The sequence below is a fragment of the Scyliorhinus torazame genome, chromosome 4, assembly GCF_047496885.1.
Source record: "Scyliorhinus torazame isolate Kashiwa2021f chromosome 4, sScyTor2.1, whole genome shotgun sequence".
Classification (NCBI taxonomy): domain Eukaryota; kingdom Metazoa; phylum Chordata; class Chondrichthyes; order Carcharhiniformes; family Scyliorhinidae; genus Scyliorhinus; species Scyliorhinus torazame.
Genome location: NC_092710.1, coordinates 191,868,355 through 192,154,782, shown reverse-complemented (window position 1 = coordinate 192,154,782; position 286,428 = coordinate 191,868,355). Strand labels below are relative to the sequence as shown.

Sequence of the window (286,428 nt, the reverse complement as noted above, 5' to 3'; positions counted from 1 at the left end):
GAGTGAAGAGTGAAGACGAGTGAAGAGTGAAGACAAGTGAAGAGTGAAGAGTGAAGACGAGTGAAGAGTGAAGAATGAAGACGAGTGAAGAGTGATGAGTGAAGAAGAGTGAAGAGTGAAGAGGAGTGAAGCGTGAAGAGTGAAGACGAGTGAAGATGACTGAAGACGAGTGAAGAGTGAAGACGAGTGAAGAGTGAAGAGGAGTGAAGAGTGAAGAGGAGTGAAGAGTGAAGAGTGAAGACGAGTGAAGAGTGAAGAGTGAAGACGACTGAAGAGTGAAGAGAAAGACGAGTGAAGAGTGAAGAGTGAAGACGAGTGAAGAGTGAAGAGTGAAGACGAGTGAAGAGTGAAGACGAGTGAAGAGTGAAGACGAGTGAAAAGTGAAGAGTGAAGACGAGTGAGGAGTGAGGAGTGAGGAGTGAGGAGTGAAGAGTGAAGAGTGAAGAGTGAAGAGTGAAGAAGAGTGAGGAGTGAAGAATGAAGACGAGTGAAGAGTGAAGAGTGAAGAGGAGTGAAGAGTGAAGAGTGAAGACGAGTGAAGAGTGAAGAGTGAAGACGAGTGAAGAGTGAAGAGGAGTGCAGAGTGAAGAGTGAAGAGTGAAGACGAGTGAAGAGTGAAGAGTGAAGACGAGTGAAGAGTGAATAGAAAGACGAGTGAAGAGTGAAGATGAGTGAAGAGTGAAGAGTGAAGACGAGTGAAGAGTGAAGATGAGTGAAAAGTGAAGAGTGAAGACGAGTGAGGAGTGAAGAGTGAGGAGTGAAGAGTGAAGACGAGTGAAGACAAGTGAAGAGTGAAGAGTGAAGACGAGTGAAGAGTGAAGACGAGTGAAGACGAGTGAAGAGTGAAGGCGAGTGAAGAGTGAAGAGTGAAGACGAGTGAAGAGTGAAGATGAGTGAAGAGTGAAGAGTGAAGACGAGTGAAGAGTGAAGACGAGTGAAGATTAAAGAGTGAAGACGAGTGAAGACGAGTGAAGAGTGAAGTCGAGTGAAGAGTGAAGAGTGAAGACGAGTGAAGAGTGAAGAGGAGTGAAGAGTGAAGAGTGAAGAGGAGTGAAGAGTGAAGAGTGAAGAGTGAAGAGGAGTGAAGAGTGAAGAGTGAAGACGAGTGAAGAGTGAAGACGATTGAAGAATGAAGAGGAGTGAAGAGTGAAGAGGAGTGAAGAGTGAAGAGTGAAGAGTGAAGAAGAGTGAAGAGTGAAGAAGAGTGAAGAAGAGTGAAGAGTGAAGACGGGTGAAGAGTGAAGAGTGAAGACGAGTGAAGAGTGAAGACGAGTGAAGAGTGAAGACGAGTGAAGAGTGAAGAGTGAAGAAGGGTGAAGAGTGAAGACGAGTGAAGAGTGAAGATGAGTGAAGAGTGAAGAGTGAAGACGAGTGAAGAGTGAAGAGTGAAGAGGAGTGAAGAGTGAAGAGGAGTGAAGAGTGAAGAGGAGTGAAGCGTGAAGAGGAGTGAAGAGTGAAGACAAGTGAAGAGTGAAGAGTGAAGAGTGAAGAGGAGTGAAGCGTGATGAGTGAAGAGTGAAGAGTGAAGACGAGTGAAGACGAGTGAAGAGTGAAGACGAGTGAAGAGTGAAGACGAGTGAAGAGTGAAGAGTGAAGAGTGAGGATGAGTGAAGAGTGAAGAGAAAGAAGAGTGAAGAGTGAAGAGTGAAGACGAGTGAAGACGAGTGAAGAGTGAAGAGTGAAGATGAGTGAAGAGTGAAGAGTGAAGAGTGAAGACGAGTGAAGAGTGAAGAGTGAAGACGAGTGAAGAGTGAAGAGTGAAGATGAGTGAAGAGTGAAGACGAGTGAAGAGTGAAGAGGAGTGAAGAGTGAAGAGTGAAGAGTGATGAGTGAAGAGTGAAGACGAGTGAGGAGTGAAGAGTGAAGAGGAGTGATGACGAGTGAGGAGTCAAGAGTGAAGAGGAGTGAAGAGTGAAGAGGAGTGAAGAGTGAAGAGTGAAGACGAGTGAAGAGTGAAGAGTGAAGACGAGTGAAGAGTGAAGAGAAAGACGAGTGAAGAGTGAAGACGAGTGAAGAGTGAAGACGAGTGAAGAGTGAAGACGAGTGAAAAGTGAAGAGTGAAGACGAGTGAGGAGTGAAGAGTGAGGAGTGAAGAGTGAAGACGAGTGAAGACAAGTGAAGAGTGAAGAGTGAAAACGAGTGAAGAGTGAAGAGTGAAGACGAGTGAAGAGTGAAGGCGAGTGAAGAGTGAAGACGAGTGAAGAGTGAAGTCGAGTGAAGAGTGAAGAGTGAAGACGAGTGAAGTGTGAAGACGAGTGAAGATTAAAGAGTGAAGACGAGTGAAGGGTGAAGTCGAGTGAAGAGTGAAGAGTGAAGACGAGTGAAGAGTGAAGAGGAGTGAAGAGTGAAGAGTGAAGACGAGTGAAGAGTGAAGACGAGTGAAGAGTGAAGACGAGTGAAGAGTGAAGACGAGTGAAGAGTGAAGAGTGAAGAAGAGTGAAGAGTGAAGACGAGTGAAGAGTGAAGACGAGTGAAGAGTGAAGAGTGAAGAGGAGTGAAGAGTGAAGAGGAGTGAAGAGTGAAGAGTGAAGAGGAGTGAAGCGTGAAGAGGAGTGAAGAGTGAAGACAAGTGAAGAGTGAAGAGTGAAGAGGAGTGAAGCGTGAAGAGTGAAGAGTGAAGACGAGTGAAGACCAGTGAAGAGTGAAGACGAGTGAAGAGTGAAGAGTGAAGATGAGTGAAGAGTGAAGAGAAAGAAGAGTGAAGAGTGAAGAGTGAAGACGAGTGAAGACGAGTGAAGAGTGAAGAGTGAAGATGAGTGAAGAGTGAAGAGTGAAGACGAGTGAAGAGTGAAGAGTGAAGATGAGTGAAGAGTGAAGATGAGTGAAGAGTGAAGAGGAGTGAAGAGTGAAGAGTGAAGAGTGATGAGTGAAGAGTGAAGACGAGTGAGGAGTGAATAGTGAAGAGGAGTGATGACGAGTGAGGAGTCAAGAGTGAAGAGGAGTGAAGAGTGAAGAGGAGTGAAGAGTGAAGAGTGAAGACGAGTGAAGAGTGAAGAGTGAAGACGAGTGAAGAGTGAAGAGAAAGACGAGTGAAGAGTGAAGACGAGTGAAGATTGAAGAGTGAAGATGAGTGAAGAGTGAAGACGAGTGAAAAGTGAAGAGTGAAGATGAGTGAGGAGTGAAGAGTGAGGAGTGAAGAGTGAAGACGAGTGAAGACAAGTGAAGAGTGAAGAGTGAAGACGAGTGAAGAGTGAAGAGTGAAGACGAGTGAAGACGAGTGAAGAGTGAAGGCGAGTGAAGAGTGAAGAGTGAAGACGAGTGAAGAGTGAAGACGAGTGAAGAGTGAAGAGTGAAGAGTGAAGAGTGAAGACGAGTGAAGAGTGAAGACGAGTGAAGATTAAAGAGTGAAGACGTGTGAAGGGTGAAGTCGAGTGAAGAGTGAAGACGAGTGAAGAGTGAAGAGGAGTGAAGAGTGAAGAGTGAAGACGAGTGAAGAGTGAAGACGAGTGAAGAGTGAAGACGAGTGAAGAGTGAAGACGAGTGAAGAGTGAAGAGGAGTGAGGAGTGAAGAGTGAAGAGTGAAGAGTGAAGAGTGAAGAAGAGTGAAGAGTGAAGAATAGTGAAGAAGAGTGAAGAGTGAAGACGGGTGAAGAGTGAAGAGTGAAGAGTGAAGAGTGAAGAGTGAAGACGAGTGAAGAGTGAAGACGAGTGAAGAGTGAAGACGAGTGAAGAGTGAAGAAGAGTGAAGAAGAGTGAAGAGTGAATAAGAGTGAAGAAGAGTGAAGAGTGAAGACGAGTGAAGAGTGAAGACGAGTGAAGAGTGAAGAGTGAAGACGAGTGAAGAGTGAAGAGTGAAGAGGAGTGAAGCGTGAAGAGGAGTGAAGAGTGAAGACAAGTGAAGAGTGAAGAGTGAAGAGTGAAGAGGAGTGAAGCGTGAAGAGTGAAGAGTGAAGACGAGTGAAGAGTGAAGACGAGTGAAGAGTGAAGACGAGTGAAGAGTGAAGATGAGTGAAGAGTGAAGAGAAAGACGAGTGAAGAGTGAAGAGTGAAGACGAGTGAAGACGAGTGAAGAGTGAAGACGAGTGAAGAGTGAAGAGTAAAGATGAGTGAAGAGTGAAGACGAGTGAAGAGTGAAGAGGAGTGAAGAGTGAAGACGAGTGAGGAGTGAAGAGTGAAGAGGAGTGATGACGAGTGAGGAGTCAAGAGTGAAGAGGAGTGATGATGAGTGAGGAGTGAGGAGTGAGGAGTGAAGAGTGAGGAGTGAAGAGTGAAGAGTGAAGAGTGAAGAATGAAGACGAGTGAAGAGTGAAGAGTGAAGAGTGAAGATGTGTGAAGAGTGATGAGTGAAGAGTGAAGAGTGAAGACGAGTGAAGAGTGAAGACGAGTGAAGAGTGAAGAGTGAAGACCAGTGAAGAGTGAAGAGAGAAGAGTGAAGACGAGTGAAGAATGAAGAGTGAATACGAATGAAGAGTGAAGAGTGAAGAGTGAAGACGAGTGAAGAGTGAAGAGTGAAAACGAGTGAGGAGTGAAGAGTGAAGAGTGAGGAGTGAGTGAGTAGAGAAGAGTGAAGAGTGAAGAGTGAAGACGAGTGAAGAGTGAAGAGTGAAGAGTGAAGAGTGAAGACGAGTGAAGAGTGAAGTGTGAAGACGAGTGAAGAGTGAAGAAGAGTGAAGAGTGAAGATTGAAGAGTGAAGACGAGTGAAGACTGAAGAGTGAAAACGAGTGAGGAGTGAAATCGCGTGAGGAGTGAAGAGTGAACAGTGAAGACGCGTGAAGACGAGTGAAGAGAAAAGAGTGAAGAGTGAAGAGTGAAGACGAGTGAAGAGTGAAGAGTGAAGACGAGTGAAGACGAGTGAAGAGAAAAGAGTGAAGAGTGAAGACGAGTGAAGACGAGTGAAGAGAAAAGAGTGAAGAGTGAAGACGAGTGAAGACGAGTGAAGAGTGAAGACGAGTGAAGAGTGAAGAGTGAAGAGTGAAGACGAGTGAAGAGTGAAGAGTGAAGATGAGTGAAGAGTGAAGAGTGAAGATGAGTGAAGAGTGAAGAGTGAAGAGTGAAGAGTGAAGTGTGAAGAGTGAAGACGAGCGAAGAGTGAAGAGTGAAGACGAGCGAAGAGTGAAGAGTGAAGGCGAGTGAAGAGTGAAGAGTGAAGACGAGTGAAGAGTGAAGACAAGTGAAATGTGAAGAGTGAAGACGAGTGAGGAGTGAGGAGTGAGGAATGAGGAGTGAAGAGTGAATAGTGAAGACGAGTGAGGAGTGAAGAGTGAAGAGTGAAGAGTGAAGGCGAGTGAAGAGTGAAGATGAGTGAAGAGTGAAGAGTGAAGACGAGTGAAGAGTGAAGACCAGTGAAGAGTGAAGAGTGAAGATGAGTGAAGAGTGAAGAGTGAAGACGAGTGAAGAGTGAAGAGTGAAGACGAGTGAAGAGTGAAGATGAGTGAAGAGTGAAGTGTGAAGACGAGTGAAGACGAGTGAAGACAAGTGAAGAGTGAAGAGTAGTGAAGAAGATTGAAGAAAAGTGAAGATTAGTGAAGAAGTGTGAAGAAAAGTGAAGAAGAGTGAAGATTGAAGAAGAGTGAAGAAAAGTGAAGAGTGAAGAAGAGTGAAGAGTGAAGAGTGAAGAAGAATAAAAAGTGAAGAATGAAGAGTGAAGACGAGTGAAGAGTGAAGAGTGAAGACGAGTGCAGAGTGAAGAAGAGTGAAGAGTGAAGAAGAGTGAAGAGTGAAGACGAGTGAAGAAGAGTGAAGAGTGAAGAAGAGTGAAGAAGAGTGAAGGGTGATGACGAGTGAAGACGAGTGAAGCAGAGTGAAGAAGAGTGAAGAAGAGTGAAGAGTAAAGACGAGTGACGAGTGAAGAAGAGTGAAGAAGAGTGAAGACGAGTGAAGACGAGTGAAGAAGGGTGAAGAAGAGTGAAGAGTGAAGACAAGTGAAGAGTGACGACGAGTGACGACGAGTGAAGGGCGAAGACGAGTGAAGAGTGAAGACGAGTGAAGAGTGAAGAAGAATGAAGTGTGAAGAGTGAAGAGTGAAGTAGAATGAAGAGTGAAGAGTGAAGAGTGAAGAGTGAAGACGAGTGAAGAGTGAAGAGTGAAGACGAGTGAAGAGTGAAGAGTGAAGAGGAGTGAAGAGTGAAGAAGAGTGAAGAGTGAAGAAGAGTGAAGAGTGAAGAAGAGTGAAGAAGAGTCAAGAAGAGTGAAGAAGAGTGAAGAAGAGTGAAGAGTGAAGATGAGTGAAGAAGAGTGAAGAGTGAAGAAGAGTGAAGAAGAGTGAAGAAGAGTGAAGAGTGAAGACGAGTGAAGACGAGTGAAGAAGAGTGAAAAAGAGTGAAGAGTGAAGACGAGTGAAGACGAGTGAAGACGAGTGAAGAAGGGTGAAGAAGAGTGCAGAGTGAAGACAAGTGAAGAGTGAAGATGAGTGAAGAGTGAAGAGTGAAGAGTGAAGAGTGAAGACGAGTGAAGAGTGAAGACGAGTGAAGAGTGAAGACGAGTGAAGAGTGAAGACGAGTGAAGAGTCATGAGTGACGAGTGACGGCGAGTGAAGAGTGACGAGTGACGATGAGTGAAGAGTGAAGAGTGACAAGTGACGACGAGTGAAGAGTGACGAGTGACGACGAGTGAAGAGTGAAGAGTGACGACAAGTGAAGAGTGACGAGTGACGACAAGTGAAGAGTGAAGAGTGACGAGTGACGCCGATTGAAGAGTGAAGAGTGACGAGTGACGACAAGTGAAGAGTGAAGAGTGACGAGTGACGACGAGTGAAGAGTGAAGAGTGATGAGTGACGACGAGTGACGAATGATGAGTGACGACGAGTGAAGAGTGACGACGAGTGAAGAGTGACGACGAGTGACGACGAGTGAAGAGTGACGACGAGTGACGACGAGTGAAGAGTGACGACGAGTGACGACGAGTGAAGAGTGATGACGAGTGAAGAGTGATGACGAGTGACGACGAGTGAAGAGTGACGACGAGTGACGACGAGTGACGACGAGTGAAGCGTGACGACGAGTGACGACGAGTGAAGTGTGACGACAAGTGACGACGAGTGACGACGAGTGATGACGAGTGAAGAGTGACGACGAGTGAAGAGTGACGACGAGTGACGACGAGTGAAGAGTGACGACGAGTGACGAAGAGTGACGATGAGTGACGACGAGTGAAGAGTGACGACGAGTGACGACGAGTGAAGAGTGACGACGAGTGACAACGAGTGACGATGAGTGAAGAGTGACGACGAGTGAAGAGTGACGACGAGTGACGACGAGTGATGACGAGTGAAGAGTGGCGACGAGTGACGACGAGTGAAGAGTGACGACGAGTGACGACGAGTGAAGAGTGACGACGAGTGACGACGAGTGAAGAGTGATGACGAGTGACGATGAGTGAAGCGTGACGACGAGTGACGACGAGTGACGACGAGTGAAGAGTGACGACGAGTGACGACGAGTGACGAGTGATGACGAGGGTCGACGAGTGAAGAGTGACGACGAGTGGCGACGAGGGACGCCGAGTGAAGAGTGACGACGAGTGAAGAGTGACGACGAGTGAAGAGTGACGACGAGTGAAGAGTGAAGAGTGACGACGAGTGAAGAGTGACGACGAGTGACGACGAGTGAAGAGTGACGAGGAGTAACGAGGAGTGACGACGAGTGAAGAGTGACGACGAGTGAAGAGTGACGACGAGTGAAGAGTGACGACGAGTGAAGAGTGACGACGAGTGAAGAGTGAAGAGTGACGACGAGTGAAGAGTGACGACGAGTGACGACGAGTGACGACAAGTGAAGAGTGACGACGAGTGACGACGAGTGAAGAGTGACGATGAGTGAAGAGTGACGACGAGTGAAGAGTGACGACGAGTGACGACGAGTGAAGAGTGACGACGAGTGAAGAGTGACAACGAGTGACGACGAGTGAAGACGAGTGACGACGAGTGAAGAGTGACGACGAGTGACGACGAGTGAAGAGTGACGACGAGTGACGACGAGTGAAGAGTGACGACGAGTGACGACGAGTGACGACGAGTGAAGTGTGATGACGAGTGACGACGAGTGAAGAGTGACGACGAGTGACGACGAGTGACGTCGAGTGACGACGGGTGACGACGAGTGAAGAGTGACGACGAGTGACGAGTGAACAGTGACGACGAGTGAAGAGTGACGCCGAGTGACGACGAGTGAAGAGTGACGACGAGTGACGACGAGTGAAGAGTGACGCCGAGTGACGACGAGTGAAGAGTGACGACGAGTGACGACGAGTGAAGAGTGACGACGAGTGACGCCGAGTGACGACGAGTGAAGAGTGACGCCGAGTGACGACGAGTGAAGAGTGACGACGAGTGAAGAGTGACGACGAGTGACGACGAGTGACGACGAGTGAAGAGTGACGACGAGTGAAGAGTGACGACGAGTGACGACGAGTGACGACGAGTGAAGAGTGACGACGAGTGACGACGAGTGAAGAGTGACGACGAGTGACGACGAGTGAAGAGTGACGACGAGTGACGACGAGTGAAGAGTGACGACGAATGACGACGAGTGAAGAGTGACGACGAGTGACGACGAGTGAAGAGTGACGACGAGTGAAGACGAGTGACAACGAGTGAAGAGTGACGACGAGTGACGACGAGTGACGACGAGTGAAGAGTGACGACGAGTGACGACGAGTGACGACGAGTGAAGACGAGTGACGACGAGTGAAGACGAGTGACGACGAGTGAAGAGTGACGACGAGTGACGACGAGTGACGACGAGTGAAGACGAGTGACGACGAGTGACGAGTGACGACGAGTGACGGCGAGTGAACAGTGACGACGAGTGAAGACGAGTAACGATGAGTGAAGAGTGACGACGAGTGACGACGAGTGAAGAGTGACGACGAGTGACGCCGAGTGACGACGAGTGAAGAGTGACGACGATTGACGGCGAGTGAAGAGTGACGACGAGTGAAGAGTGACGACGAGTGAAGTGCGACGACGAGTGACGACGAGTGACGATGAGTGAAGAGTGACGACGAGTGACGACGAGTGAAGAGTGATGACGAGTGACGTGTGGCGACGAGTGAAGAGTGACTACGAGTGACGACGAGTGAAGAGTGACGACGAGTGACGACGAGTGAAGAGTGACGACGAGTGACGACGAGTGAAGAGTGACGACGAGTGACGACGAGTGAAGAGTGACGACGAGTGACGACGAGTGAAGAGTGACGACGAGTGAAGAGTGACGACGAGTGACGACGAGTGAAGAGTGACGACGAGTGACGACGAGTGAAGAGTGACGACGAGTGACGACGAGTGAAGAGTGACGACGAGTGAAGAGTGATGACGAGTGACGACGAGTGAAGAGTGACGACGAGTGACGACGAGTGAAGAGTTACGACGAGTGAAGAGTGACGACGAGCGACGACGAGTGAAGAGTGACGACGAGTGACGACGAGTGAAGAGTGACGACGAGTGAAGAGTGACGACGAGTGACGACGAGTGAAGAGTGACGACGAGTGAAGAGTGACGACGAGTGAAGAGTAACGACGAGTGACGACGAGTGAAGAGTGACGACGAGTGAAGAGTGACGACGAGTGAAGAGTAACGACGAGTGACGACGAGTGAAGAGTAACGACGAGTGACGACAAGTGAAGAGTGACGCCGAGTGACGACGAGTGAAGAGTGACGACGAGTGAAGAGTGACGACGAGTGACGACGAGTGACGACGAGTGAAGAGTGACGACGAGTGAAGAGTGACGACGAGTGACGACGAGTGACGACGAGTGAAGAGTGACGACGAGTGACGACGAGTGAAGAGTGACGACGAGTGACGACGAGTGAAGAGTGACGACGAGTGACGACGAGTGAAGAGTGACGACGAATGACGACGAGTGAAGAGTGACGACGAGTGACGACGAGTGAAGAGTGACGACGAGTGAAGACGAGTGACAACGAGTGAAGAGTGACGACGAGTGACGACGAGTGACGACGAGTGAAGAGTGACGACGAGTGACGACGAGTGACGACGAGTGAAGACGAGTGACGACGAGTGAAGACGAGTGACGACGAGTGAAGAGTGACGACGAGTGAAGACGAGTGACGACGAGTGACGAGTGACGACGAGTGACGACGAGTGAAGACGAGTGACGACGAGTGAAGACGAGTGACGACGAGTGAAGACGAGTGACGACGAGTGAAGACGAGTGACGACGAGTGACGACGAGTGACGACGAGTGAAGACGAGTGACGACGAGTGACGAATGACGACGAGTGACGGCGAGTGAACAGTGACGACGAGTGAAGACGAGTAACGATGAGTGAAGAGTGACGACGAGTGACGACGAGTGAAGAGTGACGACGAGTGACGCCGAGTGACGACGAGTGAAGAGTGACGACGATTGACGGCGAGTGAAGAGTGACGACGAGTGAAGAGTGACGACGAGTGAAGTGCGACGACGAGTGACGACGAGTGACGATGAGTGAAGAGTGACGACGAGTGACGACGAGTGAAGAGTGATGACGAGTGAAGTGTGGCGACGAGTGAAGAGTGACTACGAGTGACGACGAGTGAAGAGTGACGACGAGTGACGACGAGTGAAGAGTGACGACGAGTGACGACGAGTGAAGAGTGACGACGAGTGACGACGAGTGAAGAGTGACGACGAGTGACGACGAGTGAAGAGTGACGACGAGTGACAACGAGTGAAGAGTGACGACGAGTGACGACGAGTGAAGAGTGACGACGAGTGACGACGAGTGAAGAGTGACGACGAGTGAAGAGTGATGACGAGTGACGACGAGTGAAGAGTGACGACGAGTGACGACGAGTGAAGAGTTACGACGAGTGAAGAGTGACGACGAGCGACGACGAGTGAAGAGTGACGACGAGTGACGACGAGTGAAGAGTGACGACGAGTGAAGAGTGACGACGAGTGACGACGAGTGAAGAGTGACGACGAGTGAAGAGTGACGACGAGTGAAGAGTAACGACGAGTGACGACGAGTGAAGAGTGACGACGAGTGAAGAGTGACGACGAGTGAAGAGTAACGACGAGTGACGACGAGTGAAGAGTAACGACGAGTGACGACAAGTGAAGAGTGACGACGAGTGACGACGAGTGAAGAGTGACGACGAGTGAAGAGTGATGACGAGTGACGACGAGTGAAGAGTGACGACGAGTGACGACGAGTGAAGAGTGACGACGACTGACGACGAGTGACGACGAGTGACGACGAGTGAAGAGAGACGACGAGTGACGACGAGTGAAGAGTGACGACGAGTGAAGAGTGATGACGAGTGACGACGAGTGAAGAATGACGACGAGTGAAGAGTGACGACGAGTGACGACGAGTGAAGAGTGACGACGAGTGAAGAGTGACGACGAGTGACGACAAGTGAAGAGTGACGACGAGTGAAGAGTGACGACGAGTGAAGAGTGACGACGAGTGAAGAGTGACGACGAGTGAAGAGTGATGACGAGTGAAGAGTGACGACGAGTGAAGAGTGACGACGAGTGAAGAGTGACGACGAGTGAAGAGTGACGACGAGTGACGACGAGTGAAGAGTGACGACGAGTGAAGAGTGACGATGAGTGAAGAGTGACGACGAGTGAAGAGTGACGACGAGTGACGACGAGTGAAGAGTGACGACGAGTGACGACGAATGACGACGAGTGAAGAGTGACGACGAATGACGACGAGTGAAGAGTGACGACGAGTGACGACGAGTGAAGAGTGACGACGAGTGAACAGTGACGACGAGTGAACAGTGACGACGAGTGAAGAGTGACGACGAGTGACGACGAGTGAAAACAAGTGAAAAGTGACGACGAGTGAAGAGTGACGACGAGTGAAAACAAGTGAAAAGTGACGACGAGTGAAGAGTGATGACGAGTGAAGAGTGACGACGAGTGAAGAGTGACGACGAGTGAAGAGTGATGACGAGTGAAGAGTGACGACGAGTGACGACGAGTGAAGAGTGACGACGAGTGAAGAGTGACGACGAGTGAAGAGTGACGACGAGTGAAGAGTGACGACGAGTGACGACGAGTGAAGAGTGACGACGAGTGACGACGAATGACGACGAGTGAAGAGTGACGACGAATGACGACGAGTGAAGAGTGACGACGAGTGACGACGAGTGAAGAGTGACGACGAGTGACGACGAGTGAAGAGTGACGACGAGTGAACAGTGACGACGAGTGAACAGTGACGACGAGTGAAGAGTGACGACGAGTGACGACGAGTGAGGACGAGTGACGACGAGTGACGACGAGTGACGACGAGTGAAGAGTGACGACGAGTGACGACGAGTGAAAACGAGTGACGACGAGTGAAGAGTGACGACGAGTGAAGAGTGACGACGAGTGACGACGAGTGAAGAGTGACGACGAATGACGACGAGTGAAGAATGACGACGAGCGACGACGAGTGACGAGTGACGACGAGTGAAGAGTGACGACGAGCGACGACGAGTGACGAGTGACGACGAGTGAAGAGTGACGACGAGTGAAGAGTGACGACGAGCGACGACGAGTGACGAGTGACGACGAGTGACGACAAGTAAAGAGTGACGACGAGCGACGACGAGTGACGAGTGACGACGAGTGACGACGAGTGAAGAGTGACGACGAGTGAAGAGTGACGACGAGTGAAGAGTGACGACGAGTGAAGAGTGACAACGAGTGACGACGAGTGAAGAGTGACGACGAGTGATGACGAGTGAAGAGTGATGACGAGTGACGAGTGACGACGAGTGACGACGAGTGAAGAGTGACGACGAGTGATGACGAGTGAAGAGTGACGATGAGTGACGATGAGTGAAGAGTGACGACGAGTGACGACGAGTGACGACGAGTGAAGAGTGACGACGAGTGAAGAGTGACGACGAGTGACGACGAGTGAACAGTGACGACGAGTGACGACGAGTGAAGAGTGACGACGAGTGAAGAGTGACGACGAGTGAAGAGTGACGACGAGTGAAGAGTGACGACGAGTGAAGAGTGAAGAGTGACGACGAGTGAAGAGTGACGACGAGTGACGACGAGTGACGACAAGTGAAGAGTGACGACGAGTGACGACGAGTGAAGAGTGACGATGAGTGAAGAGTGACGACGAGTGAAGAGTGACGACGAGTGACGACGAGTGAAGAGTGACGACGAGTGAAGAGTGACAACGAGTGACGACGAGTGAAGACGAGTGACGACGAGTGAAGAGTGACGACGAGTGACGACGAGTGAAGAGTGACGACGAGTGACGACGAGTGAAGAGTGACGACGAGTGACGACGAGTGACGACGAGTGAAGTGTGATGACGAGTGACGACGAGTGAAGAGTGACGACGAGTGACGACGAGTGACGTCGAGTGACGACGGGTGACGACGAGTGAAGAGTGACGACGAGTGACGAGTGAACAGTGACGACGAGTGAAGAGTGACGCCGAGTGACGACGAGTGAAGAGTGACGACGAGTGACGACGAGTGAAGAGTGACGCCGAGTGACGACGAGTGAAGAGTGACGACGAGTGACGACGAGTGAAGAGTGACGACGAGTGACGCCGAGTGACGACGAGTGAAGAGTGACGCCGAGTGACGACGAGTGAAGAGTGACGACGAGTGAAGAGTGACGACGAGTGACGACGAGTGACGACGAGTGAAGAGTGACGACGAGTGAAGAGTGACGACGAGTGACGACGAGTGACGACGAGTGAAGAGTGACGACGAGTGACGACGAGTGAAGAGTGACGACGAGTGACGACGAGTGAAGAGTGACGACGAGTGAAGAGTGACGACGAATGACGACGAGTGAAGAGTGACGACGAGTGACGACGAGTGAAGAGTGACGACGAGTGAAGACGAGTGACAACGAGTGAAGAGTGACGACGAGTGACGACGAGTGACGACGAGTGAAGAGTGACGACGAGTGACGACGAGTGACGACGAGTGAAGACGAGTGACGACGAGTGAAGACGAGTGACGACGAGTGAAGAGTGACGACGAGTGACGACGAGTGACGACGAGTGAAGACGAGTGACGACGAGTGACGAGTGACGACGAGTGACGGCGAGTGAACAGTGACGACGAGTGAAGACGAGTAACGATGAGTGAAGAGTGACGACGAGTGACGACGAGTGAAGAGTGACGACGAGTGACGCCGAGTGACGACGAGTGAAGAGTGACGACGATTGACGGCGAGTGAAGAGTGACGACGAGTGAAGAGTGACGACGAGTGAAGTGCGACGACGAGTGACGACGAGTGACGATGAGTGAAGAGTGACGACGAGTGACGACGAGTGAAGAGTGATGACGAGTGACGTGTGGCGACGAGTGAAGAGTGACTACGAGTGACGACGAGTGAAGAGTGACGACGAGTGACGACGAGTGAAGAGTGACGACGAGTGACGACGAGTGAAGAGTGACGACGAGTGACGACGAGTGAAGAGTGACGACGAGTGACGACGAGTGAAGAGTGACGACGAGTGAAGAGTGACGACGAGTGACGACGAGTGAAGAGTGACGACGAGTGACGACGAGTGAAGAGTGACGACGAGTGACGACGAGTGAAGAGTGACGACGAGTGAAGAGTGATGACGAGTGACGACGAGTGAAGAGTGACGACGAGTGACGACGAGTGAAGAGTTACGACGAGTGAAGAGTGACGACGAGCGACGACGAGTGAAGAGTGACGACGAGTGACGACGAGTGAAGAGTGACGACGAGTGAAGAGTGACGACGAGTGACGACGAGTGAAGAGTGACGACGAGTGAAGAGTGACGACGAGTGAAGAGTAACGACGAGTGACGACGAGTGAAGAGTGACGACGAGTGAAGAGTGACGACGAGTGAAGAGTAACGACGAGTGACGACGAGTGAAGAGTAACGACGAGTGACGACAAGTGAAGAGTGACGCCGAGTGACGACGAGTGAAGAGTGACGACGAGTGAAGAGTGACGACGAGTGACGACGAGTGACGACGAGTGAAGAGTGACGACGAGTGAAGAGTGACGACGAGTGACGACGAGTGACGACGAGTGAAGAGTGACGACGAGTGACGACGAGTGAAGAGTGACGACGAGTGACGACGAGTGAAGAGTGACGACGAGTGACGACGAGTGAAGAGTGACGACGAATGACGACGAGTGAAGAGTGACGACGAGTGACGACGAGTAAAGAGTGACGACGAGTGAAGACGAGTGACAACGAGTGAAGAGTGACGACGAGTGACGACGAGTGACGACGAGTGAAGAGTGACGACGAGTGACGACGAGTGACGACGAGTGAAGACGAGTGACGACGAGTGAAGACGAGTGACGACGAGTGAAGAGTGACGACGAGTGAAGACGAGTGACGACGAGTGACGAGTGACGACGAGTGACGACGAGTGAAGACGAGTGACGACGAGTGAAGACGAGTGACGACGAGTGAAGACGAGTGACGACGAGTGAAGACGAGTGACGACGAGTGACGACGAGTGACGACGAGTGAAGACGAGTGACGACGAGTGACGAGTGACGACGAGTGACGGCGAGTGAACAGTGACGACGAGTGAAGACGAGTAACGATGAGTGAAGAGTGACGACGAGTGACGACGAGTGAAGAGTGACGACGAGTGACGCCGAGTGACGACGAGTGAAGAGTGACGACGATTGACGGCGAGTGAAGAGTGACGACGAGTGAAGAGTGACGACGAGTGAAGTGCGACGACGAGTGACGACGAGTGACGATGAGTGAAGAGTGACGACGAGTGACGACGAGTGAAGAGTGATGACGAGTGAAGTGTGGCGACGAGTGAAGAGTGACTACGAGTGACGACGAGTGAAGAGTGACGACGAGTGACGACGAGTGAAGAGTGACGACGAGTGACGACGAGTGAAGAGTGACGACGAGTGAAGAGTGACGACGAGTGACGACGAGTGAAGAGTGACGACGAGTGACAACGAGTGAAGAGTGACGACGAGTGACGACGAGTGAAGAGTGACGACGAGTGACGACGAGTGAAGAGTGACGACGAGTGAAGAGTGATGACGAGTGACGACGAGTGAAGAGTGACGACGAGTGACGACGAGTGAAGAGTTACGACGAGTGAAGAGTGACGACGAGCGACGACGAGTGAAGAGTGACGACGAGTGACGACGAGTGAAGAGTGACGACGAGTGAAGAGTGACGACGAGTGACGACGAGTGAAGAGTGACGACGAGTGAAGAGTGACGACGAGTGAAGAGTAACGACGAGTGACGACGAGTGAAGAGTGACGACGAGTGAAGAGTGACGACGAGTGAAGAGTAACGACGAGTGACGACGAGTGAAGAGTAACGACGAGTGACGACAAGTGAAGAGTGACGACGAGTGACGACGAGTGAAGAGTGACGACGAGTGAAGAGTGATGACGAGTGACGACGAGTGAAGAGTGACGACGAGTGACGACGAGTGAAGAGTGACGACGACTGACGACGAGTGACGACGAGTGACGACGAGTGAAGAGAGACGACGAGTGACGACGAGTGAAGAGTGACGACGAGTGAAGAGTGATGACGAGTGACGACGAGTGAAGAATGACGACGAGTGAAGAGTGACGACGAGTGACGACGAGTGAAGAGTGACGACGAGTGAAGAGTGACGACGAGTGACGACAAGTGAAGAGTGACGACGAGTGAAGAGTGACGACGAGTGAAGAGTGACGACGAGTGAAGAGTGACGACGAGTGAAGAGTGATGACGAGTGAAGAGTGACGACGAGTGAAGAGTGACGACGAGTGAAGAGTGACGACGAGTGAAGAGTGACGACGAGTGACGACGAGTGAAGAGTGACGACGAGTGAAGAGTGACGATGAGTGAAGAGTGACGACGAGTGAAGAGTGACGACGAGTGACGACGAGTGAAGAGTGACGACGAGTGACGACGAATGACGACGAGTGAAGAGTGACGACGAATGACGACGAGTGAAGAGTGACGACGAGTGACGACGAGTGAAGAGTGACGACGAGTGAACAGTGACGACGAGTGAACAGTGACGACGAGTGAAGAGTGACGACGAGTGACGACGAGTGAAAACAAGTGAAAAGTGACGACGAGTGAAGAGTGACGACGAGTGAAAACAAGTGAAAAGTGACGACGAGTGAAGAGTGATGACGAGTGAAGAGTGACGACGAGTGAAGAGTGACGACGAGTGAAGAGTGATGACGAGTGAAGAGTGACGACGAGTGACGACGAGTGAAGAGTGACGACGAGTGAAGAGTGACGACGAGTGAAGAGTGACGACGAGTGAAGAGTGACGACGAGTGACGACGAGTGAAGAGTGACGACGAGTGACGACGAATGACGACGAGTGAAGAGTGACGACGAATGACGACGAGTGAAGAGTGACGACGAGTGACGACGAGTGAAGAGTGACGACGAGTGACGACGAGTGAAGAGTGACGACGAGTGAACAGTGACGACGAGTGAACAGTGACGACGAGTGAAGAGTGACGACGAGTGACGACGAGTGAGGACGAGTGACGACGAGTGACGACGAGTGACGACGAGTGAAGAGTGACGACGAGTGACGACGAGTGAAAACGAGTGACGACGAGTGAAGAGTGACGACGAGTGAAGAGTGACGACGAGTGACGACGAGTGAAGAGTGACGACGAATGACGACGAGTGAAGAATGACGACGAGCGACGACGAGTGACGAGTGACGACGAGTGAAGAGTGACGACGAGCGACGACGAGTGACGAGTGACGACGAGTGAAGAGTGACGACGAGTGAAGAGTGACGACGAGCGACGACGAGTGACGAGTGACGACGAGTGACGACAAGTAAAGAGTGACGACGAGCGACGACGAGTGACGAGTGACGACGAGTGACGACGAGTGAAGAGTGACGACGAGTGAAGAGTGACGACGAGTGACGACGAGTGAAGAGTGACGACGAGTGAAGAGTGACAACGAGTGACGACGAGTGAAGAGTGACGACGAGTGATGACGAGTGAAGAGTGATGACGAGTGACGAGTGACGACGAGTGACGACGAGTGAAGAGTGACGACGAGTGATGACGAGTGAAGAGTGACGATGAGTGACGATGAGTGAAGAGTGACGACGAGTGACGACGAGTGACGACGAGTGAAGAGTGACGACGAGTGAAGAGTGACGACGAGTGACGACGAGTGAACAGTGACGACGAGTGACGACGAGTGAAGAGTGACGACGAGTGAAGAGTGACGACGAGTGAAGAGTGACGACGAGTGAAGAGTGACGACGAGTGACGACGAGTGAAGAGTGACGACGAGTGAAGAGTGACGACGAGTGAAGAGTGACGACGAGTGATGACGAGTGAACAGTGACGACGAGTGACGACGAGTGAAGAGTGACGACGAGTGAAGAGTGACGACGAGTGAAGAGTGACGACGAGTGAAGAGTGACGACGAGTGATGACGAGTGAAGACGAGTGACAACGAGTGACGACGAGTGACGACGAGTGACGACGAGTGACGACGAGTGACGACGAGTGAAGCGTGACGACGAGTGACGACGAGTGACGACGAGTGAACAGTGACGACGAGTGACGACGAGTGAAGAGTGACGACGAGTGAAGAGTGACGACGAGTGACGACGAGTGAACAGTGACGACGAGTGACGACGAGTGAAGAGTGACGACGAGTGAAGAGTGACGACGAGTGAAGAGTGACGACGAGTGAAGAGTGACGACGAGTGACGACGCATGATGACGAGTGAAGAGTGATGACGAGTGAAGAGTGACGACGAGTGACGACGAGTGAAGAGTGACGACGAGTGACGACGAGTGACGAGTGACGACGAGTGACGACGAGTGAAGAGTGACGACGAGAAACGACGAGTGACGACGAGTGAAGAGTGACGACGAGTGACGACGAGTGAAGAGTGACGACGAGTGACGACGAGTGAACTGTGACGACGAGTGAAGAGTGACGACGAGTGAAGAGTGACGACGAGTGACGACGAGTGAAGAGTGACGACGAGTGAAGAGTGACGACGAGTGACGACGAATGACGACAAGTGAAGAGTGACGACGAGTGAAGAGTGACGACGAGTGACGACGAATGACGACGAGTGAAGAGTGACGACGAGTGACGACGAGTGACGACGAGTGAAGAGTGACGACGAGTGACGACGAGTGAAGAGTGACGACGAGTGAAGAGTGACGACGAGTGACGACGAGTGAAGAGTGACGACGAGTGAAGAGTGACGACGAGTGAAGAGTGACGACGAGTGACGACGAATGACGACAAGTGAAGAGTGACGACGAGTGACGACGAGTGAAGAGTGACGACGAGTGACGACGAGTGAAGAGTGACGACGAGTGAAGAGTGACGACGAGTGACGACGAATGACGACGAGTGAAGAGTGACGACGAGTGACGACGAGTGAAGAGTGACGACGAGTGACGACGAGTGAAGAGTGACGACGAGTGAAGAGTGACGACGAGTGAAGAGTGACGACGAGTGACGACGAGTGAACAGTGACGACGAGTGACGACGAGTGAAGAGTGACGACGAGTGAAGAGTGACGACGAGTGACGACGAATGACGACAAGTGAAGAGTGACGACGAGTGAAGAGTGACGACGAGTGACGACGAATGACGACGAGTGAAGAGTGACGACGAGTGACGACGAGTGAAGAGTGACGACGAGCGACGACGAGTGAAGAGTGACGACGAGTGACGACGAGTGAAGAGTGACGACGAGTGACGACGAGTGAACTGTGACGACGAATGACGACGAGTGAAGAGTGACGACGAGTGACGACGAGTGAAGAGTGACGACGAGTGACGACGAGTGACGACGAGTGACGACGAGTGAAGAGTGACGACGAGTGAAGAGTGACGACGAGTGAAGAGTGACGACGAGTGACGACGAGTGAAGAGTGACGACGAGTGACGACGCATGATGACGAGTGAAGAGTGACGACGAGTGAAGAGTGACGACGAGTGACGACGAGTGAAGAGTGACGACGAGTGACGACGAGTGACGACGAGTGACGAGTGACGACGAGTGATGACGAGTGAAGAGTGACGACGAGTGACGACGAGTGAAGAGTGACGACGAGTGAAGAGTGACGACGAGTGACGACGAGTGAAGAGTGACGACGAGTGAAGAGTGACGACGAGTGAAGAGTGACGACGAGTGAAGAGTGACGACGAGTGACGACGAGTGAAGAGTGACGACGAGTGAAGAGTGACGACGAGTGAAGACGAGTGACGACGAGTGACGACGAGTGACGAGTGACGACGAGTGACGACGAATGAAGAGTGACGACGAGAAACGACGAGTGACGACGAGTAAAGAGGGACGACGAATGACGACGAGTGAAGAGTGACGACGAGTGAAGAGTGACGACGAGTGACGACGAGTGAAGACGAGTGACGACGAGTGACGACGAGTGAAGAGTGACGACGATTGAAGAGTGACGACGAGTGATGACGAGTGAAGAGTGACGACGAGTAAAGAGGGACGACGAATGACGACGAGTGAAGAGTGACGACGAGTGACGACGAGTGAAGAGTGACGACGAGTGAAGAGTGACGACGAGTGAAGAGTGACGACGAGTGACGACGAGTGAAGAGTGACGACGAGTGAAGAGTGACGACGAGTGAAGACGAGTGACGACGAGTGACGAGTGATGACGAGTGAAGAGTGACGACGAGTGAAGAGTGACGACGAGAAACGACGAGTGACGACGAGTGAAGAGTGACGACGAATGACGACGAGTGAAGAGTGACGACGAGTGAAGAGTGACGACGAGTGAAGAGTGACGACGAGTGAAGACGAGTGACGACGAGTGACGAGTGACGACGAGTGACGACGAGTGAAGAGTGACGACGAGTGAAGAGTGACGACGAGAAACGACGAGTGAAGAGTGACGACGAGTGAAGAGTGACGACGAGTGACGACGAGTGAAGAGTGACGACGAGTGACGACGAGTGACGACGAGTGACGAAGAGTGACGATGAGTGACGACGAGAGACGACGAGTGAAGAGTGACGACGAGTGACGACGAGTGAAGAGTGACGACGAGTGACGACGAGTGAAGAGTGACGACGAGTGACGACGAGTGACGACAAGTGAAGAGTGACGACGAGTGACGACGAGTGACGACAATTGAAGAGTGACGACGAGTGACGACGAGTGACGACAAGTGAAGAGTGACGACGAGTGACGACGAGTGACGACGAGTGAAGAGTGACGACGAGTGACGACGAGTGACGAGGAGTGACGACGAGTGACGACGAGTGAAGAGTGACGAGGAGTGACGACGAGTGAAGAGTGACGACGAGTGAAGAGTGACGACGAGTGACAACGAGTGAAGAGTGACGACGAGTGCAGAGTGATGACGAGTGAAGAGTGACGAGGAGTGAAGAGTGACGACGAGTGAAGAGTGACGACGAGTGAAGAGCGACGACGAGTGACGACGAGTGAGGAGTGACGACGAGTGAGGAGTGACGACGAGTGAGGAGTGACGGCGAGTGAAGAGTAACAATGAGTGAAGAGTGACGCCGAGTGACGAGTGACGCCGAGTGACGACGAGTGAAGAGTGACGACGAGTGATGACGAGTGAAGAGTGACGACGAGTGACGACGAGTGACGACGAGTGAAGAGTGACGACGAGTGATGACGAGTGAAGAGTGACGACGAGTGACGACGAGTGAAGAGTGACGACGAGTGACGACGAGTGAAGAGTGACGACGAGTGACGACGAATGACGACGAGTGAAGAGTGACGACGATTGACGACGAGTGAAGAGTTACGACGAGTGAAGAGTGACGACGAGTGACGACGAGTGAAGAGTTACGACGAGTGCCGACGAGTGAAGAGTGACGACGATTGACGACGAGTGAAGAGTTACGACGAGTGAAGAGTGACGATGAGTGACGACGAGTGAAGAGTGACGACGAGTGACGACGAGTGAAGAGTGACGACGAGTGACGACGAGTGACGACGAGTGAAGAGTGATGACGAGTGACGACGAGTGAAGAGTGACGACGAGTGACGACAAGTAAAGTGTGACGACGAGTGACGATGAGTGAAGAGTGACGACGAGTGACGACTAGTGGCGACGAGTGACGACGAGTGACGACGAGTGAAGAGTGACGACGAGTGAAGAGTGACGACGAGTGATGACGAGTGAAGAGTGACGACGAGTGACGATGAGTGAAGAGTGACGACGAGTGACGACTAGTGGCGACGAGTGACGACGAGTGACGACGAGTGAAGAGTGACGACGAGTGAAGAGTGACGACGAGTGAGCAGTGACGACGAGTGACGACGAGTGAAGAGTGACGACGAGTGAAGAGTGACGACGAGTGAAGAGTGACGACGAGTGAAGAGTGACGACGAGTGACGACGAGTGAAGAGTGACGACGAGTGACGACGCATGATGACGAGTGAAGAGTGACGACGAGTGACGACGAGTGAAGAGTGACGACGAGTGAAGAGTGACGACGAGTGAAGACGAGTGACGAGTGACGACGAGTGACGACGAGTGAAGAGTGACGACGAGTGACGACGAGTGAAGAGTGACGACGAGTGAAGAGTGACGACGAGTGACGACGAGTGACGAGTGACGACGAGTGACGACGAGTGAAGAGTGACGACGAGTGATGACGAGTGAAGAGTGACGACGAGAAACGACGAGTGACGACGAGTGACGACGAGTGACGACGAGTGACGACGAGTGAAGAGTGACGACGAGTGAAGAGTGACGACGAATGACGACGAGTGAAGAGTGACGACGAGTGACGACGAGTGAAGAGTGACGACGAGTGAAGAGTGACGACGAATGACGACGAGTGAAGAGTGACGACGAGTGACGACGAGTGAAGAGTGACGACGAATGACGACGAGTGAAGAGTGACGACGAGTGACGACGAGTGAAGAGTGACGACGAATGACGACGAGTGAAGAGTGACGACGAGTGAAGAGTGACGACGAGTGACGACGAGTGACGACGAGTGACGACGAGTGAAGAGTGACGATGAGTGACGACGAGAGACGACGAGTGAAGGGTGACGACGAGTGAAGAGTGACGACGAGTGAAGAGTGACGATGAGTGACGACGAGAGACGACGAGTGAAGGGTGACGACGAGTGACGACGAGTGAAGAGTGACGACGAGTGAAGAGTGACGACGAGTGAAGAGTGACGATGAGTGACGACGAGAGACGACGAGTGAAGGGTGACGACGAGTGACGACGAGTGACGACGAGTGAAGAGTGACGACGAGTGAAGAGTGACGAGTGACGACGAGTGAAGAGTGACGACGAGTGAAGAGTGACGAGTGACGACGAGTGAAGAGTGACGACGAGTGAAGAGTGACGAGTGACGACGAGTGAAGAGTGACGACGAGTGAAGAGTGACGACGAGTGACGACGAGTGACGACAAGTGAAGAGTGACGACGAGTGACGACGAGTGACGACGAGTGAAGAGTGACGACGAGTGAAGAGTGACGAGTGACGACGAGTGAAGAGTGACGACGAGTGAAGAGTGACGAGTGACGACGAGTGACGAGTGACGACGAGTGACGACGAGTGAAGAGTGACTAGGAGTGACGAGGAGTGACGACGAGTGAAGAGTGACGACGAGTGAAGAGTGACGACGAGTGACGACGAGTGAAGAGTGACGACGAGTGACGACGTGTGACAACGAGTGAAGAGTGACGACGAGTGACGACGAGAGACGACGAGTGAAGGGTGACGACGAGTGAAGAGTGACGACGAGTGACGACGAGTGACGACAAGTGAAGAGTGACGACGAGTGAGGACGAGTGACGACAAGTGAAGAGTGACGACGAGTGACGACGAGTGACGACGAGTGAAGAGTGACGACGAGTGAAGAGTGACGAGTGACGACGAGTGAAGAGTGACGACGAGTGAAGAGTGACGAGTGACGACGAGTGACGAGTGACGACGAGTGACGACGAGTGAAGAGTGACTAGGAGTGACGAGGAGTGACGACGAGTGAAGAGTGACGACGAGTGAAGAGTGACGACGAGTGACGACGAGTGAAGAGTGACGACGAGTGACGACGTGTGACAACGAGTGAAGAGTGACGACGAGTGCAGAGTGATGACGAGTGAAGAGTGACGAGGAGTGAAGAGTGACGACGAGTGAAGAGTGACGACGAGTGAAGAGCGACGACGAGTGACGACGAGTGAGGAGTGACGACGAGTGAAGAGTGACGACGAGTGACGATGCGTGAAGATTAACGATGAGTGAAGAGTGACGCCGAGTGACGACGAGTGAAGAGTGACGACGAGTGACGATGAGTGAAGAGTGACGACGAGTGACGACTAGTGGCGACGAGTGACGACGAGTGACGACGAGTGACGACGAGTGACGACGAGTGAAGAGTGACGACGAGCGACGACGAGTGACGAGTGACGACGAGTGATGACGAGTGAAGAGTGACGACGAGTGACGATGAGTGAAGAGTGACGACGAGTGACGACGAGTGAAGAGTGACGACGAGTGAAGAGTGACGACGAGTGATGACGAGTGAAGAGTGACGACGAGTGACGATGAGTGAAGAGTGACGACGAGTGACGACTAGTGGCGACGAGTGACGACGAGTGACGACGAGTGAAGAGTGACGACGAGTGAAGAGTGACGACGAGTGATGACGAGTGAAGAGTGACGACGAGTGACGATGAGTGAAGAGTGACGACGAGTGACGACTAGTGGCGACGAGTGACGACGAGTGAAGAGTGACGACGAGTGAAGAGTGACGACGAGTGAGCATTGACGACGAGTGATGACGAGTGAAGAGTGACGACGAGTGAAGAGTGACGACGAGTGAAGAGTGACGACGAGTGAAGAGTGACGACGAGTGACGACGAGTGAAGAGTGACGACGAGTGACGATGCATGATGACGAGTGAAGAGTGACGACGAGTGACGACGAGTGAAGAATGACGACGAGTGAAGAGTGACGACGAGTGAAGACGAGTGACGACGAGTGACGACGAGTGAAGAGTGACGACGAGTGATGACGAGTGAAGAGTGACGACGAGAAACGACGAGTGACGACGAGTGAAGAGTGACGACGAATGACGACGAGTGAAGCGTGACGACGAGTGAAGAGTGATGACGAGTGAAGAGTGACGACGAGTGAAGAGTGACGACGAGTGAAGAGTGACGACGAGTGAAGAGTGACGACGAGTGACGACGAGTGAAGAGTGACGACGAGTGACGATGCATGATGACGAGTGAAGAGTGACGACGAGTGACGACGAGTGAAGAATGACGACGAGTGAAGAGTGACGACGAGTGAAGACGAGTGACGACGAGTGACGACGAGTGAAGAGTGACGACGAGTGACGACGAGTGAAGAGTGACGACGAGTGACGACGTGTGACAACGAGTGAAGAGTGATGACGAGTGAAGAGTGACGACGAGTGAAGAGCGACGACGAGTGACGACGAGTGAGGAGTGACGATGAGTGAAGAGTGACGACGAGTGACGATGCGTGAAGAGTAACGATGAGTGAAGAGTGACGCCGAGTGACGACGAGTGAAGAGTGACGACGAGTGACGACGAGTGACGACGAGTGAAGAGTGACGACGAGTGACGACGAGTGAAGAGTGACGACGAGTGACGACGAATGACGACGAGTGAAGAGTGACGACGATTGACGACGAGTGAAGAGTTACGACGAGTGAAGAGTGACGACGAGTGACGACGAGTGACGACGAGTGAAGAGTGACGACGAGTGACGATGAGTGACGAGTGACGACGAGTGAAGAGTGACGACGAGTGACGACGAGTGAAGAGTGACGACGAGTGACGACGAGTGACGACGGGTGAAGAGTGACGACGAGTGACGACGAGTGAAGAGTGACGACGAGTGACGACGAATGACGACGAGTGAAGAGTTACGACGAGTGAAGAGTGACGACGAGTGAAGAGTGACGACGAGTGAAGAGTGACGACGAGTGACGACGAGTGAAGAGTGACGACGAGTGCCGATGAGTGAAGAGTTACGACGAGTGCCGACGAGTGAAGAGTGATGACGAGTGACGACGAGTGAAGAGTGACGACGAGTGACGACGAGTGACGACGAGTGAAGAGTGATGACGAGTGACGACGAGTGACGACGAGTGAAGAGTGACGACGAGTGACGACGAGTGAAGAGTGACGACGAGTGACGACGAGTGACGACGAGTGAAGAGTGACGACGAGTGACGACGAGTGAAGAGTGACGACGAGTGACGATGAGTGAAGAGTGACGACGAGTGACGACGAGTGACGACGAGTGACGACGAGTGACGACGAGTGACGACGAGTGAAGAGTGACGACGAGTGAGCAGTGACGACGAGTGACGACGAGTGACGACGAGTGAAGAGTGACGACGAGTGACGACTAGTGACGACGAGTGACGACGAGTGAAGAGTGACGACGAGCGACGACGAGTGACGAGTGACGACGAGTGATGACGAGTGAAGAGTGACGACGAGTGACGATGAGTGAAGAGTGACGACGAGTGACGATGAGTGAAGAGTGACGACGAGTGACGACTAGTGGCGACGAGTGACGACGAGTGACGACGAGTGAAGAGTGACGACGAGTGAAGAGTGACGACGAGTGATGACGAGTGAAGAGTGACGACGAGTGACGATGAGTGAAGAGTGACGACGAGTGACGACTAGTGGCGACGAGTGACGACGAGTGACGACGAGTGAAGAGTGACGACGAGTGAAGAGTGACGACGAGTGAGCATTGACGACGAGTGACGACGAGTGAAGAGTGACGACGAGTGAAGAGTGACGACGAGTGAAGAGTGACGACGAGTGAAGAGTGACGACGAGTGACGACGAGTGAAGAGTGACGACGAGTGACGATGCATGATGACGAGTGAAGAGTGACGACGAGTGACGACGAGTGAAGAGTGACGACGAGTGAAGAGTGACGACGAGTGAAGACGAGTGACGAGTGACGACGAGTGACGACGAGTGAAGAGTGACGACGAGTGACGACGAGTGAAGAGTGACGACGAGTGACGAGTGACGACGAGTGACGACGAGTGAAGAGTGACGACGAGTGATGACGAGTGAAGAGTGACGACGAGAAACGACGAGTGACGACGAGTGAAGAGTGACGACGAGTGAAGAGTGACGACGAGTGAAGAGTGACGACGAGTGAAGAGTGACGATGAGTGACGACGAGAGACGACGAGTGAAGGGTGACGACGAGTGACGACGAGTGAAGAGTGACGACGAGTGAAGAGTGACGACGAGTGACGACGAGTGACGACAAGTGAAGAGTGACGACGAGTGACGACGAGTGACGACGAGTGAAGAGTGACGACGAGTGACGACGAGTGACGAGTGACGAGGAGTGACGACGAGTGAAGAGTGACGACGAGTGAAGAGTGACGACGAGTGAAGAGTGACGACGAGTGACAACGAGTGAAGAGTGACGACGAGTGCAGAGTGATGACGAGTGAAGAGTGACGACGAGTGAAGAGTGACGACGAGTGAAGAGTGACGACGAGTGCAGAGTGACGACGAGTGACGACGAGGGAAGAGTGACGACGAGTGACGACGAGTGAAGAGTGATGAATGACGACGAGTGACGACGAGTGAAGAGTGACGACGAGTGACGACTAGTGAAGAGTGACAACGAGTGAAGAGTGACGACGAGTGCAGAGTGATGACGAGTGAAGAGTGACGACGAGTGAAGAGTGACGACGAGTGAAGAGTGACGACGAGTGAAGAGTGACGACGAGTGACGACGAGGGAAGAGTGACGACGAGTGACGACGAGTGAAGAGTGACGACGAGTGAAGAGTGACGGCGAGTGACGACGAGTGACGACGAGTGAAGAGTGATGAATGACGACGAGTGACGACGAGTGAAGAGTGACGACGAGTGACGACGAGTGACGACGAGTGACGACGAGTGAAGAGTGACGACGAGTGAAGAGTGACGACGAGTGACGACGAGTGAAGAGTGACGACGAGTGACGACGAATGAAGAGTGACGACGAGTGAAGAGTGACGACGAGTGAAGAGTGACGACGAGTGAAGAGTGACGACGAGTGAAGAGTGACGACGAGAAACGACGAGTGAAGAGTGACGACGAGTGAAGAGTGACGACGAGTGACGACGAGTGACGACGAGTGAAGAGTGACGACGAGTGACGACGAGTGACGACGAGTGACGACGAGTGACGAAGAGTGACGATGAGTGACGACGAGAGACGACGAGTGAAGAGTGACGACGAGTGAAGAGTGACGACGAGTGACGACGAGTGACGACAAGTGAAGAGTGACGACGAGTGACGACGAGTGACGACAAGTGAAGAGTGACGACGAGTGACGACGAGTGAAGAGTGACGACGAGTGACGACGAGTGACGACGAGTGAAGAGTGACGACGAGTGACGACGAGTGACGAGTGACGACGAGTGACGACGAGTGAAGAGTGACGAGGAGTGACGACGAGTGAAGAGTGACGACGAGTGAAGAGTGACGACGAGTGACGACGAGTGAAGAGTGACGACGAGTGACGACGAGTGACAACGAGTGAAGAGTGACGACGAGTGCAGAGTGATGACGAGTGAAGAGTGACGAGGAGTGAAGAGTGACGACGAGTGAAGAGGGACGACGAGTGAAGAGCGACGACGAGTGACGACGAGTGAGGAGTGACGACGAGTGAAGAGTGACGACGAGTGACGATGCGTGAAGAGTAACGATGAGTGAAGAGTGACGCCGAGTGACGACGAGTGAAGAGTGACGACGAGTGATGACGAGTGAAGAGTGACGCCGAGTGACGACGAGTGAAGAGTGACGACGAGTGATGACGAGTGAAGAGTGACGACGAGTGACGACGAGTGAAGAGTGACGACGAGTGACGACGAGTGAAGAGTGACGACGAGTGATGACGAGTGAAGAGTGACGACGAGTGACGACGAGTGAAGAGTGACGACGAGTGACGACGAGTGAAGAGTTACGACGAGTGAAGAGTGACGACGAGTGACGACGAGTGAAGAGTGACGACGAGTGCCGATGAGTGAAGAGTTACGACGAGTGCCGACGAGTGAAGAGTGACGACGAGTGACGACGAGTGAAGAGTGACGACGAGTGACGACGAGTGACGACGAGTGAAGAGTGATGACGAGTGACGACGAGTGACGACGAGTGAAGAGTGACGACGAGTGACGACGAGTGAAGAGTGACGACGAGTGACGACGAGTGACGACGAGTGACGACGAGCGACGACGAGTGACGACGAGTGAAGAGTGACGACGAGTGAAGAGTGACGACGAGTGACGACGAGTGAAGAGTGACGACGAGTGACGACGAGTGAAGAGTGATGAATGACGACGAGTGACGATGAGTGAAGAGTGACGACGAGTGACGACTAGTGGCGACGAGTGACGACGAGTGACGACGAGTGAAGAGTGACGACGAGTGAAGAGTGACGACGAGTGAACAGTGACGACGAGTGACGACGAGTGAAGAGTGACGACGAGTGAAGAGTGACGACGAGTGAAGAGTGACGACGAGTGAAGAGTGACGACGAGTGACGACGAGTGAAGAGTGACGACGAGTGACGACGAGTGAAGAGTGATGACGAGTGAAGAGTGACGACGAGTGACGACGAGTGAAGAGTGACGACGAGTGAAGAGTGACGACGAGTGAAGACGAGTGACGAGTGACGACGAGTGACGACGAGTGAAGAGTGACGACGAGTGACGACGAGTGAAGAGTGACGACGAGTGATGACGAGTGAAGAGTGACGACGAGAAACGACGAGTGACGACGAGTGAAGAGTGACGACGAGTGACGACGAGTGAAGCGTGACGACGAGTGAAGAGTGACGACGAGTGAAGAGTGACGACGAGTGAAGAGTGACGACGAGTGAAGAGTGACGACGAGTGACGAGTGACGACGAGTGACGACGAGTGAAGAGTGACGACGAGTGATGACGAGTGAAGAGTGACGACGAGAAACGACGAGTGACGACGAGTGAAGAGTGACGACGAATGACGACGAGTGAAGCGTGACGACGAGTGACGACGAGTGACGACGAGTGAAGAGTGACGACGAGTGACGATGCATGATGACGAGTGAAGAGTGACGACGAGTGAAGAGTGACGACGAGTGAAGAGTGACGACGAGTGAAGAGTGACGACGAGTGAAGAGTGACGACGAGTGACGACGAGTGAAGAGTGACGACGAGTGACGACGAGTGACGACGAGTGAAGAGTGACGACGAGTGACGATGCATGATGACGAGTGAAGAGTGACGACGAGTGACGACGAGTGAAGAGTGACGACGAGTGAAGAGTGACGACGAGTGAAGACGAGTGACGAGTGACGACGAGTGACGACGAGTGAAGAGTGACGACGAGTGACGACGAGTGAAGAGTGACGACGAGTGACGAGTGACGACGAGTGACGACGAGTGAAGAGTGACGACGAGTGATGACGAGTGAAGAGTGACGACGAGAAACGACGAGTGACGACGAGTGAAGAGTGACGACGAATGACGACGAGTGAAGCGTGACGACGAGTGACGACGATTGACGACGAGTGACGACGAGTGAAGAGTGACGACGAGTGACGATGAGTGAAGAGTGACGACGAGTGAAGAGTGACGACGAGTGACGACGAGTGACGAAGAGTGACGATGAGTGACGACGAGAGACGACGAGTGAAGAGTGACGACGAGTGACGACGAGTGAAGAGTGACGACGAGTGAAGAGTGACGACGAGTGAAGAGTGACGACGAGTGACGACGAGTGACGACGAGTGAAGAGTGACGACGAGTGACGACGAGTGACGACGAGTGACGACGAGAAACGACGAGTGACGACGAGTGAAGAGTGACGACGAGTGACGACGAGTGAAGAGTGACGACGAGTGACGACGATTGACGACGAGTGACGACGAGTGAAGAGTGACGACGAGTGACGACGAGTGAAGAGTGACGACGAGTGAAGAGTGACGACGAGTGAAGAGTGACGACGAGTGACGACGAGTGACGAAGAGTGACGATGAGTGACGACGAGAGACGACGAGTGAAGAGTGACGACGAGTGACGACGAGTGAAGAGTGACGACGAGTGAAGAGTGACGACGAGTGAAGAGTGACGACGAGTGACGACGAGTGACGACGAGTGAAGAGTGACGACGAGTGACGACGAGTGACGACGAGTGAAGAGTGACGACGAGTGACGACGAGTGATGAGTGACGACGAGTGACGACGAGTGAGGACGAGTGACGACAAGTGAAGAGTGACGACGAGTGACGACGAGTGACGACGAGTGAAGAGTGACGACGAGTGACGACGAGTGACGAGTGACGACGAGTGACGACGAGTGAAGAGTGACGACGAGTGCAGAGTGACGACGAGTGACGACGAGTGACGAGTGACGACGAGTGACGACGAGTGAAGAGTGACGACGAGTGAAGAGTGACGACGAGTGACGACGAGGGAAGAGTGACGACGAGTGAAGAGTGACGACGAGTGCAGAGTGATGACGAGTGAAGAGTGACGACGAGTGAAGAGTGACGACGAGTGAAGAGTGACGACGAGTGCAGAGTGATGACGAGTGAAGAGTGACGACGAGTGAAGAGTGACGACGAGTGAAGAGTGACGACGAGTGAAGAGTGACGACGAGTGACGACGAGGGAAGAGTGACGACGAGTGACGACGAGTGAAGAGTGAAGACGAGTGAAGAGTGACGGCGAGTGACGACGAGTGACGACGAGTGAAGAGTGATGAATGACGACGAGTGACGACGAGTGAAGAGTGACGACGAGTGACGACTAGTGGCGACGAGTGACGACGAGTGACGACGAGTGACGACGAGTGAAGAGTGACAACGAGTGAAGAGTGACGACGAGTGCAGAGTGATGACGAGTGAAGAGTGACGACGAGTGAAGAGTGACGACGAGTGAAGAGTGACGACGAGTGAAGAGTGACGACGAGGGAAGAGTGACGACGAGTGACGACGAGTGAAGAGTGACGACGAGTGAAGAGTGACGGCGAGTGACGACGAGTGACGACGAGTGAAGAGTGACGACGAGTGACGACGAGTGAAGAGTGACGACGAGTGAAGAGTGACGACGAGAAACGACGAGTGAAGAGTGACGACGAGTGAAGTGTGACGACGAGTGACGACGAGTGACGACGAGTGAAGAGTGACGACGATTGACGACGAGTGACGACGAGTGACGAAGAGTGACGACGAGAGACGACGAGTGAAGAGTGACGACGAGTGAAGAGTGACGACGAGTGACGACGAGTGACGACAAGTGAAGAGTGACGACGAGTGACGACGAGTGACGACAAGTGAAGAGTGACGACGAGTGACGACGAGTGACGACGAGTGAAGAGTGACGACGAGTGAAGAGTGACGACGAGTGACGACGAGTGACGAGTGACGACGAGTGAAGAGTGACGACGAGTGACGACGAGTGAAGAGTGACGACGAGTGAAGAGTGACGACGAGTGACGACGAGTGAAGAGTGACGACGAGTGAAGAGTGACGACGAGTGACGACGAGTGACGAGTGACGACGAGTGACGACGAGTGAAGAGTGACGAGGAGTGACGACGAGTGAAGAGTGACGACGAGTGAAGAGTGACGACGAGTGACGACGAGTGAAGAGTGACGACGAGTGACGACAAGTGACAACGAGTGAAGAGTGACGACGAGTGACGACGAGTGAGGAGTGACGACGAGTGAAGAGTGACGACGAGTGACGATGCGTGAAGAGTAACGATGAGTGAAGAGTGACGACGAGTGAAGAGTGATGACGAGTGAAGAGTGACGAGGAGTGAAGAGTGACGACGAGTGAAGAGTGACGACGAGTGAAGAGCGACGACGAGTGACGACGAGTGAGGAGTGACGACGAGTGAAGAGTGACGACGAGTGACGATGCGTGAAGAGTAACGATGAGTGAAGAGTGACGACGAGTGACGACGAGTGACGAGTGACGACGAGTGACGACGAGTGAAGAGTGACTAGGAGTGAAGAGTGACGACGAGTGCAGAGTGATGACGAGTGAAGAGTGACGACGAGTGAAGAGTGACGACGAGTGAAGAGTGACGACGAGTGACGACGAGGGAAGAGTGACGACGAGTGAAGAGTGACGACGAGTGAAGAGTGACGACGAGTGAAGAGTGACGACGAGTGCAGAGTGATGACGAGTGTAGAGTGACGACGAGTGAAGAGTGACGACGAGTGAAGAGTGACGACGAGTGACGACGAGGGAAGAGTGACGACGAGTGACGACGAGTGAAGAGTGACGACGAGTGAAGAGTGACGACGAGTGACGACGAGTGAAGAGTGATGAATGACGACGAGTGACGACGTGTGAAGAGTGACGACGAGTGACGACGAGTGACGACGAGTGACGACGAGTGAAGAGTGACGACGAGTGCAGAGTGATGACGAGTGAAGAGTGACGACGAGTGAAGAGTGACGACGAGTGAAGAGTGACGACGAGTGAAGAGTGACGACGAGTGACGACGAGGGAAGAGTGACGACGAGTGACGACGAGTGAAGAGTGACGACGAGTGAAGAGTGACGGCGAGTGACGACGAGTGACGACGAGTGAAGAGTGATGAATGACGACGAGTGACGACGAGTGAAGAGTGACGACGAGTGACGACTAGTGGCGACGAGTGACGACGAGTGACGACGAGTGAAGAGTGACGACGAGTGACGACGAGTGAAGAGTGATGAATGACGACGAGTGACGACGAGTGAAGAGTGACGACGAGTGACGACTAGTGGCGACGAGTGACGACGAGTGACGACGAGTGAAGAGTGACGACGAGTGAAGAGTGACGACGAGAAACGACGAGTGAAGAGTGACGACGAGTGAAGTGTGACGACGAGTGACGACGAGTGAAGAGTGACGACGAGAGACGACGAGTGAAGAGTGACGACGAGTGACGACGAGTGACGACAAGTGAAGAGTGACGACGAGTGACGACGAGTGACGACAAGTGAAGAGTGACGACGAGTGACGACGAGTGAAGAGTGACGAGGAGTGACGACGAGTGAAGAGTGACGACGAGTGACGACGAGTGACGACGAGTGAAGAGTGACGACGAGTGACGACGAGTGAAGAGTGACGAGGAGTGACGACGAGTGAAGAGTGACGACGAGTGACGACGAGTGACGACGAGTGAAGAGTGACGACGAGTGACGACGAGTGAAGAGTGACGACGAGTGACGACGAGTGAAGAGTGACGACGAGTGAAGAGTGACGACGAGTGACGACGAGTGAAGAGTGACGACGAGTGACGACGAGTGACAACGAGTGAAGAGTGACGACGAGTGCAGAGTGATGACGAGTGAAGAGTGACGAGGAGTGAAGAGTGACGACGAGTGAAGAGTGACGACGAGTGAAGAGCGACGACGAGTGACGACGAGTGAGGAGTGACGACGAGTGAAGAGTGACGACGAGTGACGATGCGTGAAGAGTAACGATGAGTGATGACGAGTGAAGAGTGACGACGAGTGAGGAGTGACGACGAGTGAAGAGTGACGCCGAGTGACGACGAGTGAAGAGTGACGACGAGTGATGACGAGTGAAGAGTGACGACGAGTGACGACGAGTGACGACGAGTGAAGAGTGACGACGAGTGACGATGAGTGAAGAGTGACGACGAGTGACGACGAATGACGACGAGTGAAGAGTGACGACGATTGACGACGAGTGAAGAGTTACGACGAGTGAAGAGTGACGACGAGTGACGACGAGTGAAGAGTGACGACGAGTGCCGATGAGTGAAGAGTTACGACGAGTGACGACGAGTGAAGAGTGACGACGAGTGCCGATGAGTGAAGAGTTACGACGAGTGAAGAGTGACGACGAATGACGACGAGTGAAGAGTGACGACGATTGACGACGAGTGAAGAGTTACGACGAGTGAAGAGTGACGACGAGTGACGACGAGTGAAGAGTGACGACGAGTGACGACGAGTGACGACGAGTGAAGAGTGATGACGAGTGACGACGAGTGAAGAGTGACGACGAGTGACGACGAGTGAAGAGTGACGACGAGTGACGACGAGTGACGACGAGTGAAGAGTGACGACGACTGACGACGAGTGACGACGAGTGAAGAGTGACGACGAGTGATGACGAGTGAAGAGTGACGACGAGTGATGACGAGTGAAGAGTGACGACGAGTGAAGAGTGACGACGAGTGAACAGTGACGACGAGTGACGACGAGTGAAGAGTGACGACGAGTGAAGAGTGACGACGAGTGAAGAGTGACGACGAGTGAAGAGTGACGACGAGTGACGACGAGTGAAGAGTGACGACAAGTGACGACGAGTGAAGAGTGACGACGAGTGACGATGAGTGAAGAGTGACGACGAGTGAAGAGTGACGACTAGTGGCGACGAGTGACGACGAGTGACGACGAGTGACGACGAGTGAAGAGTGACGACGAGTGACGACGAGTGAAGAGTGACGACGAGTGACGACGAGTGAAGAGTGACGACGAGTGAAGAGTGACGACGAGTGAACAGTGACGACGAGTGACGACGAGTGAAGAGTGACGACGAGTGACGACGAGTGAAGAGTGACGACGAGTGAAGAGTGACGACGAGTGAAGAGTGACGACGAGTGAAGACGAGTGACGACGAGTGAAGAGTGACGACGAGTGACGAGTGACGACGAGTGACGACGAGTGAAGAGTGACGACGAGAAACGACGAGTGACGACGAGTGAAGAGTGACGACGAGAAACGACGAGTGACGACGAGTGCAGAGTGACGACGAGTGAAGAGTGACGACGAGTGACGACGAGTGACGACGAGTGACGACGAGTGAAGAGTGACGACGAGTGACGACGAGTGAAGAGTGACGACGAGTGAAGAGTGACGACGAGTGAAGAGTGACGACGAGTGACGAAGAGTGACGATGAGTGACGACGAGAGACGACGAGTGAAGAGTGACGACGAGTGACGACGAGTGAAGAGTGACGACGAGTGAAGAGTGACGACGAGTGACGACGAGTGACGACAAGTGAAGAGTGACGACGAGTGACGACGAGTGACGACGAGTGAAGAGTGACGACGAGTGACGACGAGTGACGACGAGTGAAGAGTGACGACGAGTGACGACGAGTGACGAGTGACGACGAGTGACGATGAGTGAAGAGTGACGACGAGTGAGGACGAGTGACGACAAGTGAAGAGTGACGACGAGTGACGACGAGTGAAGAGTGACGACAAGTGACGACGAGTGAAGAGTGACTAGGAGTGACGAGGAGTGACGACGAGTGAAGAGTGACGACGAGTGATGACGAGTGAAGAGTGACGACGAGTGACGACGAGTGACAACGAGTGAAGAGTGACGACGAGTGCAGAGTGATGACGAGTGAAGAGTGACGACGAGTGAAGAGTGACGACGAGTGAAGAGTGACGACGAGTGAAGAGTGACGACGAGTGACGACGAGGGAAGAGTGACGACGAGTGAAGAGTGACGACGAGTGACGACGAGTGAAGAGTGACGGCGAGTGACGACGAGTGACGACGAGTGAAGAGTGATGAATGACGACGAGTGACGACGAGTGAAGAGTGACGACGAGTGACGACTAGTGGCGACGAGTGACGACGAGTGAAGAGTGACGACGAGTGACGACTAGTGGCGACGAGTGACGACGAGTGACGACGAGTGAAGAGTGACGACGAGTGAAGAGTGACGACGAGTGAAGAGTGACGACGAGTGAAGAGTGACGACGAGTGACGACGAGTGAAGAGTGACGACGAGTGAAGAGTGACGACGAGTGAAGACGAGTGACGACGAGTGACGACGAGTGACGAGTGACGACGAGTGACGACGAGTGAAGAGTGACGACGAGTGACGACGAGTGAAGAGTGACGACGAGTGATGACGAGTGAAGAGGGACGACGAGAAACGACGAGTGACGACGAGTGAAGAGTGACGACGAGAAACGACGAGTGACGACGAGTGAAGAGGGACGACGAGTGAAGAGTGACGACGAGTGACGACGAGTGACGACGAGTGACGACGAGTGACGACGAGTGAAGAGTGACGACGAGTGAAGAGTGACGACGAGTGACGACGAGTGACGACGAGTAAAGAGTGACGACGAGTGACGACGAGTGAAGAGTGACGACGAGTGAAGAGTGACGACGAGTGAAGAGTGACGACGAGAAACGACGAGTGACGACGAGTGAAGAGTGACGACGAGTGACGACGAGTGACGACGAGTGACGACGAGTGAAGAGTGACGACGAGTGACGACGAGTGAAGAGTGACGACGAGTGAAGAGTGACGATGAGTGACGACGAGAGACGACGAGTGAAGAGTGACGACGAGTGACGACGAGTGAAGAGTGACGACGAGTGAAGAGTGACGACGAGTGACGACGAGTGACGACAAGTGAAGAGTGACGACGAGTGACGACGAGTGACGAGTGACGACGAGTGACGACGAGTGAAGAGTGACTAGGAGTGACGAGGAGTGACGACGAGTGAAGAGTGACGACGAGTGAAGTGTGACGACGAGTGACGACGAGTGAAGAGTGACGACGAGTGACGACGAGTGACAACGAGTGAAGAGTGATGACGAGTGCAGAGTGACGACGAGTGAAGAGTGACGACGAGTGAAGAGTGACGACGAGTGAAGAGTGACGACGAGTGACGACGAGGGAAGAGTGACGACGAGTGAAGAGTGACGATGAGTGACGATCAGTGACGACGAGTGAAGAGTGACGACGAGTGACGACGAGTGAAGAGTGACGACGAGTGACGACGAGTGAAGAGTGACGACGAGTGACGACGAGGGAAGTGTGACGACGAGTGAAGAGTGACGACGAGTGAAGAGTGACGACGAGTGAAGAGTGACGACGAGTGAAGAGTGACGACGAGTGACGACGAGGGAAGAGTGACGACGAGTGAAGAGTGACGACGAGTCACGATGAGTGACGACGAGTGACGATGAGTGACGACGATTGAAGAGTGACGACGAGTGACGACGAGTGAAGAGTGACGACGAGTGACGATGAGTGACGACGATTGAAGAGTGACGACGAGTGACGACGAGTGAAGAGTGACGACGAGTGAAGAGTGACGACGAGTGAAGAGTGACGACGAGTGAAGAGTGACGACGAGTGACGACGAGTGAAGACGAGTGAAGAGTGACGACGAGTGAAGAGTGACGACGAGTGAAGAGTGACGACGAGTGACGACGAGTGAAGAGTGACGACGAGTGACGACGAGTGACGACGAGTGAAGAGTGACGACGAGTGACGACGAGTGACGACGAGTGAAGAGTGACGACGAGTGAAGAGTGACGACGAGTGACGACGAGTGAAGAGTGACGACGAGTGACGACGAGTGACGACGAATGACGACGAGTGAAGAGTGACGACGAGTGACGAGTGACGACGAGTGACGACGAGTGACGACGAGTGAAGAGTGACGACGAGTGACGACGAGTGAAGAGTGACGACGAGTGACGACGAATGACGACGAGTGAAGAGTGACGACGAGTGACGACGAGTGACGAGTGACGACGAGTGACGACGAGTGACGACGAGTGAAGAGTGACGACGAGTGAAGAGTGACGACGAGTGAAGAGTGACGACGAGTGACGACGAGTGAAGAGTGACGACGAGTGACGACGAGTGACGACGAGTGAAGAGTGACGACGAGTGACGACGAGTGAAGAGTGACGACGAGTGACGACGAGTGAAGAGTGACGACGAGTGACGACGAATGACGACGAGTGAAGAGTGACGACGAGTGAAGAGTGAAGACGAGTGACGACGAGTGAAAACGAGTGAAAAGTGACGACGAGTGACGACGAGTGAAGAGTGACGACGAGTGAAGAGTGACGACGAGTGACGACGAGTGAGGACGAGTGACGACGAGTGAAGACGAGTGACGATGAGTGACGACGAGTGAAGAGTGACGACGAGTGACGACGAGTGACGACGAGTGAAGAGTGACGACGAGTGACGACGAGTGAAGAGTGACGACGAGTGACGACGAATGACGACGAGTGAAGAGTGACGACGAGTGACGACGAGTGACGAGTGACGACGAGTGACGACGAGTGACGACGAGTGACGACGAGTGAAGAGTGACGACGAGTGACGACGAGTGAAGAGTGACGACGAGTGACGACGAGTGAAGAGTGACGACGAGTGACGACGAATGACGACGAGTGAAGAGTGACGACGAGTGACGACGAGTGAAGAGTGACGACGAGTGAAGAGTGACGACGAGTGACGACGAGTGAGGACGAGTGACGACGAGTGAAGACGAGTGACGATGAGTGACGACGAGTGAAGACGAGTGACGACGAGTTAAGAGTGACGACGAGTGAAGAGTGACGACGAGTGAAGAGTGACGACGAGTGAAAACGAGTGACGACGAGTGACGACGAATGACGACGAGTGAAGAGTGACGACGAGTGAAGAGTGACGACGAGTGACGACGAGTGAAGTGTGACGACGAGTGACGACGAGTGAAGAGTGACGACGAATGACGACGAGTGAAGAATGACGACGAGTGACGACGAGTGAAGAGTGACGACGAGTGAAGAGTGACGACGAGTGAAGAGTGACGACGAGTGAAGAGTGACGACGAGTGACGACGAGTGAAGAGTGACGACGAGTGAAGAGTGACGACGAGTGACGACGAGTGAAGAGTGACGACGAGTGAAAACGAGTGACGACGAGTGAAGAGTGACGACGAGTGAAAACGAGTGACGACGAGTGAAGAGTGACGACGAGTGAAGATTGACGACGAGTGACGACGAGTGAAGAGTGACGACGAGTGACGACGAGTGAAGAGTGACGACGAGTGACGAGTGACGACGAGTGACGACGAGTGAAGATTGACGACGAGTGACGACGAGTGAAGAGTGACGACGAGTGAAGATTGACGACGAGTGACGACGAGTGAAGATTGACGACGAGTGACGACGAGTGAAGAGTGACGACGAGTGAAGAGTGACGACGAGTGACGACGAGTGAACAGTGACGACGAGTGACGACGAGTGAAGAGTGACGACGAGTGAAGAGTGACGACGAGTGACAACGAGTGAAGAGTGACGACGAGTGACGACGAGTGAAGATTGACGACGAGTGACGACGAGTGAAGATTGACGACGAGTGACGACGAGTGAAGAGTGACGACGAGTGACGACGAGTGACGACGAGTGAAGAGTGACGACGAGTGAAGAGTGACGACGAGTGACGACGAGTGAAGAGTGACGACGAGTGACGACGAGTGAAGAGTGACGACGAATGACGACGAGTGAAGAGTGACGACGAGTGAAGAGTAACGACGAGTGACGAGTGACGACGAGTGACGACGAGTGAAGAGTGACGACGAGTGACGATGAGTGAAGAGTGACGACGAGTGACGACGAGTGACGACGAGTGAAGACGAGTGACGACGAGTGACGACGAGTGAAGACGAGTGACGACGAGAGAAGAGTGACGACGAGTGACGACGAGTGACGACGAGTGAAGAGTGATGACGAGTGACGACGAGTGACGACGAGTGAAGAGTGACGACGAGTGACGACGAGTGAAGAGTGACGACGAGTGACGACGAGTGAAGAGTGACGATGACTGAAGATTGACGACGAGTGACGACGAGTGAAGAGTGACGACGAGTGACGACGAGTGAAGAGTGACGACGAGTGAAGAGTGACGACGAGTGACAACGAGTGAAGAGTGACGACGAGTGACGACGAGTGAAGAGTGACGACGAGTGAAGAGTGACGACGAGTGAAGAGTGACGACGAGTGAATAGTGACGATGAGTGACGACGAGTGAAGAGTGACGACGAGTGACGACGAGTGGAGAGTGACGACGAGTGAAGAGTGACGACGAGTAACGACGAGTGAAGAGTGACGACGAGTGAAGAGTGACGACGAGTGAAGAGTGACGACGAGTGAAGAGTGACGACGAGTGAAGAGTGACGACGAGCGAAGAGAGACGACGAGTGAAGAGTGACGACGAGTGTCGACGAGTGAAGAGTGACGCGAGTGAAGAGTGACGACGAGTGAAGAGTGACGACGAGTGACGACGAGTGACGACGAGTGACGACGAGTGACGACGAGTGAAGAGTGACGACGAGTGACGACGAGTGAAGAGTGACGACGAGTGAAGAGTGACGACGAGTAACGACGAGTGAACAGTGACGACGAGTGAAGAGTGACGACGAGTGAAGAGTGACGACGAGTGAAGAGTGACGACGAGTGAAGAGTGACGACGAGCGAAGAGAGACGACGAGTGAAGTGTGACGACGAGTGTCGACGAGTGAAGAGTGACGACGAGTGACGACGAGTGACGAGTGACGACGAGTAACGACGAGTGAACAGTGACGACGAGTGAAGAGTGACGACGAGCGAAGAGAGACGACGAGTGAAGTGTGACGACGAGTGTCGACGAGTGAAGAGTGACGACGAGTGACGACGAGTGAAGAGTGACGACGAGTAACGACGAGTGAACAGTGACGACGAGTGAAGAGTGACGACGAGCGAAGAGAGACGACGAGTGAAGTGTGACGACGAGTGACGACGAGTGACGAGTGACGACGAGTGTCGACGAGTGACGACGAGTGAAGAGTGAAGAGTGTCGACGAGTGAAGAGTGACGACGAGTGACGACGAGTGACGAGTGACGACGAGTGTCGACGAGTGACGACGAGTGAAGAGTGACGAGTGACGACGAGTGAAGAGTGACGATGAGTGACGACGAGTGATGACGAATTAAGATTGACGACGAGTGAAGAGTGACGACGAGTGACGACGAGTGACGACGAGTGACGACGAGTGACGACGAGTGACGACGAGTGAAGAGTGACGAGTGATGACGAGTGAAGATTGACGACGAGTGACTACGAGTGAAGAGCGACGACGAGTGACGACGAGTGACGACGAGTGAAGACGAGTGACGACGAGTGACGACGAGTGAAGAGTGACGACGAGTGAAGAGTGACGACGAGTGACGACGAGTGACGACGAGTGAAGAGCGACGACGAGTGACGACGAGTGACGACGAGTGAAGACGAGTGACGACGAGTGACGACGAGTGAAGAGTGACGACGAGTGACGACGAGTGAAGAGTGACGACGAGTGACGACGAGTGACGAGTGACGACGAGTGACGACGAGTGAAGAGTGACGACGAGTGACGACGAGTGAAGAGTGACGACGAGTGAAGAGTGACGACGAGTGAAGAGTGACGACGAGTGACGACGAGTGAAGAGTGACGACGAGTCACGACGAGTGAAGAGTGACGACGAGTGACGACGAGTGAAGAGTGACGACGAGTGACGACGAGTGAAGAGTGACGACGAGTGAAGAGTGACGATGAGTGACGACGAGTGAAGAGTGACGACGAGTGACGACGAGTGAAGAGTGACGACGAGTGACGGCGAGTGAAGAGTGACGACGAGTGACGACGAGTGAAGAGTGACGACGAGTGAAGAGTGACGACGAGTGACGACGAGTGAAGAGTGACGACGAGTGACGACGAGTGACGACGAGTGAAGAGTGACGACGAGTGACGACGAGTGAAGAGTGACGACGAGTGACGACAAGTGACGAGTGACGACGAGTGACGACGAGTGAAGAGTGACGACGAGTGACGACAAGTGAAGAGTGACGACGAGTGACGACGAGTGACGACGAGTGAAGAGTGACTAGGAGTGACGACGAGAGACGACGAGTGAAGAGTGACGACGAGTGACGACGAGTGAAGAGTGACGACGAGTGAAGAGTGACGACGAGTGAAGAGTGACGACGAGTGACGACGAGTGACGACAAGTGAAGAGTGACGACGAGTGACGACGAGTGATGAGTGACGACGAGTGACGACGAGTGAAGAGTGACTAGGAGTGACGAGGAGTGACGACGAGTGAAGAGTGACGACGAGTGAAGTGTGACGACGAGTGACGACGAGTGAAGAGTGACGACGAGTGACGACGAGTGACAACGAGTGAAGAGTGACGACGAGTGAAGAGTGACGACGAGTGAAGAGTGACGACGAGTGAAGAGTGACGACGAGTGACGACGAGGGAAGAGTGACGACGAGTGAAGAGTGACGATGAGTGACGACGAGTGAAGAGTGACGACGAGTGACGACGAGTGAAGAGTGACGACGAGTGACGACGAGTGAAGAGTGACGACGAGTGACGACGAGTGAAGAGTGACGACGAGTGACGACGAGTGAAGAGTGACGACGAGTGACGACGAGGGAAGTGTGACGACGAGTCACGATGAGTGACGACGAGTGACGATGAGTGAAGAGTGACGACGAGTGACGACGAGTGACGACGAGTGAAGAGTGACGACGAGTGACGATGAGTGACGACGATTGAAGAGTGACGACGAGTGACGACGAGTGAAGAGTGACGACGAGTGAAGAGTGACGACGAGTGACGACGAGTGAAGACGAGTGAAGAGTGACGACGAGTGAAGAGTGACGACGAGTGAAGAGTGACGACGAGTGACGACGAGTGAAGAGTGACGACGAGTGACGACGAGTGACGACGAGTGAAGAGTGACGACGAGTGACGACGAGTGACGACGAGTGAAGAGTGACGACGAGCGACGACGAGTGACGAGTGACGACGAGTGACGACGAGTGACGACGAATGACGATGAGTGAAGAGTGACGACGAGTGACGACGAGTGACGAGTGACGACGAGTGACGACGAGTGACGACGAGTGAAGAGTGACGACGAGTGACGACGAATGACGACGAGTGAAGAGTGACGACGAGTGACGACGAGTGACGAGTGACGACGAGTGACGACGAGTGACGACGAGTGAAGAGTGACGACGAGTGACGACGAGTGACGACGAGTGAAGAGTGACGACGAGTGACGACGAGTGAAGAGTGACGACGAGTGACGACGAGTGAAGAGTGACGACGAGTGACGACGAATGACGACGAGTGAAGAGTGACGACGAGTGAAGAGTGAAGACGAGTGACGACGAGTGAAAACGAGTGAAAAGTGACGACGAGTGACGACGAGTGAAGAGTGACGACGAGTGAAGAGTGACGACGAGTGACGACGAGTGAGGACGAGTGACGACGAGTGACGACGAGTGAAGACGAGTGACGATGAGTGACGACGAGTGAAGACGAGTGACGACGAGTTAAGAGTGACGACGAGTGAAGAGTGACGACGAGTGAAGAGTGACGACGAGTGACGACGAGTGAAAACGAGTGACGACGAGTGACGACGAATGACGACGAGTGAAGAGTGACGACGAGTGAAGAGTGACGATGAATGACGACGAGTGAAGAGTGACGACGAGTGACGACGAGTGAAGAGTGACGACGAATGACGACGAGTGACGAGTGACGACGAGTGAAGAGTAACGACGAGTGACGAGTGACGACGAGTGACGACGAGTGAAGAGTGACGACGAGTGACGATGAGTGAAGAGTGACGACGAGTGACGACGAGTGACGACGAGTGAAGACGAGTGACGACGAGTGAAGAGTGACGACGAGTGACGACGAATGACGACGAGTGAAGAGTGACGACGAGTGAAGAGTGACGACGTGTGACGACGAGTGAAGAGTGACGACGAGTGAAGAGTGACGACGAGTGACGACGAGTGAAGTGTGACGACGAGTGACGACGAGTGAAGAGTGACGACGAATGACGACGAGTGAAGAATGACGACGAGTGACGACGAGTGAAGAGTGACGACGAGTGAAGAGTGACGACGAGTGAAGAGTGACGACGAGTGAAGAGTGACGACGAGTGACGACGAGTGAAGAGTGACGACGAGTGAAGAGTGACGACGAGTGACGACGAGTGAAGAGTGACGACGAGTGAAGAGTGACGACGAGTGAAGAGTGACGACGAGTGAAGAGTGACGATGAATGACGACGAGTGAAGAGTGACGACGAGTGACGACGAGTGAAAACGAGTGACGACGAGTGACGACGAGTGAAGAGTGACGACGAGTGACGAGTGACGACGAGTGACGACGAGTGAAGATTGACGACGAGTGACGACGAGTGAAGAGTGACGATGAGTGACGACGAGTGAAGAGTGACGACGAGTGACGACGAGTGAACAGTGACGACGAGTGACGACGAGTGAATAGTGACGATGAGTGACGACGAGTGAAGAGTGACGACGAGTGAAGAGTGACGACGAGTGACGACGAGTGACAACGAGTGAAGAGTGACGACGAGTGACGACGAGTGAAGATTGACGACGAGTGACGACGAGTGAAGATTGACGACGAGTGACGACGAGTGAAGAGTGACGACGAGTGACGACGAGTGACGACGAGTGAAGAGTGACGACGAGTGACGACGAGTGACGACGAGTGAAGAGTGACGACGAGTGACGACGAGTGAAGAGTGACGACGAGTGACGACGAGTGAAGAGTGACGACGAGTGACGACGAGTGAAGAGTGACGACGAGTGACGACGAGTGAAGAGTGACGACGAGTGACGACGAGTGAAGAGTGACGACGAATGACGACGAGTGAAGAGTGACGACGAGTGAAGAGTAACGACGAGTGACGAGTGACGACGAGTGACGACGAGTGAAGAGTGACGACGAGTGACGATGAGTGAAGAGTGACGACGAGTGACGACGAGTGACGACGAGTGAAGACGAGTGACGACGAGTGACGACGAGTGAAGACGAGTGACGACGAGAGAAGAGTGACGACGAGTGACGACGAGTGACGACGAGAGAAGTGTGACGACGAGTGACGACGAGTGACGACGAGTGAAGACGAGTGACGACGAGAGAAGTGTGACGACGAGTGTCGACGAGTGAAGAGTGACGACGAGTGACGACGAGTGAAGAGTGATGACGAGTGACGACGAGTGACGACGAGTGAAGAGTGACGACGAGTGACGACGAGTGAAGAGTGACGACGAGTGACGACGAGTGAAGAGTGACGATGACTGAAGATTGACGACGAGTGACGACGAGTGAAGAGTGACGACGAGTGACGACGAGTGAAGAGTGACGACGAGTGAAGAGTGACGACGAGTGACGACGAGTGAAGGGTGACGACGAGTGACGACGAGTGACAACGAGTGAAGAGTGACGACGAGTGAAGAGTGACGACGAGTGAATAGTGACGATGAGTGACGACGAGTGAAGAGTGACGACGAGTGACGACGAGTGGAGAGTGACGACGAGTGAAGAGTGACGACGAGTGAAGAGTGACGACGAGTGAATAGTGACGATGAGTGACGACGAGTGAAGAGTGACGACGAGTGACGACGAGTGGAGAGTGACGACGAGTGAAGAGTGACGACGAGTGACGACGAGTAACGACGAGTGAAGAGTGACGACGAGTGAAGAGTGACGACGAGTGAAGAGTGACGACGAGTGAAGAGTGACGACGAGTGAAGAGTGACGACGAGCGAAGAGAGACGACGAGTGAAGAGTGACGACGAGTGTCGACGAGTGAAGAGTGACGACGAGTGACGCGAGTGAAGAGTGACGACGAGTGAAGAGTGACGACGAGTGACGACGAGTGACGACGAGTGACGACGAGTGACGACGAGTGAAGAGTGACGACGAGTGACGACGAGTGAAGAGTGACGACGAGTGAAGAGTGACGACGAGTAACGACGAGTGAACAGTGACGACGAGTGAAGAGTGACGACGAGTGAAGAGTGACGACGAGTGAAGAGTGACGACGAGCGAAGAGAGACGACGAGTGAAGTGTGACGACGAGTGTCGACGAGTGAAGAGTGACGAGTGACGACGAGTAAAGAGTGACGACGAGTGATGACGAATTAAGATTGACGACGAGTGAAGAGTGACGACGAGTGACGACGAGTGACGACGAGTGACGACGAGTGACGACGAGTGAAGAGTGACGAGTGACGACGAGTAAAGAGTGACGATGAGTGATGACGAGTGAAGATTGACGACGAGTGACTACGAGTGCAGAGTGATGACGAGTGACGACGAGTGACGACGAGTGAAGAGCGACGACGAGTGACGACGAGTGACGACGAGTGAAGAGTGACGACGAGTGACGACGAGTGAAGAGTGACGACGAGTGAAGAGTGACGACGAGTGACGACGAGTGAAGAGTGACGACGAGTCACGACGAGTGACGACGAGTGAAGAGTGACGACGAGTGACGACGAGTGAAGAGTGACGACGAGTGACGACGAGTGAAGAGTGACGACGAGTGACGACGAGTGAAGAGTGACGACGAGTGACGACGAGTGACGACGAGTGAAGAGTGACGACGAGTGAAGAGTGACGATGAGTGACGACGAGTGAAGAGTGACGACGAGTGACGACGAGTGAAGAGTGACGACGAGTGACGGCGAGTGACGACGAGTGAAGAGTGACGACGAGTGACGACGAGTGAAGAGTGACGACGAGTGACGACGAGTGACGACGAGTGAAGAGTGACGACAAGTGAAGAGTGACGACGAGTGACGACGAGAAACGACGAGTGACGACGAGTGATGACGAGTGAAGAGTGACGACGAGTGACGACGAGTGAAGAGTGACGACGAGTGATGACGAGTGAAGAGTGACGACGAGTGACGACGAGTGAAGAGTTTCGACGAGTGATGACGAGTGAAGAGTGACGACGAGTGACGACGAGTGACGATGAGTGAAGAGTGACGACGAGTGACGACGAGTGACGACGAGTGAAGAGTGACGACGAGTGACGACGAGTGAAGAGTGATGACGAGTGACGACGAGTGAACAGTGACGACGAGTGACGAGTGACGACGAGTGACGACGAGTGAAGAGTGACGACGAGTGACGACGAGTGAAGAGTGACGACGATTGACGACGAGTGATGACGAGTGACGAGTGACGACGAGTGAAGAGTGACGACGAGTGATGATGAGTGAAGAGTGACGACGAGTGACGACGAGTGAAGAGTGACGACGAGTGACGACGAGTGACGAGCGACGAGTGACGACGAGTGACGAGGAGTGAAGAGTGACGACGAGTGAAGAGTGAAGACGAGTGACGACGAGTGAAGAGTGACGATGAGTGAAGAGTGACGACGAGTGAAGAGTGACGACGAGTGAAGAGTGACGACGAGTGAAGAGTGACGATGAGTGACGACGAGTGAAGAGTGACGACGAGTGACGACGAGTGACGACGAGTGAAGAGTGACGACGAGTGACGACGAGTGAAGAGTGACGAGTGACGACGAGTGACGACGAGTGGCGACGAGTGACGACGAGTGACGACGAGTGACGACGAGTGAAGAGTGACGAGTGACGAAGAGTGACGACGAGTGAAGAGTGACGACGAGTGAAGAGTGACGACGAGTGACGAGTGACTACGAGTGAAGAGTGACGACGAGTGACGACGAGTGAAGAGTGACGACGAGTGACGACGAGTGAAGGGTGACGACGAGTGAAGACGAGTGAAGAGTGACGACGAGTGACGACGAGTGAAGAGTGACGACGAGTCACGACGACTGAAGAGTGACGACGAGTGACGACGAGTGAAGAGTGACGACGAGTGAAGAGTGACGACGAGTGACGACGAGTGAAGAGTGACGACCAGTGAAGAGTGACGACGAGTGACGACGAGTGACGACGAGTGACGACGAGTGACGACGAGTGAAGACGAGTGAAGAGTGACGACGAGTGACGACGAGTGAAGAGTGACGACGAGTGACGACGAGTGAAGACGAGTGAAGAGTGACGACGAGTCACGACGAGTGAAGACGAGTGAAGAGTGACGACGAGTGACGACGAGTGAAGAGTGACGACCAGTGAAGAGTGACGACGAATGACGACGAGTGAAGAGTGACGACGAGAGATGACGAGTGAAGAGTGACGACGAGTGACGACGAGTGAAGAGTGACGACGAGTCACGACGACTGAAGAGTGACGACGAGTGACGACGAGTGAAGAGTGACGACGAGTGACGACGAGTGAAGAGTGACGACGAGTCACGACGACTGAAGAGTGACGACGAGTGACGACGAGTGAAGAGTGACGACGAGTGAAGAGTGACGACGAGTGACGACGAGTGAAGAGTGACGACCAGTGAAGAGTGACGACGAGTGACGACGAGTGAAGAGTGACGACGAGTGACGACGAGTGACGACGAGTGAAGACGAGTGAAGAGTGACGACGAGTGACGACGAGTGAAGAGTGACGACGAGTGACGACGAGTGAAGACGAGTGAAGAGTGACGACGAGTCACGACGAGTGAAGACGAGTGAAGAGTGACGACGAGTGACGACGAGTGAAGAGTGACGACCAGTGAAGAGTGACGACGAATGACGACGAGTGAAGAGTGACGACGAGAGATGACGAGTGAAGAGTGACGACGAGTGAAGAGTGACGACGAGTGAAGAGTGACGACGAGTGAAGAGTGACGACGAGTGAAGAGTGACGACGAGTGACGACGAGGGAAGAGTGACGACGAGTGACGACGAGTGAAGAGTGACGACGAGTGAAGAGTGACGGCGAGTGACGACGAGTGACGACGAGTGAAGAGTGATGAATGACGACGAGTGACGACGAGTGAAGAGTGACGACGAGTGACGACGAGTGACGATCAGTGACGACGAGTGAAGAGTGACGACGAGTGACGACGAGTGACGACGAGTGAAGAGTGACGACGAGTGACGACGAGTGAAGAGTGACGACGAGTGACGACGAGTGAAGTGTGACGACGAGTCACGATGAGTGACGACGAGTGAAGAGTGACGACCAGTGAAGAGTGACGATGAGTGACGACGATTGAAGAGTGACGACGAGTGACGACGAGTGAAGAGTGACGACGAGTGAAGAGTGACGACGAGTGAAGAGTGACGACGAGTGAAGAGTGACGACGAGTGACGACGAGTGACGACGAGTGAAGAGTGACGACGAGTGAAGAGTGACGACGAGTGACGACGAGTGAAGAGTGACGACGAGTGAAGAGTGACGACGAGTGAAGTGTGACGACGAGTGAAGAGTGACGACGAGTGACGAGTGACGACGAGTGAAGAGTGACGACGAGTGAAGAGTGACGACGAGTGACGAGTGACGACGAGTGAAGAGTGACGACGAGTGAAGAGTGACGACGAGTGAAGAGTGACGACGAGTGACGACGAGTGAAGAGTGACGACGAGTGACGACGAGTGACGAGTGACGACGAGTGAAGAGTGACGACGAGCGACGACGAGTGACGACGAGTGACGACGAGTGAAGAGTGACGACGAGTGAAGAGTGACGATGAGTGACGACGAGTGAAGAGTGACGACGAGTGACGACGAGTGAAGAGTGACGACGAGTGACGACGAGTGACGAGTGACGACGAGTGACGACGAGTGAAGAGTGACGACGAGTGACGACGAGCGACGACGAGTGACGAGTGACGACGAGTGACGACGAGTGAAGAGTGACGACGAGTGACGACGAGTGAAGAGTGACGACGAGTGACGACGAGTGACGACGAGTGACGACGAGTGAAGAGTGACGACGAGTGACGACGAGTGACGACGAGTGACGACGAGTGAAGAGTGACGACGAGTGACGAAGAGTGACGACGAGTGACGACGAGTGACGACGAGTGAAGAGTGACGACGAGTGACGACGAGTGACGACAAGTGAAGAGTGACGACGAGTGACGACGAGTGACGACGAGTGAAGAGTGACGACGAGTGACGACGAGTGAAGAGTGACGACGAGTGACGACGAGTGAAGAGTGACGACGAGTCACGACGAGTGACGACGAGTGAAGAGTGACGACGAGTGACGGCAAGTGAAGAGTGACGACGAGTCACGACGAGTGAAGAGTCACGACGAGTCACGACGAGTGACGACGAGTGAAGAGTGACGACGAGTGACGACGAGTGAAGAGTGACGACGAGTGACGACGAGTGAAGAGTGATGACGAGTGACGACGAGTGACGACGAGTGAAGAGTGACGACGAGTGACGACGAGTGAAGAGTGATGACGAGTGAAGAGTGACGACGAGTGACGACGAGTGACGACGAGTGAAGAGTGACGACGAGTGAAGAGTGACGACGAGTGACGACGAGTGAAGAGTGACGACGAGTGAAGAGTGACGACGAGTGACGACGAGTGAAGAGTGACGACGAGTGAAGAGTGACGACGAGTGACGACGAGTGAAGAGTGACGACGAGTGACGACGAGTGAAGAGTGACGACGAGTGACGAGTGACGACGAGTGAAGAGTGACGACGAGTGAAGAGTGACGACGAGTGACGAGTGACGACGAGTGACGACGAGTGACGACGAGTGAAGAGTGACGACGATTGACGACGAGTGAAGAGTGACGACGATTGACGACGAGTGATGACGAGTGACGAGTGACGACGAGTGACGAGTGACGACGAGTGACGACGAGTGACGAGTGACGAGTGACGACGAGTGACGAGGAGTGACGAGTGACGACGAGTGACGACGAGTGAAGAGTGACGACGAGTGAAGAGTGAAGACGAGTGACGACGAGTGAAGAGTGACGATGAGTGAAGAGTGACGACGAGTGAAGAGTGACGACGAGTGAAGAGTGACGACGAGTGAAGAGTGACGATGAGTGACGACGAGTGAAGAGTGACGACGAGTGACGACGAGTGACGACGAGTGAAGAGTGACGACGAGTGAAGAGTGACGAGTGACGACGAGTGACGATGAGTGGCGACGAGTGACGACGAGTGACGACGAGTGACGACGAGTGAAGAGTGACGAGTGACGAAGAGTGACGACGAGTGAAGAGTGACGACGAGTGAAGAGTGACGACGAGTGACGAGTGACTACGAGTGAAGAGTGACGACGAGTGACGACGAGCGACGACGAGTGAAGAGTGACGACGAGTGACGACGAGTGAAGAGTGACGACGAGTGAAGACGAGTGAAGAGTGACGACGAGTGACGACGAGTGAAGAGTGACGACGAGTCACGACGACTGAAGAGTGACGATGAGTGACAATGATTGACGACGAGTGAAGAGTGACGACGAGCGACGACGAGTGAAGAGTGACGACGAGTGACGACGAGTGACGACGAGTGAAGACGAGTGAAGAGTGACGACGAGTGACGACGAGTGAAGAGTGACGACGAGTGACAATGAGTGACGACGAGTGAAGAGTGACGACGAGTGACGACGAGTGAAGAGTGACGACGAGTGACGACGAGTGAAGACGAGTGAAGAGTGACGACGAGTCACGACGAGTGAAGACGAGTGAAGAGTGACGACGAGTCACGACGACTGAAGAGTGACGACGAGAGATGACGAGTGAAGAGTGACGACGAGTGACGATGAGTGACAACGAGTGAAGAGTGACAACGAGTGAAGAGTGACGATGAGTGAAGAGTGACGACGAGTGACGATGAGTGAAGAGTGACGACGAGTGACGACGAGTGACGACGACTGAAGAGTGACGACGAGTGAAGAGTGACGACGAGTGACGGCGAGTGACGACGAGTGAAGAGTGACGACGAGTGACGACGAGTGAAGAGTGACGACGAGTGACGACGAGTGAAGAGTGACGACGAGTGACGACGAGTGATGAGTGACGATGAGTGACGACGAGTGAAGTGTGACGACGAGTGACGACGAGTGATGACGAGTGAAGAGTGACGATGAGTGTTGACGAGTGACAACGAGTGAAGAGTGACTAGGAGTGACGAGGAGTGACGACGAGTGAAGTGTGACGACGAGTGACGACGAGTGAAGAGTGACGACGAGTGACGACGAGTGACGATGAGTGAAGAGTGACGACGAGTGAAGAGTGACGACGAGTGACGACGAGTGAAGAGTGACGACGAGTGACGACGAGTGACGACGAGTGAAGAGTGACGACGAGTGATGACGAGTGACGATGAGTGAAGAGTGACGACGAGTGAAGAGTGACGACGAGTGACGACGAGTGACGACGAGTGAAGAGTGACGATGAGTGTTGACGAGTCAAGTGTGACGACGAGTGACGACGAGTGAAGAGTGACGACGAGTGACGACGAGTGACAACGAGTGAAGAGTGACGACGAGTGAAGAGTGACGACGAGTGACGACGAGTGAAGAGTGACGACGAGTGACGACGAGTGACAACGAGTGAAGAGTGACGACGAGTGTTGACGAGTCAAGTGTGACGACGAGTGACGACGAGTGAAGAGTGACGACGAGTGACAACGAGTGAAGAGTGACGACGAGTGTTGACGAGTCAAGTGTGACGACGAGTGACAACGAGTGACGACGAGTGAAGAGTGACGACGAGTGACAACGAGTGAAGAGTGACGACGAGTGAAGAGTGACGACGAGTGACGACGAGTGAAGAGTGACGACGAGTGACGACGAGTGACAACGAGTGAAGAGTGACGACGAGTGTTGACGAGTCAAGTGTGACGACGAGTGACGACGAGTGAAGAGTGACGACGAGTGACGACGAGTGAAGAGTGACGACGAGTGACGACGAGTGAAGAGTGACGACGAGTGACAACGAGTGACGACGAGTGAAGAGTGACGACGAGTGACGACGAGTGACGACGAGTGACGAGGAGTGACGAGGAGTGACGAGGAGTGACGATGAGTGACGACGAGTGACGACGAGTGACGACGACGAAGCAAACACCATTGAAGCCAGTGATGGCGCACAAACCGTGGGAGCTCTTTCTAGCAATATTCAATATTCAACCCACTGTGGATGCTTTTGATACAGATGATGATCACAGTGGTCAACATGAAAGTACCGCGGGACAAGCAGAGACGGAGCAGAAACATGAAACAGGAAGCAAATTCAGTGATTTCAAAGAATACAGTGACCTCGAAAAATGGCCCATAACAGTTGATAATGATTTCATACAGAATTGTTTAATGCAAGACATAGGTTTTTTTCAACATAAAAAAACAGATGATGTATATACCGAATCAAGCAGGGTTTACAAGGAGCAAAACAGAAGTTTCTCAAACAAATATTTTGAAAAAAGATTGAAAAATGGCCAGACTGTGATGAGATCCTGCAAAGAATTTATACCACAAGTTGGTAAAGCTGGAATATCCTATTTTAACAGTCGTTTGGGAAGAAGTGCTGGAGCGTTTCAACAAAACAAGTAAGAATCTCCAAACGCCTGGATTTGATGTATTTGAAGGTTATCTTCTGCTATCATCTTTACTTTCATTTGTTAAAGAACTCAGAGAAAATTCAGCCGCTAGGATTGCACACTATGAATCAGAAGCAAAAGGTTTGTGTGAAGATATCACCTCAAGTTATTCTGTTGTTTCCAAACGCATTGTTACAAGGACATTTTCAGATGGAACAAGTGGCATTGCTTCTTTGAGAGGAGCTGACAAATTTAGGATAGAAGTTCTATATCAACTCTATGACTGCTAGATAATCCAGTTACGCAAGAGGATTGACCCATATGAGCAGATTGCGAAAAGGTTCAAGTTCCTCTCAGAATTGGTGAACAATTCTGAAATTGATGAGGACAATTATAAGACATTAAACTTATAATATTGTGTTACAAAGATGATATTGACTACAAATTAGTAAACGAGTGTTATCAGTTCAAAGAATATTTGCACCTTATAAAGATCAAATTTTGGTCTACCATGACTGAAGAGCGCTTAAATTCTTTATGCATATTGTCTCCAGAAAATGACATTGCAAGGAAGCTCTCATATGACAAAACTGTACGTGAATACGTTGTTAGAAAACACAGAAAAAGAGTATTTTGTAAAATGTGCTTCATGTAGTATGTATTCTCATAGGTGTCTAAAATAAAAGATTATATTGACTGTGGTCTTTTCTGTTTTATTTCATCATTCTATGATGCATCATGCATGTATATAACATTTCCCTCATTTTCATCCCCCCATAACTCGAAAACTATAAGGCATAGGAAATTGTTATTCACACCAGTGACTTTGACAAGTGAGATAGTCCAGTACAGCAATTTTAATCAATATCTGAGATGTAGTGGTTACATTTTTAAAAAATTTGTGGTGATCTGTCATGGAACAACCCCATTGAAGAAGATAACAGTGGTTACCCAGACCTCATTGCTCATCGCGAAGGGGCCCCCATAACAGTTCAAGCTTCAGGGCCCCAAAAATGTAGGTCCACCACTGGCTGTGATGCAACAGTGCTAACCACCGTGTTATCGTGCCGCCCAAGACAAGACAATAGCTTACAATTACCCCTTACACAATGCTAATTAATATAGTGACACAATAACCCTAAACTGCTATCTTTATTTCCACTCAAATAACAAAACCATCTCAGGTCACAATCCATTTTTAAACACAGTCAGCACTCAGGAATACTTGCTATCTAGAGATGTCTAGACACTCCACTTTGTGAAAGAAAGATCTTTTGAGACTGTTTGAAAGAAAGACACCTGGCACCCTGTCAGAGTAATGCAGAATCTCTGACTGTATTTCTTCAGAAACATTCTCGGCTCAACTTCCAGCCAAAAGCTAACACTGAAAACCTTAACAGCTGACTGCTTCAACTCCTGGCTCCCATTAACTACATCTTCTCACTAAGCTGAACACAATGTCTCTAATTATCTACGCTCCAGGGAACCCTCTGAACATAAAATAACAGTCCATTAACCCAAACGTTTACGATTCTTTAATTGCACCTCTGGCTCCAAAAGCCCCAGCTGACTTTCAAATGAGGATTCTTAAAAACATAACTGCAGCAGTCACACACTATCCCAGGCGTTTAACCCTGACTGCAACAAACACATTTAATATATCTGAAATTCCTACATTCTACACACTCCACACAACTGAGGTCCCCTATGTTCCTAAGTAGGGACAAAATATGTGTTAGCTAACTTTACTGATGGCACAAAGATAGGTATCATCCTGGTAAACTTACCAATGTCTTCATATCCTTCCAAAAATGTGGTGACCAGAATTTCTTACAATACTCCTGAGGCCTAACCGGTGAATTGTGAAGGTTCAGCATGATTGCCTTGTTTTTGGACTCAATGCCCCTGTTTAACCTGCAAACCATTCTCGGCACAAGAAAGCCTTCTTATGTTCCTAAGTAGGGACAAAATGAATGTTAGCTAACTTTACTGATGACAGCAAGATACGTAGGAAAGTAAGTTGTCAAGATGAGGTAGAGAGTTTGTAAAGGGATATAGGCAGGTTGGATGTGTGGGTAAAACAATTGGCAGCTGGAGCGACAGCACTTGTGGGAGGAAACCGGAGCACCCGGAGGAAACCCACACAGACACTGGGAGATCATGCAGACCCCACACAGACAGTGGCCCAAGCCGGGAATCGAACCCGGAACCCTGGCGCTCTGAAGCAGAAGTGCTAACCACTGTGCTATCGTACCGCCCAGCCATTTCCAGCAGTTTCATCAATAACTTTCCTTCCATCATAAGGTCAGAAGTGGAGATGTGTGTTGGTGATTTCACAATGTTCAACACCATTTGTGACTCCTCAGATACTGAAGCAGTCCATGTCCAAATGCAACAAGACCTGGAAAATATCCAGGCTTGGGCTGAAAAGTGGCAAGTAACATTCATGCCACACAAGTGATAGGCAGTGACCATCCCCAATAAGAGAGATTCTAACCATTGCCCCATGACATTCAATGGCACCACCGTCTACAAGGCACAAGTCAAGAATGTGATGGAATACTTTCCCCTTACCTGGATGAGTGCAGCTCCAACGACGCTCAAGAGGTTTACACCGTCCAGGACAAAGCAGCCTGCATGATTGCCATCCCTTCCACAAATATTCACTCCTTCTACCACCGATGCACCGTATCAGTCGTGTGTACCATCTACAAGATGAACTGCAGGAACACACCCAAGGCCACTACCATCTAAAAGGACAAGGGCAGCTGTCACCTGGGAACATCACCATCTGGAAGTTCCCCCTCCAGGTCACTGACCATTCTGACTTGGAAAGATATCGTCGTTCCTTCACTGTGACTGGGTCAAAATCCTGGAACTCCCTCCCTAATAGCAGAGTGGGTGTACCTACTCCTTATGTGCTGCAACAGTTCAAGAAGACAGCTCACCACTACCCTTTCAAGGACAATTAGGGATGGCAATAATTGCTGGCCAGCGATGCCCACATCCTGTGAATTAATTATTTAAAAATTGGTTATTTTGGTTTTTGTTTCCCCCACAGGGATTGTAACAATGGACAACCAGGAGTTCCCTGCGTACCAGTGTTGTTTGTGAAAGCATTGATGGAAACTCGGACTGAAACTGCAAATTAATGAATTAATCTCTACTTCTGTGGGGTGCCCTTTACTGTACATGTATGAACTTTTCACTTTCCTACACTTGCCAGCCAGTGTTTAGTGCTGCTTGATCATGGCTACTGGTGAATATGCTGGGCTCATATTACGTGGGCAAAGATGTCCGTGTAGATGATGCCTGAATGAAGCTGACTTTGTGATAAGTGATATCGACGTGCAACATTATTTCTGTGTTCAATTCCCATTCTGGCTCTGTTCTCAGCCTCCTGTGCTCTCCCAATGAAGCTCCAAAGAAAGCTGAGAATCGCGCCCCATGAGCACGAACCATCTGGACTCAATAAGGAGTTAACATTTCGAGATCGGAATTATTGCCCCTACTTTTTTGGACAGCAAGAGCTGGTAATAATAGTGCTGTTGCAATTTACAGCTCCTCCAGACCCATCTTTTGTTTCTTACCCAATTCCGGTCCCCTTTCAACTTGCACCATTGACCCTTTTATCATTTTACTCACTTCTGCCTTCTAACCTATCAGAGACTTTTCTTCTGTTCTCCCCTCCACACCCCACCACCTTAAAACTTGTTATATTCCGAATGTCTTCCAATTCCCAACAAAAGGTGACCAACCTGAAACACTGACTACGGGAGCAATTATCCCGAAACGTTTCTCAGTGTGGTCTCTGGTGGGAACCCAGGTCAATTCCTGCCGGGTGGTTTGGTGCAATGCAGATCGCAATCTACCTACACTTAGAATTTTGTTTAGAGGTTGGGGTGAGCTGCACCCTGATTGGGGGGCGCAGAACTGAAGACGGCGGCAGGTCCGGCTCCTCCAAGATCGGGGCACCATTCTTACAGGAAGATCTGATCACAGGCAAACGCTCAGCCCCCCACCCAGTCCCAATGCCAGTTTCAGCACCCACCCCCCATGTGAGCAAAAGCTCGCTATCAGGCTGGCCAAATGCACCACCCCAAAGCCCTGCCAGGTTAGAACTGCCAAGGTGCCAGGGCACTGCACTGCCATGTTTCCGACCACCTGAGGGCTACAATGGTCTCCGAACCCACCCCCACCTGCCTGGTCATCACTTTTTTAAAAATTACTTTTTCTGAGTTATAAAGCGAGGGCTCAGAGTGTGGACTGGGGCAAACTCCTAATCCAGCTCCTTGCCTGCTCCAAAAACCAATTCAAATTTAAATTGAATCCAATTCATGGTCCCCACAAGAGGGACATACCAGATCTGAGCCAAAAGGCAGAGCAGATACTCCACTTGATCTTGGCCAAAAGGCTTCTGATCTCCATCACTCTGGCTTCACACTGCACCGGCGGGTAGGAGAATTCCAGGAGCCAGGAGAATCCGGCTTAAAACAGAACCTGCAGATTTAAATAAGGGTGTTGGGCACGAACCAGATCACGGCAGCTGGAGCAGTCAAGGAGCATCGGAAATTGTTCGACAACCGGTGCAAATCCCTTTTCGGGCCTCTCCCGGGATTTTCCCGACTTCGCAGAATTTGCACTGGGCGCAATGCGGCTGGAGAATTGCCCGCTGTTTCTCTACCGGTGCTCCCTAATATTTCCAGAAATTTCTGTTCATGTTGTACATTTAATAACTGAACTTGTTCATCATCACTGATTTAACTAAATACAAATAACAGACTGATGCTTGAGCAAGATTTCTTTACATGTGCCAGGCATAGGTTGCTGTAAGCACATTGAATCTTGCGGAAGTTATAATTTGCCTTCTGTAATCTTTTCACAACATGGTCATGCAGAAACTTAAACTGCATTTTGTCTGCAGCACAAGTATGTTTAATGCTGTATGTTTATGTTTTTCAGAGCGATGCCTGTTTAGTGCCTGTTGATGACCCAAAGGCCACCAGTGCCACAGAGGAAATAAACACTGTGACTAGTTCTATTACGGTGCAGGAGTACTTTGCCAACAGGATGGCTCAACTGAAAAAAATTCAAAAACAGGGCAAGAGATCGATCGAAGCAGTGCTGTTCAGGAACTCGAAGGAGATGATTTGATTCATTCGAAGAAGTAAAAATGAAATCCAAAAAGAAGAAAAAACGCTGCAGAGGAGATGCTGACAGGATTTGTAACTTCAACCAACTGTCTCTACCCACAAAGCAAGTCGAGGGTGAAGGTGATGTAGAACTAAATAGTGGTCTGATAGAAGACAGCCCAGTTAAGGCAAATTACCAGACTAAAAGGAACTCCCGTGAAAGCAGAGAGAAATATTCGGTGTCACCCAACCAGAATATTTGTCCTTTAGGAGAAGTTGAATCGGAAGAGGTTCAGGTTGAACAGTACTCGGCAGTAAATGAGTCATCGGAGAAGCAAAATGAGCAGGATTGGGAAGAGAATAAGAAGAAACGAAAGAAGACTAAGAAGGAAGTAACAGCAATGGGTGAAGATGAGGTTTCTCAATCCTGTCATTCAATAGAAAGGAGGAGGATTAAAACCGATTAAAAGCATGTTTAAACAATTTTCTCATAAATGCACAAAATAAAATGAGCATGTTTATTTGTGGGTATTGACAATAGAGGGCACGATCAAACGGCCTTGTTGCGGCCGACTCGGTGACGCGACAAGGCCGTTAAATCTGGGAAGAGGCCCCTCGCTAGATTTGCGACGCTCGGAACGCCTCGCGAGATCTCGTGAGACGTCACAATCTGGACCTCGCCCTCACTGGGCGACATCCGGATATAAATCTCAAATGATCCATTCGGCTCATTTAAATATGTTGGCGCCCAACGCTCCCGAGGTCCAGTGGTCCAGAGAAACGGGGGCCAGGCGTAACGGCATCTCGCTGGATTGGGTGGGGGTGGCGGGTGCCCAGGTGGAGCTGGCAGCAATACTGCCAGGCCAGTAGTGCCAAGGTGCCTAGGACTAATGCTTTGTTTTTGCTAAGATCGCGCTCTAAATACCATTGTGGAACTCACTGAAAAAAAACAACAAGAAATACTCTGCCAAACTCACCCAAAATGACCCTTAGAATTTTTTATTTTATTAAAATGTTTTTATTCAGATTATTCATTTTACACAATACAAAATAAACACGTCCGTGTAGACCAGATACAATTTACAAAAGCCAGACATTGGAGGTAACCCCCATGTCCCTACCCCCACCCCGCCAATCACCAACTCCCCTGTCCCTTTTATATTACTTTATTCAATATTTACATCTGCACACCGTACAACAGGTGAGCGAGACAGTTCGATGTATAATTTTGTTACTGTTGGCCATATTATGGGCAGCACAGTGGTTAGCACTGTTTCCTCACAGCGCCAGGGACCTGGATTCGATTCTCAGATTGGGTCACTGTCTGTGCAGAGTCTGCACGTTCTCCCCGTGTCTGTGTGAGTTTCTTCCGGGTGCTCGGTTTCCTCCCACAAATCCCGAAAGACGTGCTTGTTAGGTTAATTAGACATCCTGAATTCTCCCTCAGTGTAGCGAACAGGTGCCGGAGTGTGGTGACTCGGGGACTTTCACAGTAATTTAATTGCAGTGTTAATGTAAGCCTCCTTGTGACACTAATAAAGATTATTTATTATTGTCTGAGGTCTCTTCCCGTGTCCCCTCCTGATTTTTCCCTGGGTACCTCCCTTGCTGCTCCCCTTGCTCCCACATGTGGGTGTGGTTGGCCGGGCCTCCCTGGCACCGTTCACACTGGTCTTCCACCTCCGGGAAGAAACTGTTCATGTGAGTTCTGGTTAGGTGCACTCTGTGCACCACTTTGTGCTGCATGAGACTTAGCCTTGTGCAGGAGTTGGTGGAGTTTGCCCTGCTCAGTGCTTCGCTCCAGAGTCCCCACCCTATGTTTGTCCCTAGTTCTGTCTTGCTCCGTGTAAGAGTGTTCTCACCTTCCTAACAGTTGTCCCTAAATGTCCCGACAGTTCCCCTTCTCAATACTGTCCACATCTAGCAGTTCCTCCACCAATGTGTCTCTCAGGGCCCGAGGGTACTTCGCCATCTCCTTGCGGTAAAAGTTTTTGACTTGCAAGCATTGGAGCTCCTGTCAATTTGGTAGCTCCAGTCTTCCCGTCGGCTGGTCCAGGGTTATGAGTCTGTCCCCCATGTAAAAGTCCCTAATCGCTAGTGTACTCCCGGCCTGTCTCCACTTCTTAACACTGGCGTCAAGCATGGCTGGTGGGAATTCATGGTTACCACATATGTGGACCAAGGTGGACATCTCTGTTAAGCCGATGTGCTGTTTCATCTCGTTCCAGATTTTAACGTAGCTACCACCACTGGGCTGGATGTGTACTTTGCCAGGGTGGTTGGGAACACTGTCATGGCTAGGGCTCGGAGGGTTGTTCCTGTACAGGAGGACGCCTCCATTTTCACCCATTCCTGGCTCTGCTCCCTTACTCATTCCCTCGCTCTCTCGGCTGTGGCTGCCCAGTGGTAGTATTGCAGGTTCGGAAGGGCTAGGCCTCCCACATTTCTTATGCAGTGTGTTTTTAGGGATTGTTGCCCACACAAACGCCATAATCATTTGGTCTATTCCTTGGGAAATGGCCTTGGGGATGAAGATCGGTCTGGAAATTTCAGAGTTGAAGTTCCTGACCAGTGAGGCTCCTAATTGAGAGAGCTATGTTACATTTATTCTTTTCTCTGACCCTCTCTGGTAGCTTAAATCTAGATTCTTTTTAAAAGTTTTGTTGTTTGATAGATTTTCAGTCCACCTTCATAATGATAAAACTGGGTCAGCAAACCCTGTGGAAAAGTAGGGAATCATTCTGAACTTCCACATTTAACTCCGGATGTGCAGATACTGGAAGTTGTGCTATCAGCCTTGCACTGTCGTGGTGCAAATACTGACATTTTTGCTGTTACAACTACAAATTCCAGGCCAATATAGAGAAATATATTTAAGGTAAGGCCATTGCTTTTAATAGATCATGTACAGTTCACATTGCTTTGCCGGTCAATAATTTATACCAACTGCGATAGATGATTTAACCAATGCCAAAACCAGTGAAAGAGGTTTCTATTCTGGTGGGATGCTCCTCTCAGACAATTTGATGATCAAATTCTCAGCCAAGTCAGGTATCGATCTAGCCCAGAGCGGGTTCATTCACATTCAATCCCTGGCATGTGCCCAGACAGCTGACATCATCTCAGAAGATTTATCCAAGAACTCAGGTGTACAGAATCCATGTCAAGGGCAGCACGGGAGCAGAGTGCTTAGCACGGTTGCTTCAGAACGCCAGGGTCCTGGGTTCAATTCATGCCTTCGGTCACTGTGTGCAGAGTCTCGAGGTCCTCCTCCCAGAGTCCAAAAATGTGCAGGTTAGGTGGATTGGCCATTCTAAATCGCTCTCCATATCCAGAATGGTACGGTAGGGTTACAGGGATACAATGGACGTGTGGGTTGAAGTAGGTTGCTCTTTCCAAGGGCTGGTGCAGCCACGAGGGGCTGAATGGCCTCCTTCTGCACTGTAAATTTTATAACATTTAATCCTATCTGAACACCTTTCACTTTTGCCCTCTAAAGAGATTTTAATTATATAAAATGAACTGCTACTTGAGAACAACATTTCCTCACTTCACCTGGAGAATTTGCTAATGTATTGTTTTGTGGCATTGCTTACTAAACATGTAAATGGGGTTGCCATACCTGAAAATAGTTAAATCTAGTCTCAACAATACAGATGCCAATGAAAATTAAATATTTCAATTAAAATAATCAAATCCTACTGCATAGAAAGAGGCCATTCTGCTCGGCCTAGCTGTGCTGCGTCTTTGAAAGAGTTACCCACATTGTCCCTTTCAATTACCCCCTTGAAGTACATATCCTGTTGCTCTTTGAAAGTTACTGATTCCACCACACTTCCAGATCACGCCTTGCAGATTTTACCAACCACATGTGAAGAAATTTCTCATTTCCCCAAAAGTCCTTTTGCCAACTATTTTAACCTCAATTTTAAATACATGTACAAGGTCTCTGTTAAGCATCAAGCTTCCTCTTTCCCAAGACCAATCCCAGCATCTCCAGTCTCCTGTTATGCTGCTGGACCAGGCCCCAACAACTCGCATGTTATTTTAAAACATTTAAAAAAATTTTAAAAATTTTTATTAAGGTATTTGCAAAGTTTCCCCACCTGACCCAATGTTCACACGTCAACCATCTAACACTTGTCCACCTGCCCCCACTTCAGAATGCCGCTTCTGCTGACAGTTAAATTTTCCCCAAGAAAGTCGACGAATGGCTGCCACCTCCGAGAGAACCCGAACATGGACCCTCTTAAAGCAAACTTTATTTTCTCGAGACGGAGAAAATGTTATTTTAATTTTGTACGACTGAGGGGACAGCATAACTCACTCCAAGAGCGATGTCACACAAAATAGGGACATGGTATAGTATTAAAACTTCTTTAAAATCAGAGAGTCATAGAATTTAAAGTGCAGAAGGAGGCCATTCAGCCCATCGGGTTTACACCAGTTTCTGAAAGAGAATCCTACCCAAGCCCACCCCACCCCTGTAACCCAGCAATCCCACCGGATGTTTGGACACTAGAGCAATTTAGCATGACAAATCCACTTAACCCACACATCTGGGCTGTGGGAGGAAACTCCACACAGATGAGAGAAACGTGGAGACTCCACAGACAGCAACCTGGGAATCGAACCTGGTCACAACAACTCCCTCTCTCGGCTCAATTCAGACTCATCTTGACCCCCGATGCCTCACCTCATGTTCCCTTAACCAGCAGGTTCAGTAGGAGGTCTAGTGCCCTGGTTCTTAATTCCCTGGAGGGGATTATTTCTGCAGACCCAGCCTACCAAATCCTTCAACACCTCAGATCAGCCTCAATCTTTAACACAGGAAGATTCAAACTCAGCCCCAGTCTTCATTCTGGCCAATCAGCATCAAGCCTGCTCAGAACAAGATGTCTCCTTTGATGTTGGAATGTTCGATTCCCAAATCCTGATGTGAGAGCTCAAAAGCAGAGTAATATTGGAGGGCCACTGTTCCATTATCCTCGATTAAAAACCGTGCAGTATTCAGATTCCATCTGTATCACTTGCCTGCAAACAGTTAGATATCCGAGACCGGAATGAAGTTCGACAGTCAGACAATGTTCCTTTTCTTGGAGGCCGGGGGGGGGGGGGTGGAGAAAACACCCTGGAGAGAAGAAGGAGACAGCCCCAGTAAATAGCCCCACCAGCCAGGCTCAACTCTAAAGGAGGTCACAGACCTGCTCGCATCCCCTCCCCCACACTGGGTGGCCAAACAGGGGTAGGGGGACGGAAACAGACACAATTAACAGCACCATAAAAACTACGGTCTCAAGTAAGAAGAACCATTCAAAGAGATATGGTTCTTGGAGCTTGAGTGCACAAACCCCAGCCATTATTTCAACGGACTCAGACTAATGAAATGCAGAGACCAATCAGCTCCCAGACAATAGGAATCACTGCTTTATTGATAATTAATTTGATGACTGGGTGAACAGAGTTTGATTGCGTTTCCTGTACAGGAACAAGGTGATCAACGAAGCAGAAATCAGAGAGACAGCCGTCACAGTCAGGGTCACGATCAGGACCACCTCAGACTCCACACCTACAAACCAATGAGAAGCTAATGGTTAGTGAAGGAAACACGGATGGGAAAATGGAAACCAGCAGTCAGCCAACTCACCACCTGGGGACCTCTCCTGCATCCTTCCCTCATTCAGGGAGTCTGTTGGTCACATCAGTATCCAGAATGATCAGGGGTCCAAGTGAGGCCTCAGCTTCCCACTTCAATCCAACTTCACTCTCTGCAATATCAAACATTCCAGTTAGAGAGGGGAAAGGGGAAACCTCCAACATCTAGAGGATCAATGTCCTACCAGCTTCAGCTACAAGATCTCTCCTTCCTCTGGATCCAAATCGCAGCTCCCTTGTGGCACAGTTACCCACACGGCAACAGGCACAAATGTCAATGCTCAATTCCTCCAATGGGCTCCAGCTAAACAAAACAAATCAGTTAACCAACTGCGTTGTGCATCACTTCTCCACCAAAACCCGAGAGAGAGAGAGAGAGAGAGAGAGTGAGTGTGAGTGTGAGTGTGAGTGTGAGTGTGAGTGTGAGTGTGAGTGTGAGAGTGAGAGAGTGAGAGTGAGAGTGAGAGTGAGAGTGAGAGTGAGAGTGAGAGTGAGAGCACTTACACATTCTGTGTCTTCTGGAAAGTACAAGCTTTGTTCCTGGAATCTCTCCGATCCACTGGAGCCAATTTCAGGTGACAGGTGATGAAGATCTGAGGGTAACATCAACACGTCGTTATTTAATGACTCCCTCCCAACACAGACCCCAATGATCAGTTTCCTCTTACCAAGGAACGGTCATCTCCAAAGAAACGGAATGCATCCAAGTCAAACCGGAGCTTGTCCATCTCCCGCTCACCACTTGGCAACACAAAGGTTGAAAAGGAGTCCTCAGCTTTGCTGTCCAGGAGGCAACTGAAGATAGATTTTAAAAAAGGGACATTAAGTGAATCAAGTGAAGCCAGTGAGATGAGCAGCTGGAGAAAGCAGAGAGCTCCTTACCCATTGTAGTCAATAATGCTGTATCTCGGTGTGGAGTCCTTGTCTGGGCTCAATGTAGCTACACAGCGGTCAATGTAGAGCTTCAGGGGCATGTGGTTACTCATTGAAACAGAGGCCTCAATGTGAATGAGGTCACCCAGGTAGTAGACAGTGGAAGTGCGCTCGGTGAGCCAGTCACCTGAAGAACAAGAGGACAAGGGTTGGAGACAGTGGGTGTCACTCCCAGTGAGTGAAGACAGGGAATCACTCCCCATCCACCCATCACATACCATTCATTAGGCGCAGGGAGAATGAAAGATGTCCTTCTCCAGACCTGGTGGAGCTGAATGGGATCCAGGTGGGCCTGATGGGGTTACTGCTCACATTGCCCTTCCTGGTAAGACAGCAAAGTCATTTTAGGACAACTTCAGAGAACACCAGCAGCTGTAAATCTTCGAATAAAGATTCTCACCTAAGGTACCGACACTCAATGGGAACGACAGCTCCATTCGTTCTCACAATGACAGATCCATGATACTCTGGGCTGTGGGTCAGGTGGGTGGTGTAGATCAGGAAATCGCCAGACATCTGAAAGACACCAGGTTAAGGAATGAAGAACTGATCTGAATTGAGAAAGTTCTACACAGGGGCTAACAATGAACTCACCCCATCCAATTAAAACAATTCAAAGGGATTGGCAGGGTCAGTGCAAAGAGGCTGCTGGGCCCCAGCTGGAGAGTCTATGCGGGTGGCTGGGAATGTTCAGTCTGAGGATATTCAGGACAGATGGATTTATTTTTGGATATTAAGGGAATCATTTTGTGCCACAGGGACATGGAGGCTGTGGGAAGTTCAGCCCTGATCTTAATGATCAGGGACAGGCTGGAGAGGCTGTATGGCCTCATATTATTGGTGCTCAGCAACCCCCAGCCATTTATACAAAGATCATTAGCACCAGACCAGGATCAATTAACATGAAATTGAGTCAATAAAAGGACAGCTTCAGTTAACATGAAAAGGAGCCACAAGTGGACAATAATATGGAGCCTGAAAATAGAACAGTTTGATTCCAATGACTGGGAAAGTGGAACGTGTGGCATTCCTCTTGGGTCCAAACCATCTGAATTCCCATTTCATTCTGTTCATTAGCACCCAACCCAATTGGATTAAACTAGACGGAAACTAAACCCTCAGTTCAATTCATCTGAATGAGGAGGAACAAGGGTGGGGGAAATAGAGCAGAAAATCCAAGAGAGGAAAAGCTTGGAGGAACCAAAAGGAAAAGCTTCCAGACCAATGGGGTTGAAGAGACTCAGACCAATGGAAGCAACGTACAATCCAGAATTAGAAAGCTAGCTTGGGGGTTTAAGATGCAGGCGGCCAGTATCCCCTCAATATCAATGACATCTCACCAATGGAATGAAGTGTGTGGCCCAAGATTAGAGCCAGAGTTGAGGTTTGACATTACCTGCAATTTGCTGCCACACTCATGGAGCCCATAGTCAAAGAGGACAGTGTGGTTCTGAGAGTAGATCCTGGTTGGCCGACAGCCTGCTGACCCCAGGGTCAGGTCAGCAGCTTTAATCAGGTGCCTGGTTCCAAATAAATCCAGCTGGACCCTGACCAGCAGCTTGTCCTCTGCACACTGCACCATCACAGTCTGCAGTGGAGACACACTTTGACCCTCAGACACACGGAAATGGGAACCAAAGGGAGGAGGAGGGACTCTCTGAGGCACAGAGATGGCTTTGACTCTGCTCCATGGAAACCTCTGGCCTAGAAACTGTTGCCAAGTATCAGAGGAACAAACAACTCCAACTAACACCAGCATTGGGAACAAAGCTCTCACTCCAAAATCCCCCATGATACCAAACAACTGAACCATCCTGTCCACCAGGGAGCAGCACCTTTTATACTCACAACCTGTACTCACCTGAACTCTTTTGAGGTCAATCAGCTAATTATACTAAAAAGAAACAAGCTCAGGGACAAATTAAAAGGGGCTGCTCCTGATAGGGGGCACTGCCCAAATAATCCTAATAAACTTTCTTATTGTCACAAGTAGGCTTACATTAACCTATTTAATGTAAGTTAATGAAGTCACTGTGAAAATCCCTTAGTCGCCACACTCCGGCTCCTGTTCGGGTACACGGACGGAGAATTTAGAATGTCCAAATTACCTACCAGCATGTCTTTCAGGACATGTGTGAGGAAACCGAAGCACCCGGAGGAAACCCACACAGACATGAAGCGAACTTGCAGACTCCGGACAGACAATGACCCAAGCCGGGAATCTAACCTGGGAACGTGGCACTGTGAAGCAACAGTACTAACCACTGGGCTACCGTGACACCCCGAAACAAGACAATAGCTTACAATTACCCCTTAAACAATGCTAATTAATACAGTGACTGAATAATCCTTAACTGCCAGCTAACACTGATAACCTTAACAGCTGACTGCTTCAACTCCTGGCTCCCTTTAACTACACCATTTCACTAAGCTGAACACAATATATCTAATTGTCTAGGCTCCAGGGGACCGTCTGAATATAAAATAACAGTCCAGTAACCAAACTTTTACGATGCTTTAATTGCACCTCTGGATCCAAAACCCCCAGCTGACTTTCAAATGAGTATTCTTAAAAACATATCTGCAGCAGTCACACACTATCCCAGGCGTTTAACCCTTACTGCACGAAACATATATAATATATCTGAAATTCCTACATTCTTCACACATCACACAACAGACAGGGAGAAGTTGCTGAACACAGCGGGTCTGGTGGCCTGAAGTGCATATGTTTTAATGCAAGAAGTATTACGGGTAAGGCAGATGAACTTAGAGCTTGGATTAGTACTGGGAACTATGATGTTGTTGCCATCACAGAGACCTGGTTGAGGGAAGGGCAGGATTGGAAGCTAAATGTTCCAGGATTTAGATGTTTCAGGCGGGATAGAGGGGGATGTAAAAGGGAGGCGGAGTTGCGCTACTGGTTCGGGAGAATATCACAGCTGTACTGCGGGAGGACACCTCAGAGGGCAGTGAGGCTATATGGGTAGAGATCAGGAATAAGAAGGGTGCAGTCACAATGTTGGGGGTTTACTACAGGCCTCCCAACAGCCAGCGGGAGATAGAGGAGCAGATAGGTAGACAGATTTTGGAAAAGAGTAAAAACAACAGGGTTGTGGTGATGGGAGACTTCAACTTCCCCAATATTGACTGGGTCTCACTTAGTGCCAGGGGCTTAGACGGGGCGGAGTCTGTAAGGAGCATCCAGGAGGGCTTCTTAAAACAATATGTAGACAGTCCAACTAGGGAAGGGGCGGTACTGGACCTGGTATTGGGGAATGAGCCCGGCCAGGTGGTAGATGTTTCAGTAGGGGAGCATTTCGGTAACAGTGACCACAATTCAGTAAGTTTTAAAGTACTGGTGGACAAGGATAAGAGTGGTCCTAGGATGAATGTGCTAAATTGGAGGAAGGCTAATTATAACAATATTAGGCGGGAACTGAAGAACATAGATTGGGGGCGGATGTTTTTTTGGGCAAATCAACATCTGACATGTGGGAGGCTTTCAAGTGCCAGTTGAAAGGAATTCAGGACCGGCATGTTCCTGTGAGGAAGAAGGATAAATACGGCAATTTTCGGGAACCTTGGATAACGAGAGATATTGTAGGCCTCGTCAAAAACAAAAAGGAGGCATTTGTCAGGGCTAAAAGGCTGGGAGCAGATGAAGCCTGCGTGGAATATAAGGAAAGTAGGAAGGAACTTAAGCAAGGAGTCAGGAGGGCTAGAAGGGGTCACGAAAAGTCATTGGCAAATAGGGTTAAGGAAAATCCCAAGGCTTTTTACACATACCTAAAAAGCAAGAGGGTAGCCAGGGAAAGGGTTGGCCCACTGAAGGATAGGCAAGGGAATCTATGTGTGGAGCCAGAGGAAATGGGCGAGGTACTAAATGAATACTTTGCATCAGTATTCACCAAAGAGACGAAATTGGTAGATGTTGAGTCTGGAGCAGGGTGTGTAGATAGCCTGGGTCACATTGAGATCCAAAAAGACGAGGTGTTTGGTGTCTTAAAAAATATTAAGGTAGATAAGTCCCCAGGGCCTGATGGGATCTACCCCAGAATACTGAAGGAGGCTGGAGAGGAAATTGCTGAGGCCTTGACAGAAATCTTTGGATCCTCACTGTCTTCAGGGGATGTCCCGGAGGACTGGAGAATAGTCAATGTTGTTCCTCTGTTTAAGAAGGGTAGCAAGGATAATTCAGGGAACTACAGGCCGGTGAGCCGTACTTCAGTGGTAGGGAAATTACTGGAGAGAATTCTTCGAGACAGGATCCACTCCCATTTGGAAGCAAATGGACGTATTAGTGAGAGGCAGCATGGTTTTGTGAAGGGGAGGTCGTGTCTCACTAACTTGATAGAGTTTTTCGAGGAGGTCACTAAGATGATTGATGCAGGTAGGGCAGTGGATGTTGTCTATATGGACTTCAGTAAGGCCTTTGACAAGGTCCCTCATGGTAGACTAGTACAAAAGGTGAAGTCACACGGGATCAGGGGTGAGCTGGCAAGGTGGATACAAAACTGGCTAGGTCATAGAAGGCAGAGAGTAGCAATGGAAGGATGCTTTTCTAATTGGAGGGCTGTGACCAGTGGTGTTCCACAGGGATCAGTGCTGGGACCTTTGCTCTTTGTAGTATAAATGATTTGGAGGAAAATGTAACTGGTCTGATTAGTAAGTTTGCAGACGACACAAAGGTTGGTAGAATTGCGGATAGCGATGAGGACTGTCAGAGGATACAGCAGGATTTAGATTGTTTGGAGACTTGGGCGGAGAGATGGCAGATGGAGTTTAATCCGGACAAATGTGAGGTAATGCATTTTGGAAGGTCTAATGTAGGTAGGGAATATACAGTGAATGGTAGAACCCTCAAGAGTATTGAAAGTCAAAGAGATCTAGGAGTACAGGTCCACAGGTCATTGAAAGGGGCAACACAGGTGGAGAAGGTAGTCAAGAAGGCATACGGCATGCTTGCCTTCATTGGCCGGGGCATTGAGTATAAGAATTGGCAAGTCATGTTGCAGCTGTATAGAACCTTAGTTAGGCCACACTTGGAGTATAGTGTTCAATTCTGGTCGCCACACTACCAGAAGGATGTGGAGGCTTGAGAGAGGGTGCAGAAGAGATTTACCAGAATGTTGCCTGGTATGGAGGGCATTAGCTATGAGGAGCGGTTGAATAAACTCGGTTTGTTCTCACTGGAACGAAGGAGGTTGAGGGGAGACCTGATAGAGGTCTACAAAATTATGAGGGGCATAGACAGAGTGGATAGTCAGAGGCTTTTCCCCAGGGTAGAGGGGTCAATTACTAGAGGGCATAGGTTTAAGGTGAGAGGGGCAAGGTTTAGAGTAGATGTACGAGGCAAGTTTTTTACGCAGAGGGTAGTGGGTGCCTGGAACTCGCTACCGGAGGAGGTGGTGGAAGCAGGGACGATAGTGACATTTAAGGGGCGTCTTGACAAATACATGAATAGGATGGGAATAGAGGGATACGGACCCAGGAAGTGTAAAAGATTGTAGTTTAGTCGGGCAGTATGGTCAGGACAGGCTTGGAGGGCCGAAGGGCCTGTTCCTGTGCTGTACATTTCTTTGTTCTTTGTTCTTTGTAACTGACGTCCTCTATGTTCCTAAGTAGGGACAAAATGTATGTTAGCTAACTTTACTGATGGCACCAAGATAGGTATCAGCCTGGTAAACTTACCACCGTCTTCATATCCTTCCAAAAATGTGGTGACCAGAATTTCTTACAATACTCCTGAGGCCTAACCGGTGAATTGTGAAGGTTCAGCATGATTGCCTTGTTTTTGGACTCAATGTCCCTGTTTACAAAGTTAAGTATGTTTTCTGAGTCTTGTTCGGCTGGGATTTCTGAGAGCTGAGAAGGCTGAGAGGGGATTTGGTTGAGGTGTACACAATTATGAGGGACAGAAGGTAGATAGGAAGAAACTTTTCCCCTTCGTAGAGTCCAACCAGGGGCATAGATTTAAGGATCAGGAGATTTGGAGGGGATTTGAGGAAAAACGTTTCATCCCGAGGATGTTGGGAATCTGGATCTCACTGACTGAAAGGGTGATAGAGGCGAGAACACTCAACATTTAAGAAGCATTTAGATGAGCACTTGAAACACCAGCGTACAAGGTTAAGGACCAAGTACTGGAAGATGGGATTGGAATAGATTGGTGCTTGAATGTGCTTGATGGCCAGCACAGTCACGAAGGGCCTAAGGGCCTCTTTCTGTGTTGTAAAACTCTATGACTCAACGAATAAGAGTGTCAGTGACCTTCCTTACAAAACAAGTGATGGCAAATTGTGAGATGTTACGAATATCTCCATCTCCAATCTGGAAGGAGCTGACACGGGTTCATGGCCACAGTCACCTTCACAGCCTCTGGCCCTGCTCTGCGGCTGCAGTTGTGACTGGTGCAGGTGGCAGATTTCAACAAGGACATTCTTAATGAAATGCAGATGTCATGCACACTGTTTCTGAGGTTTAGGTAGGAGAATGCTACTTGAACATCTTGAATGGAAGTTTTCCCCATCCCTGGTGTGAACCGATCTTCCCCCTCCCACTCCCCCTCCTCCCTCCCCTAGCTGGTGAGAGCAAACCATTCTCGGCACTTTTACAAAAAAGCCTTTCTCTGTTCTTCAGTAGGGACAAAATGTATGTTAGCTAACTTTACTGATGACACCAAGATAGGTAGGAAAGTAAGTTGTCAAGATGAGGTAGAGAGTTTGCAAAGGGATATAGGCAGGTTGGATGTGTGAGTAAAACAATTGGCAGATGGAGTGTAATGTGGTGGTAAAATGTGAACTTGTCCAGTTTGGCAGGAATAATAATCAAATCTTTATTGTCATAATTGGCTTACATGAACACTGCAATGCAGTTAGTGTGAAAATCCCCTAGTCGCCACATTCCGGTGCCTGTTCGGGTACACAGAGGAAGAATTCAGAATGTCCAAATTACCTAACAGCACGTCTTTCGGGACTTGTGGGAGGAAACTGGGGCTCCCAGAGGAAACCCTCGCAGACATGGGGAGAATGTGCTGACTCTGCACAGTGACCCAGCCGGGAATCAAACCTGGGACCCTGGCACGGTGAAGCCGCTGTGCTAACCACTGTGCGACCGTGCTGCCCCTTGTTGTTCACAAGTAGGCTTACATTAACACTGCAGTGAAGTTACTGTGAAAATCCCCTAGTTGCGACATTCCAGCGCCTGATCGGGTACACTGAGGTAGAATTCAGAATGTCCAAATCACCGAACAAGCACATCTTGCAGGACTCGTGGGAGAAAACCGGAGCACCCGGAAGAAACCCATGCAGACACTGGGAGAACATGCAGACTCCGCACAGACAGTGACCCAAGCCGGTAATTGATCCCAGGACCCTGGTGCTGTGAAGCAGCAGTGCTAACCACTGTGCTATCGTACCGCCTAGGCCCTATCGTTTTCAGCAGTTTCATCAGTGATCTTCCTTCCATCATAAGGTCAGAAGTGGAGATGTGTGTTCATGATTGCACAATGTTCGACACCATTTGTGACTCCTCAGATACTGAAGAAGTCCATGTCCAAATGCAACAAGACCTGGAAAATAACCAGGCTTGAGCTGACAAGTGGCAAGTAACATTCAAGCCACACAAGTGCCAGACAATGACCAACCCCAATAAGAGAGATTCTAACCACTGCCCCATGACATTCAATGGCACCACCATCTACAAGGCACAAGTCAAGAATGTGATGGAATACTTTCCCCTTACCTGGATGAGAGCAGCTACAACGACACTCAAGAAGCTTGACACCATCCAGGACAAAGCAGCCTGCATGATTGGCATCCCTTCCACAAATATTCACTCCTTCCACCACCAACGCACAGTAACAGTCATGTGTACTGTTATGGGCCAGGGTTCAGAGAACTCCAAAGTATATCATGGAGATCACCTGACCCAAGACTTTTACTAGATTGTGGTATGGGGAGCACACGGCCCATTCTATGGGTGTGGTGCAGCAGAAATCTAAAAGTAATATTTTTAAGCAAAACAATGTTTATTCTCTGAACTCAGTTAACCTTTTTAAAACATACAGTGACCATCTTAGCAACCATCAATTCAAATACAACCCCCAAAGAATACAAAACTCTAAGTAATCCTTAAACTTTCCTTTTAACATCCATAAGACAAAAACCCTTTTTACAGAAGCACTTCAGGTTTAAATACTCTACTGGGAGCAGTTATCACTCTGAATTCACCAAATGATGGAGAGATAGTGTTTCAATGGCAGAGATCAAAATTATACCTTCTTTGGCTGGCTGCAGTTCCAACACTCTAACAAAACTAAAAAACACAGACACACCCAAGCTTTTCCTCAAAGCGAAACTAAGAAGCAGAGTCAGAGCTCAGCTCCAACCACACTCTGACATCACTGCAGCCACTTGAGCAGACAAACATTTCTTAAAGTGACATTCCCATGTCACCTCCCCACAAGAAAAAAAAAATAAACCATCAACTTCAAGATGGTTTCATTTTTCAACTTTTCACTATCCTTTAAGAAATGCAGACAGTAAATATTCATTTCTGTTTCAAAAAAACACCACACGCAAACAGGTATAATAACATAGTCCATTTTAGTTCTTCTTCCTCCACCGAACCGGCTTCTCTTCATCACATTCGTGACAAAGCATCGGCTATCACGTTTTCTCGTACTGCCACATGTATTATTTTTTAATGAAATTGCTGTAACAATAAACTCCATCGAAACAGCCTGGCATTGTTATTCCAGAATCGCTCCAAAAAGTCAATGGATTATGATCAATATAGATAATTTTGTCAGACGGATTGCTGGCCACATAAATTTGAAAATGTTGCAAAGCCAGCACCAAGCTCAAAGTCTCCTTCTCAATCGTAGAATACTTCATCTGGTGAGAATTCAATTTCTTAGAAGAATAACCAAAAGGCCGTTCTCGCCCTTCGTCATTGTCTTGTAGAAGCACCGCACCTACGCCCACATCACTCGCATCAACAGCCACTTTGAATGGTTTTGTGTAATTTGGGATGGCTAACACAGGAGCAGTGATTAATACCGCCTTCAGGCCGTCAAATGTCTGTTGACACTCCGCTGTCCACTGGAATTTGTTACGCTTCTTGAGCAAGTCTGTCAGTGGAGCGACCACAATGCGAAAATACGGTACAAGTTTCTGGTAAAATCCACTCATACCAAGAAATCGCATTATTTCCCGTCCTGTCAAGGGTATCGGAAACTCCCCAATAACTTTTGTTTTCACATCCCGTGGGACCATTCGCCATTAGACCCTGTCCAATTGTATGGCCAAGGAAAGTGACTTTTCCAAATTCACTATTGGCTCGGTTTATCACCAAACCCGCCTCCTGAAGTTGATTGAATAACTCCATCAGATGCTTCAAATGTTCTGTCCATGTCTGGCTGAAAATTACGAGGTCGTCGATGTATACCGCACAGTTGGGTAATCCTGAAACAACTTTGTTAGTTAACCGTTGAAATGTGGCTGGGGCGTTTTTCATGCCAAATGGCAGAACTTTGAATTGGTATTTTCCATCTGGAGTCAGAAAAGCTGAAATTTCCTTTGCCCTTTCGGATATAGGTACTTGCCAGTAATCTTTAAGTAAATTCAGTTTGGAAATAAAAACTGATTGTCCCACTTTCTCAATGCAGTCCTCCAAACGTGGGATAGGATAAGAGTCCATTCTTGCAACTGCATTAACCTTTGTATAGTCCACACACAACCGTTGGGTACTGTCCGGTTTTGGTAACATCACGATGGGTGAGCTCCATTGGCAACCCACTTCAATTATGCCATTTTTAAGCAGACTTTCAATCTCTTTGTTAACCTGTGCTAATTTTAAAGGGTTAAGTCTATGTGGATGTTGTTTAAATGGAATAGCATTTCCCACATCTACATCATGTATAGCCATTTTAGTGCTTCCCAATTTATCTCCACAATCTTGCACGTCAATAACTTTTTCATGTCAGTCCGTTTTGCCTCCGGAAGGTAACTGAACAATTTATCCCAATTTTTTAAAACATTCTAATTTTCCAATTTAATTTGAGGTATGTCAAATTCACAGTCATCTGAATTTGGTTCGTCACTATGAGTTAGAATCATTAAAACCTCCTTTTGCTCTCCTTCCCTTTCAAAGTACCTTTTAAGCATATTCACATGACACACGCAGTGAGTTTTCCTTCTATCCTGCCTTCTTACCTCATAATTCACCTCACTTAATTTCCTTTCAATCTGAAAAGGTCCACAAAACCTTGCTTTTAAAGATTCACCTACCAGTGGTATCAATACTAAAACTTTATCTCCACAGGCAAAACTACGAACTTTGGATTTCTTGCCCACTACCCGTTTCATCACATGCTTAACAACTTCCTTACCTTGCAGGTCAGCTGGTAGTTCGGGAGAAAGACAGAGCCGGGACTTTGGAAACAGCACGGGAGATTGAAAAAGCACAGGAGCTGCGAGGCAGAGGGGACAGTTTAAAAGGTCGCGGCGTGGGTGAGGTAAGTACTGCTTAACATCTTCCTTACCTTGCAGGTCAGCTGGTAGTTCGGGAGAGAGAGAGAGCCGGGACTTTGGAAACAGCGCGGGAGATTGAAAAAGCGCGGGAGCTGCGAGGCAGACGGGACAGTTTAAAAGGTCGCGGCGTGGGTGAGGTAAGTACTGCTTAACAACTTCCTTACCTTGCAGGTCAGCTGGTAGTTTCGGGAGTTCAGTGCCGGGAGCAGGCCTATTGGCTGACTGTAAATCAGGAAGCATACAAAGGGTGTGGCTGAAGTGCCTATAGAAACAGAGTGCTGGAGGCAAACAGAGTGTATCTGAGTTTGGGTAAGGCTGAGTTCGGGTAAGAGGTGAGTGAGGGCTGTGTTTTTTTTGGAGTTTGGTGTTTGGGGTTGAGTTTCCCCCCCCCAAAAAAAAATCCAATTAGTTAAGTAAATTAATTAACTAGTTAAGGGAATTTGGTGCTCATCTTAAGGAGGTGCAGAAAAGCAGACCTGTGAGGGAGTCTCAGGAGCAATTACATCACAGCCAGCAGGTAAGTGATTGGCTTGTGACTGGTAAGTGATTTCTCTCTCTTTGACTTTCTCTTAGCTGTGTCGTGTAGTTCAAATTTAACTTCAGGTTTAAGTCATGGCAGGAGAGCTCAGACCCGTGTCATGCTCCTCTTGTGAGATGTGGCAAGTCAGGGACCCTTCTGGTGTCCCTGACTCCTTCATCTGCAAGAGGTGTGTCCAACTGCAGCTCCTGTTAGACCGCTTGACGGCTCTGGAGCTGCGGATGGACTCACTTTGGAGCATCCGCGATGCTGAGGAAGTTGTGGATAGCACATTCAGTGAGTTGGTCACACCGCAGATAAAAATTACTGAGGCAGATAGGGAATGGGTGACCAACAGACAGAAGAAGAGTAGGAAGGCAGTGCAGGGATCCCCTGCGGTCATCTCCCTCCAAAACAGATTTACCGTTTTGGAAACTGTTGGGGGAGATGGCTCACCAGGGGTAGGTGGCAGCAGCCAGGTTCATGGCACCGTGGCTGGCTCTGCTGCACAGAAGGACGGGAAAAAGAGTGGCAGAGCTATAGTGATAGGGGATTCAATTGTAAGGGGAATAGACAGGCGTTTCTGCGGACGCAAACGAGAATCCAGGTTGGTATGTTGCCTCCCTGGTGCAAGGGTCAAGGATGTCTCGGAGCGGCTGCAGGGCATTCTGGAGGGGGAGGGTGAACAGCCAGCAGTCGTGGTGCATATAGGCACCAACGATATAGGTAAAAAACGGGATGAGGTCCTACAAGCTGAATTTAGGGAGTTAGGAGTTAAACTAAAAAGTAGGACCTCTAGGGTAGTAATCTCAGGATTGCTACCAGTGCCATGTGATAGTCAGAGTAGGAATGACAGAATAGCTAGGATGAATATGTGGCTTGAGAGATGGTGCAAGAGGGAGGGTTTCAAATTCCTGGGACATTGGGACCGGTTCTGGGGGAGGTGGGACCTGTACAAATCGGACGGTCTGCAACTGGGTGGGACCGGAACCAATGTTCTCGGGGGTGTGTTTGCTAGTGCAGTTGGGGAGGGTTTAAACTAATGTGGCAGGGGGGTGGGAACCGATGTAGGAAGTCAGTGGGGACAGAAACAAAAGGCAGGAAGGGAGAGTGTGTAAAGCATGACCAGAGAAAGCAGGGCAGAGAGCAAGGAAAGTCTACATTAAACTGCATTTATTTCAATGCAAGGGGCCTGACGGGCAAAGCGGATGAACTCAGGGCATGGACGGGCACATGGGACTGGGATATTATAGCTATGACTGAAACATGGCTAAGGGAGGGGCAGGACTGGCAGCTCAATGTTCCGGTGTACAGATGCTATAGAAAGGATAGAACAGGAGGTAAGAGAGGAGGGGGAGTGGCGTTTTTGATTAGGGAGAACATCACGGCAGTACTTAGAGGGGATATATCCGAGGGTTCGCCCACTGAGTCTATATGGGTGGAACTGAAAAATAAGAAGGGAGAGATCACCTTGGTAGGACTGTACTACAGGCCCCCAAATAGTCAGCGGGAAATTGAGGAGCAAATATGTAAGGAGATTACAGATAGCTGCAAGAATAATAGGGTGGTAGTAGTAGGTGACTTTAACTTTCCCAACATTGACTGGAACAGCCATAGCATTAGGGGCTTGGATGGAGGGAAATTTGTTGAGTGTATTCAGGAGGAATTTCTCATTCAGTATGTGGATGGACCGGCTAGAGAGGGGGCAAAACTTGACCTTGTCTTGGGAAATAAGGAAGGGCAAGTGACAGAAGTGCTAGTGAGGGATCACTTTGGGACAAGTGACCATAACTCCATCAGTTTTAAGATAGCTATGGAGAATGATAGGTCTGGCCCAAGAGTTAAAATTCTTAATTGGGGCAAGGCCAATTTTGATGGTATCAGACAGGAACTTGCAGAGGTAGATTGGAGGAGACTGTTGGCAGGCAAAGGGACGGCTGGTAAATGGGAGGCTTTTAAAAATGTGTTAACCAAGGTGCAGGGTAAGCACATTCCCTTTAGAGTGAAGGGCAAGGCTGGTAGAAGTAGGGAACCCTGGATGACTCGAGATATTGAGACTCTGGTCAAAAAGAAGAAGGAGGCATATGACGTACATAAGCAACTGGGATCAAGTGGATCCCTTGAAGAGTATAGAAATTGTAGAAATAGAGTTAAGAGGGAAATCAGGAGGGCAAAAAGGGGACATGAAATTGCTTTGGCAAATAGTGCAAGGGAGAATCCAAAGAGATTCTACAGATACATAAAGGGGAAAAGAGTAACTAGGGACAGAGTAGGGCCTCTTAAGGATCAACAAGGACATCTATGTGCAGAGCCACAAGAGTTGGGTGAGATCCTGAATGAATATTTCTCATCGGTATTCACGGTGGAGAAAGGCATGGATGTTAGGAAACTAAGGGAAATAAATAGTGATGTCTTGAGAAGTGTGCATATTACAGAGGAGGAGGTGCTGGAAGTCTTAAAGCGCATCAAGGTAGATGAACCCCCGGGACCTGATGAAATGTATCCCAGGATGTTGTGGGAGGCTAGGGAGGAAATTGCGGGTCCCCTAACAGAGATATTTGAATCATCGGCAGCCACAGGTGAGGTGCCTGAAGATTGGAGAGTGGCGAATGTTGTGCCCTTGTTTAAGAAGGGCAGCAGGGAAACGCCTGGGAACTACAGACCGGTGAGCCTAACGTCTGTAGTAGGTAAGTTGCTAGAAGGTATTCTGAGAGACAGGATCTACAAGCATTTAGAGAGGCAAGGACTGATTCGGGGCAGTCAGCATGGCTTTGTGCGTGGAAAATCATGTCTCACAAATTTGATTGAGTTTTTTGAGGGGGTGACCAAGAAGGTAGATGAGGGCAGTGCAGTAGACGTTGTCTACGTGGACTTTAGCAAAGCCTTTGACAAGGTACCGCATGGTACAGTGGTTGTTGCAGAAGGTTAAAGCTCACGGGATCCAGGGTAAGGTTGCCAATTGGATTCAAAATTGGCTGGACGACAGAAGGCAGAGGGTGGTTGTAGAGGGTTGTTTTTCAAACTGGAGGCCTGTGACCAGTGGTGTGCCTCAGGGATCGGTGCTGGGTCCACTGTTATTTGTGATTTATATTAATGATTTGGATGAGAATTTAGGAGGCATGGTTAGTAAGTTTGCAGATGACACCAAGATTGGTGGCACAGTGGATAGTGAAGAAGGTTATCTAGGATTGCAACGGGATCTTGATCAATTAGGCCAGTGGGCCGACGAATGGCAGATGGAGTTTAATTTAGATAAATGTGAGGTGATGCATTTTGGCAGATCGAATCAGGCCAGGACCTACTCAGTTAATGGTATGGCGTTGGGGAGAGTTATAGAACAAAGAGATCTAGGAGTACAGGTTCATAGCTCCTTGAAGGTGGAGTCGCAGGTGGACAGGGTGGTGAAGAAGGCATTCGGCATGCTTGGTTTCATTGGTCAGAACATTAAATACAGGAGTTGGGACGTCTTGTTGAAGTTGTACAAGACATTGGTACGGCCACACTTGGAATACTGTGTGCAGTTCTGGTCACCCTATTATAGAATGGATATTATAAAACTAGAAAGAGTGCACAAAAGATTTACTAGGATGTTGCCGGGACTTGATGGTTTGAGTTATAAGGTGAGGCTGGATAGACTGGGACTTTTTTCCCTGGAGCGTAGGAGGCTTAGGGGTGATCTTATAGAGGTCTATAAAATAATGAGGGGCATAGATAAGGTAGATAGTCAACATCTTTTCCCAAAGGTAGGGGAGTCTAAAACTAGAGGGCATAGGTTTAAGGTGAGAGGGGAGAGATTCAGAAGGGCCCAGAGGGGCAATTTCTTCACTCAGAGGGTAGTGAGTGTCTGGAATGGGCTGCCAGAGGTAGTAGTAGAGGCGGGTACAATTGTGTCTTTTAAAAAGCATTTAGATAGTTACATGGGTAAGATGGGTATAGAGGGTTATGGGCCAAGTGCGGGCAACTGGGACTAGCTTAATGGTAAAAACTGGGCGGCATGGACTGGTTGGGCCGAAGGGCCTGTTTCCATGCTGTAAACTTCTATGATTCTATGATTCTATGATGTTGTGCATTTTTTAAATGCTGTCCAGCCAAATCACCTGCTCTATTTAATCATTCCCTAAAATTTGACACGTAATCCAATAATGTAAGTTCCGTCTGCTCACTCACCAATTTTTTCTCAATCAATTTAAATGGTCCTCTTACCTCGACCAAAAATTAGTTCAAAAGGACTGAATTTGATTGACTCACTGGGTGCATCCCTAATTTCAAACAGTACGAATGGAATTCCTTTCTCCCAATCCTCTGGATAATCTTGACAATAAGCCCTCAACATTGTCTGGAATGTCTGATACCACCTTTCTAATGTTCCGTGCGATTCTGGATGGTACGCAGTTGATTTAAATTGTTTTATTCCTGAGCTATCCATAACTTCTTTGAATATGCTTGAGGTAAAATTTGATCCTTGATCCGATTCAATTTCTGTGGGTAGTCCATATCGAGTAAAGAATTGAAGTAACTCCTCCACAAACTTTTTAGCTGTAATACTACGTGCTGGAATGACCTCTGGAAACCTAGTAGACACATCCATTATCCAAAACATATTGTTTCACACTTTTCGTTTTAGGAAGTGGTCCTACGCAATCAATTTGGACCCTTGTAAAAGGTTCCTCAAATGCTGGAATGGGTATTAAGGGCGCTGGTTTTATCACTGCTTGAGGTTTCCCTATCACTTGACATGTGTGACGTGATCGACAAAAGTTAACTACACCTTTATGTAGTCCAGGCCAATAAACATGTTTTTGCATTTTAGCTTGAGTTTTCCTTATTCCCAAATGACCTCCCACTGGTACATCTTGTGCAACTCGCAACATCTCCTTTCTATACCCTACCGGCAATACCATTTGATGAACTTCTGCCCACTTTTCATCCGCCTGCATATGTAAAGGTCTCCATTTTCTCATCAAGACTCCACTTTTACGGTAATAACACTCTGGTATACACTCAGATTCCTCTTCCATGTATGCTTTCTGATACATCCGGTTTATTTCTACATCTTTTTATTTCTACATCTTTCTGTTGTAACTCCGCTAATTTTCCTGAACTAAAAATATCCGCCTCATCCTCCACCTGTTCTTTTCCAACCATCTGATCAAAAATCGTTTCTGATAATAGCACTTCGCCTTTATCTTCACTCTCTGATTTCTCCTCTTGTCTTAACCTATGACTTTGCGACCTTGTTACTACACAATCCGGAAAAATCCCAGCATATTCGTCCTTCAACACTTCAGTTACCTGATTTTCCACTGGCTTATCAACCACAGTAGGCATCACTCCCATCTGCCATCCAGCTATATCATTACCCAAGATAAACTGTATTCCTGGACAAGATAGTTTATCTATTACTCCTACTACCACTTCACCACCCTTCACTGGACTTTCCAACCATACCTTATATAATGGAACGCTACTCCTCTCACCCTGAATTCCAGATATCACCACCTTTTCTGGCAATATTCTTCCCAAACTACATAATTCCTCATCTCTTATCATTAAAGATTGACTAGCCCCTGTATCTCTTAAAATTGTGACTTCTTTACCTGCTCCTCCTGATACACCTGAGTAAACTTTACCCACACAAGTAAATTCTTTAAAGACATCTGGCACCTTCTTAACAATTATTTCTTGAACAGGCTGTACAATCGTTTGCACCTCCTTTGCTTCCCTTGGGCTTTCCTTTACCACTCTAACAAACCCCACTGTCTTGTCCTGTTTTACCACATTAGCCTTCCCAGTGCTTTTCTTCAACCACCAACACTGTGACTTTACATGGCCTAGTTTATTACAGTGAAAACATTTGAAACTTTTCATTTCTTTTACACCCTCCTGGATTTCTTTTTTAATCTGAGGTGCACTCTCTTTATTGTCTCCCATCAGCTCACCTTTACCTTTACCATTTGAGTATTTCTCATTTCCCCAGTTTCTATCCCTCACCGGCTGAAACTGATGACGGAAACCAATCTTTGATTTATGAACTGATTCATAATCATCTGCCATTTCCGCTGCTAATCTCGCAGTTTTAACCCTCTGTTCTCCCGCATGCGTTCTCACTACATTAGGAATTGAATTTTTAAACTCCTCCAAAAGTATAATTTCTCTGAGAGCTTCATACGTTTGGTCTATTTTCAAAGCCCTTATCCACTTATCAAAATTACTCTGTTTGAGCCTTTCAAACTCCATGTATGTTTGACCAAATTCTTTCCTTAAATGTCTAAACCTTTGTCTGTAAGCTTCAGGCACTAGCTCATAAGCACTTAAGATGGATTTCTTCACCTACTCATACGTTCCAGATACCTCCTCCGGTAGTGAGGCACAATCAATACTCTCGAGACAAAGAGGAGTCATATCTAATCGGCTTTAATCAGCTAGAACTGTACCCAGCAGCGATGATACAGAAAGTGAAGGCTGCTGGGATGGCATCGGTTCTTATACCCCGCTTCTCAGGGCGGGGCTATGTACATTAGCCAATGGTAGACCCCTAGGTCTAGCCAATGGTCATTCACCTCTCAGGTACTGCAATACCTGGTATTACCACATTCACCCCCTGTTAAAAAAAGAACCCAGCGGGGTGATGGCCAGCTATCACTGTCGCCTTGTGCATGGTAGGACCAGGTATGGAGGTACCGTGATGTCGAGGGTAATGGAAGAAGAGTCTATGGTGCAGCAATCAGACGATCGGGTGGCCTGGTCATCCTTCTGGAGCGTCTGAGTTTCGGCGACGATCCTGGTGGGGGCCCCGGCGGTTGTGGCTCCGGGAACGTGGTGTCTTCCTCCCAGGCAGCTTCGTCACCCCTAGGCGGCACTGTTGAGGTCAAAAGTGGGCAGGGGGGAGGGGCGTCTGTAGGGGGCGTTGGTGCCTGTTCGGCGCTGGGTAGGGGCTCCGGCGGCAGTACTGACCCTCCGGTCAGGTGCTGCTGGGGGTGGGGGGGGGGGGGGGTGCAATGGTGCGGGTGCGCGTGGGTACTCCGGCGGGCGCCAGGTCCCGAAGGGAGACCGTGTCTTGGCGGCCGTTGGGGAACGCCACGTAGGCGTACTGGGGGTTGGCATGCAGCAGGTGGACCCTCTCGACCAACGGGTCCGACATGTGCGCCCTCACATGTTTCCACAGCAGGATGGGTCCAGGCGTCGCTAGCCAGGTGGGAAGCGAGGTCCCGGAGGAGGACTTCCTGGGGAAAACAAGGAGACGTTCGTGAGGTGTCTGGTTTGTGGTAGTACATAGCAGCGACCGCATGGAGTGAAGGGCCACTGGGAGGACTTCTTGCCAGCGGGAGACTGGGAGATTCCTGGACCGAAGGGCCAGCAGGACGGTCTTCCAGACCATTCCGTTCTCCCTTTCTACCTGCCCGTTTCCCCGGGGTTGTAACTGGTCGTCCTGCTCGAGGCGATGCCTTTGCTGAGCAGGAACTGACGCAGTTCGTCGCTCATAAAGGAGGACCCCCTATCACTGTGGATGTATGCGGGGAAACCGAACAGTGTAAAAATACTTTGGAGGGCCTTGATGACGGTGGTTGGGGTCACGTCCGGGCAGGGGATGGCGAAAGGGAACCGGGAGTACTCGTCAATCACGTTCAGGAAGTACGTGTTCCGGTCGGTGGAGGGTAGGGGGCCTTTGAAGTCCATGCTGAGGCGTTCAAAGGGATGGGAAGCCTTTATCAGATGCACCCTCTCTGGTCGGTAGAAGTGCGGTTTGCACTCGGCGCAGATTCGGCAGACCCTGGTGACTGTCCTGACCTCCTCGATGGAGTAGGGCAGGTTTCGGGTCTTAACGAAATGAAAGAACCGAGTGACCCCCGGGTGGCAGATGTCTTCGTGGAGGGCTCGGAGGCGGTCTACTTGTGCGGTGGCACAAGTGCCGCGGGACAGGGCATCAGGAGGCTCGTTCAGCTTCCCGGGACGGTACAAGATCTCGTAATTGTAGGTGGAGAGTTCGATCCTCCACCGCAAGATCTTGTCATTTTATTGTGCGCATTATTGAACATGAAGGCCACCGACCGTTGGTCCGTGAGGAGAGTGAATCTCCTGCCGGCCAGGTAATGCCTCCAGTGTCGCACAGCCTCTACTATGGCCTGGGCCTCCTTTTCGACCGAGGAGTGGCGAATTTCGGAAGCATGGAGGGTACGGGAGAAGAAAGCCACAGGCCTGTCCGTTTGGTTGAGGGTGGCCGCCAGAGCTACGTCGGACGCATCGCTCTCGACCTGGAAGGGGAGGGACTCGTCGATGGCGCGCATCGTGGCTTTTGCGATGTCCGCTTTGATGCGGCAGAAGGCCTGGCGAGCCTCCGTCGACAGGGGGATGGTTGTGGACTGGATCAGGGGTCGAGCCTTGTTGGCGTAATTCGGGACCCATTGTGCATAATAGCTAAAAAAGCCGAGGCAGCGCTTTAAGGCCTTGGGGCAGTGAGGGAGGGGGAACTCCATGAGGGGGCACATGCGTTCAGGGTCGGGGCCTATGACTCCATTTTGCACTAAGTAGCCTAGGATGGCTAGACGGTCGGTGCTAAACACGCATTTCTTCTTATTATAGGTCAGATTAAGGAGGTGCGCGGTCTGGAGAAATTTTCGGAGGTTGGTGTCGTGATCCTGCTGGTCATGGCCGCAGATGGTGACGTTATCAAGATACGGGAACGTTGCGCGTAAGCCGTACCGGTCAACCATTCGGTCCATCTCACGCTGGAAGACCGAGACCCCATTCGTGACACCGAAGGGAACCCTTAAAAAGTGGTAGAGCCGCCCATCTGCTTCGAAGGCAGTGTACTGGCGGTCACCATTACGGAGGGGTAGCTGGTGGTAGGCGGACTTGAGATCCACCGTGGAGAAGACCTTATATTGCGCAATCCTGTTTACCAGGTCGGCTATACGGGGGAGAGGGTACGTGTCCAGTTGCATAAACCGGTTGATGGTCTGGCTATAGTCGATGACCATTCTATGTTTGTCCCCGGTCTTTACCACCACTACTTGAGCCCTCCAGGGGCTGTTGCTCGCTTCGATGACCCCTTCCTTCAGCAGCCTTTGGACCTCGGACCTGATGAAGGTCCGATCTTGGGCACTGTACCGTCTGCTCCTGGTGGCGACGGGTTTGCAATCCGGGTCGAGGTTCGCAAACAGGGAAGGCGGGTCGACCTTAAGGGTCGCGAGGCCGCAGACAGTAAGGGCCTCCAAATAGGGCCTCCAAATTTAAAAGTCAGGCTTTGTAGGCGGCACTGGAAATCCAGCCCAAGAAGGGTGGCTGCGCAGAGGTGCGGCAGAACGTACAGGCGGAAATTGCGGAATTCCCTGCCTTGGACAGTGAGGTTCGCGAGGTAGAACCACTTTATCTGCACCGCGTGTGACCCGGAGGCCAGGGAGATCCTTTGTTTGACGGGATGGGTGACAAGAGAACAGCGCCTTACCGTGTCGGGGTGGTCAAAGGTTTCCGTGCTCCCGGAGTCGATCAGGCACGACATCACGTGGCCGTTGATGGCGACCGTTGTGGTGGCCTTCGCTAGCGTCCGGGGCCGACTCTGATCCAGGGTAACGGAGGCCAGCTGCAGCAAGGGGGAGTTCTGGTCGGGCAGCGCGTAGTCAGCCGTGCTGGGGGCTTGAGGCCCCATCCAAGATGGCGCCGGCCATGGGTTGCACATGGAGACCGGGGACGGGGATTCCGGAGATGGCGGCAGCGAGGGACAAAATGGCGGTGCCCACCCATCCAGCGTGGTTGCCGGGGGGCAAAATGGCCGCGGCCGCGGGTCGCACGCTGCCTGGAGAGAAAAAGGCGGCGGTGGGCATTGGACTGCCGGGACCTGCAAGAAAGACTGTGGTGGGCCTTGGGCTGGCGGGACCTGAAAAAAGGACTGCAGTGGACCTTGGGCTGCCGGGACCTGAAAGAATGGCTGCGGTGGGCCTTGGACTGCCGGGACCTGGAAGAAAGGCTGTTGGTAGTTGCTGGAGACTGCGGCCACGGCGCGGACCAGGCAGACCGCGGCATAGTGGCCTTTCTTGCCGCACCCTTTGCAGGTGACGGTGCGGGCCGGGCAGCGCGCGTGCGGGTGATTCGCCTGGCCGCAGAAGAAGCAGCGTTGGCCGGCGGCGGTAGTGGGCCGTCTTGCCACGCAGGACTGCGGGGTTAGCGGGTAAGTCTAGGGGGCTGCCGCGGCGGGGTGCCATGCAGCCCAGGGGGGCGCCGTGCAAGCGGGGGCATAAGCAAGTACATTCTTGTACGTAACGTCCATGGACCCTGCCAGGGCCCGTGCCTCTGTAAGGCACAGTGTGTCCATTTCAAGGAGCCTTCAGCGGATGTCGGGGGAAGCCATACCTGCCACGAAAGCGTCCCGAATTAAAAGTTCTGTGTGCTCGTTCCCCATCACTGCTGGGCAGCCTCAGTTTTGGCCCAGCACTATCAGTGCCTGGTAGAAGTCTTCCAGTGTCTCATCTGGACTCTGCCGTCTCGTTGCCAGCAGGTGATGGGCGTAGATCTGGTTCAGTGGACGGATGTAATGTCCTTCTAGCAGCTCCATATCTGCAGCATAGTTCGCCGCCCCTTCGATCAGGGGGTAGATCGCCGGGCTGACCCGCAAGCGTAGGAGGTGTATCTTCTGCCTTTCCGTGGGGGTGTCGGCAGCCGTGTCGAGGTAGCTCGCAAAACACGCCAGCCAATGCTTGAAAATAGCAGCGGAGTTGTCTGCATGGGGGCTGAGCTGAAGGCACGCCAGCTTGATGCGGAGGTCCATCCATTAGGGGCTGGTTTAGCACATTGGGCTAAATCGCTGGCTTTTAAAGCAGACCAAGCAGTCCAGAAGCACGGTTCTATTCCCGTACCAGCCTCCCAGAACAGGTGCCGGAATGTGGCGACTAGGGGCTTTTCACAGTAACTTCATTGAAGCCTACTCGTGACAATAAGCGATTTTCATTTTTCATTTTCATTTCCTTCAAAAGTTCCAGCTGATTAAATTGATGCACAATCAATACTCTCGAGACAAAGAGGAGTCATATCTAATCGGCTTTAATCAGCTAGAACTGTACCCAGCAGCGATGATACAGAAAGTGAAGGCTGCTGGGACGGCATCCGTTCTTATACCCCGCTTCTCAGGGCGGGGCTATGTACATTAGCCAATGGTAGACACCTAGGTCTAGCCAATGGTCATTCACCTCTCAGGTACTGCAATACCTGGTATTACCACAGGTAGTGATACAAACACTTCACTAGCTCTACCTACCAGCTTTGTTTGAATCAGTAACACCCACATGTCCTGTGGCCATTTCATTTGTTTAGCTACCTTCTCAAATGAAATGAAAAAGGCTTCCACTTCCTTCTCATCAAACCTTGGCAATGCTTGGACATATTTAAATAGATTCCCACCAAGCCTTCGACTATGACGCTCTTTCTCACCATCCTCATCACTATCATCCAACAGTACGTTTCCCTTTACGTCTGCCAATTTTAACTGATTGTCATATTTCATGGCCATTTTCTGCAGTTCAAGCCCCCTCTCTTTATCTTTTTGTTCTGCTAGGGCTATTCTTTCTTTTCTCCTTTCTTCATTCTCCTTTTCTTTTTCCTCTCTCTCTCTTTCTCTTTCTTTTTCCTCCCTCTCTCTTTCTTTTTCCTCTATCTCACTCTCGTATTCCAGCCGCTTTAATTCTTTCTGATGTTCAATTTGTTGAATTTGCAACTGAATTTTTGCCATTTCCAATGAGTCAAACTCTATCTCAGGCAACTTTAAATGCTTAACCACCGCCATAATGACCTCATCTTTTCACATTTTGTCAGGTAATGTTAACTGCAATGTTTTTGCCAAATCTAACAGTCTGCATTTTGTTTCTGTCCGGAAGGTACTACGTGTAACATTCTCCATCCACAAAAACTTCTGAGCCTCTGAAAGAGCCATTGTTCACAACACTCTCCCCACTTAAAATATAATACCACACCGGAAAAGCAACAATCCTTCATTGTCTATAAGTTCACAAAAGCTAATCCAATAGATCGACTTTTATCCCGGACCAGCCCCCAATTGTTATGGGCGAGGCTGTTCAGAACCCCAAAATGTATCATGGAGTTCAACTAACCTCTCCCTTTAATGGATTTGTTGCTTTTCCGAGCACACGGCTTTTTCCTGAGGTGTGGGATTACAATTATGGACACGTGGGTTTTTAAACACAAAACACTGTTTATTGCATGAACTCAACTTCACATCTTAAATAAACATTGGATCTCTTAACACCCCTTACTTCAAAGATAACTCAGAAAATATTGCAACAATAAATAATTCCTGAAAATGTTCCTTCAAACTTCCAAGAGACTTAACACCTTTAAACAGTATCACATCAGGTTAAAGGATACACATATTTTCTGTAGAATGGCAGAGACTGTCGCAAACTGGCTTTCTACTTTTAAACTGCTCTCAGCAACACCAGCCAGGCACTTTTTAGCTGCTCTCAGCAAAACCAAACTGCAAAACTTGCAGATCTCTGGAAACACACAGACACTGCTTTTAAACTGAAACTAAAAACCTGCAAAATGGCTGACCTAAAACCCACCCGCTCTCTGACATCACTGTTTTCTTAAAGGTACATTGCTTACACATCCATTTCTCAAAGGCACTCTTGCATGACACTGCAAATTAATGAATTAATCTCTACTTCTGTGAGGTGCCTTTTACTGTACATGTATGAACTTTTCACTTTCCTACACTTGCCAGCCAGTGTTTAGTGCTGCTTGATCATGGCTACTGGTGAATATGCTGGGCTCATTTTACGTGGGCAAAGATGTCCCTGTAGATGATGCCTGAATGAAGCTGACTTTGTGATAAGTGATATCGACGTGCAACATTATTTCTGTGTTCAATTCTCATTCTGGCTCTGTTCTCAGCCTCCTGTGCTCTCCCAATGAAGCTCCAAAGAAAGCTGAGAATCGCGCCCCATGAGCACGAACCATCTGGACTCAATAAGGAGTTAACATTTCGAGATCGGAATTATTGCTCCTACTTTTTGGACAGCAGGAGCTGGTAATAATAGTGCTGTTGCAATTTACAGCTCCTCGAGACCCATCTTTTGTTTCTTATCCAATTCCGGTCCCCTTTCAACTTGCACCATTGACCCTTTCATCGTTTTACTCACTTCTGCCTTCTAACCTATCAGAGACTTTTCTTCTGTTCTCCCCTCCTCTCCCCACCACCTTAAAACTTGTTATATTCCGAATGTCTTCCAATTCCCAACAAAAGGTTACCGACCTGAAACACTGACTACGGGAGCAATTCTCCCGAAACGTTTCTCAGTGTGGTCTCTGGTGGGAACCCAGGTCAATTCCTGCCGGGTGGTTTGGCGCAATGCAGATCGCAATCTACCTACACTTAGAATTTTGTTTGGAGGTTGGGGTGAGCTGCACTCTGATTGGGGGGCGCAGGGCTGAAGACGGCGGCAGGTCCGTCTCCTGCGAGATCGGGGCACCATTCTTAAAGGAAGATCTGTGGCGTGATTCTCCCATGCCGCGCCGTATGGGAGAATCGCCGTTCGTGCCATTTTCTCCGCGGCGCCGGTCCGACACCGTTCCGCCATTCTCCCAACCGGCGAGAACGGCGTCATCGAGGTCGGCGCCGCGCCTGCCGGAGAATCGATGGAGGTACTAAGTACGGCGATTCTCCGGGCCGCCCGCTATTCAGCGAAGTCCTGACAGCGTGACCCCAGGTCACGCCATCGCCGTTCACCCCTCGTAAATAAACTCGTCAGCCACTCGTGCTGGATGGCGATGTGGAGGAAGGAGTGGAGTGGCCGGCCTCACCGTAGGCAGCAGGAAGTGGCGTCCACGGCCGGTGCTGGGGGGCGGTGGGAGGGTTCTCGAAGAAGGATGCCGCCATGCCCGCAGGGGGTGCGGGGGCTGGGTGGTGCGTGTGTGGAAGGAGAAGGATGCTGACATGCTCGGGGGGTTGGGGGGGAGGAGCAGCGGAGGAGGAAGGAGTGGGGAAAGGAGGAGGGGGTGGGGAAAGGAGGAGGGGGTGGGGAAAGGAGGAGGGGGTGGGGAAAGGAGGAGTGTGTGGGGAAAGGAGGAAGGGGTGGATGAATGAGGAGGGGGTGGGGAAAGGAGGACGGGGTGGAGGAATGAGGAGTGGGCAGGGGAAATGATGCCGCCATGCTGTGGGGGGGGGGGGTGGGGGCAAGGTTACCCGCGGGAGCGACATGCCAGCCGGCCTGCCATGGCAGGACGGTAGCGAAGACACGCTTCCAAATGCATGTCATGGTGATGGGCTGAGGCCAGTGGCGCCGCAGTGAGGAGGGACGGGGTGAGGTGGGCAGTGGACGGATACTGTGGGCAGGGCGAAAGTTGCATGCATGTCTGCAGCGAAACCAGGCAGCCGGAGCCCCCATGTATCCCATGGGCCCTGGCTGTCGAGGTTCATAGCGCCATCGTTAAACATGTTGTTGTCTCTCCTTCCCAAACCCCCCGCACTTCGTGTAGTTCGTCATGTTTGCACACCAGCCAGTTACGTTTGCCGCCGTGGCGGGAGCGGCTGCCCTGCAGGTAGCCATTCGGCGCTGCCGATGCAGGCGGCTCAGAGCCGCTGCTGGAGCAGCGGCTGGAGCAGGGGGACTGGCTGCAGAGGGCCCCGTGCCAGCCGCTCATGCTGCAGGCCCTCCAGCCTGACAGGTGCATGAGGAGGCGGAGGGTGACAATTACCGCCACATCGTCCGGCATGCAGAGGACGAGAATTCGGATCCTGATGAGGCGCAGGGGCAGGAGCAAGAGCAGGTGGTGGTGCCAAGGCACCGGAGGCGCCCCATGCTGCCTCGAGTGTACCGGGACCACATGTCGTTCCAGGACCTTCCGGATACGGCATGCAGGAGGAGACTCCGATTGAGTCGGGAGACCGTGGCACATATATGCCATCTCATGGCGCACCTGGCACTACATGGAATGGGGGAAGGACATGCTTTCCCGGTGACCGTCAAGGTCACGGTTGCCCTCAATTCCTCACCACGGGGACCTGGCTGGAATCTCGCAGGCATTGGTGCACCGGTGCATCCGGGCCGTCACCGATGCCCTGTATGACATCGCCGACAGATACATAAATGTTCCAGAGGACCGTGCACACCAGGCTGACCAGGCAGCGGGATGCACGGGCGGCCTCTGGGGTCCTCGGGGGGGATGGGGGGGATCTGGCCCCGGGAGGTGGCCCCACGGTAGCCTGGCCCGTGATCGGGGCCCACTGATCCGCGGGCGGGCCTGTGCCGTGTGGGCACTCTATTCGTCCGCACCGGCGGCTGTAGCGGTCCGCCATGGGCGGTGCGGAGACAAACCCCTCTGGCTGGGATGACGCCGGCCGGCGTGGCGCAAACCACTCTGGTGCCTGCCTAGCCCCTTTGCCGTGGCCCGATGCCAGAATGGTTCAGGCCACTCCTCGGCACCGGGACCCCCCGCCCCGCCGCGTAGGGGAGAATCCCGCCCTTGATCTCCATCACTCTGGCTTCACACTGCGCCGGTGAGTGGGAGAATTACAGGAGCCAGGAGAATCCGGATTAAAACAGAACCTGCATATTTATATAAGGGTGTTGGGCACGAACCGAGGGCGGGATTCTCCGATAATCAGCGCAATGGCCAGAACTCGGCGCCAAAAATGGCGCGAATCACTCCGGCGTCGTGCCCCCCGAAACAGCTCAAAATCTCCGGCCCGGAATGGGCTGACAGCAGCGTGATGCCATTCATGACGGCGTCACCCGTCACGGCTTCGCAGCACAAAAGACGCCCCCCTCCCCCACAGAGACCCGTCAAAATGGCCGCCCGACACACAGCGCCGAGGTTCCAGGAGCGGTTATCGAGGCGCTCCTGGACGCAGTGGAGCAGAGGAGGGAGGCTCTGTTCCCCGGACACGGCCGCAGAGTCACTCCATGCCTCAGCCAGCTGCTCCTCCACTTCCCCCTCCTCTGCCTGCAGCACATCGCCCCTCTGCGAGGCTATGTTGTGCAGGATGCAGCAGACCACAACAATGCGGCCGACCCTATCTGATGGGTACTGGAGGACCTCTCCAGAGCGGTCCAGGCACCTGAAACGCATCTTTACCAGCCCAAAGCACCTCTCTATCACACCCCTGGTCGCTGCATGGGCATCGTTGTAGCCGATCTCCGCGCCAGTCTGTGGCCTCCGTATAGGCGTCATCAGCCACGACCGCAACGGGTAACCCCTGTCGCCCAGCAACCAGCCCGGTCCACAGGGAAGCGGATGTAGCGATCCGCAATGACATATAGGGCGTCTGTCACTGCCCGGGTGCACCGATGCCTGCGAGATGCCGGACAGGTCCCCACTCGGTGCCTGGAATGACCCCGTGGCATAAACGTTCAGGGCCACCGTAACCTTGACGGCCACGGGGAGAGGGTGTCCTCCCCCAGTGCCATGCGGTGCCAGGTGTGCCATCAGGTGGCTCATCCTCAGTCTCCTCCTGCATGCCCGGTCCGTGAGGTCTTGGTACGACGAGCGGGGCCGGTACACACAGGGCCTCATCGGGCGTCTCCTCCTCCTGCTCCTCCTCGTCCTGTCGGGCGGGCGGCCCTCCAGCCTGGGCGGCTGGCACCTGCCTCCCTGCAGCAAGCTCCTCTGCGGCAGCCTCCGACACCTCCCTGGCACGCTCCTGCTCGAGCTCCCCCAGGGCAACATGTAGAAGTTCGGTTCCCGTGATGGCGGCCAACATCTCCGGGTGATCACCAAACATAAACCCCCCCCCCGCAGGCAGGTGCCATGGGCTGCATGGTCGACACTGGAAGCTGGCACCTGGCCAAGCGGACAAACTCCCCAACACCCCCACCCCTCCCAGGCACTTGCCCCCCCTCTCCACCTCCACCCCCCACCACACACCCCAACTCCAAACCCCCTCCACTCCACACCACACATCCCCCCACTCCACCCCCCACATCCCCCCACTCCACCCCCCCCACTCCACCCACCCCACTCACCCCCCACTCACCCCCCACTCCACATCCCCCACAAACCCCCCACTCCACATCCCCCACAAACCCCCACTCCACCCCCCCACTCCACCCCCTCACTCCACCCACCCCACTCACCCCCCCACTCCACCCACCCCACTCACCCCCCCACTCCACAACCCCCCCACTCACCCCCCCACTCACCCCCCCACTCACCCCCCCACTCCACATCCCCCCCCACTCCACATCCCCCCACTCCACATCCCCCCACTCACCCCCCCACTCCACATCCCCCCCACTCCACCCCCCCCCCACTCCACCCCCCACTCCTCCCCCACTCCACCCCCCACTCCACCCCCCCACTCCACCCCCCACTCCTCCCCGCCACTCCACCCCCCCCACTCCACCCCCCCCACTCCACCCCCCACTCCTCCCCGCCACTCCACCCCCCCCACTCCACCCCCCCCACTCCACCCCCCCCCACTCCACCCCCCCCCACTCCACCCCCCACTCCTCCCCCCCCACTCCACCCCCCCCCACTCCACCCCCCCCCACTCCACCCCCCACTCCTCCCCCCACTCCACCCCCCCCACTCCACCCCCCACTCCTCCCCCACTCCACCCCCCACTCCACCCCCCACTCCACCCCCCACTCCTCCCCGCCACTCCACCCCCCCCCACTCCACCCCCCCCACTCCACCCCCCCCACTCCACCACCCCCACTCCACCCCCCCCACTCCACCCCCCCCACTCCACCCCCCCCACTCCACCCCCCCACTCCACTCCACATCCCCCCCACTCCACCGCCCCCCGCTCCACACCCCCTCCCCCCATTACACACACACACCCCCCCCTCCCCACCAACTGCCGCCGCGCCGTCACATCTCCTGCGGCCATCCCACGCCAAGACCTACCTTGCGAGACCTACCACCGCTACCATGAGAACTCGTTGACGCCGTTAAATAGGTGGTTTAATTGACGCCGACGTGACTGGCGGGACTTCGGCCCATCCGGCCTGGAGAATTCCGGTGCCACGGGGCCCGTAGCTGCGCGCTGGTCCTTGCCCTTCCCCGAGACGGGCGGCGCAATTTGCGTCAGCGTGATTTTTTGGGGACCGGAGAATTCGGCAACCGGCGGGTTCGGGATTCACGCCGCCGCACGGTGATTCTCCGACCCGGCGGGGGGGTTAGAGAATCCTGCCCCCGATCACGGCAGCTGGAGCGGTCAAGGAGCATCGGAAATTGTTCGACAACCAGTTCAAATCCCTCTTTGGGCCTCTCCCGGGATTTTCCCGACTTCGCAGAATTTGCACTGGGTGCAATGCGGCTGGAGAATTGCCCGCTGTTTCTCTACCGGTGCTGCTTAATATTTCCAGAAATTTCTGTTCATGTTGTACATTTAATAACTGAGCTTGTTCATCATCACTGATTTAACTAAATACAAATAACAGACTGATGCTTGAGCAAGATTTCTTTACATGTGCCAGGCACCGGTTGCTGTAAGCACATTGAATCTTGTGGAAGTTATAATTTGCCTTCTGTAATCTTTTCACAACATGGTCATGCAGAAACTTAAACAGCATTATGTCTCCAGCACAAGTATGTTTAATGCTGTATGTTTATGTTTTTCAGAGCGATGCCTGTTTAGTGCCTGTTGATGACCCAAAGGCCACCAGTGCCACAAAGGAAATAAACACTGTGACTAGTTCTATTACGGTGCAGGAGTACTTTGCCAACAGGATGGCTCAACTGAAAAAAATCAAAAAACAGGGCATGAGATCGATCGAAGCAGTGCTGTTCAGGAACTCAAAGGAGATGATTTGATTCATTCGAAGAAGTAAAACTGAAATCCAAAAAGAAGAAAAAACGCTGCAGAGGAGATGCTGATGGGATTTGTAACTTCAACCAACTGTCTCTACCCACAAAGCAAGTCGAGGGTGAAGGTGATGTAGAACTAAATAGTGGTCTGATAGAAGACAGTCCAGTTAAGGCAAATTACCAGAATATAAGGAACTCCAGAAAAAGCAGAGCGAAACATTCGGTGTCACCCAACCAGAATATTTGTCCTTTAGGAGAAGTTGAATCGGAAGAGGTTCAGGTTGAACAGTACTCGGCAGTAAATGAGTCATCGGAGAAGCAAAATGAGCAGGATTGGGAAGAGAATCAGAAGAAACGAAAGAAGACTAAGAAGAAAGCAACAGCCACGGGTGAAGATGAGGTTTCTCAATCCTGTCATTCAATAGAAAGGAGGAGGAAAAAGAAAGAAAAGAAATAGAAGATTTGGGGCATGCCGAAATTGTTGGCCACATTTTTAATTGAAAACTATCCAAATGACTTATTTTATTACTAATTGCAGAGTACTTAAATTGTTCCTCGACATTAAGGGCGTTGTAGCCTCACAGCGACTGTTGGAATTAAATTTAAGCAGTAAGCTTGGTAATGGAGGATGGAATACTTGAAGTAAGGAAAGCGATTAAAAGCATGGTAAAACAATTTTCTTATAAATGCACAAAATAAAATGAGTATGCTTATTTGTGGGTATTGACAATAGAGGGCACGATCAAACGACCTCGTCTCACCCGACTCGGTGACGCGACAAGGCCACTAAATCTGGGAAGAGGCCTCTCGCTAGATTTGCGACGCTCGGAATGCCTCGCAAGATCTCGCCCTCACTGGGCGACATCCGGATATACATCTCAAATGATCCATTCGGCTCATTTAAATATGTCGGCTCCCGAGGTCCCGGTGTCCACAGAAACGGGGGCCAGGCGTAACGGCACCTCGCTGGATGGGGTGGGAGGCGATCGGTGATCCGCCCCAGGTAACTGGACAGGGTGGCACCCTGTCACTGATTATGCCACCCGGGCACCTTTGCAATAAAATAAGTTTGTGCGTATTGACATTAGAGGGCACGATCAAATGGCTTTGTCGCACCAGACTCGGTGACGCGACAAGGCCATTAAATCTGGGAAGAGGCCTCTCGCAAGATCTCGTGAGACGTCACAATCTGGATCTCGCCCTCACTGGGCGGCATGCAGATATACATCCCAAATTATCCATTCGGCTCATTTAAATATGTTGACGCCTACTTCCCCCGAGGTCCGGGCACTAGCAGCCTCACCTGGGAGACCTCGCCATGGTGCCGTTTAGCACTGGTCCAGAGAAACGGGGTCTGGGGGTAACGGCACCTGAGGGTGGGGGGGTTCCCAGGCCATTGGAGACTCATGGGTGGTCGGGGACAGAGCAAGATGGCACCCTGGCTCTGCCTCTGGCACCCAGACCACTTGGCAGTGCCAGGACACTCAGGTGCCAGGGTGGTACTGCCAAGGGTCAGCACCTGAGGGGGCATGCCCAAATAAGGATGGGTGTATGAAGGGCAGGTCTGAATAGATCGCCTAATGGTTGGGGGGGGGGGGGGGGTTTAAGGGTGTGTTTCCTGAAATGGTGGGGGTGGGGGGGCACAAAAGAGTCATGAAGAGGAGGGTCCCTCAGCAACCCATAGCAGAGTGACCACATTTGGTGGGGTGGGGAGGGGGGAAAAAGAGTGAAATTACCTGTGGGTGGGGGATATGGAGACCAGGTGGAACAATACTTGGTGGGGGGGGGGGGGGGTTCTCCCAGGCAATCGGTGACCTGCCCCAGGTAACTGGACAGGGTGGCACCCTGACGCCACCTGGGCACCACCAGCCTTGCACCCTGACCTTGCCACTTGGCTACCCTGGCACTGCCACCTGGGCATCAGCCTGGCTCTGCCGGTATACCCAGGTGGTGCTGGAAGGGACACTGTCAGGCCAGCAGTGTCAAGGTGCCCAGAACGAATGCTTGGTTTTTGGTAAGATCGTGCTCTAAGTGTGGGTAAATACCATTGTGGAACGCACTGAAAAAAACGGGAAAAATACTCTACCAAACTCACCCAAAATAACACTTAGAATTTTTTATTTTCTTTAAATGTTTTTATTCAGATTTTTCATTTTACACAATACAAAATAAACACGTCTGTGTAGACCAGTTACAATTTACAAAAGCCAGACATTGGAGGTAACCCCCAAGTCCCTACCCCCCAGTCCCTACCCCCCCCCAGTCCCTACCCCCCCCCCCCCCCACCAATCACCAACTCCCGTGTCCCTTTCAAATTAATTTATTCAATATTTACATCTGTGCACTGTACAATAGGTGAGCGAGACAGTTCGATGTATAGTTCTGTTACTGTTGGCCATATTATGGGCAGCACAGTGGTTAGCACTGTTTCTTCATAGCGCCAGGGACCTGGGTTCGATTCCCAGATTGGGTCACTGTCGATGCAGAGTCTGCACGTTCTCCCAGTGTCTGTGTGGGTTTCTTCCGGGTGCTCCGTTTCCTCCCACAATTCCCGAAAGACGTGCTTGTTAGGTGAATAAGACATCCTGAATTCTCCCTCAGTGTAGTGAACTGGCCTGTGGAGTGTGGTGACAAGGGGATTTTCACAGTAATTTCATTGCAGTGTTAATGTAAGCCTACTTGTGACACTAATAAGGATTATTTATTATGGTTTTGTTTGGTGGCGGGGGGTGGGGGGGCTTCTGGCCCCCTCTTCCCGTGTCCCCTCCTGATTTTTCCCTGGGTACCTCCCTTGCTGCTCCCCTATGTGGGTGTGGTTGGCCGGGCCTCCCTGGCACCGTTCACACTGGTCTTCCACCTCCGGGAAGAACCTGTTCATGTGGGTTCTGGTTAGGTGCGCTCTGTGCACCACTTTGTGCTGCATGCGGCTTAGGCTTGTGCAGGAGGTAGTGGAGTTCGCCCTGCTCAGTGCTTCGCTCCAGAGTCCCAACCTAGGTCTGTCCCGAGTTCGTCCTCCCTCGTCTGTCTTGCTCCATGTAATCGTGTCCTCACCTTCCTAACAGCTGTCCCTAAATGTCCCCACATTTCCCCTTCTCAATACTGTCCACATCCAGCAGTTCCTCCAGCAATGTTTCTCTCAGGGCCCGAGGGTACTTCGCCATCTCCTTGCGGTAAAAGGTGTTGACTTGCAAGCGTTGGAGCTCCTGTCCGTTCAGTAGCTCCAGTCTTCCCGTCAGCTGGTCCATGGTTGAGAGTCTGTCCTCCATGTAAAAGTCCCTAATCGCTCGCGTCCCCCTGACCTCTCTCCACTTCTTAACAATGGCGTCAAGCATGGCTGGTGGGAATTTGTGGTTACCGCATAGGTAGGCCATGATGGACATCTCGTTTAAGACGATCATATCATTCCAGATTTTAACGTAGCTACCACCACTGGGCTGGATGTGTACTTTGCCAGGATGGTTGGGAGCACTGCCTTGGTTAGGGCTCGGAGGGTTGTTTCTGTACAGGAGGACCCCTCCATTTTCACCCTTTCCTTGCTCGGCTCCCTTACTCATCCCCTCATTCTCTCGGCTGTGGCTTCCCAGTGGTAGTATTGCAGGTTCGGAAGTGCTCGGCCTTCCATATTTCTTCTCTGCAGTGTATTCTTACAGATTCTTGCCCACACAAATGGCATAATTATTTTGGCTATTCCTTGGAAAAAGGCCTTGGGGAAGAAATCAGTATGGATCTTCTCAATGGTATTGAAATTTCAGAGTTAAGTTCCTGACCAGTGAGGCTCCTAATTGAGAGTACTGTGTTACATTTATTCTATTCCTTTCTGTGACCCTTCCTGGTAGCTTAATTTAGATCGTACTATTTATTTGAACTTTTTAAAAACTAGTTCTGCCCTTTTTAAAAACGTTTTTGGTATTTGATAGATTTGTCCCCCTTCATAATGATAAAACTGAGACAGCAAACCCTGTGGAGAAGCAGGGAATCATTCTGAACTTCCACATTTAACTACGGATGTGCAGATACTGGAAGTTGTGCTATCAGCCTTGCATTGTAGCGGTGCAAATACTGACATTTTTGCTGTTACAACAGCAAATCCCAAGCCAATATAGATAAATATCTCCAAGAAAGGTAAGGCCATTGCTTTCAATGGATAATGTACAGTTTACATTGCGATGGCCGCCACTAACTGATACCAACTGCAATAGATTAACCATTGCCAAATGCCAAAACCAGTGAAAGAATTTCTATTCTGGTGGGCTGCTCCTCTCAGACAATTTGATGATCAAATCCTCAGCCCAGTCTGGTATTGATCTAGCTCTGAGTGGCTTCATTCATATTCAAACCCTGGCATGTGCCCAGATAGCTGATCTCATCTCAGAAGATTTATCCAAGAACTCAGGTGGACAGAATCCATAGCAAGGGCAGCACGGTAGCATAGTGGTTAGCACTGTTGCTTCACAGCACCAAGGTCCTGGGTTGAATTCCCACCTTGGGTCACTATCTGTGCAGAATCTCCCGGTCCTCCGGTTTCCTCCCACAGTCCAAAGATGTGCAGGTTAGGTGGATTGGCCATTCTTGTCCTTCATGTTCAAAATGGTAAGTTGGAGGTGCAGGCTTAAGTAGAGTGCTCTTTCCAAGGGCTGGCGCAGATTCAATGGGCTGAATGGCCTCCTTCTGCACTGTAAATTGTGACATTTAATCCTATCTGTCCACCTTTCCCTCTGATAACCTGCCCCTCTAAAGAGATCTTCATTATATAAAATGAACTACGAACTACACAAGAACAATATTTTCTCACCTCAACCTTGCTGCAGACTACTGTTTTGTACTATTGCTTACTTCTGAATTTACTTGGCATTTCTATTTGCTCATCTATCGTTTTGTGACACTTACTAACCACAAAAATGGGATTGCCATATCTGAAAACCTATTGAGTCAATCAAAAAATGACTTCCAAGATATACCAGTGGATAGGCAACAATACAGCTGCTGTGAAAATTAAATATTTGAATCCTAGTGTAGAAAGAGGCCATTCTGCTCATCCTGGCTCTGCTGCCTCTTTGAAAGAGCTACCCAGATTGCCCCACCAATCCCTTCAATTACCCCCTTGAAGTACATATCCAGTGTGAGTTACTGATGCCACTCAGCACTAACCATACACATGAAGAAATTTCTCATTTCCCCGAAAGTCCTTTTGCCAACTATTTTAACCTCAATTTTGAGTAAGTGTGCTAGGTCTCGCAAGTTTCCTCTTTTCTAAGAACAATCCCCACATCACCAGTCTCTCCTATTACGATGCCAGACCAGACCCCAACAGTGTCTAGGATACTGGACAGGAACTCCTAGTATTTTCTTTTAATTTTGTACAATTGAGGGAGTGATACCTCACTCAAAGAGTGATTTCACACAAAATAGGGATATGGTATAGTATTAAAATCTCTTCCAAGTCAGAGTCAAAGAATTTACAGTGAGGAAACTGGAGCACCCGGATGAATCCCAGACAGGAGAATGTACAGACTCTGTACAGGAAGCATGCAGACTGCACACAAAGCAACCAAAGTTGGGAATCTAACCTGGTCACAACAACTCCGTCCCTCAATCTGTTCAGGCTCACTCCAAGCTCATCTTGACCCCGATGCCTCACATCATGTTCCCTTAACCTTAATGGACTGGATCAGTTGCCCTGGTTCTTAATTCCCTGGAGGGGATTATTTCTGCAGACCCAGCCTACCAAATCCTTCAACACCTCAGATCAGCCTCAATCTTTAACACAGGAAGATTCAAACTCAGCCCCAGTCTTCATTCTGGCCAATCAGCATCAAGCCTGCTCAGAACAAGATGTCTCCTTTGATGTTTGAATGTTCGATTCCCCAAACGCTTATTCTGGGAGCTCAAAAGCAGAATAATAAGATTGGAGGGCCATTAGCCCAGATTAAAAGCATGCAGTTATTACTTACCTACAAACAGTTAGACATCAGAGACCTGAATGAAGTTCAGGCACCAGATCAGGTCTCTGGGGATCAGCACATGTCAGTTCCACCAAGTCCCCCTCACAGGGGGAGACTGGGGGGGGGGGGGGGGGGGGGGGGTTGGGTGAACACCCTGGGAATACAGAGTGTTCCCCCTATCCGGGGGGTGGCTGGACTGAAACAGATAGAAAATTATTCAGTCGCCATAAAAACAACCCCCTCAATTAGAGGAGTCTTTCAAGGAGGAGATGTGGTTCTTGGAGCTTTCAGTGCACAAACCCCAGCCATTATTTCCATGGACTCAGACCAACGAAATGCAGAGACCAATCAGCTCCCAGACACAAGGACAAGGAATCACTGCTTTATTGATAATTAATTTGATCACTGGGTGAACAGAGTTTGATTGCGTTTCCTGTACAGGAACAAGGTGATCAACGAAGCAGAAATCAGAGAGACAGCCGTCACAGTCAGGGTCACGATCAGGACCACCTCAGACCCCACACCTACAAACCAATGAGAAGCTAATGGTTAGTGAAGGAAACACGGAGGGGAAAATGGAAACCAGTCAGCCAGCCAACTCACCACCTGGAGACCTCTCCTGCATCCTTCCCTCATTCAGGGAGTCTGTTGCCAGGTTGGTCACATCAGTATCCAGAATGATCAGGGGTCCAAGTGAGGCCTCAGCCTCCCACTTCAATCCAACTTCACTCTCTGCAATATCAAACAGTCCAGTTAGAGGGGAAAGGGGAAATCTCCAACTTCTAGAGGATCAATGTCCTACCAGCTTCAGCTACAAGATCTCTCCTTCCTCTGGATCCAAATCGCAGCTCCCTTGTGGCACAGTTACCCATACGGCAACAGGCACAAATGTCAATGCTCGATTCCTCCAATGGGGTCCAGCTAAACAAGACAAAGCAGTCAACCAACTGGGTTGTGCATCACTTCTCCACCAAAACCCACCCCTGAGTGCGAGAGCACTTACATATTCTGCATCTTCTGGAAAGTACAAGCTTTGTTCCTGGAATCTCTCCGATCCACTGGAGTTACTTTCAGGTGACAGGTGATGAAAATCTGAGGGCAACATCAACACGTCGTTACTTAATGTCTCCCTCCCAACACAGAGACCCCAATGATCAGTTTTCTCTTACCAAGGAACGGTCATCTCCAAAGAAACGGAATGCATCCAGGTCAAACCGGAGCTTGTCCATCTCCTGCTCACCACTTGGCAACACAAAGGTTGAAAAAGAGTCCTCAGCTTTGCTGTCCAGGAGGCAACTGAAGATAGATTTTAAAAAGGGACAGGTAGTGAATCAAGTGAAGCCAGTGAGATGGGAGCAGCTGGAGAAAGCAGAGAGCTCCTTACCCATTATAGTCAATAATGCTGTATCTCAGGGTGGAGTCCTTGTCTGGGCTCAAAGTAGCTACACAGCGGTCAATGTAGAGCTTCAGGGGCATGTGGTTGCTCATTGAAACAGCAGCCTCAATGTGAATGAGGTCACCCAGGTAGTAGACAGTGGAAGTGCGCTCTGTAAGCCAGTCACCTGAAGAACAAGAGGACAAGGGTTGGAGACAGTGGGGGTCACTCCCAGTGAGTGAAGACATGAACTCACTCCATCCACCCATCACATACCATTCATTAGGTGCAGGGAGAATGAAAGATGTCCTTCTCCAGACCTGGTGGAGCTGAATGGGATCCAGGTGGGCCTGATGGGGTTACTGCTCACATTGCCCTTCCTGGAAAGACAGCAAAGTCATTTTAGGACAACTTCAGAGAATACCAGCAGCTGTGAATCTTAGAATAAAGATTCTCACCTAAAGTAACGACACTCAATGGGAACGACAGCTCCATTCGTTCTCACAATGACAGATCCATGATACTCTGGGCTGTGGGTCAGGTGGGTGGTGTAGATCAGGAAATCTTCAGACATCTGAAAGACACCAGGTTAAGGAATGAAGAACTGATCTGAATTGAGAAAGTTCTCCAGCAGGGTTAACAATGAACTCACCCCATCCAATTAAAACAATTCAAGGAGTTTGACAGGGTCAGTGCAATGAGCCTGCTGGGCCCCAGCTGGAGAGTCTATGTGGGGAGAAAGGGGGGGCAGTGGTGTCAATCATTTAGGATAAACATGACTAAGAACTTCTTCATTTAGCAGACTCTTTTGAATTCTCTTTCCCAAAGAGCTGGGAATGCTCAGTCACTGAGGATATTCAGGACTGTGAATTTATTTGGGGACATTAAGGGAATCCAGAGGGCAGCACGGTGGCAAAGGGGGTTAGCACAGCTGCCACACAGCACCAAGGTCCCAGGTTCGATCCCGGCTCTGGGTCACTGGAGTTTGCACATTCTCCCCGTGTTTGCCTGGGTTTCACCCCCACAACCCAAAAGATGTGCAGGCAAGGTGGATTGACCACATTAAACTGCCCCTTAACTGGAACAAAAAGGAATTGGGAACTCAAAATTGGAAAAAAAATTAAGGGAATCATGTTGTGAGGACAGGGACATGGGCGGTTGTGGGAAATCCAGCCCTGATCTTACTGAATGGGGACCAGGCTGAAGGGGCTGTATGGCCTCTTGCTATTAGTGTTGCTCAGCAACCCCCAGCCAATTATACAAAGAGAGATTAGCACAAGACCAGGATCAATTAACAGGGAATTGATTCAATAAAAGGACAGCTTCAGTTAACATGAAAAGGAACCACAAGTTAACCTGGAAATAGAACAGTTTTGATCCAGGGCCCCATTGATTCCAATGACTGGGAAAATGGAAAGTGTAGTTCCTCTTGGGTCCAATCAATCTAAATTCCCATTTCATTCTATTCATTAGCACCCAACCCAATTGGATCAAACTGGACTGAACCCACTGTTCAATTGACCCAAATGGAGGGGGAAAATAGAGAAAATCAACAAGAGGAAAAGCTTAGAGGAACCAAAGAGAAGCTTCCAGACCAATGGGGTTGAAGAGACTCAGACCAGTGGAAGCAAAGTACAATCCAGAATAGAAAGCTTGTTTGGGGGGTTTAAGACACAGGAGACCGGTATCTCCTCAATATCAATGACATCTCACAAAGTGCTGGAATGAAGAGTGTGGAACAATCTCCAGCCCAAGCTTAGAGCCAGAATTGAGGTTTGACATTACCTGCAATTTGCTGCCACACTCATGGAGCCCATAGTCAAAGAGGACAGTGTGGTTCTGAGAGTAGATCTTGGTTGGCCGACAGCCTGCTGCCCCCAGGGTCAGGTCAGCAGCTTTAATCAGGTGCCTGGTTCCAAATAAATCCAGCTGGACCCTGACCAGCAGCTTGTGCTCTGCACACTGCACCATCACAGTCTGCAGTGGAGACACACTTTGACCCTCAGACACACGGAAATGGGAACCAAAGGGAGGAGGAGGGAGTCTCTGAGGCACAGAGGTGGCTTTGACTCTGCTCCATGGAAACCTCTGGCCTAGAAACTGTTGCCAAGTATCAGAGGAACAAACAGCTCCAACTAACACCAGCACTGGGACCAAAGCCCTCACTCCAAAATCCCCCATGATACCAAACAACTGAACCATCCTGTCCACAAGAGAGCAGCACCTTTTATACTCACAACCTGTACTCACCTGAACTCTTTTGAGGTCAATCAGCTAATTATACTAAAAAGAAACAAGCTCAGGGACAAATTAAAAGGGGCCGCTCCTGATCGGGCATTGCCCAAATAATAATAATAATCTTTCTTATTGTCACAAGTAGTCTTACATTAACCTATTTAATGTAAGTTAATGAAGTAACTGTGAAAATCCCCTAGTCGCCACACTCCAGCGCCTCTTCGGGTACTCGGAGGGGGAATTCAGAATGTCCAAATTACTTAACCGCACATCTTTCAGGACATGTGGGGGGAAACCTGAGCACCCGGAGGAAACCCACGCAGGCACGGGGAGAACGTGCAGACTCCTCACAGACAGTGACCCAAGCCGGGAATCGAATCTGGGAACATGGTGCTGTGAAACTAATGAAACTTAAGCTTCAGGGCCCTGAACCCCGGAGGGGCCCCAGAAGCGACTTTAGTCCACATTGCTTAATAATTTTGGGTCTACTGTATGAAAAGGGTTTTTAAAAAAATAATAATATTAATAATATAGTGTAATTCAATACAAAATAATAGTTAAAATTAAAATTAAAATGTTATTAAAGTATCATGAAGGCTAGCCGTAAACGAAAAAACTTTCAAATTAAGGATGTTTCATTCTAAACATATTTAATATAAAATAATTACAAATAATTTAAAACACTATTAACATTTATGACAGAAATACAAACAGTTGATGACGTGTCGTAACAAAAAAGGGGAGCCGTTGAAAAGGCAATCACAATGTTAACGTGAATTTTCAATGTGATAGCACTCGTGATAGCGATCTAGACAAGAATTCTTTTCAATAAATTGTTCATGAGGATACAATATTTTAATTACCCCTACTCAAATATAAATGTTATATTTAGAAAAGTAAGGTAAGTAATAAAGGTGAAATAGTGTTAGATTAGCCTAAGCCTATTGTTTTTATGAAGAGGTGAATGGAAGGTAGGCTACGACCGCATAGCCTTGGCTAATACTATATTATAAGTATTTATGAAAAACTAATAAAAGAGTGAAAGTGTGTTAAATTACAGGTGTTTATTATGAAAAGTGTTCAAATATTGGTAAAATTGTGTTACATTACCTTAGCCTATGAGTTTTGGTGGCCTAGTCTTGCCTAACTTAGTCTAGCCTAGCGTAGGCTAGCTTGAACATAGCCTAGTTTAGCCTATTTAGCTTATTTAATATAAATCTTAAAAAATAGCGCTTTACTTTCTGAGAAGGGTTTTTAAAAAAAAAACTTTCTTAGAAAGTAGACCTAAAATGTTTCCTTTCAAAGCATGCGATAATAGTCGCACGACTCAAATTGATTAATTTTTTGTTGTATATATTTCAACAATCCCAAAGTTTGAGAGTCAGTAGCACAGATGTTGTAAAGGTGGAGTGTCGCGGTAAGTTAGCTGTTCTGCTGTGGCTAATGTAATTTTTTCCCCTTTTTAACAGAGGTCAAGACCTTAGAGGAATAACAATGACTTCACAAAAGTACTTAAGTGGATACCAAAAACGCAAACTCAATGAAAAGCGATCTGACGAAATTTCTAAATGAAAAAAACTAACCAACTTTTTTGCAATGTCAAGTTTGTCAACACCTACAGATGAAACAAGCCAAGCAAACACCATTGAAGCCAGTGATGGCGCACAAACCGTGGGAGCTCTTTCTAGCAATATTCAACCCACTGTGGATGCTTTTGATACAGATGATGATCACAGTGGTCAACATGAAAGTACCGCGGGACAAGCAGAGACGGAGCAGAAACATGAAACAGGAAGCAAATTCAGTGATTTCAAAGAATACAGTGACCTCGAAAAATGGCCCATAACAGTTGATAATGATTTCATACAGAATTGTTTAATGCAAGACATAGATTTTTTCAAAATAAAAAAACAGATGATGCATGTATCGAATCAAGCAGGGTTTCCAAGAGCAAAACAGAAGTTTCCCAAACAAATATTTTGAAAAAAGATTGAAAAATGGCCAGACTGTGATGAGATCCTGCAAAGAATTTATACCACAAGTTGTTAAAGCTGGAATATGGTATTTTAACAGTCGTTTGGGAAGAAGTGTTGGAGCATTTCAACAAAACAAGTAAGAATCTCCAAACGCCTGGTTTTGATGTATTTGAAGGTTATCTTCTGCTATCATCTTTACTTTCGTTTGTTAAAGAACTCAGAGAAAATTCAGCCGATCGGATTGCACACTATGAATCAGAAGCAAAAGGTTTGTGTGAAGATATCACCTCAAGTTATTCTGTTGTTTCCAAACGCATTGTTACAAGGACATTTTCAGATGGAACAAGTGGCATTGCTTCTTTGAGAGGAGCTGACAAATTTAGGATAGAAGTTCTATATCAACTCTATGACTGCTAGATAATCCAGTTACGCAAGAGGATTGACCCATATGAGCAGATTGCGAAAAGGTTCAAGTTCCTCTCAGAATTGGTGAACAATTCTGAAATTGGTGAGGACAATTATAAGACATTAAACTTATAATATTGTGTTACAAAGATGATATTGACTACAAATTAGTAAACGAGTGTTATCAGTTCAAAGAATATTTGCAGCTTATAAAGATAAAATTTTGGTCTACCATGGCTGAAGAGCGCTTAAATTCTTTATGCATATTGTCTCCAAAAAATGACATTGCAAGGAAGCTCTCATATGACAAAACTGTACGTGAATACGTTGTTAGAAAACACAGAAAAAAGAGTATTTTGTAAAATGTGCTTCATGTCGTATGTATTCTCATAGGTGTCTAAAATAAAAGATTATATTGACTGTGGTCTTTTCTGTTTTATTTCATCATTCTATGATGCATCATGCATGTATATAACATTTCCCTCATTTTCATCCCCCCATAACTCGAAAACTATAAGGCATAGGAAATCTTTATTCACACCAGTGACGTTGAAATGGGAGATAATCCAATACAGCAATTTGAATCAAAATCTGAGATGTAGTGGTTACATTTAAAAAAAATTTGTGGTGATCTTTCATGAAACAACCCCATTGAAGAAGATAACAGTGGTTACCCAGACCTCGTTGATGGTTGCGAAGTGGCCTCCATAACAGTTCATGCTTCAGGGCCCCAAAAATGCAGGTCCGCCACTGGCTGTGATGAACAGTGCTAACCACTGTGTTACCGTGCCGCCCAAGACAAGACAATAGCTTACAATTACCCCTTACACAATGCTAATTAATATAGTGACACAATAACCCTACACTGCTATCTTTATTTCCACTCAAACAACAAAACCATCTCAGGTCACAATCCATTTTTAAATACAGTTAGCACTCAGGAATACTTGCTATCTAGAGATGTCTAGACACTCCACTTTGTGAAAGAGAGATCTTTTGAGACTGTTTGAAAGAAAGACACCTGGCACCCTGTCAGAGTAATGCAGAATCTCTGACTGTATTTCTTCAGAAACATTCTCGGCTCAACTTCCAGCCAAAAGCTAACACTGAAAACCTTAACAGCTGACTGCTTCAACTCCTGGCTCCCATTAACTACATCTTCTCACTAAGCTGAACACAATGTCTCTAATTATCTACGCTCCAGGGAACCCTCTGAACATAAAATAACAGTCCATTAACCCAAACGTTTACGATTCTTTAATTGCACCTCTGGCTCCAAAAGCCCCAGCTGACTTTCAAATGAGGATTCTGAAAAACATAACTGCAGCAGTCACACACTATCCCAGGCGTTTAACCCTGACTGCAACAAACACATTTAATATATCTGAAATTCCTACATTCTACACACTCCACACAACTGAGGTCCCCTATGTTCCTAAGTAGGGACAAAATATGTGTTAGCTAACTTTACTGATGGCACAAAGATAGGTATCATCCTGGTAAACTTACCAATGTCTTCATATCCTTCCAAAAATGTGGTGACCAGAATTTCTTACAATACTCCTGAGGCCTAAACGGTGAATTGTGAAAGTTTAGCATGATTACCTTGTTTTTGGACTCAATGCCCCTGTTTACAAAGTTAAGTATGTTTTCTGAGTCTTGTTAGGCTGGGATTTCTTAGAGCAGAGAAGGCTGAGAGGGGACTTGGTTGAGGTGTACACAATTATGGAGGACAGAAGGTAGATAGGAACAAACCTTTTCCCTTAGTAGAGTCAAACCAGGGCATAGATTTAAGGCTTTTGGAGGGGATTTGAGGAAAAATCTTTTCATCCCGAGGATGTTGGGAATCTGGATCTCACTGACTGAAAGGGTGATAGAGGCGAGAACACTCAACATTTAAGAAGCATTTAGATGAGCACTTGAAACACCAGCGTACAAGGCTAAGGACCAAGGACTGGAAGATGGGATTAGAATAGATTGGTGCTTGAATGTGCTTGAGGGCCAGCACAGTCACGAAGGGTTGAAGGGCCTCTTTCTGTGTTGTTAAACTCTATGACTCAATGAATAAGAGTGTCAGTGACCTTCCTTACAAACAAGTGATGACAAATTGTGAGATGCTACAAATATCTCCATCTCCAATCTGGAAGGAGCTGACACGGGTTCATGGCCACAGTCACCTTCACAACTTCTGGCCCTGCTTTGCGGCTGCAGTTGCGGTTCATGGAGGTGGCAGATTTCAGTCAGGACATTCTCAATGAAATGCAGATGTCATGCTCACTGTTTCTGAGGTTTAGGTAGGAGAATGCTCCTTGAACATCTGGAATGGAAATTTCACCCATCCCTGGTGAGAATCGTCCTCCCCCCGTCAGAGCAAACCATTCTCGGCACAAGAAAGCCTTCTTATGTTCCTAAGTAGGGACAAAATGAATGTTAGCTAACTTTACTGATGACACCAAGATAGGTAGGAAAGTAAGTTGTCAAGATGAGGTAGAGAGTTTGTAAAGGGATATAGGCAGGTTGGATGTGTGGGTAAAACAATTGGCAGATGGAGCGACAGCACTTGTGGGAGGAAACCGGAGCACCCGGAGGAAACCCACACAGACACTGGGAGAACATGCAGACCCCACACAGACAGTGACCCAAGCCGGGAATCGAACCCGGAACCCTGGTGCTCTGAACCAGAAGTGCTAACCACTGTGCTATCGTACCACCCAGCCATTTCCAGCAGTTTCATCAATGACCTTCCTTCCATCATAAGGTCAGAAGTGGAGATGTGTGTTGGTGATTTCACAATGTTCAACACCATTTGTGACTCCTCAGATAATGAAGCAGTCCATGTCCAAATGCAACAAGACCTGGAAAATATCCAGGTGTGGGCTGAAAAGTGGCAACATTCATGCCACACAAGTGATAGGCAGTGACCATCCCCAATAAGAGAGATTCTAACCACTGCCCCATGACATTCAATGGCACCACCATCTACAAGGCACAAGTCAAGAATGTGATGGAATACTTTCCCCTTACCTGGATGAGTGCAGCTCCAACGACACTCAAGAAGTTTACACCATCCAGGACAAAGCAGCCTGCATGATTGGCACCCCTTCCACAAATATTCACTCCTTCCACCACCGATGCACCGTATCAGTCGTATGTACCATCTACAAGATGAACTGCAGGAACTCACGCAAGGCCACTACCATCTAAAAGGACAAGGGCAGCAGTCACCTGGTAACATCACCATCTGGAAGTTCCCCCTCCAGGTCACTGACCTTTCTGACTTGGAAAGATATCGTCGTTCCTTCACTGTGACTGGGTCAAAATCCTGGAACTCCCTCCCTAATAGCACAGTGGGTGTACCTACTCCTTATGGGCTGCAGCAGTTCAAGAAGACAGCTCACCACTACCCTTTCAAGGACAATTAGGGATGGCAATAATTGCTGGCCAGCGATGCCCACATCCTGTGAATTAATTATTTTAAAATTGGTTATTTTGGTTCCCCCACAGGGATTGTAACAATGGACAACCAGGAGTTCCCTGCGTACCAGTGTTGTTTGTGAAAGCATTGATGGAAACTCGGACTGAAACTGCAAATTAATGAATTAATCTCTACTTCTGTGGGGTGGCCTTTACTGTACATGTATGAACTTTTCACTTTCCTACATTTCCCAGCCAGTGTTTAGTGCTGTTTGATCATGGCTACTGGTGAATATGCTGGGCTCATATTACTTGGGCAAAGATGTCCCTGTAGATGATGCCAGAATGAAGCTGACTTTGTGATAAGTGATATCGACGTGCAACATTATTTCTGTGTTCAATTCCCATTCTGGCTCTGTTCTCAGCCTCCTGTGCTCTCCCAATGAAGCCCCAAAGAAAGCTGAGAATCGCGCCCCATGAGCACGAACCATCTGGACTCAATAAGGAGTTAACATTTCGAGATCGGAATTATTGCTCCTACTTTTTTGGACAGCAGGAGCTGGTAATAATAGTGCTGTTGCAATTTACAGCTCCTCGAGACCCATCTTTTGTTTCTTATCCAATTCCGGTCCCCTTTCAACTTGCACCATTGACCCTTTCATCATTTTACTCACTTCTGCCTTCTAACCTATCAGAGACTTTTGTTCTGTTCTCCCCTCCTCTCCCCAACCACCTTAAAACTTGTTATATTCCTAATGTCTTCCAATTGCCAACTGTAGCGCAACAATTACTCACTCAAGTCGAGAAGTAATGAAGTCAATCGAGGCTTTATTAAGCAAGACTTGTTCCCCAGCAGCTCAGTTACAGAATGCGGCTGCTGGGAGAACTTGAGCTCTTATACTCCACCTTCAGGGCGGAGCCAGAAGACGGCAGATCCAACCAGGACCCGGGACCTGTCAGCCAATAGCCTCTCGTCTTCACAGGTACCGTATTACCCCTAATACATACCACCACATTCACCCCTTGTTAAAAAAGTACCCGGCGGGGTGGTGGTTCGCATGGTGGTAGGGGTTTACAAGGCTGGTCCTGGAACAAATTTCAAGCAGTGGCTATGCATTTAGCCCAACAGTTAACTATGTACAAGTTCTGTCAGAATCATTATGTACAGGTTTTGTCAGAGTTATTTACAAGTTTTTCTGGTGTCACGCGGATTCCACGAGTCGAGCGGGTGCCCTGGTCGTCCTTGTTGATCGCTTCAGCCCCGGTGGTGGTGCAGGTGCTGGCTCGGGCACTGTCGTCTCTGGGAGCGTTGCGCTTTTCTTTCCTGTTTCTTTACTCCTGGGCGGGCACAGGAGGAGGACCGATCCACCCGGGAAGGGGGCGGTCATGGGGTGCGCTGGTGGCAGGGAGGGGGTGATCGGTGTTGGGCGTGTGGCATGTTTCCGGCGGACGCCTGGTCCCGCAGTGAGACCGTGTCCTGTCGGCCCTTGGGGTATGCCACGTAGGCATACTGAGGGTTTGTGTGGAGAAGGTGAACCCTCTCGACCAACGGGTCCGATTTGTGCGCCCGCACATCCTTTCAGAGCAGGATGGGTCCTGGGGCTGCCAGCCAGGTCGGCAGCGACGTTCCGGAGGAGGACTTCCTAGGGAAGACAATGAGGTGCTTGTGGGGCGTTTGGTTAGTGGTGGTACACAACAGCAACCGGATGGAGTGGAGGGCATCCGGGAGGACTTCCTGCCACCGGGAAACTGGGAGATTTCTGGACCGTTGGGCCAGTAGGACGGTCTTCCAGACCGTATCGTTCTCCCTCTCTACCTGACCGTTCCCCCGGAGGTTGTAGCTGGTCATCCTGCTCGAGGCAATGCCCCGGCTGAGTTAGAACTGACGCAGCTCATCGCTCATGAAGGAGGACCCCCTGTCGCAATTGATGTACGCGGGGAAACCGAACAGTGTAAAGATGGTGCCGAGGGCTTTAATGACTGTGGCCACGGTCATGTCGGGGCAGGGGATGGCGAAGGGGAAACAGGGGTACTCGCCCACCACGTTCAGGAAGTATGCGTTGCGGTCGGTGGAGGGGAGGGGGCCTTTGAAATCCAAACTGAGGCGTTCAAAGGGACGGGAAGCCTTTATCAGGTGCGCTCTATCTGGCCTGAAAAAGTGCGGTTTGCACTCTGCGCAGATTTGGCAGTTCCTGGTGACTGTACGGACCTCCTCCACAGAGTAGGGGAGGTTGCGGGACTTCAGAAAATGGTAGACTCGAGTGACCCCCGGGTGGCAGAGGTCCTCGTGGAGGGCTTGGAGGCGGTCTACTTGTGTGTTGGCACATGTGCCGCGGGATAGGGCATCGGACGGCTCATTCAGCTTTCTGGGACGATACAAGATCTCATAGTTATAGGTGGAGAGCTCAATCCTCCACCTCAAGATCTTGTCATTCTTGATTTTGCCCCGCTGTGCATTATCGAACATAAAGGCTACCGACCGTTGGTCAGTGAGGAGAGTGAATCTCCTGCCGGCCAGGTAATGCCTCCAATGTCGCACAGATTCCACTATGGCTTGGGCTTCCTTTTCCACTGAGGAGTGGCGGATTTCTGAGGCGTGGAGGGTCCGGGAGAAAAAGGCCACGGGTCTGCCCGCTTGGTTGAGAGTGGCCGCCAGAGCTACATCGGATGCGTCGCTCTTGACCTGGAAGGGGAAGGACTCGTCGATTGCGCGCATCGTGGCCTTTGCGATATACGCTTTGATGCGGCTGAAGGCCTGGCGGGCCTCTGTCGACAGGGGGAAGGTAGTGGACTGGATTAACGGGCGGGCCTTGTCTGCGTACTGGGGAACCCACTGGGCGTAATACGAAAAGAAGCCCAGGCAGCGTTTCAGGGCTTTGGAGCAGTGGGGGAGGGGAAATTCCATAAGGGGGCGCATGCGTTCAGGGGTGGGGCCTATCACACCATTGCGCACTACGTATCCCAGGATGGCCAGACGGTTGGTGCTAAAAACGCATTTTTCCTCATTATAGGTGAGGTTCAGGGCGTTGGCGGTCTGGAGGAATTTGCAGAGGTTGGCGCCGTGGTCCTACTGGTCATGGCCGCAGATGGTTACGTTGTCGAGGTATGGGAACGTGGCCCGCAAACCGCGCTGGTCAACCATTCGGTCCATCTCCCGTTGGAAGACCGAGACTCCGTTCGTGATGCCAAATGGGACCCTTAAAAAATGGTAGAGCTGCCTGTCTGCCTCGAAGGCCGTGTTCTTGCGGTCACTCGGGCGGATGGGGAGCTGGTGGTATGCGGACTTGAGGTCCACGGTGGAAAAGACCTTGTACTGTGCAATCCGATTGACCATGTCGGAAATGCGGGGGAGAGGGTACGCATCTAGCTGCGTGTACCTATTGATGGTCTGACTATAGTCTACGACCATCCTCTGCTTCTCCCCGGTCTTCACAACTACCACCTGGGCTCTCCAGGGAGATTTGCTGGCCTGGATTATGCCTTCCTTCAGCAGCCGCTGGACCTCGGACCGGATAAACATCCGGTCCTGGGCGCTGTATCGTCTGCTCCTAGTGGCGACGGGCTTGCAATCCGGGGTGAGTTTCGCAAACAAGGAAGGTGGTTCAACCTTGAGGGTTGCGAGGCTGCAGATAGTGAGTGGGGGTATTGGGCCGCCGAATTGGACGTTAGGCTCTGGAGGTTACACTGGAAGTCTAACCCGAATAGAGTGGGAGCGCAGAGTTGGGGGAGGACGTAAAGCCTATAGTTTTTAAACTCCCTCCCATGCACCATTAGGTTCGCGATGCAGAACCCTTGGATCTCTGCTGAATGGGACCCCGTTGCCAGGAAAATCTTTTGGGTGCTCGGACGGATGGAAAGAAAACAGCGTCTTACCGTATCCGGGTGGATAAAACTTTCCGTGCTCCCAGAGTCGATCAAGCATGGCGTCTTGTGCCCGTTGATCAGCATCGTTGTTGTTGCCGTCTGGAGCGTCCGGGCCTGCGATTGGTCCAGGGTCACCGAAGCCAGTCGTGATTGGAGCATCGCGGCGTTTTCTTCAGACCCCGTTGAGCCGTCTATGCTGGGGTCCTTGACTATCAGCCTAGATGGCGGCGTCCATGGATCGCACGCGGTCGGGGGTGGACAAAATGGCCGCTCCCTTGAATCGCACGTGGCCGTGGGGTCACAAGATGGCAGCGCCGATCCTCCCCTCGTGGTGTCCGGGACCCAAAAATGCCAGCGCCCGCGGGCCGCATGTGGATCGTTGGGGGGGGGCTGAGTCTGCTGTCCCCGTTCTCCCCCGGGGATTGCGGCGACCCCCGGGACTGGCACACCGCTGCGTAATGCCCCTTTTTGCCGCAGCTTTTACAAGTCGCTGAGCGGGCCGGGCAGCGCTGCCAGGGGTGTTTCGCCTGCCGGCAGAAATAGCAGCGGGGCCCACCAGGATGGTCTGGTGCTCTAGCCGCGAGGGGGGGTGCCGGGGAGTCGGTCGCAACGGGGGTCCATGGAGCCCAAGGGGCTGCCGCGCGGTCGGGGCTGTAGGCACGGGCATTTTGTGAGGCCACGTCGAGGGAGGCCGCAAGGGCCCATGCCTCTGTGAGTCCGAACGAGTCTTTCTCCAACAGTCTTTGCCGAATTTGCGAGGAAGTCATACCTGCCACAAATGTACCTCTGATTAGTAGCTCGACCGCACTCACCGACGGGCAGTTGTAGTTCCTCCCCAAAATCAAGAGTGCGCTGCAGAATTCGTCGAGCGATTCTCCGGGGATTTGCCGTCTCGTCGCGAGTTGGTGGCGTGCGTAGACCTGGTTTATGGGCCGAATGTAGACTCCTTTCAGCATGGCGAGCGCTGTCGGGAAATCCTCCGCGTCTTCGATGAGCGAGTAGATCTCCGGGCTCACCCTGGAATGCAGGACCTGCGTTTTCTGATCTTCTGTGGTCCGTCCGGGGGCCGTTCGAAGGTAACCTTCGAAGCATGCTAGCCAGTGTTTAAACACGGCTGCCGAGTTTGCTGCATGGGGGCTGATTCGCAGACACTCCGGGGCGATCCAGAGCTCCATAGTCTTTTAAGCTTGCTTAATAAATTGTAGCGCAACAATTCTCACTCAAGTCGAGAAGTGATGAAGTCAATCGAGGCTTTATTAAGCAAGACTTGTTCCCCAGCAGCTCAGTTACAGAATGCGGCTGCTGGGAGAACTCGAGCTCTTATACTCCGCCTTCAGGGCGGAGACAGAAGGCGGAAGATCCAACCAGGACCCGGGACCTGTCAGCCAATAGCCTCTCGGCGTCACAGGTACCGTATTACCCCTAATACATACCACCACACCAACAAAAGGTTACCAACCTGAAACACTGACTACGGGAGCAATTATCCCGAAACATTTCTCAGTGTGGTCTCTGGTGGGAACCCAGGTCAATTCCTGCCGGGTGGTTTGGCGCAATGCAGATCGCAATCTACCTACACTTAGAATTTTGTTTGGAGATTGGGGTGAGCTGCTCCCTGATTGGGGGGCGCAGACCTAAAGATGCCGGCAGGTCCGGCTCCTCCGAGATCGGGGCACCATTCTTAAAGGAAGATCTGATCACAGGCTCAGCCCCCACCCAGTCCCAATGCCAGTAACAGCAGCCTCCCCCCCCCCCCCCCCCCCCCAGGTGAGCAAAAGCTCGCTATCAGGCTGGCCAAATGAACCACCCCAAAGCCCTGCCAGGTTAGAACTGCCAAGGTGCCAGGGCACTGCTCTGCCATGTTTCCGACCACCTGAGGGCTACAATGGTCTCTGAACCCACCCCCACCTGCCTGGTCATCACTTTTTAAAAAATTACTTTTTCTGAGTTATAAAGCGAGGGCTCAGAGTGTGGACAGGGGAGAACTCCTAATCCAGCTCCTTGCCTGCTCCAAAAAACAATTCAAATTTAAATTGAATCCAAGTCATGGTTCCCACAAGAGAGACAAACCAGATCTGAGCCAAAAGGCAGAGCAGATACTACACTTGATCTTGGCCAAAAGGCTTCTGATCTCCATCACTCTGGCTTCACACTGCGCCGGCGGGTAGGAGAATTCCAGGAGCCAGGAGAATCCGGCTTAAAACAGAACCTGCAGATTTAAATAAGGGTGTTGGGCACGAACCAGATCACGGCAGCTGGAGCAGTCAAGGAGCAACGGAAATTGTTCAACACCCGGTGCAAATCCCTTTTCGGGGCTCTCCCAGGATTTTCCCGACTTCGCAGAATTTGCACTGGGCGCAATGCGGCTGGAGAATTGCCCGCTGTTTCTCTACCGGTGCTGCTTAATATTTCCAGAAATTTCTGTTCATGTTGTATATTTAATAACTGAACTTGTTCATCATCACTGATTTAACTAAATACAAATAACAGACTGATGCTTGAGCAAGATTTCTTTACATGTGCCAGGCACAGGTTGCTGTAAGCACATTGAATCTTGTGGAAGTTATAATTTGCCTTCTGTAATCTTTTCACAACATGGTCATGCAGAAACTTAAACAGCATTTTGTCTCCAGCACAAGTATGTTTAATACTGTATGTTTATGTTTTTCAGAGCGATGCCTGTTTAGTGCCTGTTGATGACCCAAAGGCCACCAGTGCCACAGAGGAAATAAACACTGTGACTAGTTCTATTACGGTGCAGGAGTACTTTGCCAACAGGATGGTTCAACTGAAAAAAATAAAAACAGGGCATGAGATCGATCGAAGCAGTGCTGTTCAGGAACTCAAAGGAGATGATTTGAATTCATTCGAAGAAGTAAAAATGAAATCCAAAAAGAAGAAGAAACGCTGCAGAGGAGATGCTGATGGGATTTGTAACTTCAACCAACTGTCTCTACCCACAAAGCAAGTCGAGGGTGAAGGTGATGTAGAACTAAATAGTGGTCTGATAGAAGACAGCCCAGTTAAAGCAAATTACCAGACTAAAAGGAACTCCCGAGAAAGCAGAGAGAAATATTCGGTGTCACCCAACCAGAATATTTGTCCTTTAGGAGAAGTTGAATCGGAAGAGGTTCAGGTTGAACAGTACCCCGCAGTAAATGAGTCATCGGAGAAGCAAAATGAGCAGGATTGGGAAGAGAATAAGAAGAAACGAAAGAAGACTAAGAAGAAAGTAACAGCAATGGGTGAAGATGAGGTTTCTCAATCCTGTCATTCAACAGAAAGGAGGAGGAAACAGAAAGAAAAGAAATAGAAGATTTGGGATATGCCAAAATTGTTGGCCCATTTTTAATTGAAAACTATCCAAATGACTTATTTTATTACTAATTGCAGAGTACTTAAATTGTTCCTCTACATAAAGGGCGTCTTACAGCGACTGTGGAATTAAATTTAAGCAGTAAGCTTTGTAATGGAGGATGGAATACTTGAAGTAAGGAAAGCGATTAAAAGCATGTTTAAACAATTTTTTCATAAATGCACAAAATAAAATGAGTATGTTTATTTGTGGGTATTGACAATAGAGGTCGCGACCGACTCGGTGACGCGACATGGTCATTAAATCTGGGAAGAGGCCCCTCGCTAGATTTGCGACGCTCGGAACGCCTCGCGAGATCTCGTGACACGTCACAATCTGGATCTCGCCCTCACTGGGCGACACCCGGATATACATCTCAAATGATCCATTCGGCTTATTTAAATATGTCGACTCCTGAGGTCCAGGGGTCCACAGAAGCGGGGGCCAGGCGTAACGGCACCTCGCTGGATGGGGGTGGGGGGGGGGGGGTGCCCAGGTGGAGCTGGCAGCGATACTGCCAGGCAAGTAGTGCCAAGGTGCCTAGGGCTAATGCTTTATTTTTGCTAAGATCGCGCTCTAAATACCATTGTGGAACTCACTGAAAAAAACAACAAGAAATACTCTGCCAAACTCACCCAAAATAACACTTAGAAATTTTTATTTTATTGAAATGTTTTTATTCAGATTTTTCATTTTACACAATACAAAATAAACACGTCTGTGTAGACCAGATACAATTTACAAAAGCCAGACATTGGAGGTAACGCCCAAGTCCCTACCCCCTCCACCAATCACCAACTCCCCTATCCCTTTTATTTTACTTTATTCAATATTTACATCTGTACATTGTACAACAGGTGAGCGAGACAGTTCAATGTATAGTTTTGTTACTGTTGGCCATATTATGGGCAGCACAGTGGTTAGCACTGCTTCTTCACAGCGCCAGGGACCTGGGTTCGATTCCCAGATTGAGTCACTGTCGATGCAGAGTCTGCACGTTCTCCCCGTGTCTGTGTGAGTTTCTTCCGGGTGCTCGGTTTCCTCCCACAAGTCCCGAAAGACGTGCTTGTTAGGTGAATTAGACATCCTGAATTCTCCCTCAGTGTAGCGAACTGGCCCGCGGAGTGTGGTGACAAGAGGATTTTCACAGTAATTTCATTGCAGTGTTAATGTAAGCCTACTTGTGACACTAATAAAGATTATTTATTATTATCTTCGGTCTCTTGCCGTGTCCCCTCCTGATTTTTCCCTGGGTACCTCCCTGGCTGCTCCCCTTCCTCCCACATGTGGGTGTGCTTGGCTGGGCCTCCCTGGCACCATTCACACTGGTCTTCCACCTCCGGGAAGAACCTGTTCATGTGAGTTCTGGTTAGGTGCGCTCTGTGCACCACTTTGTGCTGCATGAGACTTAGCCTTGCGCAGGAGGTAGTGGAGTTCATCCTACTCAGTGCTTCGCGCCAGAGTCCCCACCCTATGTTTGTCCCTAGTTCTGTCTTGCTCCATGTAAGGGTGTCCTCACCTTCCTAACAATTGTCCCTAAATGTCCCCACAGTTCCCCTTCTCAATACTGTCCACGTCTAGCAGTTCTCCAGCAATGTGTCTCTCAGGGCCCGAGGGTACCTCACCACCTCCTTGCAGTAAAAGTTTGTGACTTGCAAGCATTGGAGCTCCTGTCAATTTGGTAGCTCCAGTTTTCCCGTTGGCTGGTCCAGGGTTATGAGTCTGTCCCCCATGTAAAAGTCCCTAATCGCTAGTGTCCTCCCGGCCTGTTTCCACTTCTTAACATTGGCGTCAAGCATGGCTGGTGGGAATTCACGGTTACCGCATATATGGACCAAGGTGGACATCTCTGTTAAGCCGATGTGCTGTTTCATCTCGTTCCAGGTTTTAACGTAGCTACCACCACTGGGCTGGATGTGTACTTTGCCAGGGTGGTTGGGAACACTGTCATGGCTAGGGCTCGGAGGGTTGTTCCTGTACAGGAGGACCCCTCCATTTTCACCCATTCCTTGCTCTGCTCCCTTACTCATCCCCTCGCTCTCTCGGCTGTGGCTTCCCAGTGGTAGTATTGCAGGTTCGGAAGGGCTAGGCCTCCCACATTTCTTATGCAGTGTATTTTTAGGGATTGTTGCCCACACAAACGCCATAATCATTTGGTCTATTCCTTGGGAAATGGCCTTGGGGATGAAGATCGGTATGGAAATTTCAGAGTTAAGTTCCTGACCAGTGAGGCTCCTAATTGAGAGTACTGTGTTACATTTATTCTTTTCTCTGACCCTCTCTGGTAGCTTAAATCTAGATTCTTTTTAAAAGTTTTGGTATTTGATAGATTTTCAGTCCCCTTCATAATGATAAAACTGGGACAGCAAACCCTATGGAGAAGCAGGGAATCATTCTGAACTTCCACATTTAACTCCGGATGTGCATATACTGGAAGTTGTGCTATCAGTCTTGCACTGTCGTGGTGCAAATACTGACATTTTTGCTGTTACAACTACAAATTCCAGGTCAATATAGAGAAATATATTTAAGGTAAGGCCATTGCTTTCAATAGGTCACGTACAGTTTACATTGCTTTGCCGGTCAATAATTTATACCAACTGCGATAGATGATTTAACCAATGCCAAAACCAGTGAAAGAGGTTTCTATTCTGGTGGGTTGCTCCTCTCAGACAATTTGATGATCAAATTCTCAGCCAAGTCAGGTATCGATCTAGCCCAGAGCGGGTTCATTCACATTCAATCCCTGGCATGTGCCCAGACAGCTGACATCATCTCAGAAGATTTATCCAAGAACTCAGGTGTACAGAATCCATGTCAAGGGCAGCACGGGAGCATAGTGGTTAGCACTGTTGCTTCACAACACCAGGGTCCTGGGTTCAATTCATGCCTTCGGTCACTATGTGCGCAGAGTCTCGAGGTCCTCCTCCCAGAGTCCAAAAATGTGCAGGTTAGGTGGATTGGCCATTGTAAATTTCCCTCCATATCCATAATGGTACGGTAGGGTTACAGGGATACGGTGGTGTGGGTTTAAGTAGGTTGCTCTTTCCAAAGGCTGGTGCAGCCACGAGGGGCTGAATGGCCTCTTTCTGCACTTTAAATTTTATAAAATTTAATCCTATCTGAACACCTTTCACTCCGATAATGTTTGCCCTCCAAGAGATTTAATTATATAAAATGAACTGCTACTTGAGAACAATATTTCCTCACTTTCACCTGGAGATTCCTGGGTTTTGTACTATTGCTTGTGTCTGAATATGAAGTTGACAATTCTATTTGCTAATGTATTGTTTTGTGGCATTGCTTACTAAACATGCAAATGGGGTTGCCATACCTGGAAATAGTTAGATCTATTGAGTCAACAATACAGATGCCAGTGAAAATTAAATATTTCAATTAAAATAATCAAATCCTATTGTGTAGAAAGAGGCCATTCTGCTCATCCTGGCTGTGCTGCGTTTTTGAAAGAGTTACCCACATTGTCCCTTTCAATTACCCCCTTGTAGGTACATGTGGGTACACAAATGTGAGGTAATGCATTTTGGAAGGTCTAATGCAGGTAGGGAATATACAGTGGTAGAACCCTCAAGAGTATAGAAAGTCAAAGAGATCTAGGAGTACAGGTCATTGAAAGGGGCAACACAGGTGGAGAAGGTAGTCAAGAAGGCATACGGCATGCTTGCCTTCATTGGCCGGGGCATTGAGTATAAGAATTGGCAAGTCATGTTGCAGCTGTATAGAACCTTAGTTAGGCCACACTTGGAGTATAGTGTTCAATTCTGGTCGCCACACTACCAGAAGGATGTGGAGGCTTTAGAGGGGGTGCAGAAGAGATTTACCAGAATGTTGCCTGGTATGGAGGGCATTAGCTATGAGGAGCGGTTGAATAAACTCGGTTTGTTCTCACTGGAACGAAGGAGGTTGAGGGGAGACCTGATAGAGGTCTACAAAATTATGAGGGGCATAGACAGAGTGAATAGTCAGAGGCTTTTCCCCAGGGCAGAGGGGACTATCCACTCTGTCTATGCCCCTCATAATTTTGTAGACCTCTATCAGGTCTCCCCTCAACCTCCTTCGTTCCAGTGAGAACAAACAGAGTTTATTCAACTGCTCCTCATAGCTAATACCCTCCATACCAGGCAACATTCTGGTAAATCTCTTCTGCACCCTCTCTAAAGCCTCCACATCCTTCTGGTAGTGTGGCGACCAGAATTGAACAGTATACTCCAAGTGTGGCCTAACTAAGGTTCTATACAGCTGCAACATGACTTGCCAATTCTTATACTCAATGCCCCGGCCAATGAAGGCAAGCATGCCGTATGCCTTCTTGACTACCTTCTCCACCTGTGTTGCCCCTTTCAATGACCTGTACTCCTAGATCTCTTTGACTTTCTATACTCTTGAGGGTTCTACCACTGTATATTCCCTACCTGCATTAGACCTTCCAAAATGCATTACCTCACATATATATATATAAATAAACGCAGAGGGTAGTGGGTGCCTGGAACTTGCTGCCGGAGGAGGTAGTGGAAGCAGGGACGATAGGGACATTTAAGGGGCATCTTAACAAATATATGAATAGGATGGGAATAGAAGGATACGGACCCAGGAAGTGTAGAAGATTGTAGTTTAGTCGGGCAGCATGGTCGGCACGGGCTTGGAGGGCCGAAGGGCCTGTTCCTGTGCTGTACATCTCTTTGTTCTTTGTTGTTCTTGAAGTACATATCCAGTTGCTCTTTGAACAGTACTGATTCCACCACACTTTCAGATTTTACTAACCACATGAAGAAATTTCTCACTTCCCCAAAAGTCCTTTTGCCAACTATTTTAACCTCAATTTTAAATACATGTACAGTGTCTCTGTTAAGCATCAAGCTGCCGCGTTCCTCAGACCAATCCCAGCATCTCCAGTCTCCTGTTATGTTGCTGGATCAGGCCCCAACAAATCTGGGTTATTTTAAATTAAAAAAATTATATATTTTTATTAAGGTATTTGCAAAATTTAAAAATATTTCCCCACCCGACCCAATGTTCCCTCCTCAACCATCTAACACTTGTCCGCGTGGCCCCCCGCCCTTCAGAATGCCACTTCTGCCGACATATAAATTTCCCCCTAGAAATTCGACGAATGGCTGCCACCTCCGATAGAACCCGAACATGAAGCCTCAGAGTCGTAGAATTTAAAGTGCAGAAGGAGGCCATTCTGCCCATTGAGTTTACACCAGTTTCTGAAAGAGAATCCTACCCAAGCCCACCCCACCCCTGTAAGCCAGCAATCCCACCGGATGTTTGGACACTAGAGCAATTTAGCATGACAAATCCACTTAACCCACACATCTGGGCTGTGGGAGGAAACTCCACACAGATAGGGAGAAACGTGGAGACTCCACAGACAGCAACCTGGGAATCAAACCTGGTCACAACAACTCCCTCTCTCGGCTCAATCCAAACTCATCTTGACCCCCGATGCCTCACCTCATGTTCCCTTAACCAGCAGGTTCAGTAGGAGGTCTAGTGCCCTGGTTCTTAATTCCCTGGAGGGGATTATTTCTGCAGACCCAGCCTACCAAATCCTTCAACACCTCAGATCAGCCTCAATCTTTAACACAGGAAGATTCAAACTCAGCCCCAGTCTTCATTCTGGCCAATCAGCATCAAGCCTGCTCAGAACAAGATGTCTCCTTTGATGTTGGAATGTTCGATTCCCAAATCCTGATGTGAGAGCTCAAAAGCAGAGTAATATTGGAGGGTCACTGTTCCATTATCCTCAATTAAAAACCGTGCAGTATTCAGATTCCATCTGTATCACTTGCCTGCAAACAGTTAGATATCCGAGACCGGAATGAAGTTCTCGAAAGTCAGACAATGTTCCTCCTCTTGGGAGAGAGAGAGAAGAGGAGAGAAAACACCCTGGAGAGAAGGAAACAGCCCCAGTAAAATGCCCCACCAGTCAGGCTCAGCTCCACAAGGAGGTCCCAGACCTACTCCCCTCCCCTCCCCCACACTTGGTGGCCAAACAGGGGTAGGGGGATTGAAACAAACAAAATTAACAGCACCATAAAAACTACTGTCTCAAGTTGAAGAACCATTCAAGGAGATATGGTTCTTGGAGCTTTTGAGTGCACAAACCCCAGCCATTATGTCCATGGACTCAGACTAACGAGATGCAGAGACCAATCAGCTCCCAGACAATAGGAATCACTGCTTTATTGATAATTAATTTGATGACTGGGTGAACAGAGTTTGATTGCGCTTCCTGTACAGGAACAAGGTGATCAATGAAGCAGAGATCAGAGAGACAGCCGTCACAGTCAGGGTCACGATCAGGACCACCTCAGACTCCACACCTACAAACCAATGAGAAGCTAATGGTTAGTGAAGGAATCACGGAGGGGAAAATGGAAACCAGCAGTCAGCCAACTCACCACCTGGGGACCTCTCCTGCATCCTTCCCTCATTCAGGGAGTCTGTTGCCAGGTTGATCACATCAGTATCCAGAATGATCAGGGGTCCAAGTGAGGCCTCAGCTTCCCACTTTAATCCAACTTCACTCTCTGCAATATCAAAAACACAGTCCAGTTAGAGAGGGGAAAGGGGAAATCTCCAACATCTAGAGGATCAATGTCCTACCAGCTTCAGCTACAAGATCTCTCCTTCCTCTGGATCCAAATCGCAGCTCCCTTGTGGCAGTTACCCACATGGCAACAGGCACAAATGTCAATGCTCGATTCCTCCAATGGGCTCCAGCTATGCAAAACAAATCAGTCAACCAACTGGGTTGTGCATCACTTCTCCACCAAAACCCACCCCTGAGAGCGAGAGCACTTACATATTCTGCATCTTCTGGAAAGTACAAGCTTTGTTCCTGGAATCTCTCCGATCCACTGGAGCTACTTTCAGGTGACAAGTGATGAAAATCTGAGGGAAACATCAACACGTCGTTATTTAATGTCACCCTCCCACAGAGACCCCAGTGATCAGTTTCCTCTTACCAAGGAACGGTCATCTCCAAAGAAACGGAATGCATCCAGGTCAAACCGGAGCCTGTCCATCTCCCGCTCACCACTTGGCAACACAAAGGTTGAAAAGGAGTCCTCAGCTTTGCTGTCCAGGAGGCAACTGAAGATAAGATCAAAAAAGGGACATTAAGTGAATCAAGTGAAGCCAGTGAGATGGGAGCAGCTGGAGAAAGCAGAGAGCTCCTTACCCATTATAGTCAATAATGCTGTATCTCAGGGTGGAGTCCTTGTCTGGGCTCAAAGTAGCTACACAGCGGTCAATGTAGAGCTTCAGGGGCATGTGGTTACTCATTGAAACAGAGGCCTCAATGTGAATGAGGTCACCCAGGTAGTAGACAGTGGAAGTGCGCTCGGTGAGCCAGTCACCTGAAGAACAAGAGGACAAGGGTTGGAGACAGTGGGTGTCACTTCCAGTGAGTGAAGACAGGAACTCACTCCCCATCCACCCATCACGTACCATTCATTAGGCGCAGGGAGAATGAAAGATGTCCTTCGCCAGACCTGGTGGAGCGGAAAGGGATCCAGGTGGGCCTGATGGGGTTACTGCTCACATTGCCCTTCCTGAAAAGACAGCAAAGTCATTTTAGAACAACAACTTCAGAGAATACCAACAGCTGTGAATCTTCAAATAAAGATTCTCACCTAAAGTAAAGACACTCAATGGGAACGACAGCTCCATTCGTTCTCACAATGACAGATCCATGATACTCTGGGCTGTGGGTCAGGTGGGTGGTGTAGATCAGGAAATCTCCAGACATCTGAAAGACACCAGGTTAAGGAATGAAGAACTGATCTGAATTGAGAAAGTTCTACACAGGGGCGAACAATGAACTCACCCCATCTATGCAGGTGGCTGGGAATGTTCAGTCACGGAGGATATTCAGGACAGATGGATTTATTTTTGGATATTAAGGGAATCATTTTGTGACACGGGAACACGGAGGCTGTGGGAAGTTCAGCCCTGATCGTAATGATCATAGACAGGCTGGAGAGGCTGTATGGCCTCATTATTGGTGCTCAGCAACCCCCAGCCATTTATACAAAGAGATCATTAGCACCAGACCAGGATCAATTAACATGAAATTGAGTCAATAAAAGGACCGCTTCAGTTAACATGAAAAGGAGTCACAAGTGGACAATAATATGGAGCCTGGAAATAGAACAGTTTTAATCCAGGGCCCCACTGATTCCAATGACTGGGAAAGTGGAACGTGTGGAATTCCTCTTGGGTCCAAACCATCCGAATTCCCATTTAATTCTGTTCATTAGCACCCAACCCAATTGGATTAAACTAGACGGAAACTAAACCCTCAGTGCAATTCATCTGAATGAGGAGGAACAAGGTGGGGTGGGGGAAATTGAGCAGAAAATCCAAGAGAGGAAAAGCTTGGAGGAACCAAAAAGAGGAGCTTTCAGACCAATGGGGTTGAAGAGACTCAGACCAGTGGAAGCAACGTACAATCCAGAATTAGAAAGCTAGTTTGGGGGTTTAAGATGCAGGCGGCCAGTATCGCCTCAATATCACTGACATCTCACCAATGGAATGAAGAGTGTACAACAATCTCCAGCCTACGTTTACAGCTGGAGTTGAGGTTTGACATTACCTGTAATTCGCTGCCACACTCATGGAGCCCATAGTCAAAGAGGACAGTGTGGTTCTGAGAGTAGATCCTGGTTGGCCGACAGCCTGCTGACCCCAGGGTCAGGTCAGCAGCTTTAATCAGGTGCCTGGTTCCAAATAAATCCAGCTGGACCCTGACCAGCAGCTTGTCCTCTGCACACTGCACCATCACAGTCTGCAGTGGAGACACACTGAAATGGGAACCAAAGGGAGGAGGAGGGAATCTCTGAGGCACAGAGGTAGCTTTGACTCTGCTCCATGGAAACCTCTGGCCTAGAAACTGTTGCCAAGTATCAGAGGAACAAACAGCTCCAACTAACACCAGCATTGGGCACAAAGCCCTCACTCCAAAATCCCCCATGATACCAAACAACTGAACCATCCTGTCCACCAGGGAGCAGCACCTTTTATACTCACAACCTGTACTCACCTGAACTCTTTTGAGGTCAATCAGCTAATTATACTAAAAAGAAACAAGCTCAGGGACAAATTAAAAGGGGCTGCTCCTGATCGGGGCACTGCCCAAATAATAATAATAAACTTTCTTATTGTCACAAGTAGGCTTACATGAACCTATTTAATGTAAGTTAATGAAGTCACTGTGAAAATCCCCTAGTTGCCACACTCCGGCTCCTGTTCGGGTACACGGAGGGATAATTTAGAATGTCCAGATTACCTACCAGCATGTCTTTCAGGACATGTGGGAGGAAACCGAAGCACCCGGAGGAAACCCACACAGACATGAAGCGAACTTGCAGACTCCGCACAGACAGTGACCCAAGCCGGGAATCAAACCTGGGATCGTGGCGCTGTGAAGCAACAGTACTAACCACTGGGCTACCGTGACACCCCGAAACAAGACAATAGCTTACAATTACACCTTAAACAATGCTAATTAATATAGTGACCGAGTAATCCTTAACTGCCAACTTTATTTCCACTCAAACAACAAAACTATCTCAGGTCACAATCCATTTATAAATACAGTTAGCACTCAGGAATACTTGCTATCTAGAGATGTCTAGACACTCCAGTTTGTGAAAGAAAGATCTTTTGAGACTGTTTGAAAGAAAGACACCTGGCACCCTGTCAGAGTAATGCAGAATCTCTGACTGTATTTCTTCAGAAACATTCTCGGCTCAACTTCCAGCCAAAAGCTAACACTGAAAACCTTAACAGCTGACTGCTTCAACTCCTGGCTCCCATTAACTACATTATCTCACTAAGCTGAACACAATGTCTCTAATTGTCTACGCTCCAGGGAACCCTCTGAATGTAAAATAACAGTCCATTAACGCAAACTTTTACGATGCTTTAATTGCACCGCTGGCTTCAAAAACCCCAGCTGACTTTCAAATGAGGATTCTTAAAAACATAACTGCAGCAGTCACACACTATCCCAGGCGTTTAACGCTTACTGCACAAAACATATAAATTATACCTGAAATTCCTACATTCTTCACACTCCACACAACTTATGTCCTCTATGTTCCTAAGTAGGGACAAAAGGTATGTTAGCTAACTTTACTGATGGCACCAAGATAGGTATCATCTTGGTAAACTTACCAATGTCTTCATATCCTTCCAAAAATGTGGTGACCAGAATTTCTTACAATACTCCTGAGGCCTAACCGGTGAATTGTGAAGGTTCAGCACGATTGCCTTGTTTTTGGACTCAATGCCCCTGTTTACAAAGTTAAGTATGTTTTCTGAGTCTTGTTAGACTGGGATTTCTGAGAGCTGAGAAGGCTGAGAGGGGACTTGGTTGAGGTGTACACAATTATGGAGGACAGAAGGTAGATCGTAAGAAACTTTTTCCCTTAGTAGAGTCCAACCAGGGGCATAGATTTAAGGATCAGGAGATTTGGAGGGGATTTGAGGAAAAACCTTTCATACAAAACAAGTGATGGCAAATTGTGAGATGTTACAAATATCTCCATCTCCAATCTGGAAGGAGCTGACACGGGTTCATGGCCACAGTCACCTTCACAGCCTCTGGCACTGCTCTGCGGCTGCAGTTGTGGCTGGTGCAGGTGGCAGATTTCAACGAGGAATCATAGAATCATAGAAGTTTACAGCATGGAAACAGGCCCTTCGGCCCATCCAGTCCATGCCGCCCAGTTTTTACCATTAAGCTAGTCCCAGTTGCCCGCACTTGGCCCATAACCCTCTATACCCATCTTACCCATGTAACTATCTAAATGTTTTTTAAAATACACAATTGTACCCGCCTCTACTACTACCTCTGGCAGCCCATTCCAGACACTCACTACCCTCTGAGTGAAGAAATTGCCCCTCTGGGCCCTTCTGAATCTCCCCCCTCTCACCTTAAACCTATGCCCTCTAGTTTTAGACTCCCCTACCTTTGGGAAAAGATGTTGACTATCTACCTTATCTATGCCCCTCATTATTTTATAGACCTCTATAAGATCACCCCTAAGCCTCCTACGCTCCAGGGAAAAAAGTCCCAGTCTATCCAGCCTCTCCTTATAACTCAAACCATCAAGTCCCGGCAACATCCTAGTAAATCTTTTCTGCACTCTTTCCAGTTTAATAATATCCTTCCTATAATAGGGTGACCAGAACTGCTTCTAGACTCAGTGGGCGAACCCTCGGATATATCCCCTCTAAGTACTGCCGTGATGTTCTCCCTAATCAAAAACGCCACTCCTCCTCCTCTCTTACCTCCTGTTCTATCCTTTCTATAGCATCTGTACCGCGGAACATTGAGCTGCCAGTCCTGCCCCTCCCTTAGCCATGTTTCAGTCATAGCTATAATATCCCAGTCCCATGTGCCCGTCCATGCCCTGAGTTCATCCGCTTTGCCCGTCAGGCCCCTTGCATTGAAATAAATGCAGTTTAATGTAGACCTTCCTTGCTCTCTGCCCTGCTTTCTCTGGTCATGCTTTACACACTCTCCCTTCCTGCCTTTTGTTTCTGTCCCCACTGACTTCCTACATCGGTTCCCATCCCCCTGCCACATTAGTTTAAACCCTCCCCAACTGCACTAGCAAACACACCCCGAGAACATTGGTTCCGGTCCAACCCAGATGCAGACCGTCCGATTTTTACAGGTCCCACCTCCCCCAGAACCGGTCCCAATGTCCCAGGAATTTGAAAACCTCCCTCTTGCACCATCTCTCAAGCCACGTATTCATCCTAGCTATCCTGTCATTCCTACTCTGACTATCACGTGGCACTGGTAGCAATCCTGAGATTACTACCTTTGAGGTCCTACTTTTTAGTTTAACTCCTAACTCCCTAAATTCAGCTTGTAGGACCTCATCCCATTTTTTACCTATATCGTTGGTGCCTATATGCACCACGACAGCTGGCTGTTCACCCTCCCCCTCCAGAATGCCCTGCAGCCGTTCCGAGACATCCTTGACCCTTGCACCAGGGAGGCAACATACCAACCTGATTCTCGTTTGCGTCCACAGAAATGCCTGTCTATTCCCCTTACAATTGAATCCCCTATCACTATAGCTCTGCCACTCTTTTTCCCGCCCTCCTGTGCAGCAGAGCCAGCCACGGTGCCATGAACCTGGCTGCTGCCACCTTCCCCTGGTGAGCCATCTATCCCAACAGTTTCCAAAATGGTAAATCTGTTTTGGAGGGAGATGACCGCAGGGGATCCCTGCACTGCCTTCCTACTCTTCCTCTGTCTGTTGGTCACCCATTCCCTATCTGCCTCAGTAATTTTAATCTGCGGTGTGACCAACTCACTGAATGTGCTATCCACAACTTCCTCAGCATCGCGGATGCTCCAAAGTGAGTCCATCCGCAGCTCCAGAGCCGTCAAGCGGTCTAACAGGAGCTGCAGTTGGACACACTTCTTGCAGATGAAGGAGTCAGGGACACCAGAAGGGTCCCTGACTTGCCACATCTCACAAGAGGAGCATGACACGGGTCTGAGCTCTCCTGCCATGACTTAAACCTGAAGTTAAATTTGAACTACACTGCACAGCTAAGAGAAAATCAAAGAGAGAGAAATCACTTACCAGTCACAAGCCAATCACTTACCTGCTGGCTGTGATGTAATTGCTCCCGAGACTCCCTCACGGGTCTGCTTCTCTGCACCTCCTTAAGATGAGCACCAAATTCCCTTAACTAGTTAATTAATTTACTTAATTAATTGGATTTTTTTTTTGGGGGGGGGGGGGGGAAACTCAACCCCAAACACCAAACTCCAAAAAACAAACACAGCCCTCACTCACCTCTTACCCGAACTCAGCCTTACCCAAACTCAGATACACTCTGTTTGCCTCCAGCACTCTGTTTCTATAGGCACTTCAGCCACACCCTTTGTATCCTTCCTGATTTACAGTCAGCCAATAGGCCTGCTCCCGAAACTGATCTCCCGAAACTAACAGTTGACCTGCAAGGTAAGGAAGTTGTTAAGCAGTACTTACCTCACCCAGGCAGCGACCTTTTAAACTGTCCGCTCTGCCTCGCAGCTCCCGCGCTTTTTCAATCTCCCGCGCTGTTTCCAAAGTCCCGGCTCTCTCTCTCTCCCGAACTAACAGCTGACCTGCAAGGTAAGGAAGTGGTTAAGCAGTACTTACCTCACCCACGCCGCGACCTTTTAAACTGTCCCCTCTGCCTCGCAGCTCCCGCGCTTTTTCAAACTCCCGCGCTGTTTCCAAGGTCCCGGCTCTCTCTCTCTCCCGAACAGCTGACCTGCAAGGTAAGGAAGTGGTTAAGCAGTACTTACCTCATCCACGCCGCGACCTTTTAAACTGTCCCCTCTGCCTCGCAGCTCCCGCGATTTTTCAAACTCCCGCGCTGTTTCCAAGGTCCCGGTTCTCTCTCTCTCCCGAACATCTGACCTGCAAGGTAAGGAAGTTGTTAAGCAGTACTTACCTCACCCACGCCGTGACCTTTTAAACTGTCCCCTCTGCCTCGCAGCTCCCGCGATTTTTCAATCTCCCGCGCTGTTTCCAAGGTCCCGGCTCTCTCTCTCTCCCGAACAGCTGACCTGCAAGGTAAGGAAGTGGTTAAGCAGCACTTACCTCACCCACGCCGCAACCTTTTAAACTGTCCCCTCTGCTAAGAAGGACATTCTTAATGAAATGCAGATGTCATGCACACTGTTTCTGAGGTTTAGGTAGGAGAATGCTCCTTGAACATCTTGAATGGAAATTTCCCCCATCCCTCGTGTGAATCGATCTTCCCCCTCCCCCTCCCCCTCCTCCCTCTCCTAGCTGTTGAGAGCAAACCATTCTTGGCACTTTTACAAAAAAGCCTTTCTATGTTCTTCAGTAGGGACAAAATGTATGTTAGCTAACTTTACTGATGACACCAAGATAGGTAGGAAAGTAAGTTGTCAAGATGAGGTAGAGAGTTTGCAAAGGGATATAGGCAGGTTGGATGTGTGGGTAAAACAATTGGCAGATGAAAAAATGAAATGAAATGAAAATCACTTATTGTCACAAGTAGGCTTCAAATGAGATTACTGTGAAAAACCCCGCTTCGCCACATTCCGGCACCTGTTTGGGGAGGCTATTACGGGAATCGAACCATGCTGCTGGCCTGCCTTAGTCTGCTTTCAAAGCCAGCGATTTAGCCCTGTGCTAAACAGCCTTGTGGTGATAAAATGTGAACTTGTCCAGTTTGGCAGGAATAATAATCAAATCTTTATTGTCATAATTGGCTTACATGAACACTGCAATGCAGTTCGCGTGAAAATCCCCTAGTCGCCACATTCCGGTGCCTGTTCGAGTCCACAGAGGAAGAATTCAGAATGTCCAAATTACCTAACAGCACGTCTTTCGGGACTTGTGGGAGGAAACTGGGGCTCCCAGAGGAAACCCTCGCAGACATGGGGAGAATGTGCTGACTCTGCACAGTGACCCAGCCGGGAATCAAACCTGGGACCCTGGCACGGTGAAGCCGCTGTGCTAACCACTGTGCGGCCGTGCTGCCCCTTGTTGTTCACAAGTAGGCTTACATTAACACTGCAGTGAAGTTACTGTGAAAATCCCCTAGTTGCGACATTCCAGCGCCTGATCGGGTACACTGAGGTAGAATTCAGAATGTCCAAATCACCGAACAAGCACATCTTGCAGGACTCGTGGGAGAAAACCGGAGTACCCGGAAGAAACCCATGCAGACACTGGGAGAACATGCAGACTCCGCACAGACAGTGACCCACACCGGTATACGACCCCAGGACCCTGGCGCTGTGAAGCAGCAGTGCTAACCACTGTGCTATCGTACCGCCTAGGCCCTATCGTTTTCAGCAGTTTCATCAGTGATCTTCCTTCCATCATAAGGTCAGAAGTGGAGATGTGTGTTGGTGATTTCACAATGTTCAACACCATTTGTGACTCCTCAGATACTGAAGCAGTCCATGTCCAAATGCAACAAGACCTGGAAAATAACCAGGCGTGGGCTGACAAGTGGCAAGTAACATTCATGCCGCACAAGTGGCAGGCAATGACCAACCCCAATAAGAGACATTCTAACCACTGCCCCATGACATTCAATGGCACCACCATCTACAAGGCACAAGTCAAGAATGTGATGGAATACTTTCCCCTTACCTGGATGAGAGCAGCTCCAACGACACTCAAGAAGCTTGACACCATCCAGGACAAAGCAGCCTGCATGATTGGCATGCCTTCCACAAATATTCACTCCTTCCACCACCAACGCACAGTAACAGTCATGTGTACTGTTATGGGCCAGGGTTCAGAGAACTCCAAAGTATATCATGGAGATCACCTGACCCACGTCTTTTACTAGATTGTGGTATGGGGAGCACACGGCCCATTCTATGGGTGTGGTGCAGCAGAAATCTAAAAGTAATATTTTTAAGCAAAACAATGTTTATTCTCTGAACTCAGTTAACCTTTTTAAAACATACAGTGACCATCTTAGCAACCATCAATTCGAATACAACTACCAAAGAATACAACACTCTAAGTAATCCTTAAACTTTCCTTTTAACATCCATAAGACAAAAACCCTTTTTACAGAAGCACTTCAGGTTTAAATACTCTACGAGAGCAGTTATCACTCTGAATTCACCAAATGATCTAGAGATAGTCTTTAGATGGCATAGAGATAAAAATTACACCTTCTTTGGCTGGCTGCAGCTCCAACACTCTAACAAAACTAAAAAACACAGACACACCCAAGCTTTTCCTCAAAGCGAAACTAAGAAGCAGAGTCAGAGCTCAGCTCCACCCACACTCTGACATCACTGCAGCCAATTGAGCAGACACACATTTCTTAAAGTGACATTCCCATGTCACCTCCCCACAAGAAAAAAAACCCCACCAACTTCAAGATGGTTTCATTTTTCACCTTTTCACTATCCTTTAAGAAATGCAGACAGTAAATATTCATTTCTGTTTCAAAAAAACACCACACGCAAACAGGTATAATAACATAGTCCATTTCAGTTCTTCTTCCTCCACCGAACCGGCTTCTCGTCATCACATTCGTGACAAAGCATCGGCTATCACGTTTTCTCGTCCTGCCACATGTATTATTTTTTAATGAAATTGCTGTAACAATGAACTCCATCGAAACAGCCTGGCATTGTTATTCCAGAATCGCTCCAAAAAGTCAATGGATTATGATCAATAAAGATAATTTTGTCAGACGGATTGCTGGTCACATAAATTTGAAAATGTTGCAAAGCCAGCACCAAGCTCAAAGTCTCCTTCTCAATCGTAGAATACTTCTTCTGGTGAGAATTCAATTTCTTAGAAAAATAACCAATAGGCCGTTCTCGCCCTTCGTTGTCGTCTTGTAGAAGCACCGCACCTACGCCCACATCACTCGCATCAACAGCCACTTTGAATGGTTTTGTGTAATTTGGGATGGCTAACACAGGAGCAGTGATTAATACCGCCTTCAGGCCGTCAAATGTCTGTTGACACTCCGCTGTCCACTGGAATTTGTTACGCTTCTTGAGCAAGTCCGTCAGTGGAGCGACCACAATGCGAAAATACGGTACAAGTTTATGGTAAAATCTACTCATACCAAGAAATCGCATTATTTCCCGTCCTGTCAAGGGTATCGGAAACTCCCCAATAACTTTTGTTTTCACATCCCGTGGGACCATTTGCCATTAGACCCTGTCCAATTGTATGGCCAAGGAAAGTGACTTGGGCATTTCCAAATTCACTATTGGCTAGGTTTATCACCAAACCCGCCTCCTGAAGTTGATCGAATAACTCCATCAGATGCTTCAAATGTTCTGTCCATGTCTGGCTGAAAATTACGAGATCATCGATGTATACCGCACAGTTGGGTAATCCTGAAACAACTTTGTTAGTTAACCGTTGAAATGTGGCTGGGGCGTTTTTCATGCCAAATGACAGAACCTTGAATTGGTATATACCCTCTGGAGTCAGAAAAGCTGAAATTTCCTTTGCCCTTTCGGAAAAAAGGTACTTGCCAGTAATCTTCAAGTAAATCCAGTTTGGAAATAAAAACTGATTGTCCCACTATTTCAATGCAGTCCTCCAAACGTGGGATAGGATAAGAGTCCATTATTGCAACTGCATTAACCTTTGAATAGTCCACACACAACTGTTGGGTACTGTCTGGTTTTGGCACCATCACGATGGGTGAGCTCCATTGGCTGCAACCCACTTCAATTATGCCATTTTTAAGCATACTTTCAATCTCTTTGTTAACCTGTGCTAATTTTAAAGGGTTAAGTCTATGTGGATGTTGTTTAAATGGAATAACATTTCCCACATCTACTTCATGTGTAGCCATTTTAGTGCTTCCCAATTTATCTCCACAACCTTGCCCGTCAATAACTCTTTCATGATCAGCCCATTTTGCCTCCGGAAGGTAACTGAACAATTTATCCCAATTTTTAAGAACATCCTCATTTTCCAATTTAATTTGAGGTATGTCAAATTCCCAGTCATCTGGATTTGGTTCGTCACTATGACTTAGAATCATTAAAACCTCCTCTTTTTTCTCTCCTTCCCTTTCAAAGAACATTTTAAGCATATTCACATGACATACGCGGTGAGTTTTCCTTCTATCCTGCCTTCTTACTACATAATTCACCTCACTTAATTTCCTTTCAATCTGAAAAGGTCCACAAAACCTTGCTTTTAAAGATTCACCTACCAGTGGTATCAATACTAAAACTTTATCTCCACAGGCAAAACTACGAACTTTGGATTTATTGCCCGCTACCCGTTTCATCACATGTTGTGCATTTTTTAAATGCTGTCCAGCCAAATCACCTGCTCTATTTAATCATTCCCTAAAATTCATCCTTCAACACTTCAGTTGTCTGATTTTCCACTGGCTTATCAACCACAGTAGGCATCACTCCCATCTGCCATCTAACTATATCATTACCTAAGATAAACTGTATTCCTGGACAAGATAGTTTCTCTATTACTCCTACGACCACTTCACTGGACTTCCCAACCTTACCTTATATAATGGAACACTACTCTTCTCACCCTGAGTTCCACATATTACCCCCTTTTCTGGCAATATTCCTCCCAAACTACATAACTCCTCATCTCTTACCTTCAAAGGTTGACTAGCTCCCGTATCTCTTAAAATTGTGACTGCTTTACCTGCTTCTCCTTATACACATGAGTAAACTTTACCCACACAAGTAAATTCTTTAAAGAGATCTGGCACCTTCTTATCAATCACCTCTTGATCAGGCTGTACAATCTTTTGCACCTCCTTCGCTTCACTTGGGCTTTCCTTCACCACTCTAACAAACCCCACTGTCTTATCCTGTTTTACCATATCAGCCTTCCCAGTGCTTTTCTTCCACCACCAACACTGTGACTTTACATGGCCTAGTTTATTACAGTGAAAACATTTAAACTTTTCATGTCCCTTCCAACATCCTGGATTTCCTTTCTAATCTGAGGTACATTCTCCTTATTATCTCCCATCAGATCACCTTTACCTTTACCACTTGAGTATTTCTCATGTCCCCAGTTTCTATCCCTCACAGGCTGAAACTGATGTTGTAAACCAAACTTTGATTTATGAACTAATTCATAATCATCTGCCATTTCTGCTGGTAATCTCGCAGTTTTAACCCTCTGCTCTTCCACATAAGTTCTCATTACATCAGGAATTGAATTTTTAAACTCCTCCAAAAGTATAATTTCTCTGAGAGCTTCATACGTTTGGTCTATTTTCAAAACCCTTATCCATCCTCATTCCCGTACCAGCCTCCCTGAACAGGCGCCGGAATGTGGCGACTAGGGGCTTTTCTCAGTAACTTCATTTGAAGCCTACTTGTGACAATAAGCGATTTTCATTTTCATTTTTCATTTCACCTATCAAAATTACTCTGTTTGATCCTTTTAAACTCCATGTCTGTTTGACCAGGTTCGTTCTTTAAATTTCTACACCTTTATCTGTAGACTTCAGGCACTAGTTCATATGCACCGAAGATGGATTTTTTCACCTCGTCATACGTCTCAGATAACTCCTCTGATAGTGATGCAAACACTTCACTAGCTCTACCTACCAACTTTGTTTGAATCAGTAATACCCACATGTCCTGTGGCCATTTCATTTGTTTAGCTACCTTCTCAAATGAAATGAAAAAGCTTCCACCTCCTTCTCATCAAACCTTAGCAATGCATGGACATACTTAAATAGATCTCCACCAAGCCTTCGACTATGTAGCTCTTCCACTTCATTCTCATCACTATCCTCCAATTGTACGTTTTTCTTTCCATCCACCAATCTTAACTGACTGTCATTTTTCATGGTCATTTTCCGAAGTTCAAACTCTCTCTTTCCCTGTCCTCTCGCTCTCTTTCTTTCTCCTCTCTCTTTCTCTCTCTCTTTCTTTTTCCCTGATCTGTATTTCCCTTTCTCTTTCTTTTTGTTCTGCTAGGGCCATTCTTTCTTTTCTCCTTTCTTCTCTCTCCTTTTCTTTTTCGTCTCTATCTCTTTTTCTCTCTTTTTCTTTTTCCTCTGTATCTCTTTCTCTCTCTTTTTCTTTTTCCCTGATCTGGATCTCCCTTTTTCTAACTTTTTTGTTCTGCAAAGGCTATTCTTTCTTTTTCTCTAATTTTGTATTCAAGCTGCTTTAATTCTTTTTCATGTTCAAGTTATTTGATTTGTAACTGACGTTTTGCCATTTCTAATGAGTCAGACTGTATCTCAGGCAATTGTAAATGCTCAGCCAGCACCGTAAGTATCTCATCTTTTCGTACCTTGGCAGGTAATGTTAAATACACTGTATTTGCCAAATCTAACAGTCTGTTTTTAGTCTCTGTCCGTAAGGTACTGCGTGTGTCCATCTCGACACCCAAAAACTTCTGAGCCTCTGAAAGAGCCATTGTCCACAACACACTCCCTACTTAAACTATAATACCACACCTGAAAAGCTACCACAATATGCTCGCCCCTCACCGTCTTTAAGTTAGCAAAGCCAACCCAATAGATAGACTTTTATCCCCTTCAAGCCCCCAATTTATTATGGGCCAGGGTTTAAAGAACTCCAAAGTATATCATGGAGATCATCTGACCCACGACTTTTACTCGATTGTGGTATGAGGAGCACACGGCCCACTCTACAGGTGTGGTACAGCAGAAATCTAAAAGTAATTTTTTTAAGCAAAACAATGTTTATCCTATGAACTCAGTTAACCTTTTTAAAACATACAGTGAACATCTTAGCAACCATGAATTCAAATACAACCCCCAAAGAATACAACATTCTAAGTAATCCTTAAACTTTCCTTTTAACATCCATAAGACAAAAACCCTTTTTACAGAAGGACATCAGGTTTAAAGTTTCTACCGAGAGCAGTTATCACTCTGAATTCACCAAATAATCTAGAGATAGTCTTTAGATGGCAGAGAGATAAAAATTACAACTGCTTTGGCTGGCTGCAGCTCCAACACTAAAATGAAACTAAAAAACACAGACACACCCAAGCTTTTCCTCAAGGCGAGACTATAAAGCGGAGCCAGAGCTCAGCTCCACCCACACTCTGACATCACTGCAGCCACTTGAGCAGACAAACATTTCTTAAACTGATATTCCCATGAAAGTACATCTACAAGATGAACTGCAGGAACTCAACATAGCACCTTAGATTGCAGCTTCCAACCCAAGACCACTACCATCTAAAAGGACAAGGGCAGCAATCACCTGGGAACATCACCCACCTGGAAGTTCCCCGTCCGAGTCACTGACCGTTCTGATTTGGAAAGATATCGTCGTTCCTTCACTGTGACTGGGTCAAAATCCTGGAACTCCCTCTCTAATAGCACAGTGGGTGTACCTACTCCTTATGGGCTGCTCGCCACTACCCTTTCATGGATAATTGGGCCTGGCAATAATTGCTGGCCAGTGATGCCCACATCCGCCTGCATGAAATGAAATGAAAATTGCTTATTGTCACAAGTAGGCTTCAAATGAAGTTACTGTGAAAAGCCCCTAGTTGCCACATTCCGGCGCATGTTCGGGGAGCCTGTTACGGGAATTGAACCATGCTGCTGGCTTGCCTTGGTCTGCTTTCAAAGACAGCAATTTAGCCCTGTGCTAAACAGCCCCTGCCTATGTACAGGTCTCCATTTTCTCATCAAGACATCATTTTTACGATAATAATACTCTGGTATACTCTCAGATTCCTCCTCCGTATATGCTTTCTGATATATCCGTTTTATTTCTACATCTTTCTGTTGTAACTCCGCCAATTTTCCTGAACTAAAAATATCCACCTCATCCTCTACCTGCTCTTGTTCTTTTTCAACCATCTGATCAAAAATTATTTCTGATAATTGCACTTCAACTTCATCTTCACTCTGATTTCTCCTCTTGTCTAAACCTGTGACTTTGCGAACTTGTTAGTACACAATCCGGAAAAATCCCAGGATATTCGTCCTTCAACACTTCAGTTGCCTGATTTTCCACTGGCTTATCAACCACAGTAGGCATCACTCCCACCTGCCATCCAAGATAAACTGTATTCCTGGACAAGAGAGTTTATCTATTACTCCTACTACCACTTCACCACCCTTCACTGGACTTTCCAACCATACCTTATATATTGGAACACTGCTCCTCTCACCCTGAATTCCAGATATCACCACCTTTTCTGGAAACATTCTTCCCAAACTACATAATTCCTCATCTCTTATCATTAAAGATTGACTAGCCCCTGTATCTCTTAAAATTGTGACTTCTTTACCTGCTCCTCCTGATACACCTGAGTAAACTTTACCCACACAAGTAAATTCTTTAAAGACATCTGGCACCTTCTTAACAATTACTTCTTGAACAGGCTGTACAATCGTTTGCACCTCCTTCGCTTCCCTTGGGCTTTCCTTTACCACTCTAACAAACCCCACTGTCTTGTCCTGTTTTACCACATTAGCCTTCCCAGTGCTTTTCTTCAACCACCAACACTGTGACTTTACATGGCCTAGTTTATTACAGTGAAAACATTTGAAACTTTTCATTTCTTTTACACCCTCCTGGATTTCTTTTTTAATCTGAGGTGCACTCTCTTTATTGTCTCCCATCAGCTCACCTTTACCTTCACCACTTGAGTATTTCTCATTTCCCCAGTTTCTATCCCTCACCGGCTGAAACTGATGACGGAAACCAATCTTTGATTTATGAACAAATTCATAATCATCTGCCATTTCCGCTGCTAATCTCACAGTTTTAACCCTCTGTTCTCCTACATGAGTTCTCACTACATCAGGATTTGAATTTTTAAACCCCTCCAAAAGTATAATTTCTCTGAGAGCTACATACGTTTGGTCTATTTTCAAAGCCCTTATCCACCTATCAAAATTACTCTGTTTGAGCCTTTCAAACTCCATGTATGTTTGACCAAATTCTTTCCTTAAATTTCTAAACCTTTGTCTGTAAGCTTCAGGCACTAGCTCATAAGCACTTAAGATGGATTTCTTCACCGACTCATACGTTCCAGATACCTCCTCCGGTAGTGATGCAAACACTTCACTAGCTCTACCTACCAGCTTTGTTTGAATCAGTGACTCCTGTGGCCATTTCATTTGTTTAGCTACCTTCTCAAATGAAATGAAAAAGGCTTCCACCTCCTTCTCGTCAAACCTTGGCAATGCTTGAACATATTTAAATAGATTCCCACCAAGCCTTTGACTAGGACGTTCTTTCTCACTATCCTCATCACTATCATCCAACAGTACGTTTCCCTTTACGTCTGCCAATTTTAACTGATTGTCATATTTCATGGCCATTTTCTGAAGTTCAAATCCCATCTCTTTATCTTTTTGTTCTGCTAGGGCTATTCTTTCTTTTCTCCTTTCTTCTTTCTCCTTTTCTTTTTCCTCTCTCTCTCTCTCTCTTTCTTTTTCCTCTCTCTCACTCTCGTATCCCAGCCACTTTAATTCTTTCTGATGTTCCATTTGTTGAATTTGCAACTGAATTTTTGCCATTTCCAATGAGTCAAACTCTATCTCAGGCAACTTTAAATGCTTAACCACCACCATAATTACCTCATCTTTTTCATATTTTGTCAGGTAATGTTAACTGCAATGTTTTTGCCAAATCTAACAGTCTGCGTTTCGTTTCTGTCCGTAAGGTACTACGTGTAACATTCTCCACCCACAAAAACTTCTGAGCCTTTGAAAGAGCCATTGTTCACAACACTTTCTCCACTTAAACTAAAATACTACACCGGAAAAGCATCAATCCTTCATTGTCTTTAAGTTCACAATAGCTAATCCAGTAGATCGACTTTTATCCCGGACCAGCCCCCAATTGTTATGGGCGAGGCTGTTCAGAACCCCAAAATGTATCATGGAGTTCAACCAACCTCTCCGTTGAATGGACTTGTTGCTTTTCCGAGCACACGGCTTTTTCCCGAGGCGTGGGATTACAATTATGGACACATGGGTTTTTAAACACAAAACAATGTTTATTCCATGAACTCAACTTAACATCTTAAATAAACATTGGATCTCTTAACACCCCTTACTTCAAAGATAACTCAGAAAATATTGCAACAACAAATAATTCCTGAAAATGTTCCTTCAAACTTCCAAGAGACTTAACACCTTTAAACAGTATCACATCAGGTTAAAGGATACACATATTTTCTGTAGAATGGCAGAGACTGTCGCAAACTGGCTTTCTACTTTTAAACTGCTCTCAGCAACACCAGCCAGGCACTTTTTAGCTGCTCTCAGCAAAACCAAACTGCAAAACTTGCAGATCTCTGGAAACACACAGACACTGCTTTTAAACTGAAACTAAAAACCTGCAAAATGGCTGACCTAAAACCCAGCCCCACCCGCTCTCTGACATCACTGTTTTCTTAAAGGTACATTGCATACACATCCATTTCTCAAAGGCACTCTTGCATGACACTGCAAATTAATGAATTAATCTCTACTTCTGTGAGGTGCCTTTTACTGTACATGTATGAACTTTTCACTTTCCTACACTTGCCAGCCAGTGTTTAGTGCTGTTTGATCATGGCTACTGGTGAATATGCTGGGCTCATATTACGTGGGCAAAGATGTCCCTGTAGATGATGCCTGAATGAAGCTGACTTTGTGATAAGTGATATCGACGTGCAACATTATTTCTGTGTTCAATTCCCATTCTGGCTCTGTTCTCAGCCTCCTGTGCTCTCCCAATGAAGCTCCAAAGAAAGCTGAGAATCGCGCCCCATGAGCACGAACCATCTGGACTCAATAAGGAGTTAACATTTCGAGATCGGAATTATTGCTCCTACTTTTTGGACAGCAGCAGCTGGTAATAATAGTGCTGTTGCAATTTACAGCTCCTCCAGACCCATCTTTTGTTTCTTATCCAATTCCGGTCCCCTTTCAACTTGCACCATTGACCCTTTCATCATTTTAGTCTCTTCTGCCTTCTAACCTATCAGAGACTTTGTTCTGTTCTCCCCTCCTCGCCCCACCACCTTAAAACTTGTTATATTCCGAATGTCTTCCAATTCCCAACAAAAGGTGACCAACCTGAAACACTGACTACGGGAGCAATTATCCCGAAACGTTTCTCAGTGTGGTCTCTGGTGGGAACCCAGGTCAATTCCTGCCGGGTGGTTTGGCGCAATGCAGATCGCAATCTCCCGCGGCGCCGGTCCGACGCAGTTCCGCCATTCTCCCAACCGGCGTCATCGAGGTCGGCGCTGCGCCTGCCGGAGATTCTCCGGGCCGCCCGCTATTCAGCGGCCCGGATGGGCCAAGGTCCCGACAGCGTGACCCCAGGTCACGCCATCGCCGTTCACCCCTCGTAAATAAACTCGTCAGCCACTCGTGCTGGATGACGATGTGGAGGAAGGAGGGGAGTGGCCGGCCTCACCGTAGGCAGCAGGAAGTGGCGTCCACGGCCGGTGCTGGGGGGCGGTGGGAGGGTTCTCGGAGAAGGATGCCGCCATGCCCGCAGGGGGTGCGGGGGCTGGGTGGTGTGTGTGTGGAAGGAGAAGGATGCTGACATGCTCGGGGGGGGGGGGGGGGGTGTGTGCTGGGGAGGAGCAGCGGTGGCAGAAGGAGTGGGGAAAGGAGGACGGGGTGGGGAAAGGAGGAGGGGGTGGGGAAAGGAGGAGGGTGGGGGGGAAAGGAGGAGGGTGTGGGGAAAGGAGGAGGGTGTGGGGAAAGGAGGAGGGGTGGGGAAAGGAGATGGGGTGGGGAAAGGAGGAGGGGTGGGGAAAGGAGGAGGGGGTGGGGAAAGGAGGAGGGGGTGGGGAAAGGAGGAGGGGGTGGGGAAAGGAGGAGGGGGTGGGGAAAGGAGATGGGGGTGGGGAAAGGAGGAGGTAGTGCAGGAAGGAGTGGGGAAAGGAGGACGGGGTGGGGCATGCAGGAGGGGTGGAGGAATGAGGAGGGGGTGGGGAAAGGAGTAGGGTGTGGGGAAAGGAGGAAAGGGTGGAGGAATGAGGAGGGGGTGGGGAAAGGAGGAGGAGGGTGGACAAATGAGGAGTGGGTGGAGGAAATGATGCCGCCATGCTGTGGGGGGGGGGGGCAAGGTTACCCGCGGGAGCGACATGCCAGCCGGCCTGCCATGGCAGGACGGTAGCGAAGACACGCTTCCAAATGCACGTCATGGTGATGGGCTGAGGCCAGTGGCGCCGCAGTGAGGAGGGACGGGGTGAGGTGGGCAGTGGACGGATACTGTGGGCAGGGCGAAGGTTGCATGCATGTCTGCAGCGAAACCAGGCAGCCGGAGCCCCCATGTATCCCATGGGCCCTGGCTGTCGAGGTTCATAGCGCCATCGTTAAACATGTTGTTGTCTCTCCTTCCCAAACCCCCCGCACTTTGTGTAGTTCGTCATGTTTGCACACCAGCCAGTTACGTTTGCCGCCGTGGCGGGAGCAGCTGCCCTGCAGGTAGCCATTCGGCGCTGCCGATGCAGGCGGCTCAGAGCAGCTGCTGGAGCAGCGGCTGGAGCAGGGGGACTGGCTGCAGAGGGCCCCGTGCCAGCCGCTCATGCTGCAGGCCCTCCAGCCTGACAGGTGCATGAGGAGGCGGAGGGTGACAATTACCCCCACATCGTCCGGCATGCAGAGGACGAGGATTCGGATCCTGATGAGGCGCAGGGGCAGGAGCAAGAGCAGGTGGTGGTGCCAAGGCACCGGAGGCGCCCCATGCTGCCTCGAGTGTACCGGGACCACATGTCGTTCCAGGACCTTCCGGATACGGCATGCAGGAGGAGACTCCGATTGAGTCGGGAGACCGTGGCACATATATGCCATTTCATGGCGCACCTGGCACTACATGGAATGGGGGAAGGACATGCTTTCCCAGTGACCGTCAAGGTCACGGTTGCCCTCAATTTCCTCACCACGGGGACCTGGCTGGAATCTCGCAGGCATTGGTGCACCGGTGCATCCGGGCCGTCACCGACGCCCTGTATGACATCGCCGACAGGTACATAAAGTTTCCGTAGGACCGTGCACACCAGGCTTACCGGGCAGCGGGATGCGCGGGCGGCCTCTGGGGTCCTCGGGGGGGAGGGGGGGGGATCTGGCCCCGGGAGGTGGCCCCACGGTAGCCTGGCCCGTGATCGGGGCCCACCGATCCGCGGGCGGGCCTGTGCCATGTGGGCACTCTATTCGTCCGCACCGGCGGCTGTAGCGGTCCGCCATGGGCGGTGCGGAGACAAACCCCTCCGGCTGGGATGACGCCGGCCGATGTGGCGCAAACCGCTCTGGTGCCTGCCTAGCCCCTTTGCCGTGGCCCGATGCCAGAGTGGTTCAGGCCACTCCTCGGCACCGGGACCCCCCCACCCCGCCGCGTAGGGGAGAATCCCGCCCTTGATCTCCATCACTCTGGCTTCACACTGCGCCGGTGAGTGGGAGAATTCCAGGAGAATGAGAATCCAGCTTAAAACAGAACCTGCATATTTAAATAAGGGTGTTGGGCACGAACCGAGGGCGGGATTCTCCGATAATCGGTGCAATGGCCGGAACTCGGCGCCAAAAATGGCGCTAATCACTCCGGCATCGTGCCCCCCGAAACGGCGCAAAGTCTCCGGCCCGGAATGGGCTGGCAGCAGCGTGATGCCATTCGCGGTGGCGTCACCCGTCACGGCTTCGCAGCACAAAAGATGCCCCCTTCCCCCACAGAGACCCGTCAAAATGGCCGCCCGACACACAGCGCCGCGGTTCCAGGAGCGGTTATCGAGGCGCTCCTGGACACAGTGGAGCAGAGGAGGGAGGACCTGTTCCCCGGACACGGCCGCAGGGTCACTCCACGCCTCAGCCAGCTGCTCTTCCACTTCCCCCTCCTCTGCCTGCAGCACATCGCCCCTCGTCTGGGCTATGTTGTGCAGGATGCAGCAGACCACAACAATGCGGCCGAACCTATCTGATGGGTACTGGAGGGCCCCTCCAGAGTGGTTCAGGCACCTGAAACGCATCTTCAGCAGCCCAAAGCACCTCTCTATCACACCCCTGGTCGCTGCATGGGCATCGTTGTAGCCAATCTCCGCGCCAGTCTGTGGCCTCCGTATAGGCGTCATCAGCCACGACCGCAACGGGTAACCCCTGTCGCCCAGCAACCAGCCCCTCAGCCGGGGGGGCCTCCCTCGAACATGGTGTGGATGAAAGATTGCGTCAATACGAATGAGTCATGTACACTGCCAGGGTACCGGGCGCAGACATGCAGGATCCTCATGCGGTGGACGCAGGGCACCTGCATGTTCATGGAATAGGTCCCCTTTCTATTGGTAAACACGGCCCTGTTATCCGCAGGTGGCCGCACGGCGACGTGCATCCCATCGATCGCACCCTGGACCATGGGCATCCCGGCCGCCGCAGTGAAGCCCACTGCCCGGGCATCCTGGCTGGCCCGGTCCACAGGGAAGCGGATGTAGCGATCCGCAATGACATATAGGGCGTCTGTCACTGCCCGGATGCACCGGTGCACCGATGCCTGCGAGATGCCGGACAGGTCCCCACTCGGCGCCTGGAATGACCCCGTGCCATAAACGTTCAGGGCCACCGTAACCTTGACGGCCACAGGGTGAGTGTGTCCTCCCCCAATGCCACGCGGTGCCAGGTGTGCCATCAGGTGGCTCATCCTCAGTCTCCTCCTGCATGCCCGGTCCGTGAGGTCTTGGTACGACGAGCGGGGCCGGTACACACAGGGCCTCATCGGGCGTCTCCGTCGCCATGGCACCACCACCTCCTCCTCCTGCTCCTCCTCGTCCTGTCGGGCGGGCGGCCCTCCAGCCTGGGCGACTGGCACCTGCCTCCCTGCAGCAAGCTCCTCTGCGGCAGCCTCCGAAACCTCCCTGGCACGCTCCTGCTCGAGCTCCCCCAGGGCAACATGTAGAAGTTCGGTTCCCGTGATGGCGGCCAACATTTCCGGGTGATCACCAAACATTATCCCCCCCCTGCAGGCAGGTGCCATGGGCTGCATGGTCGACACTGGAAGCTGGCACCTGGCCAAGCGGACAAACTCCCCAACACCCCCACCCCTCCCAGGCACTTGCCCCCCCTCTCCACCTCCACCCCCCACCACACACCCCAACTCCAAACCCCCTCCACTCCACACACAACCCCCTCACACCACCCCCCCCACTCCACCCCCCCCACTCCACCCCCCCACTCCACCCCCCATCCTCCGCCCCACTCCACCCACCCCACTCCACATCCCCCCACTCCACCCCCCCCACTCCACCCCCCCACTCCACCCCCCCACTCCACCCCCCCACTCCACCCCCCATCCACCGCCCCACTCCACCCACCCCACTCCACATCCCCCCACTCCACCCCCCCCCACTTCACCGCCCCACTCCACCCCCCCACTGCACCCCCCCCACTCCACCCCCCATCCACCGCCCCACTCCACCCACCCCACTCCACATCCCCCCCACTCCACCCCCCCCACTCCACCCCCCACTTCACCGCCCCACTCCACCCCCCCACTGCACCCCCCCCACTCCACCCCCCCCACTCCACCACCCCCACTCCACCCCCCCACTCCACCCCCCCACTCCACCCCCCCACTCCACCCCCCCACTCCACCCACCCCACTCCACATCCCCCCCCACTCCACCCCCCCACTCCACCCCCCCCCACTCCACCGCCCCACTCCACCGCCCCACTCCACCCACCCCACTCCACATCCCCCCCCACTCCACCCCCCACTCCACCGCCCCACTCCACCCACCCCACTCGACATCCCCCCCACTCCACCCCCCCACTCCACCCCCCCACTCCACCCCCCACTCCACCCACCCCACTCCACCCACCCCACTCCACCCCCCACTCCACCCCCCACTCCACCCACCCCACTCCACATCCTCCCCACTCCACATACCCCCCACTCCATCCACCCCACTCCACATCCTCCCCACTCCACATCCCCCCACTCCACCCCCCTACTCCACCCCCCCCACTCCACCCCCCCCCACTCCACCGCCCCACTCCACTCAACATCCCCCCCACTCCACCCCCCACTCCACCCACCCACTCCACTCCACATCCCCCCCATTCCACCGCCCCCCGCTCCACACCCCCTCCCCCCATTCCACACACACACACCCCCCTCCCCACCAACTGCCGCCGCGCCGTCACATCTCCTGCGGCCATCCCACGCCAAGACCTACCTTGCGAGACCTACCACCGCTACCATGAGAACTCGTTGACGCCGTTAGATAGGTGGTTTAATTGACGCCGACATGACCGGCGGGACTTTGGCCCATCCGGCCTGGAGAATTCCGGTGGCCCCGGGGCCCGTAGCGGCGCGCTGGTCCTTGCCATTCTCCGAGACGTGCGGCACGATTCGCGTCAGCGTGATTTTTTGGGGGCCGGAGAATTCGGGAACCGGCGGGTTCGGGATTCACGCCGCCCCACGGTGATTCTCCGACCCGGCGGGGGGTGAGAGAATCCTGCCCCCGATCACGGCAGCTGGAGCGGTCAAGGAACATCGGAAATTGTTCGACAACCGGCGCAAATCCCTTTTCGGGCCTCTCCCGGGATTTTACCGACTTCGCAGAATTTGCACTGGGCGCAATGCGGCTGGAGAATTGCCCGCTGTTTCTCTACCGGTGCTGCTTAATATTTCCAGAAATTTCTGTTCATGTTGTACATTTAATAACTGAACTTGTTCATCATCACTGATTTAACTAAATACAAATAACAGACTGATGCTTGAGCAAGATTTCTTTACATGTGCCAGGCACAGGTTGCTGTAAGCACATTGAATCTTGCGGAAGTTATAATTTGCCTTCTGTAATCTTTTCACAACATGGTCATGCAGAAACTTAAACAGCATTTTGTCTCCAGCACAAGTATGTTTAATGCTGTATGTTTATGTTTTTCAGAGCGATGCCTGTTTAGTGCCTGTTGATGACCCAAAGGCCACCAATGCTACAGAGGAAATAAACACTGTGACTAGTTCTATTACGGTGCAGGAGTACTTTGCCAACAGGATGGCTCAACTGAAAAAAATCAAAAACAGGGCATGAGATCGATCGAAGCAGTGCTGTTCAGGAACTCAAAGGAGGTGATTTGATTCATTCGAAGAAGTAAAAATTAAATCCAAAAAGAAGAAAAAACGCTGCAGAGGAGATGCTGACAGGATTTGTAACTTCAACCAACTGTCTCTACCCACAAAGCAAGTCGAGGGTGAAGGTGATGTAGAACTAAATAGTGGTCTGATAGAAGACAGCCCAGTTAAGGCAAATTACCAGACTAAAAGGAACTTCAGAAAAAGCAGAGCGAAACATTCGGTGTCACTCAACCAGAATATTTGTCCTTTAGGAGAAGTTGAATCGGAAGAGGTTCAGGTTGAACAGTACTCGGCAGTAAATGAGTCATCGGAGAAGCAAAACGAGCAGGATTGGGAAGAGAATAAGAAGAAACGAAAGAAGTCTAAGAAGAAAGCAACAGCCACGGGTGAAGATGAGGTTTCTCAATCCTGTCATTCAATAGAAAGGAGGAGGAAAAAGAAAAGAAATAGAAGATTTGGGACATGCCGAAATTGTTGGCCCATTTTTAATTGAAAACTATCCAAATGACTTATTTTATTACTAATTGCAGAGTACTTAAATTGTTCCTCTACATTAAGGGCGTTGTAGTCTTACAGCGACTGTTGGAATTAAATTTAAGCAGTAAGCTTGGTAATGAAGTTTGGAATACTTGAAGCAAGGAAAGCGATTAAAAGCATGTTTAAACAATTTTCTTATAAATGCACAAAATAAAATGATTATGTTTATTTGTGGGTATTGACAATAGAGGGCACGATCAAACGGCCTCGTCGCACCCGACTCGGTGACGCGACATGGCCATTAAATCTGGGGAGAGGCCTCTCGCTAGATTTGCGACGCTCGGAATGCCTCGCAAGACCTCGTGAGACGTCCCAATCTGGATCTCGCCCTCACTGGGCGACATCCGGATATACATCTCAAATGATCCATTCGGCTCATTTAAATATGTCGGCTCCCGAGGTCCAGGGGTCCACAGAAACGGGGGCCAGGCGTAACGGCACCTCGCTGGATGGGGTGGGAGGCGATCGGTGATCCGCCCCAGGTAACTGGACAGGGTGGCACCCTGTCACTGATTATGCCACCCGGGCACCTTTGCAATAAAATAAGTTTGTGCGTATTGACAATAGAGGGCATGATCAAACGGCTTTGTCGCACCAGACTCGGTGACGCGACAAGGCCATTAAATCTGGGAAGCGGCCTCTCGCTAGATTTGTGACGCTCGGAACGCTTCGCAAGATCTCGTGAGACGTCACAATCTGGATCTCGCCCTCACTGGGCGGCATGCAGATATACATCCCAAATGATCCATTCGGCTCATTTAAATATGTTGCGCCTACTTCCCCCGAGGTCCGGGCACTAGCAGCCTCACCTGGGAGACCTCGCCATGGTGCCGTTTAGCACTGGTCCAGAGAAACGGGTTCTGGGTGTAACGGCACCTGAGGGTGGGGGTGTTCCCAGGCCATTGGAGACTCATGGGTGGTCGGGGACAGAGCAAGATGGCACCCTGGCTCTGCCTCTGGCACCCAGACCACTTGACAGTGCCAGGACACTCAGGTGCCAGGATGGGACTGCCAAGGGTCAGCGCCTGAGGGGGGGGGCATGCCCAAATAAGGATGGGTGTATGAAGGGTAGGTCTGAATAGATCGCCTAATGGTTGGGGGGGGGGTTGTTAAGGGTGTGTTTCCTGAAATGGTGGTTTGGGGGGGGGGGGGGCTTAAAAGAGTCATGAAGAGGAGGGTCCCTCAGCAACCCATAGCTGAGTGACCACATTTGGTGGGGTGGGGAGGGGGAGAGTAAAATTACCTGTGGGTGGGGGATATGGGGACCAGTTGGAACAACACTTGGTGGGTGGGGGGGGGGGGGGGGTTCTCCCAGGCAATCGGTGATCTGCCCCAGGTAACTGGACAGGGTGGCACCCTGACACCGATGCCACCTGGGCACCACCAGCCTTGTACCCTGACCTTGCCACTTGGCTACCCTGGCAATGCCACCTGGGCATCAGCCTGGCTCTGCCGGTATACCCAGGTGGTGCTGGAAGGGACACTGTCAGGCCAGCAGTGTCAAGGTGCCCAGAACAAATGCTTGGTTTTTGGTAAGATCGTGCTCTAAGTGTGGATAAATACCATTTTGGAATGCACTGAAAAAAACGGGAAAAATACTCTACCAAACTCACCCAAAATGACACTTGGAATTTTTTCTTTTCTTTAAATGTTTTTATTCAGGTTTTTCATTTTACACAATACAAAATAAACACGTCTGTGTAGACCAGTTACAATTTACAAAAGCCAGACATTGGAGGTAACCCCCAAGTCCCTACCCCCCCCCCACCAATCACCAACTCCCCTGTCCCTTTCATATTACTTTATTCAATATTTACATCTGTACATTGTACAACAGGTGAGCGAGACAGTTCGATGTATAGTTTTGTTACTGTTGGTCATATTATGGGCAGCACAGTGGTTAGCACTGTTTCTTCACAGCGCCAGGGACCTGGGTTCGATTCCCAGATTGGGTCACTGTCGACGCAGAGTCTGCACGTTCTCCCAGTGTCTGCGTGGGTTTCTTCCGGGTGCTCGGTTTCCTCCCACAAGTCCCGAAAGACGTGCTTGTTAGGTGAATTAGACATCCTGAATTCTCCCTCAGTGTAGCGAACAGGCCCGCGGAGTGTGGTGACAAGGGGATTTTCACAGTAATTTCATTGCAGTGTTAATGTAAGCCTACTTGTGACACGAATAAGGATTATTTATTAATTCTTCTGGCCCCCTCTTCCCGTGTCCCCTCCTGATTTTTCCCTGGGCACCTCCCTTGCTGCTCCCCTTCCTCCCACATGTGGGTGTGGTTGGCCGGGCCTCCCTGGCACCATTCACACTGGTCTTCCACCTCCGGGAAGAACCTGTTCATGTGAGCTCTGATTAGGTGCGCTCTGTGCACCACTTTGTGCTGCATGCGGCTTAGCCTTGTGCAGGAGATGGTGGAGTTCTCCCTGCTCAGTGCTTCGCTCCAGAGTCCCAACCTATGTCTGTCCCTAGTTTATACTCCCTCTTCTGTCTTGCTCCATGTAATGGTGTCCTCACCTTCCTAACAGTTGTCCCTAAATGTCCCGACAGTTCCCCTTCTCAATACTGTCCACGTCAGCAGTTCCTCCAGCAATGTGTCTCTCAGGGCCCGAGGGTACTTTGCCATCTCCTTGCGGTAAAATGTTTTGATTTGCAAGCGTTGGAGCTCCTGTCCGTTCAGTAGCTCCAGTCTTCCCGTCAGCTGGTCCATGGTTGAGAGTCTGTCCTCCATGTAAAAGTCCCAAATCACTCGCGTCCCCCTGGCCTGTCTCCACTTCTTAACAATGGCGTCAAGCATGGCTGGTGGGAATTTGTGGTTACCGCATATGTAGGCCATGATGGACATCTCGTTTAAGACGATCATATCATTCCAGATTTTAACGTAGCTACCACCACTGGGCTGGATGTGTACTTTGCCAGGATGGTTGGGAGCACTGCGTTGGTTAGGGCTCGGAGGGTTGTTTCTGTACAGGAGGACACCTCCATTTTCACCCTTTCCTTGCTCGGCTCCCTTACTCATCCCCTCGCTCTCTCGGCTGTGGCTTCCCAGTGGTAGTATTGCAGGTTCGGAAGTGCTTGGCCTCCCATATTTCTTCTCTGCAGTGTATTCTTACAGATTCTTGCCCACACAAATGGCATAATTATTTTGGCTATTCCTTGGAACAAGGCCTTGGGGATGAAATCAGTATGGATCTTCTCAATGGTATTGAAATTCCAGAGTTAAGTTCCTGACCAGTGAGGCTCCTAATTGAGAGTACTGTGTTCCATTTATTCTATTCCTTTCTGTGATGCTCCCTGGTAGCTTAATTTAGATCGTACTATTTAGTTGAACTTTTTAAACTAGTTCTGCCCTTTTTAAAAACGTTTTTGGTATTTGATAGATTTGTCCCCCTTCAGAATGATAAAACTGGGACATCAAACAATGTGGAGAAGCAGGGAATCATTCTGAACTTCCACATTTAACTACAGCTGTGCAGATACTGGAAGTTGTGCTATCAGCCTTGCATTGTAGCGGTGAAAATACTGACATTTTTGCTGTTACAACAGCAAATCCCAGGCCAATGTAGATAAATATCTCCAAGAAAGGCAAGGCCATTGCTTTCAATGGATCATGTACAGTTTACATTGCGATGGCCGCCACTAACTGATAACAAATAGATGATTAACCATTGCCAAATGCCAAAACCAGTAAAAGAATTTATATTCTGGTGGGCTGCTCCTCTCAGACAATTTGATGATCAAATCCTCAGCCCAGTCTGGTATCGATCTAGCTCTGAGTGGCTTCATTCATATTCAAACCCTGGCATGTGCCCAGGTAGCTGATCTCATCTCAGAAGATTTATCCAAGAACTCAGGTGCACAGAATCCATATCAAGGGCAGCACGGTAGCATAGTGGTTAGCACTGTTGCTTCACAGCACCAAGGTCCTGGGTTGAATTCCCACCTTGGGTCACTATCTGTGCAGAATCTCCCGGTTTCCTCCCATAGTCCAAAGATGTGCAGGTTAGGTGGATTGGCCATTCTTGTCCTTCATGTTCAAAATGGTAAGGTGGAGGTGCAGGCTTAAGTAGAGTGCTCTTTCCAAGGGCTGGTGCAGATTCAATGGGCTGAATGGCCTCCTTCTGCACTGTAAATTGTGACATTTAATCCTATCTGTCCACCTTTCCCTCTGATAACCTGCCCCTCTAAAGAGATCTTCATTATATAAAATGAACTACGAACTACACGAGAACAATATTTTCTCACCTCAACCTTGCTGTAGACTTCTGGATTTTGTACTATTGCTTACATCTGAATTTACTTGCCATTTCTATTTGCTAATCTATTGTTTTGTGACATCACTTACTAATCACAAAAATGGGATTGCCATATCTGAAAACCTATTGAGTCAATCAAAAAATTACTTCCAAGATATGCCAGTGGATAGGCAACAATACAGCTGCTGTGAAAATTAAATATTTGAATCCTATTGTGTAGAAAGAGGCCATTCTGCTAGTCCTGGCTGTGCTGCCTCTTTGAAAGAGCTACCCAGATTGCCCCACTCCAGATTGTCCCCTCAATCACCCCCTTGAAGTACATATCCAGTGTGAGTTACTGATGCCACTCAGCACTAACCATACACATGAAGAAATTTCTCATTTCCCCTAAAGTCCTTTTGCCAACTATTTTAACCTCAATTTTGAGTAAGTGTGCTAGGTCTCACAAGTTCTCTTTTCTAAGAACAATCCCCGTATCACCAGTCTCTCCTATTACGATGCCAGACCAGACCCCAACAGTGTCTAGGATACTGGACAGGAACTCCTTAATATTTTATTTTAATTTTGTACGATTGAGGAGAAAGGATACCTCACTCCAAGAGTGATTTCACACAAAATAGGGATATGGTATAGTATTAAAATCTTTCCAAGTCAGAGTCAAAGAATTTACAGTGCTGAAGGAGGCCATTCAGCCCATCGAGTCAACACCAGCTCCCGAAAGAGCACCCTACCCAAGCCCACATCTCCACCCTATCCCCGTAAGCCAGCAAACCCACCTAACTCTTGGATACTCGGGGCAATTTAGCATGACAAATCCACCCAACCTGCACGTCTTTGGACTGTGGGAGGAAACTGGAGCACCCGGATGAATCCCACAGACAGGAGAATGTACAGACTCTGTACAGGAAGCATGCAGACTGCACACAAAGCAACCAAAGTTAGGAATCTAACCTGGTCACAACAACTCCGTCCCTCAATCTGTTCAGGCTCACTCCAAGCTCATCTTGACCCCGATGCCTCACATCATGTTCCCTTAACCTTAATGGACTGGATCAGTTGCCCTGGTTCTTAATTCCCTATGAGGGGATTATTTCTGCAGACCCAGCTTATCAAATCCTTCAACACCTCAGATCAGCCTCAATCTTTAACACAGGAAGATTCAAACTCGGCCCCAGTCTTCATCCTGGCCAATCAGCATCAAGCCGGCTCAGAACAAGATGTCTCCTTTGATGTTTGAATGTTCGATTCCCAAATCCTGTTCTGAGAGCTCAAAAGCAGAATAATAAGATTGGAGGGCCATTAGCCCAGATTAAAACCATGCAGTTATTACTTACCTGCAAACAGTTAGACAGAGACCTGAATGAAGTTCAGGCACCAGATCAGGTCTCTGTGGATCAGCACGTCAGTTCCACCAAGTTACCCTCACAGGGGGAGACTGGGGGGGGGGGGGGGGGGGGAAGAGAGAGAGACCTGGAGGGGAGGGGGGGGGGGGGGGAAGAGGAGAGAGACCTGGGGGGGGGGGGGGGGGGGGGGAGGGAGGAGAGGAGACCTGGGGGGGGGGGGGGGGGAGTGGAGGAGGAGAAGGAGACCGGGGGGGAGGAGGAGAAGGAGACCTGGGGGGGGGGGGGAGGGGGGGGGAAGGGGAGGAGGAGAAGGAGACCGGGGGGGGGGGGGGGGGGGGGGGGAGGAGGAGGAGGAGGAGGAGGAGGAGGAGGAGGAGAAGGAGACCTGGGGGGGGGGGGGGGGAAGAGAGGAGAAGGAGACCTGGGGGGGGGGGGGGGGGGGGGAGGGAGGGAGGAGGAGAAGGAGACCTGGGGGGGGGGGGGGGGGGGAAGAGAGGAGAAGGAGACCTGGGGGGGGGGGGGGGGGAGGGAGGGAGGAGGAGAAGGAGACCTGGGGGGGGGGGGGGGGGGGGGGGGAAAGAGGAGAAGGAGACCTGGGGGGGGGGGGGGGGGGGGAGAGAAGGAGGAGAAGGAGACCTGGGGGGGGGGGGGGGGGGGGGGGAGAGAAGGAGGAGAAGGAGACCTGGGGGGGGGGGGGGGGGGGGGGGGGGAGAAGGAGGAGGAGGAGAAGGAGACCTGGGGGGGGGGGGGGGGGGGAGAAGGAGGAGAAGGAGACCTGGGGGGGGGGGGGGGAGAAGGAGGAGAAGGAGACCTGGGGGGGTGGGGGAGGAAGGAGGAGAAGGAGGAGAAGGAGACCTGGGGGGGTGGGGGAGGAAGGAGGAGAAGGAGACCTGGGGGGGGGGGGGGGGGAAAAGGAGGAGAAAGGAGGAGAAGGAGACCTGGGGGGGGGGGGGGGGGGAAAGGAGGAGAAGGAGACCTGGGGGGGGGGGGGGAAGGAGGAGAAGGAGGAGAAGGAGACCTGGGGGGGGGGGGGGAAAGGAGACCTGGGGGGGGGGGGGGGGAGGAGGAGGAGGGAGACCTGGGGGGGGGAGAAAGAGGGGGATGAGACCACCCTGGGAATATAGTGTTCCCCCTATCCAGAGGGTGGGGGGTGGCTGCAATCCAGTAAACAGACCCACCAGCTAGGCTCAGTTCCTCAATGTGATCCCAGACCTGCTGACACCCACTTTCCCACACAGGGAGGGTGTGGAGGCTGGACTGAAACAGATAGAAAATTAATCAGTCGCCATAAAAACAACCCTCTCAATTAGAGGAGTCTTTCAAGGAGAAGCGGTTCTTGGAGCTTTCAGTGCACAAACCCCAGCCATTATTTCCATGGACTCAGACCAACGAAATGCAGAGACCAATCAGCTCCCAGACAATAGGAATCACTGCTTTATTGATAATTAATTTGATCACTGGGTGAACAGAGTTTGATTGCGTTTCCTGTACCGGAACAAGGTGATCAATGAAGCAAAGATCAGAGAGACAGCCGTCACAGTCAGGGTCACGATCAGGACCACCTCAGACTCCACACCTACAAACCAATGAGAAGCTAATGGTTAGTGAAGGAAACACTGATGGGAAAATGGAAACAAGCAGTCAGCCAACTCACCACCTGGGGACCTCTCCTGCATCCTTCCCTCATTCAGGGAGTCCGTTGCCAGGTTGGTCACATCAGTATCCAGAATGATCAGGGGTCCAAGTGAGGCCTCAGCCTCCCACTTCAATCCAACTTCACTCTCTGCAATATCAAACATTCCAGTTAGAGAGGGGAAAGGGGAAACCTCCCAACATCTAGAGGATCAATGTCCTACCAGCTTCAGTTACAAGATCTCTCCTTCCTCTGGATCCAAATCGCAGCTCCCTTGTGGCACAGTTACCCACACGGCAACAGGCACAAATGTCAATGTTCGATTCCTCCAATGGGCTCCAGCTATGCAAAACAAATCAGTCAACCAACTGCGTTGTGCATCACTTCTCCACCAAAACCCACCCCCGAGAGCGAGAGCACTCACATATTCTGCATCTTCTGGTAGGTACAAGCTTTGTTCCTGGAATCTCTCCGATCCACTGGAGTTACTTTCAGGTGACAGGTGATGAAAATCTGAGGGAAACATCAACACGTCGTTATTTAATGTCTCCCTCCCAACACAGAGACCCCAATGATCAGTTTCCTCTTACCAAGGAACGGTCATCTCCAAAGAAACGGAATGCATCCAGGTCAAACCGGAGCTTCTCCATCTCCCGCTCACCACTTGGCAACACAAAGGTTGAAAAGGAGTCCTCAGCTTCGCTGTCCAGGAGGCAACTGAAGATAAGATCAAAAAAGGGACATTAAGTGAATCAAGTGAAGCCAGTGAGATGGGAGCAGCTGGAGAAAGCAGAGAGCTCCTTACCCATTGTAGTCAATAATGCTGTATCTCGGGGTGGAGTCCTTGTCTGGGCTCAAAGTAGCTACACAGCGGTCAATGTAGAGCTTCAGGGGCATGTGGTTGCTCATTGAAACAGAGGCCTCAATGTGAATGAGGTCACCCAGGTAGTAGACAGTGGAAGTGCGCTCTGTGAGCCAGTCACCTGAAGAACAAGAGGACAAGGGTTGGAGACAGTGGGGGTCACTGCCAGTGAGTGAAGACAGGAAATCACTCTCCATCCACCCATCACATACCATTCATTAGGCGCAGGGAGAATGAAAGATGTCCTTCTCCAGACCTGGTGGAGCTGAATGGGATCCAGGTGGGCCTGATGGGGTTACTGCTCACATTGTCCTTCCTGGAAAGACAGCAAAGTCATTTTAAGACAACTTCAGAGAATACCAGCAGCTGTGAATCTTAGAATAAAGATTCTCACCTAAAGTAACGACACTCAATGGGCACGACAGCTCCATTCGTTCTCACAATGACAGATCCATGATACTCTGGGCTGTGGGTCAGGTGGGTGGTGTAGATCAGGAAATCTTCAGACATCTGAAAGACACCAGGTTAAGGAATGAAGAACTGATCTGAATTGAGAAAGTTCTCCAGCAGGGTTAACAATGAACTCACCCCATCCAATTAAAACAATTCAAGGAGTTCGACAGGGTCAGTGCAATGAGCCTGCTGGGCCCCAGCTGGAGTGTCTATGTGGGGAGAAAGGGGGGCAGTGGTGTCAATCATTTAGGATAAACAGGACTAAGGACTTCTTCATTTAGCAGAATATTTTGAATTCTTTCCCAGAAAGCTGGGAATGCTCAGTCACTGAGGATATTCAGGACTGTGAATTTATTTGGGGACATTAAGGGAATCCAGAGGGCAGCACGGTGGCGAAGGGGGTTAGCACAGCTGCCACACGGCACCAAGGTCCCAGGTTCGATCCCGGCTCTGGGTCACTGGAGTTTGCACATTCTTCCACTGTTTGCCTGGGTTTCACCCCCACAACCCAAAAGATGTGCAGGCGAGGTGGATTGGCCACATTAAACTGCCCCTTAACTGGAATAAAAAGGAATTGGGAACTCAAAATTGGAAAAAAAATTAAGGGAATCATGTTGTGAGGACAGGGACATGAGAGGTTGTGGGAAATCCAGCCCTGATCTTACTGAATGGGGATCAGGCTGAAGGGGCTGTATGGCCTCTTGCTATTAGTGTTGCTCAGCAACCCCCAGCCATTTATACAAAGATCATTAGCACAAGACCGGGATCAATTAACAGGGAATTGATTCAATAAAAGGACAGCTTCAGTTAACATGAAAAGGAACCACAAGTTAACCTGGAAATAGAACAGTTTTGATCCAGGGCCCCATTGATTCCAATGACTGGGAAAATGGAAAGTGTAGTTCCTCTTGGATCCAATCCATCTAAATTCCCATTTCATTCTATTCATTAGCACCCAACCCAATTGGATCAAACTGGACTGAACCCCCTGTTCAATTGACCCGAATGGAGGGGGAAAATAGAGAAAAATCAACAAGAGGAAAAGCTTAGAGGAACTAAAGAGAAGCTTCCAGACCAATGGGGTTGAAGAGACTCAGACCAGTGGAAGCAAAGTACAATCCAGAATAGAAAGCTAGTTTGGGGGGTTTAAGACACAGGAGACAGTATCTGCTGAATATCAATGACATCTCACAAAGTGCTGGAATGAAGAGTGTGGAACAATCTCCAGCCCAAGATTAGAGCCAGAATTGAGCTTTGACATTACCTGCAATTTGCTGCCACACTCATGGAGCCCATAGTCAAAGAGGACAGTGTGGTTCTGAGAGTAGATCCTGGTTGGCCGACAGCCTGCTGCCCCCAGGGTCAGGTCAGCAGCTTTAATCAGGTGCCTGGTTCCAAATAAATCCAGCTGGACCCTGACCAGCAGCTTGTCTTCTGCACACTGCACCATCACAGTCTGCAGTGGAGACACACTTTGACCCTCAGACACACGGAAATGGGAACCAAAGGGAGGAGGAGGAGGGAATCTCTGAGGCAAAGAGGTAGCTTTGACTCTGCTCCATGGAAACCTCTGGCCTAGAAACTGTTGCCAAGTATCAGAGGAACAAACAGCTCCAACTAACACCAGCACTGGGAACAAAGCTCTCACTCCAAAACCCCCCATGATACCAAACAACTGAACCATCCTGTCCACCAGGGAGCAGCACCTTTTATACTCACAACCTGTACTCACCTGAACTCTTTTGAGGTCAATCAGCTAATTATACTAAAAAGAAACAAGCTCAGGGACAAATTAAAAGGGGCCGCTCCTGATCGGGCATTGCCCAAATAATAATAATATCTTTCTTATTGTCACAAGTAGTCTTACATTAACCTATTTAATGTAAGTTAATGAAGTCACTGTGAAAATCCCCTATTAGCCACACTCCAGCGCCTCTTCGGGTACACGGAGGGGGAATTCAGAATGTCCAAATTACTTAACCGCACGCCTTTCAGGACATGTGGAAGGAAACCTGAGCACCCGGAGGAAACTCACGCAGACACGGGGAGAACGTGCAGACGCCGCACAGACAGTGACCCAAGCCGGGAATCGAATCTGGGAACATGGTGCTGTGAAGCTAATGAAACTTAAGCTTCAGGGCCCTGAACCCCGGAGGGGCCCCAGAAGCGACTTTAGTCCACATTGCTTAATAATTTTGGGTCTACTGTATGAGAAGGGTTTAAAAAAAAAAAAAAAATTAATAATCTATTGTAATTCAATACAAAATAATAGTTAAAATAAAAATTAAAAGGTTCTTAAAGTATCATGTAGGCTAGCCGTAAACAAAAAAACGTTCAAATTAAGGATGTTTCATTCTAAACATATTTAATATAAAATAATTACAAATAATTTAAAACACTATTAACATTTATGACAGAAATACAAACAGTAGATGACGTGTCGTAACAAAAAAGGGGAGCCGCTGAAAAGGCAATCACAATGCTAACGTGAATTTTCAACGTGATAGCACGCGTGATAGCGATCGAGACAAGAATTCTTTTCAATAAAGTGTTCAAGAGGATACGATATTTTAATTACCCCTACTCAAGTATAAATGTTATATTTAGAAAAGTAAGGTAAGTAATAAAGGTGAAATAGTGTTAGATTAGCCTAAGACTATTGTTTTTATGAAGAGGTGAACGGAAGGTAGGCTACGACCACATAGCCTCGGCTAATACTATATTACAAGTATTTATGAAAAAGTAATAAAAGAGTGAAAGTGTGTTAAATTACAGGTGTCTATTATGAAAAGTGTTCAAATATTGGTAAAATTGTGTTACATTACCTTAGCCTATGAGTTTTGGTGGCCTAGTCTTGCCTAACTTAGTCTAACCTAGCGTAGGCTAACTTGAACATAGCCTATTTAGCTTATTTAATATAAATCTTAAAAAATAGCGCTTTACTTTCTGAGAAGGGTTTTTAAAAAAAACCTTTCTCAGAAAGTAGACCTAAAATGTTTCTTTTCAAAGCATGCGATAATAGTCGCACGACTCAAATTGATTAATTTTTTGTTGTATATATTTCAACAATCCCAAAGTTTGAGAGTCAGTAGCACAGATGTTGTAAAGGTGGAGTGTCGCGGTAAGTTAGCTGTTCTGCTGTGGCTAATGTACTTTTTCCCCCTTTTTAACAGAGGTCAAGACTCTAGAGGAATAACAATGACTTCACGAAATTACTTAAGTGGATACCAAAAAAGCAAACTCAATGAAAAGCAATCTGACGAAATTTCTAAATGTCAAAAACTAACCAACTTTTTTGCAATGTCAAGTTTGTCAACACCTACAGTTGAAACAAGGCAAGCAAACACCATTGAAGCCAGTGATGGTGCACAAACCGTGGGAGCTCTTTCTAGCAATATTCAACCCACTGTTGACGCTTTTGATACAGATGATGATCACAGTGGTCAACATGAAAGTACAGCGGAATAAGCAGAGACTGAGCAGAAACATGAAATAGGAAGCAAATTCAGTGATTTCAAAGAATACAGTGACCTCGAAAATGGCCCATAACAGTTGATAATGATTTCATACAGAATTGTTTAATGCAAGACATAGGTTTTTTCAAAATAAAAAAACAGATGATGCATGTACCGAATCAAGCAGGGTTTCCAAGGAGCAAAACAGAAGTTTCTCAAACAAATATTTTGAAAAAAGATTGAAAAATGGCCAGACTGTGATGAGGTCCTGTAAAGAATTTATACCACAAGTTGTTAAAGCTGGAATATGGTATTTTAACAGTCGTTTGGGAAGAAGTGCTGGAGCGTTTCAACAAAACAAGTAAGAATCTCCAAACGCCTGGATTTGATGTATTTGAAGGTTATCTTCTGCTATCATCTTTACTTTGGTTTGTTGAAGAACTCAGAGAAAATTCAGCCGCTAGGATTGCACACTATGAATCAGAAGCAAAAGGTTTGTGTGAAGATATCACCTCAAGTTATTCTGATGTTTCCAAACGCATTGTTACAAGGACATTTTCAGATGGAACAAGTGGCATTGCTTCTTTGAGAGGAGCTGACAAATTTAGGATAGAAGTTCTATATCAACTCTATGACTGCTAGATAATCCAGTTACGCAAGAGGATTGACCCATATGAGCAGATTGCGAAAAGGTTCAAGTTCCTCTCAGAATTGGTGAACAATTCTGAAATTGATGAGGACAATTATAAGACATTCAACTTATAATATTGTATTACAAAGATGATATTGACTACAAATTAGTAAACGAGTGTTATCAGTTCAAAGAATATTTGCACCTTATAAAGATCAAATTTTGGTCTACCATGACTGAAGAGCGCTTAAATTCTGTATGCATATTGTCTCCAGAAAATGACATTGCAAGGGGACTCTCATATGACAAAACTGTACGTGAATACGTTGTTAGAAAACACAGAAAAAGAGTATTTTGTAAAATGTGCTTCATGTCGTATGTATTCTCATAGGTATCTAAAATAAAAGATTATATTGACTGTGGTCTTTTCTGTTTTATTTCATCATTCTATGATGCATCATGCATGTATATAACATTTCCCTCATTTTCATCCCCCCAGGACGCGAAAACTACAAGGCATAGGAATTTTTTATTCACACCAGTGACTTTGACATGGGAGATAATCCAATACAGCAATTTGAATCAAAATCTGAGATGTAGTGGTTACATTTTAAAAATATTTGTGGTGATCTGTCGTGGAACAACCCCATTGAAGAAGATAACAGTGGTTACCCAGACCTCATTGCTGGTTGCGAAGGGGCCCCCAAAACAGTTCAAGCTTCAGGGCCCCAAAAATGTAGGTCCGCCACTGGCTGTGATGCAACAGTGCTAACCACTGTGTTATCGTGCCGCCCAAGACAAGACAATAGCTTACAATTACTCCTTAAACAATGCTAATTAATATAGTGACCGAATAATCCTTAACTGCTATCTTTATTTCCACTCAAACAACAAAACTATTTCAGGTCACAATCCATTTTTAAACACAGTCAGCACCTAGGAATACTTGCTATCTAGAGATGTCTAGACACTCCACTTTGTGAAAGAAAGATCTTTTGAGACTGTTTGAAAGAAAGACACCTGGCACCCTGTCAGAGTAATGCAGAATCTCTGACTGTATTTCTTCAGAAACATTCTCGGCTCAACTTCCAGCCAAAAGCTAACACTGAAAACCTTAACAGCTGACTGCTTCAACTCCTGGCTCCCATTAACTACATCTTCTCACTAAGCTGAACACAATGTCTCTAATTATCTACGCTCCAGGGAACCCTCTGAACATAAAATAACAGTCCATTAACCCAAACGTTTACGATTCTTTAATTGCACCTCTGGCTCCAAAAGCCCCAGCTGACTTTCAAATGAGGATTCTTAAAAACATAACTGCAGCAGTCACACACTATCCCAGGCGTTTAACCCTGACTGCAACAAACACATTTAATATTTCTGAAATTCCTACATTCTACACACTCCCCACAACTGAGGTCCCCTATGTTCCTAAGTAGGGACAAAATATGTGTTAGCTAACTTTACTGATGGCACAAAGATAGGTATCATCTTGGTAAACTTACCAATGTCTTCATATCCTTCCAAAAACGTGGTGACCAGAATTTCTTACAATACTCCTGAGGCCTAACCGGTGAATTGTGAAGGTTTAGCATGATTGCCTTGTTTTTGGACTCAATGCCCCTGTTTACAAAGTTAAGTATGTTTTCTGAGTCTTGTTAGGCTGGGATTTCTTCGAGCAGCGAAGGCTGAGAGGGGACTTGGTTGAGGTGTACACAATTATGGAGGTCAGAAGGTAGATAGGAACAAGCTTTTTCCCTTAGTAGAGTCAAACCAGGGCATAGATTTAAGGCTTTTGGAGGGGATTTGAGGAAAAATCTTTTCATCCCGAGGATGTTGGGAATCTGGATCTCACTGACTGAAAGGGTGATAGAGGCGAGAACACTCAACATTTAAGAAGCATTTAGATGAGCACTTGAAACACCAGCGTACAAGGCTAAGGACCAAGGACTGGAAGATGGGATTGGAATAGATTGGTGCTTGAATGTGCTTGAGGGCCAGCACAGTCATGAAGGGTTGAAGGGCCTCTTTCTGTGTTGTTAAACTCTATGACTCAATGAATAAGAGTGTCAGTGACCTTCCTTACAAAACAAGTGATGGCAAATTGTGAGATGTTACAAATATCTCCATCTCCAATCTGGAAGGAGCTGACACGGGTTCATGGCCACAGTCACCTTCACAACTTCTGGCCCTGCTTTGCGGCTGCAGTTGCGGTTCATGGAGGTGGCAGATTTCAGTCAGGACATTCTCAATGAAATGCAGATGTCATGCTCACTGTTTCTGAGGTTTAGGTAGGAGAATGCTCCTTGAACATCTGGAATGGCAATTTCACCCATCTCTGGTGAGAATCGTCCTCCCCCCGTCAGAGCAAACCATTCTCGGCACTTTTGACAAGAAAGCCTTCCTATGTTCCAAAGTCGGGACAAAATGAATGTTAGCTAACTTTACTGATGACACCAAGATAGGTAGGAAAGTAAGTTGTCAAGATGAGGTAGAGAGTTTGTAAAGGGATATAGGCAGGTTGGATGTGTGGGTAAAACAATTAGCAGATGGAGCGACAGCACTTGTGGGAGGAAACCGGAGCACCCGAAGGAAACCCACACAGACACTGGGAGAACATGCAGACCCCACACAGACAGTGACCCAAGCCGGGAATCGAACCCGGAACCCTGGCGCTCTGAAGCAGAAGTGCTAACCACTGTGCTATCGTACCGCCCAGCCATTTCCAGCAGTTTCATCAATGACCTTCCTTCTATCATAAGGTCAGAAGTGGAGATGTGTGTTGGTGATTTCACAATGTTCAACACCATTTGTGACTCCTCAGATACTGAAGCAGTCCATGTCCAAATGCAACAAGACCTGGAAAATATCCAGGCTTGGGCTGAAAAGTGGCAAGTAACATTCATGCCACACAAGTGATAGGCAGTGACCATCCCCAATAAGAGAGATTCTAACCATTGCCCCATGACATTCAATGGCACCACCGTCTCGAAGGCACAAGTCAAGAATGCGATGGAATTCTTTCCCCTTACCTGGATGAGTGCAGCTCCAACGACGCTCAAGAAGTTTACACCATCCAGGACAAAGCAGCCTGCATGATTGGCACCCCTTCCACAAATATTCACTCCTTCCACCACCGATGCACCGTATCAGTCGTATGTACCATCTACAAGGTGAACTGCAGGAACTCACCCAAGGTCACTACCATCTAAAAGGACAAGGGCAGCAGTCACCTGGGACATCACCATCTGGAAGTTCCCCCTCCAAGTCACTGACCATTCTGACTTGGAAAGATATCGTTGTTCCTTCACTGTTACTGGGTCAAAATCCTGGAACTCCCTCCCTAATAGCACAGTGGGTGTACCTACTCCTTATGGGCTGCAGCAGTTCAAGAAGACAGCTCACCACTACCCTTTCAAGGACCATTAGGGATGGCAATAATTGCTGGCCAGCGATGCCCACATCCTGTGAATTAATTATTTAAAAATTGGTTATTTTGGTTCCCCCACAGGGATTGTAACAATGGACAACCAGGAGTTCCCTGCGTACCAGTGTTGTTTGTGAAAGCATTGATGGAAACTCGGACTGAAACTGCAAATTAATGAATTAATCTCTACTTCTGTGGGGTGCCCTTTACTGTACATGTATGAACTTTTCACTTCCCTACACTTGCCAGCCAGTGTTTAGTGCTGCTTGATCATGGCTACTGGTGAATATGCTGGGCTCATATTACTTGGGCAAAGATGTCCCTGTAGATGATGCCTGAATGAAGCTGACTTTGTGATAAGTGATATCGACGTGCAACATTATTTCTGTGTTCAATTCCCATTCTGGCTCTGTTCTCAGCCTCCTGTGCTCTCCCAATGAAGCTCCAAAGAAAGCTGAGAATCGCGCCCCATGAGCACGAACCATCTGGACTCAATAAGGAGTTAACATTTCGAGATCGGAATTATTGCTCCTACTTTTTGGACAGCAGGAGCTGGTAATAATAGTGCTGTTGCAATTTACAGCTCCTCTTGACCCATCTTTTGTTTCTTACCCAATTCCGGTCCCCTTTCAACTTGCACCATTGACCCTTTTATCATTTTAGTCACTTCTGCCTTCTAACCTATCAGAGACTTTTGTTCTGTTCTCCCCTCCTCGCCACACCACCTTAAAACTTGTTATATTCCTAATGTCTTCCAATTGCCAACTGTAGCGCAACAAATACTCACTCAAGTTGAGAATTAATGAAGTCAATCAAGGCTTTATTAAGCAAGACTTGTTCCCCAGCAGCTCAGTTACAGAATGCGGCTGCTGGGAGAACTCGAGCTCTTATACTCCGCCTTCAGGGCGGAGCCAGAAGGCGGCAGATCCAAACAGGACCCGGGACCTGTCAGCCAATAGCCTTTCGGCTTCACAGGTACCGTATTACCCCTAATACATACCACCACATTCACCCCTTGTTAAAAAAGTACCCGGCGGGGTGGTGGTTCGCATGGTGGTAGGTGTGTACAAGGCTGGTCCTGGAACAAATTTCGAGCAGTGGCTATGCATTTAGCCCAACAGTTAACTATGTACAAGTTCTGTCAGAATTATTATGTACAGGTTTTGTCAGAGTTATTTACAAGTTTTTCTGGTGTGACGCGGATTCCACGAGTCGAGCGGGTGCCCTGGTCGTCCTTGTCGATCGCTTCAGCCCCGGTGGTGGTGCAGGTGCTGGCTCGGGCACTGTCGTCTCTGGGAGCGTTGCGCTTTTCTTTCCTGTTTCTTTACTCCTGGGCGGGCACGGGAGGAGGACCGATCCACCCGGGAAGGGTGCGGTCATGGGGTGCGCCGGTGGCAGGGAGGGGGTGATCGGTGTTGGGCGTGTGGCATGTTTCCGGCGGACGCCTGGTCCCGCAGTGAAACCGTGTCCTGTCGGCCCTCGGGGTATGCACGTAGGCGTACTGAGGGTTTGTGTGGAGAAGGTGAACCCCCTCGACCAATGGGTCTGATTTGTGCGCCCGCACATGCTTTCGGAACAGGATGGGTCCCGGGGCTGCCAGCCAGGTCGGCAGCGACGTTCCGGAGGAGGACTTCCTAGGGAAGACAATGAGGTGCTTGTGGGGCGTTTGGTTAGTGGTGGTACACAACAGCAACCGGATGGAGTGGAGGGCATCCGGGAGGACTTCCTGCCACCGGGAAACTGGGAGATTTCTGGACCGTTGGGCCAGTAGGACGGTCTTCCAGACCGTACCGTTCTCCCTCTCTACCTGACCGTTCCCCCGGGGGATGTAGCTGGTCATCCTGCTCGAGGCAATGCCCCGGCTGAGCAGGAACTGACGCAGCTCGTCGCTCATGAAGGAGGACCCCCTGTCGCAATTGATGTACGCGGGGAAACCGAACAGTGTAAAGATGGTGCCAAGGGCTTTAATGACTGTGACCGCTGTCATGTCGGGGCAGGGGATGGCGAAGGGGAAACAGGGGTACTCGTCCACCACGTTCAGGAAGTATGCGTTGCGGTCGGTGGAGGGGAGGGGGCCTTTGAAATCCAAACTGAGGCGTTCAAAGGGACGGGAAGCCTTTATCAGGTGCGCTCTATCTGGCCTGAAAAAGTGCGGTTTGCACTCTGCGCAGATTTGGCAGTTCTTGGTGACTGTACGGACCTCCTCCACAGAGTAGGGGAGGTCGCGGGACTTCAGAAAATAGTAGACTCGAGTGACCCCCGGGTGGCAGAGGTCCTCGTGGAGGGCTTGGAGGCGGTCTACTTGTGCGTTGGCACATGTGCCGCTGGATAGGGCATCGGACGGCTCATTCAGCTTTCCGGGACGGTACAAGATCTCATAGTTATAGGTGGAGAGCTCAATCCTCCACCTCAAGATCTTGTCATTCTTGATTTTGCCCCGCTGTGCATTATCGAACATAAAGGCTACCGACCGTTGGTCAGTGAGGAGAGTGAATCTCCTGCCGGCCAGGTAATGCCTCCAATGTCACACAGCTTCCACTATGGCTTGGGCTTCCTTTTCCACTGAGGAGTGGCGGATTTCTGAGGCGTGGAGGGTCCGGGAGAAAAAGGCCACGGGTCTGCCCGCTTGGTTGAGAGTGGCCGCCAGAGCTACATCGGATGCATTGCTCTTGACCTGGAAGGGGAGGGACTCGTCGATTGCGCGCATCGTGGCCTTTGCGAAAGCCGCTTTGATATGGCTGAAGGCCTGGTGGGCCTCTGTCGACAGGGGGAAGGTAGTGGACTGGATTAACAGGCGGGCCTTGTCTGCGTACTGGGGAACCCACTGGGCGTAATACGAAAAGAAGCCCAGGCAGCGTTTCAGGGTTTTGGAGCAGTGGGGGAGGGGAAATTCCATAAGGGGGCGCATGCGTTCGGGGTTGGGGCCTATCACACCATTGCGCACTACGTATCCCAGGATGGCCAGACGGTTGGTGCTAAAAGCGCATTTTTCCTCATTATAGGTGAGGTTCAGGTCGTTGGCGGTCTGGAGGAATTTGCAGAGGTTGGCGTCGTGGTCCTGCTGGTCGTGGCCGCAGATGGTTACGTTGTCGAGATACGGGAACGTGGCCCGCAAACCGTGCTGGTCAACCATTCGGTCCATCTCCCGTTGGAAGACCGAGACTCCGCTCGTGACGCCAAATGGGACCCTTAAAAAATGGTAGAGCCGCCTGTCTGCCTCGAAGGCCGTGTTCTTGCGGTCACTCGGGCGGATGGGGAGCTGGTGGTATGCGGACTTGAGGTCCACGGTGGAAAAGACCTTGTACTGTGCAATCCGATTGACCATGTCGGATATGCGGGGGAGAGGGTACGCATCTAGCTGCGTGTACCTGTTGATGGTCTGACTATAGTCTACGACCATCCTCTGCTTCTCCCCGGTCTTCACAACTACCAGCTGGGCTCTCCAGGGACTATTGCTGGCCTGGATTATGCCTTCCTTCAGCAGCCGCTGGACTTCGGACCGGATAAACATCCGGTCCTGGGCGCTGTACCGTCTGCTCCTAGTGGCGATGGGCTTGCAATCCGGAGTGAGGTTCGCAAACAAGGAAGACGGTTCAACCTTGAGGGTTGCGAGGCTGCAGATAGTGAGTTGGGGTATTGGGCCGCCGAATTGGAACGTTAGGCTCTGGAGGTTACACTGGAAGTCTAACCCCAATAGAGTGGGAGCGCAGAGTTGGGGGAGGACGTAAAGCCTATAGTTTTTAAACTCCCTCCCATGCACCATTAGGTTCGCGATGCAGAACCCTTGGATCTCTGCTGAATGGGACCCCGCTGCCAGGAAAGTCTTTTGGGTGCTCGGACGGATGGAAAGAAAACAGCGTCTTACCGTATCCGGGTGGATAAAACTTTCCGTGCTCCCAGAGTCAATCAAGCATGGCGTCTCGTGCCCGTTGATCAGCATCGTTGTTGTTGCCGTCTGGAGCGTCCGGGGCCGCGACTGGTCCAGGGTCACCGAAGCCAGTCGTGATTGGAGCATCGCGGTGTTTTCTTCAGACCCCGTTGAGCCGTCTATGCTGGGGTCCTTGACTATCAGCGAAGATGGCGGCGTCCATGGATTGCACGCGGTGGGGGGTGGACAAAATGGCCACCCCCATGAATCGCACGTGGCCGGGGGGGTCACAAGATGGCGGCGCCCATCCTCCCCTCGTGGTGTCCGGGACCCAAAATGGCGGCTCCCGCGGGCCGCACGTGGATCGTTGGGGGGGGCTGAGTCTGCTGTCCCCGTTCTCCCCCAGGGATTGCGGCGACCCCCGGGACTGGCACGCCGCTGCTTAATGCCCCTTTTTGCCGCAGCTTTTACAAGTCGCTGAGCGGGCCGGGCAGCGCTGCCAGGGGTGTTTCGCCTGCCGGCAAAAATAGCAGCGGGGCCCACCGGGATGGTCTGGTGCTCTAGCAGTGCAGGCTTGCGGGGGGGGGGGGTGCCGGGGAGTCGGTCGCAACGGGGGTCCACGGAGCCCAAGGGGCTGCCGCGCGGTCGGGGCCATAGGCGCGAGCATTTTGTGAGGCCACGTCGAGGGAGGCCGCAAGGGCCCGTGCCTCTGTGAGTCCTTTGCCGAATTTGCGAGGAAATCATACCTGCCACAAACGCACCTCTGATTAGTAGCTCGACCGCGCTCACGGACGGGCAGTTGCAGTTCCTCCCCAAAATCAAGAGTGCGCTGCAGAATTCGTCGAGCGATTCTCCGGGAATTTGCCGTCTCGTCGCGAGTTGGTGGTGTGCGTAGACCTGGTTTATGGGCCGAATGTAGACTCCTTTCAGCATGGCGAGCGCTGTCGGGATATCCTCTGCGTTTTCGATGAGCGAGTAGACCGCCGGGCTCACCCTGGAATGCAGGACCTGCATTTTCTGATCTTCCATGGTCCGTCCGGGGGCCGTTCGAAGGTAACCTTCGAAGCATGCTAGCCAGTGTTTAAACACGGCTGCCGGGTTTGCTGCATGGGGCTGATTCGCAGACACTCCAGGGCGATCCGGAGATCCATAGTCTTTTAAGCTTGCTTAATAAATTGTAGCGCAACAATTACTCACTCAAGTCGAGAAGTGATGAAGTCAATCGAGGCTTTATTAAGCAAGACTTGTTCCCCAGCAGCTCAGTTACAGAATGCGGCTGCTGGGAGAACTCAAGCTCTTATACTCCGCCTTCAGGGCGGAGCCAGAAGGTGGGAGATCCAACCAGGACCCGGGACCTGTCAGCCAATAGCCTCTTGGCTTCACAGGTACCGTATTACCCCTAATACATACCACCACACCAACAAAAGGTTACCAACCTGAAACATTGACTACGGGAGCAATTATCCCGAAACGTTTCTCAGTGTGGTCTCTGGTGGGAACCCAGGTCAATTCCTGCCGGGTGGTTTGGCGCAATGCAGATCGCAATCTACCTACACTTAGAATTTTGTTTGGAGGTTGAGGTGAGCTGCACTCTGATTGGGGGGCGCAGACCTAAAGACGGCGGCAGGTCCGGCTCCTCCAAGATCGGGGCACCATTCTTCCAGGAAGATCTGATCCCAGGCAAACGCTCAGCCCCCCACCGAGTCCCAATGCCACCCCCCCCCCGCCCCCAGGTGAGCAAAAGCTCGCTATCAGGCTGGCCTAATGAACCACCCCAAAGCCCTGCCAAGGTGCCAGGGCACTGCTCTGCCATGTTTCCGACCACCTGAGGGCTACAATGGTCTCCGAACCCACCCCCACCTGCCTGGTCATCACTTTTTAAAAAATTACTTTTTCTGAGTTATAAAGCGAGGGCTCAGAGTGTGGACAGGGGAGAACTCCTAATCCAGCTCCTTGCCTGCTCCAAAAACCAATTCAAATTTAAATTGAATCCAATTCATGGTCCCCACAAGAGGGACATACCAGATCTGAGCCAAAAGGCAGAGCAGATACTACACTTGATCTTGGCCAAAAGGCTTCTGATCTCCATCACTCTGGCTTCACACTGCGCCGGCGGGTGGGAGAATTCCAGGAGCCGGAAGAATCCGGCTTAAAACAGAACTTGCAGATTTAAATAAGGGTGTTGGGCACGAACCAAATCACGGCAGCTGGAGCAGTCAAGGAGCAACGGAAATTGTTCGACAACCGGCGCAAATCCCTCTTCGGGCCTCTCCCAGGATTTTCCCGACTTCGCAGAATTTGCATTGGGCGCAATGCGGCTGGAGAATTGCCCGCTGTTTCTCTACCGGTGCTGCCTAATATTTCCAGAAATTTCTGTTCATGTTGTATATTTAATAACTGAGCTTGTCCATCATCACTGATTTAACTAAATACAAATAACAGACTGATGCTTGACCAAGATTTCTTTACATGTGCCAGGCACAGGTTGCTGTAAGCACATTGAATCTTGTGGAAGTTATAATTTGCCTTCTGTAATCTTTTCACAACATGGTCATGCAGAAACTTAAACAGCATTTTGTCTCCAGCACAAGTATGTTTAATGCTGTATGTTTATGTTTTTCAGAGCGATGCCTGTTTAGTGCCTGTTGATGACCCAAAGGCCACCAGTGCCACAGAGGAAATAAACACTGTGACTAGTTCTATTACGATGCAGGAGTACTTTGCCAACAGGATGGCTCAACTGAAAAAATCTAAAACAGGGCATGAGATCGATCGAAGCTGTGCTGTTCAGGAACTCGAAGGAGATGATTTGAATTCATTCGAAGAAGTAAAAATGAAATCCAAAAAGAAGAAAAAACGCTGCAGAGGAGATGCTGACGGGATTTGTAACTTCAACCAACTGTCTCTACCCACAAAGCAAGTCGAGGGTGAAGGTGATGTGGAACTAAATAGTGGTCTGATAGAAGACAGCCCAGTTAAGGCAAATTACCAGACTAAAAGGAACTTCAGAAAAAGCAGTGCGAAACATTCGGTGTCACTCAACCAGAATATTTGTCCTTTAGGAGAAGTTGAATCGGAAGAGGTTCAGGTTGAACAGTACCCCGCAGTAAATGAGTCATCGGAGAAGCAAAATGAGCAGGATTGGGAAGAGAATAAGAAGAAACGAAAGAAGACTAAGAAGAAAGTAACAGCAATGGGTGAAGATGAGGTTTCTCAATCCTGTCATTCAATAGAAAGGAGGAGGAAACAGAAAGAAAAGAAATAGAAGATTTGGGATATGCCAAAATTGATGGCCCATTTTTAATTGAAAACTATCCAAATGACTTATTTTATTACTAATTTCAGAGTACTTAAATTGTTCCTCTACATTAAGGGCGTTGTAGTCTTACAGCGACTGTTGGAATTAAATTTAAGCAGTCAGCTTTGTAATGGAGGATGGAATACTTGAAGTAAGGAAAGCGATTAAAAGCATGTTTAAACAATTTTCTCATAAATGCACAAAATAAAATGAGTATGTTTATTTGTGGGTATTGACAATAGAGGTCGCGACCGACTCGGTGACGCGACAAGGCCATTAAATCTGGGCAGAGGCCTCTCGCTAGGTTTGCGACGCTCGGAACATCTCGTGAGACCTCGTGAGACGTCACAATCTGGATCTCATCCAGATTTCCATCTCAAATGATCCATTCGGCTCATTTAAATATGTCGGCTCCCGAGGTCCAGGGGTCTACAGAAACGGGGGCCAGGCGTAATGGCATCTCGCTGGATTGTGGGGGGGGGGGGGAAGAGGGGGGGGGGGGCTGCCCAGGTGGAGCTGGCAGCGATACTGCCAGGCCAGTAGTGCCAAGGTGCCTAGGACTAATGCTTTGTTTTTGCTAAGATCGCGCTCTAAATATCATTGTGGAACTCACTGAAAAAAACAACGAGAAATACTCTGCCAAACTCACCCAAAATAACACTTAGAAATTTTTATTTTATTGAAATGTTTTCATTCAGATTTTTCATTTTACACAATACAAAATAAACACATCTGTGTAGACCAGATACAATTTACAAAAGCCAGACATTGGAGGTAACCCCCAAGTCCCTACCCCCCCCACCAATCACCAACTCCCCTGTCCCTTTTATTTTACTTTATTCAATATTTACATCTGTACATTGTACAACAGGTGAGCGAGACAGTTCGATGTATAGTTTTGTTACTGTTGGCCATATTATGGGCAGCACAGTGGTTAGCACTGTTTCTTCACAGCGCCAGGGACCTGGATTCGATTCTCAGATTGGGTCACTGTCTGTGCAGAGTCTGCACGTTCTCCCCGTGTCTGTGTGAGTTTCTTCAGGGTGCTCGGATTCCTCCCACAAGTCCCGAAAGACGTGCTTGTTAGGTGAATTTGATATCTTGGTTTCTCCCTCAGTGTAGTGAACTGGCCCGCGGAGTGTGGTGCCAAGGGGATTTTCACAGTAATTTCATTGCAGTGTTAATGTAAGCCTCCTTGTGACACTAATAACGATTATTTATTATTATCTTCGGTCTCTTCCCGTGTCCCCTCCTGATTTTTCCCTGGGTACCTCCCTTGCTGCTCCCCTTCCTCCCACATGTGGGTGTGGTTGGCCGGGCCTCCCTGGCACCGTTCACACTGGTCTTCCACCTCCGGGAAGAAACTGTTCATGTGAGTTCTGGTTAGGTGCGCTCTGTGCACCACTTTGTGCTGCATGAGACTTAGCCTTGCGCAGGAGGTAGTGGTGTTCGCCCTGCTCAGTGCTTCGCTCCAGAGTCCCCACCCTATGTTTGTCCCTAGTTCTGTCTTGCTCCATGTAAGGGTGTCCTCACCTTCCTAACAGTTGTCCCTAAATGTCCCCACAGTTCCCCTTCTCAATACTGTCCACGTCTAGCAGTTCCTCCGGCAATCTGTCTCTCAGGGCCCGAGGGTACCTCGCCATCTCCTTGCGGTAAAAGTTTTTGACTTGCAAGCATTGGAGCTCCTGTCAATTCGGTAGCTCCAGTCTTCCCGTCGGCTGGTCCAGGGTTATGAGTCTGTCCCCCATGCAAAAGTCCCTAATCGCTAGTGTACTCCCGGCCTGTCTCCACTTTTTAACACTGGCGTCAAGCATGGCTGGTGGGAATTCATGGTTACCACATATGTGGGCCAAGGTGGACATCTCTGTTAAGCCGATGTGCTGTTTCATCTCGTTCCAGGTTTTAACGTAGCTACCACCACTGGGCTGGATGTGTACTTTGCCAGGGTGGTTGGGAACACTGTCGTGGCTAGGGCTCGGAGGGTTGTTCCTGTACAGGAGGACCCCTCCATTTTCACCCATTCCTTGCTCGGCTCCCTTACTCATCCCCTCGCTCTCTCAGCTGTGGCTTCCCAGTGGTAGTATTGCAGGTTCGGAAGGGCTAGGCCTCCCACATTTCTTATGCAGTGTATTTATAGGGATTGTTGCCCACACAAATGCCATAATCATTTGGTCTATTCCTTGGGAAATGGCCTTGGGGATGAAGATCGGTCTGGAAATTTCAGAGTTAAGTTCCTGACCAGTGAGGCTCCTAATTGAGAGAGCGATGTTACATTTATTCTTTTCTCTGACCCTCTCTGGTAGCTTAATCTAGATTATTCTTTGAAAAAGTTTTGGTATTTGATAGATTTTCAGTCCCCCTTCATAATGATAAAACTGGGACAGCAAACCCTATGGAGAAGCCGGGAATCATTCTGAACTTCCACATTTAACTCAGGATATGCAGATACTGGAAGTTGTGATATCAGCCTTGCACTGTAGTGGTGCAAATACTGACATTTTTGCTGTTACAACTACAAATTCCAGGTCAATATAGAGAAATATATTTAAGGTAAGGCCATTGCTTTCAATAGATCACGTACAGTTTACATTGCTTTGTCGGTCAATAATTTATACCAACTGCGATAGATGATTTAACCAATGCCAAAACCAGTGAAAGAGGTTTCTATTCTGGTGGGCTGCTCCTCTCAGACAATTTGATTATCAAATCCTCAGCCAAGTCAGGTATTGATCTAGCCCAGAGCGGGTTCATTCGCATTCAATCCCTAGCATGTGCCCAGACAGCTGATGTCATCTCAGAAGATTTATCCAAGAACTGAGGTGTACAGAAACCATGTCAAGGGCAGCACGGTAGCCTAGTGGTTAGCACTGTTGCTTCACAACACCAAGGTCCTGGGTTCAATTCATGCCTTCGGTCACTATGTGCGCAGAGTCTCAAGGTCCTCCTCCCAGAGTCCAAAAATGTGCAGGTTAGGTGGATTGGCCATTCTAAATTGCCCTCCATATCCAGAATGGTATGGTAGGGTTACAGGGATACAATGGACGTGTGGGTTGAAGTAGGTTGCTCTTTCCAAGGGCTGGTGCAGCCACGAGGGGCTGAATGGCCTCCTTCTGCACTGTAAATTTTATAACATTTAATTCTATCTGAACACCTTTCACTCCGATAGCTTTTGCCCTCGAAGAGATTTTAATTATATAAAATGAACTGCTACTCAAGAACAATATTTCCTCACTTTCACCTGGAGACTTCTGGGTTTTGTATTATTGCTTGTGTCTGAATATGAAGTTGACAATTCTATTTGCTAATGTATTGTTTTGTGGCATTGCTTACTAAACATGCAAATGGGGTGGCCATACCTGGAACTAGTTAGATCTATTGAGTCAACAATACAGATGCCAGTGAAAATTAAATCTTTCAATTAAAATAATCAAATCCTATTGTGTAGAAAGAGGCCATTCTGCTCATCCTGGCTGTGCTGCGACTTTGAAAGAGTTACCCACATTGTCCCTTTCAATTACTCCCTTGAAGTACATATCCTGTTGCTCTTTGAAAGTTACTGATTCCACCACACTTCCAGATCACGCCTTTCAGATTTTACCAACCACACATGAAGACATTTCTCATTTCCCTAAAAGTCCTTTTGCCGACTATTTTAACCTCAATTTTAAATACATGTACAAGGTCTCTGTTAAGCATCAAGCTTCCTCTTTCCTCAGATCAATCCCAGCATCCCCAGTCTCCTGTTCTGCTGCTGGATCAGGCCCCAGCAACTCGGGGTTATTTTAAATTTAAAAAATAGATTTTTATGAAGGTTTTTGCAAAATTTAAAAATATTTCCCCACCCATGTTCACACCTCAACCATCTAACACTTGTCCACCTGCCCCCCCGCCCTTCAGAATGCCGCTTCTGCCGACATTTAAATTTTCCCCAACAAAGTCGACGAATGGCTGCCACCTCCGATAGAACCCGAACATGAAGCCTCAGAGTCATCGAATTTAAAGTGCAGAAGGAGGCCAATCAGCCCATTAAGTTTACACCAATTTCTGAAAGAGAATCCTACCCAAGCCCACCCCTGTAAGCCAGCAATCCCACCTGATGTTTGGACACTAGAGCAATTTAGCATGACAAATCCACTTAACCCACACATCTTTGGGCTGTGGGAGGGAACTCCACACAGATAAGGGAGAAACGTGCAGACTCCACAGACAGCAATCTGGGAATCGAACCTAGTCACAACAACTCCCTCTCTCGGCTCATTCCAAGCTCATCTTGACCCCCGATGCCTCACCTCATGTTCCCTTAACCAGCAGGTTCAGTAGGAGGTCTAGTGGAGACAGCCACAGTAAATAGCCCCACCAGTCAGGCTCAGCTCTACAAGGAGGTCCCAGACCTGCTCACACCCACTCCCCCACACTGGGTGGCCAAACAGGGGTAGGGGGACTGAAACAAACCAAATTAACAGCACCATAAAAACTACTGTCTCAAGTAGAAGAACCATTCAAGGAGATATGGTTCTTGGAGCTTTTGAGTGCACGAACCCCAGCCATTATTTCAATGGACTCAGACGAAGGAGATGCAGAGACCAATCAGCGCCCAGACACAAGGGATCACTGCTTTATTGATAATTAATTTGATGACTGGGTGAACAGAGTTTGATTGCGTTTCCTGTACAGGAACAAGGTGATCAATGAAGCAGCGATCAGAGAGACAGCCGTCACAGTCAGGGTCACGATCAGGACCACCTCAGACTCCACACCTACAAACCAATGAGAAGCTAATGGTTAGTGAAGGAATCACTGAGGGGAAAATGGAAACCAGCAGTCACCAACTCACCACCTGGAGACCTCTCCTGCATCCTTCCCTCATTCAGGGAGTCTGTTGCCAGGTTGGTCACATCAGTATCCAGAATGATCAGGGGTCCAAGAGAGGCCTCAGCTTCCCACTTCAATCCAACTTCACTCTCTGCAATATCAAAAACAGTCCAGTTAGAGAGGGGAAAGGGGAAATCTCCAACATCTAGGAGGATCAATGTCCTACCAGCTTCAGCTCCAAGATCTCTCCTTCCTCTGGATCCAAATCGCAGCTCCCTTGTGGCACAGTTCCCCACACGGCAACAGGCACAAATGTCAATGCTCGATTCCTCCAATGGGGTCCAGCTATGCAAAACAAATCAGTCAACCAACTGTGTTGTGCATCACTTCTCCACGCGTGAGAGAGAGTGAGAGAGAGTGAGAGAGAGTGAGAGAGAGTGAGAGAGAGTGAGAGAGAGTGAGAGAGAGTGAGAGAGAGTGAGAGAGAGTGAGAGAGAGTGAGAGAGAGAGAGTGAGAGAGAGTGAGAGAGAGAGAGTGAGAGAGAGTGAGAGAGAGTGAGAGAGAGAGAGTGAGAGAGAGTGAGAGAGAGTGAGAGAGAGTGAGAGAGAGTGAGAGAGAGTGAGAGAGAGTGAGAGAGAGTGAGAGAGAGTGAGAGAGAGTGAGAGAGAGTGAGAGAGAGTGAGAGAGAGTGAGAGAGAGTGAGAGAGAGTGAGAGAGAGTGAGAGAGAGTGAGAGAGAGTGAGAGAGAGTGAGAGAGAGTGAGAGAGAGTGAGAGAGAGTGAGAGAGAGTGAGAGAGAGTGAGCTTACACATTCTGTGTCTTCTGAAAAGTGCAAGCTTTGTTCCTGGAATCTCTCCGATCCACTGGAGCTACTTTCAGGTGACAAGTGATGAAAATCTGAGGGAAACATCAACAAGTCGTTATTTAATGTCTCCCTCCCAACACAGAGACCCCAATGATCAGTTTCCTCTTACCAAGGAACGGTCATCTCCAAAGAAACGGAATGAATCCAGGTCAAACCGGAGCTTGTCCATCTCCTGCTCACCACTTGGCAACACAAAGGTTGAAAAGGAGTCCTCAGCTTTGCTGTCCAGGAGGCAACTGAAGATAAGATCAAAAAAGGGACATTAAGTGAATCAAGTGAAGCCAGTGAGATGGGAGCAGCTGGAGAAAGCAGAAAGCTCCTTACCCATTGTGGTCAACAATGCTGTATCTCGGGGTGGAGTCCTTGTCTGGGCTCAATGTAGCTACACAGCGGTCAATGTAGAGCTTCAGGGGCATGTGGTTACTCATTGAAACAGCGGCTTCAATGTGAATGAGGTCACCCAGGTAGTAGACAGTGGAAGTGCGCTCTGTGAACCAGTCACCTGAAGAACAAGAGGACAAGGGTTGGAGACAGTGGGTGTCACTCCAGAGAGTGAAGACAGGGAATCACTCCCCATCCACCCATCACGTACCATTCATTAGGCGCAGGGAGAATGAAAGATGTCCTTCTCCAGACCTGGTGGAGCTGAAGGGGATCCAGGTAGGCCTGATGGGGTTACTGCTCACATTGCCCTTCCTGGAAAGACAGCAGAGTCATTTTAGGACAACTTCAAAGAACATCAGTGGATCTTATTGGGCATTGAATAAAGATTCTCACCTAAGGTACTGACACTCAATGGGAACGACAGCTCCATTCGTTCTCACAATGACAGATCCATGATACTCTGGGCTGTGGGTCAGGTGGGTGGTGTAGATCAGGAAATCTCCAGGCATCTGAAAGACACCAGGTTAAGGAATGAAGAACTGATCTGAATTGAGAAAGTTCTACACAGGGGCTAACACTGAACTCACCCCATCCAATTAAAACAATTCAAGGGGATTGGCAGGGTCAGTGCAAAGAGGCTGCTGAGCCCCAGCTGCAGAGTCAATGCAGGTGGCTGGGAATGTTCAGTCACAGAGGATATTCAGGACAGATGGATTTATTTTTGGATATTCAGGGAATCATATTGTCACACAGGGACATGGAAGCTGTGGGAAGTTCAGCCCTGATCTTAATGATCAGGGACAGGCTGGAGGGCCTCATTATTGGTGCTCAGCAACCCCCAGCCATTTATACAAAGATCATTAGCACCAGACCAGTATCAATTAACATGAAATTGAGTCAATAAAAGGACAACTTCAGTTAACATGAAAAAGGAGCCACAAGTGGACAATAATATGGAGCCTGGAAATAGAACAGTTTTAATCCAGGGCCCCACTGATTCCAATGACTGGGAAAGTGGAAAAGTGGAACAGGTGGCATTCCCCTTGGGTCCAACCCATCTGAATTCCCATTTCATTCTGTTCATTAGCACCCAACCCAATTGGATTAAACTAGACGGAAACTAAACCCTCAGTGAAATTCATCTGAATGAGGAGGAACAAGGGTGGGGGAAATAGAGCAGAAAATCCAAGAGAGGAAAAGCTTGGAGGAACCAAAAAGAGAAGCTTTCAGACCAATGGGGTTGAAGAGACTCAGACCAAAGGGAGCAACGTACAATCCAGAATTAGAAAGCTAGTTTGGGGGGTTTAAGATGCAGGCGGCCAGTATCCCCTCAATATCAATGACATCTCACCAATGGAATGAAGAGTGTGGAACAATCTCCAGCCCAAGATTAGAGCCAGAATTGAGGTTTGACATTACCTGCAATTTGCTGCCACACTCATGGAGCCCATAGTCAAAGAGGACAGTGTGGTTCTGAGAGTAGATCCTGGTTGGCCGACAGCCTGCTGACCCCAGGGTCAGGTCAGCAGCTTTAATCAGGTGCCTGGTTCCAAATAAATCCAGCTGGACCCTGACCAGCAGCTTGTCCTCTGCACACTGCACCATCACAGTCTGCAGTGGAGACACACTTTGACCCTCAGACACACGGAAATGGGAACCAAAGGGAGGAGGAGGGAGTCTCTGAGGCACAGAGGTGGCTTTGACTCTGCTCCATGGAAACCTCTGGCCTAGAAACTGTTGCCAAGCGTCAGAGGAACAAACAACCCCAACTAACACCAGCACTGGGAACAAAGCCCTCACTCCAAACTCCCCCATGATACCAAACAACTGAAACATCCTGTCCACCAGGGAGCAGCACCTTTTATACTCACAACCTGTACTCACCTGAACTCTTTTGAGGTCAATCAGCTAATTATACTAAAAAGAAACAAGCTCAGGGACAAATTAAAAGGGGCCGCTCCTGATAGGGGCACTGCCCAAATAATAATAATAAACTTTCTTATTGTCACAAGTAGGCTTACATTAACCTATTTAATGTAAGTTAATGAAGTCACTGTGAAAATCCCCTAGTTGCCACACTCCGGCTCCTGTTCGGGTACACGGAGGGTTAATTTAGAATGTCCAGATTACCTACCAGCATGTCTTTCAGGACATGTGGGAGGAAACCGAAGCACCCGGAGGAAACCCAAACAGACATGAAGCGAACTTGCAGACTCCGGACAGACAATGACCCATTCCGGGAATCAAACCTGGGAACGTGGCGCTGTGAAGCAACAGTACTAACTACTGGGCTACCGTGACACCCCGAAACAAGACAATAGCTTACAATTACTCCTTAAACAATGCTAATTAATATAGAAACCGAATAATCCTTAACTGCTATCTTTATTTCCACTCAAACAACAAAACAATCTCAGGTCACAATCCATTTATAAATACAGTTAGCACTCAGGAATACTTGCTATCTAGAGATGTCTAGACACTCCAGTTTGTGAAAGAAAGATCTTTTGAGACTGTTTGAAAGAAAGACACCTGGCACCCTGTCAGAGTAATGCAGAATCTCTGACTATATTTCTTCAGAAACATTCTCGGCTCAACTTCCAGCCAAAAGCTAACACTGAAAACCTTAACAGCTAGACTGCTTCAACTCCTGGCTCCCATTAACTACACCATCTCACTAAGCTGAACACAATATATCTAATTTTCTACGCTCCAGGGAAACCTCTGAATATAAAATAACAGTCCATTAACCCAAACTTTTACGATGCTTTAATTGCACCGCTGGCTTCAAAAACCCCAGCTGACTTTCAAATGAGGATTCTTAAAAACATAACTGCAGCAGTCACACACTATCCCAGGCGTTTAACCCTTACTGCACAAAACATATATAATATACCTGAAATTCCTACATTCTTCACACTCCACACAACTGACGTCCTCTATGTTCCTAAGTAGGGACAAAATGTATGTTAGCTAACTTTACTGATGGCACCAAGATAGGTATCATCTTGGTAAACTTACCAATGTCTTCATATCCTTCCAAAAATGTGGTGACCAGAATTTCTTACAATACTCCTGAGGCCTAACCGGTGAATTGTGAAGGTTTAGCATGATTGCCTTGTTTTTGGACTCAATGCCCCTGTTTACAAAGTTAAGTATGTTTTCTGAGTCTTGTTCGACTGGGATTTCTGAGAGCTGAGAAGGCTGAGAGGGGACTTGGTTGAGGTGTACACAATTATGGAGGATAGAAGGTAGATAGGAAGAAACTTTTTCCCTTAGTAGAGTCCAACCAGGGGCCTAGCTTTAAGGATCAGGAGATTTGGAGGGGATTTGAGGAAAAACTTTTCATACAAAACAAGTGATGGCAAATTGTGAGATGTTACAAATATCTCCATCTCCAATCTGGAAGGAGCTGACACGGGTTCATGGCCACAGTCACCTTCACAGCCTCTGGCCCTGCTCTGCGGCTGCAGTTGTGGCTGGTGCAGGTGGCAGATTTCAACGAGGACATTCTTAATGAAATGCAGGTGTCATGCACGCTGTTTCTGAGGTTTAGGTAGGAGAATGCTCCTTGAACATCTTGAATGGAAATTTCCCTATCCCTGGTGTGAATCGATCTTCCCCCTCCCACTCCCCCTCCTCCCTCTCCTAGCTGGTGAGAGCAAACCATTCTCGGCACTTTTACAAAAAAGCCTTTCTATGTTCTTCAGTAGGGACAAAATGAATGTTAGCTAACTTTACTGATGACATCAAGATAGGTGGGAAAGTAAGTTGTCAAGATGAGGTAGAGAGTTTGCAAAGGGATATAGGCAGGTTGGATGTGTGGGTAAAACAATTGGCAGATGAAAAAATGAAATGAAATGAAAATCACTTATTGTCACAAGTAGACTTCAAATGAAGTTACTGTGAAAAACCCCTAGTCGCCACATTCCGGCACCTGTTCAGGGAGGCTGTTACGGGAATCGAACCGTGCTGCTGGCCTGCCTGAGTCTGCTTTCAAAGCCAGCGATTTAGCCCTGTGCTAAACAGCCTTGTGGTGGTAAAATGTGAACTTGTCCAGTTTGGCAGGAATAATAATAAAACCTTTATTGTCATAATTAGCTTACATGAACACTGCAATGCAGTTAGCGTGAAAATCCCCTAGTTGCCACATTCCGGTGCCAGTTCGGGTACACAGAGGAAGAATTCAGAATGTCCAAATTACCTAACAGCACGTCTTTCGGGACTTGTGGGAGGAAACCGGAGCACCCGGAAGAAACCCATGCAGACACTGGGGGAACATGCATACTCTGCATAGACAGTGACCCAAGCCGGTAATTGATCCCAGGACCCTGGTGCTGTGAAGCAGCAGTGCTAACCACTGTGCTATCGTACCGCCTGGGCCCTACTGTTTTCAGCAGTTTCATCAGTGATCTTCCTTCCATCATAAGGTCAGAAGTGGAGATGTGTGTTGGTGATTGCACAATGTTCAACACCATTTGTGACTCCTCTGATACTGAAGCAGTCCATGTCCAAATGCAACAAGACCTGGAAAATAACCAGGCTTGAGCTGACAAGTGGCAAGTAACATTCATGCCACACAAGTGGCAGGCAATGACCAACCCCAATGAGAGAGATTCTAACCACTGCCCCATGACATTCAATGGCACCACCGTCTACAAGGCACAAGTCAAGAATGCGATGGAATACTTTCCCCTTACCTGGATGAGTGCAGCTCCAATGACACTCAAGAAGCTTGACACCATCCAGGACAAAGCAGCCTGCATGATTGGCATCCCTTCCACAAATATTCACTCCTTCAACCACTGACGCACAGTAACAGTCATGTGTACTGTTATGGGCCAGGGTTCAGAGAACTCCAAAGTATATCATGGTGATCACCTGACCCACGTCTTTTACTAGATTGTGGTATGGGGAGCACACGGCCCATTTTATGGGTGTGGTGCAGCAGAAATCTAAAAGTAATATTTTTAAGCAAAACAATGTTTATTCTCTGAACTCAGTTAACCTGTTTAAAACATACAGTGACCATCTTAGCAACCATCAATTCAAATACAACCCCCAAAGAATACAAAACTCTAAGTAATCCTTAAACTTTCCTTTTAACATCCATAAGACTAAAACCCTTTTTACAGAAGCACTTCAGGTTTAAATACTCTACTGAGAGCAGTTATCACTCTGAATTCACCAAATGATCGAGAGATAGTGTTTCAATGGCAGAGATCAAAATTACTGGCTGCAGCTCCAACACTCTAACAAAACTAAAAAACACAGTCACACCCAAGCTTTTCCTCAAAGCGAAACTAAAAAGCAGAGTCAGAGCTCAGCTCCACCCACACTCTGACATCACTGCAGCCACTTGAGCAGACAAACATTTCTTAAAGTGACATTCCCATGACACCTCCCCACAAGAAAAAAAAATAAACCATCAACTTCAAGATGGTTTCATTTTTCACCTTTTCACTATCCTTTAAGAAATTCAGACAGTAAATATTCATTTCTGTTTCAAAAAAACACCACACGCAAACATAATAATAACAGTCCATTTTAGTTCTTCCTCCACCGACCCGGCTTCTCGTTATCACATTCGTGACAAAGCATCGGCTATCACGTTTTCTCGTACTGCCACACGTATTATTTTTAAATGAAATTGCTGTAACAATAGACTCCATCGAAACAGCCTCGCATTGTTATTCTGGAATTGCACCAAAAAGTCAATGGATTATGATCAATATAGATAATTTTGTCAAACGGATTGCTGGTCACATAAATTTGAAAATGTTGCAAAGCCTTTCAATCGTAGAATACTTCTTCTGGTGAGAATTCAATTTCTTAGAAAAATAACCAATAGGCCGTTCTCGCCCTTCGTCGTCGTCTTGTAGAAGCACCGCACCTACGCCCACATCACTCGCATCAACAGCCACTTTGAATGGTTTTGTGTAATTTGGGATGGCTAACACAGGAGCAGTGGTTAATACCGCCTTCAGGCCGTCAAATGTCTGTTGACACTCCGCTGTCCACTGGAATTTGTTACGCTTCTTGAGCAAGTCCGTCAGTGGAGCGACCACAATGCGAAAATACGGTACAAGTTTCTGGTAAAATCCACTCATACCAAGAAATCGCATTATTTCCCGTCCTGTCAAGGGTATCGGAAACTCCCCAATAACTTTTGTTTTCACATCCCGTGGGACCATTCGCCATTAGACCCTGTCCAATTGTATGGCCAAGGAAAGTGACTTGGGCTTTTCCAAATTCACTATTGGCTCGGTTTATCACCAAACCCGCCTCCTGAAGTTGATCGAATAACTCCATCAGATGCTTCAAATGTTCTGTCCATGTCTGGCAGAAAATTACGAGATCATAATTGGGTAATCCTGAAACAACTTTGTTAGTTAACCGTTGAAATGTGGCTGGGGCGTTTTTCATGACAAATGGCATAACTTTGAATTGGTATATACCATCTGGAGTCACAAAAGCAGAAATTTCCTTCACCCTTTTGGATTGGATTGGATTGGATTGGATTTGTTTATTGTCACGTGTACCAAGGTACAGTGAAAAGTATTTATCTGCAAGCAGCTCAACAGATCATTAAGTACATGAGAAGAAGACTTCCGGGTGCGGCGATGACCAGCTGAGTCGCACGTTTCAGCAGCTCCCGGTGGAACGGACTTTTGGGCTCTTAATAAGAGTTCCAACGCAATTTTAACGGCTAAAAGTACTGTGCGGTGAACCAGAAGGGAATCCCCCCTGGATACGGATGAAAAAAGGAGAGGAAGGTGGCCGGATTGCGGTGGACCCTTTAGAGCAGCGGCAAGGAAGGCAAGCAAAAACCAAGATGGCGTCGGAAGGTGGCAGTTTAATATGGGGCCCTGAACAACACGAGTTTTTGAAACACTGCGTGGAAGAACTTAAAAAGGAAATGAAGAAGGAGCTGTTGGCCCCGATATTACAGGCGATCGAAGGGCTAAAGGAGGAGCAAAAGACTCAGGAGCGGGAGCTTTGGTTCGTGAAGGCAAAGGCTGCCGAGAATGAGGACGACATACAGGGCCTGGTGGTGAAGACGGAGATACACGAGGCACACCATAAACGATGTGTGGAAAGGCTGGAGGCGCTGGAGAACAACGCGAGGAGGAACAACCTAAGGATTCTTGGTCTTCCTGAAGGTGCGGAGGGAGCGGACGTCGGGGCATATGTGAGCACGATGCTGCACTCGTTAATGGGAGCGGAGGCCCCGGCGGGTTCGCTGGAGGTGGAGGGAGCATACCGAGTGATGGCGCGAGGACCGAGAGCAGGAGAAATTCCCAGAGCCATAGTGGTGAGATTCCTCCGTTTTAAGGATAGAGAGATGGTCCTTAGATGGGCAAAGAAAACTCGGAGCAGTAAGTGGGAGAACGCGGGTATCCGCGTATACCAAGACTGGAGTGCGGAGGTGGCGAGAAGGAGGGCGAGCTTTAATCGGGCCAAGGCGGTGCTTCACAAAAAGAAGATAAAATTCGGAATGCTGCAACCGGCAAGACTGTGGGTCACATATCAAGGGAGGCACCACTACTTTGAGACGGCGGATGAGGCGTGGACTTTTATCGTGGAAGAAAAATTGGAATGAGCGGGTTATGAAAAAAAAGAACGTTTGAAACAAAGTGGTGGGGCGAGCATGGGGGGGCGAAGAGGGGGTTAAAAAGGGGGGAAAGAGGAGTTTTATGTTATTAATCCTGCGATGTGGTAACTTTTCTCTCTTCCACAGGAGGTGGTGGGGGGAGGAAAGGAGGTGGAGAAGATGGGGCGTTGGCCATTGGAGGCGGGGCCAAGGGGGAAGCGCGGGCTCGGTTCCCGCGCTATGATAATCATGGCGGGAATAGGGAAGCAGGAAGGAGGGGGCGTCGCACGGTGCGAGCCGAGGTCACGGGGGGAAGCCGAGGTCGGCCAGAGTTTGTTGACTTCTGGGAGCAACATGGGGGGTGTAACTACGCTAGTGGGGGATCTAGCGGGGGGGGGGGGGGGGGTGGGAGGGGGGAATTATTGGGCTGCTGCTGCTGGGGAGAGGGGGGAGCTGGTATGGGGTGGGATGGGCGGGGGGGCACCGCCTGGGGGGGACACAGCTGCGTGGGAACCGGGTGAGGAGCTGGAAAAAGGGGATGGCTAATCGGCAAGGGGGGGGGGTAAAAAGCCCCCCTACCCGGCTGATCACGTGGAACGTGAGAGGGCTGAACGGGCCGATAAAGAGGGCACGGGTACTCGCACACCTTAAGAAACTTAAGGCAGACGTGGTTATGTTACAGGAAACGCACTTGAAACTGATAGACCAGGTGAGACTACGCAAAGTTTGGGTGGGGCAGGTGTTCCATTCGGGGCTAGATGCGAAAAACAGGGGGGTGGCTATATTAGTGGGGAAACGGGTAATGTTTGAGGCAAAGACTATAGTGGCGGATAGCGGGGGCAGATACGTGATGGTGAGTGGCAAACTTCAGGGGGAGACGGTGGTTTTGGTAAACGTATATGCCCCGAACTGGGATGATGCCAATTTTATGAGGCGTATGCTAGGACGCATCCCGGACCTAGAGGTGGGAAAGTTGGTAATGGGGGGAGATTTCAATACGGTGTTGGAACCAGGGCTGGACAGGTCGAGGTCCAGGACTGGAAGGAGGCCGGCAGTAGCCAAGGTGCTTAAAGATTTTATGGAGCAGATGGGAGGAGTAGACCCGTGGAGATTTAGCAGACCTAGGAGTAAGGAGTTTTCGTTTTTCTCCTATGTCCACAAAGTCTATTCGCGAATAGACTTTTTTGTTTTGGGAAGGGCGTTGATCCCGAAGGTGAGGGGAACGGAGTATACGGCTATAGCCATTTCGGATCACGCTCCACATTGGGTGGACTTGGAGATAGGGGAGGAAACAGAAGGGCGCCCACCCTGGAGAATGGGCATGGGACTAATGGCAGATGAGGGGGTGTGTCTAAGGGTGAGGGGGTGCATTGAAAAGTACTTGGAACTCAATGATAACGGGGAGGTCCAGGTGGGAGTGGTCTGGGAGGCGCTGAAGGCAGTGGTTAGAGGGGAGCTGATATCAATAAGGGCACATAAAGGAAAGCAGGAGAGTAGGGAATGGGAGCGGTTGCTGCAAGAACTTCTGAGGGTGGACAGGCAATATGCGGAGGCACCGGAGGAGGGACTGTACAGGGAAAGGCAAAGGCTACACGTAGAATTTGACTTGCTGACAACGGGTACTGCAGAGGCACAGTGGAGGAAGGCACAAGGTGTACAGTACGAATATGGGGAGAAGGCGAGCAGGTTGCTGGCCCACCAATTGAGGAAAAGGGGAGCAGCGAGGGAAATAGGGGGAGTGAGGGATGAGGAAGGAGAGATGGAGCGGGGAGCGGAGAGAGTGAACGGAGTGTTCAAGGCATTTTATAAAAAATTATACGAAGCTCAACCCCCGGATGGGAGGGAGAGAATGATGGGCTTTCTGGACCGGCTGGAATTTCCCAAGGTGGAGGAGCAGGAAAGGGTGGGACTGGGAGCACAGATTGAAATAGAGGAAGTAGTGAAAGGAATTAGGAGCATGTAGGCGGGGAAGGCTCCGGGACCGGATGGATTCCCAGTTGAATTTTACAGGAAATATGTGGACTTGCTCGCCCCGCTACTGATGAGGATGTTTAATGAGGCAAAGGAAAGGGGACAGCTGCCCCCGCTGCAATGCGGGTCCTATAGACCTATTTCCCTCCTAAATGTAGACGCTAAGATTCTGGCCAAGGTAATGGCAATGAGGATAGAGGATTGTGTCCCGAGGGTGGTCCATGAGGACCAAACTGGGTTTGTGAAGGGGAGACAGCTGAATACGAATAGACGGAGGCTGCTAGGGGTAATGATGATGCCCCCACCAGAGGGGGAAGCGGAGATAGTGGTGGCGATGGATGCCGAGAAAGCATTCGAGAAAGAGTGGAGTGGGATTATCTGTGGGAGGTGCTGAGGAGATTTGGTTTTGGAGATGAGTATGTTGGATGGGTGCAGCTGTTGTATAGGGCCCCAGTGGCGAGTGTGGTCACGAATGGACGGGGATCTGCATACTTTTGGCTCCATAGAGGGACAAGGCAGGGATGCCCTCTGTCCCCATTATTGTTTGCACTGGCGATTGAGCCCCTGGCAATAGCATTGAGGGGTTCCAAGAAGTGGAGGGGAGTACTTAGAGGAGGGGAAGAACACCGGGTATCTCTGTATGCGGATGATTTGCTGTTATATGCAGCGGACCCGGCGGAGGGGATGCCAGAGATAATGCGGACACTTCGGGAGTTTGGAGAATTCTCAGGATATAAACTGAACATGGGGAAAAGTGAGTTGTTTGTGGTGCATCCAGGGGAGCAGAGCAGAGAAATAGAGGACTTTCCGCTGAGGAAGGTAACAAGGGACTTTTGTTACTTGGGGATCCAGATAGCCAAGAATTGGGGTACATTGCATAGGTTAAATTTAACGCGGTTGGTGGAACAAATGGAGGAGGACTTCAAGAGATGGGACATGATATCCCTGTCACTGGCAGGGAGGGTGCAGGCGGTTAAAATGGTAGTCCTCCCGAGATTCCTCTTTGTGTTTCAGTGCCTCCCGGTGATGATCACGAAGGATCGAAAAGAGTATCATGAGTTTTGTGTGGGCCGGGAAGACCCCGAGAGCGAGGAAGGGATTCTTACAGCGTAGTAGGGATAGGGGGGGCTGGCACTACCGAGCCTAAGTGAGTACTACTGGGCCGCCAATATCTCAATGGTGAGTAAGTGGATGGGAGAAGAGGAGGGAGCGGAGTGGAAGAGATTGGAGAGGGCGTCCTGTAGGGGGACTAGCCTACAAGCTATGGTGACGGCCCCATTGCCGTTCACACCGAAGAAATACACCACAAGCCCGGTGGTGGTGGCGACTTTGAAAATTTGGGCACAGTGGAGACGGCATAGGGTTAAGACGGGAGCCTTGGTGGAGTCCCCGATAAGAAATAACCATAGGTTTGCCCCGGGGAGAATGGATGGGGGATTTGGAATATGGCAAAGAGCAGGAGTAACGCAACTGAAAGATCTGTTTGTGGATGGGAAGTTCGCAAGTCTGGGAGTGCTGACCGAGAAATATGGGTTGCCCCAAGGGAATGCATTCCGGTATATGCAACTGAGGGCTTTTGCGAGGCAACAGGTGAGGGAATTCCCGCAGCTCTCGGCGCATGAGGTGCAGGACAGAGTGATCTCAAAGACATGGGTGGGGGACGGTAAGGTGTCAGATATATATAGGGAAATGAGGGACGAGGGGGAGATTATGGTAGATGAGCTGAAAGGGAAATGGGAAGAAGAGCTGGGGGAGGAGATTGAGGAGGGGCTGTGGGCGGATGCCCTAAGTAGGGTAAACTCATCATCCTCGTGTGCCAGGCTATGCCTGATTCAATTTAAGGTGTTACACAGGGCGCATATGACTGGAGCACGGCTCAGTAAATTTTTTTGGGTAGAGGATAGGTGTGCGAGATGCTCGAGAAGCCCAGCAAATCACACCCACATGTTCTGGTCATGTCCGGCACTACAGGGGTTCTGGGTGGGGGTGACAAAGGTGCTTTCGAAAGTAGTGGGGGTCCAGGTCGAACCAAGCTGGGGGTTGGCTATATTTGGGGTTGCACAAGAGCCGGGAGTGCAGGAGGCGAGAGAGGCCGATGTTTTGGCCTTTGCGTCCCTAGTAGCCCGGCGCAGGATACTGTTGATGTGGAAGGAAGCCAAGCCCCCGGGGGTGGTGACCTGGATAAATGACATGGCAGGGTTTATAAAGCTGGAACGGATTAAGTTCGTCCTAAGGGGACCGGCTCAAGGGTTCACCAGGCGGTGGCAACCGTTCGTCGAATACCTCACAGAAAGATAGAGGGAATGGAAAAGAAGAAGGCAGCAGCAGCAGCCCAGGGTGGGGGGGGGGGGGGGGGTTGGGGGGGTGGGGGGAGGAACCAGAAGGACTCTCAGGGTTGTTAATATATATGTATAATATGTATAGGTCGTTGCTATAAATAATTGTATATTGGACTGTTAAATCATACTTTTGGAGAGTGTTTATCTGAGACAAGGCAGTTGCCATTTAGTTTTAGTTTTAGTTTTTGTTATATATTATTTATTCTTTGTTTATAAAACAGGTCATTGTTATTTATACTGTTATATTATTGTGTAAAGGATACACAATGTACTGTGATGGTTGACCAAAAATTTTCAATGAAATATTTTTTTAAAAAAGTACATGAGAAGAAAAGGGAATAAAAGAAAATACATAATAGGGCAACACAACATATACAATGTAACTACATAAGCACTTGCATCGGATGAAGCTTACAGGGTGTAGTGTTAATGAGGCCAGTCCATAAGAGGGTCATTTAGGAGTCTGGTGACAGTGGGGAAGAAGCTGTTTTTGAGTCTGTTCGTGCGTGTTCTCAAACTTCTGTATCTCCTGCCCGATGGAAGAAGTTGGAAGAGTGAGTAAGCCGGGTGGGAGGGATCTTTGATTATGCTGCCCGCTTTCCCCAGGCAGCGGGAGGTGTAGATGGAGTCAATGGATGGGAGGCAGGTTTGTGTGATGGACTGGGCGATGTTCACGACTCTCTGAAGTTTCTTGCGGTCCTGGGCCGAGCAGTTGCCATACCAGGCTGTGACGCAGCCCGATAGGATGCTTTCTATGGTGCATGTGTAAACGTTGGTAAGGGTTAATGTGGACATGCCGAATTTCCTTAGTTTCCTGAGGAAGTATCGGCGCTGTTGTGCTTTCTTGGAGGTAGCGTCGACATTGGTGGACCAGGACAGATTTTTGGAGATGTGCACCCCTAGGAATTTGAAACTGCTAACCATCTCCACCTCGGCCCCGTTGATGCTGACAGGGGTGTGTACAGTACTTTGCTTCCTGAAGTCAATTACCAGCTCTTTCGTTTTGCTGGCATTGAGGGAGAGATTGTTGTCACTACACCACTCCACTAGGTTCTCTATCTCCCTCCTGTATTCGGACTCATCGTTATTCAAGATCCGGCCCACTATGGTCGTATCGTCAGCAAACTTGTAGATGGAGTTGGAACCAAGTTTTGCCACGCAGTCGTGTGTGTACAGGGAGTAGAGTAGGGGGCTAAGTACGCAGCCTTGCGGGGCGCCGGTGTTGAGGACTATTGTGGAGGAGGTGTCGTTGTTCATTCTTACTGATTGTGGTCTTTTGGTCAGAAAATCGAGAATCCAGTTGCAGAGTGGGGAGCCAAGTCCTAGGTTTTGGAGCTTTGATATGAGCTTGGCTGGGATTATGGTGTTGAAGGCGGAGCTGTAGTCAATAAATAGGAGTCTAATGTAGGTGTCCTTGTTTTCGAGATGCTCTAGGGATGAGTGTAGGGCCAGAGAAATGGTGTCTGATGTGCACCGTTTGCAGCGGTATGCGAATTGAAGTGGATCAAGACATTCTGGGAGTATGGAGGTGATGCGCTTCATGATCAACCTCTCGAAGAACTTCATTACGAATGAAGTCAGGGCCACTGGTCGGTAGTCATTGAGGCACGTTGCCTGGTTCTTCTTTGGTACCGGTTTGATGGTGGTCTTCTTGAAGCAGGTGGGGACCTCGGAGTGGAGTAGGGACAGGTTAAAGATGTCCGCGATTACCTCTGCCAGCTGGTCTGCGCAGGCTCTGATTGCACAACCAGGGATCCCGTCTGGGCCCGTCGTCTTCCGAGGGTTCACTTTCAGGAAGGCCAGTCTGACTTCGGAAGCTGTGATGGTGGGTCTGGGTGAATTATGGGCTGCTGGGGCACTCACCAGCGGATTGTTGGTTACCTGCTCGAACCGAGCATAAAATGCATTGAGTTCATCAGGGAGGGGTGCGCTATTGCCAGAGATACTGTCCGGCTTCGCTTTGTAGCTCGTTATGTTGTTTAGTCCTTGCCACAACCGCCGAGAGTCTGTCTGTGACTCTAGCTTGGTTTGATATTCTCTCTTGGCATCTCGGGTGGCTTTGCAGAGGTCGTACCTGGATTTCTTGTTTCGGTCAGGGTCGTCTGCCTTGAACGCCTCAGGTCTGTCCTTCAGTAGGGAGTCAATCTCGCGATTGAGCCATGGTTTCTGGTTGGGGAACGCACGTACTGCTTTCTTTGGCATGCAGTCGTCCACACATTTGCTGATGAAGTCTGTGACGGTGGTGGCATACTCATTTAAGTTGGTCGCTGAGTTCTTAAATATGGACCAGTCCACTGTCACTCAGCAGTCACGTAAGAGCTCTTCTGTCTCCTCGGACCAGCACTGCACAACCTTCTTAGCAGGATTCTCCCGCTTGAGTTTCTGCTTGTATGCCGGGAGAGCATACAATGGATAAAGGTACTTGCCAGTAATCTTTAAGTAAATCCAGTTTGGAAATAAAAACTGATTGTCCCACTTTCTCAATGCAGTCCTCCAAACGTGGGATAGCATAAGAGTCCATTCTTGTAACTGCATTAACCTTTGTATAGTCCACACACAACCGTTGGGTACTGTCCGGTTTTGGTACCATCACGATGGGTGAGCTCCATTGCCTGCAACCCACTTCAATTATGCCATTTTTAAGCATACTTTCAATCTCTTTGTTAACCTGTGCTAATTCTAAAGGGTTAAGTCTATGTGGATGTTGTTTAAATGGAATAGCACTTCCCACATCTACATCATGTATAGCCATTTTACTGCTTCCCAATTTATCTCCACAATCTTGCACGTCAATAACTCTTTCAGGTCAGTCCGTTTTGCCTCCGGAAGGTAACTGAACAATTTATCCCAATTTTTAAGAACATCCTCGTTTTCCAATTTAATTTGAGGTATGTCAAATTCACAGTCATCTGGATTTGGTTTGTCACTATGAGCTAGAATCATTAAAACCTCCTCCTTTTGCTCTGCTTCCCTTTCAAAGTATCTTTTAAGCACATTCACATGACACACGCGGTGAGTTTTCCTTCTATCCTGCCTTCTTACCACATAATTCACCTCACTTAATTTCCTTTCAATCTGAAAAGGTCCACAAAACCTTGCTTTTAAAGGTTCACCTACCAGTGGTATCAATACTAAAACTTTATCTCCACAGGCAAAACTACGAACTTTGGATTTCTTGCCCACTACCTGTTTCATCACATGTTGTGCACTTTTTAAATGCTATCTAGCCAAATCACCTGCTCTATTTAATCATTCCCTAAAATTTGACACGTAATCCAATAATGTAAGTTCCGACTGCTCACTCACCAATTTTTTCTCAGTCAATTTAAATGGTCCTCTTACCTCATGACCAAAAATTAGTTCAAAAGGACTGAATTTGATTGACTCATTAGGTGCAGCCCTAATTTCAAACAGTACGAATGGAATTCTTTTATCCCAATCCTCTGGATAATCTTGACAATAAGCCCTCAACATTGTCTTGAATGTCTGATGCCATCTTTCTAACGTTCCGTGCGATTCTGGATGGTACGCAGTTGATTTAAATTGTTTTATTCCTAAGCTATCCATAACTACTTTGAATAACTTTGAGGTAAAATTTGATCCTTGATCCGATTGTATTTGTGTGGGTAGTCCATATCTAGTAAAGAATTTAAGTAACTCCTCCACAAACTTTTTAGCTGGAATATTACGGACTGGAATGACTTCTGGAAACTTAGTAGACACATCCATTATAGTCAAAAGATATTGATTCTCACTTTTAGTTTTAGGAAGCAGTCCTACGCAATCAATTTCAACCCTTGTAAAAGGTTCCTCAAATGCTGGAATGGGTATTAAGGGTGCTGGTTTTATCACTGCTTGAGGTTTCCCTATCACTTGACATGTGTGACATGATCGACAAACGTTAACTACATCTTTATGTAGTCCAGGCCAATAAAAATGTTTTTGCATTTTAGCTTGAGTTTTTCTTATTCCCAAATGACCTCCCACTGGTACCTCTTGTGCAACTCGCAACACCTCCTTTCTATACCCTACCGGCAATACCATTTGATGAACTTCTGCCCACTTTTCATCCGCCTGCATATGTAAAGGTCTCTATTTTCTCATCAAGACTTCACTTTTACGGTAATAACACTCTGATATACACTCAGATTCCTCTTCCGTGTATGCTTTCTGATACATCCGGTTTATTTCTACATCTTTTTATTTCTACATCTTTCTGTTGTAACTCCGCTAATTTTCCTGAACTAAAAATATCCGCCTCATCCTCCACCTGTTCTTTTCCAACCATCTGATCAAAAATCGTTTCTGATAATAGCACTTCACCTTTATCTTCACTCTCTGATTTCTCCTCTTGTCTTAACCTATGACTTTGCGACCTTGTTACTACACAATCCGGAAAAATCCCAGGATATTCATCTTTCAACACTTCAGTTGTCTGATTTTCCACTGGCTTATCAACGACAGTAGGCATCACTCCCACCTGCGATCCAGCTATATCATCACCCAAGATAAACTGTATTCCTGGACAAGATAGTTTCTCTATTACTCCCACTACCACTTCACCACGCTTCACTGGACTTTCCAACCTTACATTATATAATTGAACACTACACTTCTCACCCTGAATTCCACATATTACCACCTTTTCTGGCAACATTCTTCCCAAACTACATAACTCCTCATCTCTTACCTTCAAAGATTGACTAGTTCCCGTATCTCTTAAAATTGTGACTGCTTTACCTGCTTCTCCTTATACACATGAGTAAACTTTACCCACACAAGTAAAATCTTTAAAGAGATCTGGCACCTTCTTATCAATCACCTCTTGATCAGGCTGTACAATCTTTTGCACCTCCTTCACTTCACTTAGGCTTTCCTTTACCACTTTAACAAACCCCACTGTCTTATCCTGTTTTACCATATCAGCCTTCCCAGTGCTTTTCTTCCACCAACACTGTGACTTTACATGGCCTAGTTTATTACAGTGAAAACATTTTAAACTTTTCATGTCACTTCCAGATCCTGGATTTCCTTTCTAATCTGAGGTACACTCTCCTGATTATCTCCCATCAGATCACCTTTATGAAATGAAATGAAATGAAAATCGCTTATTGACACAAGTAGGCTTCAAATGAAGTTACTGTGAAAAGCCCCTAGTCGCTACATTCCGGCACCTGTTCGGGGAGGCTGTTACGGGAATCGAACCGTGCTGCTGGCCTGCCTTGGTCTGCTTTCAAAGCCAGCGATTTAGCCCTGTGCTAAACAGCTCCTGTTTACCTTTACCACTTGAGTATTTCTCATGTCCCCAGTTTCTATCCCTCACAGGCTGAAACTGATGTTGTAAACCAAACTTTGATTTATGAACTAATTCATAATCATCTGCCATTTCTGCTGCTAATCTCGCAATTTTAACCCTCTGCTCTTCCACATAAGTTCTCATTACATCAGGAATTGAATTTTTAAACTCCTCCAAAAGTATAATTTCTCTGAGAGCTTCATACGTTTGGTCTATTTTCAAAACCCTTATCCATCCTTTTCCCATACCAGCCTCCCCGAGCAGGCGCCGGAATGTGGCGACGAGGGGCTTTTTACAGTAACTTCATTTGAAGCCTACTTGTGACAATAAGCGATTTTCATTTTAATTTTTCATTTCACCTATCAAAATTACTCTGTTTGATCCTAAAACTCCATGTCTGTTTGACCAGGTTTGTTCCTTAAATTTCTATACCTTTGTCTGTAGACTTCAGGCACTAGTTCATATGCACGTAAGATGGATTTTTTCACCTCGTCATACGTCTCAGATAACTCCTCTGATAGTGATGCAAACACTTCACTAGCTCTACCTACCAACTTTGTTTGAATCTGTAATATTCACATCTCCTGTGGCCATTTCATTTGTTTAGCTGCCTTCTCAAATGAAATGAAAAAGGCTTCTACCTCTATCTCATCAAACTTTAGCAATGCATGGACATACTTAAATAGATCTCCACCAAGCCTTCGACGATGTAGCTCTTCCACTTCATCCTCATCACTATCCTCCAATTGTACGTTTTCTTTCCATCCACCAATCTTAACTGACTGTCATTTATCATGGCCATTTTCCGAAGTTCAAACTCTTGCTGTCTTTCCCTGTCCTCTCTCTCTCTCTTTCTTTCTCCTCTCTCTCTCTTTCTCTCTCTCTTTCTTTTTCCCTGATCTGTATTTCTCTTTCTCTTTCTTTTTGTTCTGCTCGGGCCATTCTTTCTTTTCTCCTTTCTTCTCTCTCTTTTTCTTTTTTGTCTCGATCTCCTTCCCTCTCTTTTTCTTTTTACTCTCTATCTCTTTCTCTCTCTTTTTCTTTTTCCTCTCTATCTCTTTCTCTCTCTTTTTCTTTTGCCCTGATCTGTATCTCCCTTTTTCTCTCTTTTTGTTCTGCTAAGGCTATTCTTTCTTCTCCTCTAATTTTGTATTCAAGCTGCTTTAATTCTTTTTCATGTTCAAGTTGTTTGATTTGTAACTGACGTTTTGCCATTTCTAATGCGTCAGACTGTATCTCAGGCAATGATAAATGCTCAGCCAGCGCCGTAAGTACCTCATCTTTTCGTACCTTGGCAGGTAATGTTAAATGCAATGTATTTGCCAAATCTAACAGTCTGTTTTTGGTCTCTGTCCGTAAGGTACTGCGTGTGTACATCTCCACCCTCAGAAACTTCTGAGCCTCTGAATGAGCCATTGTCCACAACACACTCCCTACTTAAACTATAATACCACACCTGAAAAGCTACCACAATATGCTCACCCCTCACCGTCTTTAAATTAGCAAAGCCAACCCAATAGATAGACTTTTATCCCCTTTGAGCCCCCAATTTGTTATGGGTCAGGGTTTAGAGAACTCCAAAGTATATCATGGAGATCATCTGACCCACGACATTTACTCGATTGTAGTATGAGGAGCACACAGCCCACTCTACAGGTGTGGTACAGCAGAAATCTAAAAGTATTTTTTTTAAGCAAAACGTTGTTTATCCTATGAACTCAGTTAACCTTTTTAAAACATACAGTGAACATCTTAGCAACCATCAATTCAAATATAACCCCCAAAGAATACAACATTCTAAGTAATCCTTAAACTTTCCTTTTAACATCCATAAGACAACAAACCTTTTTACCGAAGGACATCAGGTTTAAAATCTCTACCAAGAGCAGTTATCACTCTAAATTCACCAAATGATCTAGAGATAGTCTTTAGATGGCAGAGAGATAAAAATTACACCTTCTTTGGCTGGCTGCAGCACCAACACTCTAACAAAGCTTTTCCTCAAGGCAAAACTAAAAAGAGCTCCACCTACACTCTGACATCACTGCAGCCACTTGAGCAGACAAACATAGAACATAGAACATAGAACAATACAGCGCAGTACAGGCCCTTCGGCCCACGATGTTGCACCGAAACAAAAGCCATCTAACCTACACTATACCATTATCATCCATATGTTTATCCAATAAACTTTTAAATGCCCTTAATGTTGGCGAGTTCACTACTGTAGCAGGTAGGGCATTCCACGGCCTCACTACTCTTTGCGTAAAGAACCTACCCCTGACCTCTGTCCTATATCTATTACCCCTCAGTTTAAGGCTATGTCCCCTCGTGCTAGCCATTTCCATCCGCGGGAGAAGGCTCTCACTGTCCACCCTATCTAACCCTCTGATCATTTTGTATGCCTCTATTAAGTCTCCTCTTAACCTTCTTCTCTCTAACGAAAACAACCTCAAGTCCATCAGCCTTTCCTCATAAGATTTTCCCTCCATACCAGGCAACATCCTGGTAAATCTCCTCTGCACCCGTTCCAAAGCCTCCACGTCCTTCCTATAATGCGGTGACCAGAACTGTACGCAATACTCCAAATGCGGCCGTACCAGAGTTCTGTACAGCTGCAACATGACCTCCTGACTCCGGAACTCAATCCCTCTACCAATAAAGGCCAACACTCCATAGGCCTTCTTCACCACCCTATCAACCTGGGTGGCAACTTTCAGGGATCTATGTACATGGACACCTAGATCCCTCTGCTCATCCACACTTTCAAGAACTTTTCCATTAGCCACATATTCCACATTCCTGTTTTTCCTTCCAAAGTGAATCACCTCACACTTCTCTACATTAAACTCCATTTGCCACCTCTCAGCCCAGCACTGCAGCTTATCTATATCCCTCTGTAACCTGCTACTTCCTTCCTCACTATCGACAACACCACCGACTTTAGTATCGTCTGCAAATTTACTCACCCACCCTTTTGCGCCTTCCTCTAGGTCATTGATAAAAATGACAAACAGCAACGGCCCCAGAACAGATCCTTGTGGTACTCCACTTGTGACAGAACTCCATTCTGAACATTTCCCATCAACCACCACCCTCTGTCTTCTTTCAGCTAGCCAATTTCTGATCCACGTCTCTAAATCACCCTCAATCCCCAGCCTCCGTATTTTCTGCAATAGCCTACCGTGGGGAACCTTATCAAACGCTTTGCTGAAATCCATATACACCACATCAACTGCTCTACCCTCGTCTACCTGTTCAGTCACCTTCTCAAAGAACTCGATAAGGTTTGTGAGGCATGACCTACCCTTCACAAAGCCATGCTGACTATCCCTGATCATATTATTCCTATCTAGATGATTATAAATCTTGTCTCTTATAATGCCCTCCAAGACTTTACCCACTACAGACGTGAGGCTCACCGGTCTATAGTTGCCGGGGTTGTCTCTGCTCCCCTTTTTGAACAAAGGGACCACATTTGCTATCCTCCAGTCCTCTGGCACTATTCCTGTATCCAATGATGACATAAAAATCAAAGCCAATGGTCCAGCAATCTCTTCCCTGGCCTCCCAGAGAATCCTAGGATAAATCCCATCAGGCCCCGGGGACTTATCTATTTTCAGCCTGTCCAGAATTGCCAACACCTCTTCCCTACTTACCTCAATGCCATCTAATCTATTTACCTGGAGCTCAGCATTCTCCTCCACAACATTATCTTTTTCCTGAGTGAATACTGACGAAAAATATTCATTTAGTATCTCGCCTATCTCTTCAGACTCTACACACAACTTCCCATCCCTGTCCTTGACTGGTCCTACTCTGTCCCTAGTCATTCGCTTATTCCTGACATACCTATAGAAAGCTTTTGGGTTTTCCTTGATCCTTCCTGCCAAATACTTCTCATGTCCCCTCCTTGCTCGTCTTAGCTCTCTCTTTAGATCCTTCCTCGCTACCTTGTAACTATCCATCGCCCCAACTGAAACTTCACACCTCATCTTCACATAGGCCTCCTTCTTCCTCTTAACAAGAGATTCCACTTCTTTGGTAAACCACGGTTCCCTCGCTCGGCACCTTCCTCCCTGCCTGACCGGTACATACTTATCAAGAACACGCAATATCTGATCCTTGAACAAGCTCCACTTATCCAGTGTGTCCAAAACTTGCAGCCTACTTATCCACCTTATCCCCCCCAAGTCACGTCTAATGGCATCATAATTTCCCTTCCCCCAGCTATAACTCTTGCCCTGCGGTGTATACTTATCCCTTTCCATCCTTAACGTAAACGTCACCGAATTGTGGTCACTGTCCCCAAAGTGCTCACCTACCTCCAAATCCAACACCTGGCCTGGTTCATTACCCAAAACCAAATCCAATGTGGCCTCACCTCTTGTTGGCCTGTCAACAAACTGTGTCAGGAAACCCTCCTGCACACACTGAACAAAAAACGACCCATCTAATGTACTCGAACTATATCTTTTCCAGTCAATATTTGGAAAGTTAAAGTCTCCCATAATAACTACCCTGTTACTTTCGCTCATATCCAGGATCATCTTCGCCATCCTTTCCTCTACATCCCTAGAACTATTTGGAGGCCTATAGAAAACTCCCAACAGGGTGACCTCTCCCTTCCTGTTTCTAACCTCAGCCCATACTACCTCGGAAGATGAGTCCCCATCTAGCATCCTCTCCGCCACCGTAATACTGCTCTTGACTAGCAGCGCCACACCTCCCCCTCTTTTGCCTCCTTCCCTGAGCTTACTAAAACACCTAAACCCCGGAACCTGCAACATCCATTCCTGTCCCTGCTCTATCCACGTCTCCGAAATGGCCACAACATCGAAGTCCCAGGTACCAACCCATGCTGCCAGTTCCCCTACCTTATTTCGTATACTCCTGGCATTGAAGTAGACACACTTCAAACCACCTACCTGAACACTGGCCCCCTCCTCCGACGTCAAATCTGAGCTCCTGACCTCTATACTCTCATTCTCCCTTACCCTAAAACTACAATCCAGGTTCCCATGCCCCTGCTGCATTAGTTTAAACCCCCCCAAAGAGCACTAACAAATCTCCCCCCCAGGATATTTGTGCCCCGCAGGTTCAGATGTAGACCATCCTGTCTGTAGAGGTCCCACCTTCCCCAGAAAGCGCCCCAGTTATCCAGAAATCTGAATCCCTCCCGCCTGCACCATCCCTGTAGCCACGTGTTTAATTGCTCTCTCTCCCTATTCCTCATCTCACTATCACGTGGCACGGGCAACAACCCAGAGATAACAACTCTGTTTGTTCTAGTTCTGAGCTTCCATCCTAGCTCCCTGAAAGCCTGCCTGACATCCTTATCCCCTTTCCTACCTATGTCGTTAGTGCCAATGTGGACCACGACTTGGGGCTGCTCCCCCTCCCCCTTAAGGACCCGGAAAACACGATCCGAGACATCACGTACCCTTGCACCTGGGAGGCAACATACCAAACGTGAGTCTCTCACGCTCCCACAAAATCTCCTATCTGTGCCCCTGACTATAGAGTCCCCAATTACTAATGCTCTGCTCCTCTCCCCCCTTCCCTTCTGAGCAACAGGGACAGACTCTGTGCCAGAGGTCTGTACCCCATGGCTTACCCCTGGTAAGTCGTCCCCCCCACAAGTATCCAAAGCGGTATACTTGTTTCTCAGGGGAACGACCGCAGGGGATCCCTGCACTGACTGTTTTTTCCCCGTCCCTCTTACAGTTACCCATCTATCTCCAATCTTTGGTGTAACTAATTCCCTGAAGCTGCTATCTATGACCCCCTCTGCCTCCCGAATGATCCGAAGTTCTTCCAACTCCAGCTCCAGTTCCCTAACTCGGTCTTGGAGGAGCTGGAGATGGCAGCACTTCCTGCAGGTAAAATCAGCAGGGACACTAACGGCATCCCTCACCTCAAACATCCTGCAGGAGGAACATTGCACTCCCTTCCCTGCCATTCCTCTAACTTTCTACCAAGATCTGGCTAACAACTAAATTTAAAAAAAAATTTATATATAAAAAAAAAAAAAAAATAAAGAATAAAAATTATTAATAACAATAATAAAATATGGTACTTACCTCACACCAAAGGGTTTTATTATTAGGTTAGAGGAGGAGGGCGGGTGGGAGACACTACACGTGTAGTGTCTCGGGTTTCCTCTCCACCAGAATTTATTGGTGAGGGTCTTCCCAGACGTCCGCGGGTTGACTTCCTGTTCCCACCTTAAACACTAGAATTTTAAAAAAAAAAATTTATTTAAAGGAGAAACCTACCTCCCAGAAATCACTTCCGCACTGCCCCTGCAGAAATGGACTAACCTGCTCCGCTCCTGCTGAAATCGACTTGGCCTGCAAGGTAAGCAAGTTGTTAATCTCGCAGCCCCCGCGCTTTTCAAAATTCCCGCGCTGATTCTAAGGTCCCAGCTCTCACTCCCGAACTCAACAGCTGACCTGCAAGGCAAGTAAGTTAATCTGTACTCACCTCACCACAGACAGCAACCTTTTAAATGGTCCCCTCTGTCTCGCAGCCCCCGCGCTTTTCAAAAATTCCCGCGCTGATTCTAAGGTCCCAGCTCTCACTCCCGAACTCAACAGCTGACCTGCAAGGCAAGTAAATTAATCTGTACTCACCTCACCACAGACAGCAACCTTTTAAATGGTCCCCTCTGTCTCGCAGCCCCCGCGCTTTTCAAAATTCCCGCGCTGATTCTAAGGTCCCAGCTCTCACTCCCGAACTCAACAGCTGACCTGCAAGGCAAGTAAGTTAATCTGTACTTACTTTCTTAAAGTGACATTCCCATGAAAGTACTATCTACAAGATGAACTGCAGGAACTCAACATGGCACCTTAGATTGCAGCTTCCAAACCCAAGACCACTACCATCTAAAAGGACAAGGGCAGCAATCACCTGGGAACATCACCACCTGGAAGTTCCCCGTCCAAGTCACTGACCATTCTGACTTGGAAATATATCGTCGTTCCTTCACTGTGGCTGGGTCAAAATCCTGGAACTCCCTCCCTAATAGCACAGTGGGTGTACCTACTCCTTATGGGCTGCAGCAGTTCAAGAAGACAGCTCACCACTACCCTTTCAAGGACAATTAGGGATGGCAATAATTGCTGGCCAGCGATGCCCACATCTGCCAGCATATGTACAGGTCTCCATTTTCTCATCAAGACATCATTTTTACAGTAATAACACTCTGGTATACTTTCAGATTCCTCCTCCGTATATGCGTTCTGATATATCCGTTTTATTTCTACATCTTTCTGTTGTAACTCCGCCAATTTTCCTGAACTAAAAATATCCGCCTCATCCTCGACCTGTTCTTGTTCTTTTTCAATCATCTGATCAAAAATCGTTTCTGATAATTTCACTTCAACTTCATCTTCACTCTTTGATTTCTTCTCTTGTCTTAACCTGTGACTTTGCGACCTTGTTACAATCCGGAAAAATCCCAGGATATTCGTCCTTCAACACTTCAGTTGTCTGATTTTCCACCGGCTTATCAACCACAGTAGGCATCACTCCCACCTGCGATCCAGCTATATCATTACCCAAGATAAACTGTATTTGTGGACAAGATAGTTTACCTATTACTCCTACTACCACTTCACCACTTTTCACTGGACCGGTTCACGGACAGAGAGTGGGTCCTGAGATGGGCCAAGAAGGAGCGGAGAAGTAAGTGGGACAATGCAGAGATCCGAATATACCGGGACTGGAGCACGGAGGTTGCAAAGCGGAGAGCGGGTTTCAACCGGGCCAAAGCGGCATTGTACCGGAAAGAAGTGAAATTCGGAATGCTGCAGCCAGCGCGACTGTGGGTCACATACAAGGGCCAACACTATTACTTCGAAACGCCTGAAGAGGCGTGGACCTTTGTACAAGCCGAAAAGTTGGACTCTAACTGAGGGTTTGTGAGGGTGGGGGGGGGGGATGTTTGAGGTTTGATGTGTGATGGTTGTTGTATATATAATCACGCGCAGGAAATGTTACATGGGCTGGGGGAGAGAGACAAGGCCGTGACAGGAGCTGCGCCAGAGGGGGCAGAGCGGGCTTTGGAAAGCGCGGGGTTTTTTCCCACGCGCGGGAAGAAAGGTGGGAAGGGGAACGAAGGAATGCATATTGATTCGGAGACTCCCACACGGGGAGGTCAATGGGACGGCGGGGGAAGCCGGGGTCAGCAGGCATCAGCTGACTTACGGGAGTGACATGGGGGGAGCAAAAAAGCTAGACAGGGGTCTAGCGGGGGGAGGGGAAGGGGGGTGGGGGGGGGAAAGGATTGCTGCTGCACTGGCCGAAAGGGAATGGGACACAGAAGAGCTGGTCGGGACGGGGGTCCCCCGTCTGGGGGACTGGAGGGTGAGGGGGTGGGGGGGCGGTGAGAGCCCCTCCAATCCGGCTGATAACGTGGAATGTGAGGGGCCTGAATGGGCCGGTGAAGAGGGCTCGAGTGTTTGCGCATTTAAAGGGACTGAAGGCGGACGTGGTCATGCTCCAAGAGACACACCTGAATGTGGCGGATCAGGTCAGGTTAAGAAAGGGATGGGTAGGACAGGTATTCCACTCGGGACTGGACGCAAAGAATAGAGGGGTGGAAATATTGGTGGGAAAGCGGGTGTCATTTGAGGCCAAGACTATTGTAGTGGACAATGGAGGGCGATATGTAATGGTGAGCGGTAGGCTGCAAGGGACGTGGGTGGTGTTGGTAAACGTATATGCCCCGAACTGGGATGATGCAGGATTCATGAAGCGCATGTTGGGGCGCATTCCGGACCTGGAGATAGGAGGCCTGATAATGGCAGGGGACTTCAATACAGTGTTGGATCCAGCACTGGACCGCTCCAAATCAAGGACTGGAAACAGGCCGGCGGCGGCCAAGGTACTGAGGGGGTTTATGGATCAGATGGGGGGGGAGTGGACCCATGGCGGTTTGCAAGGCCGCAGGCCAGGGAATTTTCTTTCTTCTCCCATGTACACAAAGCCTACTCCCGGATAGATTTCTTTGTGCTGGGTAGGGCGCTCATCCCGAGGGTGGAGGGGACGGAGTATTCGGCCAGAGCCGTTTCGGACCATGCCCCGCACTGGGTGGAACTGGAGCTGGGAGAGGAGAGGGACCAACGCCCGTTGTGGCGGCTGGATGTGGGACTGCTGGCGGACGAGGTGGTGTGTGGGAAGGTGAGGGGGTGTATCGAATGGTACTTGGAGGCCAACGACAACGGGGAGGTGTGGGTGGGGGTGGTATGGGAGGCGTTGAAGGCGGTGATCAGGGAGAGCTAATCTCCATTAGGGCTCATAGGGAGAAGACAGAGGGTATGGAAAGGGAGAGGTTAGTGGGGGAGATTTTGAGAGTGGACAGGAGATACGCAGAGGCCCCTGAGGAAAGATTACTTGGGGAAAGACGACGGCTCCAGACGGAGTTTGACCTGTTGACCACAGGGATGGCGGAGGCACAGTGGAGGAAAGCGTAGGGGGCGACCTACGAGTATGGGGAAAAGGCCAGACGGATGCTGGCACACCAGCTCCGTAAGAGGATGGCAGCGAGAGAAATAGGGGGAGTCAAAGATGGAAGGGGAGCCACGTTTCGGAGTGCGACGAAAATAAACAAGGTATTTAAGGCCTTTTATGAAAAGCTGTACAGATCCCAGCCCCCAGCGGGGGGAGAGGGGATGAGACGATTCCTAGATCAACTGAGATTCCCGAGGGTGGAGGAGCAAGAAGTGGCTGGTTTGGGGGCACCAATTGGGTTGGAGGAGCTGAGCAAGGGTTTGGGGAGCATGCAGGCGGGGAAGGCCCCGGGACCAGACAGATTCCCGGTGGAGTTCTACAGGAAGTACGAAGACCTGTTGGCCCCGCTACTGGTGAGGACCTTTAATGAGGCAAGAGAGGAGGGGACCCTGCCCCCGACAATGTCGGAAGCGACAATTTCCTTGATCCTAAAGCGGGACAAGGACCCACAGCAATGTGGATCGTACAGGCCGATCTCGCTCCTCAATGTGGATGCAAAGTTGCTGGCAAAAGTGCTGGCCACGAGGATCGCGGACTGTGTCCCGGGGGTAATCCACGAGGACCAGACGGGGTTTGTAAAGGGCAGGCAACTAAACACCAATGTGCGGCGGCTCTTAAGCGTGATAATGATGCCATCAGAGGAGGGAGAGACGGAGATAGTGGCTGCTATGGACGCGGAGAAGGCCTTTGACCGAGTAGAGTGGGAGTACCTCTGGGAGGTGCTGCGTAGGTTTGGGTTCGAGGGAGGGTTTATCAGTTGGGTTAAGCTCCTTTACAGAGCCCCGATGGCGAGTGTAGTGACGAACCGGTGGAGGTCGGAGTACTTTCGACTGTACCGAGGGACGAGGCAGGGGTGCCCCCTGTCCCCCCTGTTGTTCGCATTGGCGATCGAACCATTGGCCATGTAATTGAGGGAGTCTAATAAATGGAGGGGGGTGGTCCGAGGGAGAGAAGAGCATCGGGTGTCGCTCTATGCGGATGACTTGTTGCTGTACGTGGCGGATCCAATGGAGGGGATGGTGGAGGTCATGCAGACTCTAAGGGAGTTTGGGGAGTTTTCGGGCTATAAGCTCAATGTAGGGAAGAGTGAGCTCTTTGTATTACAGGCGGGAGACCAAGAAAGAGGGATAGGGGACCTATCGCTGAGGAGGGCTGAGGGGAGCTTTCGGTATCTGGGGATCCAGATAGCCAGGAGATGGGGGACCCGACATAAACTGAATCTGACGAGGTTGGTGGAGCAAATGGAGGAGGATTTCAAAAGATGGGACATGCTACCGCTCTTGGTGGCGGGTAGTGTGCAGTCGGTCAAAATGGTGGTCCTTCCGAGGTTTCTGTTTGTGTTTCAGTGCCTTCCCATCGTGATCACTAAGGCCTTTTTTAAGAGAGTAGGCAGGAGTATTATGGGGTTTGTGTGGGCGAATAAGACCCCGAGAGTAAGGAAAGGGTTCCTGGAACGCAGTAGGGACCGAGGAGGGTTGGCGCTGCCAAACCTGGGGAGCTACTACTGGGCAGCAAATGTGGCGATGATCCGCAAGTGGGTTATGGAGGGAGAGGGGGCAGCATGGAAGAGGATAGAGATGGCGTCCTGTAAAGGAACGAGCCTGGGGGCATTGGTGACGACACCACTGCCGCTCTCGCCGACAAAGTATACCACAAGCCCAGTGGTGGCGGCAACGCTAAGGATCTGGGGCCAGTGGAGACCGCACAGGGGTGCAATGGGAGCATCGGTGTGGTCCCCGATCAGGGGTAACCACTTGTTTGTCCCGGGGAAGATGGACGGGGGGGTTCCAGAGCTGGCATTGGGCGGGGATTGGAAGAATGGGGGACCTGTTCATCGATGGGACGTTTGCGAGCCTAGGGGCACTGGAGGAGAAGTTTGAGTTACCCCCGGGAAATGCCTTTAGATATATGCAGGTGAGGGCTTTTGTGAGGCGACAGGTGAGGGAATTCCCGTTGCTCCCGGCACAAGAAGTTCAAGATAGGGTGATCCCGGGTGTATGGGTCGGGGAGGGCAAGCCGTCGGAAATACACCAGGAGTTGAAAGAAGAGGGGGAAGCGCTGGTAGAAGAGTTGAAGGGTAAATGGGAGGAGGAGCTGGGGGAGGAGATCGAGGAAGGTCTGTGGGCTGATGCCCTAGGTAGGGTTAATTCCTCCTCCTCGTGTGCCAGGCTCAGCCTGATACAATTTAAGGTGGTCCACAGAGCGCACTTGACGGGGGCGAGGTTGAGTGGGTTCTTTGGGGTAGAGGACAGATGTGGAAGGTGCTCAGGGAGCCCGGTGAACCATGTCCATATGTTTTGGTCATGCCCGGCGCTGGAGGGGTTCTGGAGAGGAGTGGCGGGAGCAATATCTCAGGTGGTGAAAGTCCGGGTAAAGCCAAGCTGGGGGCTAGCAATATTTGGAGTACTGGACGAACCGGGAGTGCAGGAGGCGAAAGAGGCCGGCATTCTGGCCTTTGCGTCCCTAGTAGCCCGACGAAGGATCTTGCTAATGTGGAAGGAGGCGAAGCCCCCCAGCCTGGAGGCCTGGATAAACGATATGGCTGGGTTCATAAAGTTGGAAAGGATTAAGTTCGCCTTGAGAGGGTCTGCGCAGGGGTTCTACAGGCGGTGGCAACCGTTCCTAGACTATCTCGCGGAGCGTTAGAGGAAGGTCGGTCAGCAGCAGCAGCAAACTTGGTGGGGGGGGGGGGGGGTGACGTGCTGGGGGGGGGGGGGGGGGGGGGGAGGGGGGGGGAGGGGGGGGGAGGGGGGACTGCCTGGGAGGGTGGATGAGCAAGAGATAACATGAAGGGTTGGAGAAACTGGCACGTATGGGAGAGGGCCAGTGTACAAAGCTGTGTAAATATATCATTTTGCCATGTATATATCTTGCTCTGCGCGATTTCTCGTTTTTTTTTGTTACGAGGGGGTTATTGTTTGTAAGGGAGAAAAATGGTGTTAAAAAACTTTAATAAATATATATTTTTAAAAAAGATTGACTCGCCCCTGTATCTCTTAAAATTGAGACTTCTTTACCTGCTCCTGATACACCTGAGTAAACTTTACCCACACAAGTAAATTCTTCAAATACATCGGGCACCTTCTTAACAATTACTTCTTGAACAGGCTGTACAATCGTTTGCACCTCCTTCGCTTCCCTTGGGCTTTCCTTTACCACTCTAACAAACCCCACTGTCTTATCCTGTTTTACCACATCAGCCTTCCCAGTGCTTTTCTTCCACCACCAACACTGTGACTTTACATGGCCTAGTTTATTACAGGGAAAACATTTGAAACTTGTCATTTCTTTTACACCCTCCTAGATTTCTTTTTTAATCTGAGGTGCACTCTCTTTATTGTCTCCCATCAGATCACCTTTACCTTTACCACTTGAGTATTTCTCATGTCCCCAGTTTCTATCCCTCACCGGCTGAAACTGATGACGGAAACTAATCTTTGATTTATGAACTAATTCATAATCATCTGCCATTTCCGCTGCTAATCTCGCAGTTTTAACTCCTCCAAAAGTATAATTTCTCTGAGAGCTTAATACGTTTGGTCTATTTTCAAAGCCCTTATCCACCTATCAAAATTACTCTGTTTGATCCTTTCAAGCTCCATGTATGCTTGACCAAATTCTTTCCTTAAATGTCTAAACCTTTGTCTGTGAGCTTCAGGCACTAGCTCATAAGCACTTAAGATGGATTTCTTCACCAACTCATCCGTTCCAGATACCTCCTCCGGTAGTGATGCAAACACTTCACTAGCTCCACCTACCAGCTTTGTTTGAATCAGTCATACCCACATGTCCTGTGGCCATTTCATTTGTTTAGCTACCTTCCCAAATGAAATGAAAAAGGCATCCACTTCCTTCTCGTCAAACCTTGGCAATGCTTGAACATATTTAAATAGATTCCCACCAAGCCTTCGACTATGACGCTCTTTCTCACTATGCTCATCACTATCATCCAACTGTACGTGTCCCTTTACGTCTGCCAATTTTAACTGATTGTCATATTTCATGGCCATTTTCTGAAGTTCAAGCCCCCTCTCTTTAGCTTTTTGTTCTGCTAGGGCTATTCTTTCTTTTCTCCTTTCTTCACTCTCCTTTTCTTTTTCCTCTCTCTCTCTTTCTCTTTTTTTTCCTCTCTCTCTCTTTCTTTTTCCTCTCTCTCACTCTCGTATTCCAGCCGCTTTAATTCTTTCTGATGTTCCATTTGTTTAATTTGCAACTGAATTTTTGCCATTTCCAATGAGTCAAACTCTATTCCAGGCAACTTTAAATGCTTAACCACCGCCATAATTACCTCACCTTTTCACATTTTCGCAGGTAATGTTAACTGCAATGTTGTTGCCAAATCTAACAGTCTGCGTTTCATTTCTGTCTGTAAGGTGCTACATGTAACATTCTCCACCCCCAAAAACTTCTGAGCCTCTGAAAGAGCCATTGTTCACAACACTCTTCCCACTTAAACTAAAATACCACACCTGAAAAGCAACAATCCTTCACTGTCTTTAAGTTCACAAAAGCTAATCCAATAGATAGACTTTTATCCAGGACGAGCCCCCAATTGTTATGGGCGAGGCTTTTCAGAACCCCAAAATGTATTATAGAGTTCAACCAACCTCTCCCATGAATGGATTTGTTGCTTTACCGCGCACACGGCTTTTTCCCTCGGAGTGGTATTACAATTATGGACACGAGGGTTTTAAACAAATATATATATATTTTATTGAAAATATTTTCCAGAGAACAATTTCTCCCCTCTTACAAAGCAAACGTAACAATAAAGAAATTTTTAACAATACACAAATAACAAAACCCCATTATCTTTTGACATAAACTAAACTAAACCCCCCCCCCTCCACCCTCCCCCCCCCCTCCCCCCTGGGTTGCTGCTGCTGGTCATCTGTCTTCCCTCTAATGTTCCCCTAGGTAGTCGAGAAATGGCTGCCACCGCCTGGTGAACCCTTGAGCCGACCCTCTCAGGGCAAACTTTATCTGCTCCAATTTAATGAACCCCGCCATATCATTTATCCAAGCCTCCAGTCCGGGGGGTTTCGCCTCCTTCCACATGAGTAGGATCCTGCGCCGGGCTACTAGGGACGCAAAGGCCACAACGTCGGCCTCTTTCGCCTCCTGCACTCCCGGCTCATCCGCAACTCCAAATAGAGCTAACCCCCAGCCTGGTTTGACCCGGGCCTTCACCACCTTCGAAATCACTCCCGTCACTCCCTTCCAATACCCTTCCAGTGCCGGGCACGCCCAAAACATATGTGCGTAGTTTGCCGGGCTCCCGCCACACCTCCCACATCTGTCCTCCACTCCAAAGAACCTGCTCAATCTTGCTCCCGTTATGTGTGCTCTATGTAGCACCTTAAATTGAATCAGGCTGAGCCTGGCGCATGAGGAAGAGGAATTTACCCTGCTTAGGGCATCAGCCCACATACCCTCCTCTATCTCCTCCCCTAGTTCTTCTTCCCACTTTCCTTTTAGTTCGCCCACCGACTCCTCCCCCTCTTCCCTCATCTCTCGGTATATCTCTGACACCTTGCCCTCTCCGACCCACACCCCTGAAAGCACTCTGTCCTGAATCCCCTGTGTCGGGAGCAACGGAAATTCCCTCACCTGTTGTCTAGTAAACGCCCTCACCTGCATATATCTCAAGAAGTAGAAAGTTAGAGGAATGGCAGGGAAGGGAGTACAATGTTCCTCCTGCAGGATGTTTGAGGTGAGGGATGCAGTTAGTGTCCCTGCTGATTTTACCTGCAGGAAGTGCTGCCATCTCCAGCTCCTCCAAGACCGAGTTAGGGAACTGGAGCTGGAGTTGGAAGAACTTCGGATCATTCGGGAGGCAGAAGGGGTCATAGATAGCAGCTTCAGGGAATTAGTTACACCAAAGATTGGAGATAGGTGGGTAACTGTAAGAGGGACTGGGAAAAAACAGTCAGTGCAGGGATCCCCTGCGGTCGTTCCCCTGAGAAACAAGTATACCGCTTTGGATACTTGTGGGGGGGGGGACTTACCAGGGGTAAGCCATGGGGTACGGGCCTCTGGCACGGAGTCTGTCCCTGTTGCTCAGAAGGGAAGGGGGGAGAGGAGCAGAGCATTAGTAATTGGGGACTCTATAGTCAGGGGCACAGATAGGAGATTTTGTGGGAGCGTGAGAGACTCACGTTTGGTATGTTGCCTCCCAGGTGCAAGGGTACGTGATGTCTCGGATCGTGTTTTCCGGGTCCTTAGGGGGGAGGGGGAGCAGCCCCAAGTCGTGGTCCACATTGGCACCAACGACATAGGTAGGAAAGGGGACAAGGATGTCAGGCAGGCTTTCAGGGAGCTAGGATGGAAGCTCAGAACTAGAACAAACAGAGTTGTTATCTCTGGGTTGTTGCCCGTGCCACGTGATAGTGAGATGAGGAATAGGGAGAGAGAGCATTTAAACACGTGGCTACAGGGATGGTGCAGGCGGGAGGGTTTCAGATTTTTGGATAACTGGGGCTCTTTCTGGGGAAGGTGGGACCTCTACAGACAGGATGGTCTACATCTGAACCTGAGGGGCACAAATATCCTGGGGGGGAGATTTGTTAGTGCTCTTTGGGGGGGTTTAAACTAATGCAGCAGGGGCATGGGAACCTGGATTGTAGTTTTAGGGTAAGGGAGAATGAGAGTATAGAGGTCAGGAGCACAGATTTGACGTCGCAGGAGGGGGCCAGCGTTCAGGTAGGTGGTTTGAAGTGTGTCTACTTCAATGCCAGGAGTATACGAAACAAGGTAGGGGAACTGGCAGCGTGGGTTGGTACCTGGGACTTCGATGTTGTGGCCATTTCGGAGACATGGATAGAGCAGGGACAGGAATGGATGTTGCAGGTTCCGGGGTTTAGGTGTTTTAGTAAGCTCAGAGAAGGAGGCAAAAGAGGGGGAGGTGTGGCGCTGCTAGTCAAGAGCAGTATTACGGTGGCGGAGAGGATGCTAGATGGGGACTCTTCTTCCGAGGTAGTATTGGCTGAAGTTAGAAACAGGAAAGGAGAGGTCACCCTGTTGGGAGTTTTTTATAGGCCTCCTAATAGTTCTAGGGATGTAGAGGAAAGGATGGCGAAGATGATTCTGGATATGAGCGAAAGTAACAGGGTAGTTATTATGGGAGACTTTAACTTTCCAAATATTGACTGGAAAAGATATAGTTCGAGTACAATAGATGGGTCGTTTTTTGTACAGTGTGTGCAGGAGGGTTTCCTGAAACAATATGTTGACAGGCCAACAAGAGGCGAGGCCACGTTGGATTTGGTTTTGGGTAATGAACCAGGCCAGGTGTTGGATTTGGAGGTAGGAGAGCACTTTGGGGACAGTGACCACAATTCGGTGACGTTTACGTTAATGATGGAAAGGGATAAGTATACACCGCAGGGCAAGAGTTATAGCTGGGGGAAGGGCAATTATGATGCCATTAGACGTGGCTTGGGGGGGATAAGGTGGAGAAGTAGGCTGCAAGTGTTGGGCACACTGGATAAGTGGGGCTTGTTCAAGGATCAGCTACTGCGTGTTCTTGATAAGTATGTACCGGTCAGACAGGGAGGAAGGCGTCGAGCGAGGGAACCGTGGTTTACCAGGGAAGTGGAATCTCTTGTTAAGAGGAAGAAGGAGGCCTATGTGAAGATGAAGTGTGAAGTTTCGGTTGGGGCGATGGATAGTTACAAGGTAGCGAGGAAGGATCTAAAGAGAGAGCTAAGACGAGCAAGGAGGGGACATGAGAAGTATTTGGCAGGAAGGATCAAGGAAAACCCAAAAGCTTTCTATAGGTATGTCAGGAATAAGTGAATGACTAGGGAAAGAGTAGGACCAGTCAAGGACAGGGATGGGAAATTGTGTGTGGAGTCTGAAGAGATAGGCGAGATACTAAATGAATATTTTTCGTCAGTATTCACTCAGGAAAAAGATAATGTTGTGGAGGAGAATGCTGAGCCCCAGGCTAATAGAATAGATGGCATTGAGGTACGTAGGGAAGAGGTGTTGGCAATTCTGGACAGGCTGAAAATAGATAAGTCCCCGGGACCTGATGGGATTTATCCTAGGATTCTCTGGGAGGCCAGGGAAGAGATTGCTGGACCTTTGGCTTTGATTTTTATGTCATCATTGGCTACAGGAATAGTGCCAGAGGACTGGAGGACAGCAAATGTGGTCCCTTTGTTCAAAAAGGGGAGCAGAGACAACCCCGGCAACTATAGACCGGTGAGCCTCACGTCTGTAGTGGGTAAAGTCTTGGAGGGGATTATAAGGGACAAGATTTATAATCATCTAGATAGGAATGATATGATCAGGGATAGTCAGCATGGCTTTGTGAAGGGTAGGTCATGCCTCACAAACCTTATTGAGTTCTTTGAGAAGGTGACTGAACAGGTAGACGAGGGTAGAGCAGTTGATGTGGTGTATATGGATTTCAGCAAAGCGTTTGATAAGGTTCCCCACGGTAGGCTATTGCAAAAAATACGGAGGCTGGGGATTGAGGGTGATTTAGAGATGTGGATCAGAAATTGGCTAGCTGAAAGAAGACAGAGGGTGGTGGTTGATGGGAAATGTTGAGAATGGAGTACAGTCACAAGTGGAGTACCACAAGGATCTGTTCTGGGGCCGTTGCTGTTTGTCATTTTTATCAATGACCTAGAGGAAGGCACAGAAGGGTGGGTGAGTAAATTTGCAGATGATACTAAAGTCGGTGGTGTTGTCGATAGTGTGGAAGGATGTAGCAGGTTACAGAGGGATATAGATAAGCTGCAGAGCTGGGCTGAGAGGTGGCAAATGGAGTTTAATGTAGAGAAGTGTGAGGTGATTCACTTTGGAAGGAATAACAGGAATGCGGAATATTTGGCTAATGGTAAAGTTCTTGAAAGTGTGGCTGAGCAGAGGGATCTAGGTGTCCATGTACATAGATCCCTGAAAGTTGCCACCCAGGTTGATAGGGTTGTGAAGAAGGCCTATGGAGTGTTGGCCTTTATTGGTAGAGGGATTGAGTTCCGGAGTCGGGAGGTCATGTTGCAGCTGTACAGAACTCTGGTCCGGCCGCATTTGGAGTATTGCGTACAGTTCTGGTCACCGCATTATAGGAAGGACGTGGAGGCTTTGGAGCGGGTGCAGAGGAGATTTACCAGGATGTTGCCTGGTATGGAGGGAAAATCTTATGAGGAAAGGCTGACGGACTTGAGGTTGTTTTCGTTGGAGAGAAGAAGGTTAAGAGGAGACTTAATAGAGGCATACAAAATGATCAGGGGGTTGGATAGGGTGGACAGTGAGAGCCGTCTCCCGCGGATGGATATGGCTGGCACGAGGGGACATAACTTTAAACTGAGGGGTAATAGATATAGGACAGAGGTCAGAGGTAGGTTCTTTACGCAAAGAGTAGTGAGGCCGTGGAATGCCCTACCTGCTACAGTAGTGAACTCGCCAACATTGAGGGCATTTAAAAGTTTATTGGATAAACATATGGATGATAATGGCATAGTGTAGGTTAGATGGCTTTTGTTTCGGTGCAACATCGTGGGCCGAAGGGCCTGTACTGCGCTGTATTGTTCTATGTTCTATGTTCTAAGTTTCCCCGGGGCAACCCATACTTTTCCTCCAATGCTCCCAAGCTCGCAAAAGTCCCATCTATAAACTAATCTCCCACCCTCCTAATTCCCAACTGGTGCCAGCTCTGAAATCCTCCATCCATTCTTCCTGGGGCGAACCTATGGTTGTTCCTGATTGGGGACCCCACCAGGGCTCCCCGCACCCCTCTCTGCCGCCTCCACTGTCCCCAGATGTTCAATGTTGCCGCCACCACCGGATTCGTGGTAAACCTTTTAGGTGAGAACGGTAGCGGCGCCGTCACCAGCGCCTCTAAACTCGTCCCTTTACAGGACTTTCTCTCCAGTCTTTTCCACGCCGCTCCCTCACCCTCCATCATCCATTTACGTATCATTGCCACATTGGCGGCCCAATAGTAATCGCCCAAGTTCGGTAGTGCCAATCCTCCTCTGTCCCTACTACGCTGAAGGAACCCCCTCCTTACTCTCGGAACTTTCCCTGCCCACACGAAGCTCGTTATGCTCCTGTCTATTTTATTAAAAAAGGTCTTAGTGATTAGTATAGGGAGACATTGAAATACAAATAAGAACCTCGGGAGGACCATCATCTTGATTGCTTGCACCCTGCCCGCCAGCGACAGAGGCTGCATGTCCCACCTCTTGAAGTCCTCCTCCATTTGTTCTACCAGCCGTGTCAGATTAAGTCTGTGCAAGGTTCCCCAGCTCCTAGCGATCTGAATCCCCAGGTATCGGAAGTTTCTTTTCACTTTCCTTAGAGGCAAGCCTTCTATCTCTCTACTCTGGTCCCCTGGATGTATCACAAATAATTCACTCTTCCCCATGTTTAGCCTATACCCCGAGAAATCCCCGAACCCCCTCAAAATTCGCATAACCTCTATCATCCCCCCCCGCTGGGTCCGACACGTATAACAATAGATCATCTGCGTATAACGAGACTCGGTGTTCTTCTCCCCCTCTAATCACCCCTCTCCATTTCCTGGAGTCTCTCAACGCCATGGCCAGAGGTTCAATTGCCAACGCGAACAACAATGGAGACAGCGGGCATCCCTGTCTTGTTCCCCTATATAGTCGGAAATACTCCGATCTTTGTCGACCTGTAACTACACTTGCCGTTGGAGCCCCATAAAGAAGTCTAACCCAGCTAATAAACCCGTTCCCGAACCCAAACCTCCTTAACACTTCCCATAAATACTCCCACTCCACCCTATCAAATGCCTTCTCTGCATCCATTGCCGCCACTATCTCTGCCTCCCCCTCCATTGGGGGCATCATTATCACCCTTAATAGTCGTCGCACGTTAACATTCAGTTGTCTCCCTTTTACGAACCCTGTCTGGTCTTCATGCACCACCCCCGGGACACAGTCCTCTATCCTCGATGCCAGTACCTTTGCCAACAATTTGGCGTCCACGTTCAATAATGAAATAGGTCTATAGGACCCGCACTGCAACGGATCTTTATCCCTCTTCAAAATTAGCGATATCGTCGCCTCCGACATCGTCGGGGGTAGAGTCCCCCCTTCCCTGGCCTCATTGAACGTCCTCACCATCAACGGGGCCAACAAGTCCACATATTTTCTGTAATATTCCACCGGGAACCCGTCTGGTCCCGGGGCCTTCCTTGCTTGCATGCTTCCCAGTCCCTTAATAACCTCGTCCACCCCAATCGGTGCCCCCAGGCCTACCACCTCCTGCTCCTCCACTTTCGGGAACCTCAATTGGTACAGGAACTGCCGCATCCCCTCCTCTCCCTCTGGGGGTTGAGACCTATACAGTCCCTCATAGAAGGTCTTGAACACCTCATTTATCTTTCCTGCCCTTCGCACCGTGTCTCCCCTTTCGTCTCTAATTCCTCCTATCTCCCTCGCTGCTGTCCTCTTTCGCAATTGATGAGCCAACAGGCGACTAGCCTTTTCCCCATATTCATACCTCCTCCCCTGTGCCTTCCTTCACAGTACCTCCGCCTTTCTGGTGGTCAGAAGGTCAAACTCCGTCTGGAGTCGTCTCCTCTCCCTGTACAGTTCCTCCTCCGGGGTCTCTGCAAATTCCCTATCCACCCTTAAAATCTCCCCCAGTAATCTTTCCCTTTCCTTGGCCTCTGTTTTCCTTTTGTGGGCCCCAATGGAGATCAGCTCTCCTCTGACCACCGCTTTTAGTGCTTCCCATACCACTCCCACAGGGACCTCGCCGTCGTCATTGACCTCCAGGTATCTCTCAATACACCCCCGCACTCTTGCACACACTCCCTCATCCGCCATCAATCCCACATCTAATCGCCAGAGTGTTCTCTGCTCCCTTTCCTCTCCTAATTCCAGGTCCACCCAATGTGGGACATGGTCCGAAACCGCTATGGCTGAGTACTCAGCTTCTTCCACCCTAGAGATCAACGACCTTCCCAAAACAAAAAAATCTATCTGGGAGTACACTTTATGGACATGGGAGAAGAAGGAGAACTCCCTAGCCCTAGGTCTAAGAAATCGCCATGGATCCACTCCCCCCATTTGATCCATAAACCCCTTAAGTACCTTGGCCGCTGCCGGCCTTCTTCCGGTCCTTGAGCTGGATCTATCTAGCCCCGGGTCCAGCACCGTATTAAAGTCCCCTCCTAAAATCAAGCTTCCTACCTCCAGGTCCGGTATACGCCCCAGCATCCGTCTCATAAATCCCGCATCATCCCAGTTTGGGGCATACACATTAACCAACACGACCTCCATTCCCTCCAGCCTGCCACTCACCATTACATATCTACCTCCGCTATCTGCTACGATGTTCTTTGCTTCAAATGCTACCCGTTTCCCCACCAAAATGGCCACCCCTCTGTTCTTTGCGTCTAGTCCTGAGTGGAACACCTGTCCCACCCATCCTTTCCTTAATCTAACTTGGTCCGCCACCTTTAGGTGCGTCTCCTGGAGCATAACCACGTCTGCCCTTAGTCCTTTCAAATGCGCGAGCACTCGGGCCCTTTTTATCGGTCCGTTCAGGCCTCTCACGTTCCACGTGATCAGCCTCACTAGGGGGCTACCTGCCCCCCTCCCGTGTCGACTAGCCATTACCTTCTCTAGGCCAGTCCCATATCCCGCCTCCGCGCTCCCACTCGCTCCCCCAGCGTCGCACACCATCCCCATCCACCCACTCTTTAGCCATTTCCTTTTGGATTTCCGCAGCAGCAACCCAGTTGTTCCCTCCCCTCCCCCTCCCCCCTCCCCCCCCCACCCCCGCTAGATCTCTTTCTAGCGTGATTGCTCCCCCCATATTACTTCCGTAAGTCAGCTGACTTCAACTGACCCCGGCTACTCCTGCTCACTCCTTGACCCCCCCGTGTGGGGAACTCCCATCCGCCTTGCGCCTGTCTTCCCGCCTTATTCTTTCTGGTGCGGGAACATCCCTTTACCTGACCCGCCTCTTATGGCGCAGCTCCCTTTCCCCTCCCCCTCCCCTTCCCCATTCTCCAACTATGTCCCGTCTTTCCCCCCTCACCGGCGCCCACATTTCCCAATGTCTCCCCCCTTCCCAATTTACTTCTCAATTAACTTCAACCATAACATTAACAATAACATTTCCTGCAGCATCAGTCTCTCATTTCCGATCCAATTTCTCCTCTTTGATAAAGGTCCATGCTTCCTCCGCCGTCTCAAAATAATGGTGTCTCTCCTGATACGTGACCCATAGTCTTGCCGGCTGCAGCATCCCGAACTTCACCTTCCTTTTATGCAACACCTCTTTGGCTCGGTTAAAGCTCGCCCTCCTTCTCGCCACCTCCGCACTCCAATCCTGGTACACCTGTACCACTGCATTCTCCCATCTGCTACTCCGCACCTTTTTAGCCCATCTCAGGCGGTGAAATCGATTATCGCCCTGGGTGGTTCTCCCACTTTTGGTCTTCTCGCCGGGATCCGATGTGCCCACTCCACCTCCAAGGGGCCCGTAGGGGCCTCAGTACCCATCAGTGAGCTCAGCATCGTACTTGCATAAGCTCCACAGTCCACTCCTTCCACACCCTCAGGGAGACCCAGTATCCGAAGGTTCTTCCTTCGCGCTCTGTTTTCTAGGGCCTTGATCCTTTCAGTACACTTTTTATGAAGTGCCTCGTGCGTCTGTGTCTTAACCGCCAGGCCCAGGATCTCGTCCTCATTATCTGCCACCTTCTGCTCCACCACGCGGAGCTCTATCTCCTGGGTCTTTAGTGTCTCCTTGAGTCCCTCAATTGCCTGTAGCAACGGGGTCAGCACCTCCCTCTTCAGCAGCTCCACGCACCGTCTCAAAATTTCATCCTGCTCAGGCCCCCATGTCGCCTGCGCTTTCTCCGCCGCCATCTTGTGCTTCTCTCTTTCTGACCCTTTGGTCGACGATTCCTCGTGCTGCAGCCGCCGCCGCCGGTTTTTTCCTCCTTCGTTGGGGGGGGGGACTCCCTTCTCACACACCCCACACCGGGTTGCGTCGTCAAAAAATTCCCCGTTGGGGCTCTTAAAAGAGCCCGAAGGTCCGTCGGAGCTGGAGCCGCCGAAACGTGCGGCTAGCAAGGCATCACCGCAACCGGACACACGTGGGTTTTTAAACACAAAACACTGTTTATTGCATGAACTCAACTTCGCATCTTAAATAAACATTGGATCTCTTAACACCCCTTACTTCAAAGATAACTCAGAAAATATTGCAACAATAAATAATTCCTGAAAATGTTCCTTCAAACTTCCAAGAGACTTAACACCTTTAAACAGTATCACATCAGGTTAAAGGATACACATATTTTCTGTAGAATGGCAGAGACTGTCGCAAACTGGCTTTCTACTTTTAAACTGCTCTCAGCAACACCAGCCAGGCACATTTTAGCTGCTCTGAGCAAAACCAAACTGCAGAACTTGAAGATCTCTGGAAACACACAGGGCGTCATTCTCCGACCCCCCAGAGGGTCGAAGAATGGCCGTTGGCCGCCGTGAATCCCGCCCCCGCCGGTTGCCGAAGTCTCCGAAGGGAGAAAAGTCGGCAGGGCGTTAATGTCGCCGCTGCCGTCGGAGAATGGCACGGGTCTGCGCAAGGCAGCCTATTTTCAGCCTGCCGATATTCTCCCTTCCGGATGGGCCGAAGTCCTGTCGACGTGATGACCGTTCACGTCGACGTAAATTAAACCTCCTTTTCATCGGCGTGACCCTGTGCTCCAGGATCGCGCCGACCAGCGAGGAGGTGAGTGATGGCCTGGGGGGTTGGCTCTGGGCAGGCGATGGCGTGGCCGCAGTCTGAATGCATGAGGAGAGGTGTGTCTCGGGTTGTGTGTGTGTGTGTGCGGCGGGGGGGGGTGGTTAGAGTGGGCTGGGCTCCGGGGGAGTGCTGGGAGGGGGTCCGTGCCGGGGAGGGGGATGGGGGGTCCGTGCCGGGGTGGAGGTTGGGGGGGGGTCCGTGCCGGGGTGGAGGTTGGGGGGGGTCTGTGCCGGGGAGGGGGATGGGGGAGGGTCCGTGCCGGGGAGGGGGATGGGGGGTCCGTTCCGGGGAGGAGGTTGGGGTCCATGCATGGTGGAGGTTGGGGGGGTGTCCGTGCCGGGGTGGAGGTTGGGGGGGAGTCCGTGCCGGGGAGGGGGATGGGGGGTCCGTGCCGGGGTAGAGGTTGGGGTCCGTGCCTGGGTGGAGGTTGGGGGGGGTCCGTGCCGGGGTGGAGGTTGGGGGGGGGGTCCGTGCCGGCGAGGGGGATGGGGGGGGTCCGTGCCGGGGAGGGGGATGGGGGGTCCGTTCCGGGGAGGAGGTTGGGGTCCGTGCCGGGGTGGAAGTTGGGGGGGGTCCGTGCCGGTGAGGGGGATGGGGGGTCCGTGCCGGGGTGGAGGTTGGGGGGGGTCCGTGCCGGGGAGGAGGATGGGCGGGGGTCCGTGCTGGGGAGGGGGATGGGGGGTCCGTTCCGGGGAGGAGGTTGGGGTGCGTGCCGGGGTGGAGGTTGGGGGGGGGTCCGTGCCGGGGTGGAGGTTGGGGGGGGTCCGTGCTGGGGAGGAGGATGGGGGGGTTTCGTGCCGGGGAGGGGGATGGGGTTCCATTCCGGGGAGGAGGTTGGGGTCCGTGCCGGGGTGGAGGTTAGGGGGGGGTCCGTGCCGGGGAGGGGGATGGGGGATCCGTGCCGGGGTGGAGGTTAGGGTTCCTGCCGGGGTGGAGGTTGGGGGGGGGTCCGTGCCGGGGTGGAGGTTGGGGGGGTCCGTGCCGGGGAGGGGGATGGGGGGGGTCCGTGCCGGGGAGATGGATGGGGGGTCCGTTCCGGGGAGAAGGTTGGGGTCCGTGCCGGTGTCGAGGTTGGGGGGGGGGGTCCGTGCCGGGGTGGAGGTTGGGGGGGGTCCGAGCCGGGGAGGATGATGGGGGGGTTTCGTGCCGGGGAGGGGGATGGGGGGTCCGTTCCGGGGAGGAGGTTGGGGTCCGTGCCGGGGTGGAGGTTAGGGGGGTGTCCGTGCCGGGGAGGGGGATGGGGTGTCCGTGCCGGGGTGGAGGTTAGGGTCCCTGCCAGGGTGGAGGTTGGGGGGGGGGTCCGTGCCGGGGTGGAGGTTGGGGGAGTCCGTGCCGGGGAGGGGGATGGGGGGGGTCCGTGCCGGGGAGAGGGATTGGGGGTCCGTTCCGGGGAGGAGGTTGGGGTCCGTGCCGGGGTGGAGGTTGGGGGGGGGATCCGTGCCGGGGAGGGGGATGGGCGGGGGTCTGTGCCGGGGAGGGGGATGGGGGGTCCGTTCCGGGGAGAAGGTTGGGGTCCGTGCCGGGGTCGAGGTTGGGGGGGGTCCGTGCCGGGGTGGAGGTTGGGGGGGGTCCGTGCCAGGGAGGAGGATGGGGGGGTTTCGTGCCGGGGAGGGGATGGAGGGTCCGTTCCGGGGAGGAGGTTGGGGTCCGTGCCGGGGTGGAGGTTGGGGGGGGACTCAGTGCCGGGGAGGGGGATGGGGGGTCCGTGCCGGGGTGGAGGTCGGGGTCCCTGCCGGGGTGGAAGTTGGGGGTGGTCCGTGCCGGGGTGGAGGTTGGGGGGTCCGTGCCGGGGAGGGGGATGGGGGGGTCCGTGCCGGGGAGAGGGATGGGGTTCCGTTCCAGGGAGGAGGTTGGGGTCCGTGCCGGGGTGGAGGTTGGGGGGGGTCCGTGCCGGGGTGGAGGTTGGGGGGGGGGTCCGTGCCGGGTTGGAGGCTAGGGGGGGTCCGTGCCGGGGTGGAGGTTGGGGTCCGTGCCGGGGTGGAGGTTGGGGGGGGGTCCATGCCGGGGTGGAGGTTGGGGGGGGGGGGTCCGTGCCGGGGAGGGGGATGGGGAGTCCGTGCCGGGGTGGAGGTTGGGGTCCGTGCCGGGGTGGAGGTTGGGGGGGGGGTCCGTGCCGGGGTGGAGGTTGGGGGGGTGGGTCCGTGCCAGGGAGGGGGATGGGGGGTCCGTGCCGGGGAGGGGGATGGGGGGGTCCGTGCCGGGGAGGGGGATGGGGGGTCCGTTCCGGGGAGGAGGTTGGGGTCCGTGCTGTGGTGGAGGTTGGGGGGGGGGGTCCGTGCCGGGGAGGGGGATGGGGGGGTCCGTGCCGGCAGGGGGATGGGTGGTCCGTTCCGGGGAGGAGTTTGGTGTCCGTGCCGGGGTGGAGGTTGGGGGGGGGTCCGTGCCGGGGTGGAGGTTGGGGGGGGTCCGTGCCGGGGAGGGGGATGGGGGGTCCGTGCCGGGGTGGAGGTTGGGGGGTGGGTCCGTGCCGGGGTGGAGGTTGGGGGTGGGTCCGTGCCGGGGAGGGGGATGGGGGGTCCGTTCCGGGGAGGAGGTTGGGGTCCGTGCCGGGGTGGAGTTTGGGGGGGGGGTCCATGCCGGAGTGGAGGTTGGGGGGGAGTCCGTGCCGGGGGGGGGATGGGAGGGGTGCGTGCCGGGAGGGGGATGGGTGGTCCGTGCCCGGGTGGAGGTTGGGGGGGGGGGGGGTTCCGTGACGGGGTGGAGGTTGGGGGGGAGGTCTGTGCCGGGGAGGGGGATGGGGGGTCCGTGCCGCGGTGGAGGTTGGGGGGGGTCCGTGCCGGGGTGGAGGTTGGGGGTGGGTCCGTGCCGGGGAGGGGGATGGGGGGTCAGTGCCGGGGTGGAGGTTGGAGTCCGTGCCGGGGAGGGGGATGGGGGGCCTGTTCCGGGGAGGAGGTTGGGGTCCATGCCGGGGTGGAGGTTGGGGGGGGTCCGTGCCGGGGTGGAGGTTGGGGGGGGTCCGTGCTGGTGAGGGGGATGGGGGGGATCCGTGCCGGGGAGGGGGATGGTGGGTCCGTGCCGGGGTGGAGGTTGTGGGCGGGGTCCGAGCCGGGGTGGAGGTTGGGGGGGGTGCGTGCCGGCGAGGGGGATGGTGGGTCCGTGCCAGGGTGGAGGTTGGGGGGGGTCCTTGCAGAGGAGGGGGATGGGGGGGGTCCGTGCCGGGGAGGGGGGTCCGTTCTGGGGAGGAGGTTGGGGTCCGTGCCGGAGTGGAGGTTGGGGGGGGGTTCGTGCCGGGGTGGAGGTTGGGGGGGGTTCGTGCCGGGGTGGAGGTTGGGGGGGGTCCTTGCAGGGGCGGGGGATGGGGGGGGTCCGTGCCGGGGAGGGGGATGGGGGGTCCGTTCCGGGGTGGAGGTTGTGGGTGGGTTCCGTGCCGGGGTGGAGGTTGGGGGGGGGTCCGTGCCGGGGAGGGGGATGGTGGGTCCGTTCCGGGGAGGAGGTTGGGGTCCGTGCCGGGGTGGAGGTTGGGGGGGGTCCGTGCCGGGGTGGAGGTTGGGGGGGGGTCCGTGCCGGGGTGGAGGTTGGGGACCGTGCCGGGATGGTGTTGTGGTCCATGCCGGGTGGGTGATGGGGGGTCCGTTCCGGGGAGGAGGTTGGGGTCCATGCCGGGGTGGAGTTTGGGGGGTGTCCGTGCCGGCGTGGAGGTTTGGGGGGGTCCGTGCCAGGGAGGGGGATGGGGGGTTCGTGCCGGGGTGGAGGTTGGGTACGTGCCGGGGTGGAGGTTTGGGGGGGTCCGTGCCGGGGAGGGGGATGGGCGGGGGTCCGTGCCGGGGAGGGGGATGGGGGGTCCGTTCCGGGGAGAAGGTTGGGGTCCGTGCCGGGGTCGAGGTTGGGGGGGGGTCCGTGCCGGGGTGGAGGTTGGGGGGGGTCCGTGCCGGGGAGGAGGATGGGGGGGTTTCGTGCCGGGGAGGGGATGGGGGGTCCGTTCCGGGGAGGAGGTTGGGGTCCGTGCCGGGGTGGAGGTTGGGGGGGGGTCAGTGCCGGGGAGGGGGATGGGGGGTCTGTGCCGGGGTGGAGGTCGGGGTCCCTGCCGGGGTGGAGGTTGGGGGTGGTCCGTGCCGGGGTGGAGGTTGGGGGGGTCCGTGCCGGGGAGGGGGATGGGGTCCGTGCCGGGGTGGAGGTTGGGGGGGTTTCATGCCGGGGTGGAGGTTGGGGGGGGGGTCCGTGCCGGGGAGGGGGATGGGGGGTCCGTTCCGGGGAGGAGGTTGGGTTCCGTGCCGGGGTGGAGGTTGGGGTCCGTGCCGGGGTGGAGGTTGGGGGGGGGTCCGTGCCGGGGTGGAGGTTGGGGTGGGGTCCGTGCCAGGGAGGGGGATGGGGGGTCCGTGCCGGGGAGGGGGATGGGGGGGGTCCGTGCCGGGGAGGGGGATGGGGGGTCCGTTCCGGGGCGGAGGTTGGGGTCCATGCCGGGGTGGAGGTTGGGGGGGGGGGTCCGTGCCGGGGAGGGGGATGGGGGGCTCCATGCCGGGAGGGGGATGGGTGGTCGGTTCCGGGAGGAGTTTGGGGTCCATGCCGGGGTGGAGGTTGGGGGGGGGGTCCGTGCCGGGGTCGAGGTTGGGGGGGGTCCGTGCCGGGGAGGGGGATGGGGGGTCCGTGCCGGGGTGGAGGTTGGGGGTTGGGTCCGTGCCGGGGTGGAGGTTGGGGGTGGGTCCGTGCCGGGGAGGGGGATGGGGGGTCCGTTCCGGGGAGGAGGTTGGGGTCCGTGCCGGGGTGGAGGTTGGGGGTCCGTGCCGGAGTGGAGGTTGGGGGGGAGTCCGTGCCGGGGTGGGGGATGGGGGGGTGCGTGCCGGGAGGGGGATGGGTTGTCCGTTCCGGGGAGGAGTTTGGGGTCCGTGCCGGGGTGGATGTTGGGGGGGGGGGTCCGTGCCGGGGTGGAGGTTGGGGGGGGTCTGTGCCGGGGAGGGGGATGGGGGGTCCGTGCCGCGGTGGAGGTTGGGGAGGGTCCGTGCCGGGGTGGAGGTTGGGGGTGGGTCCGTGCCGGGGAGGGGGATGGGGGGTCAATGCCGGGGTGGAGGTTGGAGTCCGTGCCGGGGAGGGGGATGTGGGGCCTGTTCCGGGGAGGAGGTTGGGGTCCATGCCGGGGTGGAGGTTGGGGGGGGGTCCGTGCCGGGGTGGAGGTTGGGGGGGGGTCCATGCTGGTGAGGGGGATGGGGGGATCCGTGCCGGGGAGGGGGATGGGGTCCGTGCCGGGGTGAAGGTTGTGGGGGTGGTCCGTGCCGGGGTGGAGGTTGTGGGGGTGGTCCGAGCCGGGGTGGAGGTTGGGGGGGGTGCGTGCCGGCGAGGGGGATGGTGGGTCCGTGCCAGGGTGGAGGTTGGGGGGGGTCCTTGCAGGGGAGGGGGATGGGGGGGGTCCGTGCCGGGGAGGGGGATGGGGGGTCTGTTCCGGGGAGGAGGTTGGGGTCCGTGCCGGGGTGGAGGTTGTGGGTGGGTTCCGTGCCGGCGTGGAGGTTGGGGGGGGTCCGTGCCGGGGAGGGGGATGGTGGGTCCGTGCCAGGGTGGAGGTTGGGGTCCGTGCCGGGATGGAGGTTGGGGGGGGTCCGTGCCGGGGTGGAGGTTGGGGGGGCTCCGTGCCGGGGAAGGGGATGGGTTGTGTCCGTGCCGGGGAGGGGGATGGGGATCCGTTCTGGGGAGGAGGTTGGGGCCCGTGCTGGGGTGGAGCTTGGGGGTGGGTCCGTGCCGAGGTGGAGGTTGGGGGGGGGGTCCGTGCCGGGGTGGAGATTGGGGACCGTGCCGGGATGGAGGTTGGGGTCCATGCCGGGTGGGTGATGGGGGGTCCGTTCCGGGGAAGAGGTTGGGGTCCATGCCGGGGTGGAGTTTGGGGGGTGTCCGTGCCGGGGTGGAGGTTTGGGGGGGTCCGTGCCGCGGAGGGGGATGGGGGGTTCGTGCCGGGGTGGAGGTTGGGGGGTGTCCGTGCCGGGGAGGGGGTTGGGGGGGATCCGTGCCGGGGAGGGGGATTGGGGGGGTCCGTGCCGGGGAGGGGGATTGGGGGTCCATTCCGGGGAGGATGTTGGGGTCCGTGCCGGGGTGGAGGTTGAGGGGGGGTCCGTGCCGGGGTGGACGTTGGGGAGGGTCCGTGCCGGGGAGGGGGTTGGGGTGGTCTGTGCCGGGGAGGGGGATGGGTGGTCCGTTCCGGGGAGGAGGTTGGGGTCCGTGCTGGGGTGGAGGTTGGGTGGAGGGTCCGTGCCGGGGTGGAGGTTGGGGGGGTCCGTGCCGGGGTGGAGGTTGGGGGGGGTCCGAACCGGGGAGGGGGATGAGGGGTCCGTGCCTGGGTGGAGGTTGGGGTCCGTGCCGGGGAGGGGGATGGGGGTCCGTTCCGGGGAGGAGGTTGGGGTCCGTGCTGGGGTGGAGGTTGGGTGGACGGTCCGTGCCGGGGTGGAGGTTGGGGGGGGGTCCGTGCCGGGGAGGGGGATGGGGGGGGTCCGTGCCGGGGAGGGGGATGGGGGGTCCGTTCCAGGGAGGAGGTTGGGGTCCGTGAAGGGGTGGAGGTTGTGGGGGGTTCCGTGCCGGTGTGGAGGTTGGGGGGGGTCCGTGCCGGGGAGGGGGATGGTGGGTCCGTGCCAGGGTGGAGGTTCGGGTCCGTGCCGGGGTGGAGGTTGGGGGGGGTCCGTGCCGGGGTGGAGGTTGGGTGGGGGGTTTCGTTCTGGGGAGGAGGTTGGGGTCCGTGCCGAGGTGGAGGTTGGGGGGGGGTCCGTGCCGGGGAGGGGGATGGTGGGTCCGTGCCGGGGTGGAGGTTGGGGGGGTTCCTTGCCGGGGTGGAGGTTGGGGGGGATCCGTGCCGGGGAGGGGGATGGGTTGTGTCCGTGCCGGGGAGGGGGATGGGGGGTCCGTTCTGGGGAGGAGGTTGGAGCCCGTGCCGGGCTGGAGGTTGGGGGTGGGTCCGTGCCGGGGTGGAGGTTGGGGGGGGATCCATGCCGGGGTGGAGGTTGGGGTCCGTGCCGGGATGGAGGTTGGGGTCCATGCCGGGGACGGTGATGGGGGGTGCGTGCCGGGGTGGAGGTTGGGGGGTGTCCGTGCCGGGGAGGGGGATGGGGGGATCCGTGCCGGGGAGGGGGATGGGGGGTCCATTTCGGGGAGGAGGTTGGGGTCCGTGCCGGGGTGGAGGTTGTGGGGGCGGTCCGTGCCGGGGTGGATGTTGTGGGGGTTCCGTGCCGGGGAGGGGGATGGTGGGTCCGTGCCATGGTCGAGGTTGGGGTCCGTGCCGGGGAGGAGGTTGGGGGGGTCCGTGCCGGGGTGGCGGTTGGGGGGTCCGTGCTGGGGACGGGGATGGGGGGGGTCCGTGCCGGGGAGGAGGTTGGGGTCCGTGCCGGGGTGGAGGTTGTGGGGGGTCCGTGCCGTGGTGGAGGTTGGGGGGGGGGGTCCGTGCCGGGGTGGAGGTTGGGGTCCGTGCCGGGGTGGAGGTTGGGGGGGGGGTCCGTGCCAGTGAGGGGGATGGGGGCTCCGTGCCGGGGTGGAGGTTGTGGTCCATGCCGGGGAGGGGGATGGGGGGTCCGTTCCGGGGAGGAGGTTGGGGTCCATGCCGGGGTGGAGGTTGGGGGGGGGTCCGTGTCGGGGTGGAGGTTGGGGGGGGTCCGTGCCGGGGTGGAGGTTGGGGTCCGTGCCGGGATGGAGGTTGGGGTCCATGCCGGGGACGGTGATGGGGGGTCCGTGCCGGGGTGGAGGTTGGGGGGTGTCCGTGCCGGGGAGGGGGATGGGGGGGATCCGTGCCGGGGAGGGGGATGGGGGGTCCATTCCGGGGAGGAGGTTGGGGTCCGTGCCCGGGTGGAGGTTGTGGGGGGGGTCCGTGCTGGAGTGGATGTTGTGGGGGTTCCGTGCCGGGGAGGGGGATGGTGGGTCCGTGCCATGGTCGAGGTTGGGGTCCGTGCCGGGGTGGAGGTTGGGGGGGTCCGTGCCGGGGTGGCGGTTGGGGGGTCCGTGCTGGGGACGGGGATGGGGGGGGTCCGTGCCGGGGAGGAGGTTGGGGTCCGTGCCGGGGTGGAGGTTGTGGGGAGTCCGTGCCGTGGTGGAGGTTGGGGGGGGGGGTCCGTGCCGGGGTGGAGGTTGGGGTCCGTGCCGGGGTGGAGGTTGGGGGGGGGTCCGTGCCAGTGAGGGGGATGGGGGCTCCGTGCCGGGGTGGAGGTTGTGGTCCATGCCGGGGAGGGGGATGGGGGGTCCGTTCCGGGGAGGAGGTTGGGGTCCATGCCGGGGTGGAGGTTGGGGGGGGGTCCGTGCCGGGGTGGAGGTTGGGGGGGTCCGTGCCGGGGAGGGGGATAGGGGGGGTCCGTGCCGGGAAGGGGGATGGGGGGTCTGTTCTGGGGAGGAGGTTGGGGTCCGTGCCGGGGTGGAGGTTGGGGGGGGGTTCCGTGCCGGGGTGGAGGTTGGGGGGGGTCCGTGCCGGGGTGGAGGTTGGGGTCCGTGCCGGGGTGGAGGTTGGGGGGGGTTCCGTGCCGGGGAGGGGATGGGTGGTCCGTGCCGGGGTGGAGGTTGGGGTCCATGCCGGGGAGGGGAATGGGGGGTCCGTTCCGGGGAGGAGGTTGCGGTCCGTGCCGGGGTGGAGGTTGGGGGGTGTCCGTGCCGGGGTGGAAGTTGGGGGGGGTCCATTCCGGGGAGGGGGATGGGGGGGGTCCGGGCCGGGGAGGGGGACGGTGGGTCCGTGCCAGGGTGGAGGTTGGGGTCCGTGCCGGGGTGGAGGTTGTGGGTGGGGTCCGTGCCGGGTTGGAGGTTGGGGGGGCTCCGTGCCGGGGTGGAGCTTGGGGGGTTCCGTGCCGGGGAGGGGGATGGGGTATGTCCGTGCCGGGCAGGGTGATGGTGGGTCCGTGCCAGGGTGGAGGTTGGGGTCCGTGCCGGGGTGGAGGTTGGGGGGGGTCCGTGCCGGGGTGGAGCTTGGGGGGTTCCGTGCCGGGGAGGGGGATGGGGTATGTCCGTGCCGGGTAGGGGGATGGGGGGTCCATTCTGGGGAGGAGGATGGGGTCCGTGCCGGGGTGGAGGTTGGGGGTGGGTCCGTGCTGGGGTGGTGGTTGGGGGGGGTGTCCGTGCCGGGGTGGAGGTTGGGGTCCGTGCCGGGGTGGAGGTTGGGGTCCATGCCGGGGAGGGGGATGCGGGTCCGTTCCGGAGAGGAGGTTGGGGTCCGTGCCGGGGTGGAGGTTGGGGGGTGTCCGTGCCGGTGTGGAGGTTGGGGGGGGGTCCGTGCCGGGGAGGGGGATGGGGGGTCCGTGCCGGGGTGGAGGTTAGGGGGTGTCCGTGCCGGGGAGGGGGATGGGGGAGGTCCGTGCCGGGGAGGGGGATGGGGGTCCATTCCGGGGAGGAGGTTGGGGTCCGTGCCGGGGTGGTGGTTGTGGGGTAGGTACGTGCCGGGGTGGAGTTTGGGGTGGTTCCGTGCCGGGGAGGGGGATGGTGGGTCTGTGCCAGGGTCGAGGTTGGGGTCCGTGCCGGGGTGGGGGTTGGGTGGGTCCGTGCCGGTGTGGCGGTTGGGGTGGGTCCGTGCCGGGGAGGGGGATGGGGGGGTCCGTGCCGGGGAGGGGGATGGGGGTCCGTTCTGGGGAGGAGGTTGGGGTCCGTGCCGGGGTGGAGGTTGTGGGGGGGTCCGTGCCGGGGTGGCGGTTGGGGGGGGGTCCGTGCCGGAGTGGCAGTTGGGGTCCGTGCCGGGGTGGAGGTTGGGGGCGGTCCGTGCCAGGGAGGGGGATGGGGGCTCCGTGCCTGGGTGGAGGTTGTGGTCCATGCCGGGGAGGGGTATGGGGGGTCCGTGCCGGGGAGGGGGATGGGGGGTCCGTTCCGGGGAGAAGGTTGGGGTCCGTGCCGGAATCGAGGTTGGGGGGTGGTCCGTGCCGGGGTGGAGGTTGGGGGGGGGTCCGTGCCGGGGAGGAGGATGGGGGGGTTTCGTGCCGGGGAGGGGATGGGGGTTCCGTTCCGGGGAGGAGGTTGGGGTCCGTGCCGGGTTGGAGGTTGGGGGGGGGTCAGTGCCGGGGAGGGGGATGGGGGGTCCTTGCCGGGGTGGAGGTCGGGGTCCCTGCCGGGGTGGAGGTTGGGGGTGGTCCGTGCCGGGGTGGAGGTTGAGGGGGTCCGTGCCGGGGAGGGGGATGGGGTGGTCCATGCCGGGGAGAGGGATGGGGGGTCCGTTCCAGGGAGGAGGTTGGGGTCCGTGCCGGTGTGGAGGTTGGGGGTGGGGTCCGTGCCGGGGTGGGGGTTGGGGGGGGGTCCGTGCCGGGTTGGATGTTAGGGGGGGTCCGTGCCGGGGTAGAGGTTGGGGTCCGTGCCGGGGTGGAGGTTGGGGGGGGGGGTCCATGCTGGGGTGGAGGTTGGGGGGGGGGTCCGTGCCGGGGAGGGGGATGGGGAGTCCGTGCCGGGGTGGAGGTTGGGGTCCGTGCCAGGGAGGGGGATGGGGGGTCCGTTCCGGGGAGGAGGTTGGGTTCCGTGCCGGGGTGGAGGTTGGGGTCCGTGCCGGGGCGGAGGTTGGGGGGGGGTCCGTGCCGGGGTGGAGGTTGGGGTGGGGTCCGTGCCAGGGAGGGGGATGGGGGGTCCGTGCCGGGGAGGGGGATGGGGGGGGGTCCGTGCCGGGGAGGGGGATGGGGGGTCCGTTCCGGGGAGGAGGTTGGGGTCCATGCCGGGGTGGAGGTTGGGGGGGGGGACCGTGCCGGCGAGGGGGATGGGGGGCTCCGTGCCGGGAGGGGGATGGGTGGTCCGTTCCGGGAGGTGTTTGGGGTCCATGCCGGGGTGGAGGTTGGGGGGGTCCGTGCCGGGGTGGAGGTTGGGGGGGGGTCGGTGCCGGGGAGGGGGATGGGGGGTCCGTGCCGGGGTGGAGGTTGGGGGGTGGGTCCGTGCCGGGGTGGAGGTTGGGGGTCGGTCCGTGCCGGGGAGGGGGATGAGGGGTCCGTTCCGAGGAGGAGGTTGGGGTCCGTGCCGGGGTGGAGGTTGGGGGGGGGGGGATCCGTGCCGGAGTGGAGGTTGGGGGGGAGTCCGTGCCGGGGTGGGGAATGGGGAGGTGCGTGCCGGGAGGGGGATGGGTGGTCCGTTCCGGGGAGGAGTTTGGGGTCCGTGCCGGGGTGGATGTTGGGGGGGGGGGTCCGTGCCGGGGTGGAGGTTGGGGGGGGTCTGTGCCGTGGAGGGGGATGGGGGGTCCGTGCCGCGGTGGAGGTTGGGGAGGGTCCGTCCCGGGGTGGAGGTTGGGGGTGGGTCCGTGCCGGTGAGGGGGATGGGGGGTCAATGCCGGGGTGGAGGTTGGAGTCCGTGCCGGGGAGGGGGATGGGGGGCCTGTTCCGGGGAGGAGGTTGGGGTCCATGCCGGGGTGGAGGTTGGGGGGGGGGGTCCGTGCCGGGGTGGAGGTTGGGGGGGGTCCGTGCTGGTGAGGGGGATGGGGGGGATCCGTGCCGGGGAGGGAGATGGGGGGTCCGTTCCGGGGAGGAGGTTGGGGTCCGTGCTGGGGTGGAGGTTGGGTGGACGGTCCGTGCCGGGGTGGAGGTTGGGGGGGGGTCCGTGCCGGGGAGGGGGATGGGGGGGGTCCGTGCCGGGGAGGGGGATGGGGGGTCCGTTCCAGGGAGGAGGTTGGGGTCCGTGAAGGGGTGGAGGTTGTGGGGGGTTCCGTGCCGGTGTGGAGGTTGGGGGGGGTCCGTGCCGGGGAGGGGGATGGTGGGTCCGTGCCAGGGTGGAGGTTCGGGTCCGTGCCGGGGTGGAGGTTGGGGGGGGTCCGTGCCGGGGTGGAGGTTGGGTGGGGGGTTTCGTTCTGGGGAGGAGGTTGGGGTCCGTGCCGAGGTGGAGGTTGGGGGGGGGTCCGTGCCGGGGAGGGGGATGGTGGGTCCGTGCCGGGGTGGAGGTTGGGGGGGTTCCTTGCCGGGGTGGAGGTTGGGGGGGATCCGTGCCGGGGAGGGGGATGGGTTGTGTCCGTGCCGGGGAGGGGGATGGGGGGTCCGTTCTGGGGAGGAGGTTGGAGCCCGTGCCGGGCTGGAGGTTGGGGGTGGGTCCGTGCCGGGGTGGAGGTTGGGGGGGGATCCATGCCGGGGTGGAGGTTGGGGTCCGTGCCGGGATGGAGGTTGGGGTCCATGCCGGGGACGGTGATGGGGGGTGCGTGCCGGGGTGGAGGTTGGGGGGTGTCCGTGCCGGGGAGGGGGATGGGGGGATCCGTGCCGGGGAGGGGGATGGGGGGTCCATTTCGGGGAGGAGGTTGGGGTCCGTGCCGGGGTGGAGGTTGTGGGGGCGGTCCGTGCCGGGGTGGATGTTGTGGGGGTTCCGTGCCGGGGAGGGGGATGGTGGGTCCGTGCCATGGTCGAGGTTGGGGTCCGTGCCGGGGAGGAGGTTGGGGGGGTCCGTGCCGGGGTGGCGGTTGGGGGGTCCGTGCTGGGGACGGGGATGGGGGGGGTCCGTGCCGGGGAGGAGGTTGGGGTCCGTGCCGGGGTGGAGGTTGTGGGGGGTCCGTGCCGTGGTGGAGGTTGGGGGGGGGGGTCCGTGCCGGGGTGGAGGTTGGGGTCCGTGCCGGGGTGGAGGTTGGGGGGGGGGTCCGTGCCAGTGAGGGGGATGGGGGCTCCGTGCCGGGGTGGAGGTTGTGGTCCATGCCGGGGAGGGGGATGGGGGGTCCGTTCCGGGGAGGAGGTTGGGGTCCATGCCGGGGTGGAGGTTGGGGGGGGGTCCGTGTCGGGGTGGAGGTTGGGGGGGGTCCGTGCCGGGGTGGAGGTTGGGGTCCGTGCCGGGATGGAGGTTGGGGTCCATGCCGGGGACGGTGATGGGGGGTCCGTGCCGGGGTGGAGGTTGGGGGGTGTCCGTGCCGGGGAGGGGGATGGGGGGGATCCGTGCCGGGGAGGGGGATGGGGGGTCCATTCCGGGGAGGAGGTTGGGGTCCGTGCCCGGGTGGAGGTTGTGGGGGGGGTCCGTGCTGGAGTGGATGTTGTGGGGGTTCCGTGCCGGGGAGGGGGATGGTGGGTCCGTGCCATGGTCGAGGTTGGGGTCCGTGCCGGGGTGGAGGTTGGGGGGGTCCGTGCCGGGGTGGCGGTTGGGGGGTCCGTGCTGGGGACGGGGATGGGGGGGGTCCGTGCCGGGGAGGAGGTTGGGGTCCGTGCCGGGGTGGAGGTTGTGGGGAGTCCGTGCCGTGGTGGAGGTTGGGGGGGGGGGTCCGTGCCGGGGTGGAGGTTGGGGTCCGTGCCGGGGTGGAGGTTGGGGGGGGGTCCGTGCCAGTGAGGGGGATGGGGGCTCCGTGCCGGGGTGGAGGTTGTGGTCCATGCCGGGGAGGGGGATGGGGGGTCCGTTCCGGGGAGGAGGTTGGGGTCCATGCCGGGGTGGAGGTTGGGGGGGGGTCCGTGCCGGGGTGGAGGTTGGGGGGGTCCGTGCCGGGGAGGGGGATAGGGGGGGTCCGTGCCGGGAAGGGGGATGGGGGGTCTGTTCTGGGGAGGAGGTTGGGGTCCGTGCCGGGGTGGAGGTTGGGGGGGGGTTCCGTGCCGGGGTGGAGGTTGGGGGGGGTCCGTGCCGGGGTGGAGGTTGGGGTCCGTGCCGGGGTGGAGGTTGGGGGGGGTTCCGTGCCGGGGAGGGGATGGGTGGTCCGTGCCGGGGTGGAGGTTGGGGTCCATGCCGGGGAGGGGAATGGGGGGTCCGTTCCGGGGAGGAGGTTGCGGTCCGTGCCGGGGTGGAGGTTGGGGGGTGTCCGTGCCGGGGTGGAAGTTGGGGGGGGTCCATTCCGGGGAGGGGGATGGGGGGGGTCCGGGCCGGGGAGGGGGACGGTGGGTCCGTGCCAGGGTGGAGGTTGGGGTCCGTGCCGGGGTGGAGGTTGTGGGTGGGGTCCGTGCCGGGTTGGAGGTTGGGGGGGCTCCGTGCCGGGGTGGAGCTTGGGGGGTTCCGTGCCGGGGAGGGGGATGGGGTATGTCCGTGCCGGGCAGGGTGATGGTGGGTCCGTGCCAGGGTGGAGGTTGGGGTCCGTGCCGGGGTGGAGGTTGGGGGGGGTCCGTGCCGGGGTGGAGCTTGGGGGGTTCCGTGCCGGGGAGGGGGATGGGGTATGTCCGTGCCGGGTAGGGGGATGGGGGGTCCATTCTGGGGAGGAGGATGGGGTCCGTGCCGGGGTGGAGGTTGGGGGTGGGTCCGTGCTGGGGTGGTGGTTGGGGGGGGTGTCCGTGCCGGGGTGGAGGTTGGGGTCCGTGCCGGGGTGGAGGTTGGGGTCCATGCCGGGGAGGGGGATGCGGGTCCGTTCCGGAGAGGAGGTTGGGGTCCGTGCCGGGGTGGAGGTTGGGGGGTGTCCGTGCCGGTGTGGAGGTTGGGGGGGGGTCCGTGCCGGGGAGGGGGATGGGGGGTCCGTGCCGGGGTGGAGGTTAGGGGGTGTCCGTGCCGGGGAGGGGGATGGGGGAGGTCCGTGCCGGGGAGGGGGATGGGGGTCCATTCCGGGGAGGAGGTTGGGGTCCGTGCCGGGGTGGTGGTTGTGGGGTAGGTACGTGCCGGGGTGGAGTTTGGGGTGGTTCCGTGCCGGGGAGGGGGATGGTGGGTCTGTGCCAGGGTCGAGGTTGGGGTCCGTGCCGGGGTGGGGGTTGGGTGGGTCCGTGCCGGTGTGGCGGTTGGGGTGGGTCCGTGCCGGGGAGGGGGATGGGGGGGTCCGTGCCGGGGAGGGGGATGGGGGTCCGTTCTGGGGAGGAGGTTGGGGTCCGTGCCGGGGTGGAGGTTGTGGGGGGGTCCGTGCCGGGGTGGCGGTTGGGGGGGGGTCCGTGCCGGAGTGGCAGTTGGGGTCCGTGCCGGGGTGGAGGTTGGGGGCGGTCCGTGCCAGGGAGGGGGATGGGGGCTCCGTGCCTGGGTGGAGGTTGTGGTCCATGCCGGGGAGGGGTATGGGGGGTCCGTGCCGGGGAGGGGGATGGGGGGTCCGTTCCGGGGAGAAGGTTGGGGTCCGTGCCGGAATCGAGGTTGGGGGGTGGTCCGTGCCGGGGTGGAGGTTGGGGGGGGGTCCGTGCCGGGGAGGAGGATGGGGGGGTTTCGTGCCGGGGAGGGGATGGGGGTTCCGTTCCGGGGAGGAGGTTGGGGTCCGTGCCGGGTTGGAGGTTGGGGGGGGGTCAGTGCCGGGGAGGGGGATGGGGGGTCCTTGCCGGGGTGGAGGTCGGGGTCCCTGCCGGGGTGGAGGTTGGGGGTGGTCCGTGCCGGGGTGGAGGTTGAGGGGGTCCGTGCCGGGGAGGGGGATGGGGTGGTCCATGCCGGGGAGAGGGATGGGGGGTCCGTTCCAGGGAGGAGGTTGGGGTCCGTGCCGGTGTGGAGGTTGGGGGTGGGGTCCGTGCCGGGGTGGGGGTTGGGGGGGGGTCCGTGCCGGGTTGGATGTTAGGGGGGGTCCGTGCCGGGGTGGAGGTTGGGGTCCGTGCCGGGGTGGAGGTTGGGGGGGGGGGTCCATGCTGGGGTGGAGGTTGGGGGGGGGGTCCGTGCCGGGGAGGGGGATGGGGAGTCCGTGCCGGGGTGGAGGTTGGGGTCCGTGCCAGGGAGGGGGATGGGGGGTCCGTTCCGGGGAGGAGGTTGGGTTCCGTGCCGGGGTGGAGGTTGGGGTCCGTGCCGGGGCGGAGGTTGGGGGGGGGTCCGTGCCGGGGTGGAGGTTGGGGTGGGGTCCGTGCCAGGGAGGGGGATGGGGGGTCCGTGCCGGGGAGGGGGATGGGGGGGGGTCCGTGCCGGGGAGGGGGATGGGGGGTCCGTTCCGGGGAGGAGGTTGGGGTCCATGCCGGGGTGGAGGTTGGGGGGGGGGACCGTGCCGGCGAGGGGGATGGGGGGCTCCGTGCCGGGAGGGGGATGGGTGGTCCGTTCCGGGAGGTGTTTGGGGTCCATGCCGGGGTGGAGGTTGGGGGGGTCCGTGCCGGGGTGGAGGTTGGGGGGGGGTCGGTGCCGGGGAGGGGGATGGGGGGTCCGTGCCGGGGTGGAGGTTGGGGGGTGGGTCCGTGCCGGGGTGGAGGTTGGGGGTCGGTCCGTGCCGGGGAGGGGGATGAGGGGTCCGTTCCGAGGAGGAGGTTGGGGTCCGTGCCGGGGTGGAGGTTGGGGGGGGGGGGGATCCGTGCCGGAGTGGAGGTTGGGGGGGAGTCCGTGCCGGGGTGGGGAATGGGGAGGTGCGTGCCGGGAGGGGGATGGGTGGTCCGTTCCGGGGAGGAGTTTGGGGTCCGTGCCGGGGTGGATGTTGGGGGGGGGGGTCCGTGCCGGGGTGGAGGTTGGGGGGGGTCTGTGCCGTGGAGGGGGATGGGGGGTCCGTGCCGCGGTGGAGGTTGGGGAGGGTCCGTCCCGGGGTGGAGGTTGGGGGTGGGTCCGTGCCGGTGAGGGGGATGGGGGGTCAATGCCGGGGTGGAGGTTGGAGTCCGTGCCGGGGAGGGGGATGGGGGGCCTGTTCCGGGGAGGAGGTTGGGGTCCATGCCGGGGTGGAGGTTGGGGGGGGGGGTCCGTGCCGGGGTGGAGGTTGGGGGGGGTCCGTGCTGGTGAGGGGGATGGGGGGGATCCGTGCCGGGGAGGGAGATGGGGGGTCCGTTCCGGGGAGGAGTTTGGGGTCCGTGCCGGGGTGGAGGTTGTGGGGGGGGTCCGAGCCGGGGTGGAGGTTGGGGGGGGTGCGTGCCGGCGAGGGGGATGGTGGGTCCGTGCCAGGGTGGAGGTTGGGGGGGGTCCTTGCAGGGTAGGGGGATGGGGGGGGGGTCCGTGCCGGGGAGGGGGGTGGGGGGTCCGTTCTGGGGAGGAGGTTGGGGTCCGTGCCGGGGTGGAGGTTCGGGGGGGGTTCGTGCCGGGGTGGAGGTTGGGGGGGGTCCGTGCCGGGGTGGAGGTTGGGGGGGGTCCTTGCCGGGGAGGGCGATGGGGGGTCCGTGCCGGGGTGGAGGTTGGGGGGGGTCCGTGCCGGGGTGGAGGTTGTGGGTGGGTTCCGTGCCGGGGTGGAGGTTGGGGGGGTCCGTGCCGGGGAGGGGGATGGTGGGTCCGTGCCAGGGTGGAGGTTGGGGTCCGTGCCGGGGTGGAGGTTGTGGGGGGTCCGTGCCGGGGTGGAGGTTGGGGGGGCTCCATGTCGGGGAAGGTGTCCGTGCCGGGGAGGGGGATGGGGGATCCGTTCTGGGGAGGAGGTTGGGGCCCGTGCCGGGGTGGAGGTTGGGGGTGGGTCCGTGCCGGGGTGGAGGTTGGGGGGGGGGGTCCGTGCCGGGGTGGAGGTTGGGGACCGTGCCGGGATGGAGGTTGGGGTCCATGCCGGGTGGGTGATGGGGGGTCCGTTCCGGGGAGGAGGTTGGGGTCCATGCCGGGGTGGAGTTTGGGGGGTGTCCGTGCCGGGGTGGAGGTTTGTGGGGGTCCGTGCCGGGGAGGGGGATGGGGGGTTCGTGCCGGGGTGGAGGTTGGGGGGTGTCCGTGCCGGGGAGGGGGTTGGGGGGGATCCGTGCCGGGGAGGGGGTTGGGGTGGTCTGTGCCGGGGAGGGGGATGGGTGGTCCGTTCCGGGGAGGAGGTTGGGGTCCGTGCTGGGGTGGAGGTTGGGTGGAGGTTCCGTGCCGGGGTGGAGGTTGGGGGGGTCCGTGCCGGGGTGGAGGTTGGGGGGGGTCCGAACCGGGGAGGGGGATGAGGGGTCCGTGCCTGGGTGGAGGTTGGGGTCCGTGCCGGGGAGGGGGATGGGGGGACGGTCCGGGGAGGAGGTTGGGGTCCGTGCAAGGGTGGAGGTTGGGTGAACGGTCCGTGCCGGGGTGGAGGTTGGGGGGGTCCGTGCCGGGGAGGGGGATGGGGGGGTCCGTGCCGGGGAGGGGGATGGGGGGTCCGTTCCAGGGAGGAGGTTGGGGTTCGTGCCGGGGTGGAGGATGTGGTGGGGGTCGGTGCCGGGGTGGAGGTTGGGGGGGGTCCGTGCCGGGGAGGGGGATGGTGGGTCCGTGCCAGGGTGGAGGTTGGGGTCCGTGCCGGGGTGGAGGTTGGGGGGGTCCGTGCCGGGGTGGAGGTTGGGGGGGGGGGTCCGTGCCGGGGAGGGGGATGGGGGCGGTCCGTGCCGGGGAGGGGGGTGGGGGTTCTGTTCTGGGGAGGAGGTTGGGGTCCGTGCCGGTGTGGAGGTTGGGGGGGGTCCGTGCCGGGGTGGAGGTTGGGGGGGGGGTCCGTGCCGGGGTGGAGATTTGGGGGGGTCTTTGCAGGGGCGGGGGATGTGGGGGGTCCGTGCCGGGGAGGGGGATGAGGGGTCCGTTCCGGGGAGAAGGTTGGGGTCCGTGCCGGATATGGAGGTTGTGGGTGGGGTCCGTGCCGGGGTGGAGGTTGGGGGGGGTCCGTGCCGGGGAGGGGGATGGTGGGTCCATGCCAGGGTGGAGGTTGGGGGGGGTCCTTGCCGGGGAGGGGATGGTGGGTCCGTGCCGGGGTGGAGGTTGGGGGGGGTCCTTGCCGGGGTGGAGGTTGGGGGGGGTCCGTGCCGGGGAGGGGGATGGGTTGTGTCCGTGCCGGGGAGGGGGATGGGGGGTCCGTTCTGGGGAGGAGGTTGGGGCCCATGCCGGGGTGGAGGTTGGGGGTGGGTCCGTGCCGGGGTGGAGGATGGGGGGGGGTCCTTGCCGGGGTGGAGGTTGGGGTCCGTGCCGGGATGGAGGTTGGGGTCCATGCCGGGGAGGGTGATGGGGGGTCCGTGCCGGGGTGGAGGTTGGGGGGTGTCCGTGCCAGGGAGGGGGATGGGGGGGATCCAAGCCGGGGAGGGGGATGGGGGGTCCATTCCGGGGAGGAGGTTGGGGTCCGTGCCGGGGTGGAGGTTGGGGGGGTCCGTGCCGGGGTGGCGGTTGGGGGGTCCGTGCTGGGGACGGGGATGGGGGGTTCCGTGCCGGGGAGGGGGATGGAGGGTCCGTTCTCGGGAGGAGGTTGGGGTCCGTGCCGGGGTGGAGGTTGTGGGGGTTCCGTGCCGTGGTGGAGGTTGGGGGGGGGGGGGGTCCGTGCCGGGGTGGAGGTTGGGGTCCGTGCCGGGGTGGAGGTAGGGGGGGGGGGTCCGTGCCAGTGAGGGGGATGGGGGCTCCGTGCCGGGGTGGAGGTTGTGGTCCATGCCGGGGAGGGGGATGGGGGGTCCGTTCCGGGGAGGAGGTTGGGGTCCGTGCCGGGGTGGAGGTTGGGGGGGGGTCCGTGCCGGGGTGGAGGTTGGGGGGGGTCCGTGCCGGGGAGGCGGATGGGGGGGGGTCCGTGCCGGGAAGGGGGATGGGGGGTCTGTTCTGGGGAGGAGGTTGGGGTCCGTGCCGGAGTGGAGGTTGGGGGGGGGGTCCGTGCCGGTGTGGAGGTTGGGGGGGGTCCGTGCCGGGGTGGAGGTTGGGGTCCGTGCCGGGGTGGAGGTCGGGGGGGGTTCCGTGCCGGGGAGGGGGATGGGTGGTCCGTTCCGGGGTGGAGGTTGGGGTCCATGCCGGGGAGGGGAATGGGGGGTCCGTTCCGGGGAGGAGGTTGCGGTCCGTGCCGGGGTGGAGGTTGGGGGGTGTCCATGCCGGGGATGGGGATGGGGGGGGTCCGGGCCGGGGAGGGGGATGGTGGGTCCGTGCCAGGGTGGAGGTTGGGGTCCGTGCCGGGGTGGAGGTTGTGGGTGGGGTCCGTGCCGGGTTGGAGGTTGGGGGGGCTCCGTGCCGGGGAGGGGGATGGTGGGTCCGTGCCAGGGTGGAGGTTGGGGTCCGTGCCGGGGTGGAGGTTGGGGGGGGGTCCGTGCCGGGGTGGAGCTTGGGTGGTTTCGTGCCGGGGAGGGGGATGGGGTATGTCCGTGCCGGGGAGGGGGATGGGGGGTCCGTTCTGGGGAGGAGGATGGGGTCCGTGCCGGGGTGGAGGTTGGGGGTGGGTCCGTGCTGGGGTGGTGGTTGGGGGGGGTGTCCGTGCCGGGGTGGAGGTTGGGGTCCGTCCCGGGGTGGAGGTTGGGGTCCATGCCGGGGAGGGGGATGGGGGTCCGTTCCGGAGAGGAGGTTGGGGTCCGTGCCGGGGTGGAGGTTGGGGGGTGTCCGTGCCGGTGTGGAGGTTGGGGGGGGCGTCCGTGCCGGGGAGGGGGATGGGGGGTCCGTGCCGGGGTGGAGGTTAGGGGGTGTCCGTGCCAGGGAGGGGGATGGGGGAGGTCCGTGCCGGGGAGGGGGATGGGGGGTCCATTCCGGGGAGGAGGTTGGGGTCCGTGCCGGGGTGGTGGTTGTGGGGGAGGTCCGTGCCGGGGTGGAGTTTGGCGTGGTTCCGTGCCGGGGAGGGGGATGGTGGGTCCGTGCCAGGGTCGAGGTTGGGGTCCGTGCCGGGGTGGGGGTTGGGGGGGTCCGTGCCGGGGTGGCGGTTGGGGTGGGTCCGTGCAGGGGAGGGGGATGGGGTGGGTCCGTGCCGGGGAGGGGGATGGGGGGTCCGTTCTGGGGAGGAGGTTGGGGTCCGTGCCGGGGTGGAGGTTCTGGGGGGGTCCGTGCCGGGGTGGCGGTTGGGGGGGGGGGGGTCCGTGCCGGAGTGGCGGTTGGGGTCCGTGCCAGGGTGGAGGTTGGGGGGGGTCCGTGCCAGGGAGGGGGATGGGGGCTCCGTGCCTGGGTGGAGGTTGTGGTCCATGCCGGGGAGGGTTATGGGGGGTCCGTTCCGGGGAGGAGGTTGGGGTCCGTGCCGGGGTGGAGGTTGGGGGGCGGTCCATGCCGGGGTGGAGGTTGGGGGGGGTCCGAGCCGGGGAGGGGGATGGGGGGGTCCGTGCCGGGAAGGGGGATGGGGGGTCTGTTCTGGGGAGTAGGTTGGGGTCCGTGCCGGAGTGGAGGTTGGGGGGGGGGTCCGTGCCGGGGTGGAGGTTGGGGTCCGTGCCGGGGTGGAGGTTGGGGGGGTTCCGTGCCGGGGAGGGGGATGGTGGGTCCGTGCCGGGGTGGAGGTTGGGGTCCATGCCGGGGAGGGGGATGGGGGGTCCGTTCCGGGGAGCATGTTGGGGTCCGTGCCGGGGTGGAGGTTGAGGGTGTCCGTGCCGGGGTGGAGGTTGGGGGGGGTCTGTGCCGGGGAGTGGGATGGGGGGTCCGTGCCGGGGTGGAGGTTGGGGGGTGTCCGTGCTGGGGAGGGGGATGGGGGGGGTCCGTGCCGGGTAGGGGGATGGGGGGTCCATTCCGGGGAGGAGGTTGGGGTCCGTGCTGGGGTGGAGGTTGGGGGGGGGGTCTGTGCCGGGGTGGAGGTTGGGTGTGGGTCCGTGCCGGGGAGCGGGATGGGGGGTCCGTGCCAGGGTGGAGGTTGGGGGGGGTTCGTGCCGGGGTGGAGGTTGGGGGGGGTCCGTACCGGGGCAGGGGGATGAGGGGTCCGTGCCTGGGTGGAGGTTGGGGTCCGTGCCGGGGAGGGGGATGGGGGGTTCGTTCCGGGGAGGAGGTTGGGGTCCGTGCCGGGGTGGAGGTTGGGTGGAGGATCCGTGCCGGGGTGGAGGTTGGGGGGGGGGGTCCGTGCCGGGTAGGGGGATGCGAGGGCAAGTGAGTTGGTCCACCTGGCCAGGTGCCAGCCTCCAACAGTTGGACCCATGCGGTCCATGCCACCTGGCTGGGGGGAGGAGGGGATATGGGCAATGATGACATGTCGTCGTTCCCCTCCCCCCCACCAGGCCGTCATGTTTTCCGATCATCCAGCGATGTTGGCCGCCGTGGTGGCAGCCGCTAATGTCTATGTTGCTCTGAATTAGGAGGAGGAGGAGGAGGATGAGGAGGAGGAGGAGGAGGAGCATGCCAGAGAGGCGGCGCAGGCTGCCGCAGAGGGACAGGCGGCAGCTGCCCAGGCTGGAGGGACACCTGACCGACAGGACGAGGAGGGGGAGGAGGACGTCGCGGCCCCACGGCAACGGAGGCACCCGAGGGCGCCCCGTGTGTACCGGCCCCGGCAGTCATACCAGGACCTCACGGACCAGGAATGCAGGAGGAGACTCCGGATGAGGTGGGAAACCGTGGCACTCATCTGCCACCTGCTGGCACACCTGTCACCGCGTGGCACTGGCGGGGGACACCCTCTCCCTGTGTCCGTCAAGGTTACGGTGGCCCTGAACTTTTATGCAACGGGGTAATTCCAGGCACCGAGTGGGGACCTGTCCGGCATATCGCAGACATCGGTGCATCGGTACATCCGGGCAGTGACAGATGCCCTATATGCCATGGCGCACCGCTACATCCGCTTCCCCGTGGACCGGGCCAGCCAAGATGCCCGGGCCGTGGGCTTCTCTACCGTGGCCGGGTTCCCCATGGTCCAGGGCGCGATCGATGGGATGCACGTCGCCGTGCAGCCACCTGCAGATAACAGGGCCGTGTTCACCAATAGGAAGGGGACCTATTCGATGAACATACAGGTGGTCTGCGACCACCGCATGATGATCCTGCACGTCTGCGCCCGTTACCCAGGCAGTGTACACGACTCATACGTGTTGTCGCGGTCATCCATCCCCGGCATGTACGAAGGACGCCATCCCCGGCTGAGGGGCTGGTTGCTGGGCGACAGGGGCTACCCATTGTGATCGTGGCTGATGACGCCTATATGGAGGCCACGCAATGAGGCGGAGAACCGCTACAATGATGCCCATGTAGCGACAAGGGAAGTGATAGAGAGGTGCTTTGGCGTGCTGAAGATGCGTTTCAGGTGCCTGGACCTCTCTGGGGGCGCCCTCCAGTATCGGTCAGATAGGGTCGGCCGCATCATTGTGGTGTGCTGCGTCATAGCCCAGCAGAGGGGCGATGTGCCGCAGGCAGAGGAGGGCGGAGTGGAGGAGCAGCAGGAAGAGGCGCAGTCCTCCCCAGATGAGGGGGATGGGGGTAATGGTCAGGGCAGATGGGGTAGACACAGGCGGGTGGCTGTCCACCGTTACCGGCGGGCCCAGCGGGCACGGGACAGACTGATAGCCGCCCGCTTCACTGACTAGATGGGCGTGGGAATCGGGTAGTATGGCCACAGACCGCACACCATGGCAACAGCCGACCACCCACACCCCCCACCCATCCACCCACCCAGCACCCTCACCCCCCTCCCCAACCCCACCCACCCCACCCGCATGCACACCCCCCCCCCCCATTGCCGATCCACCTGCGGCACAACGGGCCGGGCTCACACAGTTGCGGGTGGACGCGTGTCTATTGCAGGCCATGGAGGACGATGACAACCCGCCCTGCGGTGAGCTCCTGGCTCCACATCGTTGGACTATGTCTGACCCATGGCCACAGTACCACCATCCACCCAGACCATCCCTGCATGCGGCTGTGACACTGCAGCGCATGGTCCCGTCCTCTGCTCGGGGGATGTTGATGGCGGCCCAGGGGGAAGGGGGCAGACTCACCTGGGGCTGAGGTAAGACCACCCCTCACACACACACTTGCGCTCAACGTACATGACACCCCCGCACGCTTTGGACAGAGCACAAAGGCAGCTGCGGCCCGGGCGACTGGGATGGCGAGCTGCCAGCCTGTCCTGCCCGTTGCCCACCCGATGTACCTGGGATGGAAGGGGGGGGAGTCCGAGGTGTCGCGGTGTACCGTGACCTCCCCTGCAGGGGGAGCCAGGACGGACCACACCACCTCCTCCTCCCTCGGGGTGCCCGATGGCCCCCAGGCCTCTACATGGGTGGGGGATGCGAACGGACTGGCCATCCGACGCCCCCCCGACATCTGGCGCTGCCAGTCCTGGAGGCCCGTGCTGGTATCGACAGGGGTCTGCAGGTTTGCTGCCACGGAGCCCAGGGGGTTGGCAAACCCTGTCTGTGACAGTGCGACGCCGGCTTGCACATGGCCACTGGCGCCGATGCCCTCAGCGATGGCCTGCAGAGACTGGGCTATGGCCTGCTGAGACTGGGCCATGGCCTGCAGAGACTGGGCTATGGCGTTGAGCGCCTCTGCCATCTGGCGCTGGCACTGGCTCATGGCCTCTTGTGAGAGGGCAGCCATGTCCTGGGCCACAGACGCCGCCTGCACGGAAAGCCCCAGGAGGCCTCGCAAACCGTTCCCCATGTCTGACACCGTCGCACCCATTGCCTCCACCGCGGACGCCACCCGTGCGGTGTCAGCCTGGGTGGCACGCATGACCGGCACCACTCCCAGCTCCTGGACGCGGGTGGACTCCTCCACCTGCGACTGCAGCCGTCGCAAGCCGCCCGTCACCCTCTTCGCTCGTCTCCGGGTCGGTGGTTGCATCGGATCTATGTGTGGGTGTGGTAACTCCAGGAACACGGGATCCATCTGGGCAGCAGATGTTTGCTTGGGCTGGGCTGCCCTCCGACCGCCCGGCCCCTCTGCTGCTCCTACCTCCACCTGCTGTACCAGGACGGCTGTGTTGTGTGCACCAGTGAGTGTACCAGACGCCTCATCACTAAAGTGCCCAACCGAGGTGAGTGTTTCTGCGATGGTGGAGGGTGTTGGTGACAGCAGTGGCGTTGTGTCGTGCTCTTCATCCCACTCTGAGTCCATGGCACTTTGGGGTGGGGGTTCGTCTCCACCCATCCACTCTGAGTCACTGTCCGGTATTTCGTCTTCCTGGGTAGTGCTGTCCCGGGTAGGGGTATCCTGGGCAGTGCTGTCCCGGGTAGTGGTGTCCCGGGTCGTGGTGTCCTGGGTAGTGGTGTCCTGGGTAGTGGTGTCCTGGGTAGTGGTGTCCTGGCTCGGATGTGACGGGGGCCTGTGGCTGCCCCCCTCGTCGCTGGGTGGTCGCTCCCGCACGTGACGGGGGTGTCGTCTCCTTGTTGCTCCAGGTCTCTCCGTCTCCCGTGGTGTGCGAGGGGCATCCTGCAGGCGTCGCATGCTGGAGGGTCCGGGTATCTCCGTCTCCCGTGGCCTCCGAGGGGCATCCTGCGGGCGTCGCATGCTGGAGGGTCCGTGTCTCTCTGTCTCCCGTGGTGTGCGAGGGGCAGGCATCCTGCGGGCGCTGCATGCTGGAGGGTCCGTGTCTCTCCGTCTCCCGTGGTGTGCGAGGGGCATCCTGCGGGCGTCGCATGCTGGAGGGTCCGTGTCTCTCCGTCTCCCGTGGCCTCTGAGGGGCATCCTGTGGGCGGTCTGCATCTGCGGGGATGGGTGCCTGGACGTTTGGTCCTGCGATACACAATGAAGCATGCATGAACATAGAACATAGAACATAGAACATAGAACATAGAACATAGAAAATACAGCACAGAACAGGCCCTTCGGCCCACGATGTTGTGCCGAACCTTTGTCCTAGATTAATCATAGATTATCATTGAATTTACAGTGCAGAAGGAGGCCATTCGGCCCCCCGAGTCCGCACCGGCTCCCGGAAAGAGCACCCCACCCAAACTCAACACCTTCACCCAACACCAAGGTCAATTTGGACATTAAGGGCAATTTATCATTGGCCAATTCACCTAACCTGCACATCTTTGGATTGTGGGAGGAAACCGGAGCACCCGGAGGAAACCCACGCAGACACGGGGAGGACGTGCAGACTCCGCACAGTCAGTGACCCAAGCCGGAATCGAACCTGGGACCCTGGAGCTGTGAAGCAATTGTGCTATCCACAATGCTACCGTGCTGCCCTTGAGAACAAATAAATCTACACTATATCATTTAACCGTAATCCATGTACCTATCCAATAGCTGCTTGAAGGTCCCTAATGTTTCCGACTCAACTACTTCCACAGGCAGTGCATTCCATGCCCCCACTACTCTCTGGGTAAAGAACCTACCTCTGATATCCCTCCTATATCTTCCACCTTTCACCTTAAATTTATGTCCCCTTGTAATGGTTTGTTCCACCCGGGGAAAAAGTCTCTGACTGTCTACTCTATCTATTCCCCTGATCATCTTATAAACCTCTATCAAGTCGCCCCTCATCCTTCTCCGTTCTAATGAGAAAAGGCCTAGCACCCTCAACCTTTCCTCGTAAGACCTACTCTCCATTCCAGGCAACATCCTGGTAAATCTTCTTTGCACCTTTTCCAAAGCTTCCACATCCTTCCTAAAATGAGGCGACCAGAACTGTACACAGTACTCCAAATGTGGCCTTACCAAAGTTTTGTACAGCTGCATCATCACCTCACGGCTCTTAAATTCAATCCCTCTGTTAATGAACGCGAGCACACCATAGGCCTTCTTCACAGCTCTATCCACTTGAGTGGCAACTTTCAAAGATGTATGAACATAGACCCCAAGATCTCTCTGCTCCTCCACATTGCCAAGAACTCTACCGTTAACCCTGTATTCCGCATTCATATTTGTCCTTCCAAAATGGACAACCTCACACTTTTCAGGGTTAAACTCCATCTGCCACTTCTCAGCCCAGCTCTGCATCCTATCTATGTCTCTTTGCAGCCGACAACAGCCCTCCTTACTATCCACAACTCCACCAATCTTCGTATCGTCTGCAAATTTACTGACCCACCCTTCAACTCCCTCATCCAAGTCATTAATGAAAATCACAAACCGCAGAGGACCCAGAACTGATCCCTGTGGTACGCCACTGGTAACTGGGATCCAGGCTGAATATTTGCCATCCACCACCACTCTCTGACTTCTATCGGTTAGCCAGTTCGTTATCCAACTGGCCAAATTTCCCACTATCCCATGCCTCCTTACTTTCTGCATAAGCCTACCATGGGGAACTTTATCAAATGCCTTACTAAAATCCATGTACACTACATCCACTGCTTTACCTTCATCCACATGCTTGGTCACCTCCTCAAAGAATTCAATAAGATTTGTAAGGCAAGACCTACCCCTCACAAATCCGTGCTGACTATCCCTAATCAAGCAGTGTCTTTCCAGATGCTCAGAAATCCTATCCTTCAGTACCCTTTCCATTACTTTGCCTACCACCGAAGTAAGACTAACTGGCCTGTAATTCCCAGGGTTATCCCTAGTTCCTTTTTTGAACAGGGGCACGACATTCGCCACTCTCCAATCCCCTGGTACCACCCCTGTTGACAGTGAGGACGAAAAGATCATTGCCAACGGCTCTGCAATTTCATCTCTTGCTTCCCATAGAATCCTTGGATATATCCCGTCAGGCCCGGGGGACTTGTCTATCCTCAAGTTTTTCAAAATGCCCAACACATCTTCCTTCCTAACAAGTATTTCCTCGAGCTTACCAATCTGTTTCACACTGATGGTTAGACATCAGGCAGTGATCAGGTGATATGGGGGAGGGGGATATAGGGGAGGGGGGATATGGGGACGGGCTGTCGGTGGCTCACTTGCTACTACGCCCCCGACCTCTGCATCAGCAACCTCCCGGTCGTCAGGTCCGCCAGCCAGTTCCAGGGCCCTTTCCTTGTGTTCAGTCAGTGGCCTCTCACCAGCGGGGCCTCCTCCAGTCCTCACATGCTCCCTATTGTTTTGTGCGCGCTTATCCTGTGGGGGGGGGGGGGGGGTGGTGGCAGGGGTAAAAGGCAACACTGTTAGGCAGGTATATGAATGCACGCCATCGGTTGCGCGTGCATTGCAGAAGTTAAGGTTAGGGCTGGATTCACTTGGGATATGGGGGATATGGGGGAGGGGGGGATATGGGGGAGGGGGGATATGGGGGAGGGGTGGATATGGGGGAGGGGTGGATATGGGGGAGGGGGGATATGGGGGATATGGGGGATATGGGGGAGGGGGGATATGGGGGAAGGGGGTGTCATGATATTCAAACACACACATCATGATGGACACACCAACAGACAAATCAGAGCACACAACACCACAACCTATCACACACAAGGACACCAACCACATAAAAGTATGAGCACGACACCTAGTGGACAGTAGGTCTGGGGACAAAGACACGGACAAGACCTGTTACAAGATCACAAACAGGGAATCCCCACGTGCAGAGTATCAAGACAAAACTGTAGATAGTAAGTTTGAATAAAACAGCGTTGTACCATATACAACCGTGTTGGCTCATCTGTGTGTCAGAATGCCCAACACCACATGGTACAGGAGTGGATCGATACCTGCCAACTAACCTGCCATTCTGGACATGGACCGCACCGACAAACCGCAGCCGTTGCAAGTCGCGGGGAACCTAGGTACCAATTGGAAGCTCTTCAGGCAGCGATTTGACCTGTACATCCGAGCCAACGAAAAACAGAGTGCCTCGGATGAAACGAAGATTGCAATGCTCCTCTTCTATGCAGGTCAGCACGCCCTCGAAGTATTCAACTCACTGGTGTTCGAAGAAGGTGAAAACCAATCCAAATATGACACGGTCATCCTCAAACTGGACCAGCACTTTAAGGTTGAAGTGAATGAAAGTTTTGAAAGATACCTCTTTCAGCAACGCCTGCAAGGTAAGGAGGAGCTTTTTCAACCCTTTTTGACGCACCTCCGAATTCTAGCGCAGTCCTGCGGTTACGGCAGCACCACAGAGTCCATGATCAGGGACCAGATTGTTTTTGGCATTGCCTCTAGTGGCCTACGCCAGCAGCTTCTTAAAATAAAAAGCCTCACCTTAGCGTCTGCAGTGGAAACCTGTGTCCTCCACGAGAATGCAACCTGCCGTTTTGCCCGATTTCAGGCGTCCGAGTTGGCACGGAGGGGGTCCCCAGCCGTCGAATCGACAAGCCAGGCCGCCCACGACGCCGAACGCATCCAGGCCGTCGATTACTTCCCGACCCACGGCCCGGACGACAGCGGCCGCTTCCCGCGCTTTTCGCGGTCTCCCGCGCTGGTGCGCGCCAAAAATAACGGCCACATCGAGGGACGCACTGCGCAGGCGCGCCCACCGCAAGATCGCACTGCGCATGCGCAGTGGCGCAACGAACGCCGTGACGTCATGACGTGCAGCAATTGTGGAGCTGTACACTTAAAAGGGCAATGTCCTGCAAAAAACCGACAGTGCCTCAGATGTGGCAAGATGGGCCACTATGCTGCCCACTGTCGTTCGGCTCAACCCATGGATCCTGCACATCCCCGACAATCTCGCAGACAAGTCAGGACCGTCCAGCCCACGCATCAAGACTTCCAGTTAAGTGATGCAGATGACCAGGATGCCTTCCGCGTTTCCGTCATCGATGTCAACAAGGTCAATGCCATCAATCCAGCCGATGAGTGGTGTGCCACCCTGACGGTCAACCGATCGCGCGTCACCTTCCGTCTGGACACCGGCGCATCCGCCAACCTGATTGCATATTTTGCATTCCAGGCCATGAAGGTCAAACCACCCATCACGCCATCCCGGCTCAAGATGGTTGCTTATAACGGGAACGTCATCCCGTCCATAGGATCTTGCCGGCTACAGATAACTCACAAGATGCACACGGCCACACTCCCCTTCGAAGTTGTCGGCTCATCAAAAGACTCGTTACTGGGCGCACAGGCGTGTAAGGTCCTTCACCTGGTACAGCGCATTATGTCTCTCTCTCCAGATGAGATATCCGACTTCCCGGATGCTGAGTTCCACACAAATCTCCATTCCCTCCTTGCTCACAACCAGGAGGTTTTTGAAGGCATGGGGACATTGCCATACACGTACAAGATTCGACTCAAACCGGACGCCATCCCTGTCGTTCACGCACCTCGCAGGGTTCCTGCGCCACTCAAAGACCGCCTCAAGTTGCAGCTGCAGGATCTTCAGGACCAAGGGGTCCTATCCAGGGTCACGGAGCCCACGCCATGGGTCAGCTCCATGGTCTGTGTAAAGAAGCCCTCTGGCGAGCTCCGCATATGTATAGATCCTAAAGATCTGAATAACAACATCATGCAAGAACACTATCCCATCCCGAAACGAGAGGACCTCACCAGCGAGGTGGCGCAAGCCAAAATATTTACCAAATTGGATGCGTCCAAAGGATTTTGGCAGATCCAATTGGACCCGGCCAGCCGAAGGCTATGCACGTTCAACACCCCTTTTGGCAGATTCTGCTACAACCGGATGCCATTCGGCATCATTTCAGCATCTGAAGTTTTCCACCGCATTATGGAGCAGATGATGGAAGGCATCGAAGGGGTACGTGTATATGTGGACGATATCATCATTTGGTCCACCACTCCGCAAGAACACATGCATCGTCTACAACGTGTCTTCACCCGCATACGACAAAATGGCCTGCGTCTCAACCGCGCCAAGTGTGCCTTTGGCCAGATGGAGCTGAAATTCCTCGGGGACCACATCTCACGATCAGGGGTCCGTCCCGATGCAGACAAAGTTAGCGCCATCACAGCCATGCCACGGCTGGCTGACAAGAAGGCTGTCCTAAGATTCCTGGGCATGGTCAACTTCCTTGGGAAGTTCATTCCCAACCTGGCTTCTCATACAACGAATATGCGCCATCTCGTAAAAAAATCAACAGAATTCCACTGGCAGCAATCGCATCAGCTGGAATGGGAGGAGCTCAAGCACAAACTGGTCACGGCACCAGTGCTGGCGTTCTTTGACACGACTCGCCCTACAAAGATCTCAACAGACACCAGCCAATCTGGTATTGGAGCGGTACTCCTGCAAAAAGACAGCACGTCGTCATGGGCCCCGGTTGCATATGCCTCACGAGCCATGACCCCTACCGAACAGCGCTACGCGCAAATAGAAAAATAATGCCTGGGCTTGTTAACTGGACTGGACAAGTTCCACGACTATGTGTATGGCCTGCCACGATTTACGGTTGAAACTGACCACCGCCCCCTGGTCAACATCATTAACAAAGACCTGAACGACATGACCCCTCGCCTTCAGCGCATCTTACTTAAACTCAGGAGGTATGATTTCGAACTGATCTACACTCCGGGGAAGGATGTCATCGTGGCGGACACGCTCTCCCGAGCAGTGAGCACACCACCAGATGCGGAAGGGTTCGTGCGTCAAATTGAGGCACACGTGACTCTGACAGCAGCAAATCTGCCAGCTGATGATCCTAGTCTGGCCCACATACGCGCAGAGACGGCGACTGACCCCCTTCTGCAGCGAGTGATGCGCCACATGACGGAAGGGTGGCTCAAAGGGCAGTGCCCCCAGTTTTATAATGTGCGAGATGACCTTACCAACATAGACGGGGTCCTTATGAAATTAGACAGGATCGTTATTCCGCACAGCATGCGCCAGATGATTCTTAATCAACTACACGAAGGCCACTTGGGCGGCGAAAAATGCAGACGAAGGGCCGGAGAGGCGGTATATTGGCCGGGTATTAATGAAGACATAGCCAACATGGTGCTCAATTGCACAACCTGTCAGAGGTTTCAGCCGGCGCAACCTCCGGAGACGCTTCTACCACACGAGTTGGTGACGTCCCCCTGGGCGAAGGTGGGTGTTGACCTATTTCACGCGCTCGGCAGAGATCACATCGTTATTATAGACTACTTCTCAAACTACCCGGAAGTCATGCCTCTCCATGATCTGACGTCATCCGCAGTCATTGGGGCCTGCAAGGAAACATTTGCTCGCCATGGCATTCCAAGGACTGTCATGTCAGACAATGGACCCTGCTTCGCCAGCCGTGAATGGTCGTCCTTTGCCGCAGCATATGGTTTCACTCATGTGACATCCAGCCCTCTACATCCACAGTCGAACGGGAAGGCTGAAAAGGGCGTCCACATTGCCAAGCGGCTCCTGTGCAAGGCGGCTGCTGCCGGATCGGACTTTAACCTCGCCTTGCTGGCCTATCGATCGGCCCCGCTATCCACGGGTCTCTCGCCAGCGCAGCTCCTAATGGGTCGCTCCCTCAGGACGATGGTACCGTCCATCCTGGCACCAACAACAGACCATGAGACGGTTCTTCGGAACATGCAAATGCAGCGTGATCGCCAGAAAAGTCAGTACGACACACGAGCGACGGACCTGCCCCCCCTGTCCTCCGGGGACAAAGTACGCGTCCATCAACCGTATGGTGGCTGGTCAGCACCGGCCGAAGTCCTCCGACATGTGGCTCCCCGCTCGTTCCTGGTTCGCATGCCGGATGGTTCAGTGCGTCGCCGCAATCGGCGCGCCCTTCGCCGACTTCCACGCTCGCAGCCACACAGTACGCACACGCCAGATCCTCAACAGGCTTCCGAGGATGACTTTGTGGAGCTGCCGCAGATCACGCCCTCTCCATCGCCACCCATGGCCATGCTTGCACATCAGCCGGTGGTTCTTGACCCACCCTTGAGGCAGTCAACCCGAACTCGTCGCAAGCCCATTAGACTGGACTTATAACACCGTTCATATGTCTAACAAGTTACACAATTTTATATGATAACCTGTTGTTGTTTATCGTTCCAGATATCGTCTGACTGGACCACTGTTCAAGTTTTTTTTTCTCGTTCGCATTCATGTTCTGTTATGCTACAACCTTGTTCATGTGACGCACCCGACATCGCCCCATGTAAATAGTTACGTCATATGCACATGCTGTACACAACACACACACACTCTTAGATGCACTCACGACGCGATCATATTTATTACCACGTAGGCACATATCTTTGTAAAAAGGGGGGATGTCATGATATTCAAGCACACACATCATGATGGACACACCAACAGACAAATCAGAGCACACAACACCACAACCAATCACACACAAGGACACCAACCACATAAAAGCACGAGCACGACATCTAGTGGACAGTAGGTCTGGGGACAAAGACACGGACAAGACCTGTTACAAGATCACAAACAGGGAATCCCCACGTGCAGAGTATCAAGACAAAACTGTACATAGAAAGTTTAAATAAAATAGTGTTGTACCATATACAACCGTGTTGGCTCATCTGTATGTCAGAACGCCCAACACCACAGGGGGGATATGGGGGAGGGGGGATATGGGGGAGGGGGGATATGGGGGATATTGGGGAGGGGGGATATGGGGGAAGGGGGGGATATGGGGAGGGGGGATATGGGGGAGGGGGGATATGCGGGAGGGGGGATATGGGGGAGGGGGGATATGGGGGATATGGGGGAGGGGGGATATGGGGGATATGGGGGAAGGGGGGATATGGGGAGGGGGGATATGGGGGAGGGAGGATATGGGGGAAGGGGGGATATGGGGGAGGGGGGATATGGGGGAGGGGGGATATGGGGGAGGGGGGATATGGGGGAGGGGGGATATGGGGGAGGGGGGATATGGGGGAAGGGGGGATATGGGGGAGGGGGGATATGGGGGAAGGGGGGATATGACGGCCACGGGGTGAGGGTGTCCTCCCCAATGCCACGCGGTGCCAGGTGTGCCATCAGGTGGCTCATCCTCAGTCTCCCCCTGCATGCCCGGTCCGTGAGGTCTTGGTACGACGAGCGGGGCCGGTACACACAGGGCCTCATCGGGCGTCTCCGTCGCCATGGCACCACCACCTCCTCCTCCTGCTCCTCCTCGTCCTGTCGGGCGGGCGGCCCTCCAGCCTGGGCGGCTGGCACCTGCCTCAATGCAGCAAGCTCCTCTGCGGCAGCCTCCGACACCTCCCTGGCACACTCCTGCTCGAGCTCCCCCAGGGCAACATGTAGAAGTTCGGTTCCCGTGATGGCGGCCAACGTCTCCGGGTGATCACCAAACATAAACCCCCCCCCCCGCAGGCAGGTGCCATGGGCTGCATGGTCGACACTGGAAGCTGGCACCTGGCCAAGCGGACAAACTCCCCAACACCCCCACCCCTCCCAGGCACTTGCCCCCCCTCTCCACCTCCACCCCCCACCACACCCCCCAACTCCAAACCCCCTCCACTCCACCCCCCCACTCCACCCACCCCACTCCACATCCCCCACTCCACCCCCCCACTCCACCCACCCCACTCCATATCCCCCCCACTCCACCCCCCCACTCCACCCACCCCACTCCACATCCCCCCCACTCCACCCCCCCCACTCCACCCACCCCACTCCACATCCCCCCCACTCCACATCCCCCCCACTCCACCCCCCACTCCACCCCCCCCACTCCACCCACCCCACTCCATATCCCCCCCACTCCACCCCCACACTCCACCCACCCCACTCCACATCCCCCCCACTCCACCCCCCCCCACTCCACCCACTCCACTCCACATCCCCCCCACTCCACCCTCCCACTCCACATCCCCCCACTCCACAGAGACCCCCACTCCACCCCCCCACTCCACTCCACATCCCCCCCATTCCACCGCCCCCCGCTCCACACCCCCTCCCCCCATTCCACACACACACACACACCTCCCTCCCCACCAACTGCCGCCGCGCCGTCACATCTCCTGCGGCCATCCCACGCCAAGACCTACCTTGCGAGACCTACCACCGCTACCATGAGAACTCGTTGACGCCGTTAGATAGGTGGTTTAATTGACGCCGACGTGACCGGCGGGACTTCGGCCCATCCGGCCTGAAGAATTCCAGCGGCCCCGGGGCCCGTAGCGGCGCGCTGGTCCTTGCCATTCTCCGAGATGGGCGGCGCGATTCGCGTCAGCGTGATTTTTTGGGGGCCGGAGAATTCGGCAACCGGCGGGGTCGGGATTCACGCCGCCCCACGGTGATTCTCCGACCCGGCGGGGGGGTTAGAGAATCCTGCCCCCGATCACGGCAGCTGGAGCGGTCAAGGAGCATCGGAAATTGTTCGACAACCAGTTCAAATCCCTCTTCGGGCCTCTCCCGGGATTTTCCCGACTTCGCAGAATTTGCATTGGGCGCAATGCGGCTGGAGAATTGCCCGCTGTTTCTCTACCGGTGCTGCCCAAATATTTCCAGAAATTTCTGTTCATGTTGTACATTTAATAACTGAGCTTGTTCATCATCACTGATTTAACTAAATACAAATAACAGACTGATGCGTGAGCAAGATTTCTTTACATGTGCCAGGCATAGGTTGCTGTAAGCACATTGAATCTTGTGGAAGTTATAATTTGCCTTCTGTAATCTTTTCACAACATGGTCACGCAGAAACTTAAACAGCATTTTGTCTCCAGCACAAGTATGTTTAATGCTGTATGTTTATGTTTTTCAGAGCGATGCCTGTTTAGTGCCTGTTGATGACCCAAAGGCCACCAGTGCCACAGAGGAAATAAACACTGTGACTAGTTCTATTACGGTGCAGGAGTACTTTGCCAACAGGATGGCTCAACTGAAAAAAATCAAAAACAGGGCATGAGATCGATCGAAGCAGTGCTGTTCAGGAACTCAAAGGAGGTGATTTGAATTCATTCGAAGAAGTAAAAATTAAATCCAAAAAGAAGAAAAAACGCTGCAGAGGAGATGCTGACGGGATTTGTAACTTCAACCAACTGTCTCTACCCACAAAGCAAGTCGAGGGTGAAGGTGATGTAGAACTAAATAGTGGTCTGATAGAAGACAGCCCAGTTAAAGCAAATTACCAGACTAAAAGGAACTCCAGAAAAAGCAGAGCGAAACATTCGGTGTCACTCAACCAGAATATTTGTCCTTTAGGAGAAGTTGAATCGGAAGAGGTTCAGGTTGAACAGTACTCGGCAGTAAATGAGTCATCGGAGAAGCAAAATGAGCAGGATTGGGAAGAGAATAAGAAGAAACGAAAGAAGTCTAAGAAGAAAGTAACAGCAATGGGTGAAGATGAGGTTTCTCAATCCTGTCATTCAACAGAAAGGAGGAGGAAAAAGAAAGAAAAGAAATAGAAGATTTGGGGCATGCCGAAATTGTTGGCCCATTTTTAATTGAAAACTATCCAAATGACTTATTTTGTTACTAATTGCAGAGTACTTAAATTGTTCCTCTACATTAAGGGCATTGTAGCCTCACAGCGACTGTTGGAATTAAATTTAAGCAGTAAGCTTGGTAATGGAGGATGGAATACTTGAAGTAAGGAAAGCGATTAAAAGCATGGTTAAACAATTTTCTTATAAATGCACAAAATAAAATGAGTATGCTTATTTGTGGGTATTGACAATAGAGGGCACGATCAAACGGCCTCATCGCGCCCGAGTCGGTGACGCGACAAGGCCATTAAATCTGGGAAGAGGCCTCTCGCTAGATTTGCGACGCTCGGAATGCATCGCAAGATCTCGTGAGACATCACAATCTGGATCTCGCCCTCAACTGGGCGACATCCGGATATACATCTCAAATGATCCATTCGGCTCATTTAAATATGTCGGCTCCCGAGGTCCAGGGGTCCACAGAAACGGGGGCCAGGCGTAACGGCACCTAGCTGGATGGGGTGGGAGGCGATCGGTGATCCGCCCCAGGTAACTGGACAGGGTGGCACCCTGTCACTGATTATGCCACCCGGTCACCTTTGCAATAAAATAAGTTTGTGCGTATTGACAATAGCGGGCATGATCAAACGGCTTTGTCGCACCAGACTCGGTGACGCGACAAGGCCATTAAATCTGGGAAGCGGCCTCTCGCTAGATTTGCGACGCTCGGAACGCTTCGCAAGATCTCGTGAGACGTCACAATCTGGATCTCGCCCTCACTGGGCGGCATGCAGATATACATCCCAAATGATCCATTCGGCTCATTTAAATATGTTGCGCCTACTTCCCCCGAGGTCCGAGCACTAGCAGCCTCACCTGGGAGACCTCGCCATGGTGCCGTTTAGCACTGGTCCAGAGAAACGGGGTCTGGGTGTAATGGCACCTGAGGGTGGGGGGGTTCCCAGACCATTGGAGACTCATGGGTGGTCGGGGACAGAGCAAGATGGCACCCTGACTCTGCCTCTGGCACCCAGACCACTTGGCAGTGCCAGGTCACTCAGGTGCCAGGGTAGGACTGCCAAGGGTCAGCGCCTGAGGGGGGTGGGCATGCCCAAATAAGGATGGGTGTATGAAGGGCAGGTCTGAATAGATCGCCTAATGGTTGGGGGGGTGTGTTTCCTGAAATGGTGGGGGGGGGGCTCAAAAGAGTCATCAAGAGGAGGGTCACTCAGCAACCCATAGCTGAGTGACCACATTTGGTGGGGTGGGGAGGGGGAGAATGAAATTACTTGTGGGTGGGGGATATGGGGACCAGGTGGAACAACACTTGGTGGGTGGGGGGGGGGGGGGGTTCTCCCAGGCAATTGGTGACCTGCCCCAGGTAACTGGACAGGGTGGCACCCTGACACCGATGCCACCTGGGCACCACCAGCCTTGCACCCTGACCTTGCCACTTGGCTACCCTGGCACTGCCACCTGGGCATCAGCCTGGCTCTGCCGGTATACCCAGGTGGTGCTGGAAGGGACACTGTCAGGTCAGCAGTGTCAAGGTGCCCAGAACGAATGCTTGGTTTTTGGTAAGATCGTGCTCTAAGTGTGGGTAAATACCATTGTGGAATGCACTGAAAAAAATGGGAAAAATACTCTACCAAACTCACCCAAAATGACACTTAGAATTTTTTCTTTTCTTTAAATGTTTTTATTCAGATTTTTCATTTTACACAACACAAAATAAACACGTCTGTGTAGACCAGTTACAATTTACAAAAGCCAGACATTGGAGGTTACCCCCAAGTCCCTACCCCCTCCCCGCCAATCACCAACTCCCCTGTCCCTTTCATATTACTTTATTCAATATTTACATCTGTACATTGTACAACAGGTGAGCGAGACAGTTCGATGTATAGTTTTGTTACTGTTGGTCATATTATGGGCAGCACAGTGGTTAGCACTGTTTCTTCATAGCGCCAGGGACCTGGATTCGATTCCCAGATTGGGTCACTGTCGATGCAGAGTCTGCACGTTCTCCCAGTGTCTGCATGGGTTTCTTCCGGGTGCTCGGTTTCCTCCCACAATTCCCGAAAGACGTTCTTGTTAGGTGAATAAGACATCCTGAATTCTCCCTCAGTGTAGTGAACTGGCCTGTGGAGTGTGGTGACGAGGGGATTTTCACAGTAATTTCATTGCAGTGTTAATGTAAGCCTACTTGTGACACTAATAAGGATTATTTATTATGGTTTTGTTTGGTGGGGGGGGGGCTTCTGGCCCCCTCTTCCCGTGTCCCCTCCTGATTTTTCCCTGGGTACCTCCCTTGCTGCTCCCCTTCCTCCCACATGTGGGTGTGGTTGGCCGGGCCTCCCTGGCACCGTTCACACTGGTCTTCCACCTCCGGGAAGAACCTGTTCATGTGAGCTCTGGTTAGGTGCGCTCTGTGCACCACTTTGTGCTGCATGCGGCTTAGCCTTGTGCAGGAGTTGGTGGAGTTTGCCCTGCTCAGTGCTTCGCTCCAGAGTCCCAACCTAGGTCTGTCCCTAGTTCGTCCTCCCTCTTCTGTCTTGCTCCATGTAATCGTGTCCTCACCTTCCTAACAGCTGTCCCTAAATGTCCCCACATTTCCCCTTCTCAATACTGTCCACATCCAGCAGTTCCTCCTGCAATGTGTCTCTCAGGGCCCCGAGGGTACTTCGCCATCTCCTTGCGGTAAAAGGTTTTGACTTGCAAGCGTTGGAGCTCCTGTCCGTTCAGTAGCTCCAGTCATCCCGTCAGCTGGTCCAGGGTTGAGAGTCTGTCCTCCATGTAAAAGTCCCAAATCACTCGCGTCCCCCTGGCCTGTCTCCACTTCTTAACAATGGCGTCAAGCATGGCTGGTGGGAATTTGTGGTTACCTCATATGTAGGCCATGATGGACATCTCGTTTAAGACGATCATATCATTCCAGATTTTAACGTAGCTACCACCACTGGGCTGGATGTGTACTTTGCCAGGATGGTTGGGAGTGCTGTCTTGGCTAGGACTCGGAGGGTTGTTCCTGTACAGGAGGACACCTCCATTTTCACCCTTTCCTTGCTCTGCTCCCTTACTCGTCCCCTCGCTCTCTCGGCTGTGGCTGCCCAGTGGTAGTATTGCAGGTTCGGAAGTGCTCGGCCTCCCATATTTCTTCTCTGCAGTGTATTCTTACGGATTCTTGCCCACAAAAATGGCATAATTATTTTGGCTATTCCTTGGAAAAAGGCCTTGGGGAAGAAATCAGTATGGATCTTCTCAATGGTATTGAAATTCCAGAGTTAAGTTCCTGACCAGTGAGGCTCCTAATTGAGAGTACTGTGTTACATTTATTCTATTCCTTTCTGTGACCCTCCCTGGTAGCTTAATTTAGATCGTACTATTTATTTGAACTTTTTAAAACTAGTTCTGCCCTTTTTAAAAAAGTTTTTGGTATTTGATAGATTTGTCCCCCTTCATAATGATAAAACTGGGACATCAAACACGGTGGAGAATCAGGGAATCATTCTGAACTTCCACATTTAACTACAGCTGTAGATACTGGAAGTTGTGCTATCAGCCTTGCTTTGTAGTGGTGCAAATACTGACATTTTTGCTGTTACAACAGCAAATCCCAGGCCAATGTAGATAAATATCTCGAAGAAAGGCAAGGCCATTGCTTTCAATGGATCATGTACAGTTTACATTGCGATGGCCGCCACTAACTGATACCAACTGCAATAGATGATTAACCATTGCCAAATGCCAAAACCAGTGAAAGAATTTCTATTCTGGTGGGCTGCTCCTCTCAGACAATTTGATGATCAAATCCTCAGCCCAGTCTGGTATTGATCTAGCTCTGAGTGGCTTCATTCATATTCAAACCCTGGCATGTGCCCAGGTAGCTGATCTCATCTCAGAAGATTTATCCAAGAACTCAGGTTCACAGAATCCATAGCAAGGGCAGCACGGTAGCATAGTGGTTAGCACTGTTGCTTCACAGCACCAAGGTCCTGGGTTGAATTCCCACCTTGGGTCACTATCTGTGCAGAATCTCCCGGTCCTCCGGTTTCCTCCCACAGTCCAAAGATGTGCAGGTTAGGTGGATTGGCCATTCTTGTCCTTCATGTTCAAAATGGTAAGGTGGAGGATATTGTGGAGGTGCAGGCTTAAGTAGAGTGCTCTTTCCAAGGGCTGGTGCAGATACGATGGGCTGAATGGCCTCCTTCTGCACTGTAAATTGTGACATTTAATCCTATCTGTCCACCTTTCCCTCTGATAACCTGCCCCTCTAAAGAGATAGTCATTATATAAAATGAACTACGAACTACACGAGAACAATATTTTCTCACCTCAACCTTGCTGCAGACTTCTGGGTTTTGTACTATTGCTTACGTCTAAATTTACTTGCCATTTCTATTTGCTAATCTATTGTTTTGTGACATCACTTACTAATCACGAAAATGGGATTGCCATATCTGGAAACCTATTGAGTCAATCAAAAAATGACTTCCAAGATATGCCAGTGGATAGGCAACAATACAGCTGCCGTGAAAATTAAATATTTGAATCCTATGGTGTAGAAAGAGGCCATTCTGCTCGTCCTGGCTGTGCTGCCTCTTGAAAGAGCTACCCAGATTGCCCCACTCCAGATTGACCCCTCAATCACCCCCTTGAAGTACATATCCAGTGCGAGTTACTGATGCCACTCAGCACTAACCATACACATGAAGAAATTTCTCATTTCCCCGAAAGTCCTTTTGCCAACTATTTTAACCTCAATTTTGAGTAAGTGTGCTAGGTCTCGTAAGTTTCCTCTTTTCTAAGAACAATCCCCGCATCACCAGTCTCTCCTATTACGATGCCAGACCAGACCCCAACAGTGTCTAGGATACTGGACAGGAACTCCTTAATATTTTATTTTAATTATGTACAATTGAGGGAGTGATACCTCACTCCAAGAGTGATTTCACACAAAATAGGGATATGGTATAGTATTAAAATCTCTTCCAAGTCAGAGTCAAAGAATTTAGTGCTGAAGGAGGCCATTCAGCCCATCAAGTCGACACCAGCTCCTGAAAGAGCACCCTACCCAAGCCCACATCACCCTATCCCTGTAAGCCAGCAAACCCACCTAACTTTTGGACACTAGGGGCAATTTAGCATGACAAATCCACCCAACCTGCACATCTTTGGACTGTGGGAGGAAACTGGAGCAACCGGATGAATCCCACAGACAGGAGAATGTACAGACTCTGTACAGGAAGCATGCAGACTCCACACAAAGCAACCCAAGTTGGGAATCTAACCTGGTCACAACAACTGTCCCTCAATCTGTTCAGGCTCACTCCAAGCTCATCTTGACCCCGATGCCTCACATCATGTTCCCTTAACCTCAATGGACTGGATCAGTTGCCCTGGTTCTTAATTCCCTTTGGAGGGGATTATTTCTGCAGACCCAGCCTATCAAATCCTTCAACACCTCAGATCAGCCTCAATCTTTAACACAGGAAGATTCAAACTCAGCCCCAGTCTTCATTCTGGCCAATCAGCATCAAGCCTGCTCAGAACAAGATGTCTTCTTTGATGTTTGAATGTTCGATTCCCAAATCCTGTTCTGGGAGCTCAAAAGTGGGGTGGGGGGGGGGGGGGGAAGCACCCTGGGAATACAGAGTGTTCCCCCTATCCAGGGGATGGGGGGTGGCTGCAATCCAGTAAACAACCCCACCAGCTAGGCTCAGTTCCTCAATGTGGTCCCAGACCTGCTCACACAGGGAGGGAGGGTGTGGAGGCTGGACGGAAACAGATAGAAAATTAATCAGTCGCCATAAAAACAACCCTCAATTAGAGGAGTCTTTCAAGGAGATGTGGTTCTTGGAGCTTTCAGTGCACAAAACCCAGCCATTATTTCCATGGACTCAGACTAATGAAATGCAGAGACCAATCAGCTCCCAGACAATAGGAATCACTGCTTTATTGATAATTAATTTGATCACTGGGTGAACAGAGTTTGATTGCGTTTCCTGTACAGGAACAAGGTGATCAATGAAGCAGAGATCAGAGAGACAGCCATCACAGTCAGGGTCACGATCAGGACCACCTCAGACTCCACACCTACAAACCAATGAGAAGATAATGGTTAGTGAAGGAAACACTGAGGGGAAAATGGAAACCAGCAGTCAGCCAACTCACCACCTGGAGACCTCTCCTGCATCCTTCCCTCATTCAGGGAGTCTGTTGCCAGGTTGGTCACATCAGTATCCAGAATGATCAGGGGTCCAAGTGAGGCCTCAGCCTCCCACTTCAATCCAACTTCACTCTCTGCAATATCAAACATTCCAGTTAGAGAGAGGAAAGGGGAAATTTCCAACATCTAGGGGATCAATGTCCTACCAGCTTCAGCTGGAAGATCTCTCCTTCCTCTGGATCCAAATCGCAGCTCCCTTGTGGCACAGTTACCCACACGGCAACAGGCACAAACGTCAATGCTCGATTCCTCCAATGGGCTCCAGCTAAACAAGACAAAGCAGTCAACCAACTGCATTGTGCATCACTTTGCCACAAAAGCCCATCACCGAGAGCAAACATGAGCTTACATATTCTGCATCTTCTGGAAAGTACAAGCTTTGTTCCTGGAATCTCTCCGATCCACTGGAGCTACTTTCAGGTGACAAGTGATGAAAATCTGAGGGAAACATCAACACGTCGTTATTTAATGTCTCCCTCCCAACACAGACCCCAATGATCAGTTTCCTCTTACCAAGGAATGGTCATCTCCAAAGAAACGGAATGCATCCAGGTCAAACCGGAGCTTGTCCATCTCCCGCTCACCACTTGGCAACACAAAGGTTGAAAGGGAGTCCTCAGCTTTGCTGTCCAGGAGGCAACTGAAGATAGATTTTAAAAGGGACAGGTAGTGAATCAAGTGAAGCCAGTGAGATGGGAGCAGCTGGAGAAAGCAGAGAGCTCCTTACCCATTATAGTCAATAATGCTGTATCTCGGGGTGGAGTCCTTGTCTGGGCTCAAAGTAGCTACACAGCGGTCAATGTAGAGCTTCAGGGGCATGTGGTTACTCATTGAAACAGCAGCCTCAATGTGAATGAGGTCACCCAGGTAGTAGACAGTGGAAGTGCGCGCTGTAAGCCAGTCACCTGAAGAACAAGAGGACAAGGGTTGGAGACAGTGGGTGTCACTCCCAGTGAGTGAAGACAGGAAATCACTCTCCATCCACCCATCACGTACCATTCATTAGGCGCAGGGAGAATGAAAGATGTCCTTCTCCAGACCTGGTGGAGCTGAATGGGATCCAGGTGGGCCTAATGGGGTTACTGCTCACATTGCCCTTCCTGGAAAGACAGCAGAGTCATTTTAGGACAACTTCAGAGAACACCAGCAGCTGTGAATCTTAGAATAAAGATTCTCACCTAAAGTAACGACACTCAATGGGAACGACAGCTCCATTCGTTCTCACAATGACAGATCCATGATACTCTGGGCTGTGGGTCAGGTGGGTGGTGTAGATCAGGAAATCTCCAGACATCTGAAAGACACCAGGTTAAGGAATGAAGAACTGATCTGAATTGAGAAAGTTCTCCAGCAGGGTTAACAATGAACTCACCCCATCCAATTAAAACAATTCAAGGAGTTTGACAGGGTCAGTGCAATGAGCCTGCTGGGCCCCAGCTGGAGAGTCTATGTGGGGAGAAAGGGGGGCAGTGGTGTCAATCATTTAGGATAAACATGACTAAGAACTTCTTCATTTAGCAGACTCTTTTGAATCCTCTTTCCCAAAAAGCTGGGAATGCTCAGTCACTGAGGATATTCAGGACTGAATTTATGTGGGGACATTAAGGGAATCAGAGGGCAGCACAGTGGCGAAGGGGGTTAGCACAGCTGCCACACGGCACCAAGGTCCCAGGTTCAATCCCAGCTCTGGGTCACTGGAGAGTTTGCACATTCTTCCAGTGTTTGCCTGGGTTTCACCCCCACAACCCAAAAGATGTGCAGGCGAGGTGGATTGGCCACATTAAACTGCCCCTTAACTGGAACAAAAAGGAATTGGGAACTCAAAATTGAAAAAAAAATTAAGGGAATCATGTTGTGAGGACAGGGACATGGGCAGTTGTGGGAAATCCAGCCCTGATCTTACTGAATGGGGGCCAGGCTGAAGGGGCTGTATGGCCTCTTGCTATTAGTGTTGCTCAGCAACCCCCAGCCAATTATACAAAGAGAGATTAGCACAAGACCAGGATCAATTAACAGGGAATTGAGTCAATAAAAGGACAGCTTCAGTTAACATGAAAAGGAACCACAAGTTAACCTGGAAATAGAACAGTTTTGATCCAGGGCCCCATTTATTCCAATGACTGGGAAAATAGGAAGTGTGGAGTTCCTCTTGGGTCCAATCAATCTAAATTCCCATTTCATTCTATTCATTAGCACCCAACCCAATTGGATCAAACTGGACTGAACCCCCTGTTCAATTGACCCAAATGGAGGGGGAAAATAGAGAAAAATCAACAAGAGGAAAAGCTTAGAGGAACTAAAGAGAAGCTTCCAGACCAATGGGGTTGAAGAGACTCAGACCAGTGGAAGCAAAGTACAATCCAGAATAGAAAGCTAGTTTGGGGGGTTTAAGACACAGGAGACCGGTATCTCCTCAATATCAATGACATCTCACAAAGTGCTGGAATGAAGAGTGTGGAACAATCTCCAGCCCAAGATTAGAGCCAGAATTGAGGTTTGACATTACCTGCAATTTGCTGCCACATTCATGGAGCCCATAGTCAAAGAGGACAGTGTGGTTCTGAGAGTAGATCCTGGTTGGCCGACAGCCTGCTGCCCCCAGGGTCAGGTCAGCAGCTTTAATCAGGTGCCTGGTTCCAAATAAATCCAGCTGGACCCTGACCAGCAGCTTGTCCTCTGCACACTGCACCATCACAGTCTGCAGTGGAGACACACTTTGACCCTCAGACACACGGAAATGGGAACCAAAGGGAGGAGGAGGGAGTCTCTGAGGCACAGAGGTGGCTTTGACTCTGCTCCATGGAAACCTCTGGCCTTGAAACTGTTGCCAAGTATCAGAGGAACAAACAACTCCAACTAACACCAGCATTGGGAACAAAGCCCTCACTCCAAACTCCCCCATGATACCAAACAACTGAACCATCCTGTCCACCAGGGAGCAGCACCTTTTATACTCACAACCTGTACTCACCTGAACTCTTTTGAGGTCAATCAGCTAATTATACTAAAAAGAAACAGGCTCAGGGACAAACTAAAAGGGGCCGCTCCTGTTCGGGCATTGCCCAAATAATAATAATAATCTTTCTTAGTGTCACAAGTTATCTTACATTAACCTATTTAATGTAAGTTAATGAAGTCACTGTGAAAATCCCCTAGTAGCCACACTCCAGCGCCTCTTCGGGTACACGGAGGGGGAATTCAGAATGTCCAAATTACTTAACCGCACGTCTTTCAGGACATGTGGGGGGAAACTCACGCAGACACGGAGAGAACGTGCAGACGCCGCACAGACAGTGACCCAAGCCAGGAATCGAATCTGGGAACATGGTGCTGTGAACAGGGGCGGATCTACTATGAAACTAATGAAACTTAAGCTTCAGGTCCCTGAACCCCGGAGGGGCCCCAGAAGCGACTTTAGTCCACATTGCTTAATAATTTTGGGTCTACTGTATGAGAAGGGTTTAAAAAAAAATAAAAAAATTAATAATCTATTGTAATTCAATACAAAATAATAGTTAAAATAAAAATTAAAAGGTTATTAAAGCATCATGTAGGCTAGCCGTAAACGAAAAAACGTTCAAATTAAGGATGTTTCATTCTAAACATATTTAATATAAAATAATTACAAATAATTTAAAACACTATTAACATTTATGACAGAAATACAAACAGTAGATGACATGTCGTAACAAAAAAGGGGAGCCGCTGAAAAGGCAATCACAATGCTAACGTGAATTTTCAACGTGATAACACTCGTGATAGCAATCTAGACAAGAATTATTTTCAATAAAGTGTTCATGAGGATACAATATTTTAATTACCCCTACTCAAGTATAAATGTTATATTTAGAAAAGTAAGGTAAGTAATAAAGGTGAAATAGTGTTAGATTAGCCTAAGCCTATTGTTTTTATGAAGAGGTGAACAGAAGGTAGGCTACGACCGCATAGCCTCGGCTAATACTATATTACACGTATTTATGAAAAAGTAATAAAAGAGCGAAAGTGTGTTAAATTACAGGTGTTTATTATGAAAAGTGTTCAAATATTGGTAAAATTGTGTTACATTACCTTAGCCTATGAGTTTTGGTGGCCTAGTCTTGCCTAACTTAGTCTAGCATGGCGTAGGCTAGCTTAAACATAGCCTATTTAGCTTATTTAATATAAATCTTAAAATATAGCGCTTTACTTTCTGAGAAGGGTTTTTAAAAAAAAACCTTTCTTAGAAAGTAGACCTAAAATGTTTCCTTTCAAAGCATGCGATAATAGTCGCACGACTCAAATTGATTAATTTTTTGTTGTATACATTTCAACAATCCCAAAGTTTGAGAGTCAGTAGCACAGATGTTGTAAAGGTGGAGTGTCGCGGTAAGTTGGCTGTTCTGCTGTGGCTAATGTACTTTTCCCCCCTATTTAACAGAGATCAAGACCCTAGAGGAATAACAATGACTTCACGAAAGTACTTAAGTGGATACCAAAAACGCAAACTCAATGAAAAGCGATCTGACGAAATTTCTAAATGTCAAAAACTAACCAACTTTTTTGCAATGTCAAGTTTGTCAACACCTACAGTTGAAACAAGCCAAGCAAACACCATTGAAGCCACTGATGGTGCACAAACCGTGGGAGCTCTTTCTAGCAATATTCAACCCACTGTGGATGCTTTTGATACAGATGATGATCACAGTGGTCAACATGAAGGTACAGCGGAGCAAGCAGAGACGGAGCAGAAACATGAAACAGGAAGCAAATTCAGTGATTTCAAAGAATACAGTGACCTCGAAAACTGGCCCATAACAGTTGATAATGATTTCATACAGAATTGTTTAATGCAAGACATAGGTTTTTTCAAAATAAAAAAATAGATGATGCATGTACCGAATCGAGCAGGGTTTCCAAGGAGCAAAACAGAAGTTTCTCAAACAAATATTTTGAAAAAAGATTGAAAAATGGCCAGACTGTGATGAGATCCTGTAAAGAATTTATACCACAAGTTGGTAAAGCTGGAATATGCTATTTTAACAGTCGTTTGGGAAGAAGTGCTGGAGCATTTCAACAAAACAAGTAAGAATCTCCAAACGCCTGGATTTGATGTATTTGAAGGTTATCTTCTGCTATCATCTTTACTTTCATTTGTTAAAGAACTCAGAGAAAATTCAGCCGCTAGGATTGCACACTATGAATCAGAAGCAAAAGGTTTGTGTGAAGATATCACCTCAAGTTATTCTGATGTTTCCAAACGCATTGTTACAAGGACATTTTCAGATGGAACAAGTGGCATTGCTTCTTTGAGAGGAGCTGACAAATTTAGGATAGAAGTTCTATATCAACTCTATGACTGCTAGATAATCCAGTTACGCAAGAGGATTGACCCATATGAGCAGATTGCAAAAAGGTTCAAGTTCCTCTCAGAATTGGTGAACAATTCTGAAATTGGTGAGGACAATTATAAGACATTAAACTTATAATATTGTATTACAAAGATGATATTGACTACAAATTAGTAAACGAGTGTTATCAGTTCAAAGAATATTTGCAGCTTATAAAGATAAAATTTTGGTCTACCATGACTGAAGAGCGCTTAAATTCTTTATGCATATTGTCTCCAAAAAATGACATTGCAAGGAAGCTCTCATATGACAAAACTGTACGTGCATACGTTGTTAGAAAACACAGAAAAAGAGTATTTTGTAAAATGTGCTTCATGTCGTATGTATTCTCATAGGTGTCTAAAATAAAAGATTATATTGACTGTGGTCTTTTCTGTTTTATTTCATCATTCTATGATGCATCATGCATGTATATAACATTTCCCTCATTTTCATCCCCCATAACTCGAAAACTATAAGGCATAGGAAATTGTTATTCACACCAGTGACTTTGACAAGTGAGATAGTCCAGTACAGCAATTTTAATCAATATCTGAGATGTAGTGGTTACATTTTAAAAAAAATTGTGGTGATCTGTCATGGAACAACCCCATTGAAGAAGATAACAGTGGTTACCCAGACCTCATTGCTGGTCGCGAAGGGGCCCCCATAACAGTTCATGCTTCAGGGCCCCAAAAATGTAGGTCCGCCACTGGCTGTGATGCAACAGTGCTAACCACCGTGTTACCGTGCCGCCCAAGACAAGACAATAGCTTACAATTACCCCTTACACAATGCTAATTAATATAGTGACACAATAACCCTACACTGCTATCTTTATTTCCACTCAAACAACAAAACCATCTCAGGTCACAATCCATTTTTAAATACTGTTAGCACTCAGGAATACTTGCTATCTAGAGATGTCTAGACACTCCACTTTGTGAAAGAGAGATCTTTTGAGACTGTTTGAAAGAAAGACACCTGGCACCCTGTCAGAGTAATGCAGAATCTCTGACTGTATTTCTTCAGAAACCTTCTTGGCTCAACTTCCAGCCAAAAGCTAACACTGAAAACTTTAACAGCTGACTGCTTCAACTCCTGGCTCCCATTAACTACATCATCTCACTAAGCTGAACACAATGTCTCTAATTATCTACGCTCCAGGGAACCCTCTGAACATAAAATAACAGTCCATTACCCCAAACTTTTACGATTCTTTAATTGCACCCCTGGCTCCAAAAGCCCCAGCTGACTTTCAAATGAGGATTCTTAAAAACATAACTGCAGGAGTCATACACTATCCCAGGCGTTTAACCCTTACTGCAACAAACACATTTAATATATCTGAAATTCCTACATTCTACACACTCCACACAACTGAGGTCCCCTATGTTCCTAAGTAGGGACAAAATATGTGTTAGCTAACTTTACTGATGGCACAAAGATAGGTATCATCCTGGTAAACTTACCAATGTCTTCATATCCTTCCAAAAATGTGGTGACCAGAATTTCTTACAATACTCTTGAGGCCTAACCGGTGAATTGTGAAGGTTTAGCATGATTGCCTTGTTTTTGGACTCAATGCCACTGTTTACAAAGTTACGTATGTTTTCTGAGTCTTGTTAGGCTGGGTTTTCTTAGAGCAGAGAAGGCTGAGAGGGGACTTGGTTGAGGTGTACACAATTATGGAGGACAGAAGGTAGATAGGAACAAACTTTTTCCCTTAGTAGAGTCAAACCAGGGCATAGATTTAAGGCTTTTGGAGGGGATTTGAGGAAAAATCTTTTCATCCCAAGAATGTTGGGAATCTGGATCTCACTGACTGAAAGGGTGATAGAGGCGAGAACACTCAACATTTAAGAAGCATTTAGATGAGCACTTGAAACACCAGAGTACAAGGCTAAGGACCAAGGACTGGAAGATGGGATTGGAATAGATTGGTGCTTTAATGTGCTTGAGGGCCAGCACAGTCACGAAGGGTTGAAGGGCCTCTTTCTGTGTTGTTAAACTCTATGACTCAATGAATAAGAGTGTCAGTGACCTTCCTTACAAAACAAGTGATGGCAAATTGTGAGATGTTACAAATATCTCCATCTCCAATCTGGAAGGAGCTGACACGGGTTCATGGCCACAGTCACCTTCATAACCTCTGGCCCTGCTTTGCGGCTGCAGTTGCGGTTCTTGCAGGTGGCAGATTTCAGTCAGGACATTCTCAATGAAATGCAGATGTCATGCTCACTGTTTCTGAGGTTTAGGTAGGAGAATGCTCCTTGAACATCTGGAATGGAAATTTCACCCATCCCTGGTGAGAATCGTCCTCCCCCCGTCAGAGCAAACCATTCTCGGCACTTTTGACAAGAAAGCCTTCCTATGTTCCAAAGTCGGGGCTAACTTTACTGATGACACCAAGATAGGTAGGAAAGTAAGTTGTCAAGATGAGGTAGAGAGTTTGTAAAGGGATATAGGCAGGTTGGATGTGTGGGTAAAACAATTGGCAGATGGAGCGACAGCACTTGTGGGAGGAAACCGGAGCACCCGGAGGAAACCCACACAGACACTGGGAGAACATGCAGAGCCGACACAGACAGTGACCCAAGCCGGGAATCGAACCCGGAACCCTGGCGCTCTGAAGCAGAAGTGCTAACCACTGTGCTATCGTACCGCCCAGCCATTTCCAGCAGTTTCATCAATAACCTTCCTTCCGTCATAAGGTCAGAAGTGGAGATGTGTGTTGGTGATTTCACAATGTTCAACACCATTTGTGACTCCTCAGATACTGAAGCAGTCCATGTCCAAATGCAACAAGACCTGGAAAATATCCAGGTGTGGGCTGAAAAGTGGCAAGTAACATTCATGCCACACAAGTGATAGGCAGTGACCACCCCCAATAAGAGAGATTCTAACCATTGCCCCATGACATTCAATGGCACCAACGTCTAGAAGGCACAAGTCAAGAATGCGATGGAATACTTTCCCCTTACCTGGATGAGTGCAGCTCCAACGACACTCAAGAAGTTTACACCATCCAGGACAAAGCAGCCTGCATGATTGGCACCCCTTCCACAAATATTCACTCCTTCCACCACCGATGCACCGTATCAGTCGTATGTACCATCTACAAGATGAACTGCAGGAACTCACCCAAGGCCACTACCATCTAAAAGGACAAGGGCAGCAGTCACCTGGGAACATCACCACCTGGAAGTTCCCCCTCCAGGTCACTGACCATTCTGACTTGGAAAGATATCGTCGTTCCTTCACTGTGACTGGGTCAAAATCCTGGAACTCCCTCCCTAATAGCACAGTGGGTGTACCTACTCCTTATGGGCTGCAGCAGTTCAAGAAGACAGCTCACCACTTCCCTTTCAAGGATAATTAGGGATGGCAATAATTGCTGGCCAGCGATGCCCACATCCTGTGAATTAATTATTTAAAAATTGGTTATTTTGGTTCCCCCACAGGGATTGTAACAATGGACAACCAGGAGTTCCCTGCGTACCAGTGTTGTTTGTGAAAGCATTGATGGAACTGGGACTGAAACTGCAAATTAATGAATTAATCTCTACTTCTGTGGGGTGCCCTTTACTGTACATGTATGAACTTTTCACTTTCCTACACTTGCCAGCCAGTGTTTAGTGCTGCTTGATCATGGCTACTGGTGAATATGCTGGGCTCATATTACGTGGGCAAAGATGTCCCTGTAGATGATGCCTGAATGAAGCTGACTTTGTGATAAGTGATATCGACGTGCAACATTATTTCTGTGTTCAATTCCCATTCTGGCTCTGTTCTCAGCCTCCTGTGCTCTCCCAATGAAGCTCCAAAGAAAGCTGAGAATCGCGCCCCATGAGCACTTACCATCTGGACTCAATAAGGAGTTAACATTTCGAGATTGGAATTATTGCTCCTACTTTTTTGGACAGCAGGAGCTGGTAATAATAGTGCTGTTGCAATTTACAGCTCCTCCAGACCCATCTTTTGTTTCTTATCCAATTCCGGTCCCCTTTCAACTTGCACCATTGACCCTTTCATCATTTTACTCACTTCTGCCTTCTAACCTATCAGAGACTTTTCTTCTGTTCTCCCCTCCTCTCCCCACCACCTTAAAACTTGTTATATTCCTAATGTCTTCCAATTGCCAACTGTAGCGCAACAATTACTCACTCAAGTCGAGAATTAATGAAGTCAATCGAGGCTTTATTAAGCAAGACTTGGTCCCCAGCAGCTCAGTTACAGAATGCGGCTGCTGGGAGAACTCGAGCTCTTATACTCCGCCTTCAGGGCGGAGCCAGAAGGCGGCAGCTCCAAACAGGACCCGGGATCTGTCAGCCAATAGCCTCTCGGCTTCACAGGTACCGTATTACCCCTAATACATACCACCACACCAACAAAAGGTTACCAACCTGAAACACTGACTACGGGAGCAATTATCCCGAAACATTTCTCAGTGTGGTCTCTGGTGGGAACCCAGGTCAATTCCTGCCGGGTGGTTTGGTGCAATGCAGATCGCAATCTACCTACACTTAGAATTTTGTTTGGAGGTTGGGGTGAGCTGCTCCCTGATTGGGGGGCGCAGACCTAAAGATGCCGGCAGGTCTGGCTCCTCCGAGATCGGGGCACCATTCTTCCAGGATGATCTGATCCCAGGCAAATGCTCAGCCCCCCACCCAGTCCCAATGCCAGTAACAGCACCCCCCCCCGCCCCCAGGTGAGCAAAAGCTCACTATCGGGCTGGCCAAATGAACCACCCCAAAGCCCTGCCAGGTTAGAACTGCCAAGGTGCCAGGGCACTGCTCTGCCATGTTTCCGACCACCTGAGGGCTACAATGGAATCCGAACCCACCCCCACTTGCCTGGTCATCACTTTTTTAAAAATTACTTTTTCTGAGTTATAAAGCGAGGGCTCAGAGTGTGGACAGGGGCAGACTCCTAATCCAGCTCCTTGCCTGCTCCAAAAACCAATTCAAATTTAAATTGAATCCAATTCATGGTCCCCACAAGAGAGACAAACCAGATCTGAGCCACAAAGCAGAGCAGATACTACACTTGATCTTGGCCAAAAGGCTTCTGATCTCCATCACTCTGGCTTCACACTGCGCCGGCGGGTGGGAGAATTCCAGGAGACAGGAGAATCCGGCTTAAAACAGAACCTGCAGATTTAAATAAGGGTGTTGGGCACAAACAAGATCACGGCAGCTGGAGCAGTCAAGGAGCATCGGAAATTGTTCGACAACCGGCGCAAATCCCTTTTCGGGCCTCTCCCGGGATTTTCCCGACTTCGCAGAATTTGCATTGGGCGCAATGCGGCTGGAGAATCGCCCGCTGTTTCTCTACCGGTGCTGCCTAATATTTCCAGAAATTTCTGTTCATGGTGTACATTTAATAACTGAACTTGTTCATCATTACTGATTTAACTAAATACAAATAACAGACTGATGCGTGAGCAAGATTTCTTTACATGTGCCAGGCATAGGTTGCTGTAAGCACATTGAATCTTGTGGAAGTTATAATTTGCCTTCTGTAATCTTTTCACAACATGGTCATGCAGAAACTTAAACAGCATTTTGTCTCCAGCACAAGTATGTTTAATGCTGTATGTTTATGTTTTTCAGAGCGATGCCTGTTTAGTGCCTGTTGATGACCCAAAGGCCACCAGTGCCACAGAGGAAATAAACACTGTGACTAGTTCTATTACGGTGCAGGAGTACTTTGCCAACAGATGGCTCAACTGAAAAAATCAATAACAGGGCATGAGATCGATCGAAGCAGTGCTGTTCAGGAACTCAAAGGAGGTGATTTGAATTCATTCGAAGAAGTAAAAATGAAATCCAAAAAGAAGAAAAAACGCTGCAGAGGAGATGCTGACGGGATTTGTAACTTCAACCAACTGTCTCTACCCACAAAGCAAGTCGAGGGTGAAGGTGATATAGAACTAAATAGTGGTCTGATAGAAGACAGCCCAGTTAAAGCAAATTACCAGACTAAAAGGAACTCCAGAAAAAGCAGTGCGAAACATTCGGTGTCGCTCAACCAGAATATTTGTCCTTTAGGAGAAGTTGAATCGGAAGAGGTTCAGGTTGAACAGTGCTCGGCAGTAAATGAGTCATCGGAGAAGCAAAATGAGCAGGATTGGGAAGAGAATAAGAAGAAATGAAAGAAGACTAAGAAGAAAGCAACAGCAATGGGTGAAGATGAGGTTTCTCAATCCTGTCATAGAATTTACAGTGCAGAAGGAGGCCATTCGGCCCATCGAGTCTGCACCGGCTCTTGGAAAGAGCACCCAACCCAAGGTCAACACCTCCACCCTATCCCCTTAACCCAGTAACCCCACCCAACACTAAGGGCAATTTTGGACACTAAGGGCAATTTAGAATACCAAACCACCTAACCTGCACATCTTTGGACTGTGGGAGGAAACCGGAGCACCCGGAGGAAACCCACGCACACACGGGGAGGATGTGCAGACTCCGCACAGACAGTGACCCAAGCCGGAATCGAACCTGGGACCCTGGAGCTGTGAAGCAATTGTGCTATCCACAAGGCTACCGTGCTGCCCGTCATTCAATAGAAAGGAGGAGGAAGCAGAGCGAAACATTCGGTGTCACTCGACCAGAATATTTGTCCTTTAGGAGAAGTTGAATCGGAAGAGGTTCAGGTTGAACAGTACTCGGCAGTAAATGAGTCACCGGAGAAGCAAAATGAGCAGGATTGGGAAGAGAATAAGAAGAAACGAAAGAAGACTAAGAAGAAAGCAACAGCCACGGGTGAAGATGAGGTTTCTCAATCCTGTCATTCAATAGAGAGGGGGAAAAAGAAAGAAAAGAAATAGAAGATTTGGGATATGCCAAAATTGATGGCCCATTTTTAATTGAAAACTATCCAAATGACTTATTTTATTACTAATTTCAGAGTACTTAAATTGTTCCTCTACATTATGGGCGTTGTAGTCTTACAGCGACTGTTGGAATTAAATTTAAGCAGTCAGCTTTGTAATGGAGGATGGACTACTTGAAGTAAGGAAAGCGATTAAAAGCATGTTTAAACAATTTTCTCATAAATGCACAAAATAAAATGAGTATGTTTATTTGTGGGTATTGACAATAGAGGTCGCGACCGACTCGGTGACGCGACATGGCCATTAAATCTGGGCAGAGGCCTTTCGCTAGATTTGCGACGCTTGAAACGTCTCGCGAGATCTCGTGAGACGTCACAATCTGGATCTCTCCCTCACTGGGCGACATCCGGATATACATCTCAAATGATCCATTCGGCTTATTTAAATATGTCGGCTCCCGAGGTCCAGGGGTCTACAGAAACGGGGGCCAGGCGTAACGGCATCTCGCTGGATTGTGGGGGGGGGGGGGGGGGAGGGGGGGCTGGGCTGCCCAGGTGGAGCTGGCAGCAATACTGCCAGGCCAGTAGTGCCAAGGTGCCTAGGGCTAATGCTTTGTTTTTGCTAAGATCGCGCTCTAAATACCATTGTGGAACTCACTGAAAAAAACAACAAGAAATACTCTGCCAAACTCACCCAAAATAACACTTAGAAATTTTTATTTTATTGAAATGTTTTCATTCAGATTTTTCATTTTACACAATACAAAATAAACACGTCTATGTAGACCAGATACAATTTACAAAAGCCAGGCATTGGAGGTAACCCCCAAGTCCCGACCCCCTCCACCAATCACCAACTCCCCGGTCCCTTTTATTTTACTTTATTCAATATTTACATCTGTACATTGTACAACAGGTGAGCGAGACAGTTCGATGTATAATTTTGTTACTGTTGGCCATATTATGGGCAGCACAGTGGTTAGCACTGTTTCTTCACAGCGCCATGGATCTGGATTCGATTCTCAGATTGGGTCACTGTCTGTGCAGAGTCTGCACGTTCTTCCCGTGTCTGTGTGAGTTTCTTCCGGGTGCTCGGTTTCCTCCCACAAATCCCGAAAGACGTGCTTGTTAGGTGAATTAGACATCTTGGTTTCTCCCTCAATGTAGTGAACTGGCCCGCGGAGTGTGGTGACAAGGGGATTTTCACAGTAATTTCATTGCAGTGTTAAGGTAAGCCTCCTTGTGACACTAATAAAGATTATTTATTATTATCTTCGGTCTCTTCCCGTGTCCCCTCCTGATTTTTCCCTGGGTACCTCCCTTGCTGCTCCCCTTCCTCCCACATGTGGGTGTGGTTGGCCGGGCCTCCCTGGCACCATTTACACTGGTATTCCACCTCCGGGAAGAACCTGTTCATGTGAGTTCTGGTTAGGTGCGCTCTGTGCACCACTTTGTGCTGCATGAGAATTAGCCTTGCGCAGGAGGTAGTGGAGTTCGCCCTGCTCAGTGCTTCGCTCCAGAGTCCCCACCCTATGTTTGTCCCTAGTTCTGTCTTGCTCCATGGAAGGGTGTCCTCACCTTCCTTACAGTTGTCTCTAAATGTCCCCACAGTTCCCCTTCTCAATACTGTCCACGTCTAGCAGTTCCTCCGGCAATGTGTCTATCAGGGCCCGAGTGTACCTCGCCATCTCCTTGCGGTAAAAGTTTTTGACTTGCAAGCATTGGAGCTCCTGTCAATTCGGTAGCTCCAGTCTTCCCGTCGGCTGGTCCAGGGTTATGAGTCTGTCCCCCATGTAAAAGTCCCTAATCGCTAGTGTCCTCCCGGCCTGTCTCCACTTCTTAACACTGGCGTCAAGCATGGCTGGTGGGAATTCATGGTTACCACATATGTGGGCCAAGGTGGACATCTCTGTTAAGCCGATGTGCTGTTTCATCTCGTTCCAGATTTTAACGTAGCTACCACCACTGGGCTGGATGTGTACTTTGCCAGGGTGGTTGGGAACACTGTCTTGGCTAGGGCTCGGAGGGTTGTTCCTGTACAGGAGGACTCCTCCATTTTCACCCATTCCTTGCTCTGCTCCCTTACTCATCCCCTCGCTCTCTCAGCTGTGGCTTCCCAGTGGTAGTATTGCAGGTTCGGAAGGGCTAGGCCTCCCACATTTCTTATGCAGTGTATTTTTAGGGATTGTTGCCCACACAAACGGCATAATCATTTGGTCTATTACTTGGGAAATGGCCTTGGGGATGAAGATCGGTCTGGAAATTTCAGAGTTAAGTTCCTGGCCAGTGAGGCTCCTAATTGAGAGAGCTATGTTACATTTATTCTGTTCTCTGACCCTCTCTGGTAGCTTAATCTAGATTATTCTTTTAAAAAGTTTTGGTATTAGATAGATTTTCAGTCCCCCTTCATAATGATAAAACTGGGACAGCAAACCCTGTGGAGAAGCCGGGAATCATTCTGAACTTCCACATTTAACTCCGGATGTGCAGATACTGGAAGTTGTGCTATCAGCCTTGCACTGTAGTGGTGCAAATACTGACATTTTTGCTGTTACAACTACAAATTCCAGGTCAATATAGAGAAATATATTTAAGGTAAGGCCATTGCTTTCAATAGATCATGTACAGTTTACATTGCTTTGCCGGTCAATAATTTATACCAACTGCGATAGATGATTTAACCAATGCCAAAACCAGTGAAAGAGGTTTCTATTCTGGTGGGCTGCTCCTCTCAGACAATTTGATTATCAAATCCTCAGCCAAGTCAGGTATTGATCTAGCCCAGAGCGGGTTCATTCACATTCAATCCCTGGCATGTGCCCAGACAGCTGACGTCATCTCAGAAGATTTATCCAAGAACTCAGATGTACAGAATCCATGTCAAGGGCAGCACGGTAGCATAGCGGTTAGCACTGTTGCTTCACAACGCCAGGGTCCTGGGTTCAATTCATGCCTTCGGTCACTATGTGTGCGGAGTCTCGAGGTCCTCCTCCCAGAGTCGAAAAATGTGCAGGTTAGGTGGATTGGCCATTCTAAATTGCCCTCCATATCCAGAATGGTACGGTAGGGTTACAGGGATACAATGGACGTGTGGGTTGAAGTAGGTTGCTCTTTCCAAGGGCTGGTGCAGCCACGAGGGGCTGAATGGCCTCCTTCTGCACTGTAAATTTTATAACATTTAATTCTATCTGAACACCTTTCACTCCGATAGCTTTTGCCCTCGAAGAGATTTTAATTATACAAAATGAACTGCTACTCGAGAACAATATTTCCTCACTTTCACCTGGAGACTTCTGGGTTTTGTATTATTGCTTGTGTCTGAATATGAAGTTGACAATTCTATTTGCTAATGTATTGTTTTGGGGCTTACTAAACATGCAAATGGGGTTGCTATACCTGGAAATAGTTAAGTCTAGTCTCAACAATACAGATGCCAATGAAAATTAAATATTTCAATTAAAATAATCAAATCCTATTGTGTAGAAAGAGGCCATTCTGCTCGGCCTGGCTGTGCTGCGTTTTTGAAAGAGTTACCCACATTGTCCCTTTCAATTACCCCCTTGAAGTACATATCCAGTTGCTCTTTAAACGGTACTGATTCCACCACACTTCCAGATCACGCCTTTCAGATTTTACCAACCACATGTGAAGAAATTTCTCATTTCCCTAAAAGTCCTTTTGCCAACTATTTTAACCTCAATTTTAAATACATGTACAGTGTCTCTGTTAAGCATCAAGCTTCCTCTTTCCTCAGATCAATCCCAGCATCTCCAGTCTCCTGTTATGCTGCTGGATCAGGCCCCAACAACTCCGGGTTATTTTAAATTAAATATATATTTTTATGAAGGTTTTTGCAAATTTTTTTTAATATTTCCCCACCTGTGTTCACACCTCAACCATCTAACACTTGTCCGCCTGCCCCCCCGCCCTTCAGAATGCCGCTTCTGCCGACATTTAAATTTTCCCCTAGAAAGTCGACGAATGGCTGCCACCTCCGATAGAACCCGAACATGAAGCCTCAAAGTCATCGAATTTAAAGTGTAGCAGGAGGCCAATCAGCCCTTTGAGTTTACACCAGTTTCTGAAAGAGAATCCTACCCAAGCCCACCCCACCCCTGTAACCCAGCAATCCCACCTGATGTTTGGACACTACAGCAATTTAGCATGACAAATCCACTTAACCCACACATCTGGGCTGTGGGAGGAAACTCCACACAGATAGGGAGAAACGTGCAGACTCCACAGACAGCAACCTGGGAATCGAACCTGGTCACAACAACTCCCTCTCTCGGCTCAATCCAAACTCATCTTGACCCCCGATGCCTCACCTCATGTTCCCTTAACCAGCAGGTTCAGTAGGAGGTCTAGTGCCCTGGTTCTTAATTCCCTGGAGGGGATTATTTCTGCAGACCCAGCCTACCAAATCCTTCAACACCTCAGATCAGCCTCAATCTTTAACACAGGAAGATTCAAACTCAGCCCCAGTCTTCATTCTGGCCAATCAGCATCAAGCCTGCTCAGAACAAGATGTCTCCTTTGATGTTGGAATGTTCGATTCCCAAATCCTGATGTGAGAGCTCAAAAGCAGAGTAATATTGGAGGGCCACTGTTCCATTATCCTCGATTAAAAACCGTGCAGTATTCAGATTCCATCTGCATCACTTGCCTGCAAACAGTTAGATATCAGAGACCGGAATGAAGTTCGACAGTCAGACAATGTTCCTTTTCTTGGGGGGGGGGGGGGGGGGGCGGAAAGAAAGAGAAGAGGAGAGCAAACACCCTGGAGAGAAGGAGAGAGCCCCAGTAAATAGCCCCACCAGTCAGGCTCAGCTCTACAAGGAGGTCCCAGACCTGCTCACATCCCCTCCCCCACACTGGGTGGCCAAACAGGGGTAGGGGGACTGAAACAGACACAATTAACAGCACCATAAAAACTACTGTCTCAAGTAGAAGAACCATTCAAGGAGATATGGTTCTTGGAGCTTTTGAGTGCACGAACCCCAGCCATTATTTCAATGGACTCAGACTAATGAGATGCAGAGACCAATCAGCTCCCAGACACAAGGAATCACTGCTTTATTGATAATTAATTTGATGACTGGGTGAACAGAGTTTGATTGCGTTTCCTGTACAGGAACAAGGTGATCAATGAAGCAGAGATCAGAGAGACAGCCATCACAGTCAGGGTCACGATCAGGACCACCTCAGACTCCACACCTACAAACCAATGAGAAGCTAATGGTTAGTGAAGGAAACACTGATGGGAAAATGGAAACCAGCAGTCAGCCAACTCACCACCTGGAGACCTCTCCTGCATCCTTCCCTCATTCAGGGAGTCCGTTGCCAGGTTGGTCACATCAGTATCTAGAATGATCAGGGGTCCAAGTGAGGCCTCAGCCTCCCACTTCAATCCAACTTCACTCTCTGCAATATCAAACAGTCCAGTTAGAGAGGGTTAAGGGGAAATCTCCAACATCTAGAGGATCAATGTCCTACCAGCTTCAGCTACAAGATCTCTCCTTCCTCTGGATCCAAATCGCAGCTCCCTTGTGGCAGTTATCCACACGGCAACAGGCACAAATGTCAATGCTCGATTCCTCCAATGGGCTCCAGCTAAACAAGACAATGCAGTCAGCCAACTGCATTGTGCATCACTTCGCCACAAAAGCCCATCACTGAGAGAGAGCAAGCATGAGAGCTTACATATTGTGCATCTTCTGGAAAGTACAAGCTTTGTTCCTGGAATCTCTCCGATCCACTGGAGCTACTTTCAGGTGACAGGTGATGAAAATCTGAGGGAAACATCAACATGTCGTTATTTAATGTCTCCCTCCCAACACAGACCCCAATGATCAGTTTCCTATTACCAAGGAACGGTCATCTCCAAAGAAACGGAATGCATCCAGGTCAAACCGGAGCTTGTCCATCTCCTGCTCACCACTTGGCAACACAAAGGTTGAAAAGGAGTCCTCAGCTTTGCTGTCCAGGAGGCAACTGAAGATAGATTTTAAAAAGGGACAGGTAGTGAATCAAGTGAAGCCAGTGAGATGGGAGCAGCTGGAGAAAGCAGAGAGCTCCTTACCCATTGTAGTCAATAATGCTGTATCTCGGGGTGGAGGCCTTGTCTGGGCTCAATGTAGCTACACAGCGGTCAATGTAGAGCTTCAGGGGCATGTGGTTGCTCAAGGAAACAGAGGCCTCAATGTGAATGAGGTCACCCAGGTAGTAGACAGTGGAATTGCACTCTGTAAGCCAGTCACCTGAAGAACAAGAGAACAAGGGTTGGAGACAGTGGGTGTCACTCCCAGTGAGTGAAGACAGGGAATAACTCCCCATCCACCCATCACGTACCATTCATTAGGCGCAGGGAGAATGAAAGATGTCCTTCTCCAGACCTGGTGGAGCTGAAGGGGATCCAGGTGGGCCTGATGGGGTTACTGCTCACATTGCCCTTCCTGGAAAGGCAGCAAAGTCATTTTAGAACAACTTCAGAGAACACCAGCAGCTGTGAGTCTTCAAATAAAGATTCTCACCTAAAGTAACGACACTCAATGGGAACAACAGCTCCATTCGTTCTCACAATGACAGATCCATGATACTCTGGGCTGTGGGTCAGGTGGGTGGTGTAGATCAGGAAATCTCCAGACATCTGAAAGACACCAGGTTAAGGAATGAAGAACTGATCTGAATTGAGAAAGTTCTACACTAAATCCAAGAGAGGAAAAGCTTGGAGGAACCAAAAAGAGAAGCTTTCAGACCAATGGGGTTGAAGAGACTCAGACCAATGGCAGCAACGTACAATCCAGAATTAGAAAGCTAGTTTGGGGGGTTTAAGACACAGGAGACAGTATCTTCTCAATATCAATGACATCTCACAAAGTGCTGGAATGAAGAGTGTGGAACAATCTCCAGCCCAAGCTTAGAGCCAGAATTGAGCTTTGACATTACCTGCAATTTGCTGCCACATTCATGGAGCCCATAGTCAAAGAGGACAGTGTGGTTCTGAGAGTAGATCCTGGTTGGCCGACAGCCTGCGGCCCCAGGGTCAGGTCAGAAGCTTTAATCAGGTGCCTGGTTCCAAATAAATCCAGCTGGACCCTGACCAGCAGCTTGTCCTCTGCACACTGCACCATCACAGTCTGCAGTGGAGACACACTTTGACCCTCAGACACACGGAAATGGGAACTAAAGGGAGGAGGAGGAGGGAATCTCTGAGGCACAGAGGTGGCTTTGACTCTGCTCCATGGAAACCTCTGGCCTAGAAACTGTTGCCAAGTATCAGAGGAACAAACAACTCCAACTAACACCAGCATTGGGAACAAAGCCCTCACTCCAAAATCTCCCATGATACCAAACAACTGAACCATCCTGTCCACCAGGGAGCAGCACCTTTTATACTCACAACCTGTACTCACCTGAACTCTTTTGAGGTCAATCAGCTAATTATACTAAAAAGAAACAAGCTCAGGGACAAATTAAAAGGGGCCGCTCCTGATAGGGGCACTGCCCAAATAATAATAATAAACTTTCTTATTGTCACAAGTAGGCTTACATTAACCTATTTAATGTAAGTTAATGAAGTCACTGTGAAAATCTCTTAGTCGCCACCCTCCGGCTCCTGTTCGGGTACACGGAGGGATAATTTAGAATGTCCAGATTACCTACCAGCATGTCTTTCAGGACATGTGGGAGGAAACCGAAGCACCCGGAGGAAACCCAAACAGACATGGTGCGAACTTGCAGACTCCGGACAGACAATGACCCATTCCGGGAATCGAACCTGGGAACGTGGCGCTGTGAAGCAACAGTACTAACCACTGGGCTACCGTGACACCCCGAAACAAGACAATAGCTTACAATTACTGCTTAAACAATGCTAATTAATATAGTGACCGAATAATCCTTAACTGCTATCTTTATTTCCACTCAAACAACAAAACAATCTCAGGTCACAATCCATTTATAAATACAGTTAGCACTCAGGAATACTTGCTATCTAGAGATGTCTAGACACTCCAGTTTGTGAAAGAAAGATCTTTTGAGACTGTTTGAAAGAAAGACACCTGGCACCCTGTCAGAGTAATGCAGAATCTCTGACTGTATTTCTTCAGAAACATTCTCGGCTCAACTTCCAGCCAAAAGCTAACACTGAAAACCTTAACAGCTGACTGCTTCAACTCCTGGCTCCCATTAACTACACCATCTCACTAAGCTGAACACAATATATCTAATTGTCTACGCTCCAGGGAACCCTCTGAATATAAAATAACAGTCCATTAACCCAAACTTTTACGATGCTTTAATTGCACCGCTGGCTTCAAAAACCCCAGCTGACTTTCAAATGAGGATTCTTAAAAACATAACTGCAGCAGTCACACACTATCCCAGGCGTTTAACCCTTACTGCACAAAACATATATAATATACCTGAAATTCCTACATTCTTCACAATCCACACAACTGACGTCCTCTATGTTCCTAAGTAGGGACAAAATGTATGTTAGCTAACTTTACTGATGGCACCAAGATAGGTATCATCTTGGTAAACTTACCAATGTCTTCATATCCTTCCAAAAATGTGGTGACAAGAATTTCTTACAATACTACTGAGGCCTAACCGGTGAATTGTGAAGGTTTAGCATGATTGCCTTGTTTTTGGACTCAATGCCCCTGTTTACAAAGTTAAGTATGTTTTCTGAGTCTTGTTCGACTGGGATTTCTGAGAGCTGAGAAGGCTGAGAGGGGACTTGGTTGAGGTGTACACAATTATGGAGGATAGAAGGTAGATAGGAAGAAACTTTTTCCCTTAGTAGAGTCCAACCAGGGGCCTAGCTTTAAGGATCAGGAGATTTGGAGGGGATTTGAGGAAAAACTTTTCATACAAAACAAGTGATGGCAAATTGTGAGATGTTACAAATATCTCCATCTCCAATCTGGAAGGAGCTGACACGGGTTCATGGCCACAGTCACCTTCACAGCCTCTGGCCCTGCTCTGCGGCTGCAGTTGTGGCTGGTGCAGGTGGCAGATTTCAACGAGGACATTCTTAATGAAATGCAGATGTCATGCACACTGTTTCTGAGGTTTAGGTAGGAGAATGCTCCTTGAACATCTTGAATGGAAATTTCTCCATCCCTGGTGTGAATCGATCTTCCCCCTCCCACTCCCCCTCCTCCCTCTCCTAGCTGGTGAGAGCAAACCATTCTCAGCACTTTTACAAAAAAGCCTTTCTATGTTCTTCAGTAGGGACAAAATGAATGTTAGCTAACTTTACTGATGACACCAAGATAGGTAGGAAAGTAAGTTGTCAAGATGAGGTAGAGAGTTTGCAAAGGGATATAGGCAGGTTGGATGTGTGGGTAAAACAATTGGCAGATGAAAAAATGAAATGAAATGAAAATCACTTATTGTCACAAGTAGGCTTCAAATGAAGTTACTGTGAAAAACCCCTAGTCGCCACATTCCGGCACCTGTTCGGGGAGGCTGTTACGGGAATCGAACCGTGCTGCTGGCCTGCCTTAGTCTGCTTTCAAAGCCAGCGATTTAGCCCTGTGCTAAACAGCCTTGTGGTGGTAAAATGTGAACTTGTCCAGTTTGGCAGGAATAATAATAAAATCTTTATTGTCATAATTAGCTTACATGAACACTGCAATGCAGTTAGCGTGAAAATCCCCTAGTTGCCACATTCCGGTGCCAGTTCGGGTACACAGAGGAAGAATTCAGAATGTCCAAATTACCTAACAGCACGTCTTTTGGGACTTGTGGGAGGAAACCGGAGCACCCGGAAGAAACCCATGCAGACACTGGGAGAACATGCATACCCTGCACAGACAGTGACCCAAGCCGGTAATTGATCCCAGGACCCTGGTGCTGTGAAGCAGCAGTGCTAACCACTGTGCTATCGTACCGCCTAGGCCCTACCATTATCAGCAGTTTCATCAGTGATCTTCCTTCCATCATAAGGTCAGAAGTGGAGATGTGTGTTGGTGATTGCACAATGTTCAACACCATTTGTGACTCCTCAGATACTGAAGCAGTCCATGTCCAAATGCAACAAGACCTGGAAAATAACCAGGCTTGGGCTGACAAGTGGCAAGTAACATTCATGCCACACAAGTGCCAGGCAATGACCATCCCCAATAAGAGAGATTCTAACCATTGCCCCATGACATTCAATGGCACCACCGTCTACAAGGCACAAGTCAAGAATGCGATGGAATACTTTCCCCTTACCTGGATGAGTGCAGCTCCAATGACACTCAAGAAGCTTGACACCATCCAGGACAAAGCAGCCTGCATGATTGGCATCCCTTCCACAAATATTCACTCCTTCCACCACTGACGCACAGTAACAGTCATGTGTACTGTTATGGGCCAGGGTTCAGAGAACTCCAAAGTATATCATGGAGATCACCTGACCCACGTCTTTTACTAGATTGTGGTATGGGGAGCACACGGCCCATTCTATGGGTGTGGTGCAGCAGAAATCTAAAAGTAATATATTTAAGCAAAACAATGTTTATTCTCTGAACTCAGTTAACCTTTTTAAAACATACAGTGACCATCTTAGCAACCATCAATTCAAATACAACCCCCAAAGAATACAACACTCTAAGTAATCCTTAAACTTGCCTTTTAACATCCATAAGACAAAAACCCTTTTTACAGAAGCACTTCAGGTTTAAACACTCTACTGAGAGCAGTTATCACTCTGAATTCACCAAATGATCGAGAGATAGAGTTTCAATGGCAGAGATCAAAATTACACATTCTTTGGCTGGCTGTAGCTCCAACACGCTAACAGAACTGAAAAACACAGTCACACCCACGCTTTTCCTCAAAGCGAAACTAAAAAGCAGAGTCAGAGCTCAGCTCCACCCACACTCTGACATCACTGCAGCCACTTGAGCAGACAAACATTTCTTAAAAAGTGACATTCCCATGACACCTCCCCACAAGAAAAAAAACCCCATCAACTTCAAGATGGTTTCATTTTTCACCTTTTCACTATCCTTTAAGAAATGCAGACAGTAAATATTAATTTCTGTTTCAAAAAAACACCACACGCAAACATAATAATAACATAGTCCATTTTAGTTCTTCCTCCACCGACCCGGCTTCTCGTTATCACATTCGTGACAAAGCATCGGCTATCACGTTTTCTCGTACTGCCACATGTATTATTTTTTAATGAAATTGCTGTAACAATAGACTCCATCGAAACAGCCTCGCATTGTTATTCCGGAATTGCACCAAAAAGTCAATGGATTATGATCAATATAGATAATTTTGTCAGACGGATTGCTGGTCACATAAATTTGAAAATGTTGCAAAGCCAGCACCAAGCTCAAAGTCTCCTTCTCAATCGTAGAATACTTCTTCTGGTGAGAATTCAATTTCTTAGAAAAATAACCAATAGGCCGTTCTCGCCCTTCGTCGTCGTCTTGTAGAAGCACCGCACCTACGCCCACATCACTCGCATCAACAGCCACTTTGAATGTTTTTGTGTAATTTGGGATGGCTAACACAGGAGCAGTGGTTAATACCGCCTTCAGGCCGTCAAAGGTCTGTTGACACTCCGCTGTCCACTGGAATTTGTTACGCTTCTTGAGCAAGTCTGTCAGTGGAGAGACCACAATGCGAAAATACACTACAAGCTTCTGGTAAAATCCACTCATACCAAGAAATCGCATTATTTCCCGTCCTGTCAAGGGTATCGGAAACTCCCCAATAACTTTTGTTTTCACATCCCATGGGACCATTCGCCATTAGACCCTGTCCAATTGTATGGCCAAGGAAAGTGACTTGGGCTTTTCCAAATTCACTATTGGCTCGGTTTATCACCAAACCCGCCTCCTGAATTTGATCGAATAACTCCATCAGATGCTTCAAATGTTCTGTCCATGTCTGGCAGAAAATTACGAGATCATAATTGGGTAATCCTGAAACAACTTTGTTAGTTAACCGTTGAAATGTGGCTGGGGCGTTTTTCATGACAAATGGCATAACTTTGAATTGGTATATACCATCTGGAGTCACAAAAGCAGAAATTTCCTTCACCCTTTTGGATTGGATTGGATTGGATTTGTTTATTGTCACGTGTACCGAGGTACAGTGAAAAGTATTTATCTGCAAGCAGCTCAACAGATCATTAAGTACATGAGAAGAAAAGGGAATAAAAGAAAATACATAATAGGGCAACACAACATATACAATGTAACTACATAAGCACTTGCATCGGATGAAGCTTACAGGGTGTAGTGTTAATGAGGTCAGTCCATAAGAGGGTCATTTAGGAGTCTGGTGACAGTGGGGAAGAAGCTGTTTTTGAGTCTGTTCGTGCGTGTTCTCAAACTTCTGTATCTCCTGCCCGATGGAAGAAGTTGGAAGAGTGAGTAAGCCGGGTGGGAGGGATCTTTGATTATGCTGCCCGCTTTCCCCAGGCAGCGGGAGGTGTAGATGGAGTCAATGGATGGGAGGCAGGTTTGTGTGATGGACTGGGCGATGTTCACGACTCTCTGAAGTTTCTTGCGGTCCTGGGCCGAGCAGTTGCCATACCAGGCTGTGATGCAGCCCGATAGGATGCTTGCTATGGTGCATGTGTAAAAGTTGGTAAGGGTTAATGTGGACATGCCGAATTTCCTTAGTTTCCTGAGCAGGCATAGGCGCTGTTGTGCTTTCTTTGAGGTAGCGTCGACATTGGTGGACCAGGACAGATTTTTGGAGATGTGCACCCCTAGGAATTTGAAACTGCTAACCATCTCCACCT

General features: G+C 51.2%; 9 protein-coding genes and 5 pseudogenes across 9 annotated transcripts; 7 read left to right on the top strand and 7 right to left on the bottom strand.

Moving 5' to 3' along the window:
• The first annotated feature begins 55,906 nt into the window (after window positions 1-55,906).
• On the top strand, window positions 55,907-59,532 carry LOC140411462 (uncharacterized; annotated as a pseudogene).
• Window positions 59,533-64,469: 4,937 nt separating this feature from the next.
• On the bottom strand, window positions 64,470-67,420 carry LOC140411692 (zona pellucida sperm-binding protein 3-like). Its single transcript, XM_072500712.1, has 9 exons — window positions 67,050-67,420; window positions 66,054-66,169; window positions 65,872-65,975; window positions 65,603-65,780; window positions 65,389-65,515; window positions 65,225-65,313; window positions 64,906-65,024; window positions 64,713-64,833; window positions 64,470-64,634 (listed from the first exon to the last, which is right to left on the bottom strand). Exons 1-8 carry the CDS (start codon window positions 67,410-67,412, stop codon window positions 64,742-64,744), a joined length of 1,188 nt encoding a protein of 395 aa, XP_072356813.1. The 5' UTR covers window positions 67,413-67,420; the 3' UTR covers window positions 64,470-64,634; window positions 64,713-64,741.
• Window positions 67,421-95,233: 27,813 nt separating this feature from the next.
• LOC140411461 (uncharacterized) lies at window positions 95,234-95,999 on the top strand (annotated as a pseudogene).
• Window positions 96,000-101,775: 5,776 nt separating this feature from the next.
• On the bottom strand, window positions 101,776-104,837 carry LOC140411693 (zona pellucida sperm-binding protein 3-like). The gene is made up of 9 exons (XM_072500713.1): window positions 104,570-104,837; window positions 103,243-103,358; window positions 103,061-103,164; window positions 102,794-102,971; window positions 102,579-102,705; window positions 102,413-102,501; window positions 102,212-102,330; window positions 102,013-102,141; window positions 101,776-101,933 (listed from the first exon to the last, which is right to left on the bottom strand). Exons 1-9 carry the CDS (start codon window positions 104,753-104,755, stop codon window positions 101,812-101,814), a joined length of 1,170 nt encoding a protein of 389 aa, XP_072356814.1. The 5' UTR covers window positions 104,756-104,837; the 3' UTR covers window positions 101,776-101,811.
• An 11,396-nt stretch (window positions 104,838-116,233) lies between these two features.
• LOC140411460 (uncharacterized) lies at window positions 116,234-117,991 on the top strand. The gene is made up of 2 exons (XM_072500560.1): window positions 116,234-116,281; window positions 117,350-117,991. Exons 1-2 carry the CDS (start codon window positions 116,234-116,236, stop codon window positions 117,989-117,991), a joined length of 690 nt encoding a protein of 229 aa, XP_072356661.1.
• A 6,224-nt stretch (window positions 117,992-124,215) lies between these two features.
• Window positions 124,216-126,898, bottom strand: LOC140411691 (zona pellucida sperm-binding protein 3-like). Its single transcript, XM_072500710.1, has 9 exons — window positions 126,657-126,898; window positions 125,695-125,810; window positions 125,510-125,613; window positions 125,241-125,418; window positions 125,026-125,152; window positions 124,863-124,951; window positions 124,664-124,780; window positions 124,459-124,587; window positions 124,216-124,380 (listed from the first exon to the last, which is right to left on the bottom strand). The coding sequence occupies exons 1-7, from the start codon at window positions 126,840-126,842 to the stop codon at window positions 124,669-124,671; spliced, it is 912 nt and encodes a 303-aa protein (XP_072356811.1). The 5' UTR covers window positions 126,843-126,898; the 3' UTR covers window positions 124,216-124,380; window positions 124,459-124,587; window positions 124,664-124,668.
• A 17,043-nt stretch (window positions 126,899-143,941) lies between these two features.
• Window positions 143,942-149,124, top strand: LOC140411459 (uncharacterized; annotated as a pseudogene).
• Window positions 149,125-156,180: 7,056 nt separating this feature from the next.
• Window positions 156,181-159,254, bottom strand: LOC140411690 (zona pellucida sperm-binding protein 3-like). Its single transcript, XM_072500709.1, has 9 exons — window positions 158,977-159,254; window positions 157,654-157,769; window positions 157,472-157,575; window positions 157,203-157,380; window positions 156,988-157,114; window positions 156,822-156,910; window positions 156,621-156,739; window positions 156,419-156,547; window positions 156,181-156,340 (listed from the first exon to the last, which is right to left on the bottom strand). Exons 1-9 carry the CDS (start codon window positions 159,160-159,162, stop codon window positions 156,219-156,221), a joined length of 1,170 nt encoding a protein of 389 aa, XP_072356810.1. The 5' UTR covers window positions 159,163-159,254; the 3' UTR covers window positions 156,181-156,218.
• Window positions 159,255-170,628: 11,374 nt separating this feature from the next.
• LOC140411458 (uncharacterized) lies at window positions 170,629-172,361 on the top strand. Its single transcript, XM_072500559.1, has 2 exons — window positions 170,629-170,676; window positions 171,720-172,361. Exons 1-2 carry the CDS (start codon window positions 170,629-170,631, stop codon window positions 172,359-172,361), a joined length of 690 nt encoding a protein of 229 aa, XP_072356660.1.
• A 4,989-nt stretch (window positions 172,362-177,350) lies between these two features.
• On the bottom strand, window positions 177,351-180,271 carry LOC140411457 (zona pellucida sperm-binding protein 3-like). Its single transcript, XM_072500557.1, has 8 exons — window positions 179,876-180,271; window positions 178,850-178,965; window positions 178,665-178,768; window positions 178,397-178,574; window positions 178,182-178,308; window positions 178,016-178,104; window positions 177,433-177,551; window positions 177,351-177,355 (listed from the first exon to the last, which is right to left on the bottom strand). The coding sequence occupies exons 1-8, from the start codon at window positions 180,269-180,271 to the stop codon at window positions 177,351-177,353; spliced, it is 1,134 nt and encodes a 377-aa protein (XP_072356658.1).
• A 1,610-nt stretch (window positions 180,272-181,881) lies between these two features.
• On the top strand, window positions 181,882-255,209 carry LOC140411456 (uncharacterized; annotated as a pseudogene).
• Window positions 255,210-261,166: 5,957 nt separating this feature from the next.
• Window positions 261,167-264,382, bottom strand: LOC140411455 (zona pellucida sperm-binding protein 3-like). Its single transcript, XM_072500556.1, has 9 exons — window positions 263,966-264,382; window positions 262,638-262,753; window positions 262,456-262,559; window positions 262,187-262,364; window positions 261,973-262,099; window positions 261,809-261,897; window positions 261,606-261,724; window positions 261,405-261,533; window positions 261,167-261,326 (listed from the first exon to the last, which is right to left on the bottom strand). The coding sequence occupies exons 1-9, from the start codon at window positions 264,380-264,382 to the stop codon at window positions 261,205-261,207; spliced, it is 1,401 nt and encodes a 466-aa protein (XP_072356657.1). The 3' UTR covers window positions 261,167-261,204.
• A 1,769-nt stretch (window positions 264,383-266,151) lies between these two features.
• LOC140411454 (uncharacterized) lies at window positions 266,152-273,657 on the top strand (annotated as a pseudogene).
• Window positions 273,658-278,721: 5,064 nt separating this feature from the next.
• Window positions 278,722-281,029, bottom strand: LOC140411453 (zona pellucida sperm-binding protein 3-like). Its single transcript, XM_072500555.1, is given in 10 exon segments — window positions 278,722-278,879; window positions 278,958-279,086; window positions 279,159-279,275; window positions 279,366-279,454; window positions 279,530-279,656; window positions 279,745-279,922; window positions 280,014-280,117; window positions 280,196-280,311; window positions 280,611-280,683; window positions 280,686-281,029. Coding segments are annotated over 8 exon segments (1,143 nt in total). The 3' UTR covers window positions 278,722-278,879; window positions 278,958-279,086; window positions 279,159-279,163.
• Between the last annotated feature and the right edge of the window lie 5,399 nt (window positions 281,030-286,428).

Bases quoted from the DNA above. Each gene is read 5' to 3' on its own strand.
- LOC140411692 (XM_072500712.1), bottom strand. From the start codon at position 67,412: ATGCTGGTGTTAGTTGGAGTTGTTTGTTCCTCTGATACTTGGCAACAG. The intron at 65,314-65,388 runs GTAAGAGGAAAC...TGTTACCCTCAG, and splicing joins TTGGAGATGACCGTTCCTTG to ATCTTCATCACCTGTCACCT. The intron at 65,025-65,224 runs GTAAGTGCTCTC...TGTTTTGTTTAG, and splicing joins TTCCAGAAGACACAGAATGT to CTGGAGCCCATTGGAGGAAT.
- LOC140411693 (XM_072500713.1), bottom strand. From the start codon at position 104,755: ATGGTGCAGTGTGCAGAGCACAAGCTGCTGGTCAGGGTCCAGCTGGAT. The intron at 103,165-103,242 runs GTGAGAATCTTT...CTGTCTTTCCAG, and splicing joins ATTGAGTGTCGTTACTTTAG to GAAGGGCAATGTGAGCAGTA. The intron at 102,972-103,060 runs GTATGTGATGGG...CTTGTTCTTCAG, and splicing joins CTCCCTGCACCTAATGAATG to GTGACTGGCTTACAGAGCGC.
- LOC140411460 (XM_072500560.1), top strand. From the start codon at position 116,234: ATGCAGATCGCAATCTACCTACACTTAGAATTTTGTTTGGAGATTGGG. The intron at 116,282-117,349 runs GTGAGCTGCTCC...TATGTTTTTCAG, and splicing joins AATTTTGTTTGGAGATTGGG to AGCGATGCCTGTTTAGTGCC.
- LOC140411691 (XM_072500710.1), bottom strand. From the start codon at position 126,842: ATGGTGCAGTGTGCAGAGGACAAGCTGCTGGTCAGGGTCCAGCTGGAT. The intron at 125,153-125,240 runs GTAAGGAGCTCT...TCTTATCTTCAG, and splicing joins AGCATTATTGACTATAATGG to TTGCCTCCTGGACAGCAAAG. The intron at 124,781-124,862 runs GTAAGTGCTCTC...TGTTTTGCATAG, and splicing joins TTCCAGAAGATGCAGAATAT to CTGGAGCCCATTGGAGGAAT.
- LOC140411690 (XM_072500709.1), bottom strand. From the start codon at position 159,162: ATGGTGCAGTGTGCAGAAGACAAGCTGCTGGTCAGGGTCCAGCTGGAT. The intron at 157,770-158,976 runs GTAATGTCAAAG...GGTGTCTTTCAG, and splicing joins AGTGTGGCAGCAAATTGCAG to ATGTCTGAAGATTTCCTGAT. The intron at 156,341-156,418 runs GTGAGTTGGCTG...ATTGGTTTGTAG, and splicing joins GCAGGAGAGGTCCCCAGGTG to GTGTGGAGTCTGAGGTGGTC.
- LOC140411458 (XM_072500559.1), top strand. From the start codon at position 170,629: ATGCAGATCGCAATCTACCTACACTTAGAATTTTGTTTGGAGGTTGAG. The intron at 170,677-171,719 runs GTGAGCTGCACT...TATGTTTTTCAG, and splicing joins AATTTTGTTTGGAGGTTGAG to AGCGATGCCTGTTTAGTGCC.
- LOC140411457 (XM_072500557.1), bottom strand. From the start codon at position 180,271: ATGGGGGAGTTTGGAGTGAGGGCTTTGTTCCCAGTGCTGGTGTTAGTT. The intron at 178,966-179,875 runs GTAATGTCAAAC...GGTGTCTTTCAG, and splicing joins AGTGTGGCAGCAAATTGCAG to ATGCCTGGAGATTTCCTGAT. The intron at 177,552-178,015 runs GTAAGCTCACTC...TGTTTTGCATAG, and splicing joins TTTCAGAAGACACAGAATGT to CTGGACCCCATTGGAGGAAT.
- LOC140411455 (XM_072500556.1), bottom strand. From the start codon at position 264,382: ATGGTTCAGTTGTTTGGTATCATGGGGGAGTTTGGAGTGAGGGCTTTG. The intron at 262,754-263,965 runs GTAATGTCAAAC...GGTGTCTTTCAG, and splicing joins AATGTGGCAGCAAATTGCAG to ATGTCTGGAGATTTCCTGAT. The intron at 262,100-262,186 runs GTAAGGAGCTCT...ATCTATCTTCAG, and splicing joins AGCATTATTGACTATAATGG to TTGCCTCCTGGACAGCAAAG.